General features: G+C 38.9%; 7 protein-coding genes across 22 annotated transcripts; 4 read left to right on the top strand and 3 right to left on the bottom strand.

Moving 5' to 3' along the window:
* The first annotated feature begins 46,407 nt into the window (after positions 1-46,407).
* On the top strand, positions 46,408-66,151 carry LOC130930935 (F-box only protein 33). 2 transcript variants are annotated; one of them, XM_057859280.1, is made up of 6 exons: positions 46,408-48,103; positions 54,805-54,915; positions 55,147-55,319; positions 55,492-55,700; positions 55,811-56,108; positions 57,044-66,151. In XM_057859280.1, the coding sequence occupies exons 1-6, from the start codon at positions 47,673-47,675 to the stop codon at positions 57,307-57,309; spliced, it is 1,488 nt and encodes a 495-aa protein (XP_057715263.1). In that variant the 5' UTR covers positions 46,408-47,672; the 3' UTR covers positions 57,310-66,151. The 2 variants fall into 2 exon arrangements, with proteins under 2 accessions (XP_057715263.1, XP_057715264.1); XM_057859281.1 differs by having other exon boundaries at positions 46,416-48,103; positions 55,147-55,307; positions 57,044-66,148.
* Positions 66,152-66,653: 502 nt separating this feature from the next.
* On the top strand, positions 66,654-80,341 carry pnn (pinin, desmosome associated protein). 2 transcript variants are annotated; one of them, XM_057859279.1, is made up of 9 exons: positions 66,654-66,919; positions 69,889-69,984; positions 74,419-74,490; positions 74,594-74,669; positions 74,788-74,882; positions 74,986-75,061; positions 75,380-75,535; positions 78,194-78,332; positions 78,430-80,341. In XM_057859279.1, the coding sequence occupies exons 2-9, from the start codon at positions 69,920-69,922 to the stop codon at positions 79,650-79,652; spliced, it is 1,902 nt and encodes a 633-aa protein (XP_057715262.1). In that variant the 5' UTR covers positions 66,654-66,919; positions 69,889-69,919; the 3' UTR covers positions 79,653-80,341. The 2 variants fall into 2 exon arrangements, with proteins under 2 accessions (XP_057715262.1, XP_057715261.1); XM_057859278.1 differs by lacking the exon at positions 66,654-66,919 and adding an exon at positions 68,648-68,816 and having other exon boundaries at positions 78,430-80,340.
* A 1,545-nt stretch (positions 80,342-81,886) lies between these two features.
* Positions 81,887-89,968, bottom strand: gemin2 (gem (nuclear organelle) associated protein 2). The gene is made up of 10 exons (XM_057860351.1): positions 89,600-89,968; positions 89,152-89,236; positions 87,752-87,841; positions 87,601-87,660; positions 87,404-87,514; positions 84,626-84,670; positions 84,472-84,540; positions 84,247-84,357; positions 84,086-84,144; positions 81,887-82,247 (listed from the first exon to the last, which is right to left on the bottom strand). Exons 1-10 carry the CDS (start codon positions 89,719-89,721, stop codon positions 82,208-82,210), a joined length of 792 nt encoding a protein of 263 aa, XP_057716334.1. The 5' UTR covers positions 89,722-89,968; the 3' UTR covers positions 81,887-82,207.
* Positions 89,969-90,100: 132 nt separating this feature from the next.
* Positions 90,101-120,379, top strand: mia2 (MIA SH3 domain ER export factor 2). 4 transcript variants are annotated; one of them, XM_057860343.1, is made up of 30 exons: positions 90,101-90,546; positions 92,049-92,182; positions 92,768-92,854; positions 92,956-96,970; positions 97,106-97,255; positions 99,471-99,565; positions 101,458-101,589; positions 101,770-101,791; positions 101,976-102,064; positions 102,167-102,238; positions 103,034-103,144; positions 103,254-103,325; positions 104,094-104,198; positions 104,360-104,482; positions 104,557-104,724; positions 106,024-106,114; positions 106,416-106,483; positions 106,561-106,631; positions 108,001-108,102; positions 108,188-108,284; positions 108,483-108,550; positions 109,004-109,089; positions 109,745-109,858; positions 111,757-111,795; positions 112,475-112,618; positions 112,811-112,969; positions 113,059-113,108; positions 113,886-114,057; positions 114,144-114,353; positions 119,411-120,379. In XM_057860343.1, the coding sequence occupies exons 1-29, from the start codon at positions 90,426-90,428 to the stop codon at positions 114,350-114,352; spliced, it is 6,966 nt and encodes a 2,321-aa protein (XP_057716326.1). In that variant the 5' UTR covers positions 90,101-90,425; the 3' UTR covers position 114,353; positions 119,411-120,379. The 4 variants fall into 4 exon arrangements, with proteins under 4 accessions (XP_057716326.1, XP_057716325.1, XP_057716327.1 ...); XM_057860342.1 differs by lacking the exon at positions 119,411-120,379 and having other exon boundaries at positions 114,144-116,036; XM_057860345.1 differs by lacking the exon at positions 119,411-120,379 and having other exon boundaries at positions 90,138-90,546; positions 92,956-93,208; positions 114,144-116,034.
* brms1la (BRMS1 like transcriptional repressor a) lies at positions 114,836-120,801 on the bottom strand. Of its 4 annotated transcripts, none has more exons than XM_057860348.1 (9): positions 120,745-120,784; positions 120,020-120,174; positions 119,725-119,815; positions 119,515-119,642; positions 119,358-119,437; positions 119,171-119,267; positions 118,206-118,295; positions 118,027-118,103; positions 114,836-117,958 (listed from the first exon to the last, which is right to left on the bottom strand). In XM_057860348.1, exons 2-9 carry the CDS (start codon positions 120,156-120,158, stop codon positions 117,860-117,862), a joined length of 801 nt encoding a protein of 266 aa, XP_057716331.1. In that variant the 5' UTR covers positions 120,159-120,174; positions 120,745-120,784; the 3' UTR covers positions 114,836-117,859. The 4 variants fall into 4 exon arrangements, with proteins under 4 accessions (XP_057716331.1, XP_057716330.1, XP_057716329.1 ...); XM_057860347.1 differs by having other exon boundaries at positions 114,837-117,958; positions 120,020-120,171; positions 120,745-120,801; XM_057860346.1 differs by having other exon boundaries at positions 114,839-117,958; positions 120,020-120,171; positions 120,665-120,786.
* ralgapa1 (Ral GTPase activating protein catalytic subunit alpha 1) lies at positions 120,529-268,709 on the top strand. 8 transcript variants are annotated; one of them, XM_057860334.1, is made up of 48 exons: positions 120,529-121,286; positions 121,375-121,534; positions 134,415-134,525; positions 134,613-134,662; positions 135,296-135,353; positions 135,461-135,504; positions 135,604-135,781; positions 136,116-136,231; positions 137,918-138,056; positions 138,127-138,335; positions 140,966-141,289; positions 141,412-141,582; positions 144,282-144,353; positions 144,461-144,609; positions 144,840-144,963; positions 145,353-145,499; positions 146,671-146,761; positions 149,100-149,264; positions 150,392-150,538; positions 155,195-157,009; positions 160,395-160,519; positions 160,665-160,899; positions 163,999-164,166; positions 164,571-164,741; positions 164,819-165,012; positions 165,089-165,187; positions 167,254-167,409; positions 167,519-167,647; positions 169,318-169,443; positions 169,869-169,927; positions 170,158-170,266; positions 171,925-172,035; positions 172,131-172,199; positions 172,271-172,408; positions 172,473-172,656; positions 176,884-177,002; positions 177,352-177,471; positions 179,311-179,923; positions 180,048-180,163; positions 180,517-180,641; positions 185,990-186,061; positions 186,152-186,275; positions 193,202-193,357; positions 201,120-201,278; positions 204,193-204,320; positions 251,288-251,412; positions 255,664-255,772; positions 263,285-268,709. In XM_057860334.1, the coding sequence occupies exons 2-48, from the start codon at positions 121,429-121,431 to the stop codon at positions 263,370-263,372; spliced, it is 8,343 nt and encodes a 2,780-aa protein (XP_057716317.1). In that variant the 5' UTR covers positions 120,529-121,286; positions 121,375-121,428; the 3' UTR covers positions 263,373-268,709. The 8 variants fall into 8 exon arrangements, with proteins under 8 accessions (XP_057716317.1, XP_057716318.1, XP_057716322.1 ...); XM_057860335.1 differs by having other exon boundaries at positions 120,529-121,534; positions 136,116-136,222; XM_057860339.1 differs by having other exon boundaries at positions 120,529-121,534; positions 155,195-155,398; positions 263,285-268,704.
* Positions 268,710-270,748: 2,039 nt separating this feature from the next.
* Positions 270,749-274,428, bottom strand: LOC130931151 (insulinoma-associated protein 2). The gene has a single exon (XM_057859698.1). It carries the CDS (start codon positions 274,376-274,378, stop codon positions 272,834-272,836), a length of 1,545 nt encoding a protein of 514 aa, XP_057715681.1. The 5' UTR covers positions 274,379-274,428; the 3' UTR covers positions 270,749-272,833.
* Positions 274,429-288,358: the final 13,930 nt, after the last annotated feature.

The following is a 288,358-nucleotide window of genomic DNA, read 5'->3' as shown; positions in this document are numbered from 1 at the left end:
ATTTCACGAAACAGCGACTGTCACCGGTCATACGCTGGTGTTGTGCAGTAATGAGCAGACGTGACTTTTGCGGCGTATGTTAACTTTTTTAATGCTCCGACAACACACCCGCACTTCGCACGAGATATCATCAAATAGCAACCTACAGTGCCCTCCATAATTATTGGCACCCCTGAAAAAGATGTGTTTTTTAGCTTCTAATATTTTTTTTTTAATTCAAATAATATGGGACCTTAATAGAAAAAAAGAAAAAAATTCAACCTTCAATACAAGTGCATTCATTCAGTGGGGAAAAAATCCCACATAAAGAAAAAAATATTTGACATCAAATAATGTGTGTCACAATTATTAGCACCCCTGGTGTCAATACTTTGTACAACCCCCTTTTGCCAACAAAACAAGGTCTGGGGACTGAGATGGCCATGGGAGGAGCTTGATTTTGTGTCTGGTGTACCATTTCTGTGTAGATTTGGCCATATGTTAAGGGTCATTGTCTTGCTGAAAGACCCAGTGACGACCCATCTTCAGCTTCCGGGCAGAGGGCAACAGATTTTGATTTAAAATGTCCTGGTAATTCAAAGCATTCATGATGCCATGCACCCTAACAAGGTTCCCAGGGCCTTTGGAAGCGAAACAACCCTACAGCATCACTGACCCACCCCCATACTTCACAGTGGGTATGAGGTGCTTTTCAGCATGCGCATCTTTCGTGGCACGCCAGACCCACTTAGAGTGTTTGTTGCCAAAAGCTCAATCATACAGCCGTTGTTGTGGAAGCTGCTGTAGATGTTCTACCAAAGGTGCACGGGGTCAAAGTAGATGAAGATCTGCTTGTTGCCGACGGCAGAGGAGTTGGTGTAGGACCTGGAGTTTCACTGAAAGTTATGCGATTGAAATATTACATAAAACATGTAAAAGCTGATTGTATTTTAATATGGACACAGAAATGTCTAAAATAAAACCTAGAGATACAAAATCCCACATGGCCGCCGCAGCAAAACAATGAGCTTTTTACGTTGAAATTCTTAAGAATAAATGCTTAAATCCCCAAATTCTTTATAGATATGGACATAAAACAGTCTCCATGCAGGTAGCGTTTATTTTACATAAATATTAGGGCTGTCAAAATTATCGCGTTAACGGGCGGTAATTAATTTTCTTAATTAATCACATTAAAATATTTGACGCATTTAACGCACATGCCCCGCTCAAACAGATTAAAATGACAGCACAGTGTAGTGTCATGTCCACTTGTTACTTGTGTTTTTTGGTGTTTTGTCGCCCTCTCCTGGCACTTGGGTGCGACTGATTATATGTGCACCATGAGCACCATGAGCATTGTGTAATTATTGACATCAACAATGGCGAGCTACTAGTTTATTTTTTGATTGAAAATTTTACAAATTTTATTATAACGAAAACATTGAGAGGGGTTTTAATATAAAATTTCTATAACTTGTACTAACATTTATCTTTTAAGAACTACAAGTCTTTCTATCCATGGATTGCTTTAACAGAATGTTAATAATGTTAATGCCATCTTGATTTATTGTTATAATAAACAAATACTATCCGTCTTGTGTCTTATCTTTCCATTCCAACAATAATTTACAGAAAAATATGGAATATTTTATAGATGGTTTGAATTGCGATTAATTACGATTAATTGATTTTGAAGCTGTGATTAACTCGAATAAAAATTTTAATCGTTTGACAGCCCAAGTAAATATTGCTAGTGTGCGGCTGGTCTATGAGTTCACTATGGCGCCACCTTACTACAGGTCCACAACAAAGAGCTTTTTAGGTTGAAATTCTTGTGAATAAATGCTTAAATCCCTGAATTATTTATAGATATGGATGTAAAACAGTCTCAATTCTTGGTTAAAAGCAAAAGAAACCGTGATGGTAGCCTTTATTTTACGTAAATACGTCGAATGTGCGGCTTGTCTTTAAGTTCACTGTGGCGCCGCCTTACCATAAGTCCAAAACAAAGGGCTTTTTACATTGAAATTCTTGTGAATAAATGCTTAAATCCCTGAATTCTTTATAGATATGGACGTAAAACACTCTCGATTCTCGGTTAAAAGCAAAAAAAATTAGCAGTTTGAATTTACGTAAATATGTCAAAGAATAATACTAGTTTGTTAGCTCTTTGTTATGATAAGGGGGCTGCCACAATGGCTTTTTCCGTTGATATTGCGAGGTATAGAGCGGCTAATTTCTCCAATTGATTTTTTTCACAATGTTTCAAAATGCATATAGGGTACGAAAAATATAATAATTACCTTGAATCATCGAACACTCCTGAGACAATCCTTCTTGTTAGTATGCGGTCCAGATTTCGTACTTTTTGAATGTAAATTCGGCATTGTGCTCAAAAGCATGTGTGAGCATTTTACTCCCACCAATATCGAATAAATGAAGCTGAGTCACACAGCCCCCTACGGGCAGGCGGGGCGCAGAGAATGACGAAGCTTACATTTAAAATATCTTGATGTCTATGGTATCATATATGCATCACATATTTGTTTCACACAAAACGCATTTGAAAACATTTTGAATATTTTTATACACAGAAATTTGGGGGGCAAACAAGTATTTAGTCAACCACTAATTGTGCAAGTTCTCCCACTTGAAAATATTAGAGAGGCCTGTAATTGTCAACATGGGTAAACCTCAACCATGAGAGACAGAATGTGGAAAAAAAAAAAGAGAAAATCATATTGTTTGATTTTTAAAGAATTTATTTCCAAATTACAGTGGAAAATAAGTATTTGGTCAATACCAAAAGTTCATCTCAATACTTTGTTATGGACCCTTTGTGGACAATGACTGAGGCCAAACGTTGTCTGTAACTCTTCACAAGCTTTTCACACACTGTTGCTGGTATTTTGGCCCATTCCTCCATGCAGATACCCTCTAGAGCAGTGATGTTTTGGGGCTGTCGTTGGGCAACATGGACTTTCAACTCCCTCCACAGTTTTTCTCTGGGGTTGAGATCTGGAGACTGGCTAGGCCACTCCAGGACCTTGAAATGCTTCTTACGAAGCCACTCCTTTGTTGTGTTTGAAATCATTGTGATGCTGAAAGACCCAGCCACATCTCATCATCAATGCCCTTGCTGATGGAAGGAGATTTTCACTCAAAATCTCTCGATACATGGCCCCATTCATTCTTTCCTTTACACAGATCAGTCGTCCTGGTCCCTTTGCAAAAAAACAGCCCCAAAGCATGATATTTCCACCCCCATGCTTCACAGTGGGTATGGTGTTCATCGGATGCAATTCAGAATTCTTTCTCCTCCAAACACGAGAACCTGTGTTTCTACCAAAAAGTTCTATTTTGGTTTCATCTGACCATAACACATTCTCCCAGTCCTCTTCTAGATCTTCCAAATGCTCTCTAGCGAACCGCAGACGGGCCTGGATGTGTACTTTCTTCAGCAGTGGGATGCATCTGGCAGTGCAGGATTTGAGTCCCTGGCGGTGCATTATGTTACTGATCGTAGCCTTTGTCACTGTGGTCTCAGCTCTCTGTAGGTCATTCACTAGGTCCTTCGTGTGGTTCTGGGATTTTTGCTCACCGTCCATGTTATCATTTTGACACCAAGGGGTGAGATCTTGCGTGGAGTCCCAGATCAAGGGAGATTATGAGTGGTCTTGTATGTCTTCCATTTTCTAATAATTGCTCCCACAGTTGATTTCTTTATACCAAGCGTTTAACCTATTGCAGATTCAGTCTTCCCAGCCTGGTGCAGGTCTACAAGTTTGTCTCTGGTGTCCTTCGACAGCTCTTTGGTCTTGGCCATAGTGGAGTTTGGAGTGTGACTGACTGATTGTGGACAGGTGTCTTTTATACGGATAATGAGTTAAAACAGGTGCCATTAAAACAATAACGAGTGGAGCCTCGTTAGACCTCGTTAAACCTCTTTAGAAACAGTTAGACCTCTGTGACAGCCAGAAATCTTGCTTGTTTGTAGGTGAACAAATACTCATTTTCCTCTCTAATTTAGAAATAAATTCTTTAAAAATCAAGCAATGTTATTTTGGTTTTTTTTCTCACATTCTGTCTGTCATGGTTGAGGTTTACCCATGTTGACAATTACAGGCCTCTCGAATCCTTTCAAGTAGGAGAACTTATGCAATTGCAACCAGGGGTGAAAGTGGGCCAGAACGGTCAGAAACGCAGTTCCGGTATAAGATTCAGGGCTAGAACGCAGTTCCGGTACAAGATTGAGGGCCGGAATGCTGTTCCGGTGTAAGATTCAGGGCTGGAATGCTGTTCCAGTACACGGTGCTTTGATTCCGAAAATATGACGGCAACTGTCAAAACGCGATGTAAAAAAAAAAATAATAATAATGCTAAGGTGCCACACATGCATTTAATCTCCAAGAAGAAAACAATCTACCAACATCAGATTTACATACACAAGTGTTAACAACAAGCATAATGAAGTGCTTGTGTAGCGTAATCCGTTTCCACCAATATTTATTATTTATTTTATTCCACGGACGGCATGGAGGTTTCCGCATCTGCTGCAGTTATCAGAGTCTGAGGATGATGAGTCACATCAATATGCAAATGCACGCAGCAAAGCAAAATGCCTGGATTCATTTATCTGTTCAATTGGGTGGCATACTGACATGTGACATATTTAATTTTATTTGCTCTGATGGGGAGGTTCAGAACATCTTAGCTGTCAATGTGTACTTTGAACTTATATTTGTTCATTTATGTTAGGCTACTTTTTCATTTCCTTATGATTTAAAAAAAGTCATTGTTTGCGCCATCTTCAAAATATATTCCATTTCACTCTGCATAATATAAGTCATTTGTACTTATTTTTCTGAATGTATGTTACTTATACCTTTATTATTTAAAAAAGTAAATGTTTACATTAACTTCAATTTTAATATACAACCTATCATCTTAAGTAGTTAAAAGTGAGATTTGGCATTTAATATGTGAGGAAATGAGGGAAAATAAAAATTAGAAGATGGAGGTTGGGGATATTGCTGTTTTTGTTAACTTTTATTTTGCAAATCATTGAAAAAATACAATTTTGAACGAAAAATAAATATATAAAATTTCTGGCTCAGTGGCGACCTTCACATCGGGGAGTTCCGGCAAGAAATTCTAGCCACTTTCACCCCTGATTGCAACCTATTGATGGTTGACTAAATACTTATTTGCCCCACTGTATTTTGGTTTGGATGTTGAAATTAGTCAAAATTCTACAGGAAAAATGTGCTTTTTTTACTTTTCGGGTGTACATCAATTTAACATTATGAATTCCTGTAAGATTAAAGAATATTTCTTGGCGCAAATTCAATAGGCTATCAAAAAAACAGTAACAAAGAATTCATTATGCATGCAGCAAACAACCCATAATTACTTAAAAGCTTACAATATTAAATGCCAGACGAGTAAACGACTGAACATAATGTATCAAGCACATTTTTACTTTGCCGCTGCAGCATTCAAGCTGATATTGTGTGTTGAAATAGACATGGACATTTTTAAAGGGAGTTCATGCTGAGCAGTTGGGGTTTTTTCTGTCAACAAGCTGAATGGGGCTACAAAACTGTTGTTGGTGTTTTTAATGTTCCCATTTTTGCAAAACTGCATTCCACAGCTTTTTATACTAGTTGCATTAAGGGGAATAAGTGCAAAACTTTCCTTGTGATCCTTATCTTTGTGGACCTCAGGGACAAACATGAAGTCAAATACACTCCAGAGAAAAAAACTGATTGTCTTTTTATCTGTGTCGCAGCTGGTTTGACCGTGTCTCATCTGCCCCTTACAATTTCTGCTTCAGCACATCACTGCTTGCTTTCCTTTTGTCTTCCTTGGAATTATGTGTGGGTTTTAATTGTACAGTGTTGTCGCTTCAGTCCCAAATATTGTCCTTAAATCACATCATGATTTTTGACGGCTTCTACTGATCATCCTTTTGCTGTGAATTGAAATGAGTTTGTTACCAGAAAGCGTTGACTCAATTCGAAGTAGAAGGTTGCCAGCGAATGAACGTTTGTCCATTCTCTGCAGGCCTTCTACTTCACATGGATTGAACATCAAGTGCCGTTAATGGCAGCCAAAGTGGTAACAAATATACATAAAGTATTGGACAAACACATAAAAAATAGTAGTGATTAAAAACAATGCTGAATTGTAGACAATTAATTACAAAATCTTAGACCAAAAAAAAAAATCAATTTATTTAAAAAGTAGAGAGAAAGAAAGAAAAGTAAATATGGGAAAGCAATTTAAATTAAAATGTTTTTGATTAAAGAAAATGTTTGAACAAGAGGGCATTTTTAAAAACAATTTTTTTTTAAACAGCAAAACCCTAACTGGAGGCGAGAGCAAGCGAGAGCAGAATTAAAGAGATATTATCGCGTACTTACCTTGTTTCGACCCAAAAACTCCATGTAGCATGTATCACTGAGTGTCAAGACACAGCTGTGAATGGCCACAGCTGGATTTTTGGGGGGATTTTATGGGTGAAACATGGTAATATAACAAGGGTCGCGATGCAGAAATCGCAGACAACAAGGAGTGGTTGAGATTTGCTTTTTTATATAGTTATCCTTTTAAATGTTATTTTTCAATTTTTCTTTGTTTGGATCGATTATTTATCATCCAACATATTAAGGAAAATGCGACAGTGACAAAAAAATAATAATAATTAAGCGATAGCTATGAGGTAGATACAGTGCCTTGCAAAAGTATTCGGCCCCCTTGAACCTTGCAACCTTTCGCCACATTTCAGGCTTCAAACATAAAGATATAAAATTTTAATTTTTTGTCAAGAATCAACAACAAGTGGGACACAATCGTGAAGTGGAACAAAATTTATTTGATAATTTAAACTTTTTTAACAAATAAAAAATTGAAAAGTGGGGCGTGCAATATTATTCGGCCCCCTTGCATTAATACTTTGTAGCGCCACCTTTTGCTCCAATTACAGCTGCAAGTCGCTTGGGGTATGTTTCTATCAGTTTTGCACATCGAGAGACTGACATTCTTGCCCATTCTTCATTGCAAAACAGTTCGAGCTCAGTGAGGTTGGATGGAGAGTGTTTGTGAACAGCAGTCTTCAGCTCTTTCCACAGATTCTCGATTGGATTCAGGTCTGGACTTTGACTTGGCCATTCTAACACCTGGATACGTTTATTTTTGAACCATTCCATTGTAGATTTGGCTTTATGTTTTGGATCATTGTCCTGTTGGAAGATAAATCTCCGTCCCAGTCTCAGGTCTTGTGCAGATACCAACAGGTTTTCTTCCAGAATGTTCCTGTATTTGGCTGCATCCATCTTCCCGTCAATTTTAACCATCTTCCCTGTCCCTGCTGAAGAAAAGCAGGCCCAAACCATGATGCTGCCACCACCATGTTTGATAGTGGGGATGGTGTGTCCAGGGTGATGAGCTGTGTTGCTTTTACGCCAAACATATCGTTTTGCACTGTGGCCAAAAAGTTCAATTTTGGTTTCATCTGACCAGAGCACCTTCTTCCACATGTTTGGTGTGTCTCCCAGGTGGCTTGTGGCAAACTTTAAACGAGACTTTTTATGGATATCTTTGAGGAATGGCTTTCTTCTTGCCACTCTTCCATAAAGGCCAGATTTGTGCAGTATATGACTGATTGTTGTCCTATGGACAGACTCTCCCACCTCAGCTGTAGATCTCTGCAGTTCATCCAGAGTGATAATGGGCCTCTTGGCTGCATCTCTGATCAGTTTTCTCCTTGTTTGAGAAGAAAGTTTGGAAGGACGGCCGGGTCTTGGTAGATTTGCAGTGGTCTGATGCTCCTTCCATTTCAATATGATGGCTTGCACAGTGCTCCTTGAGACGTTTAAAACTTGGGAAATCTTTTTGTATCCAAATCCGGCTTTAAACTTCTCCACAACAGTATCTGGGACCTGCCTGGTGTGTTCCTTGGTTTTCATAATGCTCTCTGCACTTTAAACAGAACCCTGAGACTATCACAGAGCAGGTGCATTTATACGGAGACTTGATTACACACAGGTGGATTCTATTTATCATCATCGGTCATTTAGGACAACATTGGATCATTCAGAGATCCTCCCTCACTGAACTTCTGGAGTGAGTTTGCTGCACTGAAAGTAAAGGGGCCGAATAATATTGCACGCCCCACTTTTCAGTTTTTTATTTGTTAAAAAAGTTTAAATTATCCAATAAATGTTGTTCCACTTCACGATTGTGTCCCACTTGTTGTTGATTCTTGACAAAAAAATTAAATTTCATATCTTTATGTTTGAAGCCTGAAACGTGGCGAAAGGTTGCAAGATTCAAGGGGGCTGAATACTTTTGCAAGGCACTGTATCCGTGACTTTTTTTACAGATGCCAAATTTTTCATTGTGATGTAATTTGTTTAAAAGTTTTAAATATGCTGGTGAATATTTTTTTATTAAATAATAAAAAGTCAGTTTTTTTTCCAAACTGAATATTAGACACCAATTAATGATTCTAAGCTAAAAATACCAGACATCTTTAATAATAAATATAATTACTTAGCTTTTTTTATGGCTAGGTTGAAACAAAAGCGGTTGCGCGATGTCTGTAAACGGGTTTTCAGATTAAAACGGACAGATTCAAAATACTTCAGAGGCTTAGTGCGCCATGAATCTGCTATGGCAGCATATAGACGTATTGTTCTATCAAACACAACAGTTCTTTTGGCTTAAAATAGAGCAGTTTCTTTTAAGGGCGAGCGCAAGAGCAAAAACTGCTTTTTCAGTCTTGTCTGTGTTGTCCGCCATATATATTTTTCCTTTTTAAATCATGATTATTTTCGTGCACTTATCTATTCCCCTTCTGCGTTTTGATGTAGATATATTAAATGTAAATTCAGGCATCAAGGTTTTAATAACCATCCGTTGACTGTATTGTACTTATTCATAGGAAAACATTTCTGTTTAGTTTTATCCAATCATTGTGATGTGCTTATGTGTGCTCTCATAAAAGAAAAAGTAAAAACGATGTAGATTTAATGAAGGCTGCCAGCTGCGATTCTCCACTGGGGGTTGGCAGCTGTTGGACAACTAACTTTCATCATTTATTGTGGAGTATCTGTGATGGACAGCTGAGTGGGGTGACAAAAAGGAGAATGTGCAATATTGCACTTGAAAAGTGTGGATTAAATTAATTGTCTTTGGAAAAATCTACTCAGATAACAGCCTGAAAAATGACAGAAATCCACATATCCAGAGAGATATTCTGACTATTGAAGAGTTATTGCCTTTTGAGAAGTTGAAATTTCAGACAAAAACTGAGGAGGCTGCTAAATGCAGACAAGCTGTTTTAACATCTTTTACTTTAGGTAATCATAAATCCTTGGACCGTGAGATAGAGGAAAGAAAGTGGGACAACATTTAACCTCCTGGCTGCTGCATAAGCAGTAATGATTGTTTGAGGCTACCTGCAGTAACTATGTCCCTGCAGCTCCTGAGTGAGCAATGTCAAATTCTCTATTCCCAGTTCAATGAGTCCATGTGTCAGTGCTCCCCTCTGGGGTAGAGTTTTACATTTAAAACTAATTAAACTACACCTATTGGAGGTGGGGAAAAAAGTTGTCAGCGCCTAGAATTGCCACAATACATCCATCCATTTTTTACGACTTTAAGTCACGGGTGATTGGAACCCATTCCAGTTGATTGTGTACCACACAGTAATTGTCTTTGTCTACTCCCTAACCAATCACAGGGCACATTGTTGTATATACAAACAAGCATTTACATTTACACCGTTGGGCAACTTAAAGGGTCTTCATTACACTTAACGCGTATCATTGTGGAGTGTGGGAATTGTACCTAGCAAAAACACGCTCACTTGCAAGAACAGTAGCTGCCTTTACTTGCAGCCAATAACCTTTTCACAAGTGAGAATTTGGCAGTAACACAGTTCTGCAAGAACATGTAACTATCATGGTCTTGGTCTCCTAAACCACTTGATTTTGCACATCTAAGCTGCGTTCCAATCCACAGTATATTCCTAAGCCCCTTTCACACACGCTGAAACGCCAGGAAAATCACGGAATTTAAACGTGCAGCCCTTGTATGTGAACACAATTTCCCGGGTCGACTGACACGGATATTACGCGGACATTTCACGGGTCGCGTCTTAGTATAATGTCCAGGATTTTCCCGGTAAATGGTGTTCGTGAAAGGAGCCATTAAATTCCTGGGTCACAGCACGATGGCTGATGACGTAAATATCATGGCGGGTGTGAAAGAATATATTTTATTCATGCTTATAAAACGCATTACTGGCGTGATACTATATTCATTTGTTAGGCTATTCATCCAGGTTCATGTGTTCTATGTTTTTTAACATAATACAAAGAGGTTCCGTTGACTGTGTTATCAAGTTTTCCCTCCCTTTTGGTGCCAGCCACTGCCGTGTACTCGAGGTCATAAACTGTGGAAAAATACCAGAGACGATACTTCAGTTTTATTCTCGTTTTCATAGGTATCGTTAACAGTAAGCATCCAGTTTTGAGAAACAACACCAAATAAGGCACTTCCTAAACTGTTGCTATTCTGAAATAACCAATTACCGCACGCCATGTACTCGCTTTCTGCATATTCATGTGTTACCATGTATTATCATGTGACTTTGGGCAATAAAAGGGGTGCACGATGAAAAAAAGAGTTGGAGATCGCCCCGTGCACGTAAAACTGAAACTCGAATGTTTCCTGATTTGAATGCGAGCTTTCCCTTTTCCTTGCGACTGTCCTTAGAATAGAATACTGGTTGTGTTTTATTTCCTGACAGCGGGCCGATTGTCACTTCCTCTTTCTTCGCAGTAAACATCGCAATTATCAACATAGCAAGCTGGAAATAGCTCAATTAAACTGAAAACATAACCAAATTAAATGGCTACGGGATCGTACACCCAAGGAAGAGAGTCCATCGTCCATCTTTGGAAATGTGTGGTTTATTTTGTTGCCGATGTTAGGGTCCGCTACTGCAGAAACATGGTTGTACTTCAAAGCAGAAAACAACGGAGGGAAGCGATCAAGGGTTTCTTAAATAAAAACAAAAATACACGCGATCGCAGAAATAGGGGAATAACACAATGGGTCCGTGACAGTAGAGCCGAGATAGAGAGTCCATCGTCCATCTTTGGAAATGTGTGGTTTATTTTGTTCCCGATGTTAGGGTCCGCTACTGCAGAAACACGGTTGTACTTCAAAGTAGAAAACAACGGCAGGACGTGTTCAAGGGTTTATTTAATACAAACAGAAATACACATGATCACGGAAATGGGGGAATAGTGATAGTAGGTCGACAGGGATCAATAAAACTAAACTAAGCGGTAGGCAGAGAGCAGATATAAAATACCAGCACAATGTAGAGGACTTCAAAACAAGAACAGCAGAGGTGTCGAATTGCGCCCAGCAAGTTAATATCTCGACACCCTTCTCTTGGATTGCCCGTGCTTAAATACAGTCTTGATTAGTTCTGAGTTAGCATCTTTCCTTTTTAAAAACCTTCACTTCCTTAAAAACCATTCTTCACTGTCACCGTTATAGTCTCGCTAGCTAGCTGCTACCGCTAGCCCAATGCCACTCATACCTCTTACACATCACTAAACAAAGTAATTAGCTACCTATGACACCTCCTGATTTATGTATTGCATGATTACCAACCATTGGACAGCACAGACAATAGATTTAGCTTGTTTGCAAGGTCATAAACAGATATCAGCTGCCTAGTAAAATTCCAAATTGTGATCCACGTAATGGGTGAACATGGGGGCCTCCCTTTTCTCATTGGAAAAAACCAAAAGTGTATGTATTGAGAATTCGGGACTGATCTTCTCGAGGGCACCTGCGTGGAGCGCTCGGGGACGTTTGTCCTGGCCGGCCAGCTTTTAATTATTCATTCCTAATATTATACTATTAGAATATTATTGCTTTCTTTTTGTTCCTGAATTCTGCAGTATATTGTTTTCAGGTCAAGATTGATCCGTTTTTCATTTTGGGTACGTCAAAAGTACCAGTGATTTTTGCATTACAAAAACTTGAAAATGGGTCAATTCTGACCCCAATACAATACTAGGGATAAACACTTGCCAATGACATACTCACTAGTACAACACCAAATCTGAGCAAAGAGTTTAGCTTTAAATACTGTATTCAAATTTGATCCTGTCAGACATATACAGTGGGGCAAATAAGTATTTAGTCAACCACCAATTGTGCAAGTTCTCCTACTTGAAAAGATTAGAGAGGCCTGTAATTGTCAACATGGGTAAACCTCAACCATGAAAGACAGAAAGTGGGGGGAAAAAAAGAAAATCACATTGTTTGATTTTTAAAGAATTTATTTCCAAATTAGAGTGGAAAATAAGTATTTGGTCACCTACAAACAAGCAAGATTTCTGGCTGTCAAAGAGGTCTAACTTCTTCTAACGAGGCTCCACTCGTTACCTGTATTAATGGCACCTGTTTTAACTCATTTTCGGTATAAAAGACACCTGTCCACAACCTCAGTCATTCACACTCCAAACTCCACTATGGCCAAGGCCAAAGAGCTGTCGAAGGACACCAGAGACAAAATTGTAGACCTGCACCAGGCTGGGAAGACTGAATCTGCAGTAGGTAAAACGCTTGGTGTAAAGAAATCAATTGTGGGAGCAATTATTAGAAAATGGAAGACATACAAGACCACTCATAATCTCCCTCAATCTGGGGCTCCATGCAAGATCTCACCCTGTGACGTCAAAATGATAACAAGAAAGGTGAGCAAAAATCCCTGAACCACACGGGGTGACCTAGTGAATGACCTACAGAGAGCTGGGAACACAGTAACAAAGGCTACTATCAGTAAAACAATGCGCCGCCAGGGACTCAAATCCTGCAAAGCCAGATGCATCCCACTGCTGAAGAAAGTACACATCCAGGCCCGTCTGCGGTTTGCTAGAGAGCATTTGGAAGATCTAGAAGAGGACTGGGAGAATGTGTTATGGTCAGATGAAACCAAAATACAACTTTTTGGTAGAAACACAGGTTCTCGTGTTTGGAGGAGAAAGAATACTGAATTGCATCCGAAGAACACCATACCCACTGTGAGGCATGGGGGTGGAAACATCATGCTTTGGGGCTGTTTTTTGCAAAGGGACCAGGACGACTGATCTGTGTAAAGGAAAGAATGAATGGGGCCATGTATCGAGAGATTTTGATTGCAAATCTCCTTCCATCAGCAATGGCATTGAAGATGAGACGTGGCTGGGTCTTTCAGCATGACAATGATCCCAAACACAGAGCCAGAGCAACAAAGGAGTGGCTTCGTAAGAAGTATTTCAAGGTCCCGGAGTGGCCTAGCCAGTCTCCAGATCTAAACCCCATAGAAAATCTGTGCAGGGAGTTGAAAGTCCGTGTTGCCCAACGACAGCCCCAAAACATCACTGCTCTAGAGGAGATCTGCATGGAGAAATGGGCCAAAATACCAGCAACAGTGTGTGAAAAGCTTGTGAAGAGTTACAGAAAACATTTGGCTTCCGTTATTGCCAACAAAGGGTACATAACAAAGTATTGAGATGAACTTTTGGTATTGACCAAATACTTATTTTCCACCAAGATTTGCAAATAAATTCTTTAAAAATCAAACTGTGATTTTCTGGGTTTTTTCCCACATTCTGTCTCTCATGGTTGAGGTTTACCCATGTTGACAATTACAGGCCTCTCTAATATTTTCAAGTGGGAGAACTTGCACAATTAGTGGTTGACTAAATACTTATTTGCCCTACTGTACTAAGTCAATATTATAATAATATATCAATAATATAATATAAAGACGCAGGCAAAAATGACCAAGATAACCGATTCCTGCTTTTGAAGAATCCCCCAAACAGATTCTTTCTACCTCAATTGAATTCATCATGTGGCTGGATTTTCTGTCCCAGTTCCATTTCCTTTTCGTGCCCTTGTTCTCTTCAGCACAAGATGTAGGTGACCTGAAGATCACATTTTTGTCCATGTCAAACTAAGGACTTTGCCCTCTGCTGAAATTCTCTCTCTAACACAATCTAAAATGAATGACAGAAATAAATTGTATGAAAGGAACTTGATAGATTGGATTCTTGCGTTGAACCCAAGATCAGATGCGCACCTGTGATGACACCATTATTTGACATAAAAAAGACCAACTCAACTGGAAAAAATAACTTTTTTTCCTTGGGAGTGGTTTTGTTCCTTGTCTGACAGTTTTGTTAGAGCAGAGATATTTTGCGAACCACCTGGTAGATAAATCTCATGAGCACAGCAATGTTGTAATTCTCAACCTTGAAGTGCCAATTCAGTCTCTTATCTTCTGGCCACAAAGCCTTTTGAGTGTAGTTTTAGATGGACACTCATGTTGCTTGTTGAATTTGGCATCTGACTTAAAAACTCTAGATTATGGAAGATCACAACATATATATCCTATCTTACTTATGCATATGGCACACTACACTACATTTCAGTGTCCCCCACATAATTGAAGTCCCTTATTCTCATTGAGCAGGTAAATGCATGGATGTGTCTGAATGTTCTCCAGTTAAATGCAAGAAAGACAAAGGCGATCTTTTTTGGGCAAAAAAAGGAAAGTTCAAAGATCAAAATTCACATTTGCTCAGTGTAATTGACAGCTACAAATCGAGGTGTGATTATTGACTTGAACCATAAAGCGGAGTTTGACTGACACCCGAAACGCAGTGTCAACAATAAAATTCACTTACAAGAATATTTATAATAATAAGTTGAAAATGAGCGTTTTTTTTGTTTGTTTGTTTGTGTCCCATCATCCTTGAGGGGAACTCTGAAACCAGGCTGCTTAGGACAGTTATACTTTTCGCCAATATCACCATCCATTGAATATGGTACGCCCGCCGGTGCCGTGCCAATGTTACACCTGTCAAAAACTGTATTATCCACTGCACTGCACTGATTTGCTTGATTTCCGTGTTTTGGTGATGGAGTTATCTACGAGATTTTAAAACATGGCTCATCCTTCAAAAAAAAAAACTTTTTTTTTGTCATATAACGTAACATACGTACTGAACATAAAAAAAGGCAATGTTTTACAGTTTTACTCGTAGGATGACCAATAACTGTTATTATTGTAATTCAAGTCCTGTATGGCGTTTCTCCAGTTTAATAAATGCCGATGTCCAAAATATATAACTGTGGTTCTTTCCTGGCTTTAATTAATTGTTTAAGTAGACATAACTCATAGCTAATGTGTGTGTGAGCGTGTGCTCCCGCGGCCAGGGGATACAATTTTTGATGGGGGTAACCACATTGGCAAGACACCGGTGGTTGCTCTGTTGTACAATTATCGCATTAGTGGGGCAAATTAAAACTCTGCCCACCATTTTGACGGTGGGCTCTGCTGTTTCGTGGTCCACATTTTCAATCCTTGATTCCTGCTCAGTAGTTGTTGTCGCTTTTGAAAGCTTAGGTTTGAAAAGATTACGTATATCCATCTTGCCTATTCAGTCCACAGGTGGTTTTGGCTAAGCAAAGCAAATGAACGTCCGAGGTGCTAGTCACATAATCTGTTCAAAAAATAATTTTGACCCATCATAAAAATATATTTTTTGTTCATTTCATTCATTTTTGTTGTTTGTTTTATTGCATATATATAATATATAATAGTCTAACTAAAAACTCTTAATTTTAAAATCATATATAGACCCCACTCACCAACGTCACACAATGACGTGTCGTTGTATCCGGCCACCATATTGTCCGTCATTTTTTATCCGTATTCTCAATGGTTTCAATTTGTCGTGCAATTTATAGTGCAATTCATGGAAGCCCCGGTGCTTTCAGACGCTGTAAACTCATTGGATGCGTTGCATAAAAGGCGTTATGTGGAAAAGCTTCAGTCTATCCATTCGCCAGATCCATATTTGATGCCTAAACCGATATTTTTCGACACGCTGTCTTCGCCGTCTCTGCCTGACATCTGCTACCCTGATATCTACAACTATCTTGTCCACAGAAACTCAGCCTATTCTCACAAAACTTTGAAAAACTTTCAGAGCAGCACTCTAAGCAACATTACCCCGTGTGACCCTTTACTTTCAATTTTCTAAAATGGCGACAATCAATTAAAAAAAAAGTTGACTGCGATGGCCGACGCATCAAGGATAGGTGGTTATTGGACTATTTCTTCAATACAATGCGCAACAACTGTGTCTGCCTCATTTGCAAAGAGACAGTCGCTTTTTTTTAAAGAGTTCGATGTGACGCTATATTACCAAACAAGACACGCTGACATGTACGACAACATTACAAGGAAGATACGCAGCGAGAAATTATAGCAACTTGAAGCTAGTTTAATTTCACAGCAGCAGTATTTCGCAAGAGCCCAAGTGTCGAAAGAGAACGCCACAAAGGCGAGATTGTTGAAATTATGAATTAAAAATAAATAAATAAATAAAGCAAATGTGACACACAGAAGGGCTTGCTAAAAATTGTTTAAATATATTGTTCTACGTAAATCAGCCAAGGTAGCCCCCCACATTTTTCCACACCAAATCTGGCCCCCTTTGCAAAAAGTTTGGACACCCCTGTTTAACTGATGATCCGTAGATGAGGCCAGCTTCCTTCACTTGGTACCAGCTAAATATTATTCCAAAAATAATGATGGCGGAAGAAATAAACATCTTGAATTTGAAACTGTATGTTGTCGGCGATTAGCCTCGCAATGATCTTAATTGTGGCTGTCAGCCCAAAACCCTCTAAATATATATTAAATGTGTCTTACCAGGTATAAAATGAGTACTACATAGTCTGTGGTGATCGTTTGATGCCCAGTTTTCTCGTCGAATTGCAGCAGTCCATCTCGCTCTCCTCTCCGGGTCTCTCGGAATACGGTCGAACTTCAAGTCTCTCTGTCTATCTTCTCTGTTACTGCAACCAACCGCCACACACACACCTTCACCATTTTGATTATTAATGTTAACGAGCAGAAAAACACGCCATAGCGTAGCGGTAATGTGTAAACACGGCGAGCTTACGGACAATACGGCGCGGAGGCGTGGTTGTGACGTCATGTGAGTGGGGTCTATTGGAAAGTCAATGACATGCAATGACACTTTCCAGCCACCAGGGGGGCCTGTCCCCCCCCCCCCTTAAACTATGCTTAAACCTGAACGTTAACAGCCGTTTAAAATTTACCACTAAATCTGCCATTTACAACCTAAAAAAACACTGCCCAAATTAAAGGGGCTTCTGTCTAACAACATTTTTTTTTTTGTCAGATTGAGTTACTGCAATGGCATATTTGCAAGTCTTTACAAAAAAAAAAAAATCAATCAGGATGTTGTAGCTAATCCAAAATTCTACTGCGAAAGTCTTTACAAATACAAGGAAAGTTGACTATATTACATGGTCATGAAATCACTGTACTGGCTTCTTGTTTGTCAAAGGATAGATTATAAAGTCTTGACTTGCCTTAAACTTGAGTTATGCTTCTGCATTGCGGTGATGGCGTAGCGACGATGTAGACCCTAGGATGTCAACGAGCATTCGATAGTTCTGCGGCAAGGGAAAGCGTTGCTCTGTAATTCACCGCCAAGCCACTAGAGGGGTGTTCCGTTGTGTTTGTACGGTTTTGGGGGAGTCTTGTCGACTTCCTCTCGTTTTCTTCCGGTTAGACAAAAATGGCAACGGAGATGGTACGCTTGAATGTGTGGATCTTCAGCTCATCTACATTGAACAACAAATGTTGATGATACAAATGTTGAGGCGCAAGCGATGCAGAAGACAGTTGCTGAGGTGGCCTGTCCGACTGTTGATGCTGCTCAGAGACTGGCAGTCACATTACAAATTGTAGCATCGGATGGAAGCCAGCAAGCTGTGTTGTCCATGTTTTGTCCGATTTTTTGCCGTGTCCTATAACCAGCCAGTGGAAAGCCATAGCAGATTTCTGGCGGCTATGGAACTTCCCAAACTGCATTGAAAGCCTTGATGATATCATAAAAGCACCGAGGCACTCTCAATCAGTGATGATGTATCAAGTGTGTAAATAGTCTGTTGTTGAAAATAAACATCAAAACAACTCTTTTGACACCAAACTTCATATACTTCAAGTGTAAAATGTAAATAAGTCACAGACTCAAAGCAAACATACTGTATGTACAAAATAAATGATAAAGTGCACCAACCAAAAATATGACATAAAGCGATTAATAAAAAAAAAACTGGCAGTTTCTGGCCATCTGGGTCACCACATCGTGTGGCAATTTAGTTCTGAACACACACATACTTGTCTCCGAGGTTCTTCCATTTTTTATGCTATCGTTGACCTCCGACCCCGTATTTTCAGCAATTTCTTTTCACGAATTGCTTTCCATTTGGCAATCTTTATAATGCCTTGACGAAACATTGTACAGATAGTCATACTTGCGGACCTCTTCGATCCTCTCATTGGCTTAGTCCATTTTTGAGTGTCGCGAAAAATGTTTGTAAATGGCGGCGATTTACGCTGAACCGGAAACAACAGTCTGAGCGGACCAATCACAGTCCATTTGCGTCACGTCACCACATGTTGACATGACACCCAATCAAGATTCTGTGGAGGTGCACGTCAGGATACAGCAGAGGGTCGTAAATCGGGTCTGCCTTATTATTTTTTTTTTTTTTAATTAAACCTGTCCTGTTCAGCTGTTTGACATGGAGAATGGAAGTCTAAGTGCCCGGATAGTCTGAACAGTTTTAATGTTTCACATTGAGAGTCTGACATACTCCCATTGTGATCACTCAACATACCTCGTTTATTATAACAAAGCAGTGAACAGGAAGGGGTTATGGGGGAACAGAAGAAAAGACACACAAGAGAAGAAAGAAAAACACAAACTACAACAAAAAATACATTGAACATCAAGACCAATTACTAATATGTTGGTGCGATCGTCAGCTAGATGTATTTCCGGTTGACACCATGTGGGGGGCCTGTTGACCAGGGAAAAAGGGGGACGGGGGTGGGAGAGTCTATAAGCTAAATGATTGAAAGGGGTAGAGTGTACACAAATCAGCTCTGTGAACTAGAACCCAGTAATCGTGTGAATCCCTTGTGAGTGTAAGCCCGTTGGCGACCAACCCTACGCCACCCCATCGCCAATCACGGCACCGGGACCCCCCACCTGAGCGTGCCCTATCACATCCAGCCGCACGCGAGCCCCACCAGCCCAAGGCCACGGCCCCCACCCAGCCAGCCCGGGGAGGGAGGGAGGGAGGGTGGGCGGGGGCCGGGGTTGAAGTGCAGCCCATCCCTCCTCCCGCAGCCCAGCAAAGGAGCCATCACCCCCCCCCCCCTTCCCCCGGGATCCAGGGTGGTCCCCCAGGCCACCCAGGCCACCCGCGCACCCATCAACTGGCCTTCAGGGATGGCAAGAGGGGACGAACCACCAAACCCCACGCCTACCCCCACCCCCGCCCGCCCACCTGGTCCACGAGCCACAGCCGCAGCCCCCCAACCGGCACGGGACCCCCAGCGGCCCACCAAGCCCAGGGCAGGGAAGGGTCTCCCGCCGGTGCAGACAACACCCAGCCGATACACCGGCGCCCAGCCAGCAACCCGCGACGGAGCACAGAGCACATATCCAATCAGAGAAGAAAGGGGAAGGCGGAGGCTGGGTAACGCCGAGGAGCTGCCACGGGGCGTCGAAAGATCGGAGCCGCAACCACCCCTCCCCCCAACTCCCAAGGCCGGTAGCCCAGGCAGAAGGGAGGCCACGCTCCAGGAGCCATGCCATAGGGAAAAAAGTGTGGGACCCACCTACCACCCTATTACTGTGGCTTCGGGTCTGCCACAGTAATAGCCTTGACGGCATAGGTCTGCCGCAGAAGCATAACTCAGCGTGCTGTCCTTGTTACAAAATAAGCGGATGAAATAATGCGATTGCATATGGAGGGGATGAGCATTCAATCACATTTCCAACATCACTTAATGGTAAATGAACCACCACTCCCTGTGCAGAAATCAGGTAAATTACCACTCTACCATCAGAGACTACAGATTTGACCGAATTTATTTACTATTGAGCAAATTATTTTGAAGCTCAAGGTTGAAGGAGCTAGGGCCAGATTTTGTTCATCCTCAAGGGTTCCTAAGGAGGTGCTCAACTCAAGCCACTATCCAAACTTTCTGCCAAGTTTCCCAAGTACACTCTTGAACTCGTAACTGGGGATATGAAAATGATTATCAGAGTGTAATAAAAAGCAATGTCACAGCATAGGTGAATGTAGTGGAGTAAGTAATCTAACTGACAGGATTAGAGAGAAGCAGACAGATGAATAAGTGCCAATAAAGCGGCAAACATCATGAAGGTTTTTTCAAGTGAGATTAAATGTACTAAATCAAAAGCTATGAGTATTATTTTAAATATTGTACTTATACATATCATAAATACCTGTTTGTAATGCTGCATTAGCCTAGCGTGATCAAATGCAACCTTGACCTTGCTTATCACGTACGTTTCAATAATTACAAAATCGGAGTAGGCAAGAGATTGTGTTTGTGTGGACATCATCGGATTGTGACATTCATATTTCATGTGATTCAATAATTGATATCAGTACCTCATCACAATGGAAATGCTCTTCCTGGTTCTGTGTACCAGTGTGTGTCTGTGACTGGCAACTTACCGAATTTGTTCCTGAAATAATTGGTAGATTTTACATTTAACTAAATGATGCACGTTAGTTGAGAAAAAAAACTTCCAGTCGAAGAGTTATTATCTCCTTATAGTGGAAAATGTTTTCCATATTTTACTTGTCTCTTCTTCACAACAGTCTTCGCTAATGCATTAGCGGAAATAATGCTTTCTCAGAAAGACCAAAAAGACAGAAAGGAGAAAATATTTTGCCACTCTGTTTCTTCATTATATAGCAATGCAGGTTTAAGTGGGAGTGTTGACATTTTGATTGAATGACACGGTCACAAAATTACTTCTACTTTCAGAATGAACACGCTTAACCTTCTGGTTTCGTTTGTTCTGATTGGTTGGGGCAGAACAGAGTTATGTGTTCACATTCTTTTTGTTATGCACATTAGTCCCATGAAGTTTCTTAACATTTTTCATTTGTGAGGTTAAGCAATACAGGCACTGAATGTATGAATTTGGAATACTGCCTTTATGGTTGTCTATATTGGGTTGTGGGTTTTTTTGTTTGTTTTTTTGTTTTGTTTTTAAATACAGCTGAACAGAAAATATTTTAAGAGGGCAGGCAGTAGTGAACATTAAGATAAGAAATACCAAAATGTTATGATTATTTGATTATGATTATTTTTATTTTACAGCAGTTACAAAAGAACAATAAAAGAAAAACAAAAAGATTAATAATAATGATAATAATAACAAAAATACCTGTATGAAATATGAATATATATACATACTAAGAGCAGAGGTTGCGCTAGACTTTTTCGCTGTCTGTCATTTTGACTGACAGTGTCATAAAAATCCGGTCATAATCTATTTTTACCAGTCAGTTACATTTTTAAAATGATAATAATGACATATTCTATAGTATTTAGTTTTCATTCATTTTTAATTAATATTCTGTCCGAATAAGCTTAATGTAGTGGAGAAAACTGGATTCTCGCTGATTAAGGTTGATTTTAGCTGTGTTCACGTCAGTGTGTTGGCCAAACACCACTTAAGGCCCACTCAAAGTAGAGGCAATCACGGCACTTAGACAGGTGGCTGGATTTCTCCTTTTTCTTTAATGCAAATCCTCTTAAATCAACTTTATACAGTCCATTCATCCCAACTGTCCATGTAGATGTGGAAATGGTTATATTCTTGAGTAGGTGTTTGTGGGTATATATGTGTGTATCTGTGTGTGTGGTTTATCTGTACAAAAGACATGAAAAGAAACAATAAATAAATATACATTGCTTAAATTCAATTTAATTACATTTAAACATGTAGATGGAATATTCGAAGTTAAGCTTGAACTATTTTCTACGCTCCAGCTAAGCACTTCCGGTTTCGGGCACTTATTGTGAAGGCGGATTCACTCTACTTCCGGTGCGCTATGCCGCAACTTGTCGCTATTTCAGAATCGCAGCATAGCAACACGCTAACGGACTACCACGCAAAACAATCGGACGAACTATCATAACAACAGCAAAAGGTAATCATAACAAATTGTCTACGTAAATATGAATGCTGCTTGTGATACTCACTTTGCCTTTACGCACAGCAATGAACAAACACACAATTAGACGCACGCTCATGTCGTGCATCCACCCGTGACTTTCTTACTATTGACATCCGCATTCTGGTACGGTGCATGCGCAATCCAACTTTTCACCTATTTACGTCAGCCAAATGTGGGAATCAAATGATGCTGAAGGCATTGAACGAGCAACTGTGAACATCTTAAGCAAACAATCACATAACTTTGTAGCGTTTTCTACACTTAACAAGAGGCAAACAGACAGCGGAGTTCACCAATCAGCGACGGGCAGACGTGCCGCTAGCAAAGCGACAAGGGCAGGACGAGGGACTTGCGCGCGGAAGTAAACATACGAGGAGAACGGAGTTTATTCAACATGGCTAGCGAGAGACAGACTTGTCAACGACTCGTTGTGTTTTAGCTTATTTAAAACTGAATTTACCGCGGATTGGAACATATTCTCGGCCCTCCCATTCGCCATCCGTGTTGTTCTAGAGACGACTTTCGGCGCGCAAGAGTGACGTTGCTCGTGAAGAACACGTCACGCAAATAAACAAATCTGATTTGTCGATTGATTTTGTACCTTCTCGAGAGGCTGTGTCCCAGACTTTTCTCTCAGTGTTTGAAAAATACAGGGACAACAGTCTGGCCGTGCAAGGCAAACACTCAGTTGCCTTAACATTTTTCCGAGTAAGGCCAACGACGTCATGCATCAAGAGAGACAATAGCTAATTAATATGCTCACTTGCCACCCTGTGGGTGTGAATTGCAACCTGTCAAAATGACGGATGGACTTCAGTTTTTTCCGTCACCGTTTTAAAAAACCGGTCAACGACGGAAAATATTCGGTTAACGCGACCCCTGACTAAGAGTGTAACGGTATTTGTATTTGTTGCGTATTGTCACCGTACGTATATGCATATGCTTGAGTTATGACCCAAAAAAATCCAAGTCGGAGTTAGTCCTCCTTTACACCAGGTGGCGGTAGAGGTAATGCGCCTAAACCAACAACCGATATTACGGGAAAATGAAGACAAATCAAAATTGACAAAGAAGTTGTCACCGATCACCACTAGGAAAGTCATGCAAATGTAAAGAGTGAAAACTATCAAATGCAGTATTACTAACACTAATAGAAGTCTATTTATTTTTATATTTTCAAATCAGGATATGTTTATTTTTCCTTTAGCTCAAGGTTGGAGTAATTCAAACACTGAGTGAGTATTTATTTTTGCATTCATTCAAGAGGTTTTTTTTTCCAGTTTTGAAACTATTTACTTTTTTATTTTATTTACTTTTTATTTTATTTTAGCCATTATAGAAATATATCTTAAGTGGGAGTGTATATTAACTGGTCAAGGTTTTACAGTTAACGGTGTGTTAAATATTGAAAATGGTAGTACCGTATTAGCCCGAATATAAGATGGTGTTTTTTGCATTGAAATAAGACTGAAGAAGTGGGTGTCGTCTTATATTCGCGGTCTAGACCCATTCACGACGCTAGATGGCGCCAGATATCATTGAAGCGATGTTCTGTCGTGACAGATCTCAGCTACTCTCAAGTTTAACCAGTTTGCATTATTTTATTACAATGTTTTTCCTTATTCAGATTTGTTTCAAGACTACAGTTACAGTTAGACTTCACTTTCATGGTTAATGCAGTTATTGCAATTTTGTTGTTTTATCACAATAGATTGGTTTTAGGGATGTCCCGATCCAGGTTTTTTCACTTCCGATCCAATACCGATACTGGCCGATACCGATACCGGCCTATCTGAGCATGTATTAAAGTTTATAGTTCTTTAGTCTCCTTACTTAGTTGTCAGACTCATGTTGAAAAGGGTTTTAGTACTCTTGATAACAACTAGCCAGCTGAATTAGGTGAGTTTGAATAACACACAATGGTTGGTAACAAGAAACTGACCTGTTTATTCAGTGACAAACACAAAACATTATAAATAACAAACAGAAATGGCATAGTCAGTCAGTAAAACGTGCAAATAATATTGTAAACTGTCAGTGGAAAATCCCACGAATCCCCCAAGCTATTAGATGTTTTTAATGTTTCGTGCATTAGTTACAAAAATTGTATTAAAAGCCTCTCAGGTTTAAATAAACGACTATTTCAGTTTCAAGTTAACATTTTAAAACAGTAAATAAAATACTCAAGTCCCCATTCTGTATCAGCAGTTTTAAACTACATTCAATTAATTAAATTTTGCGAATCAAATGTTAAAGTTGTTAAAATTGCTCCCGTTATTCCATAATTTCCCTTCTGTCTACTTTTGACATTTTAAAACTGTTTTGAAGATAGATTCAAGTCAAGATTTTGCCGATTTAGGAGTATTTAAGATAAAAAGTTAATTAGGTTCGCTTGGAAGGTTCACTACAACAGCTACAAGGGAAGTCTCCTGCTTTAAGATGGCGGCTGTTTACTACTGCACCTAGTTTTCAATGCATGTGTTGCTAACGCTGTCGAGTCTGTCATTGTGCATCTAGTTCTACATACATATGATATCTATTAGACAAGCATGATGTTTACTCTCGGGACGCAATGCGGTCCGTTTGTCATTGCATCCCGAAGACCCGCTTTGAATTAGTTCCGCTTTACTTGACATATTTCAATAATCGGAATTTGAATGCTGCGTTCCAGAAAAGTGGGATGTCGGACTTTACCGACCTCCGACTAGGAAAATATCATTGAAACACCACTCGAACTGGGAGGTCTAAGTCGCGAAGTCGGAGAAAAAAATAACTACCCCGACTTCCAAGTTGTTTCAATCTGACGTCACTGGACAAAATGGCGCTCAAGAAAACGAATGATAACACAATAATGAAGTAAATGAAGTTTATTTGAGACGCCATGTATTTTTTTCCTCATACAGTGAATTATCTTTGTTGTGCTATGTTTTTATATTGACGATCAGCAAAGGATGTAACTTAAAAAAGGCAGTTTACAGTGTGGGCTATAACGCAGCCGTCGTTTTTCCTCTACTATTTGATCGCTTATAGGAAGGCAGGTTCGCTGGAGGTCAAAATGTCTTTGGATGGCCAAAATAAAAAACACCTCGTCGCGATCAGCCATCTTTGTTGTTTACATTTTCTTGGAACGCTTTGAGGTCGGAACTGGCACCATCCGAGTGGGATAAATCCGACTTCCCACTTCTCTGGAATGCAGCATAAGTGTTGGATGGTGTGTCTTTACTCTTGAGAGATAATGGCTCGTCATCCAGAATTCTTCGGCAATGACTCTTGTTATTCCCTGGGCTTTGGGACTGTCGAGTGCCAGTTTGTCATGCATAGCAAAAGTTTCTGTCAGTGTTAGTTGCGTAGGACCTTTCTTTTTGTCTTCGGTTTTCTTAACATACTCCTTATATTGTTTGTGGTGGTATGTCGCTAAATGCTTGATTAGGTTGGTTGTATTAAAACTTCTTACAGCTTTACCACCACGCTTGACTTTGTGGCATATGTTGCACTCTGCCTCTTCGTCTTTGTCGTCCTTTAAGGTGAAATGATCCCACACAGCTGACATTTTTACCGATAAAGTATCTCGGTAAATTGGGAGACGGTAATGTAGTGTGTTGAAGGTGTGCCGTAAAATGCGGACCGGATTTTAGGGAAACCGAAGCAAAAACTGGAATTGATTATGTATATCGGTGCGCTGGAAAACCCGGACCGGATTTTCAAAAAAAACTGGATCGGAAGTCTGGATCGGAATTTTTCCGTGTCGGCCGATCCGATACCGATGCGCATTTTTTTGCCCATATCGGCGTCCGATCCGATCCAAATATCGGATTGGGACATCTCTAATTGGTTTATTTACATTTCAAAAACCAGAAGCCATTCATTTATGAATGTGATTGCACTTTAGTTTACATATTTAAAATGTTCAGATATTAAGATTTGAATGAGGCAAAATAACATGCTTTTTCTCTCAAATATGTTGTTGTAATCATTTGTTTCAGATGTACTGTAATTATTTTCTGTATAAAAATTCATTTGGTGTTCAAAAAGTCTTTTTTCAAACTTGAGTCTTGAAAAAGAGGGGGTCGTCTTATAATCAGGGCCGTCTTATATTTGGGCCAATACAGTATATTATTTTAATTAAAAAGTTACGAAGGTTGCCAGATCCCCATAGGCAAGTGCTACCTGACTTTAATTGTCAGCTCAGTCAAACCCAACAAAAAAGGTGTATATTTTTGCACATACACTGTGAATTAAAGACTGTTTAGAACTATTTAAAAAAACAAAATCACAAGTTTGATGTTTTCTTCTATTTATTTTGCACCTTAATAAACTGTTTTTGTTTTGTTTTAGCTAATGGGACAAACCTTAACTTTCAAATGCTGTGATTAAAAGAAAAAAAAAATATTTTTTTTTTGTTTTTTCCTGTTGTGCAGAACCGTGAGCCCCGTGCTGAGGTACGTACCGAACTGTGACTTGTGTGTACTATTCCACCCCTATTATAAATGTATCCCCTTTCATTTTAATTATCACCATGAGGACCAACATCCTGATCTTACTCAACGGTTTATGTTTATAACTATAAAGTCTGGACTCAAATGTATTCAAATATTGGTGACAACACTATTCAAATAATGGTGACAAGATGGTTGAATAAATATGCTACCTGACTATATGTAGCATCACAGCTTCTTCTGCCGAGGGGATATTCTGTTAGGAGAGGATACATTAGCTAACCACCAGAATTGAGGGTTTGGCGTAATGAAATAGTCTTGGTAGAGTACATTTTTTCAAAAGGTGATTTTTGAACACTTTGTGATGTTTATTTCATAATAATGGAAATTTGAATCAATCGGAGAAGTGTTAGTAGAATTTTTTATTTTAATGTTTGTCTTCATTTTACTTTTTGGCATATTTCTAGAAATTGCTGCATGCCACTTAGGATTCATTTTTCTATGCCAAGTCACATTTACTGTGTCATTGTTAGTCCCGCGACAAATAGCTACTGTGTAACGTGTGATTGACTGGCGATCAGGCTTTCACCTAGTGTGAACTCAAATTGGCTCAGGCACCCCATGAGCATTTTAAACAACATACAAAAAAATGATGTGTGGAAATAATCCCTTCAGTCACCAAAAAAATCCTTTCTTACGTTTTTCCTAAACGCTTATAAGGATTCTGGTCCTTTGTTTTTTCCAAGCAAGTCGGTATGACACAGTTGCATATGAATAATAGACAAAAATGTAAGAAAATCTTAAAGAAAAACGGATAAAAATTGTGAGGGATGATGAGGCATATGCTGCTGTCTTCTATAACACCATGGCAACTTGTGGCGAAATTGTACTTGTTGTCCCAGAGGACAAATTAATCAGATCAAATTCTAACTGCACAAACTCAATGCAGTTCAATTTCAGAAATTCCACCATTACCTTCAACTTAACTTTACAAGACATTTGAGGGTAGAACTTTCACTGGTTGGTCTCAAATGAATTGGCAGAGATGTCAAACTCATTATTGGGTGAGGGTACACAACGCATAACACATTGTAGTTCTGTTTTCCCTCTGAGGGTCATTATGCCTAAAACCATATAAATGTACAATATATCGCCTCAGATGGGCCCTAGGATTTTGGTGGCCCTAAACGAGATTTTATATATGGCCTCATAACACAAACAGCAAAGCCTGCAAAACCCTTTACTGCTCAAAAATCACACACCTGAAGTCAGCCACAATCAAATACCTCCAGAGAGTAAGGCAAGTCCTGAAGAGTCAGCTGAATGGTAACAACATGATCCAAGCTATCAACATGTATGCACTACCTGTTATCAAACTCTTATCATAAGTTTGCCAAAGGAGGAGATAGAAGCCACGGATATCAAGACTAGAAAGCTCTTCACCATCCATGGGTTTCATTCTAAGTCCATCAACCTGAGACAATACACAAAGCGGAAAGAGGGAGGCCGAAGACTAGTCCGAGATGAAAACATCGAAAACCCTAGAATAAATCAAGAAATGGCTCCCAAAAATAAACTGCTAAGTGAATGTCTCAGGCAGCAGAGACCTCATGAGAGCACAGAGAGGAGGAGCAAACAGCCTGGAGGGACAATCATAGAAAAAAAAAGTTTTTGGATATGAAAAAATATTTGAAAGTCAAAAATTTGCATTTGAACACTTAATTTTTCATTTAAAAAAAGTTTTCTTTGATTTTAGCAATCCTTTTTGTGTTCGGACCATATTATGGGAAGAACATTTTTGTCTAAATCATTCAATCCCCCAAAAAGTTGCTTGAATTAAAAAAATACATATATTTTCAATCAAGGAAAAAAAATCATTTGAAAAATAAAATTGCCCTCCCCTATTTTTTTTTTCTTGAAAATAATATGCAAAGCAAATGACCGTCTAAGGTGCTAGTCACAAGACCTGTTCGAAAAATAATTTTGACCCACTATAAAAATATATATTTTTTGTTTATTTCATTCATTTTTGTTGTTTTCTTGCTTTACAACTTTTATATACAGTATACTGTATAGCAGGGGTCACCAACCTTTTTTGCACCACGGACCGGTGTGATCTGGGTCTGTTTTGACAAATTTTGCAACCCATCAAAAACTGCAACTATGCCGTTCTGCGCATGCGTGTAACATTATAGCAGAAATGTGAAATAATTTCATAACATGCCAAATAGGGTCATGATTAAAGCAATTAAACATTGTCCAACAAATAAACCATGAAAAAATAATTTATATGTTGTATATTTGACAAAATAATCGCGTTTCTGAAGTTCGAGCCTGAAAGGGGACGAACCCGGAAGTGATACGTCACACCGGGAACAGCTATGGCAGCTCCATACATACGGCCACCATACAAAGCCCTTCAAACAATGATTCATACAGCGATATAAGCGATCGATCGTGCGCAAGGGAGGAGATCCAAGTTTTTGAAGAGTTGGAGGAAGAGGAGGAGCTTGGAATTTTATGTTGGACCTAACATATATTAGCCAGATGCTAATCAGGATGCAAACAATGTGCCTAGACTACCTGACATGGAATGGATTCAAGACCCATCGAGGTTACAAGATTGGTAAGATATAGGCTGTTATTATTTTCATGATTTGAAGATGCACATAATTTTATGTTTTTGTCTATCTGATGACATTGTTAAAAAAAATAATAATCAGAATTCAAGTTCATTATGGCAGATCCGGCAGCTCTCGTGCATATAAAATAATAATATAAAAACGTTGGGGGGAAAGAAGGAGATGAGTCCTTGATGGCTTTCTCCACTTTATTGTGGCAACAATAAGAAAACAAAATAATAGCGGACTGCCGCCACATTCGACCGCAAAGTTTTGCTTCTCACTGATCTCCTCCTCGCCTGCTACTACACCAGCGTCTCTTAAACGGATCGTGCATAGTGTCTAGTTATGAGCTTTTTGTTTACAAATGTATCGAACACACGACGTGCTACCAACTTTTTTCTTTATTAACACATGGAGCTAACAGTACGAACACAGCTCGGGGCTCTCGGCCGGAAGTCGCGTCTAATGGCGTGAGGAAATATAGTTTTTTCACACAAGCGAACAGATTACAAAGCACCACTACAGTGTTGTCCCGAGACTACATTTCCCATGATTCACTATGTGAAATGCGCGCTCGCTGATTCGCTGCCAGACATTAAACCAACACGCTTGTTGTTGTCACCTGCCCGCCGTTCTCGTACATAAAACACAAACTAGAAGGCTATCAAGCGATCACCGTGAAAGAAACGCTGAACCGTACAAATGCAATGCAATGCTTGAAGCATGAAGGTGGAAATACATAAGCAGACCGGTTAAGGAAGCAGGCATCTTTCGAAGTGTTTGCAGCAGAGGACACTACTCGATGATGGCATGAAATTCATTAGCTTCGTGCGAACGAAAGATGTCCATTTACGTGCCCTGCTATCCTTTGGCCACTCATGCAACTTTTCGTTTGAGTGAGAACAAAACATCGCCACACACCGCCGTGGCATCTTACCGAGAAGCAATGCAACAAAAAATACTGTTCTATGGCGGACTTCCCTCGCACTTCCCGGTGAGACGTAATTTCCGAAGATTGCCGAAGAAAAGCATTGTCGTTGTCAAGGGCGTTGCTATGGGTTTAACAAATAATCTGGAAGGGTTGCGTAAAAAAAAAATTATGAAAATATGCTTATAATTGTTCAGCCATTTATATTATTCAAAAACATGGTTGGCCAACCTTACTTCACATTTCCGCTTTATAAATGGCCGCGAATGCAGCGATTCCAAAGTAAACACTACAAACTCTCTTAAGGAAAGGAATATTAACTTACGTTTGATCGTGGATGGACAAAAGTTCTCCTCAGACCTATCCTGCCATGTTAGCTGCACACCGCTCTCTCACCGTTAATGCCTTCGCCGTGTCGTTAAGCATTAATTAAGAAGCCCGCTTCACAAAGATGCGATGTTGGAAATTGTAGCAAGGTTTTCAGTGTTCTCGTAGCGCTGTCAGGATATTCCGGAATGACTTTAATTGTCTCAAATGTACGTTTAAGGTCGCCGTCATTTGCGATCTCTACAAGCTGATCCTCCTGTTGCACAGACATGTTCGAATCACTCAGTTTATTCACAAACGGGTCACGAATCCACTCCTTCGCAGTTCGTGGGTCTTCGAGGTTGTAAGCTCATCTTCTGGCTCGTCAGGTGCCCTTTATCGCCGTAAAAAAATCTCTCCAAAGACGTCTGTTTTCCAGTCATTTTCGCTAGTGTGGGGGAACATATGTGCTGCGCCCGGGGCCTAGTCATACGTTATTATGGAGGACAAGCGCACATAGATATATTATATATACAAAACAAGGTGTACTGCTTGCAGTCCAATCAATGGATTTCTATGACGACATTCTAATCTATACTGTAGTATTATATCTAGAGTCGACAGGGATATTGATGTGTTAAGCAGGGGCACAGGCCAAAGTTAATTTGGCCAGAATTCGGTCGTTAATAAAATATTATTTCTGTGCGGCCCGGTAGCAAATGTGCACCGGTACCGGTCCGCGGTCCGGCGGATGGGGACCCCTGCTTTAAGTAAATTACATGCAATGACGCTTTTCAGCCACCAAGGGGAGTCTACCCCCCCCTTAAACTCTGCTAATGGGCGTAGAGGCCAAGATCTACAAGAGCAGATCAGACAGTCCAGCACATCCTAGCATGGTATGAGATGCTAGCTGGGTCAGCATATATGGAGAAGCACAACTAATTGGCTGGGACAGTACAAAGAAACATCTCTAACCAGTATGGAATAGAATTGCCCGGATCCCAATGAGCCATGCCACAGAGGGTGGCTGAAAACAATAAGACCACTTTTCTGTGGGACTTCAGCATCCAGACTGACAAACAATTCCAGGCAAACCAACGGGAGATCGTGGTGGTAGACAAAGAGCAGAAAAGTGTGACGGTGATAGATGTGGCAATACCAGCTGACACCAACATAAGGAAGAAGACACACGAGAAGGTGGAGAAGTATCAGGGGCTGAAAGGTTAGCATGGTTCCCGTGGTTGTGGGAGCACTCGGGGAAGTAAGCCCCAAAATCTTCAGCAGATCCCAAGAAGCCTCAGTACAGAAGAGTGCAGTCCTAGAAACAGCTAAGATACTGTGCAGAACCTTCAAACTCCCAGGCCTCTGGTAGAGAAGGTAAGCTTGAGGATGACAGATATGTAAATAGGACAACCGTGTGATTTATAGTCTCTGACTGATGCCTGACAGATAGACAGGTAAATAAAAGGACATAAAAATGTAGAAAAAAAATTATCAAGAGACTCAAAAAGAGGATTTGGATTTTGAGGTCAACAATGACTAAACAGTTTATTGACTATCAAAATAGATGAGGATTCATTTGCTAATCGATGAGGCAGTTAATCATGGCAGCCCTTCCTTGGCTCCCATTTACGTCGTGAGATGTCAAATCCATTTGGAGTGGACGTCTCGCGGGATCAGTGGCAGCCAAATGAGTTAGTAAATATTTAGTATATGGGCTGGCCAACACAATGGCCCTCTGAAGTGAAACCATAACTACAGGCACAATGTGGCCCGTGACAAAAATGAGTTTGACACCTCTTGTCCTAAGTGATTCTGTGCTGCCTCTCTGCCTCTCCACCACTATCCTCCATCCATTAGTTCATCCAGCAGCAGACTAACTGAGGTGCAAGGTAAGCAGTCTGTTCTCGAGCGGGGCCATCCTCCTGTTTACAGCCCTCATGGCCTCCATTTGGCACACCCTGACATCCTTCAAGGTCTTCCCGTCCCCCCCTCCTAAACTGCGGCTTCTCAATTTTATGTCAATTCTGACGACCTTGCCATTTAGAGTTAATTTCACTGGTTTGCAACACTTGATTTAACATTCTAAATGTTTTGTATCCGTTAGCCCCAAGTCACTATCAAAGACACCCTCCCACTTTTTTATACTCTGTGTAATATTAATTATTCAGCATGGGATAGATGAGGAAATTGGATTTGAAGTGTTTTTTACAATATTATTGAATTTTAAGATGGTATCGCGTTTCAAACTATTAGTCACATCCGGTTATATGTCATCATCATTAAAAAGATTTTTTTTTGCTCTCTCTCTTTATACACACATTAAGGCATTCTTATATTCGGTAGAGTTTTATCTAACATTAAATTGAATCCAATTATGTTGATCAAATTTACGCCATGAGAAATTATAAAAATGCAATGCTTTAATTCCTGTTTCTCCACTGACCAATCACTCGCCTCCTTTCTAGAATGTATTGTAGGTGCAAGTAAATCATCAATAATAGGGTTTGTGAAGTTGTTGGCGTTGGTGCTAGTCCAGATTAGTTTTTTTTTCCTCATCCATTTTACAGTGATTGTATTGGATTTAATGAATGAATTTCCAACCCATCCAGCATCACTGGTACCCAGTAGTATCTAACTAACGGAGCTCCAGCGCCACCTCTGGGTTCTACTTTAGAGTTGCATCTGAATCTCAGGCTGCAGTGTCGGTATCCAGATATTCTGATATCGTTAATTCCTCATTTAGAGGCCACTTAACTTCCCACCAGAGATAAATCTGTAAATCATTAAGGTATCAACATGAGAGTTGATGCGGCTGGATGTGAAAACTGAGGATTTTACAATAGGGTTGATGAGATTCACAGTGTGGGCACGTCTCTACTGCAGATTGGTATTCAGCAATGACAGCCAGCCTTTATTTGATGTCATGTACTTTCAATTCCAGGGTAAAGTGCAGATTCCGACAGTGGAATTAAGATTACAGATTAAGGCAAAGACTATACAATGAGAGAGACAATTCCATTTGATGAAGACCTGATCTTACTCTCTGTATGTAGCTAGATTGTTATTACAGTCTTTGCATTTAGGACAAAAACACAATAACAGTAAATTAAAGGCAAGGCACAGCATATTTATTTGTTTAGCACAATTCAATACAAGGTCATTCAACTTGCTTGACATCACTTTAAAACCAGCAAGAAACAATTATGACAAAAAAACAGCAATTAAAACAAATAAAAGAACATATGAAAGTCACGTTCAGCAAGGCGCAGTTAAAAACAAAACAATTGAAGTAAGGAACAGTTTAAGATTATGGGCAGTCTGAAGATGGATGTGCTCAGGGGGCAACTCACTTTGAGAGGTCAAAGCCGTTCAACAGTGAAATGCTTGAAGAGGTTGAGCGGGACAATTTTTCTTTAGAGTTTGAAGAAGCAATAAAACAAGCTAAAAAAAAATATTAAATTTTCAATCAAAATTGTGAATGAGAAGGCGTATGGCGAAAGCGTGAAGTGAGGGCTTTACTATACTGTGCATCAGCACACTCATTTTCAATTTACAGTCCACAAGCTGGGTCGACGAATTTATTTTCTATTCTTTCTCTGCTTGCATTTCACAACTTGACAGGGTATGTAGTATGGATGGGTAAAATAATTGGTAGTCAGTAAGCAAGCGTTCCACAACAGTAGAGGCATTATTCAAACTTTTTCTCCAATCATAACTTTTTAGTGACTTTTTAATGATTATTTAAAAATAAAAAATACAATACATGAACTGTGGAGAGTTGAACTCCATTTACTGTCATCATTGGAAAACTAGCATGTTTTTAAAGTAACAAAAAAAAAAAAATATATATATATATATATATATATATATATACACATATATAATGTATATGGCGGACAACACTCAGATGTCTTGAAGTTCTGCTCTGAGACCCCCAATTTGGCCAAATTTCAAAATTGTCCGATATGCATGTTTGATATATCATTGGAAAGCTTAAAATCTCTACTTTCTGGGGAAAGAAAAATTTTGGACAGGAGGGCTTTTTTTAAAAATGTTTTTTAAACAGCAAAACCCTATCTGGAGGCGAGAGCACGCGAGAGCAGAATTATAGACGCCATGATTTTAACGAGATATTTTCGCGTACTGACCTTGTTTCGATCCAAAAACTCTATGTCGCATGTATCACTGAGTGTCAAGACACAGCTGTGAATGGCCACAACTGGATTTTTTGGGGATTTCATGGTTGAAACATGGTAATATAACGAGGGTCGCGATGCAGAAATCGCAGACGTCAAGGAGTGGTCGAAATTTTCTTTTTCATATACTTACCCTTTTAAACGTTTTTTTTTTTCAAATTTTTTTTTCTCAATTTTTCTTTGTTTGGATTGATTATTTATCATCTAACATATCGGGAAAAGTGTGACAGCAACAAAAAAATACAATTTTGCGATAGTTATGAGGTAGATATCCGTGACTTTTTTACAGACGCCATTTTATTCATTGTGAAGTAATTTGTTTAAAAGTTTAAAATATGTGAGTAAATAATCTTTTAAAGTCGTTTTTTTTTTTTTTGTAAACAAACTTTTAGACATTAATTGATTAATTGATTCTACGCTAAAAATGACAGACATTTTGAACGATAAATATAATTACCTTGTTTTCAAGGCTGGGTTAAAACAAAAACGGTTGCGGGACGTCTGTAAACGGGGGTCTTCAGGGTAAAATGGACAAATTAAAAATAGTTCGGGGGCTTAATGCGCCATGCCAAAGAACTGTTGTGTTTGATAGAGCAATATGTCTATATGCTGCCGTAGCAGTTTCATGGCGCATTAAGCCCCGAACTATTTTTTAATTTGTCCATTTTACCCTGGAGACCCCCGTTTACAGACACCGCGCAACCGCTTTAGTTTCAAATTGTATTCATTATTTGACATGTCTAACATTTTTAGCTTAGAATCATTAACGTATGTCTAATATTTTTTTTTTTTTTTAAACGACTTTATAAAATTATTCGCTCGCATATTTTAGTTTTTAAGAAAATATGTCACAATGAAAAAAATATTGTCTGCAAATAGGTCACGGATATCTACCTCATAACTATTGCTTAATTATTTTTGTTTTGTTTTGTTTTTTTGTTACTGTCCCATTTCCCCCGATATTTTAGATGATAAATAATAGATCCAAACAAAGAAAAATTGAAAAGTTTTTGGATCGAAACAAGGTAAGTATGCGATAATATCTCGTTAAAATCATGGTGTCTTTAATTATGCTCTGTCATGCTCTCATCTCGAGTTAGCGCATGATGGTTTAATTTTTTTTTTTTGTTAAATGCCCTCCTGTTCAAAATGTTTCTTTACCCAGAAAATTGAGATTTTAAGCTTTCCAATGATGCATTACACAGGCATTTTGAAATTTGGCCAAATTGGGGGTTTTAGAGCGGAACTTCAAGTCACCCGAGTGTTTTCCTCGCTATACCACAGGTGTCAAACCGATTCCAGAAAGGGCCAAGTGGGTGCTGGATTTTGTTCCAACCGATACCGTGCAAAATTGGTGAAAAGGTGTCCTCTTCATTGGTTGGAAAGCAAACCTGCACCCACTTGGCCCTTTCTGGAATCGATTTGACACCTCTGCGCTATACTGTATATACTGTATGTCTAGAAATGTTGCAATCAGATTAATACATTAACAATAAATGCTGTTATCCTGTTTTGGTAATCTGTTCACAAGAAATGTTTAAACATTCATTCATTTATTCATTTTCCATATCACTTACATATACTCTCGAGGATCACGGGAGCCAATCCCAGCTAGCTATTCACAAGCGTGGGGGTACAACATGAATTTGTTGCCATTCAATCACAGCGCACATTAGACAACCTTTCACACTCACAATCACAGCTACTGTATGGAGAATTTGGAGCAAGCATGTTTTTCAGATGTGGGAGAAACTAGAGAAAACTCATGCAGGCATGGTAAGAACGTGCAAACTCCACACAGGAAGGCCAGATCCCAATACTGAACTCTTGGACTCAGAACACTGAGGCAGACATGTTAACCATTCATCCACCGCTGCCCATGTTTACATATATTCGAGGGGCTGGGGGGTAACTTATGAGATTTATGACATTTGAACATTAGCTACCATTAACAGTGATAGACGATGAATCCATTTCATTCATCGATTCATCCAATCCATCACTTCAAATGAACTGGACATTTACTAATGATAAGCTCATTTAAATTCACATCACATATTTTCTCAACCTACAGTTTGTAACTTTATGTAAAGAGTTATTACTCTTATGGACTCACCCTTGTCCAATGCAGATTCTTGGGTCTTGACACCTTGTCCAATGCAGATTCTTGACTCTTGTCAAGGTGATGATGCTGGAACTTTGGTTTGGTGCTGTTCCAGTGAGATTTACAAAGATAACTGCCTGAAGAAAACATCAAAATCCCCTCAGTCCTTGATGATATGGGGCAAAGGCATTGGGGAGATGGCTGTGGTTAAATCTCCAATAAATGCAGAAGTTTACATTGACATTTTAGACAGCTTTCTTATCCCTTCAATTGGATATACTGTATGCTTGTCATTTTCCAAGATGACAATGCATCATGCCACAGAGCTAAAACTGTTAAAGTATTCCTTGGAGAAAGACTAATCCAGTCAATGTCATGGCCTGCAAATAGTCCAGATCTCAACCCTTTTGAAAACCTGTGGTTGAATTGGGGAAAAAATGGTCCACAGCAAGGCTCCGACCTGCAAGGATGATCTGGCTACTGCAATCAAAGACAGTTGGCACCAAATTGATGAAGAATACTCATCAAGCCTCAGAGACTGCAAGCTGTCATAAAAGCCAGAGGTGGTGCTACTAAATACTAAGTTGTGCTTTGTTATTTCTTTGTTTGTTTCTCATAATTCCATATTTTTTCCTCAGAATGGAGTGATTCCATATATATATTTCCCTGCACTTGCTCTATAAAAGTAACATTTACTGACCACCACAATGTTTTTTATCCATTTCTTTTAGTGTTTCTGAATGCTAAAGAGTTGCACTTTTGAAATAATTCATTATTTTTTTCAAGCTTTTTATCCGAGTTTGTTCTACATGATAAAATGTCTGAGTGAGTGCTTGTCCGAGACTGGTGATTCCATACTTTTTGCTTGGGGTTTTCTAAAATAACTGCCATAAAGTGGCCTCAGCAAAAGATAAGTTTATCCCCCCCAAAAAACTGCATTTGTGTTAAGTCTTCCAGTCAGAAGAACCAGGAAAGGGGAACCAATACATAATCGCTGTCTGCTGTACCATCCAGCAAAGAGGCAATCTTTGTTAATGCAAAGAACATCACAAAACATCAGAGTCACACCTGTGCTGTATAGAAACATACTGGCTGAGGGACAGCACTGATACTTCATGTAACTGCTGTTCGCTACGGTCAGGGAATTTACTTTTGAATGTTAATATACGGCCTAAATTGCGATCTGTGAATCAGTCTTTCATATAGTCTCTGTTTGCAGTAATTATTGAACACCCTGGTAAGTTTAAGAAAAATAATATGAGCTTCCTGAGCCTCGTGTGGAAACCTGAGAAAGCGCTATTGATCCTAGGTCCTAATAACTCGCAAAATGTCTCTGCATTCATCTTTCCAGCCTTTTGGAGGCCTTTTGTTTAGTTTTGTCTTTCTTGTTGTTTTTTTTTTACCTCTTAACAACTATTCTGATCTCCTCTTCTGACATTTCCCTCTCTCATCCATCCCATTTTTACATTCCCCTTCTCATCCTGCTTGTCAGTTCCCTATGCCCCAGCTCCAGATGCGCACAGTGTGTGGCCAACTGATGCTCTGACCTCAGTAGATGCGCATCTGCCTTCTAAGATCGTTGACCCCTGATTGCAGTCAATGACTTCTTATGACTTTAGTGTGGCCCTGTCTGGGAGACCAGGTGTCCTGGAAAGATCATTGGGAAAACTGGACAGGAGGTTGCAGAGTGGCAAAGACTGGATTTAGTCAAATGTAACTTATGTGTTACAAAGTTTTTCTATGATGACTGCACAGACAACTGTTAGTGAGTACCGAGCATCCATACTAGTTTTACTGTATTGAGTGGCGGACTTGGCAATTTTGGGGCCTAAGGCGAACATATCCAGGGGCCCTCTTCATGGGTCAGGGGTTAAAAAGGTGAGAAGGGTGTGGAGGAAATATGTTAAGGTACACTAGGGCTGTCCTAAACGACATATTTTCTCCTGATTAGTCAGCCGACTAATTTTACGTTAAGTCGACTAATCTAATCATTTTCTTTTTTTTTTTTTACTAATTTAGCAATGAAATTTTTGTTGACACGCATTAATTCACAAAACCCTTTTGGAACACTTAAATTCTTTATTAAAGTACAAATCATCATGTAAATAACAATAATTCATCACAAATAAACAATGAGGTTAAATGCTGATAGCATTTACTAGTGCAAAAGAATGGAAAGTAAACAGATTCAGAACTCTGACTTTGCCTTTCCAACATTATTCAAAACAATTCTTTAAAAAAAATTCTAGCATTATTATTATAGTATACTACTATATATAATAGTAGTATAATAATTATAATAATTATTCATTGCCAATCTTATTTGTCATAAAGAGTGTCATTTGAAAGCTATTCTTAGAGTAGAATCTGTATTCTGTAGTATTTACTCTACATATTATAATGTTAATTCTGAGGTATGTGGGATTAACTCCAGAAATCGTTATTTATATGACGAACATGACGTGCTTTAATTTTGAAATGTTCACCGGAGGTACGTTCGCTAAACCGCTAACCGAAAGCTTTACACTTCGTAAAAAAAACATTCTTCGTCATTGCTTGTGGTGTCACTAATAGATTTTTTAAAAAATTCGTTAGCAAATGCTGTTAACCAGCTGTTGAGTGTTATTGCATGACTGAATGGAACTGTACTGCATTGTTTCGCCACAGGGTGTACTGTTGTGTATTTTATGTTCGGTGTGAAGAAGAAGAAAGTTAAAAGAGGCATTAGCGACCTGTTCTCAACTTCTCCCGCACTGCACTTTGACTCTCATGGAGAGCACGTTCGCTCATGTGTTCCAAATAAACGATAGCCGACGTGCAAAGTAGCAAGTGAGCTGTAAAAATAGCGAGCTTAGTGGTGTGAAAAACGCGGGAGAGCTAAGTGAAGCTAACGAACAGCTAAGCGGAGCTAAGCGATGCTAAGCGGAGCTAAGCGAAACTAAACGGCGCTAAATGAAGCTAAGCGACTGATGCTCAGTCCATCGTCGTGGAACAGTCCATTGTAGTGCGTGTGTGTGGGGGAGAGATAATATAAATGCAGCATTCAAATGGCTTTCTTTTTTGTTTTGTTATTCGTTTGTTTGGTATGCTGACATAATTATACATGACGAATAGCTGGGGGTGCTGCTGGCTCCGATGGCCCAAGCCCTTGCTCGTTGGGGCAAGGGCAGCTGGTTGGGGCCCTAAGGCAATTGCCTACTTCGCCTGAATAGTAGATCCGCCTATGACTGTATTGTTTCTAATATGTATCCATGATGTCATTAATTACACAAAACTTGAAGTCTTGCTTTCAGTATAGCAGAGGTATTTTCATAATTGTTATTAAGTTGTAGGCTGGCAGCTCAGTGACAGCACCACGCTCATTTAATTGTCGTGATATGTATTGCGAATTAAATAATTGGTTGCTGCTGCAGCATGCAGCTGCTACCGCTGCTGCTGCCACCATGGTTGTGGTGAATTTGTGTGTGGGAGCGTGGAGGATGAGTGTGTTGAGAGGGCGTGTGTGTGTTTGTGAGCAATTAGTTTTTATGCTCAAGGTCAAGGTGGAGGAGAACTTTATTACCCCTGACGGGCAATTTGTTTTCCAGCCAGTCGTGCCATACAGCCATTAAACAAAGTAAAACAACAATAAATGAAACAGAAATCAAAACACAATAAAGCGTCTCCTAGAAGCAATAAATAGTGGTTATACGGTGTACAACAGTGACTGGGCATTGTTTAGAAAAGCAGCGATAAAGGAACCCATTTAATCCTTATCTATTACTTCATGGTATGCTTGGCCAGAAAACGGCATTCGAACATCTTGAAATGTCATTATTTACAGATATGGTGTAAGCAAATTACGCTGAACACACAACAATACAGTACTATTAAGTGAAGAATGCCAGATTAAACAAAGCAGACATGTGCATGATGCTTTGTTTTCCATACAATCTATTTTTTCACTACATCAATGCTGGAACACAACTCAGAATTATGCAGGTTTGTGCTTCCGAAGTTCCCGTAATGAAAAAAAAAAAAGTTTCTAAAGAATGAGGCTTATTCACATATGTTAATTAAAAATGAGTTATCTAAGTTTTTTTCCATGAGCTCAGTCTCAGCCTTGAAGACGTGACTCCCACCTTCCTTATAGCAGCTGTCGTATTTTCTTACAGTTGGTATCAGCGATAAGGAATTTGGAAGTTAGCAAAACACACTCACAGGATTAACTTTCAAACAAAACGAGGAGTAATATAGCATTATATAAAATATAACAATATAGTTAGACAATTAATAAGTTAACATGTTTGTAAAATTATTCCAATGATTCTTCAGCATCACAGAGAGCCAACAAAGTCCAGCAAATGAACATGAAGAATTACAAAAAAAAAAAAAAATGAAGCACCAAAAAATAAAAGAAACCACCTTCAAATTAAATTAGTGCCACAGAACGCTACTTCGTATTTTTTTTAGATCCTTTTTAACTGTTTCAACCAATGAAAGCACAGTAGGTTACTAGCGGAGGTGGGTAGAGTAGCCGAAAACTTTACTCAAGTAAGAGTAGCATTAATTCAATATATTGCTCAAGTAAAAGTAGTCATCCAAAAGTACAAGTAAAAAAGTATCCAGCGAAAAGAATACTCAAGCAATGAGTAACATTGTGAGTAATTGCTTATTTTTGTTTGATTTATGGGGGGGTATTTTTTTTTTCTCTCAGCACAGACGTATCCATATGAACTGTTGTTATAATGATACTTTACAGTAACCCACTACATAACCACTTTAAGCCAAAGAAATACAACAACAACAAAAAATCATTCAATTAAAATCATTGCATTCCCACGAGAGAAAAGAAAACACAGAAATAAAGCATTATTCATCCAAAGAGCATGAGTGCCCTGCCCTCTAGTGGAGAAAATAGTTCCTAGTGTGACTAGTGAATACTGTAGTTCCTTCTTACTATTATGAAATTAAATGGATCATCTTTCCGGTTTTCCGAGGTCAAATAAAAACTGGGTGAGGTTTAAATCCGCACTTTTGAGTCATGTTAAGGGCAGCGCTCTATGTCAAATACTTCATTTTTTATGGTGCTTTAAAGACGCCACGTGATTGAACAGGCTGGTGTGATCATAGAACGGCAAGCTTGCGTCTGATTGGTGTAATGGGAGTCAGGTGATTATTGTTGCGATGTCTCATTGGTGAAATTAGTAGTGCTACTCTTGCCAATTGCATCGCTGGCAAAAAAAAAACAACAACAAAAAACATCTAATACGTATGTGGAATAAAGAGGACAAATGTAACGACTTTTGTGTAGCCCAAAGTAGCCGAGTAGGAGTAGTGTTTTTTCTTCCCAAATCTACTCAAGTAAAATTAAAAAGTATGGCTTTATAAAACTACTCTTAGAAGTACGTTTTTCTGAAAATGTTCCTCACGTAAATGTAACTGAGCACATGTAATGCATTACTACGCACCTCTGGTTACTAACCTAAATCAGTAGCTATAAGCTGTGAAGATTTGTGAAACTAGCACAGCGCCCCACATATTCAAGTATGAATACAGTTTGAATATGACGTACTATCTGCCTAATCACCACTATTTGAAGGGCGTACAAAGGGGCGTGTGCTCTTCAAACTCATCCACGGGGCTCTTTATGACCATTTTCTTCACTCTCTTTTTCTACGAACAACAAGTTCAACTCCAAGAAAATTTTAATTGGCTTTTTCTTTCTCTCGCAAAACAGTCGATTCACACAGGTTTTTATGCCGGATGCCAATCCAGACAGAACCCACAAGTGGGAATCAAGCCCAGGTCTCCATAGTGCTAGCGGGGCGTTCAGACCACTAATCAGTTAAAACGCAGCTATTTAGACAACATTGCTATTCGACAACAACGGTAGTAGGAGTCAAGAAAATAAATGGCCAGGACTTACTTTTAAAACCCTCAGGGCCACTAGAATTCTCCCACCACAGGCCGGGTCGGGCCAGTAAAACTAATGGGTCGATTAACAAAAAAAATCTTACTTCACATTGATTCCCAGTAGTTCCATGTTTTGATGATGTTACGCTATCCCGATCAAAGACCATTTTTACAGTCTTTGCACCAACCGTTGCTCTCTGTGGGGCGTCAACGCATCTCGTTCGCTCGCTTGCCTCTACGTGAACGCGCACAACCTGGTTACTGATGCTGATTGATTGTCGGTATTTCAGTACCCACTTAAAGTTATACTACAAGACGACATGTTTCTGAAACCCCCAGCAACTGGTCAAGCACCAGGGAAAAAAGACTAGTCATGAAAGTCAAGAGAGGAGTTAAGGGAAAGTGAAATCCAATCGGGAAAAAAAAGGGAGAGAAAGTTTCAAGCCCAGTGGCGAGACCGCAAGAATTAGCTCAGCTGCGATGAGACATACCATAAACTAGGTTTACTGTGAGGTGTGGGACAAGTAAGTTCATGAAAAGTTTACAAATATGAAACTTTGGTATGAAAATAATGTGATAATTCATCCATGTGACTACGGAGAAAATAATATCGTCATTATGACGGTTTAGCTTGAAAACCTTGCCTTTGTCATCTCTTTTAAATTGTTGCCATGACAACCGATCCGGGGGAGACTTCCAGAGGGCGGTAAGGGGAAGATACAAAAGCTTCACACAGGCACGGGGCTCTCCCGGGGGCCCGTCATCTCCTGGAGCTCGCATGAAAAAAAGTTTTTTTTGGTGTGTGTTTGTTTCCCGAAAACACTAAAATGTGTGTAAGCGGTCAGTGTAGGCCCTAATTTCCCTTATTGTCTACCCCTGGGTAGGTGTAAACAGTGAAGAAATAAATTAATAAATTATATACTATCTTATCTGTATAGTTTTTATCAGTATAAAAAGTGCAGTAAGAAAAAATAAAAGACACAAATAACATCTATCATATAAATAATTACCCATCCTATCTATGGGCACTGGGTTGTTTTTTTTTTTTTTAATGTAATTATAGACGCTTGGAGTAATCTTGCACCCACAGCGTTTGTCATTTCCTGGGGTATTTCTGTGAATCAGCACAAAAACTTCTGTTCTGAAGCTCTATAATCAGTGGTTCGTTTATTTTGGCAGTGTCCGATTATTCAGACTTTTTGGTTTAACTTTTGTACATTTGTGACAAGTCGCATAGATAACTTTTTGAGAAAATATTCTGTTTTGTCTTGTGAAAAATGTACAAAAATCAAAGCTATACAGTGATCCTCGCAATTGTGCGGCTGAACTGTCGCACCCTCAGTGCATCGCAGATTTTTTAGTCTTGTTAAAAGAATAAAAGAGTTCTAAAAACATATTCACGTACACTTAATTTAGAACTACGTATATATGAACACTTAAACACAAAAACACACCAATTATATGAGTGAGACAATGAATGTACAGCGCGTTATTTATATTATTAATGTATTGTTTTATGTGTTATTCCTATTATTAATATTTTATTTACATGCTTCAAATTATTCTTTAATGTTCTAATGATAACATATGCATTTATAGGGTTTTGTATACATTTCCTGATATTATACTGTATATACACCAAAAAAAGTAAAAAATGGGGAGGAGACACTACTACACGTTTTTTCACGTTACGCAGTCGGTTTTGGTCTCCAAAAACAGCGATAAGTGAGGGATCACTGTACATCTATTTAATGCTATGATAATTGTGGCTAAATTTCACATTCATATACCAATTTAAAGGAAGTAAGTAGTGTTTTTTGCATTCTCCAACAAATTCAAGTATATACTGTATATTGACGATCAAACATTTGTTAAAGGAAAAGGCAATCAGAACTGTCACTGCGTTAGTAAATGTTGTGTGTTTATCAAGGGCATAGGTTTGCACAGTGACAGTAGGGACATAACACTAGCAACTTTTCAGGATGCTGAAATTGTCCCCACAAACTTTTAAGCAACCTTATTTGTTTTACATAGTGAGTTCCGTTATATAGGTAATTTATATTGCCTTCCCGTATGTTGTAAGGACAGAATTGACCCTACCATTATTAGGTGAATTACTTTCAAGTTATTGTATGTTCAGAGTTACATTTACCCCTTTTCACTTGCTGAATGTGCCAGTCCATTTTCCCCCCACAAACAGACGTTTGATTGACTGATCCCCACATTCACACAATCCCAACAGAAATACATGTCAACATGCTGCCTCCTCGGCCCTCTTTGAACAGGAGGGATAATAGAAGGGGTTTTTTTCCCTGCCAACAGCAGCAGACAATGTAAATAATGTAAAATGACATCAATGTTATGGAGGTGGGGAACACGCCACTAATTTTGCTACTGAAAGGCCGAGCTGCATCAGAGTTGGCATAACATTAAACTGTGTGAACTTGCCAACCTGTAAAACTCGAGTAGAAAGCTGCTTAGAGAGGTGTCTTCCTGTATGTTTTCTCCTGTTAACGTTAATTCAACTGTGCCTTTGGTGCATTTTACTCATTAATTAAAATGTATTTTCTACATCATTTAACTATTTTTACCCCCCGCCTACCCCCCCCCCCCAAAAAAAATAAAAAACACACAAAAAGACAACCACTGTAAATTTCCTTTATATGAAGCGAGCATTTTGAAAAATGACTTCCCCCCATGATTTTTTTTTTCTTTAACTTTTTTCATTTTTCCATAGCAACCAGCTATTTTTGAGAAATGTGCCTAATATGTTTGATCTTATTAATGTCCCGTCCCAAGCAAATAGTGTACATGCAGGTTATGCTGTTATTGCGTCTCTACCAATGTTGAGACTAAAACCTGCACCCATGGTGTTATAGTGAGATGACATGACACTAAAAGGCTTTACATATATACATAATTTACTGTATATTTCTGTCTATCTTTATTCATTCTCTCCAATACCCTAGAGTTATGGTATGGTCTTCTTTGTATACTGGACTGTCTCAGAAAATTAGAATACACAATATTCTAATTTTTTGAGACAGTCCTGTGTATATATACAGGACTGTCTCAGGAAATTAGAATATTGTGTATTCTAATTTCCTGAGACAGTCAGGAAATTAGAATATTGTGTATTCTAATTTCCTGAGACAGTCCTGTATATATACACAGGACTGTCTCAAAAAATTAGAATATTGTGTATTCTAATTTTCTGAGACAGTCCAGTACATACAAATACAATACAGTCAGGGGTGAAAGTGGCTAGAATTTCTTGCAGGAACTCCCTGACATGAAGGTCACAACGGAGCCCAAAATTGTGTTTATTTATTTATTTATTTTTAAACTAAAACTAACTACTAAAACTAAAAACTAAAACTACTGAAATGCAAAGAAAACTTTTGGCACAGTTATTTCGATAACACACACAAGAACTGATTTTCATTCAAAATTGTACTTTTTCAATGATTTGCAAAATAAAAGTTAACAAAAACAGCGATGACCCCAACCTCCATCTCCTAAATTTTATTTTCCCTCATTTCCTCACATACTAAATTCCAAATCTCAATTTTAACTACTTAAGAACATATGATGTGTATTAAAATTGAAGTTAATGTAAACATTTACTTTTGCTATCTTTTTTTTTTTTTTTAATAATAAAGATATTTACCAAGTAATATTATGCAGAGTGAAATGGAATATATTTTGAAGATCACGCAAACATTGACTTTTTTAAATCATAAGGAAATGAATAAGTAGCCTAACATAAATTAACAAATATAAGTCCAAAGTGCACATTGACAGCTAAGATGTTCTGAACCTCCTTATCAGAGCAAATAAAACTAAATATGATAAATAAGCCTCCTCAACTCTTTCCTTGCTCTTAAAGATTTAATCCATTTTCTGTTGCATTGCCCTTTTTTTGTCGCATCAATTCAACAAGCTTTTATTTATTCATTTATTTTTTGCTGTTCCAGAAAACATGCACATTTGAACCAATCAGAGCTAACTATCTCTGCTGATCACGTGTCAGTATGTCAGCCAATTGAATGGATAAATGAGTCCAGGCATTTTGCTTTGCTGCGTTTATTCGCACATTGACGTGACTCATCATCGTCAGACTCAGATAACTGCAACAGCTAGGGAAACTTCCATGCCATCCGTGGAATAAAGAAATAATAAATATCAGTGGAAACGGATTACGCTACACAAGCACTTTATTATGCTTGTTGTTAACACTTGTGTATGTAAATCTGATGTTGGTAGATTGTTTTCTTCTTGGAGATGAAATGCATGAATTGCAGCTTAGCATATTTTTTTCTTTTAACATAACGTTTTGACAGTTACCATCATATTTTTGGAATCAAAGCACCGTGTACCGGAACTGCGTTCTTGCCCAGAATCTTATACTGGAACTGCGTTCCTGACCGTTCTGGCCCACTTTCACCCCTGAATACAATACAATACAATACAATACAATACAATAATGTGTGTATATTCACTGTTCTGTATTGTTTAAGTGTTAAATATTGTTTGGGGGGCGGGGAGGCGGTTCCAAAATAAAGATCACATGGTCATTGATTTCAAGAACGAAACACTGCCCTCTCGCGCTGTCAGTGGGTATGGCAAAAATAAGAGCATATCGGGCGAAACCAATCACCCTGTGCGATGCAGACATCCTCTCACCGACCTCCAACCAACAAAGCGGTGAAAATGTACTAGTATAGAACACCTCAGTATGCTTGGGAAAATGGCAGTCTCGGTGTCAACGTGTCAGTGATATAGGCTGCAGTATATGTCGTTACCATTTACTTCCCCGGTAGCTAAAGAAAGTGGTGCAGTCCAATACTATAGAAGGCAAAACTGGGAAGGGGTTTGTTTTCAGCTAGAAACCAACGCGGGCAAAATTATCGACTGCGGCACCGAATTTTAACGAGGCCGTGGCTCTTAAATATCCGATTGCTTTTCTGTTGAGCAGTGTCTTTGCTCGCCATGGCTCTGTGCGCTGGTGTCGGAGCCATGGCTCTACCGAGCGAGCTAATCGTCCACATCTTCTCCTTTCTATCCGACCGAGACAAGCTCCGGGCCTCGGCCGTATGCTCGCGATGGAGGGAGTGTCTGTTCTATCCCGCCCTGTGGACCGAACTCAAACTACGGATAGGTGGCGGCAGCTCGAGCTCCGAGGAGACTTCGAGGTTGGAGTTCCTCATGAGGAAGTTTGGTGCTTCCGTGCGAGAACTGCAGCTGGAACTCACTCCCCCAGAAGTGATGGTCAGCTCCCGGAACAACGAGCCGTCCTGCACCAGAGTGGACTTACCTCCAGGTTCTGTCAACAACCCGCAACCGTCCAAGCGATGGAGGGACGCGATGGCTACTTACTTGGACCACGCGTTGTGTGTCTTCACCAACCTTCGCAACAACAGGTGACTTGCACACTTTGTTTTCTATTAACTCATTGACTGCCATAGACTGGAATAGACGTCCAATCCATTTGAAGTTGTGGGGTGGGGGGCGGCGAATGAACATTCAAATGATTTGGACGTCTATTGGTGATGAACTCGTTTCAATTAACAACAATTCACAGCAGAATGATAAAAAGAGCCTCGTGATTTGACGTCAATCATCCTTAATAGCAGGCAAGGAATTACATTGGTGAATGCTTTCAGTGGTATACACCCAAAAATACGTTTACCTTTTGACGCGAGGTTTTTAGCTAAAAGCAGCTGCGCCTTTAGCATGTTTACGTTAGCCTCGGAGTTATGTAATACAGTACTAGCAAACGGCCAACCTCGTCACATTTGTACTACGTGTATGATGAAAGTGCGATTCAGTAGCTTACTTGCTTTCCCGCAGCACTGCTTAAATTATTGTGAGGCCTTAACATGTTACATATGTGTTCTACAACCTGGCTGAATACTGCTGTTTAGAAGAGTGAACGGTATGACTTGTAATATCAGCAATGACGCACATGCAAAACATTCCATTTAGACAAGTTTCCTGAGAGAAACATGGGCGGCGCCATCTTTGACATTTTCTGCTACGGACTTCCGGTTTTGACAGAACAACATTAAGTGCGGTGGTGTTGACAAAGTTAAAACTGCAAAATCAAACCAGGGGAACCCAGGGAATCTCCAAAACTGGATTCAGCACGATGTAGATGGAGCTCCGGGACTTTATGTGTTGTGTGTTTGTTCTTATCACTTCGTTGATCGTTCATGGACAAAATGCTAACATTCTGTGCATCCTGTGAAGTGAAGATTGATACGCCGGACACTTGAGTGACCAAAATGAGGCTAAATTACAAAAAATATTACAGTTGCCAAATGCAGAAGGGCTGACACAGATTTTGTTGTTACAGGGAAATACTACAAGGTACCCAGATAGCAGGCAGACGTTGAAATGACGTTGAATCAACATTCCGCTATCAATCTTATACCATTGCATCAACACTGACACCTGATTTTTGCACCCTCGATTAATGATGTTCCAATGCTGAAATCCTTACAAAACCAAAATGTCATTTCAATTATTAATAATTAGAGGTGTGCGAAATTTCTGATTCTTAGATTATTCGCGATTCGGCCCTGAAAGATTCGAGAACGATTCACAAACATCCAAATTCCGATTATTGAAATATGTCAAGTAAAGCGGAAGTAAAACACACTCCGCGTGCCGCGCGGTCTTCGGGACGCAATGAGGAACGGAGCGAGAGTAGCTAAACATCATGCTTGTCATTACCCGGCCCCTCGGGTAATGCCAATGAATCAACTCACGGCTCTAGCTCAACTCATGCCGCAAGATAAAAAAAACAACAACATACCTGACTGCTGCCGACAGCTGCTACAAAGTACGTCCACATAATGGTACGGTAGCTATCATATTTATATAGGACTAGATGCATTATAGACTCGGTGGCGTTAGCAGCACATGTACAAAAAGCTAGATGAGAGTGTTAGTAACCGGCCGCCATCTTAAAACAGTAGACTTCCCTGCAAGGCTGTTGTAGCGAACCTTCCAAGCGAACTTAATTAACTTTTTATCTAAAATACTCCTAAATCGGTAAAATATTGACTTGAATATATCTTTAAAATAGTTTTAAAACTTTCACATGTGGAAAATAGACAAAAGGGAAATTATGGAATAACTGGAGCAATTTTAACAACTTTAACGGTTGATTCACAACATTAAATTAATTGAATGCAGTTTAAAGCTGCTGATACAGAATGGGGATTTGAGTATATTATTTGTTTTTAACTGTTAACTTGATACTGAAATAGTCGTTTATTTAAGCCTGCGAGGCTTTTTTTTTTATAACAGTTTTTGTAATTAATGTACAAAACATTAAAAGCAGCTAATAGCGGTCATCAATAATCGATTTGTAATCGAATCGTAGCCTCTGAATCGTAATCGAATCGTTAGGTGCCCAAAGATTCCCACCTCCATTAATAATATTGCAACAACGCTGAATCAGTAGCCACGTTTACGTGCTGACTTTTATTCATACCGATTCAAATCATTCCGAATGGAAATTTCACGTCAGCTGTTTACAGTTTACATGTCACTTCATCTATTCCGATCCAGCGTTTACATGTGTCTGCCTTTATTCCGAAAGGACGTTTGACAACTGCCGTCTGACATGCGCAGATTAATCAAAACAAAGCGTCACGTTGCAAAACATGGAGATCGATCGTCAGATCAGCTGCTGTTTTAACTTTTCGAGTGGAAACAAAACTTCAGAATGACACGCCGTTCATTTGAAAAGTTGTGTGGGTGCGCTGTGCTTGGAAGCCATGTTGCAAGTGACGTTACTTACGTCACCAAGTGACGTCATCACGTCAGTACGGAGCATGTGCAGAAAGAACGCAACCAGACACCATTCCGCTTCCCTGTTTACATGATATTATTTTACTTCTAATCGGTTTGGGAAAAGGAATATTCCACCCCTGTGAATCGGAATGAAATTCCATTCGGTTTGGGCCTGTTCATTCCGAATGAGGTGTTTATATGGAACACATTTATTCGGTTTGAACAAATATTCCGATTGTAATTGGAATATTTGGCTCCATGTAAACGTGGCAAATGTTATGTTTTCCTTCATTTTCAACAATGAAGCGATTAATTCTTCATTCATATCAAGGAATTCAAGCAGGTATCATGGGTTGGTTTAAAAACTTCAGTATTTTGTGTTGAAGCAAGTTCCTTAACCAATCTCAAACCAAATTAGGGCTACTTATGCATTGGAAAATAGCTTAGTTTGAGTAGTTTTCCAATTCCTGATGAAAAAAACGGAGAAACTGAGCTTTTTGTGAAAGCATACATTTCAAACATGACTTTGACTTATACACAGCTATTTTTTGCTTTAGTTACATCCCAAACATCTAAATAGTGTTTTCCATTTACAAAAAAGGATAACAAGACAAATATAGCTTTTGATAGCAAAGTAACAATTTATTTACACATAACTGAAAGATGACACTGTTCTGGCCGTGACAGCCGGATAAACTTTTCCCTCATCGCAGTCTCTCTCATAAAAATGAATTTTTTTGGAGTCTCTGCGGGCTCTGCTCGCGAGCAGCACGGACTCAAAGGCATCGTCCGCTGTACTATTGTTCCCGGTCGTTCTGCTCTGTTGTCCAGCGCCTGGCATCCCGGGCGTCCTACCGGTTGTTCTGCTCGGTCATCCGCCGCCTGGCATCCTTTCGGTTGTCCTCCGCCGGCGCCCGGCCGTGCGACTTGGCCTTTCGTTGCCGTTGAATCGGGTTGCGGGTCTTAACAAATGCGCTACTGCCCTCCAGTGGCCAGTTTTATTGCTTTAGAATGGATTTTCAGCTTTGTGCTTTGGAGCTAAATTTAATCACGACCCAGAGATGACTTCTTTGAAGGGGGAAAAAAAAACATAAAAGACTTATAAATACATCTTTGGGACACTGAAACAATTAAAAATAGAACGTATTTATACGTTTTTGGTAGCAAATGATTTAAGTATGGCTATCCTTAAATGAGGCGTTTCCAGTGGAGTTCGTTTCAACGTCACAGTCGGGTGTCATCGGTATTTGCAATGTTGATTCAATATCGTTTATTGTCTAAAATTTCAATGTCAACCATACTGATGATTTTGATGGAAAATCAACGTTTGTTCAGTGTCTGCTATCTGGGTATTGTTCATCTGGTTAGATTATAGTTATGGTTAGAGGTTAGATTTTGTGCCCGAACCCGAACCCGACCCGACCCGACATTCGGGCCCACAATTTAAGCATTCACGTTCGGGTCAGGTCGGGTCGGGCCGCCATGCCGGACTAATAAATTATTTTTTAAAAAATAAAAAAATTTAAAAATGGAGCGCAAGCACTCTGTATTGCGCTTTTGCTTGTGCGTGTGCACGAACGCCGTGGCGCCGGCCGCTTATCCTTCTTGTCCTCCCTCTCTACCGTTTGCGCACGGCCGAGGCGCCCCCCTCTCCTGTTCCCTCTCCTTGCCAGAGAAGCGCGTCCATGTGAGAACAATATCCCACACACTCAGAAATATGTTTAACAAACTTTCCCAGCGTTATTTCGTTGTGTGAATGCTTTGATAATTCTCAAAAAAATATGTAGATTATTTAAACATTAAGAAAACTTGCGTTTTTTTCTGCCAACTCGAAGAAATGAAAATAAATTGCTGCTGCTGCGTTTTTTCCGCGTCACTCAAAAAAAAAAAAAAAAAAAAAAAAAAAAAATGGAGAGCAGTCTCTCTGTATTGCGCTTTTGCTTGTGCGTGTGCACGAACGCCGTGGCGCCGGCCGCTTTTCCTTCTTGTCCTCCCCCTCTACCGTTTGCGCACGGCCGAGGCGCCCCCCTCTCCTGTTCCCTCTCCTTGTCAGAGAGGCGCGTCCATGTGAGAACAATATCCCACACACTCAGAAATATGTTTAACAAACTTTCCCAGCGTTATTTCGTTGTGTGAATGCTTTGATAATTCTAAAAAAAAATATGTAGATTATTTAAACATTAAGAAAATTTGCGTTTTTTTTCTGCCAACTCGAAGAAATGAAAATAAATTGCTGCTGCTGCGTTTTTTCCGCGTCACTCAAAAAAAAAAAAAAAAAAAAATCGGGTTTTTCGGGCTCGGGCCTGCAAATCTAGTTAAGTGATCGAGCTCGGGCCAGGTCGGGCCTCAATACCAGCGGGCCGTGTCGGGTCGGGCTGGATTTTTTAGGCCCGAACTAGGCTCTAGTTATGGTATTGTGAGCTAATCACACATTTACATATAAACTAGGGCTGTCAAACGATTAAAATTTTTAATCGAGTTAATTACAATTTAAAAATTAATTAATCGCAATTAATCGCAATTCAAAACATCTATAAAATATGCCATATTTTTCTGTAAATTATTGTTGGAATGGAAAGATAAGACACAAGATGGATATATACATTCAACATACGGTACATAAGGTACTATTTGTTTATTATAACAATAAATCAACAAGATGGCATTAACATTATTAACATTCTATTAAAGCGATCCATGGATAGAAAGACTTGTAGTTCTTAATAGAAAAATGTTGTACAAGTTAAAGAAATTTTATATTAAAACCAGTTAATTCTATCAGCATTTGAACTCATTGTTTATTTGTCATTTATTATTGTTATTTACGTGTTTATTTGTACTTTAATATATAATTTAAGTGTTCCAATATGTTTTTTTGTGAATTGATAAGCGTCATCAAAAATTTCATTGCTAAATTAGTAAACAAAAACCACAAAAAAAATTTTTTTTTTAATTATTAGATTAGTCGACTAATCGTAAAAATAGTCGGCTGACTAATCGGGAGAAAATTAGTCGTTTGGGACAGCCCTAATCGGAATAAAACTTGGACAACATGATTTTATTTAATTTAAAATGATTGGTGCATGTGCAAAACAGGTCAATAAATCACAAAATATTAACGAAGATGGAGCATAATTCGAGCCTTCCCTCATCAAAGTAGAATGCACGTAGTCTCGATATATGTCCAACATACAGTAAGTGTTGTTGTGAGGCACATCAAGTTGTCTTCCCTTGCCTACCAGTGTTTTCCACCTGTAAACAAACGAACAAAAACTGAAGACTCAAACAGAAATGCGTAAGTACCTCGGAAACTTGTCTATGCATTGTGAGCATGAGTAACCTACTTTCATCAATACCAGGTGGTGTCAAACTGGTCGTCCATTTAACAGATCCGGCCCACCACATCATTTTGTGTGGCCCACAAATCTAACTCACGTGAATCGACTAAAGTTTTTTTTTTTTTTTTTTTTTTTTTTTTTTTTTTTTTTGGTGCTAAAATAAACGAATTTTAAAGTGTTTTTGAAACGGAATTTTTACCACTTGTATTTCCTCATTTTTGTTCAATAAACTTTTAAATTAATAAAAGAAAAATGAAAAATATACATTTTTTTTTATAAAGGTAAAATTTGAAAATAGATTTAAATATAGTTTATATTTCCTGTTTCTCACTTTTTTTCTTAGGGAAATAAAAGTTGCTGGGGCTTGTTATTTTGGAGCTTAAAAAAGGGATTTGGAAAATCAAGTTTGAGTAGGAATGTCTCGTGATTTGGATGATGTGAAAGGATTGCATTTTCTTTAAGCATATCATACATACGGCACAGTGATTCTCATGTATGAAGTGTTATTGCTGGGCCCCTGCCAGTTCTTTCTGCCCGAGCACAAAAATGTCAAGGGCTTGAACCAGCAATGCAACAAATAGCAGCCACACAATGCCGTGTGTGGTTGAAAACCAATCAGCAATTTTCAAGGTAAAGGTTTGTGTAGGTAGCACAAAGATGGTCATCTGTAGTATGTTTACCATTCCCTCTATTCTGAATTTTAGATTACAATAAAAGTAGGCAAAATTATTGACACAGTAGGGCTGCAACTGTTTTTATCAATTTCAAGTTAAAAATGTCTTGTAATTATGACTCGATAATAAAAATCGTTGATTAATTCGAGAATCTTTTATTTTGTTTTTCACCACCAAAAAGTACAGCAATTTCATATACTCATTCCTGCTCTTTTATCTTAGTTTTAGGAGTTGTATAGGATTACTTTTCTGTACTGATGGGTTTCAGTTACTCAGCTTTTCCTTTTCTCTTTTCCAACATCTCAGGAACCTGCGAAAATTGCGTCTATATGGCGACACATGTGCTCTCCAACAGGAGGGGCTCTTAGACAACTCCAACCTACTCCAGATTCATGAGGGCCACAAGAAAATAAATGAGTAAGACCTTTGTCTTTCAGACCAAAGTATTTAAAGATATTGTAAGACTTTTTTTCTTCTTCTAAATACCAGCCCATTAATTTATTTTTTTTTTAAAGAATGTGCTAAAAATGTGCAAGGACAGAGTAGAATTTAGTGCTGAACTTTGAGTTACAAACCCACCTGTTATGTTTGTTATTTATTTCTGAGAATTTTATTCACCTTTCTGCCTGTTGTTTCTTTCCACTGCAGGATCCAACGGTTGTTCAGAGAGTTGTTGTCTCACAGCAGGCAGCTCCGATGGTTGTCCTGTAGCTTTATGCTTGGTCTGGTGACACCCTCCTCCTTAGCATGCCTATCGAATCCTTCCTCTGAGACCTTGCAGCATCTCAGCTTGCTGGATCACCAGCTTGGTACGTATGAAGGTGATTTTGAATTTTGTTTGTACACATGAAACAAATTTATAGTGCCGTTGAAATGTATCTTCTCCCTTGTCAAATTCTAATTTTTACCCTTATTATTTTGTAATAGTTCCTGAACTCTGGAAAAAATTAATCTCATTAGGAACGGTTACTGCAAAATTTTCCTCCCCTACAGGTCCATTCATCTCACCATCTGAGTTGGACCGTCTTTCTTCTCTTCACTCTCTGGCTCTTGATTACTCCGATCTGACATCTGAGCTCTGTGGCCTGTTGGCATCGCCCCACCGAACGCCACTGCATCGTCTTTCTCTGCTGCTAAATGGCACCACCCTGGAGGTCAAGTCATTAGAAGGGACAGCCACAGAAGATGATTGGAAGGCGCTGGTAAAGGAACAATCAAGTCCAACCCCGATGATTAGCGATGTATTTTGTAAGAAATGCTGGTTTATGGCATCAGATAATAGCATTACTCAAAGTTGCCTGTGCTTCACCAGGTACGTGTTAGTGCCAACCTGCGAGTGTACATCATGGTTGTGGAGGTCAGCAGCTCCGAGCTCCTTAGAGTGCTGAAGCCGAGCCTTCCACTGGAGCGCATCCACCTGGACAGTTACAACACACTTGTGACCGACGCAGCCCTGGAGCTTATTGCTCAGCAATACAACAAAACACTGACACACTTCATTTTACTGAGGGATGACCCAGAGTTCCCAGACCTCAATGTCAATCGCAATGAAGATCCATTGGTCCTCTTGGCTTGGAGATGTACTCAGTTGGCCGTTCTTGTAATTCACGGTACGTTCATGATTATCCGCTTCTTGAAGCAATATGCTTTGGAAAACACTTAACGAGTAACTCATTAAGTCATTTTTAGAGTATTGAGTGTAGGGATGTCCCAATCGCATATTTTTGCACCCGAGTCAGACACCTGATTTGAAATTCTGCCGATAAGAAGTCCCGATCCGACACGGAAAAAAGTTTTGTTTTTTTTTTTTACAAAAAAAAAGTTCCAAACATGCTACTGTCCCACCGTGCCATCTTCATAGTGTGAATTATTTTTTAACAAGAATAACATAGGAAAATGTTGGTCTTTATTAAATGCTTCATTGAGTGAGCCTACTCAAATCCACTCGCGCTTTGATGCTCACGCTGCTGAGAACAGCCTCTCACTTACACGATGAGTTGCCACAGCGCACTTATGCAAGTTTAGCTATGATTGACACATGTGTACCTTTGTTCGTAGCACTTCCAAGCCTGTCTGGCAAGATCAAAGCTACAAATGTGTCGATCATCGTTAACTTTAAGTACCAAAGAAGCTGGCCAGTTTGGCTGCACTGCATAGCAGAAGGGAGGGTGAGAGGCAGTGGCACTGTACGAGCATGAAGCAGGAAAACATGTTTTTTAAATTAAAAACCCGACCCTTTTTGCCCGATTCTGATCCTCTGAAAAATAGCGTGATCAGCCCAATTCCCAAACACGTGATCGGATCGGGAAATCTCTAATTGAGTGTTTTTTTTTTTTTTTTTTTTTTTGGTTGGTTCTTGGATCTTGGTTCTGCAAAATTGTTATTCTGGACACACTAACTGTTTTGGCAGTTTTTTTTTTTTTTTTGCAAATGAAAATGATGAGTTGCAGACAATACTAGTTTCTGTTAGTTTATTTGTTTAGTTTATGTATTTTATGTACATATTTGTTCTTTATCCAACATGTCTGCCCATGTCACATTGCAGGCTACACTGTGTGGTCTCACAACTTGGTAGCAATCTCTCGGCTGCGCGGAGCCAGTCTTCGTGTCCTGACTGTGTCTGATGAGAGCATCGAATTCCACCCGGACGAGCCACTGTATCTGCATGGTGATCCACTTCATAACCTGGTCAAAGAGGTCTCATTGGGCCTTGGTCGAGTGTGGCACCCATGTTTGGATTACAGTCTTGTTTTGATTGAGCACACCCACCACTTCCATCAAGAGCTGCATGCCTTCAGCCTGGGCATGTAGACAGGGATGTCCTGTCCTATAGACCAGAGCCTGAGCTGTGCCAAGACCAGGCCAGACCAATCAAGTACACATCATCTGACACCACACTCCACCATCTAAACTCAATCTTAACAAAGACAAATCATATACAATGTTTTTAGGAGTACTACAGATTCTATAAAAGAAGGCAGATAATTTTCGCAAGGCTTTTTTTGTTTTCTTTTGACTCCAGGCTACGCATTGAAACTGAAATTTAGAAATTCCAAACTAATTGGGAATAGCCTTCTGCATTTACAGTTATGCAGTAAGGTAAATACAAGATGTAAGTGTAATAACAAGTCATTACTAAATTGTCCTTTTAGGCACCACTTTGGCCTGATCTTGCCCACTGACTTAGACATATTCCTATAACTGGCTAATGTAATAAACTGCTGAGCCATTGGATAATGTTACTTTTATAAATTTCTTCATGTCCTGCTCAGGGGTAGAACAGCGCAGGACTGGCAGGATGTGTAATTAATGGATCTTAACAATTAGGTTTGCAAAATGCTTTGTGTGTAAATGTGTTCAGACACAAGCTATTAGCTTTAGTTTTCAAATTGTTATTTTATTTTACTTTTTCTTTTTTAACCTTTTTGTTTTGTCCATCTTACCTGCTCTTGCAGTTGTTAATGTACCGATCACTTCCTTATAAACACAATCTTTTATTAGTTTTGAAAAAAAAAATAACTTGGGCAACAAGAAAAAAAAAACCTTCACTCGTTGAATAGTTGATTTCTATGGCCAAATTTGTTGATAAGGAAATTGATGGACTTTAAAAGTACATGCAGCACACTTTCCACTCTATTTAGCAATGTTATTTTCCCAAATCCTCACTATTCATCACTGTAGGGAGCCTTGGCTTCCAGTGGGTGCTCATGGGAAAACCTTGTTTAACAAGTGAAGAGGGAGCCTCCCCACTTTTATACGCCATTGGTTATCACCTAACAGTTAATATTCACATTGAAATAATTTTCTTGGCTGTATCTCCTAGAGATCAAGACCTTCACGCTAAATAGTTCTATTAATGAATAGCAAAATTCAAAAGGTTACATAAGAACAAATTGCTTTGTGCTGTATGATTCCTTCTCCACATCAGTAAATGAGAAGTCTGGTTTAATCTGACATGATTATTGTAGAGTGAAAGTTTTTTCATGGCAGGGAAATGTTATTCCAACTTTGGAAAATTGGCAGTCTTCTGACATTTTGGAAAGCTAATTTTGTTCTGAATGGGACTTTGCCGTCCATTGGACAATCGGACAATTGTTTTGTGTGGTGAGGTTCAGGAAATGTTCCACTATAGCTTATTTTGTGATGGAACTCTGAGAAAATGAATGAAAACAACATTTGAGCGTAATAGGATTAACTCTTGTCTGAGGAGCGGAAAAAGGCACCTATAGCACCGCATAGTTTTGAGTGCTGTCATGGTGACAATTTTTCTGTTAGTCTCAGGTTAAGGTTTACAATTCCTTTGACTGGGAAAGTGGTGGAGATTGTTGAGTTGAAATTAGTGATTGTTTCCAATACCCTTTTCTTGGAGATGCTCTTTTTTCTTTGAAGTTCCTCTTGAGTCACAGTTGCCTTGGAGACTATCCCCTTTTGCTGGAAACGGTTATTTATTCTGCTGGTTATTTGGACATATAATAAAAACTCCACTTTGTTAGATATGTTAGTGAACCTAATCATACATTTGTTTTCAAAGAATTAGGTGAATAAATGTGGATGGAAGGCACATTTTTCTGACATCAGCAGTTGTGGAGTGTTGGTGAATCCATACCATGGGTGGACTACTTACTGGGTCACTTAATGTCTGAACTGAATGTAGTCCATTTTCAGGGCAATGAGGATCTAATGTGTGGTCCTTCCTCAGCCATGAAAGCATGGCAGTACTAATTAGTTGATACTTGTGCAATTGTATCAAGCCTGGCGTTGTACACGGAATTTACATATAAATATTTTGTACCCAAGCAACCCAAGAAAGACATTTTACTAGCAGGGATTTGCAGGCACAGTACGGTTTAATTGTGTTGGTCGGGTCAGTTACACTGCCCAGGTGTTTACATGAAGGCTTTTCCGGCATTTGGCCAGTTGGATGAAGGTCCATATCAAGGTGTGTTATGTTTACGTGGTGAATGAATGAAGCGCTCTTTTGGGGGGGTCATGACTAAAGTTTGCGAGACCTTGACTGTCAATAATTTGCTGGATGGTAATGGGACCATGATGGGTTAGCCATAATAATCTCTTGTTCTTGGTGTATATCTCAGGATTGTTGCACTTTGGGTAGCAGAATTTTTTTAAGGCTTTCTATGGCTTCTACATACAGTATGTACTCACAGCTTGCATGTACGGAAGTGAGCCCTAGCACAAGCAGCATAATGCATGCATACCAAAATATGTATTTTTGATTAGATCTCTACCCTCATCTTTTTTGTAACTTTTTGGCAGTTGTACTGCAATAAAGGATGAAATATGAAAGCTGTTCATACGTAAATAACTTAAAATTTTGAAGGTGGCTTAATTTCAAGAAATAATTTTATGGATTGAATTTGCACTTTGACCTGCCCCGGTATACAAGAAATTGATGTTACTGCTTTACTTGCAGTGTCATTACCAACAAAAGAGATACCCCAAACTTCTGTAATCATTGCAGTAGCGTGTTTGATTGGAGGAGCTTACTTATTATCTTCATTCTGTACCGCTTATTCTCACAAGGGTCGTGGGATTAATTGCGAAATTGATTCAATTGTATATGATTGCCGAGAACACCTGCAACACAACATATTTCTGCCACTGGCTAAATATTAAAATGAGTTGTCTCCATCTCAATTTCAACTTGCAACTCTCCTTTTCAAACATAATTTTGCCTAGTAGAAATTGATTGCGCGTATGTGACCAATCAAGTATGCTTAGCGTTTGTGTGCACGTAATATAGCGAGCTTACGCATGATTAGTCAACTTCGTATGCAGCAGGATGCGGGAAAAGAAGTCTGTGGTTCTCAGGGTATCATTTTGGTAGAGGACGAGAGATAAAAACAGTAGCTCAGGTCTCTAGTTTGCGCCTGAGACTAGCAGAGTAGTCCCAACTGTGAGTTCATTGCTGCCAAAGACCACAATGGAGAAAAAGTATGTAAATGCCATCTACATTCTATTTGAAGTGCCCGTATTGTCACGAACACTGGCAGCAGGCTGGTCCAGTAGTTTTGCTTTTATTGTTAACATTCTGCTCTTTTTCCATTCTGCCTTGTCTTTGTTGTGTTTCCTGATCACAAGCTTCTCCCTGTGGGACATCCTTTCTAATTTACTGGTTTTAACTTGTGAACTAGTCTGCAACATTTCAGCAGCTTTTAACTCATTGGCTGCCATTAAGAGCGATTACCATCAAATCCATTTGAGGTGGGAGGCTTTGCAGCGAAGTGCGAACGAAACAATGTTTCCATTTCAAATGGATGTTGACGTCTTCTAGTGATAAACTCATTTCAAGTCACAGCAGAGGAATGAAAAGAGCGCAAAGATTGGACGTTTATCATTGTCAGTGGCAATGAAAGCGTTGATAATAGAGGGGTAACAGGATTCCTGCCTTAGTTGTGTTGTTTTTCTACTGTTTCTATTTATTTTAATATGACGGAATCCAGTGGGGCTTTCTTAAGTATGGAGTGTTTTATGTTGTCTAATGTAATCCAGCACGATACTTCCTTCGTAGTGCTTATTATAGCATCTTTGTTCAGCTTGGGCAGATTTCTTCAGAGTTTTTTTCCTCGACTCTGTGACTGCAAAAAGTCAATGAATGTAAAAGTTGGAGAATAACGATTAAACCCTTTGTCCAGGCACGTGGTGAAGCTGGCCAGTATGAGATTAAATGGAGTTATTCTAAACATACCATTGATGTTCCTTAGCCAGGTTGGAACTGGAGGTTTTCCAGCCTCAAGGCCAGTGTGCCTGATCTGAAGCGTAGTTGATCAAGCCTATGACTTTGTCAAGTTTGTCGTAATCTGAGCTGAGAAGCTATTTGCTGCTAGAAATGTTAAAAATGTACCATTCCACATCTGGCGACTCTCAGGTCATCTGACTGACAAACAGGTAACCACAAGGTTTAGACTTTAGAGCCTGCATGGAAATTAAATACGATAGAGACATATTTAAACTATATAGATAAATATATTTTTACATATGTACACATGAACTGTTGTTTTGGAGGATGCATCTTATTCTGACTCGTCACACCAGAGAACCAGCTGGACTGAGCAGAGTGAAAGTGTGACAACATTTAGAGAGTTTCTTTATAATCTTAACACACATTGAAACTGTGTGTTTATGCAAGACTTGCCAGCTATATAAGGATATTTTGTGTCCGGAACACAAACCCTCATGTTTGGAAAGCAAAACAGACTAAGACTGCTGAAAGTGCCCATCTAAGTTTATGTCCACCCGACTTTAGGGAGCCTGTATTCATATTTATTCCAACTGTTGTTTTAGAGTTAGCATGCATCAATCAGGGTGATCTAGATTGTTCATTGGGGAGGGTGGGTTATGGTTTGGTTCTCCCCGTGCTTTATATTAAAGAAGCATTGCAGGGCAGGTTGGTCTGATGGGTAATTAAGCCACAGTCTGCTGCTAATTCTATCTCAAACACCTCAACAGCTCAATAAAGCCTACTGTGAGTACTGTAGCAAAATTACCATCTGGGCTTGTCTTAACCAGACCCCCGCGTACCGAGAGTTTGATTTAAGTGTCTCTTTTAACATATACTGGCGAAACGAGATGTCATGCCAGGGCTGTGGTGTTTGTGTGTGTGTGTGTGTGGGGGGGGGGGGGGTGTTAATTGTAGTACCAAAGCAACAGACAGCATCAGCCCAGCAACAGAGAGCGCAAACAACCAAACCACCCAGTTTACTTCCACTTAATTCATTGCGCCAATGTAATGCCAGTTCGTAGTGTTACCTCTCAGGATGTTTGCGATGTTTTGAAAACTGGGCTTGCTAAAGTTCCTCATTCTTCTAGATGGTTTTCTAATAGGCAGTGTTTGCATATCACAAGAGGAGCCTTGAAATACTTCGGGGGGGATTCTCCAACTGTGTAGACTGCTATAAGTACACGTAAAACCTGACTGGATTCTCATGAATACACTGTTTTTGTCATACACTGGATTTTCATTGCACTGGTTATGTTCAGTCTAGATATAGTCGCATCCACATTAAGAGCCTTAGAAGACATCACGGGTTCTCCTGTTTGACATAGCCATGTTTAACGGTCCAACAAGTTTCCCATTCTGTTTTTTTATGCCTTGTTTTATGCGTCTGCAGTGATGCACTTTCCATGCCGCCGGGGATACGAAGTGGTGCACTGGTTGTCGAATGCAAAACCGTCTAAGCTAGTGTTCACCAACAAAATGATTAGTGTAGTTCTTGAGTCCACCATGAGATGGTCCGCGGTCCGTGTCGAAAACTGTCTTGAATGCAATCTGTTACTGTGGCTCAGATGTTTCTGGGTTTCTTGTCAAGTCTGAAGAGCCAAAGCTTTATTTCAACAGGCAGGCGTGCAAGCCTCACAACTATGCAAGAGGAATGCATCTAATCCACACTCCTTGTTTTTTTTTTTTGTTGTTGTTGTTTCTTTTCCCCCCTCAATTCGGTCGTGCTGGAAAAACAAGGTCAGAATACGATAAGAACTTGCAATGTCGCTTGGCCTTATGATGAGTTGTGAAATCGTATCCTTTCCTGTATGACATTTTAAGATTCTGGTCAGCCAGCCCATCGGAAGGAGCGGTGACGGCAGGCTCACTCTTGGTCTCTGTGAGACTGGCTAGATGGCCCTAGTTTTATCGTGGTACGAATGTTGTGCATTTGTTTAAAATCAGGACAGTTTGCAATAACAGCAGTCTTACTAGTAGTGCTGACAGCGCCTGGCTGCGTCTCTAGAAAAACCACAAAGGAAGAGATATAAACTATATAAATAAATATATATCTATCAGCGTTCACAGTGCATATTTGTAGAGGTCTCAATAATTCTTTACTGTGGTATACTGTTGCATAAATAAATATCCGGGTGAATTTATGAGGTATGGTATGAAATCACCCAGACCTATAACATCAAGCATTGTGTTTTTCAAATATGGTTTCACATTTAATGTTGAATATTTTCACAGTTCCTGTGTGATTGTTTTTTTGTAAATGTGCACCATGACCGTGGCTTTTACATTTTATGTTTGCATGGAATATGTTGGTTCAAAAAACAGCGGGACCAGATTCCAATGTGTTAAATTTCTTTGCAATTATTTCCTATGTTAAATCCACCAATATGTTTTTGAGTTTTAAGCAGAGTATAAGATGGTTCAAGCTGCTAAAAAACAGGTTTTAAAAAGCTGAATCAAGGACTCGCCTGAAAAAAATTAAGCAGGTTTTGGGGAAAAAACATAACAGCTTTACAGATGAAGACTTTTCCTTAATATGTATCATTAAAATTGTTGTTTGCTTGATCGTAAAATCAATTTAAAAGTTTTGATTAGAATCTGTATTGGCTCAGTCTTCCTAATGTGGCATGTCCATGGTTCAGCTACACAACTGTCAGGTCTCATTTGCACAATGAGAACAGTATTGGTGGTACCCCAGTGACAATGGAGCGTTCATGCTAGTCCCCCGCACCCCACATACCTCCACAGAAAACATCTCAAAAATCAGTAAGCATTAGGGTAAAACCGGTTGAATGTTTTGAATCTTGTGTTGAATGAATGCTTCTTCTTTTAGTCGGTGAATAAAAGCATCAAAAATGTACTTTGCTTCCAATGCCTATTTATTTTTCTGACTGTTCTCTAAAGGGGTCTTTTATAGCACATGTAATCGCAAACTTGGTGAAGGGCTGCAGCTATTGATTATTCTAGTAGTCGATTAATCTATCAACTAGTTTGTCCAAATAATTGAGTAAGTGGATTAGGATCATTTAATTCTTATGCAGAATTTTAGGAGATGTAAAACAAATGCATGCTAAATTTGCACTTTCAAAACTGCATTAAATGCGAACACAAAATTCACGAGTGTTTCTTCAAACTATGCAGGATTGCACTTTCATTAAAAAATATACAGAACTAACCACAGATCTTCTGTGGATGTAGGCTTCCTCAAATCCTTCTGTCTCTTCATGAAATCCCAGACAGACTCGATGATGTTGAGATCAGGGCTCTGTGGGGGCCATACCATCACTTCCAGGACTTCTTGTTCTTCTTTACGCTGAAGATAGTTCTTAATGACATTGGCTGTATATTTGGGGTCGTTGTCATGCTGCAGAATAAATTTGGGGCCAATCATACGCCTTCCTGATGGTATTGCATGATGGATAAGTATCTGCCTGTATTTCTCAGCATTGAGGACACTATTAATCCTGACCAAATCTCCAACTCCGTTTGCAGAAATGCAGCCCCAAACTTGCAAGGAACCTCCACCATGCTTCACTGTTGCCTGCAGACACTCATTATTGTACCGCTCTCCAGCCCTTCGGCGAACAAACTGCCTTCTGCTTCAGCCAAATATTTCAAATTTTGACTCATCAGTCCAGAGCACCTGCTGCCATTTTTCTACACTCCAGTTCCTATGTTTTCGTGCATAGTCGAGTCGCTTGGCCTTGTTTCCATGTCGGAGGTATGGCTTTTTGGCTGCAACTCTTCCATGAAGACCACTTCTGGCCAGACTTCTCCGGACAGTAGATGGGTGTACCTGGGTCCCACTGGTTTCTGCCAGTTCTGAGCTGATGGCACTGCTGGTCATCTTCCGATTTCGAAGGGAAATAAGCTTGAGGTGTTTTTCATCTGCTGCACTAAGTTTCCTTGGACGACCACTGCGTCTACGATCCTCAACGTTGCCCGTTTCTTTGTGCTTCTTCAAAAGAGCTTGAACAGCACATCTTGAAATCCCAGTCTGCTTTGAAATCTTTGTCTGGGAGAGACCTTGCTGATGCAGTATAACTACCTTGTCTTGTTGCTGTGCTAAGTCTTGCCATGGTGTACGAACTGTGACATGACACTGTCTTCCACAACCTCACCTTGGTAGCAGAGTTTGGCTGTTCCTCACCCAGTTTTAAGCCTCCTACACAGCTGTTTCTGTTTCAGTTAATGACTGTGTTTCAACCTACATGTGACCAGTGTTGTTAATAACGGCGTTACAATATAACGGCGTTACTAACGGCGTTATTTTTTTCAGTAGTGGGTAATCTAATTAATTACTTTTCTCATCTTGGCAACGCCGTTACCGTTACTGAGGACGGAAAGGCATGCGTTACTATGCGTTACTATATTGGTCGAAAAGTCTGAGGGAGACGGACTCACCGAGACGACAGAGCAGATCAGGAGCGGGGAGGAGGCAAGAAAGTTATGACACCAAGCAAACGCGATGCTAGGTAGCTCCAATAATACATGTTGTAGCCGATAGCCGACAAACTACGCCCGCTTGTTATGGTAGATATGGTAGACATGGTAGATATCACATGTACTGTATATAGATATAACTAGATGCAAAATGACGGACATGGCTCTAAATGCGTTAGTAGACAGCCGCCATCTTAAAGCAGTGGGCTTTTTAGGACGGCTCTGTTGTAGAGAACCTTCCTAGCGAACCTAAGTAACTTTTTATCTAAAATACTTCTAAATCGGCAAAATCTTGACTTGAATCTATCTTTAAATGATTCAACAGTTTTCAAAACTTTCATATGTTGAAAGTAGAGAGAAGGGAACTAATGCAATAATGGGAGCAATTTTAACAACTTTTATCAGGTGATTCAGGGTAAAGGGTAAATTAGGGTAAAGAATTGGGCTCGGGCCAATTGTACCAAAAACCTCCACAAAAAACTTCACATAGTGTGGCCAATGTTTTTTTTTTTTTTTAAGGGGAAAAAAAAAAAAAGTAATTATCACCAATTACTTTGCCAAGTAACTAATTACTCTTACATTCAGGTAATTGAGTTACTAACGCAATTACTTTTTGGGAGAAGTAATTTGTAACTATAATTAATTACTTTTTTTCAGTAAGATTAACAACACTGCATGTGACACTTGCCACGTTAACATGGAGCCAAATATTCCAATTACAATCGGTTTAGATGTTCAAACCGAATAAATGTGTTCCATATAAACACCTCATTCGGAATGAACAGGCCCAAACCGAATGGAATTTCATTCCGATTCACAGGGGTGGAATATTCCTTTACCCAAACCGATTAGAAGTAAAATTATATCATGTAAACAGGGAAGCGGAATGGTGTCTGGTTGCGTTCTATCTGCGCATGCTTCGTACTGACATGGTGACGTCACTTGGTGACGTAAGTAACGTCACTTGCAACATGGCTTCCAAGCATAGCGCACCTAATTGGAGTCCGGCGGAAAGATTGTATTTAATTCAAACTTTAAAAGAATTGAATATAATTGCTCGCTTAGACGGGCGTAAAACGAGGAACAGTGAACTATTTAAAAAAGTTCACGAGAGGTTACACGAAGCCGGAATAGACCGGAGCGTTGACCAGATTAGAAACCGGTGGAAAACGCTGACAATCGGCTACTACAAGGCAAAAGAGCAAAACAGCAGAAGCGGATACGACCCCACAAACACAACAAGTGGGTTAAAGTTAAAACAGCAGCACTCTGACGATCGATCTCCATGTTTTGCAACATGACGCTTTGCTTTGATTAATCTGCGCATGTCAGACGGCAGTTGTCAAACGTCCTTTCAGAATAAAGGCAGACACATGTAAACGCTTGATCGGAATAGATGAAGTAACATGTAAACAGCTGATCTGAAATTTCCATTCGGAATGATTTGAATCGGTATGAATAAAAGTCAGCATGTAAACGTGGCTACTGATGATCATTAGCACCTGTTTGGTATAATTGGTTGATCATACACCTGACTATAATCCTACAAAATCCCTGACTCTGTGCAGGTGTACCTATAAGAATTGATGCTGGTTTGAAGGCAAAGGGTAGTAACTCCAAATATTGATTTGATTTAGATTTTTCTTTTGTTCACTCACTTTGTTTATTTTTATCAATTTACAAAATGCAATCATTGTTTATGTTTTTGAAAGCATTCTTAGTTTACATCATTTTTTCACACCTGCCTAAAACTTTTGCACAGTACTGTATATATACCTGATCTTCGTGTTATTAAAAATATATATAAAATGAGGTTTTAATTACAACAAAAGAACAAATGGCTAACTTGCAGAGAAAATGTCCGCAAGCTTAAATGCTATAAATGAAATACGTTTTTTTGTTTTGTTTTGGGGTTTTTTAATAACGATACTCATAACAAATAATTCAAACACATGTTCCCACAAAAAAACTGCTAAATATACCTATAACCTAAATTATAAATGCATACGAAAACATATTGGCTTCTGTTGGTCTGAACAGGGAGCAGCTGAATTCAGCCATGTCAAATGAGTTATGTCATATTCTATGTTGCCACTAGAGGTCAGTTTATCCAAAACAATGCAAACACTTTCAAAACAAACCATTATGACCCAATTCCAATTAAACAAATATTCAAAGCGGCAAAATTTGATTCAAAGCTTTTTTCCTACTCGAATTACTCGAGTTAATCGTTCCAGCTCTAGAAAGGTAGGAAGTCTCACTGTAAATTAAAATTGTTGCATTTGAACGCTTGCTTAAAAAGAGCTATACAACAAAATATTGAGTTTAGGGTACCGCCACTCTCGTTGAGGGCTTTTTCATTAGTTTGTCTTTTAAAATAATTCTACCTAACGTAAATTCAAAGGCTTTTTCTAATTTTTCACTGGTTCATTTCTGTTGCATTTTGTAGTTATTTCTGTTAACACTGGAGATTTTAGTAACATCTGGTACTATTTTTTGAGGGAAACACAAAAAAAAAAAAAAGCGAGGAGGACACGAACGTGAAAAATAGAGCCTACATTATTAACCAGTATTTTTGTGAACCTTTTTCGCGTCATGATAACTGGAGTAATTCTATTGTACAGCAAGTGGCGACACTTCGCCAGCAGAGACTAAGTGAGAAGCATAAATACTTATAACACATAGGCTAGATATCCAAAGCCCGAGTCGGCGGCGTAAGTTACCAGCGGCCATCTTGGATCAGACTACAGTACTTGTACTAATGGTTTTTTTTTTTTCATAATGTGGCCATGATTTAGCCTAGATGTTGAATTTAAAAACTTTTATTTTAAGTATATTTCACATTTACTGAATCTGATGTTTATGACAAATCAAGCTGTTCGAGCCGATAAACAAGTGACAACGCTCGTCGCCGTTTGCCCTCGGCGCTCATTAGAGATCTAGCCTTATTTGTATTATATCTGAGAAGATAAGCGAAAAGTAGTAGAAGAAGAAGAACATGTGATTGGCGCTTTACTGAGCGCAAGATGGCGGTGGCCGTGCGGAGCTTACAAGACCAGATCGAAAAAGCCAAAGAAAGCTTGAAAAATGTCGACGATAATATTCGTAAATTAACTGGGCGTGATCCCAATGAATCCAGGTAAAACCTCACCATTGTAACATCGCCATTTGTGTCATTTTCGTAGTTGGTTTAACGGGGAAATCGAACGTTGCAGCCGACCGAGAGTGGGAGTGTGCTAGCATGGTTGCGTTAGCTTGAAAGCAAACGCACACCCTGACCAGCTCTGATTTTGTGCTCTAAATAGATTTTTTTTTAAAAATCATTTATGATATTGTCATAGATTATATACTACAAAGATGGTAAAACGACTGTAAGTGTACGTGTTCATTGAACGAGTCTGGAAGTCGATGTACCTCCTGGGTGGAGGCCCAATAGTCATTGTTTGGTTATTCCATATGTGTGGAATATTTTAAAAATTCTTAATTTTCACAAGTCCGTCGTTATTAGACAAAAAAATCATTTGTTGCCAGTGACGAGAATATATGATCGCTGAAACACTGTCATGCATTAAACTTTTAGCGCCGTCAATGGCAGTGAATAAGTTAACTCATTGACCACAAAACACGTCTAATTCATCTAAACTAGGAGGCCCTGCTCCTCTTGTAGTTCCACTGACATCACTAGACGTCCAGTCCATTTCGACTCGGAGGGCTATTGGCAAATGAGTTATGACAGTCATAACTATTATGTTACTAAAACTTATTAAGATTGCTATTCGTGTTTAAAAGTCGCCTAAATACAATACTTTGTGGCCCAATGTCTTGATCAAGGATGCTCAGAATAACATTAGAAAACGCCAATCCAGTTATCATTAACTTGATGGAACGAGATGGAAAATATGTCCTTTAAGTATCGTAGATAATTTTTAAAACGATGTTCTTCAAATATTTCGACGCGTTTACTTGCTGTTTTTGAAAAATGTTAACATTTGTCATCAGTCGTGGTGTCTGTATTTAGTGATTAGCGAGCGCACAATGAAAAATGCGCAAGTGGTTCGCTGAGTGAACTCGTCTGTCAACGGTGGTTACAAAGATATGTATTTTAATTCTAATATTCAGATATGAATTCAGAGGCATGACATTGACTCATATTAAAGTTTAGAGCAATGCAAGAACAATGCAAATTGTTGATTTTGCTTCTTGTGTTTTAGACCGGGCCAGCTGCGCCGGTTCAGTGGTCCCATGGCAGGCCTCCAAGTTGCCGCATTGGGAGGAGGAGGTAGAGGAAGAGGATTTAACCTGCTCAGGTATCAGTCATGAGCCAAACAAGAGCCCACTTAAATAGGAATAGAGTGACCATACAGGTAGTCCCCGTGTTACGAATGACGCGACTTATGCAATTTCGACTTTACAACGCATGAGTCTCGTCGTCTTTTTTTTTTTAATGTTGTTTATGGTGCATGTACACACGCATACACAGAGCAGCCAAGTGACAGAGGTGACAGACTGCGTGCACATTTGTTGCTTGTGAAGCATCTATAGGGTATATAACCCCTTTTGTACTGTTGTGCGTTATCAATTGTGGTCTGATACCTGGGTCAAGTTTGATATTTTTTTTTTTTTTTTTTTGCAGACGCTAACTGATATATGCTAACCGTTTGTATCAGCTGCTACTTGTAAACGCAAATTTGAATCGCTGTTATTGAAGATGATACTGGTTAAATTTCATTTTATTTTAGTGTTGATGTCATGAGCAGCTGAATAAAGTCAGCAAACCACACGGACGTCTGACATCGTCATTTCGGAGCTTACCGAACTGTCTAGCTAGGACTTGGCTCCAACGTCTTGGCGAGGACAGTACAATGACGTATAATACATGTTTTTGGATTGTGCTTTTTTTAATTATTTCGAAGATGTTTTGAAGTATTTAAAGGATTGATTCCGACTTACATGGAAACCCGGGTTACATCGTCAGCCCAGGTACGGAACTAGTTCATAAACCATGGACTTCCTGTATGCAAAGATAAACCGGGTTTGTGACATACTTGATGTCAATATGCATAGTGTTACATATGACTTTATGATTTTTGCTGAAATATCAGCAAATATTTGAATCTGAAAAGATTTCAAATACAGGCATAAAAATCTCCCTCCTTTTGGCAAAATGCGCCGTTTTGAAGTCAAAAAGGGTGACCTATGTGAATTGTGTAGATCCGAGGATAAATTTTTAAGGGGGAGCAGGGTCGGGAGATTTTTTATAATATCAGACGCTTGGTATGTAAGTGCGGAAAGCGGCGCAAAGCACACCAGAATGGCTAAAACATTCTTATTTCAACGAAACAGAGGGTTCACTGTTGTGTCCTGTCTCTTCGATGCCAAGCTTGGCTGCACGTCGGCCACGAATTAACTAGGGCTGTCCCAAACGACTAATTTTCTCCCGATTAGTCAGCCGACTATTTTTACGATTAGTCGACTAATCTAATAAAAAAATTTTTTTTTTTTTAACTAATTTAGCAATGAAATTTTTGTTGACGCTTATCAATTAAAAAAAAACATTGGAACACTCAAATCATTTATTAAAGTACAAATAAACACGTAAATAACAATAATAAATCACAAATAAACAATGAGTTCAAATGCTGATAGAATTAACTAGTGTAGCATCCCGATTGAAAAGATGGTCTCTTAAACTGATGGTTTACAACTTTTATTCCATCCTTGATGTAAACACACCGTAAGAGGTACGGTGCACACAAATAAAGCAACACAATTAGAAATTAACAAAAAAATTTCACCTTTTTCCTTTTGAACCTTATTTATATATCAATGAATTGCCTATATGAATTGCCTTTACCTTATTACCTTATCATTGACAATCTCTCCCTTGAGTGCAATCACTGTATATACTGTATATATTTATGACCTTTTAACCTTATATAATTTTCTATACCATAAAATAAACCATAACATGAAATAAACCTTTCAATTAGCATTGAGAACAATACTAATAGCACTTATAGGCCCATTGTCAATGAAACATTATTATTTAGTAAGGCGACAGCACCCTCTGGTGTACAAAAATTGAAAAAAAAAAAAAAAACCTTACAAACTGCGTGAAGACGCTTGAGGTGTTTATTCACGGCCGACGTGCAGCCAAGCTTGGCACTGAAGAGACAGGACAGAAGAGTGTACTCTCCTTTGTTTCTTTGAAATAAGTCAATGTTTTGCACACTCTGGTGCGCTTTTTTTGGCTTTGTGCCGCTTTCCCCGCTTGCAAACAGAGCATCCGACATTCTAACTTTCCACGCAAATATTTTTTTAACCCTTCATTAACCGTCGACGGCATGTTGTGCTCGTCGACGGATTTACGTCATCGATGACGTCGACTACGTCGACTAGTCGGGACAGCTCTAGAATTAACACTTAAAACGCTGTCGCCCATTTGTAATTTTGAAAGACAACAGGCGACAATTACAAGCTGACAGATTGTAAGTCCATCTAACTAATTAACCACATGTTTTATTGGAGTTGCTAAGCCTGTTGCGATATGCAATGAGTCAATTTATCGCATGGTTAATAAAAATGAGGGCGGTAATTTTCACGGCTGCGTTTTATCGCCGCGCGTGCGTGCATACATTTGTGCGTGCGTGCTGAGGGCACATGAGGCTCAAGTTCCTTTAACAGATGTTTATTGGTCATCAACACGCCGTAGAATCGAAGTTCAGACAGTTGTGACAGATAATGGTATGAAATCTTGAAAGGTAATTTAAAATAAAAATACAATAGAGAACAACATACTGAAAAAATGTGCAGTATGATAATGTTACATGATGCATGAACAACGAAATGCGAACATGGCTGGTATGTTGATGTAACATAGCTATTAAGTTATTCAGATAACTATAGCATAAAGAACATGCTAACAAGTTTACCAAACCATCAGCGTCACTTCAAAACACCAAAATAACATGTGAAGTTATATAATAATGTGTTAATAAGTCCACACACAAATTGCTCTAGAGTATGTCGCACCCCCAGCCAAACTGGGGGTTGGGGGGACTGCGATGTATTCATTCATTCATTCATTTTCCATGCCACTTTTTCCTCACGAGGGTCGCAGAGGTGCTGGAGCCTATCCCAGCTAACTACGGGGAGGAGGCAGGGGACACCCTAAACTGGTTGCCAGCCAATCACAGGGCACAAGGAGACGTACAACCATTCACGCACACACTCCTACGGACAATTTAGAGCAGCGGTCTCAAACCGACTCCACAAAGGGCCGCAGTGGGTCCTGGTTTTTGTTCCAACAGATCCAGCACAAACAGTTCAACCAATGAGGTTTCTACTAACATAAGCTGCACCTGATTGCAATCAACTGATTACACTTGTAAGAAACCAGATTGGTGAAAAGGTATTTGTCTCGTTTGGTTGGAATGAAATCCAGTACCCCCTGCGGCCCTTTGAGGACCGGTTTGAGACCACTGATTTAGAGTGTTCAATCAGCCTACCATGCATGTTTTTGGGATGTGGGAGGAAACCGGAGTTCCCGGAGGAAACCCACGCAGGCACGGGGAGAACATGCAAACTCCACACAGGAAGGCCGAAGCCCGGGATTGAACCCTTGATCTCAGAACTGTGAGGCAGACGTGCTAACCACTCAGCCACCGGGCCACCGGGGGAGGACTGCGATTTATTCACACTGTAAATGTTAGCATTGCTACATTGAGGCTAATTGGGCAAAAAGACAACCTACTTTCACCTGCTATAAAACATTGGCAGTCTTTTCCAAAACGCAAACTTGCGGTTAAAAAGTGACACTTTAAATATGAAAAATCGCTGGTTAACAGCATTTGCAATCGAAAAAAATGAAAACTGACACCTCATGCAATGACAATAAGAGCTTTTTTGCGGAGTGTAAAGCTTACGGTTAGCGGTTTAGCGAACGTACTTCCGGTGAACATTTCAAAATAAAAGCATGTCATGTTCGTCATATACATAACGCGTTTTGGAGTTAATCTCACATACTTCAGAATTCAAATTCTACACTTAGAATAGATTTAAAATGACACCCTTTATCAAAAATCTGATTGGCAATGAATGATTATTATACGACTATTATATAGTAGTATACTATGTATCAATGCTAGATATTTTTTTAAGAATTGTTTTAAATCACGGAAAGGCGAAGTCAGTGTTCTGAATCTGTTTACATTCCAATCTTTTGCACTAATTAATGCTATCAGCATTTGACCTCGTTTGTGATTTATTGTTGTTATTTACGTGTTTATTTGTACTTTAATAAAGAATTTAAGTGTTCCAAAACGTTTTTGTGAATTAATAAGCGTCACCAAAAATTTCATTGCTGAATTAGTAAAAAAAAAAAAGGGGGGGGGGGGTTATTAGATTAGTCGACTAATCGTAAAAATAGTCGGCTGACTAATTGGGAGGTCGGATTTGTCGTTTGGGACAGCCCTAGTTGTACAGTGTACGGGAACATTTTTCCTCCACATCCTTCTCACTTTTTTAACCCCTGACCCATTTTCATGCCTAGAATGATTTGGACTACTGTCCGGGCTAAACTTAACTTTGCATGCTAGCAACTACAAAAGCTTATTTTTCCCTACTATCTTCATTCAGTATAATGTAATTGGAGTCTTTTGTCTCTAATTGGAAAAACTGAATTTCATTGCAAAATCTATGGGGGAATGTTAGATTGGATAATGTGATCTGTCCTTGCTCAGGCGCAGTCTCTCTGACATTGGAGGCGGTGGCCCTCCTGCTAAGCAGAGGGACATCAACGGAGCTCTGTTAAGGTGGCGTTTTGTTCCTTTGTGTTCTCGTTGGTTAAACAATATCCAAATTATATTTTCCAATCATCCATGATTTAATCCGTCTCTTATCCATTTTGTCCCTCAGGCTGGCAGGCGACCAGAGGGCCAAGAGAGACGCGCGTCACGACAGCGACGCCGAGGATGACGACGATGTCAAAAAGGTCAAGCCAGTTCAAATGAGGACGATACCAGATGACTGCTTCAAAATAAGAGAGGCTGAAATATCTGCGTCCGACGAAAGACTTTAAATTGTTGGTCTGCTCTTGTTTCCTTGATCAGCCGGCGTTGCAGTCGTCTGTTGTAGCTACCTCCAAGGAGAGAACACGCCGGGACCTCATTCAAGATCAGACCATGGATGAGAAGGGAAAACAGAGGTGGGGGGCACGCACCAATGAGTTACCCTGGTTAAGTCTGAGTCCTTTTAAGTAACTGTTGGAGTTGAACGCTTTATTTTTTTTTTTTATTATTGATGATCAGAAATCGGCGCATGTTCGGCCTGCTCATGGGGACCTTGCAAAAATTCAAACAGGAGTCTAATGTTTGTACAGAGAAGGTGAGAATCTTAGTTTTACTGTGTTTTTAAGTGCATTCCTAGAATGTTAATGAACTGCTTGGTACATTTATCTAGCCTGGCACGCCAGCCTGATAATACAGCATGTACTCTTAGCTTTTTCAAAACTTCAAAAACGGCAGTTATTGCTTAAGGTCCGGCCAATATATTGACTTTTTTCAAGATCTGTCAATATCAACCGATTCAGAGATGATATAATAGAAAAACTGTAATGTTCCCTGTTTGGTTGATGAATGATCTTTGTAAGTACACGGTCTTTGAAATCGTTGAGACTCAGCTATTTTTTTCTCACCATCTCAGCAAAAGCGGCGCTCCGAGATCGAGCAAAAGCTCGAAGTTCAGGCTGAAGTCGAGAAGAAGAAATTGGAAAGTGAGAAAAGAGAGTTGTTTGAAGAGAGGAGAGCCAAACAGACTGAGCTTAGACTACTCGAACAGAAAGTCGAATTGGCTCAGTTGGTAAGGTCAATTCTCATATCATAAATGTTGTATTCGATTACTTGTTGGTGAGATGTATCTTGAATGAGCTAAATAGTCAATCAATTCAGACTAATACTTGAATTAGTAATTCCATGTAATATATGTAATTAGGTACAAAGAGTAAGACTTAAAATATAATTAACTGCCCCCAAGTCCATAATACTTTTGTCGTACTTTTAATACATTTAATGTATGAATATAAATTGTATTCTATAAAGTTGGTAATCATACAGTAGAAATACTCTGAAGATGGGATGCCCCGATCCTATCGTGTGACAGGAAATTGGGCCGGGTGGAATTGGGGGGGGTCGGATTTTGATTTAAAAAAAAAAAATTCTAGTTCATTCTTGTACAGCGCCACACTCTCCCTCCTGCTAAGCAGTGCGGACAAACTGTCTAGTGCAGCTTGCGTTTGGTACTTAAAGTTAACAATGATTGACAGGTTTGTAGCTTTGATTTTGCCGGAGAAGCTTGGTAGCGCTACGATCAAAGGCACAAATGTGTCAAACATCGTTAAACTTGCAGCTCAGTCATAAGTGTCGTGATTACTCATTGTGTAAGTGAGAGGCTGTTATCAACAGCGTGGGTGCATTTGAGTGGACTCGGGGGCCGTTTACATGAAGACTCTCCGAGAATACGAAAATTTGCATTTACAGTTGGGCAAATAAGTATTTAGTCAACCACTAGTTTTGCAAGTTCTCCCACTTGAAAATATTAGAGAGGCCTGTAATTGTCAACATGGGTAAACCTCAACCCTGAGAGACAGAATGTGGGGGAGACAGAAAATCACATTGTTTGATTTTTTTAAAAAATTATTTGCAAATCATGGTGGAAAATAAGTAATTGGTCAATACCAAAAGTTAATCTCAATACTTTGTTATGTACCCTTTGTTGGCAATAACGGAGGCCAAACGATTTCTGTAACTATTCACAAGCTTTTCACACACCATTGCTGGTATTTTGGCCCATTCCTCCATGCAGATTTCCGCTAGAGCAGTGATGTTTTGGGGCTGTCGCTGGGCAACATGGACTTTCAACTCCCTCCGCAGATTCTCTATGGGGTTTAGATCTGGAGACTGGCTAGGCCACTCCAGGACCTTGAAATGCTTCTTACGAAGCCACACATTTGTTGCCCTGGCTGTGTGTTTGGGATCATTGTCATGCTGAAAGACCCAGCCACGTCTCATCTTCAACGCCCTTGCCGATGGAAGGAGATTTTCACTCAAAATCTCTCGATACATGGCACCATTCATTCTTTCCTTTACACGGATCAGTCGTCCTGGTCCCTTTGCAGAAAAACAGCCCCAAAGCATGATGTTTCCACCCCCATGCTTCACAGTGGGTATGGTGTTCTTCGGATGCAATTCAATATTCTTTGTCCTCCAAACACGAGAACTTGTGTTTCTACCAAAAAGGTCTATTTTGGTTTCATCTGACCGTAACACATTCTCCCAGTCCTCTTCTGGAACATCCAAATGCTCTCTAGCGAACCGCAGACGGGCCTGGACGTGTACTGGCTTCAGCAGGGGGACACGTGTGGCAGTGCAGGATTTGAGCCCCTGGCGGTGCATTGTGTTACTGATAGTAGCCTTTGTTACTGGGGTCCCAGCTCTCTGTAGGTCATTCACTACGTCCCCCCGTGTGGTTCTGGGATTTCTGCTCACCGTTCTTGTTATCATTTTGACGCCACGGGGTGAGATCTTGCATGGAGCCTCAGATCGAGGGAGATTATCAGTGTTCTTGTATGTCTTGCATTTTCAAATAATCTTTCAAAATCAAACAATCTGATTTTTTTTTTCCACATTCTGTCTCTCATGGTTGAGGTTTACCCATGTTGACAATTACAGGCCTCTCTAATCTTTTCAAGTAGGAAAACTGGCCCAATTGGTGGTTGACTAAATACTTATTTGCCTTACTGTATACGGTTCGGACTCCATTCGAACAATGTCACAATTCCGCATGAAAATGATGTACTATTCATGCCAGGCCAAGGCCACAGCGAATGATGCACTTTGACCCCACCAAGCTCCTCAACCTGGAAAAAACATGCCCGCCCACTCCAAGCAATGGCATTTTCCTTTTGCTCAAAAAATGGAAACAGTCAACATATTTAAATTTAAAATATTATTATACAGTAAATTAAAGCCGACGTTCCGCCATTTGCCGTTTTTAATGTTTAATAGCACCGCTGCGCACGCCCATGTGATGTGTGCTAGTGCTTACGTCATCGAAGCGAAGCGATGTTTGCAACTTTTGTTCAAATTTGAAAATAAAAAGATATTTGGTATCGAATCGGGATTCCGTATTAGCAGATTCTCAAAATCAGGTGACTCTGACTCAGATGCAAAAATATGCGATTGGGACATCCCTACACTGAAGTCAATTTTTATTTATTTATTTTTTTAATTTATTGTATTTAATTCAATGACAATGATAGACATACAACTAATTTGCACTGGAAGCCCTAACAGAGGATTCTCATGTTTTACTGCCATTAACAGCACTAGTCGTTCAATCAATTTTGACTGGGAGAGGTTGGAAAGAATGATCGCTAAATGAGTGTCTGATAAAGGGTCACTAAACTGAAGGTTTACACAGGGAAGATTTACATCGTGTGTCTTTTTTCCCTTCTTGCAGCAAGAGGAGTGGACCGGCCACAATAACCACCTGGTGAAATTCATTCGCACCAAGGCCAGGCCACACATCTTCTACCTCCCTGGGAAGATGTGCTCTGCCACCCAGAAACTCCTCGATGACTCCACCAAGAAACTAAATGGTCAGATGGATTTTTTTTCTTTCTTTCTGAAGTCCTCATCCTTGTCTGGTGTAGAATTTTGATCGCTGAAAACGGATGTTCTCCTGTACATGATCAGCTGTGTTTGAAGAACGGCGTGAAGCATTCACAGAACACATCAACAAGATGGAGTCCCGACCGCGGCGACAGCCGAATCGTGACCAGGACGGCAGCTCTGCGGCGACAGGGAAGGACCACTCGGCGGAGGGTAAGCCAGCAGGTCAGGTAGACAAGGTGACAGGTAACAAGAGGGCTGCCAGGATTGAGGAGAACGAGGATGAGGAGGATGAGGATCAGGAAGAGGAGGAAAAAGAGAAAGAGGGAGATGGAGAACAGGGGGAGGCTGCAAAGGTCACAGAGAAGGTAGAGCTAGAGGAAGGGGAGAGTAGGGAAGGGTTAAATGAGGATGAGGCAATGGAGTTTGAGGAAGTGGGGAATGGGGAAAAGGATGGGGAGGAGAAGGAGAAAGAGGTGTGTGAGGAAAAAGAGGAGGAGGCAGCTCCAGGATCAGAGAAGATGGAGGTGGAAGGAGGGAAAGAGCAGGGTGACACCAATAAAATGGAGCAGGACGAAGACAGTAAAGAGGGTCCCTCTGACCTTGAAACGGAAAAGACTGAGATCACCTCTCCGTCGGAACCGGTCGTGAGCCAACAAGAGGCGTCTAACAGTGCTCAGCTTAGCCCGACCACCCCCAACCCGGAGGCCCCGTTGTCTGAGCCCCAGGAAGCGTCTCCGGCCTCAACGTCCAACACGCCAGGGCAGGAGCCAGCCGTCCCATCCTCTGTGGTCCAGGATTCCGGCGACCACAACGAAGCCGAGCAGAGGCAATCCGAGGATGAATCGGCCGCGAAGCCTCAGCTCGATTCACAGGACGCGGCCGGTGATCCGGCGGAACTTTTGAAGGGAGAGGAAGATCCCGCCAGGGGGAGGAAGAAGGCGAAAGAGTCGAAAAAAGGCCGCACCAATAGTCGCAGCTCCTCTTCTTCCTCCTCTGGCTCATCGTCCAGCGGAAGCTCTTCATCATCTTCCGGTTCGAGCCGCTCGTCATCCTCGTCGTCATCCTCGTCGTCCTCGTCCAGCAGCCGAAGTCGCAGCCGGGACAACGGCAAGCGCAGCAGGAGGCCGTCGGGCAGAGAGAAGAAGAAGGAAGAGCGGAGTCAACGCAAAAAGGGAGGGAGTAGTGGAGGAGGAAGCAGGGATGCCAAGGAAGGGAAGAAGAGAAGGAGCGATGAAGGCAAGAGCAGGTCATCTCGGAGTGATAGAGAACATAAAGATAGAGAGAGGAAGGACAAAAGACGCTAAACTACATCACGTTTTGTTCCGTCCCCCAAAGCGGGCATCTATAACGTTCAAACTAATCACATTTCAAATTTTACACATCTATTTTTAAAGCAACCAATACAGCACCGTTCAGTTAAAGTTTAGGCATAATGTTCCAGATTTGGCCACGGTAAAATAAAACATTTTAGGAAAATGGAACAGTGTCTTACTGTTGTCTTTAATTAGACCATTTCAATGTGGTTTTGAGGAAAGACGGATTAAGATTTTTAAAGAATGTTGTGCAAAAGCATATGTGATATTTTGGTAGTCTCATGAAAAGGGTATTTTTTCCATCCTGCTGTCCTTCATGATGATACCATGCTAGTGACACGTCTCTAGTTGTGACTCCTGTGTCACTTGATCCATGTCATAGTTGTCTTATGTGATTTATTGGTTTTTGGGAATGTTTTTCATTGTTTTGTATCAACCAACCTGCTTCAAATTAAAGGTGAGAAATGAAACTGCTTGTATCTTTGTATGTCCACATTAGTTTAAGTACTGTATAAATGTAAGCGCCTTAAAAGATAAATGTTCACAGGAAATTAACTTAAAATACTTTTTCATGTGAGGCCCAGGCAGATTTAACCCTTTCAGGGACAGTGGTCACTACAGTGAACAGCTATTTAAAAGTTGGCACCTAGAATTTTCATTTAGAGCGCTAGTGACTATTTACGGTGCCCCAAAAAAATCCACGTCTTTAGGACGATTTGTGGTACTACTATGCCATTATCATTAATTTTCCATGGAATGCCAAATGCAGAAAGTCAGCGCAAATTGGGCGCCATTTGCTGTCTAAAATGTACATTGCAGGAAATGACGAACATGTAAAATGTCTAACGTCACATGCTTGTCCTTGAAAAATTAGCATATTGTGATAAAGTTCATTATTTTCCATAATGTAATGATAAAAATTACACTTTGATATGTTTTAGCGTAATTACAACTGAAGTAAAGCATTTTGTTTTAATATTGATGACTTTGGCAAAAAAAAAAAAAAAAAATCCCCATGAAAAATTAGCATATTTCATCCAACAACAAAAATTAAATACAATAAAAGTCAACCTTCAAATAATTATGTTCCGTTGTGCACTCAATACTTAGTCGTGAATACTTTGTAAGACATGACATCAGCCTGTGGCACTGCTGAGGTGTTTTGAAAGCCCAGGATGCTTCGAGAGCGGCCTTACTGTAGGTTGTTCCCAGAGTGCTGTATCAAGGAAGGAAAAAGTGGCAGAAAACTCTTCCCCAAGAGGTGACCGGACGGACCCTGAGGAAAATTCCATACCTTGGGGGACCTGCAGAAGCAGTGGACTAAGTCTGGAAAAGAAACATCCAGGGCCACCATGCACAGGTGTGTGCAGGAAATGGGCGAAACGCCTGACTTGGGCTACAGAGAAAGTCCAAAGTACTTTTTTCGGATGAAAGCGGAGTTAGAATGTCATTTGGAAATCAAGGTGTCAGAGTTTGGAGTAAGACTGCGGAGAAGGAAATGTCAAAATACCTCAAGTCCAGTGTCAAGTGCCCGCAGTCAGTGATGGCCTAGGGGGCCATGTCAGCTGCTAGTGTTGCGCCACTGCGTTTTGTCAAGGGCAGGGTCAATGTAGCTAGCTATCAGAAGATTTTTGAACACTTTGTGCTTCCATCTGCTAAAAAGCTTTATGGAGATGTTTTCAGCATGACCTGTTCAGTGCCAAAACCACTGGTAAATTGTTTACTGGCCATGCTGTTAATGTGCTCAGTTGGTCTGCCAACTCTGCTGACCTGAACCCCATAGAGAATCTGTGGGATAAGGTGGTTGAGAAACACCAGATCCAACACTGGATGAGCTTAAGGCTGCTATTGAAGCATCCTTGGTCTCCATCACACCTCAGCCGTACCACAGGTTGATTGCCTCCATGCCACACCGAATTGGAGCAGTCATTTCTGCCAAAGGATTCCCAAGCAATTACTGAACCAAGCAAGTATTGAGTGCACAACTGAATATAATTATTTCAAGGTTGACTTTTTTTGTCTTGGAAACACTTTTTTTAATTGGCTAGATAAAAAATGCTAATTTTGGGGGATTTTTGTATTATTTTTTGCCAAACTCATCAATATCAGAATAAAAGGCTTGAACTACTTCAATTGTAATGAAGCTAAAATATATGAAACTTTCATTTTAATCATTACATTATGGGGAAAAAATGAACATCACAATGTTATTTTTTTAGAAGGACAACATCATATTGTACAGCACTAATTATGGGTCATTAACCACATTGTGAAGGTGCTTGTTGAACTATAGCAATGATTATGTTGCAAATCTTTAATAGATGTGTTTTCCTTTTCAAGTACAGTACAAACGCATTACAAATCCAAAGTCTGCTGTTCATTTAAAAATAACCAAGAGGCCTAATGCTGGGCTGGAAATTGTACAACTTCAACAGCAGAGTACATGTGGTCCATTTGTCTGCATGGAACATTGTTACTTGATTGGAGCCTCATGGTACTTGAGGGAGCCATTATTTTTCTCCCCAACATCCCCTTCCACAAAATAGTCACTCTGGACGGTCTGCCAGGTCATTCTGCTCAAAGTATCTGCATTAAAAGAAGCAGACATTATACAGGGTGATTCAAAAAGTATATGCCAAAATCATTACGCATTTATTCATATTAAAATCATTGAAATAGACTTAATTATTTAGTTTTCTTATTAAATTATTTTAAGTATTTTTAACAAGTAAGTAATTTTAACAAAATGTCGGCTTGATGTCCATGCCACTGGTGGTGGACACACTGAGCACTTGTAAAGCATGAAATAAAAACGGAGTAATATAAAATACTTGTATCTAGCTAGTTTGTTTTTTTGTTTGTTTTTTCTTTAAATATACCACAATGGTTTTGGCACATTCTGTTGAATCACCCTGTATTATGATTATCAAACAATAGCCAACAATTCCACCAATCAAAAACAGATTAGGATTTGAAGGTCTCAGGAAAATTTGACTAACCTATTAATAAAAATAATAAAATAATTAATTTTAAAAATTGGTAAATAAAAATAAAAGGATTTTTTCGATTTGTTAATTTAGGATATTCCAAATTTTTGTTGTATTTGTCAATTATATTTTATATATATATATATATATACTACTTACTTACTATACTATATATATACTACTATATAATACTTGTTCTCCCCACTGTATATATGTATATATATTTTTTTTTGTATGCTATCAAATTTCATGGGCGGTAATTACTTTTTTTTATGAATCACGTTTAAATATTTGATTCATTTAACGCGTGCGCGGAATGACCCGCTCATGCATTGCCTCAAACAGATTACAATGACGTCGTTTTTTTGCACATTGAGAGCTAAGAGGCAGAGAAAGGCGAGTGGACACAGGCGTTCATTGGACCGCGCCGTTTAGTGGCATAAGCTTCGGCAACTCCTTCACAACAAACATAAATATCATTTAGTGAAAGCACAACAAAAATAATATTCCTCTCCTATCCCTCAAAAAAAATGTTCATTCCCAATCAAAATAGCTATGCAAAATACACATGAAACTTAGTCATAGTCAGACTTTGGTCAAACTATTCAAACATTTCGTTTAGCTCAACAAATACAATGGATGGCAATATTTACAATATACAAACTATCAGAAGTCTCATACGTTGTGAAGCCAGCACTCAAATGACCGTGTACAATGTATGGACCAGTAAACAGGGAACTGCGGCGTCAGTCGAGGGACAAAACACACCCATTGGCTTGATTTCTAAGTAATTTAAAACTCGCCATTGACACCTTGTGGTGTATTTCAATCACTACCTTACGTAGTTAAAGACACTGTGGAAGAACGGCAGGGAGCCTGTGTGATGTCACCGCTCGGCGACGTCAACAATGGCGAGCTACTAGATTATTTTTTGATTGAAAATTTGACAAATTTTATTAAAACAAAAACATTAAGAGGGTTTTACTACAAAATTACTATAACTTGTACTAACATTTATCTTTTAAGAACTAAAAGTCTTTCTATCCGTGGATCCCATTAACAGAAAGAATGTTAATAAATGCTTAATAAATCTTATGGATTTATTGTTATAATAAACAAATACAGTACTTATGTACAGTATGTTGAATGTATATATCCGTCTTGTCTTATCTTTCCATTCCAACAATAATTTACAGAAAAATACAGCATATTTTAGAGATGGTTTGAATTGCAATTAATTACGATCATTAATTTTTAAGCTGTGATTAACTTGATTAAAATTTTTAATCGTTTGACAACCCTAATTTTTTTTTTTTTTAATTGCTATTTTCATGTATTTTTAATGTAAATTCAGGCACTGAGGCATTTAAAGCTGTACCGGTACCATGCAACCAAATGTAAATTCAGGCATCGAGGCGTTAAAAGCTGTATCGGTACCTTGCAACCAAACAGATGAGAAGATTGAGAGCTGGCAAGTTGTCATCATCTTGACTCACCTACAAAAAGCAATTCACAACAAGGGCGTCATTTTGACAGGAATCCAAACATGCACCAATTAACAATAGTTTATTCAGTTAAATGTTCTTTGGACATCATACCAGGTTGCTACGTAGTTGAGCACATCTCCTGGCTAATTGTCTTATTGAAGAATGGGCTTCGGGCAGCAATGGCTTCTCTAAACAGGCCAACAGTGCATACAACCAGCGGCCCTGTGACCCCAACCCCCGAAAAACAAATAAAATGGCTTTAACATAACAAATTTAAAATACCACATTCAACACGTAAAGTCTAAGAAATTCAAGAGAAGCATGACGGCAACTCACCAGTTGGGGGATAAAACCGACCTCTTCAAACCAACTGATAAGAATGTCCAACACTGTCAACACAGTGGACTGCAACAAAGCAAATATGTTTGTATGTAAAATGTTTATATCGAACTCAAACACCGTAGATCTGAGTGCACTGGAATAAATTTACCTGACTGAGCCGACTGACGATAGTTAGGAGAGGCGGGAAGCCGACCTGAACAATTGGACATATAAATAGATTGCAATCAGTTGATGAATGATACAGTATGTATAAGACTCCTAATCTGGTATACACTGCAAAAACACAGCTCCTTAAAAGTAGTTAAATTCCCTTGTTTTCAGTGTAAATCTATTAGTCTAGAAGCAAGTGAAATTATCTGTTATCAAGTAAATTTTACTCAGATTTCTGAATTAAGGAAAATAGCTAGCTAAAAATAATCTTAACATACTTATTTTAAGCAATAAATTAATATATTTAATCTTTCAAAAGCTTGTTTGTCAGAAATGTTCTTCATTGAAGAATAGATATTGTTTAAAACATTATTCGAAAGCATTTTTTTCTTTATTTAGGTGAAAAATTACAAACTTTTAGATACAGTGAGAAGAAGTATTTGCACCCCTTTCGATTTTGCAAGTTCAGCCACTTAGAAAATAGGTAGAGATCTGAAATTTCAATCACTGATGCATTTCCACTCATAGAGGCATAATCTAAATGAAAATCCAAAAATCACGTTGTATGATTTCTTCAAGTCATTTATTTGTAATTTACTGGGGTTCATAAGTATTTGTACCCCTGACTCTCAGCAATAATTATGACACTCAAAAATTGTCAGTCTACTTTAAAAAGTCCCACCTTTACCCCATGAGTAACTACCCACTCACCACCCGTTTGAGCTCATTATTGTCACCCATGCACCCTACACTTAGTCATAATCCAACTGCTACCATGGGTAAGACCAGAGAACTTTCAAAAGACACCAGAGAAAAAAATGGTTGCACTTCACAAAGCTAAAATAGGCTATGGGACAATTGGAAAGCAGCGTGGTGAGAATAGATAAACAGTTGCAGCAATTGTTAGAAAATGGAAAAGACTAAACTTGAGAATCTACCTCGGGCTGGAGCTCTAAATAAACTCTCTCCTCGTGGGGCATCACTCATGATGAGAAAAGTGAGGGCTCAGCCTAGAACTACACGGTAGGAGCTGGTCAATGACCTGAAGAGAGCTGGATGCACAGTTTCAGCGGCCACTGATAGTAGAACACGATGGTGCAATTTGGGGGACAGGTATCGATAAGCATTTGCTTTATTCCCATCTTCCTTTGTCTGTCATCGTCTTTTTCGGGCAAATTATTCCATAGTCTGTGTCAATGTTTCTCCTTTCTGGCCAAACTATCCCACACTCTGTAACTGTCAATGATTCTGATGATGATGACAATGACAATAAATTCATTCATTCATTCAATGGTTTAAAATCTTGCATTGTTCAGAAGGTTCCCCTTTTGAAGCCAGTACACGTAAATGCCCATCTGAAGTTTGCCAGGGACCATCTGAATGATGCAGAGGGGTCATGGGAGGAGGTCATGTGGTCAGATGAGACCAAGTTTTTCATGCAAAACTTTTACTCATCGTGTGTGGAGGAAAAAGAAGGATGAGTACAATCCCAAGAACACCATCCCCACTGTGAAGTATGGGGGTGGAAACCTCATGCTTTGGGGCTGCGCTTCGGCAAAGGGGACAGGACGACTGGACTGTATAAAGCAGAGGATGAATGGTGATGTATCGTCAGATTTTGAGCCACAAACTCCTTCCCTAAATCAGAGATTAAAGATGAGCTGTGGCTGGATCTTCCAACATGACAATGATCCGAAGCACACAGCCAAGCTGACCAAGGAGTGACTGAGTAAAAAGCATATCAAAGTTCTGGAGTGGCCCAGCCAGTCTCCGGACCTCAATACAATAGAAAATTTTTGGATGGAGCTGAAACTTTGTGTTCCTCAACGACAGCCCCGCAACCTGACAGAACTAAAGATTTCTGTGGAGAAATGGGCCAAAATCCCTGTTTCCATGGGCCAAAATCCCTGTTTCCATATGTGAAAAACCTGGTAAAGAACTACAGACACGTCTGCCCTCTGTAATTGCAAACAGTGCCTTCTGCACAAAATATTAGCACTGATTTTCTTAGGGGTACACATAGTTATGAACCCCAGTAAATTACAAATAAATTATTATACAATGTGAGTTCCGGATTTTTTTTAGATTATGTCTATAGAAGTGGAAATGCATCTCTGATTGAAATTTCAGACCTCTACCTATTTTATAAGTGGGTGAACATTCAAAATCACAAGGGTGCAAATACTTCTCCTCCTCACTGTATCTGGCCTTATTAAGAACAAATAGTGGTATTTACTTAAAGTACGGTAAACGGAATAATCTGATGCATTAATCTGTCCAAACAAAATGTGGAAAATTATTAGACTAGATTCAAGAAAAATAATCTGATCAAGACATTATACATTTGCAGTGTACACTGCAAAAACACACCCCCTTAAAACTAGTTAAACTCCCTTTTTTCAGTGTAAATCTACTAGAAATAAGTGAAATTATCTGCCACTGCTCCAAGTAAATTTTACTCAGATTTCTTGAAATAAGAAAAATAGCTATCTGAAAATAATCCTAACCGATTTATTTTAAGCAATTATATTTAATCTTTTAAAAAAGCTTGTTTGTCATTGTTCAAAACATTATTTGAAAGCAATTTTTTTCCTGATTTAGGAGAAAAATACCAACTTTTAGATATATGGGCTTAATAATTGTAGCATTTACTTAAAGTAAGTGGAATCTGACACATTAATCTGTTAACTAGTCTTGAACACTAAAAAAAAGAACGAAAATTTGACTTGATATTAGGAAAATCTCATTAAGATGTTATAAATATGCAGTGTACAACCTTGCTATAGTCCAACCCTGCCTCCGCAACAGTGTGACAGGACGATAAACCTTGAAAGGCCTGCTCTCCTAAACAGAATCTCTTCCAGCCTTCCTCATCTGCTTGCGTCGGCTGCACATTAGCAGACATATATATGACATTCATTTTGAGTCACGTGAAACAAAACCTTAAATAATTTTCGTCGTTACTTTGCTCACCATTAGGACGTTGTCATCAAGAGAGTGGCAGCTCCAGTGTTGTCTGTTCTTTGTGATACTCTGCAAACAAAACGCACTAAACTGATTGAACTGTTTCACAACAGGGATCCATATTTAATTATGGATACCATAGGTTGTTTTTTTTCATCACCTGTCTGACATCAGAAAAATTGCTGACTTGCCTCTGTTGCCAGTGCAAGCTGGGAGAGAACCCAGCTGGAGCGGCATGGCACTCTGCCACCTGAAACACATACCCTTCAGTGCTCAGGTGATTTAAACAAATTGAGCAACAGTATTAATGGAACGAGATGATGTGGGGTTTTTTTACAACTGTCATGCACCACAGTTGTATGCATTTATGTACAGAGTAGTGTCAATATTATTGAAGTAGCAATAGATTCGATACTTAAATTTTCATTGCAAAACTATCGATACTCGGTTATTTTTTTGGTTTTGCATGACCACCGGTCACCAGAAATTTGTTGTCATAGGGTACATTTTATTTTGCACTACTCTTGACAGTAACTGAGAATATACTTGCATGTTCCTTGTTCCCACATTGACTGCGCTAGACATCCAATCCATTCTCTACCGGTGATAAACTCATTTCTAGAAATTTAATATATTTTTTGAGAGCCACATGATTGGTCTGACATCGTCGTTGGCACAGAAAGAGTTCATTAAAATATAACTTTTTTTTTTTATTTAGTACAAAAAATAGGGATGGGAATCTCTTGGTACCTCACAATACGATACAGTTTGCGATACAAAGCTCACGATAACGATCTCACGATATGGCGATACAACAATTATCGATACATTGGTCAGGAAATCATTCTAGGATATTCTACAAAACAACTGATAAACCAAAAAGCTTCATTCTTCTGCTCTAAGTTTGTCACCAGTAAACGTCCAATCCATTTGAACTGGGAGGGTGGCAGCGAATGAACCACTCCCTCTTCAAACGGGCCCCTCCCACTTCTATGGCTGTCAGTGGCAGCCAAAGCCAGGCAATGAGGTAATTTTGGGGCATTTCAGGGTCACTTCCTGTTGATTTTGGGGCATTTTATGGGTCACTTTCTGTTGATTTTGGGTTACAGAACAGGTAGAGACCCAGGTATGAATAGGCAGTGACCGGTAAATGCCTTAAAATGAACAGAAAGTTACCTGTAAATGCCCCGAAAATCAGAAAGAGTGACTGTGAATGCTCTGGTTTCGAGAACGAACGTTCATTCGTCCAGCCCAGTCTTAATCGATTGGACTATTATGGTGGAAGATTTAGGTAGCAACTTGTTGGCTTTTATTTTATTTTATTTTTATTATTTTTTTAAATTGGCTCATTTTTAAAATGATATCTCAATTCTTGGCATGAGCGTATCGATAACCTTTCGGGATGCAAAGTATCACGATACATCCCCATTTCGATATTTTGTCACACCCCTAATCAAAAATGGTGTCTAGCAGTATTTTTAATAACATGACTGGAGTAGCTACCTGCAACTTACAAATGTCTGGAAATTTCAAGTAGAAATAAAATCACGTCCGACTCACAGATATGTTGACAGTTTGTTGCTTCTTTAACTTCTTGGGGTCAATCTGAGCAACGACCACTTCTGGACATAACGCTGCCTCTAACCTGATAGGGAAAAGTCAGCAGTGTTATTGTACTAGTACAACTACTGTTTATTACAACTAGTAGTAATGCTTTTACTCATTTCTACTTACACTTCTGTGTGACATTACGACAAATGACAAGTGCTCCATTTGCTGTGCTTAACGCAGTGTGCAAAACCGGGATTTAAGAAAAAAAATGTAAATATGCCTGCTTAAAAACTAGATTGAATAAACAAACACGTGTTGCTTGTTAAGCCCCCGCCGACTTTCTAAATGAAATACTGTGTTGCTGAGGAATGTGGGGGGTTTTTTTTGTGTGTGCGTGTGTTTTGTTAACTTTAATTCAACAGTGGGGGGAAAAAACAGTAGTTTCACGCGTACATACTGGACTTGTCGAAGGTACTCTTGGGGGTTTCTTGGTGGACCATCCAGGTTGAGAGGCGCTAAGGTGTCTGCACAATCAATGGGCAGCAACCGCGGCATTAGATCCTCGACGTCAGATTTCATGTTAAGTGACTATTAGATTGATACGTATATTAAATCGTGAAATGTGTATCTTGCCTCTACGCGCGATTTGATGACGCCATATTACCGCGCAGTGTTGTGGTCATAGATATCACATTCTTCAGGCTGTAACTACGAGGTTGGGGGTACAGCTTGGTTTGTCATAGACGTCAAAGATGTAGTAACTTTACTGCACGCTTTTAAATAAATGTGATTTTTTTAAATTGTAATTTCAACATACATTATGAACCAAACCGTTTGTAAATCTGTCTCAGTGAGTTTTTTAGTAAGACGTCAAGCTTAAGACATCTAGCCTTATATATGTGATATCTACGGTTGTGATATACGTCACGCGTCCGTCATCGTCCGAAAAAAGGGCGAAGTAAAATGTTTTTACGTCATAAATTAATATTATTGTACTTTAAATGTGATCTGGTGTACTACTGAGTTGTCACTCCACATTACCTTTTACTTGAATAGAAACCATGAAAATGAAACAAACACAACTGGAACGTAATTTTAATTTGGTTGCAAAGTTAATGATTATCCTGTGTGGGATTTCTATCTTATCGCGGGTCCAATTGCCCATTGAGTGTTTAACTGAGAGTCAGTTTAAAGGCAAATGTCCACATGCCAGCTCAACTTGTTGAGATCATTTCTCAGCACCATCTATTTTCTCTTGGCGTTTTCTCGTGGAAACATCAAGAATGATTCTTTCACGAATTTATGCTACGTTATGGAAAACAAGCATGTTTTTGGTGATATTGCCACAACTGAGCCGTGGATTACTGTCTGAATTCAAGATCTGTGGAGATTCAGAGTGTGAAAGTAAGTTGGACATCAGTAATAGCCTACTCTTAAGTTTAACAATAGTGACAAGTAAAGTAAAAAGACATCAAAAATAATCATACAGTATTTTAAAGGCTCCTCGTGTCTCACTGTGTTATGGTATATTGTTTTTCTGTCAGTGTTTACAATAGTGCTGTGCGATATGGAAAAAAATCTATCATGATATAGGCCATTTTTCAACACAATATCAATATGCCACAATATATTGAATTTTTAATTATTTGATGCAAAACCATTATACAACATTTATGACAGCTTTTCCCCCCACTCTTTTTTTTCAATGTATTTTAGAATTGGCATTAAACTGACCTGCCGTTAATGTTAAATGTATCAACATATAATTCTCTACTAATACTTGTGACGAGTAGTTTTGACTTTTAAGACCGCTGTTTATTATGTTAGCATAATATCGTTATTTATTTACCTGTCCTGTTCAGTTGCTTGGACACAGAGAATGGGAATCTGAGTATCTTTATAGACTGAATAGTTTTAATATGAAATATGGCAGTTTGATATACTCCCATTGTGGTTGTTCATTTTGTTTTATTGATTACGAGAAAGCAGTGGAGAGGAAGGGAGGAAGGGGGGGAGGGATGACAGAAGAAGAAAAGAACAAATAACAACAACAAAAAAATACATCATTAAATACCAATGCTACCTAAGAACATATTGGTGCTATCGTAGTATAATTACTGTATATTTACAGTACCTGTGTACACCATGTGAGTATGTCTGTAGAGGGTAGCCGAGGGAAAAGAGACGGGAAGGCAAGTTGAAAAGAAATGTGATTAGGCAGGGAGTGGTGTACACAATTCCAGCAATTTAAGGTGAAGAACCCAGTACTGTGAAAATCACTTGTAAGCATTGATAGGTTGACATCCTACTACGCTACCTAATCGCTAATCTTTGTACTGACAATCTCATTTACATAAAAGTCCCTCAGACATCCGTGCCCCCATCAACCAGCCATCAGGGAAAGGACGAAGAGATGCTATTCTTAATCAATTTAAATGTATTTAGAATTGTATCCAGTAACTATTATCGAACGTTATTGAAATGTTGTCTTTTTTCTTTTTTTTTTTTTTTTTTTTTTTTTTGAGGGAGGATATTTACTATTTTGTTTAAAAGGTTCCAAGGTACACACCAGTGTTGGGAAGGTGTTGCTATTTTTTGTTGTCTTGCATGTTTTACTTACGTACATTTGTCTTTGTGCTGCCAATTGGCTAAAAGGGAAACCTTGAGGCTTATTGGTGGTACTACTATGGCATATGGAATTCCATCAATGTGACATATTAGTGCAAATTAGGTGCTATGTGTTGGCCAAAATGTGTGACGCTGGACCAAGTCTATTTATGGCGATAATGACGATACACATGTAAAATGTCAATAGAAAGTTTTACCGTTGTATCGTTTTGGCTATATATATATATAGTTATATCGTGCAGCACTAGTTTACAGCTGTTTGAACTTGACCTGTTTAGGCCTAATGAGCAGAGTGCAAGCAGTCAGGGATCACCGTGGAAGGGATTGTCGCTTCTTGAGTTTCCAACAAGGAGAGACCATCTTTGTATACCACAAACTGACTGGAAAGAGGAGCAATCTTTGGGCTGGCAGTGTACGTATGATTACTTCCAATATAAAAACAAAAAGGTATATTAAATGCATGTCTCGTGGATTTAATGGTACACTGACATTGACTTGGGTAAATAGAAACAATATTGATATTAGATGTATGTTCTAGGTTACAACAGAATAGTGGACTGTTTGTCATGTGTTTTGCTTTATCACTGGGATATTTCCAATCCCATTTTGAACTGGGGGTGTGGCAGCGAATGATTGTTAGTTCGCTGACAGCCCTTCAACTTCAAATGGTTTGGACTTCTGTCGATGTCAATGGCAGTCAATGGGTTCATATATCGTAAATGGTTTGGACGTCAATCGCTGTCAATGGCAGTCAATGAGTTCATATATCATAGGTGTGCAATTTCAAAATATAAACGTTTTCGACATCTTGGCCTTCCCTTTAAATCTTTGCATTTTACGCAAATGTTAAGTTTTTCGCAAACCATTTTAATCTTCTCATTGACTGCCGTTAACGGTGTTTGACATCCAATTCACTTTAACGGGAAAACATGAGCATTCAAAGCCAGTCCTCCCAATTTAAACTAAATGGAATAATTGAACTTTATTTTGATTGCAGATTAACAAAAAGTTTGGCTATTTTCCAAAAGAAGCTGTAAAAGAGGAGCAGAAATTTGCGAGGAAGGAGATAGTTGTTCCAACACAGGTACATCATTGTCTGTTGCAATAATACATTGTGTACATTAGAAGTGTAAACTAGCAAAAGTGTTGTTTTTAGTCTAAATCGAATTTCCTCTTTTCATGAAGGAATCAGATTTTCTTTGTGTGGATGACTTTGGCTATCCCATTGACTCCAGTCACTTGGAAACTGATGATGATGTTAATGGTGATGATTCTGATCTAAGCCAACTTGAGGATATTGAAATGAGTCAAAGAAGCAATTACACCAATGAAGAAAATGCTGAAACGTCTTCAAAATCTAAAGATACCACCACAGAATCTGATACATCAGAAGAAGAGCTAGAAAATCCTGAAACTGCTGTGGATGTGCAGGAAAAAGGTGGGTCTCCCCCTTCTTCCTGGCTCAGTTCTCCGGTGACAGGATGGTTAGGTCTAGGACAACAGGAGGAACCTGACAATTCAGCTGAAAGTAAGAAGAAACATTTAATGCGGGAAGAAGAGTCGCTCACATCTTCAGTGCCTGGGTGGCTGGGGTTAAGAAGTGAAGGAAAATCAGACAATGCAAATCATGGACAACAGGATAGAGAGACTATTAAGTCTTTGCCTTCAACCATGACTGGATGGCTTGGCTTTGGTGGTGAAGAAAAAGCAGAATTTTCTGCAGAAAAAGTGCATGATGGTGCAAGAGAAATTGACATTGAAACAGCACCCGAAGATAACTTCAGGAGCAGGAAGATGTATCTAGAAACACAAAAGGTGACGAGTTGGCTCGGTAATGGTCTTTCAAAAACGCTGGGGTTCGATCTGAGTGAACAGGACAATGGAGAAACTATACAAGTTAGTAGGGAAGAAGGAGAGAAGGACGAGAAAGAGACAGCATTCCGTTCTTGGTTTGATTTGGGAATCAGGAACATTTTAGCATTCAAAAAAGACAACAGTGAAACTGGCGGGATTGCCTCAGACACAGAGCCTGAGGACGTTGTGCGAGGGCATGTTAATTCTGATGATAATAATATAGAAGATTCAACCACCAATACTAAGGATAGTGAGTTAGATAGCACATCTCAGCATGATCAAGACGTCAACCCTCTTGAAAACCAAAAGGTGGTCATTGACTTGGTTCAAGATGCTAAGGACGGAGAAAATAAGTTTGACCACTTAGGAAGTAAGAATGATGTCACCCCACTGACAGTGTTCACCGACATGAAATCTAGGTCAATGCAGCAGTCAATGAGTAAGATTGAAGATTCCCAAAAAGATCAGCTAGACATCCGTGATGAGGCAGAGTTTACAAATCAGGTACAAAACACGGACAACTCCAACATATCATTTGTTTATGGTGCTAGTGATGAGAAACACAAAGTTCTGAGGAGAGATGAGGAAATCCTTAAGTTGGAAGCGTCTGTAGATCAGAGTAAAGTGCAAGAAAGTGGGTCTGCAAATGAGAAACAGGAGGAAGTAAATGACAAAGAGCAAAATAAAGATATAGATGAACAAAAATATCTGGATGATAATCAAAAGAATATAGAAGAGATTTTACCGAATCGACTACATGAGACGATTCAAGATGAGTTTAACGAAAGTGCAACGCATGAGAACTGGAAGGTTTCAGACGCGAACAAAGATGAAGAAAACAACCATCTGGAATTGAATGTAGACTACTTAATAATGAGAGATAAGGAATTTACAGATGAAAACCTTTCAGGAAAGGATACAGAAAAACATTCCTCTCATTGGAGTACACCAACTGAAAATGGCAAAGAAATGGAGACCCAAGACCTCCAAGGGACTGAAGTTAGTTTTGTGTCTTCTCTTGCCCCTAAAGCTGATGAGAAAGAATCTATAGATGAGAAACGTGATGTATTGAGCGAGGAAGAAAAACAGAAAGAGATGAAGCTGACAGAAGAGCAAGAATTTTCTCAATTGTTAGTTGAAAAGCAAAAGGAAACGGTTGAGAGAAAGGAAGACATGCAGAAGGATTTTACACCTAGCGAAAAGGAGGAGCCATTAGAAGAATTGCAAGTAAAACCACTAGAAGATTTAACAGACATGGAGCAGTTACATTTTAAGAAGAATGGGGAGCTTCTGGAGGAAGGCAAGCAGGGGAATGTGGCAGCGTTAAAAGAAGTGAGGAGAAGCGTTAACATGAAGAAACATGCAGTGGAGGATGAGTTGATCAAAGAGATTGAAGAGAAGAAACAGGAAATGCTGATTACTAGTATAGAGGAGATTGAAGAGAAGAATCATGTTAAACTTGGGAGCTTTATAGAGAAAGGCAATGTAGAGGACTTTGAAGATGAGAAGGAGGAAAGCATTGAAAGTGGAGAAGGAAAGAAACATGAGGTGGTGGAACCCTTGATAGAGACGAAGCAAGAAGTAGTGGAGCAGAACATAGCAGAGTTTATATACAGGCAGGTAGGAAAGTTAGATGACAAAAACTATGAATTGAATGGTGAGTTAGTAAAAGAGTTGGGCGACAGACAAGAAGAGAGTAGGGAAAGGTTTGAAAAAAAGGATGAACTAGATGGTGAGTCAGAAGAAGAGTTAGAAAATAAGTGGCAAGAAGAATTCAAAGATAGGGAGCGGGACAATGTGGAAAATCTAGAGAAGTACGATGCCAATGGTGAGTTGGCTGACAAGTTAGAAGAGAAGTATGAAGTGTTTGGTGAGTCAATAGAAACATTTGAAAAAAAGAGGCAAGGTGCATTAAAAGATGAGGAGCAGGATAGGTTGGTAAAGTTAGAGAAGTATGAAGTACAGGGTGAGTCTGTGGAAAAGTTAGAAAATGAGGAGTATGTAGAGCTAAAGGTGAAGAAGCAGGAAGACGAAGGAAAGTTAGAGGAGAAAGGGTATATGCTGAGTTGTGAGCTTCAAGAGAAGAGGCAAGAAGAGTTAGAAGACAGGGGGCAGAAGGTGGAGGAAAAGAAACATACACTGGATTGTGAGATGGAAGACAAGATACAAGAAGATTTGGAGCAAACGTTAGAAGACAAGTATGAGGTAGATAGGGAGTCAGTAGCAAAATTTGAAAATAAAAAGCAAGAACAGTTTAAAGAAAATGAACGGGAAGACGTGCAAACATTAGAAAAGTATGAAGCAGATGATGAGCCAGTAGAAAAAATAGAAAAGAAGGAGACTTTAGAGGAGACAAAAGTGAAGCTACAGGAAGAAATGAAACTGTTGGATGAGACATATGAGGTGATTGGTCAGTCCGTAGGAATGTTTGAAGACAAAAGTAAAGAAGATCCAGAACACAAAGAGCACGAGAAATCAAATGAGTTTGAACTTGACAAATATGAAGATTTAAACAAAATAGTTTTGCAGGAAGAAGTTGACGAGAATAGAAACGGAGGGGCAAGAAATTGGAAACATGTATTGGAGTTAGAAGAAGATGGAACATGGGATGGGTTTGTGCAGGCCAATGAAGAGGTAAAACAAGAGTTTAATAGGGATGTTAAGGTAAGTGTAGACACGCAGAAGATTGGTGACCCTTCAGCTAGGTGGAATGTCAAGGAGAAAATGAAGAGTTTTGAATGTATGGATGACCTTTGTGCGCGGATGGATCAAAATCAAATCCTAAGAGAAAGAGAAGTAAACAATTTTATATCTGATAATTTAGCACAACCAGATATTTTATTAGCAGATGGACCACTAGAGAACCCCAAGATTTTCTCAGACGACATTGATCAGACAGGTAAAACTGAGTTCACCGAAAATGTGCTACATTTAAATGAGAAAGATGACGGGGTCCCTCAGAAGAGTTCATTTGAGACTCCCAAAATACCAGTTAGTTCTAATGGCATTAATACAGGATCTGAAAGTGAATTCAAAAACGATGTACAAATTGGTGAGAACAGTGAAATTACAGCAGAAAGTGGAGGAGTATTTGGACTTTTTAAAGAAGTCATGAATTCATTTTACCAAAGCCCAATCATGGGAAAAAAAGAGCTGACAGAATCTCCCTCAGAGTTTGATGAAAATTTAAACGAGATTTTAAAGCCTCAACCCGTTCACACTACTGAAAAACAGGTGGACTACACAGCAAACAATAAAGAGTTCCAAACAAACTTGCAACCACCAACGACGCAGAATTCCCAAGACCACATGGGCAAAGAAGAGACAACTATTTTGGAGGCGCTAGGTATTGTATACAGTAATTAAATATATTGCCTGAGATCATCACTGCCATTAGAAATACGACTTTCATCATATTCTGTTCCTTTATTTCCGTATGCTATTAACTGCATTCATGTAACCTGTGTGTTCCCTTAAACAGCTCAGCCAAACGCATATCTACAAGATCAAGCGACAACCTTGATGACACCAAGGGTGATGGTGGAAAAACAGAAAGAAGGACGTAGTGAAGAAATGTCCCTGCTAGAGAAAGTGTCTCACAGCCAGACAGTACCATCACAGTTACTTGAAGGTATGGCTGGAAAACATCTCTTGTGGCATTCAATTTACAGCAAAGGCGTACAGTATCAAGACCAGGTCTTAAGTCAACTTAACTGAGGTCTGCTGGAGATAGAGTATGTTTGTGTCTAGGCTTCATCGCGTATTCCACAAAAAGGTTTGAAGTACTCACAAAATGTACAACTCATCATCAGTGCTATCAGTAATCTGTTGTATCCCTGCCACACAGGATGTTTCATGTGACTTGTAGTCTTGTAGCATATATCATATTTTCCACACTGGAAGGCACATCAGAGTATAAGGCGCACCTTCAATGAATGGCCTATCTTTATACTGTTTTCATAAATATGGCGCACCGCGATAAAAGGTGCAGTAGTAGTAGTAGTGGTAGTGGTTGGGGTTGTGTTATGCATCCGCTAGATAGTTTTGCTAAAAGGAATATCATGCCATGATTAAACAATAGTGATCCATAAATAAGGCGCATTGGATTATAAGGCACCCATGTCATCTTTTGAGAAAATTTAAGGCTTTAGGTGCGCCTTATATTGCAGAAAATATGATTCTGTATACAGTGATCCCTAGTTTTTCGCGGTTAATGGGGACCAGAACCCTCTGCGATAAGTGAAAAACTGTGAAATAGTGCCCTCCCTCAAAAAAATATCTATTTCAGAAAAAAAAAACATATATTGTGTATGTGTTGTATTTAATTTAGCATTGGAAAGAGACACATGTAAGACATGTTTTTTTTTCTTCACTTTTTTTAATATTTAAAAAATTAATTAACTTTATTTATGATAAGTTTTAAACATGTTACTTTCCCACCAAATTATTTTCAAACAAGAATAAAGTGGAAAATTGCTTGTCTTTGTTAAATGCTTCATCGAGTGAGTCCACTCAAATCCGCTCAAGCTGCTCACTTATACATAATGAGTTGCCAGAGCAACTGTTTAACAAGTTAAACGATGATTGATGTATGCGTCTTTTTGAAGTTTTGACTTCCAAGCGTCTCTGGCAAGATCAAACCTTAACGTCTGTCAATCATCATTATCTTTAATAAGCACCTCCAGTGCACTGCCTGACCAAGAAAAGCAGCAGGAGGGAGAGTGAGACTACCAGTGTTGTTAATTTTACTCTAAAAAAGTAATTAATTACAGTTATAAATCACTTCTCCCAAAAAGTAACTGCGTTAGTAATTCAGTTACCTGAATGTAAGAGTAATTAGTTACTTGGCAAAGTAACTAGTGATAATTATCTTTTTTTTTTTTCCCTCCAAAAAAAAAAAAAAAAAACAGGTCACACAATGTGAAGTTTAAAGGGTTTTTGGGACAATTGGCTGTAGCCCAGTTCTTTACCCTCCACTTAACTAGACACAAGGGTATTGCGATAACTTGATAGTACCTTTGCTATGTGTGGAAGTCATTTAAAGTTGTGAATCAACCGTTAAACTTGTTAAAATTGCTCCCGTCATTGCATTAGTTCCCTTCTACTTTCAACGTGTGTAAGTTTTAAAACTGTTTCATCATTTAAAGATAGATTGAAGTCAAGATTTTGCCGATTTAGGAGCATTTAGATAAAAAGTTACTTAGGTTCGCTAGGAAGGAGCTCTACAACAGAGCCTTCCTGAGAGGTCTACTGCTTTAAGATGGCGGCTGTTTACTAATGCATGTAGTCCTTAAAACATGTTGCCAATGCAGCCGTGTCTGTCATTTGCATCTAGTTTTATGATATGTGATATCCACCGTATCATGTGGGCGTAGTTTGTAGGCTATCGGCTACAGTCAGGTATTATTGGAGCCACCGAGCATCGCGTTTGCAACGGCGTCTTCCCCACTCCTGCTCTGCTCTCTCGTCTCCGTGAGTCCGTCTCTCTCAGACTTTTTTTATTCAACCAACTTAGTAACGCATGGTAACGCACGCCGTCTCAGTACCGGTAACGGCGTTGCCAAGATGAGAAAAGTAATTAATTAGATTACTCACTATTGAAAAAAATAAGGCCGTTAGTAACGCCGTTATATTCTAACACCGTTATTAACAACACTGGAGACTACGTGATCGGATCGGGACAACTCATGTGTATTTATTTATTTATTTATTTATTTGTTTATTTATTTGAGAGAGAAAAAATCCGCCATAGACTGAGGGTGCGAAGTTTGAAGCGCAAAGTCGCGAGGGATCACTGTATACAATTATGTTTGATTTGATGATTTCTGTGATCTTTTTTCCTCCAGGGACAATGGTGCAGATTCAGCATCTTATTAATGGAATTAAGGAACACTCATCCTTTCATACAGAAAAGGACTTTCCAAAATGGTTTAAAATGCAGGTATCTGTTCACAATAGATTCAGCCAGATTAAACCTAAATTTTAAAATCATTTGCTGCCAATGACCAATCATTTTAAATAGGGAAATTGCCACAACCTCCCTGTTAAAACGGATTGGACGTCACTCACCATCAAGAGCAGCGAATGAGTAAATTCTCCTGTATTCTTGTCTCGATCCTTACTGTGGCTTGTATTTCTTTAAGATACTGAGCCCACAATTCATAACTCCCTCCCATTTTCATGAAGTTGAGTTCCGTTTGTCTTCTGTCAACATTCGCCTGCTGAAATTCCGTACTTGAATGCATGCATGGCACATTACTGTTAACACTACATTTCTAAATGTAAAGAGGGTGTATTTTCAAATGGACGACATTAAAACAGATTCGGTGAGTTATTTTAACTCCAGCAATTTTCAAATAATTGAACGGCAAGCTTGTTTGTGGCCTAATATCCCGAGAAACTTCAAGTGTTGTGACTTGTTGCTCTCATAGTTATATCGGCTCAACCAATCGTTAAGAATAGATCACTTCTTTAATGTATGGCTTTTTTGGAGGTGACACCTGTTTATTTTGCTGTCATTTGGAAACTCTCCGACCTGCCAGTGTGGCATTTTACTATTGGTGACGTTTGAGTGCACCATTTGTAATTGTAGGGTGCGCTAACATTTTTAAATTCCCTTAAAGGTTAGCGAATCGTAGCTGTTATGTGTTAATATTTTTACTGCAGTTTAATTAAAATTAAATTTTGATGTTTGAGTAATATTAGGGCAAAACAGTTTCAATTGGAATTATGGCAACACGTTTCGATATCCCTCTTCCCCTTTTAAAAGACAAAGATTGGTTTAGTCCGCAGTGCAGCGCTGTGAATACGATGTTGGCTCGCTCTACTTCTAATGACAGTTTTAGTGGTTAATATTTTCAAAATATTTACCAAATGAGCGAAACCAGGAATGGCGGAAGACCCGGCAAGTGACAGTTTGGGCAGCGGAGAGATGGAGTATCAGTCGACAGTTGAGACTTACTATGGTATCGCCGTGGAGAAAGTCAAGGATGTAGGTTATGTGGCAGGGTCCTTTAGCATTTACTGCTAGCATCACTGCTGTCTTGTGACTCTCTTATTATTTTCCTAATTTGCACATTTAAGCATTGACATTGATTGTCTGTCCTATCAGCACTGCTGTCAGTACCTGTGCCTTATGAAATGTGTATTTAATTTTGAAAGAGGTGGCTGCTAATAGTTAGCCTCCTGAATTGTGACAGCAATCGATATGAAGACATTTCTAAACAATGAATCTAAGTATATTGAGAGCTTTCTTTAGGTAATGAAGTCATTTTGTTATTTTATATTCGATTTTATCACTAGTACTCATAGAGATAATTGTTTTTGGTCGAAATATTTGGATGAACCTACAATGCTAAATGAACTTTACAGTTGATCTCTAAACTCATGAATACAATGTCCAATTGTGAAATGTTTGCTCACTTTTGGCAAAATATGATCCAACAGCGAGCATCTCTGACCATATGATGTAAACGGCATGATAAGTGACCAGTTTGAATACCAATTGCAATTCCTGGAACAGACAGCTGGTGTTTATTTAGTTGTTTGGATCCTTGTTTGAGAACAGCTAAGTTTTCAAACAGTTCCTAAGCATCTAAGTTCGTCATATGTTTTAACTTTTTGTAAGTAGCGTGCATCTTCTAAATGTTAGGTTTAGATATTGAGCAAGTTCACAAAAGAAGCTTTGTGCAGTTTAAAAAGATAGCTGGACCTCAAAATACCTTGGCTCTATGGGGTTCTCATTTGGTTGTATTAGGAGTTTTCCTAATGCTATGGACACACACTTTGCTAAATTACACTGACAGTTGAAATTGTTTTTACCGTGAATTCCAGGTTGTTTCGTCATTGCCTGATGACATGAGGCCTGGGCCTGATCTCTATGGAATTCCATGGGAACCAATTGTCATCTCAAGTTTAGTGGGGCTCGTGACAGTGTTCTTGTTCAGTTGCCGATTTTACCGCTCTGTGAGTATATGGACATAAAAATAAAAATGACTTGTTAATAGATTGTTGTGTTGTAGCAGTTTTTATTATTAATAAGATGCACTTTTGAAGTGCAAGTTTGACCGGCTGTTTTTTAATTCATCAGATAAAACATGTAATGTCTAATACTGCCCTGTAATCATGTTTCCCTACTTTACACAGGTCAAAAGCAGAATGTATCAACGTAAGTTTCCATTATGTTAAAGTTGTATTATTTTATCTATTATACAAATGTTTGTGTATTGCAAATCTGTTCTGTCATTGCCAGTATACCATGCCACATACTATGTAGGTACATACTTAGAAATATAATTAATCTTACTGCTTACAAATTCTAATGAAATAATACCTTAATTTCTCTTTTCCAGGAAAAGAATGGTGGATGGCTGAGAAAGTTGCACAATTGCTTGAAGAGAAATGTGAAGTCCTGGAAACACTTGGTAAATGTCAACAAGAGGTTGGTACTGTGCTGCGGTTTAATATATAATTTATTGAATTTTGTGTTAATCATAACCACCCTTAAAAACAGCTCTTGAGTTTCTTTTAATTTTGTTTTCAGTATGACGAATTGGAGAACTCGCTGAAAGATGGCGGTGTCTTAGCTCAAACCCATAAGACAAGAGATTTGGAGGTAAGGCAGACTAGGATGTGTAAAAGAACACAATAGAAAAGGTTTCTTGGAGCAGGCTAGTATTCAAAAGTCATAAGGAACAAACAACACCCTTGTCAGCCTGAGCAATTTTAAGATCAAAATTGTTCATTGAAAAAAATTCGAGGACTGTTTGATGGGATCCATTGTGACATATTTAATCTCTCAAACGTGGTGGAAATGCAGCCTTACTAGTTTGGTGAATGGTCTTTCTAAAAGTGCCCAATGTTGACCGTTTTCAAACTGTTTATTACACTTAAGTTGAGGTGAACTATAAAACATGTTTAACAAAGAAAATTACATGTACTGTGAATTAAAATATAAAGTACATTTTGCAATCCTGTTCCCGATAACCTGTTAGTTTAGGAAGATGCAATTGGCATGCTACTGAAAATTAGCATCACCTCGGGAACATTCCTAGACATAAAATATCAACACTAACAGGCATATGCTCGTTACGCTACAAAAAAGAAGTTATGCAACAAACCGAATTTCTTCCTCTACTACTATTCTGTAACTGTCATTGCTTCTCTGCGAAGTGCCATACTGCTTCCTTTTTTTTTTTTCATTTGCTCTTCTGACCAAAACTTATCAACCATTTATATACATTTATACATTTTTTGGTTTGATTTAATCACAACTTTGAAATACTGGCCTAATTAGGGTTGAAGTCTTTCTCACATGTTAAATTACTGAACAAATACTCCTATTGACCTGTTAATCTTCTCAATGCAGTATGTACAGTATTTCATCTCTTTTTTTTCCTGACTCATTCAGGTCAGAGCCCAACAGTTAGATATTGATAAAACTCAACTGGAAAAAACTCTACTTGAATTGAAGGATCAGTTGGATCAGCAGAAAGCACATCGAATAGAACAAGAACAGAAGGTAAGATAGTAGAGAGCGCATTTTCTACTGGTTAAAAATAGCTGATCAAGAAGGAGGGTGAAGGATATATGTTTTATCTGTGACTATCATGCATTTTAATTCCTTTAAGATTACACTCCTTGAGCAGAGCATGGAAAAAACAGAGGAAGAAACCAAAGAGCTCCAATCACAAGAAGAACAGGTGACATACTTTCTAAAACTCTCATAAAAAAAATCTTCTCAGCAGCTGGTGTAATTGTTTTCTGTGGAGGTCAAACTTTTCATATGTTGTCACTTGTCATCAGGTGAAATAGTTGACATTTCTCTTAATATTATTTAGTTCAACTTCTGATATTTGTAATTATTCAAGATTAATTCCAATTTGGAATTGTTTGGTTACATACATTTCATAACTTGAATAAATATTGATGTTCTACAAAGAATATTGTTGTATTATCTATATATATATATTTTTTTTTTAAACGAAAATATTAAATTTTGAATATACTTTAAAAGTTGTGTTTAAAAGTCAAATTATTCAATCTTACAAATTTGAGCAATATCTACATCAATTCTGAAATTCCTTAGTAGTAAACACCCACTCTAATGTCAATCATAGTTGCCAAGTTTCTTCATAAAAATAAAATAACTTTACAGAACAATTTCAGCAGAGAAATACTGAATGAGTGTACAAATTTATATACGCTACAATAAATTATTGTAGCGTATATAAAGGTGTTGATATTTGATGATATTATTATTATATCATGACTTATGAGTTCCCGGACTACCAAGACTCGCAATTTGTTGTTGTTTTTTTTTTGTGTGTGTTGCGAGCCAAATACGAATAACAGTTCAGGCTAGTTCCAGATTTGGCCCCACTCAAGTAAAATTAAAATCAAAATGTGTGCCATGTATGGCTTTCTGAAAGAGTTTGGCATAATTTTTCTGCCCTTACGTTGTTTCCTAGGCCCAAACAACCATTAAAGTGTACAATATGAACTGTGAGAGACTACAGAAGAATCTGGAAACATCTTCTGAAGAAAACACTCTGCTCAAAGAAAGCAACACACAGGTAAGACAATACCCAAACTGTCCATTAAACTCTGCATTCTATGCTAAAAAAAGACAAGGCAATTTTGAGATTTTTCCAGGTATCAAATTACTATCATTTTAATGTTGTTTTCTTTTCCCGTCTCTGTGTTCTTTTCTTTCAATCTCCAATTTTTCATGCAGTTAAGGCAACAGGTGGAGGGATGGGCAGAGCGAGTCAGTGAGCTGGAGGAGGAGATAAGGCGGTATGAATTGGCCCACAACGGAATGATGCAGGATGTGGCCAACAAGGATGAACGTATTATGGTATGATTGCTTGTATATTTTTAAGGCTTTAAACAACAACTGATCAAAATTTCTAAAAACACATTTGCTTTCAGTCACTCACTGATCGGCTGCTGGGGATGAAAGCTTGGGATGCTGATCTGGAAGGTGATAGAAGCGTCACATCCAAGGGGACTACAGGAAAAGAAAGAAACGGAAAAGTAGATGCAACCAAGTCAGAAGTTCATCTCCAGAAAGTCCAAAAACTTATTTATGCTGCTAAGGTAAACAACCACACTGTAGCACACACTCTGTCACCATTTTTGGTGCTATATTTAAGTCATTGGCTGCCATTTTCTCAATTATCTGTTTTTGAATAAATATTCATGCAGTCTTTATATGAGCAAGTGCATGTCTCTCTGTCTGTGATTTATTGACGATCATTTATTTATGACAACTACCTCAAGCCCGTTTACTTAAAATACTTAAAAAGCCTTATTCATTATATAAAGCAACACTTGGTAGCTTTTCAGTTTTGGTGGATTTTAGTCGATTTGGTCAATTTATTTTACAAAAGCGGTAGTGTTTTGCCTTAAGGAAGACTACGTTTCCCATGAGGACCAGCGCACACCCGTACAGTGTCGTAAAATCATCAATCAATCAAAAATCAATCTCTCTGTCGCCTGTAGATGGATTAAACTACATTTCTGTTTCTGACGAGTTCGTTTGGGGGGGTCACACCAGCGAGTGAAAGCCAGGCCAATGTTTATTCTGTATATCCTCGTATATCTCTTTTGTTGCTTTGCCATCTTTGTAGAATTCGCTCGAAAGGGTTCGCATAGACTTCAGTCTTTATAATGAATGGGGAAAGGGGAAAGTGATGTATGCCGTAAAGCAGTGGTCTTCAACCCGGTCCTCAAAGGCCCGCTGTGGGTCGTGGGTTTTGTTCCTGTCGATCCAGCACAGATAGTTGAACCAATGCTAAAACAAGCAGCACCTGACTGCAATCAACTGATTGCATTTGTAAAACACCAGATTGATGAAAAACTGTAGTCATTTTGTTAGGTTGGAATTAAATCCTGCACCCACAGCGGGCCTTTGAGGACTGGGTTGGACACCACTGCCGCAAAGCAGTCAGCACATTTGTAGTTTTTTTTGTTTGTTTGTTTGTTTGTTTGTGTGGCAAGGTTCCTGCCACCCTCCTCAAAATTAATTAGTCTCGGTGAAAGCGATACAGACCCTCTCAAGACATAAAAGAGGTGTCATTACACTAGTTGTTAGTTGACATATTATCACAAATGTTATGAACATATTTTATAAAGGTTAAAAGGTTACCTAGTGTTGCTTTTAACAAATGTTTTCAATCTTACACTGTATTACTGAAAATTCCACACGTTTTTTTTTCTTTTTCTTTTTTTTCCCAAATGAGCTTCTACAAGGGAAATTTCCGTGAAGATATTTCTACGCTTACTCTAGTCTATGCTCCAGTATTGTTTAACTGCAGAGAATGATAATTCGGAAAATTGATCTAACCAAGTGTAAAACTAATAAGACGTAATGTGTCATTATTTGTGTGTGTGTAGTTAAATGCAGATCTCAAATCCGTGGATGAAGACAAGGACAGAGTGTTTGCCAAACTTAATGATGAAGTAAAAGCTAAAGAGGACTTAGAAGGTAAGTCCTCAGTTCCAGAGCTCATTGATTCAGTTTTTATTGATTGTTTTTTGCAGTGTTATGCATTTTCAATTTCTCGCATGTGTTCAGTTTCCAGTTGTTGTTATAAAATATGAACACATTTCCCAATCGTCGCTACATATGACTGGAAGATCATAGTTTCTATACATGTTATTGTTATGTATTGTATGTTGACGTCACTGCAGAAGAGCGATGTCTGATAAACAATCTCAACAGACAATAACGATGCCACTTTAATTAAATAGTCTGTATTTGCCACTGTGTGTGTATTTTCATGTAGTGAGCATTAAGGAGTTGGAGAATGAGCAATCATCTATGCAAGCGGAGACTGAGCACTACTCTGAACAGGTAGCTCAACTTAACCTGCATATTTATGGCGGTGTAATATTCGATATATATGTTTACCTTACCTTAATACTTCTCAGGTCCAGCGACTGCAACAGAAACTCCAAATTATGACTGAAATGTACCAAGAGAATGAGCTCAAACTACACAGGTATTGATGATTTTTGTTTAGTTTTTTTAAATTACTACTACTATTGGATCTCAGCGCCACATTCGACACTGTTGATCACAACATACTCCTCAGCAGATTGGAACAGTGGGTAGGGCTTACTGACACTGTTCTTCAGTGGTTCACATCCTATTTACATTGTTGTGGTTCACATCTTATTTACAATTGACCCTTTGAGTCCTTCAAGGGTCAGTTCTTGGACCACTCTTATTTAATATCTATATGCTTCCCCTAGCTCAGATTATGGAACAGTATGACATCTCCTAACACACCTACGCAGATGACACACAACTCTACATTTCTGTGTCCCCACATGATTATAGTCCCTTAGTCTCCCTGAGTAATGCATTCATCAAATCAATGAATGGATGTGCCAGAATTCTCCAGTTAAATGGGGAAAAGACAGAAGTGATCATTTTTGGGCCAAAAAGGAAAGGTCAAAGATAAGCAGGCACCTTAGCACAATGTCACTTACAGCTACAAATCAAGTCAGAAACCTTTGCGTAATTTTTCACTCCTACCTAAAATTTGGTAGCCATCTAAAGTGCGTCACTAAATCTGCTTACTACCACCTAAAAATATAGCCAGAATTTAGGGGCTTCTGACTCAACAAGACATGGAAAAACTTATGCATGCTTTCATTTTCAGCAGATTGGACTATTGCAACGGTATATTTACAGGTCTTGATAAAAAATCAGTCAGAAAGCTGCAGCTAGTACAGAATGCTGCAGACAGAGTTCTCACAAATACAGGGAAACTAGACCACATTACACCGGTTTTGAAATCGTTACACTGGCTTCCAGTGAGTCAAAGGATAGACTATAAAATACTACTGATTGTCTACAAAACATTTAATGGCGTCGGACCAAATTACGTGCTTGGTTTGTTAGATTCCTATGAAATATCTAGACCCCTAAGGTCCTCTGGAACCGGTCTCCTGTATGTTCCAAGAACCAAGCAGGGTGAGGTAGCAATTAGCTATTATGCTCCTCACCTCTGGAACAAGTTACCTAAAGGTCTGAAGTATGCTCACACTGTTAGCTCCTTTAAATCAGGGCTAAAAACGCTTTTGTTTAACACTGCATATTCATAACTGTCTATATATTTCAATCTATTTGCTGTCTATTCCTCTTGTGCTTATCTGATTAAATGAGATTTTTATGTATAATTTTTAAAATATTTTGATTATCTTTGTTTTTACGTTCTATTGATTTTAATGTGATTTTTATGATCTTCATGTGATGTAAAGCACTTTGAATTGCCTTGTGTTGAATTGTGCTATATAAATACATTTGCCTTGCCTTGCCTAAAATTATGCAAGAATTTTTGCTTTACTCTTTTGTGTGTGCAGGTTGCTGACAGTGGAAGAAAAGGAGCGTCTGCAGAAAGAAGACAAATTGAATAAAGCAGACAAAAACATTGCTTTGGCAATGGAGGAACTCAACAACTACAAGTACTATAGATAGTCCCGTAAAGTACAGTATATTAAAACGGTAAAATATGTGGGCTTAGCTTTCAACAGGATTGTGTCTCCTAAGGCTTCGTGCCGGTGAGATGGAGGAGGAACTGGAAAAAACCAAGCAGTCGTATCAGACCCAAATATCTGCCCATGAAAAGAAGGCTCACAATAATTGGGTTTGTATTCCAGAATCTACACGAAAACAATGATGTACTTGTCGTTTTTTTGAGGGAAGTTGTGATATTTTACCTCAGATGTAGGTCAAATACTGTATATGCACGTACGCAACTCATGATAAACTCTCTTGTGGTCCAAAATATAGTCTGTTTATAAGACCCGAATTTTCCTAATTTACCTCTTTTTTTTTTTTGCAGCTTGCAGCCAGGGCAGCTGACCGAGAGCTGTCAGACATTAAAAGAGAGAACAGCCTCCTCAGGCAGAAGTATGTATCGCCAGAACACCATCACCTACTTCTTCACACTCCCCTACCCCCTTTCTAAATTTTGGATTTCTAGCAACACTCTGATATTTTAATCACATTAAAATTAAATATATTTTGTAATGGTATATAGCTCTGCATCACGTAGATTCCTTGTGAACTCGATTTGTGTGTGGAAGCGGCATGACTCAGTGGTAGAGTAGTCTTCGCTCAAACCAAAGGTCATAGATTCGATCCCCCTGCCCTAGTGACAATGCCAATGTATCCTGGAACAAAATACTGAACACAACATTGTTCCAGATGCTGCACCATCACTAGGTCAATGAGTGACAGTGTTAAAGCGCTTTAAGTGTCCTGAAGGTAGAAAAGCCCTATAGAAGTGAAAGCCCATTTCTAATGTACAGGATGCATTGCATAGGATCTCTGTCCTTGTTATCTCGAATTGTGTGTTTACAGGATTACAGACACACAGTTTAAGTTGGATGCCCTTGACAAAGATCCGTTTGCCTTGGACAGCCTGGCTAGGCCTTTACCTTTCCGAGGTCAGTGTAAACATACTCACCAATACAAAACAGTAAGTTGTCATTTAAGGACGCACGACACCAACATTGAAAATGACAGCAATGTTGTTAAAAATCCATGAATAATTAATTAGAACCCCATAAAACCATATAATGGCATGTTTTATACAGTAATATTGTCACATATCGTACTGTGTAAGGTTACTTTTCCACATAGTTTTTAATGTGCCTTATGAATGCTTCGATATTCTTAAATTTGGCACACTAATGAAGGAATATATTATTTTAATTGAGTGTTTTAAAACTATTGGTGTTAGTTTTCAAGCTATTGACACCTGGATCCTGATTGGACATATTTGAGTTGCATCTACTTACCAAATATGAACAAAAAGTACCATAGTTCACAACAGGTGTTTGGTGGTAATCAATCACTTTTATGTATGTGGTATTCATGATACCCACACACAATCTAATACATAACAATTCTATTGTAGTACGTCTAGCAACATGCCCATATACAAAGTTTATTGGATTTTGATTAAATGTTCATGAAAAATGCTATGTATTCATGTTCAATGTTTTTGGTGTTGCACCCCCATAATCCTGGCTGATAATAAAGGCCAAGATATCATGGATATTTAACTCTTAAATTAACCAAACCACTCTACTCCTCTAGCTGAAAGATTGCCATATGGTCCTTCTCCTTTGGGTCGGCCTGCATCTGAGAACAGAGCTTTACTCTCGCCTCCTACACTTGTTGAAGGGGCTTTAAACAGACTGTCACCTAGAGGTATGTGTCCCCAAATAAACCAACCAGTCACAAATATCAGAACATATACAGTGTGACAAGAGCAGTGCCAATTATTCAGATTTTTCCACGGCCGGGCAGTGCTTCATGCGGCGGCCGACGGTGGATGCATTCAGTCGAGTACAATACAGTGATCCCTCGCTACTTCACAATTCAAACATTGCGCCTTCAGTCAGATTTTTTTTTCCATTAAAAAAATAAATAAATAAATGCAGGATTTTATAGAGATGTCCCATCTGATTACATACAGCCTCTCACTCTCCCTCCTTAAGCTTTTGTTTCTCATCAGGCAGCTGCTGCTTGTTAAAGTTAACGATGAGTGACAAGGGAGCTGCTTTGAACTTGCCAGAGAAACTTGAGGTCTTGTCTGCACGTAGCAGTGTATTTGGCAAAAAGAAATTTTTCTACGGTTTGGCCTATCATCCACATGCACATTTAAACGAGGGTTCTTAAAAACGCCGTCCAAAAAGAAGATGTGCGAATTCTGCGTTTGTGGCGCCATCATGTGGACACTGATAACCGAATATTTAACTATGGAAACGTCACTGACTGCGACAGGCATTGTCCCTCCGTCACACATCAGACCAATGATTACATTTGGAGTAAATTAGACTGCTGCTTTTTTTGCTTCAATTTATTTACAAGCTCTTGCAGTGTTTCATATTTGAAAAACACATGCAAAGGAGGGAGTATTAAGGACAATAATTTTTCACGCATTGTTATGAATGTACGTAAATATGAATGAATGCGTTTTTTTTTTGGGGGGGGGGGGGGGGGGTTCTACAAACGTGCTGATGTGGATGTATTGGGACAGGATTGTCGGTTTAAAAAAAAACAAAAAAAAAAACTGCTAGGTGTAGACATGGCCTGGGAGTACTACCTATCAAAGGTGCCGATTTGTTAAACACTAGTTGTAGTGTGCTATGGCAACTTGTTGTGTTGTGTGCTGTTCTAAGCAGCATGAGTTGATTTGACAGGACTCACTCAATGAAGCATTTAATAAAGACTTACACTTTGGGGGGCAAAAAAGGGGAAAAAAAACATGTCTTATATGTATCTCTTTCCAATGCTAAAGCTGAATAATTACATTGAACATACCCAAAATTTTTTTAAAAAATAAATATATATATATTCATTCATTCATTTTCCATGCCGCTTTTCCTCACGAGGGTCGCGGAGGTGCTGGAGCCTATCCCAGCTAACTACGGGCAGACGGCAGGGTACACCCGGAACTGGTTGCCAGCCAGTCGCATGGCACAATGAGACAAAAACCATTCACGCACACACTCATACCTACGGACAATTTAGAGGGTTCAATCAGCCTACCATGCAGGTTTTTGGGATGTGGGAGGAAACCGAAGTTCCCGGAGGAAACCCACGCAGGCATGGGGAGAACATGCAAACCCTTGTTTTTTAAATACACCTCTACGCGGATTTTGATTATCGCTGGTCCCCATTAACAGCGAAAAACTAGGGATCACTGTACTGCAAAGGCTCGCTGAATTTCAATCGAGTAGTAGAGATCTCTATGCATCTACTGTCAAATAAAAATGAAACACTCATTGACCATACAAGACTTTGACTTCTGAAAACTATAATGGTACATCCACAAAAATCGATTTCCTTCAAAAAGTCCAAGATCCATTCATTTATAATAGTACAGTACTGAAATATCCTGCAATGGGTTCTTTGTGCATAGTGCCACCCCCCTCTCCTCATTGTATAATATTTAGCTGGTGCAACATATACTGTAGTCCGAAAAATACGGTCTCTGGCCAATCCAGTGCATGAAAACTTTGAAATTAAAATGGGAAATAGACGTAGAAAAATATCGCAGAAATCTGGGAATTAAATATTAACTCTACATTTGGATTCCAAAGATTCGCCTGACCTGATGACAACATTTGATTCTTTTCAAGGTAAGATGGGGAGAAAGCTAACCATGTTTACACTTTAATGGTTTCACGCTCCTACTTGGAAGCCCTATTGCTTCCCTGTATGTCCTATCTGTGTCTCTTAATTGAACACTATTAATGCAAAACATAGATTGTAAAGCCCTTAAATATACCTACTAATACATTACCAAATTATTTGATCACTAACCAGGATTGTTCATTATCATATTGATAACGTATATATAACCGAACTACAAATTTGGGCATGCTATTGACTTATTATACCTTAAAATCAGTCGATGTAAGAAGGAGCACATTCTCTAATTCACCAAGCCGTTTTTAAGAAACATGGGATTAAGAGACCTTTGGATGTAGTCACATGTACACTGTTCGTTTATAAAAAAAAAATCTACAATTGGTATGATTTGTCTATATATTTTTGCAGTGACATCAGTAAAATATCATTTGTCGTTAAATACTCAGAGAAATTTTAACAAATTCCTTATTTGCAAAAATTACTGGCATGCTTTATGCATGATCAACTGCTGAAGCTGTTTGCACTCAATATTTGCAAGGATTTTTGTTGGATTGGATTGTTTCGGCTCATCCCAACTGCTTCTTCCTCCTTCTTCCTTCCACTCATCAACATGTAATTCTCTTCTCATTCCTCAGTGTCTCTCTGTCATGTATTCTGCTTCTCCAGTAACTCGTGGACCAGACACTGGTGTCCAAGGGGAAATGGAGCGGTTTGGAGGTCCACACTCGGACAGCGGCTCCATCTCTCCTTCGTGGGAAAAAGATCGCAGGGGCCCACCACCAGGACCCCCTGGACCATTCCCCCCTCCAGGTGAAATAAATGTTTGAAATGGTTATAAAAGTGGGTGTGGCGGAAGGAAAATATTTAGGAAGGAAGGGGGCATGTCCCGCCTACCCCTGACGATCAACATTCATATACTGTATATACAGTATGGTCTCCCCAGACGATGCCAACAATTTTTACCAATTTTTTTTTTTGTTTCTTATGATTGCTCTCCCTCAGGCTATGTGTTTCCTGAACCGGGAGGTCCAATCTACAGGAGACCTGGTCCTCCACCAGGAGTAATGGGTCCTCTGCCACCTCCAGGTCCTCCTTTTCCACATCCAAGGAGTCTCCCAATTTTGGGGCCCTCAGGACCCGTCTACCCCGCAGACACATCAGGTAGACATTCCTTGTTTCATTTTACTGTGAGAGGGTGTCTCCCCCAGTGCATTAAAGTTATGTGCTTGTGTGTATCTTTGTTGTTCCAGATGGCATAAGCAGAGAAAACAGCCTAGGACCTGAGCACAATCACAGAGAGGTTTGTGTATTTATGCAACTTAGGACAATACAATGCTGCGTGATGTTGAAAGAAAATCAATCATGATATGGGCCATTCTATGTCACAATGTCAATATATGCCACAATTTAATACTTTTTAATTATTTGGTGAACGATAATGATTTCGACAGCTTTCCCCACTCTTTTATTTCTAAATTGGCATTAAACTGGCTTGTCACAAATGTTAAACGTATCAAGTAGTACTGCAAGCTAAAACTATCCAGTGTAAACAAAATTGGCACAGGCGCTTACATATTTTTGCGCAAATGTAAAGATATCTAATTCTCTAACAATACAGTACATGCGGCTAATGCTTTTCACTTTTAAGAACGCTCGATATTAGCATAATATTGTGATTAATAATTGATATTAGAACGAATTGTGTCATCTGAGTGGATTACACATGGTCTTATTTACAATTGTCTTACATGCATTACTCAAATACAATTGGAAGCGGGGAGCCAATTAGCTAACTACTGAGTGGGGACATAAAGACATGACATACTGGGGCTGATTGGTAATAACTACTGAGGCATGTGGAATCCCATCAATGCAAGTGAGCACAAATTCGGCGCCATCTGCTGGCCAAAATATGCAATGCCGAAACATGTCTATCGCTATAATGATAGGCAAATAAATTGTGGATAGAAAGTTTGATATTGTCTTGGTGATGTACATGGTCCTGTCGCGAGGACTAGGACAATGCATGAAATGTTTGGAACTAGGCGAGCATTGTGACATTTTATTTTTGCATTAGCCTGGTCCCGGTGATCGAAGAACTCCCCCCGAATCCGTTCTGAGAATGGGGGTAGCACCACCTCTCGGTCCATCGATGGGCCCTTTAGATGGCCCATTTCCTCGAAGAGCACCCTTTGAACCTCCTGATTTTTTCCCTCCCAGAGGTCCTGGTGGACCTCCCATGATGCCCAGTGAGCAGAATTACTCGGTTTTACAATCGTAATGTCAAGCATTACCTATATGTGAAGCTGACTCTCCGCCCGTTTGCCTTTTTTAGTGTGGGCTCCTCGGCCAGGGATGATGTTCCCTCCTCGGTACCCTCATGGCGGACCGCTACAACCTCACCCGCTTGCTTATGGTCCACCAATGCGCCCTCCTCCAACCGATGGCCTTCCACCTCTTTCCACGGTTCCTCCCATTTCCCAGCAGAACCTCTCGTCTGTGCCACACAGCCAATCACTAGATGATCAAACATCTCCTCCTTAAGGTGCCATGTCAATCTGATCAGGTTTCCATTTTTTTTGTGTTCATACAGCCACTATTGATGAGTAACCATGCTCATCTTCAAGTGCCATTGACTGTGTTAGACGTCCATTCCATTTGGATTGGGAAGGACGAATGAACATTCGTTCATTCGCCCCTTTCTAGCGCTGTTAATGGCAGCCAATTAGTTGATATTATTTGAGTGGTCAAGTCACACTTTCCCGATTTTGAGACATTGCCTCGACCCGAGTGATTAGCAGCGGTATAAAAAAATGGATGGATTTCAGATTTGGAACATGACTCATTGATATCTAAAGCAGGATACTCAACAGTAGCTGATCTGTGAGGCTTGTTGCTCATACTTGAGCAATTCTGCACTTTATCTATTAAAGAGGAAAGCCGATTTTCTCTTTTCACAGGTTATTTTATTCTCTTAATGAAAAGGAGATGACGACACACAATTCAAGAACAAAAAGAAAGCAATAATCACCTATGATAAACAAATTAGTTAAGGAAAGTAAAAGCTGGCCGGCCAGAAGAAATGTCCCTGAGAGACCCACGCAGGTTCTCCCAAGACGATCTGTCTCGAACCCTCAAGATCATACAGTTTATATTTGTCGTTATAGCAGGTGACAGACTAGTGCCCACCTCTTCATAAAAACGCATTAGGCAGCTGTCTTATCGGTTCGTGATCTTGCTTCAGAGAAGATGCTGAGAGCTGTAAATCTTATCTGGTACAAAATTATATTTAAATGAATGTACCAAATACAATGAACAAACATATGGAAACGAGTATCTCTACAACAGTGGTGTCCTAACTATTCCACATAGGGCCGCAGTGGGTGCTGGATTTCATTCCTACAAAACAAGATGACATCTTTTCACCAATCTGGTGTCTCACAAGTTTAATCAGTTGATTGCAGTCAGGTGCTGCTTGTTTTAGCACAAAATTCATTGGTTAAACTGCCTGTGCTCGATTGGTAGGAACAAAAACACAGGACCCACAGCGGCCCTTCCGGACAGGTTTGGACACCCATGCTCTACAATGTCCATCCATTTTATACCATTCATCCTGTTCAGAGTTATGGGCAAGCTCCCAACTGTCCCAGCTGAGTTTTGACAAGAAGCAGGGTTCACCGTTAGCTGGGCCAATTCACAAGGCACATTTGACCTAAGTTATCAAAATAAATCTTAAAGTTACAGGAATTGAATGTGATAACCACATAGTTCAGTTTGCTGCTCTCTTTCACAATTATTTACTGAAAATAAGCCACCCTGTGTGGGTGTTTTATTTGGGGAAAAAAATGCTAAATGTCCCAAATGAATTTGTCTCATTTATTTGAATGTCGGTCAAAACCTATTAAATTATTTTTTGGGGCCCACATAGAATCAGTTACTACACTTATATTCTGTTGTTGTCATTGATTTTATTCCCACTCTGTTTCTTGGTAATGTTATGTCAGACTTTCTTGAGTCTATTGACTTCAAAATGCATGTTCCTGAGTTCAAATTTGAGCAACACCATCTTACTTTACACAGTATCTCAATGATGGCTTCTTTTGTGAATATTTCTTAGATCTAACTTCATCAGCAGCTGGCCTAAAAAAAAGAGGTCACCGGTTTGTTGTGAATTTTGTAACATAAACATGAAAAAATAAACATGAATACTGTAAATGTTTTGGCCATGGTATGTTTTACAACCTTGGAATCCTTGTTCACCAGAATAGCTAGCTGCTTTTTTAGCATATTTTAATTTTAGTATATTTAACTGCTATTCTATGAATCTGGATACTAGGGGTGCACGATATCCATTTTTTGAAACCAAACCGATATCGAGAACTTCCTGCTCTTCAAGGCCGATACCGATACGATATCCGATAATATATATAATTTTTCAATGTATATTCACCTGAGTTTTTGAACACCTGTAGGTAAAAAATACTAGTGGTTGATTCAGCATAGATTTGCCTTTGACCGAACCAGAATTTTCATGATGACATGAACATTATTATGATGAACAAAACAAAGACAGTAACAAAGCTTTGCATACTGGAAAAACAGGAGTGGAAACAAACGCACACATCCCAATCCGACACCATGCCAAAAATATTATTAATAGGGCCGATAATATGTTATCAGATTTATTGAGATGATTCCTATTTCCTATTCCTAATTCCTATTATCGGACCGATAATTATCGTGCACCTCTACTGGATACCCCTATAATTCTGAAGCACATTACTTCAATTGTTGTATTTCGGATTTACAGTATATTGGTTTTCTTTCCCATACCACATTTGTAAATCCACAGTTTAAGACCCCCACCTGCAAGTGTACAAGCTTACCCAGTCATTTATTCATAAGCAGACACCAAGTAAAATTATTTTTTTAAAAAAACAAACATTTTATTAAGAAAACATTCTATCTTTAGCAGTATTTTCTTTTCACAGAAATTTAATGTATAAAAAACCTCTAGGCCACCAACATCAATACAATTAAATGGCAGTTTGTTCATCTTGCATTACAAATTAATCTGTTATATCCCCACCTATTGTTATTCCTACTGAAGGGTGTAAACAAGTTCATAAGTATCCTGAAATATTTGTGGTTACTATCTTAAAGCTAAAAACAAAGAAGTGCCATTCAATACAACTTAAGCAAAAATCACACGACGATGCAAAAATCATGAAGAAAAATGACACTTCATAAGAACTTTAAAAACTTGACATTGTAAAACAGGCAGTATTTGCAAATTGCAATGATCTCCAAGCTGTACAAAAGAATAAAAATATATCTTAAGTCCAATTAAATTAATAATACCAATATGAAATAAAAACATTGGTATGGCAAAATAGAACAGCCTCACATAAAAACACTACTTTCCCTGCATAATATCATAAGCCCTATGATAAAACAAATTCACAAAGTGGCTGTTTCAGACAAAATCATAACATTCAATTTCATAAAATGTCTGTGTGTAATAGTGTGTGATCAACAGGCTGACAAAAAAAGTAATCACATCACTTGAGTTCCGGTCCGCTAAAAATGAGTCACATGAGCATACTGTTAACATATGTGGCCTTTTTGCATCCTTACTAAAACACTGAATGACTGCCTTTTAAAGGATGTGGAAACTGAAAATCTGTTTAAGTAAACATAATTGATGCCAATTGAGTGACATTCCTGTACAACAATGCCATCAAAACTGTCTGAGCAACAATTTAAATATATCAAAATATGACAAGATCCATGTCCTTTAAGACATTAATCAGTGTAAGCCTCTAAAAATTTGTTCTGTTCAATCATTGGCTAAAAAAATACAATCTCAAATTTCATCGTAACCAGTACTCATGTCAGAATGGTATTGATATTAATCTTTGTGTTTTAAAGCGTGTATTGAGTGTTTCCCATAGCTGTGAGAGGACTCTTTACAGCTGGCATTCTGTCAAATGTTGACCAGGTTGCTTTCCTATTATGATTTGTTTCTATGTACACGTATGTTGCCAAGTCTCAGCAATTGAGAAATGGTCGGCTTCTGTCTGGCCTGAACGGGAAAGCGGAGCTGTCGGCTTCCACTTTGCCTCTGTGGGGACCAAGGGTGGCAACAGCCTGGATGACAACACACACGTGAATAAAATCTAGCTTGAAATAACACTTTATATCAGAAATTTACTTACATTTCTGCCTACCTTTCTGATAGCTGTCCAGTCCTCCAGGATGTCCAAGTCAGGAAGCATGTAGACAATATAGGGGCGTATAAAGGGTTAAGGAATCATACAAAGAGGTCAATAAGCAATTTCAATCTTTTCTAAAAGCAGAAGATATGGAACAAGATGCATAAACACCCGAAGGATATCAGACACTACTGAAGGTCGTCTCCTCTTCTTATCCGGACTTAAAGCATCTCTTCTCTTTTTCCTTCCCGATAGCTCGTCATTCCACAGCTCTGAAAAATACAGAAAATGTATGATGTTGCTCTGTAGTACAGATCATTATTTGTTTCATATCTGAATTTAGAATAGTTATTATCCCCCCACAGAACTTATTTTCAAATAAGGCATTTCAGAATGATACTGGCATCAGGCAGAATAATTGATTTTCCCAAAATTCATTTTAAAAAAGTGCCCTGAACCCGCTGATCTGTAAAATAAATAAATATACCATAGCCCAAAATTTGAGACAATATGATGAGTCATTAACTTTTTTTCATGGGACTCTCGCATTGCCACTAGATTTGTTCCCGTAACCCAAATTTGCAAGTCTTGGTCAATAAATTATGCTTATGATTTAAGACATTATTTTCACTGTGGCGACCCCTGATTGTTATAGGGATGCTGATTTTTTTTAATTTTATTTTTTACTTCTGGTCCGATCCAATTTTTTACAAGATATTTTATGCCAATTTAGATCCAATGCCAACCCAATACCTATAGTTTTAGAACAGTGAAAATAATGCAAAAAAAAAAGTAACCAGAAAATGACAAAACAAATTTTTTGTATTAAAGTGGACCGCGCTGGTACCTCCTCAGGAATGGTCTGTTTACAAATATTACACGATGCTGTTAGTATCATTAGTTTCTAAAGAGCAATAGTCTCACTCAGCGGACATATTTCCCTTGTGATTTAATTTACATCAGCTGAAAAGCACAATGGTTCTGAAAAAACGCAACTAATGGATAAGAGCCGATCTTGTGAGTCGTGACCAAATCTGATAATGTCCGATACCCAGTATCAGATCGGGACATCACTAGTTTATTGTGCGCCGTTTGCGACCAGAAAACGTGACGTTCTCCTGGTATTCTTTTAACATTCGCATATTACCTGATGTTATATCAATGCTGTGTCTGTCTTCCTCCAATCTCCTTATTTTCTCCTCCAATTCACTTTGAACTGTGTCAAACAGCAGAAGCTTTTCGCTCTGTGCACACATCAGCATACACACTGAATCAGAGGAATGAATAAACTGGAAATCTGTCCATTCATGATGACAAAAATATATTTTTTGAACCTCCCAGTGCTGGCAGGCTGCCTGCATCTCACACTTGTACTTATTCTTCACAGACTCCAGGCACAATTCCTTGTAGATGCCTGACATAAACGGAAAGATTTGGAACATGAATACAGATGCCGGTGCATAATGGGACTTAGTGATATCCTGGGATTACCTGCCACCTTGGTGCGGACCTGCATGTTCTCCAGTAGCACAGCCAGGGGATCCAGATATTCTGCCGCACGACCAGCTTCCACCTCTGCTAACTTGCTGTTGACCTGAGTCAATCGTTCCCGATACAGCCTACGCACACAAAACATTTATTTTCACACTGTATTTAGAGAACAAAATATATATTGTTACTCTTGAAAAACAAGTTTCTTACTGGTCTTTGAGATCTGTGAATTGTTTCTCTAGATTTGACATTTCGTCTAAACACTCCGTTCTTCTTCGCTCGCAATCCTCCTCGTCCATTTCTAAGACATCCCAAAGTGACAAAAAAATGCACATATTTATATTTGTTGTGCCACATTAATTCATTGGCTGCCATTGACGCCACCAGTTTGACTCAAGAATTGAAATGGATTTCATATCTGTCAATGGCAGTGAATGAGTTTTTAAAAAAATCTGGGTCATGTATTGTGTAACTATCAATGTACAACTGTTGTTGAAATTCTCACCAGAGCTGTCTCCATCTTCAGAAACGGAGGAAGTTTCAGAATCCTCTTCCTCTGAACTCGATCCATCTTGCTCCTGATCCTCTACCTCCATCTCCTCTGCAGTGCTCTCCTTTTTCTCCCGGTCACGATGGATCAGCATGGCGGCAAATTCACTGCTTGACAGAAAGAAAGAAAAATCGTTTTCATTAGAAAAGTACTGACTGTCTTACGGCTGAATCTCACTTAAGTACATTTTAATAAGACTATTTTCGTTGTTCTTACAACTTCATTTGATTTAAAGAAACACTAATGTTTGTTTTGTTACGTATTAATAATTAATAAATATCGGCACATGATTACGTATTTTAGAGGGTGGCGTTACTGGATTGTTTTATATATGTATATATATATTTATATACATTTTTTTTTTTTTTTTTTTTTTTTTTTACAAAAATCTCTGCAAATACTACAAATATTGTTGAAAGTCAATTCCAAATAACTATACGCACGTATTGCTTCTCGCAAAATGTTACAGCCCAAAAAAACAACAACTCGACAACAGATTGCGCTCTTAGCCCTTTAGCAACAAAGTACAAAATCAACAAAAATTTGAGATTTTAGCCAAAGTACGCCTGTCTTATGTTTCATAAATAAATTGGAACTCACAAACGTATACACCACTGTAGGTTTGTATCAGCACTACTAATTTTCTAGGAAATAATAAGTCCAAACGTATTTCTTCTAACCTTTAGCGATGCCACAGTACGACAGACATGCTAAAAACAAATCTCTTTGGGGTGAAGTTGGGGGTGTTGGGAACTGTAGTTTTCTCCATAAATTGACGCCGCATACAGCATACAAACGGGCATCGTCTTCACTACGTTACCCAGAAATCAACAGTGACACTAGGTGGTCGATAGATGTTGAGCGCCTTTGAAAAGGATAATTTTTTTTGTGTGACATAAAAGCAAAATGAACCGGATTTCCATGTAATACACAAACTCTTCCATAATAAAAAAAAAAATAGTTTTCATTGAGTTTATTTGTGATGAATTTATCTGGAATCCATTATTGTGGTTCCCCTCCCTTCTCCGCCATGTTTCCTGTGAGTGAAGCTGGGAGCTAGCTAGCTTAACTCAGTAGCTAGCTGAGCCTTGAGGCTGCAGACTGTTGTGGGAAGGAGATGCGATGGATGGTCCAACGACAATGAGGCGTAGTGTAAATAAACCGTGTCCACTTGGACACATTTTGCTAATATTCCGTACCAGTGCACAAATCGGAGCGCAGTGTGAGTGATTGAGTTTGGCAGGAGGAGACATTTTGTTATTATTTGAAGATTAACGCTAGTTGAAGCTGTCTAAATTGCTACCTTTTAGAGCTAGCACTTCCTCGCTGTCTATAATTGACTTCTGGAGTCTCTAGCCTCAGGAATGTTTTCCAAAAAGCCTCATGGGGACGTGAGAAAATCAACACAGAAAGTGTTGGATCCAAAGAAGGACGTCTTAACGAGGCTCAAACATCTCAGAATAGTCATAGGTAAGTCAAATATCCTTGTTGAGCTGCTAACGTTTATTATTACAGTACGTGACAGTTTTGGAATGTCACAAGAAACTTAGAATAAAAAAATAAGAAAATAACCCACCCAAAAATATAATTGAATAATACTTAAGTTAATGGCGATCAAATGATTTTTAATAAACTTTTGGCAAGATCCATTTCAACCAGTGGTAGTGTTGAAATGATTAAAACATGGTATAATATTGTCACCTCTGCTTATTATGTGTAAACATTTATTTGACTATTTTTTGACATGTATTTTATGAATATTTCAGGGTGAATCTCTTTCAATACATTTGGATTTAAAATGAAATATACATTTATTAACCCCAATGCAGTAGTCATGTTCAACTTAAATTGACTGTCATTGAAATGCAGTAATCATCTTCAACTTAAATTGGCTGTCATTGAAGGCGATAGACATCCAATCCATTTTAACTGGGGAGGTTGGCAGCGAACCTTCTCAGTTCAACTCGATTGGATGTCTACTATTAGTGACAAACTAATTTAAATAAACAGCAGATGGATCAAAAGAGCCACAGGACTTGATGTTTGACAGCTCTGAAAAAGTTTAAACAATTTAGAAGCTTCTGCACAGAAGTAAATACAAATTTGCAAAGAAAATGAAAATCTTTAATGGTCCTGATGGCATGAAATGGCAAATTTAAGTGTTTTTTTTTGGGGGGGGGGGGGGGGGGGGGGGTCGTACTGTCTGTTGTTTTTTGGCTGTAACATATTTGGATTGTGATAACACTTGAATACTGTATCATGTTTCAAAGTGTCAGTAGACTGAAGCTATCCACAAATAGTTAAAAGCATCTATGATATCCTGGCAAGCGTCCCAGTCTTTCCCCACAAATATACAGTGCACACCCTCAACATGCAATCAGACTGGCGTGGAAAACAACTTCTAGTATTTCCTTTTTAAATTTCCTGTACAGTAGCTTAATTTCCTGTATCCATTGTTAAGCCTCTCTCTCTCTGGGCAAAGGGGTGTGTCTCCCCTTACTGTTTAGGGAATCGAGGACCACTTAACAACCAAAAGCACACTCTTGTACTGTCGGTACTTCAGAATGTACCACAAACAGCTCAACAACAGTCAAACAGTTATGGGCCACGTCATGTGTGGAATAAAATTCATCTTGGCATAGTAAGGTGTGGTACTTTCTAACATCAGGCAGGTAGTAATGCATTACATTTACTCCGTTACATTTACTTGAGTAACTTTTTGAGAAAAATGTACCATATTGGCCCGAATATAAGACGGTGTTTTTTGCATTGAAATAAGAATGAAAAAGAGGGGTTCGTCTTATATTCGCGGCCTCGACATTATACCCATTCACGATGCTAGATGGCGCCAGATATCATTGAAGCGATGTTCTGTCATGACCAGTGTTGGGAATAACGCCAACCACGTTACATAAGGGCATTATTTTTTGAGTAACGTGGACATCTAACTAATTATTTTTTCCGTCGTTACAACGCCGTTACCGTTACTGACGGTCAAAAGCGATGCGTTACTTACTTTGAATAAATTGAAGAAACTACCAGCCGTAGCGAGCCTACTCTGCCCTGTTTATTTGTCATCCAAGACTTTGTGTGTGTTCAGGTTCATGGCAATGAAAATAGTAAACACACATAGCCTACCTTTGCAAGAACGATGGAGTTGCCGTTTGATACGGTCATAATGTGCAGGTCCTGCACCCATCCGCAGCAAAACTGTTCGTAGCTTTGTAGCGATTGTAATTTCGGAATCGCTGATGAGTTTAGTAACATACAACAAACAATAAACACAGCAGAATGTCAATTTCACGTAATTGTGGAAGCACGTCGACATCTTTACTCCATTTGTCTTCGGCTTCCTAGTAAGGTTCAACATTGTTCACATCCTTAAGTTTGATCACATATCTGTTCTTCGCCTTAGTAACGAGTTTGTCTCTTTATCGAACTGGCAAGTTAACGTTTAATGCCCCGCGAGCCAGACCTGCTTCCAATATGGCTGTGTTGTTGTCAAATCTCACGTAATCCCCCATTCTGTGACGTAAACGCTTGAGCCTAATACAGTGATCACTCGTTTTTCGCGGTTAATGAGGACCAGAACCAACCGCGATAAGTGAAAAACCGCGAAGTAGCGACCCCCCCCACCACAATTTATTTTTTTATTTTTTTAAACCTGTCCTGTTCAGCTGCTTGGATACAGGAGAATTGTATATTACATTCTTTATATATTTTTTGTGTATACAGTACACTAGTTTGAAAAGTAAATCCAATATTAATATACAATAACATGCATAGGATGAATAAAATGTATTCACCACACTGCTGATCTTGATAAATGAAGAAAACACTCCAGAACAACGGATATGAAGATAAAGATGATTTATTGAGAAGAGTAGACAGGCAGCAAGGATTTGTTTTTGTTCTTCAAAGCGTGAGGTTTCTGGGTCTTGTAAATTAAGGAGGGGTTGAGCATGAATCTCGCAGCATTCCCACACATGATGAGAGTCAGGCGATCTTTGTGGACCTTAAAGACTATACGACATGAGAAAAAAAGTCTTAAATAGCATTATTAGAATCATATTTTGAGACGATTCGACTATATACAACAATTTAGCAAAGCGCAGATGACGAGAAATTAGTCTTTTAATCTGCCACGCCTACCATTATAGAGCTCTAGCGTCCCCAACAGGTGGATGATGTCAGCGGGAGACTGGGCTCATCGGTTTTACTATTCAGCCCATTGAGCGGGAATTATTCAGAGCGAGGAAAACGCGACGAAGAGAGCCGCAAAATGTCATTGTTTCAGTCTCTCTACTCCAATATTTTTACAGGATATTCTCTGTATCCAAGTATTTTTCCCCAATAGCTAAATAAATGGCTTGAGAAGGACCAGTCAGCCCGTCGAGGGGGAACTATTCACAACAACGAGGAAAACACGACGAAGAGAGCTGCAAAATGTCATTGTTTCTGTCTCTTTACTTCAATATTTTTACAGGATATTCTTTTTATCCAAGTATTTTCCCCAACTGCTAAATAAATGGCATGGTCATGACAAATAACAGTCTTGTGCTAAATGGAATATGAAATAATAAAAATGCACTTATTCAGGACGACATGGCAAAATTACTCCATAATGGTCAAAACTGTCGACTTCGCCTTTACTGTCGCACCTCCCGAACGATATTTTATGACACCTAAATCAGACATATGTCATTTCCCTTCCCCGGCTTCGGAGAATGTAAACAAACCAAGAGGCGTGACAGCTAGCCGACATGCTAACCCAAACTGAGTGATGTTTCAAAGTCTTCGAAGTGGAAAATCACACATAACTAGCCCGGATTATTTGACATGACGACTGGGTTGTCAATTGACTTTGTGGATCGGCAAACCGCCCGGTGGAGAGCAATTTACAGTTCGTTCCCGTTGGAGGAGGGCGGCTGCAGTTGTTGTGCAGCTAACGTGCAGCTAATGTGTATGAGGAGAGCTTTTTATATGCCTATCAATGATCAAGCGTAACTAGTCCTTTATTTAAAGAAAGTTTGTATTGTTTACTTTGTAATCGCTGTATTCGTATTTGACATAATACAAAACAATATGTTTACTCACTTCCTCGTAAGTCCAATGGTCCAATATCCACGGTGAATGGGAACCGTTTGAAACTCCAAAAAGGCGCACACGCCTCTCCCTCATAAAGCAAGATTTTTCTGCAGCCGTTTGGCTGGCGTGATGCGAAAAATAAACGTTATTAATCCGCAAAATCAGCTGAATCCTTAGTCCTCATACACAACAGTACGGCTGTTTAGTGAAGAGGACGCCTTCACCCGTACACGTCACAGCGCCCTCCTCCTCAATGCAAGACCGAAGCCGGAAGTCACTCATTTTCATGGCGCGGGATTAAAAAAACTACATAAATATAGTGATCGCTTCCACACACATCCAAGTGGTCCATATCATTCAGGAGCATAAAATACCGCGTGTATTATGAAATAAACATGCTTTTTCGTGTCACATGCACTTTAAAGCCTCGCCTCTTCACTTCTTCCTTAAAAAGGAACGTCCTGGATGGCATCCTCTTCCAAAAAAGGCCAGTCTCGTCCATGTTAAACACCTGCTCCGGGAGATAGCCACCCTCTTCAATTAATTTGGGAAATTAGTCCTCAACGTAACGAACAGCTGCGTCATCGTCCGCCGAGGAGGCCTCCCATGCAACGTAACGCTGCGAAGTCCAAACCTCTTTTGAATTTTTCGAACCAGCCCTTGCTGGCAACAAAACCACAATTTTCTTCACTTGAAGCACCGGTACTAGGCTGTGGTTCATCTTTGTCATAGTCGGCATCACCGCCACCTTCATTCAACTCTCCTTCAGGAATGAGGCTATCATACAGCGCTTTGGCTTTTGCCCGAATCATGTTTGTATCGAAACTCACCTTCTTTTCCCGACAGTCCGATATCCACACTGTTAGTGCATTTTCCATTTTTACAATCGTCTTGTTGCGAGGAGTCACGACTTGCTTAGTGCCCCTGGAAAATGACATTGAGGCGGTCTTTTGGATTTTCGCCTCGTCTTTTTTTATGTAACGAACGGTTGATTCGTTTAGTGCGTAATGGCGTGCAACAGACACGTAGCTGTGGCCAACTTTAAGCATGTCCAGTAATTGAACTTCCTCGTGCACCGTCATCATTTTTCTTTTCTTCTTGAATCGCTAGAGGATTGAACAGGCGGAGGACGCTTTGGAGCCATTTTCCTTCGATAGCAGCAAGGTTAAACATCTCGGCCAATCAGCTTGCGATATTCCCGAGTGATGCTGGCCACCGAATCAGAGCGGTGGAATATGAGTTGGGTGGGCTCTCCTTGCCTTCTGTGAGGGAAGGGGCCGATTTTACACATATTTTCTCCATTATTTTACATTTTTATGCATGAATATACTTTTTTTTTGACTGAAAAAAAAAAACCGCGATAGACTGAAACTGAAATTCGAAGCGCGAAGTAGCGAGGGATCACTGTAGCGCACGTACTCCAGAGCCGGTGTTTTCACACACAAACCGGAACAGCGCGTGCGGTAAACACACACACGCAAAACAGATGCAGAGGGATATGATGGCAGAGCATTCAGAGGAAAATTTGTCCTTTACGAGGTGGAGATATAAACACTATTTCAAGTTGGTCGAAATTAAAGGAAAGAACGTGCATGTAAAGTCTCATTTATGTCCCGGGGCAAAGCTTTTGTCGACATCTGTGGTAAGCAATTCAAATCTGTTTATTTTTGTTGCACTTCAAATGTAGGATAAATCTGTTGCTGGAGAGGTGCAATAAATATTACAAGGTTCAATAACACAACTACTTGTCTGTTCTTCTCTATTCAACTGACTCGAATACTGCTCAGAAAATTTCAAATTCTTTGACATACAACAACTTCTTTTTAAAGTAACGGAAATAGTTATTTTCCTTGGTAACTTTTACTTTAGAGTAATTCAGTTACTAACGCAGTTACTTTTTGGAAGAAGTAGTGAGTAACTATAGCTAATTACTTTTTTTAAAGTAATGTGCCCAACACTGGTCATCGCCAGATATCATTGAAGCGATGTTCTGTCATGACAGATCTCAGCTGCTATCAAGTTTAACCAGTTTGCATTACTTTATTGCAATGTTTTTCCTTATTCAGATTTGTTTCAAGACTACAGTTACAGTTAGACTTTACTTTGATGGTTAATGCAGTTATTGCAATTTTGTTTTATTAGTTTTGTTTTTAGATTGGTTTATTTACATTTCAAAAACCAGAAGCCATTCATTTACGAATGTGATTGCATTTTAGTTTACATATTTAAATGTTCAGATATTAAGATTTGAATGAGGCAAAATTACATGTTTTTTCTCTCAAATATATTGTTATAATCATTTGTTTCGGATGTACTGTAATTATTTTCTGTATAAAAATTAATTTGGTGTTCAAAAAGCCTTTTTTCAAACTTGAGTCTTGAAAAAGAGGGGGTCATCTTATGATCAGTGCCGTCTTATATTCTAGCCAATACGGTTCTTTTAAGAGTAGTTTTACTAAGCCATACTTTTTACTTGAGTAGATTTGTGAAGAAGAAACACTGCTCTTACGCCGCTATTTTGGGCTACACTAGTCGTTACATTTTTCCTCTTTATTCTACATATTAGATTTTAGTTTTTTTTTTGCCAGAGATGCCAACAATGGCTCTACCAGTTTCACCAACAGGACGTCACAACAATAATCACATGAGTCCATTACACCAATCAGACTCGAGTTTGCCTTTCTAGAGTTCAATTATGTGGCGTCTTTAAAGCACCGTAAAAAATTAAGTATTTTGACTTAGAGCGCTGCCTTCAATGTGACCTGAAAGTGGATTTATTTGGCACAGATTGACCACGGAAAACCGGAGATATGATCCTTTCAAGTTCATAATAGCAAATATGTTTTCTCCACTAGAGGGCACTCATGCTCTTTGGAGGAATGATGCTTTAGTTCTCTGGTTTTATTTCTCTCGTCGGAATTCAATTATTTTTTTGGTTTGTTTCTTTGGCTTAATGTGGTTATGTAATAGGTTGTAGCGTAGTATAATAGCAGTTCATATAGATAAATTTGTGCTGAGAAAACCCCCCACCATTGTTTAAACAAACATTGTAAGCAGTCACTCACATTGTTACTCAATACTGGAGTATTCTTTCCACCAAATACTTTTTTACTTGTACTTGCGTGCATTTTTCGGATGACTACTTTTACTTTAGTAATATTATTTTAAAGTAAGGCTACTCTTACTTGACTAAAGGTTTTGACTACTCTACTCACCGCTGGGTATCGCCCATCATATCCTAAAAGAATTCTTTCTGCATGTTAATATTGGCACACTTCTCACAAGGAAACCTTTTTATTTACCACATAATACTTAGAAAAAAAATCAGTGCCACTCTGCTTACCTTTTGCCCTTGATGAAGTATTTTCTGGAGCTGTTGATTTAAAGAGGCTGAATCTTGGGCCAGTGTAGATTTCAAGTCATAGTTGGAGAAAGCTGGTCCTTGGGGATCCTATTGTATAAGGTATGCAATTTTAAGAAATTCAGAATGTTTGATTCTTTTTTGTGCATTCTGGTTGTTGAGTAAACTAATGGCAATATTTGGCATCACTAAATACGCATTTGGTATAGTGGGTCGTACAGTAACTAAAGGGTCAGCTATTTAATAATCTGCTGTCTGTTGGGCAAGACACTGAACTCTAAATTGCTCCAACTGGGCCTGGAAGCATTATGAATGACAACAGCACTGCACACTGGTGCATGAATTTGTACGGAATGAACTGTACTGTAGCCTCTGTAAGAAGCGTTTGATTAATATATAAGCTACACTGTAAAATATTAAAAGTTGACTTTACTAAAAAAATATATGCAAACTTGCTGCCTTAAAAAAATTAATTTATGTTGACTTAGATGAATTAGATTTGATTAACTTAATTATTGTGAGTTGGCAGTACTCAAATTAACTTAAAAAATTTGGATTATAGTCACTTGTTTTTATTGAGTTGGCAGTACTCAAACTAACTAAAATAACTGGATTACAGTAACTTGTTTATTTTGAGTGTACAGTACTCCCATCATATTCAGGTCAACTTAATTTTCTTGACCTAAAAGAATTCCACAATAGAAATTACATCTGCACATACTAATTTCATTAAAAACACATTATCTAACAGTAATGACCCCCAAAACACAATAAATGGAGAACACTCATTGGATTAATTCAATGGAATTAAAATTTACTTTAAAATGCTCAAAAGTGCATTTAATGAGAGACACTGGCTCCTGGCAGGCTGAACGGTGTTTGGTTAATGCTCAGTATCAATGAACAATCAGTGGATTAATTATAAACCTACTTTTGCAAACATTTTGCACCTCATACAAAGTATAAGTACCTAAAATAACCTTTTGCTACAGAAATTACTGAATAATACCTGAACTGCATCAATGTCCACTCCTATCCTGTAATTTCCAAAGACTAACAGGCGAGATCCTATTATCATAATTTCAGGACATTAACTCAGCATTGAAGACATGGCGTCAAACTAGTTTCCCATTACAACATGAGCTTGAGCTCTGGTAAAGCTAACAGTTCTGATTTGTCCAACAATATTAGTGATCAAAACTGGAACTACAATCAACATTGTGCCATGGTTTAAACTGTGCAGCAGTGATAAAATAAACATAAAAATACAGAACTCCTTTTAAAACACACAACTCAGTTCAAATTCAAATTTCACTTTAACACCTGATACAGTAAACAAGATACTTTGTTTTTTTCACATCACTAAAAGAGTAAATGCAAAACGTGTACTGGAGTTATACACCTGAGAAACCTAAAATCTTACCAAGAATATGTGTCATATTTTTATTCAAATTCTAATTTCATATTAAGCTTTTTCCTCAAAAAAAAAAAAAAAAAAAAAAAAAAGTAATTTCTATTCAAAAATATTTCATTAGTATATATATATATTTTTTTTCAATCAAAGAAAAAGTCATGTCAATCAAAAAAATTTGTTTGAATGCAAAAATAAATTTGTAAGTCAAAAAATATGTTTGAAAACTATTTTTGATTGAAATTTTTTTTTTAAAATTTAATTCTTTTTTTTTTTATTGAAACAACTTTTTTGATTGATGTAATTCTGCGTTTGGACCACATTTTGGCTAGGACATTTGTGTCTTTATTATTCAATCCAAAAATAAGTTGCTTCAAACAAAAAATGTATATTTTCAAAATAAAATCACTTCAATTAAAAAAAAAAAAAAAAAAAAACAATTGTAGAAAAAAAGGTTTGAATGTGAAAAAATATTTGAGACAAATGGGTAAAGAAGTCTGCTTCTGAGCAGGGCTCCACAAAGTTGCACAACTGACGGTCAAATGCAGTTTCTCCACTTTTGCCTGCATCTTTTTGAGAGTGCCATGTCGATAGGTGTACTTTGAGTGCATTAAAAGATTTAAATGTGCAGAGGCAGTCCTTATGAAGACATGGGAGTTGGGATGTCCGAGTGTGGTATCCATGTTTTAAGCGGTAATGCTTAAGCAAGTACGCTCTTTTCAGCAGAAAATGTGCAGTACTTGCAAAGTCCACTGCATTAGAGAATACTGCTTTGGTTGACCTGAAAAGACATGATAATTTCAGCATTGAGAACTTGTTAGAAAAAAAAGTTAAATTTTTTCTTAACAGTCACAAATTAAAATGTCCAATTATTTATAACCACAAATTAAAATCTGCAATAAATTATTTTAATATTCACAAACTAAAATGTTTAACAATGAGTTTTTTTTAAATTAATGTAATTGATTATTTTTGAACATTCAAATTGAGATGTACAATTAATTTCTTAATCCATCTGTAAAAACATTAATGCATGTTTGTTATCCCAACCCATGAAACAAATACAAATATTAAATGATTCATTGATCAGTGTATGAAACATACCTGTAATTGCTGAGACTGAGGTATGTGTGGACTTTTGACCATTTGCTTCAGCCTGATTGGGGGATGGTGAAAAAGAACACAAAATTAAGGCAACAATTTCAAAATATAGGCACATAAATGACCAACCTTAAACACACCAGGTTGTTATGGCGTCGAGTGTGATCTCTGCACTCTTTCTATCTGTATTCCTATATTAGGTTAGACCAAAGTTAAAGTGGTGAAATAACAGGGGGAAATGTGATCTAGTCCTCTGATTTTTGCGATTAATGCATTTTAAAACAATTTCAAATTATCAGTGCAGTTTGATCAAACATGGAGGGGGAGCACTGCACATGAAGAAAAGCAAATGGAAGGGCAGATGACAAACACTCTAAAGCAGGGGTCCCCAAACCTTTTACTGTGAAGGCCACATGACTTTTCCCTTCTCTGATGAGGGGCCTGGTCAGTTTGTAACAGAAAAAGTGTGACGATTGCAGCAGTGCCTAAATGTAAAAAAATTATTGTTTTTCAGAAAGCCATAATTAAATAACCCTTTCTGAATTCTTCTTGGAACAAAATAAAATAAAAATAATTATAACATAATATAATATCATATAATAATGAATAATAATAACACAATTAATTAAATAGATAATAACCAAATAACCCTGTCTGGGTTCTTCACAGAAAAAAGCCAGGAAATAATAACACTATTGGGGGGGGGGGGGGGGGTTCAGGGGGCCGGACCAATTGTGGAGGCGGGCCGTATCCGGCCGGCCCGCGGGCCGTAGTTTGGGGACCCCTGCTCCAACGCAAGAACCGATTACGTTGGCGCACATAAGGTCTGACTGTGCATTTAGCTCTTACCTGAGCCGAAATAGACAGGCTGAAGCTGACTTAATTCTAGCACTAACACTGTAAATAAATCACTTTATCGACATTTCTAACATTTTTACGCGAGAAAGTAGCCGTTTAGATCCACAACGTGCAAATTCGGCGCTACTCAAGCTAGCCGTAGTGATTAAGGCACTTCCTGTTAGTTTCACAAAATAAAACACCCGCTAACGATAGAATTAGTGTTTTTATTTTTAAAACAGGAAGCGAACCTCCCCTCGGTCTAGCCAACTTAAAACCGCTCGGTAACTGTTTTAAATCGGTTTTAAAAACCTCTCCCATCGCCTAAAAACGTTACGAGCCCCGTCTGTCAAGAATTCAAAACGCCGGCCGGCATAAAATGGGAGTCTACCATAAACTGTAGTCTACATTTGTTTCTGAAAATGATGAGGTTACTGTCACGGTCATATAGCATGCTTGCTAGCGGTGATATTTGATGTAATTGACACTTCTCCTCCCTGGCAGCACACAGGCTACTACACTACAACAAGACAAATCGACGGTTTACAAAAGAGTAAAATATGTACTTACCAAATCAGTGTGCTGAGGACAAGTAAACCCACAATGGCGAAAATAACTGAGAAAGGTGTTGGAAAGAGCGCGAAAGTGGGCAGGGCAGATCTGCGCATGTCTGATAGAACGCCCAAAGGACACTGGGTACAAGAAATTATTTTTTCTAATTTGACTTAACTGGGATATATCAAGTTAAGCAAGTTCTCCAACCCCAAATTACTACTTACTTATTTAAAAGTAGTGTTCACAACAGGTTGATGAAAATTGAGTTTAGTTCACTTATCACATTTAATTAATTTGAATGTTAGCATTTACAGTGTAGTTTAAGTGCTACATAATGTAAGTGCACTATGTTTATAGTAAACAAGGACAACACTTAAGGGTGATATGCTGTACATTAAGGGTGTAACGGTACATGTATTTGCATTGAACCGTTTCGGTACGGGGTGCTCGGTTCGGAACGGAGACGTACCGAACGAGTTTCTGACGTAATGTAACCCTTACTTTTCGAGGCTGTGAGTCGATCGGGTTACATTTTCTTTGTGTAGATTATATTTACTCAGTCTTCTCTACTATAATGAGGACCAAAACGTTAGGACAGTATATAACCCAAAAACGTCAACGGCGTGACAACGTGGCTGCCGCGAGAACGCAGTGAAACGCGGGCGTTAAAGTCAGTCAGCCAATGCACACCAGTCGCAGTGCGGCCGCGTGTTAGACGCGTCCCAGAAGCGGCTCAACACGACGCACGCGAAAAGAACGGCAGAGTTTATTATTTGACGCAAGACGTGGCCCTCCTGCGTCAATACTACTAGCTAGGATCGGGCAGACCGGAAGTCACTTGTGTAAAAATACGGTGGATCCGGTCGATTTTCAAACTAATATGCAATCGTAACCCACTTTTTGAGTCCATCAGATCTCTTGAGTGGTAGATCGGGGCACAGTTGACTTGTCTTTGTTCATTTACTGCTGTCTTCTCTGCTATAATAATAACCAACACGGCCACGTGTTCATACAAAACCCTCCTACCGCAACAAAATAAGTAGGGACTAATATTCACATAGGAAGTAAAGTTATACAACATAAAATATACAATATAAATGATTACTACATCACATTTGTAAAATATAAACTCATAATAAAATAAATAATAGCCCATTTAAATAAAATAAATTGAAATGAGCTAAAACACCTGCAATTAAATAAGAATAATACACAGATCCTGGTTACACAATTAAATGTATTAATTTCTGTGTGGCGCTTTAACTTGAGAAAATCCACCAATAAAGCTTTTGAAAACCGTTCATAAGAAGAAAAAAATGATTCATTGAGGCATTTCATTTGTAAAATACATGTTAGAATCTTTGTCATTGGGATTGCTTTTCTCTTTAGCACAGGACTTCTTTTTTCTTCTTTCTTTCAGAAAGAAAGCAAACCAATACGTGGGGACTGAAAGGCAAATTGTTGTTGTATTATTATCATTGAATGCCCGCTACTTTTTGAGAATTCGAGCTTTGTATAGGGTAATGTTCCTATTGTTGAAAGCACAAAAGTGTGTAATAAACAACTAGCACATTTATATTTTGCATTTTGTTTTCTTACTGTACCGAAAATGAACCGAACCGCGACCTCAAAACCGAGGTATGTACCGAACCGAGATTTATGTGTACCGTTACACCACTACTGTACGTACAATATGTGAGGCTGAATAGTTTTGTTTTATATGTTTAAAAAAAAAAAAAAAAAAAGCTTGCAAATTGTAACACACACAAATTGACCAAGCAATGGCTCGTGACTTGAAGAACGCCTAAATTAAGACACTTGATATTGATTGATGATGTAAATGATACACTATTGTCAGTATATAGTATGTCTATTTATGATGGATGGATAAATGGTTTTCAATTTTAAGTGATTTTGTATGTTTCTGTGAAAATGGAATATCACCCTCAATAATCTATTTTTTTTTTTTCTTTTAATGTTTTTCATTTATTTTCCAGAAAATGCAGAGCCACAGGAGCTGAAGCAGTTCTTTGACCACAATTACTCCCATATATACTATGTTTTCTTTGAGAACTTTGTCACCATTGAGCTTAGCCTCAAGCAAAAGGGTGGGTTCGAATGCATTATTATTAATTAGTATGATCATGATCATAAAATAAGAAGATTAATAAAATATTTTTCCTTTCATATTTTAGGTCATAAGTCTCAGAGAGAGGAACTGGACTCAATCCTCTTCATTTTCGAGGTACAGCACGTATACAGTATATTGTTTTATAAAGTAGCTTGCATGCATTAACCATGATTGGCCAAAGTGGTGAGTTTTCAAAACAATTGAGAATGTATTTACCGTAATTTTCGCACCTGACTATAAGCTTCATGTGTCCCTGTTTTATTGTAGGATATTTACATAGAGATGTAACACAGAAAAGATTAATCGAACATATATGCATTATTTAAATTAGCATCAACACGCTGAGTGCTTCCTCCGTGTGCAGTGACCTGTAGAAGGAGCGACACACCACAAGTCCCATTTGTGTTCTCGGAGGTAGTCTGAAACCACAAAACACTTAAATCTAAATTAAATAAAGCGTTTTTTTTTTATTTTTAGTGAGAAAACGTACCGCTCATTAGTCCCCCCAGAAAAACATAAATAAGTCACTTTGTTATAAAAGCCTCAGGTTGGTAATGGAGAGAAATAAGTGTAAGTAGGGTAAAAATGTCACGGCTGTTCACTGACACAGACCTCAAATCTCGATTATGTAATTTATTAAAGAATATCTAATTAAATCTCACAGTATTATCAGTACAAATATTATGTCAGGAGTTGATCTTACTCATAATAATATACATATTTTTCTTTTTTCTGCTTTTGTTTCAGAAAATTCTCCAGCTCCTCCCAGAGAGGATTCAGGGTCGATGGCAGTTTCACAGCATCGGTAACAGACTCGTCTGTTGAACTCTGTACAAAATGCGTTGAAGCGTTTCCTGTATCTAAACGCTGAACTTCGCAGCATAGTTTATTGGTTACATCTTTCTCTTTCAGGACTGATCCTGAAGAAGTTGTTGCACATCGGTAACTCTTTAAAGGTGCTTTATTTCTTTATGGCTCCAAATCAAGATTGAGTTACTTAATGTCCTTTTTTTAGTAAATTACACTCATAAAACACTGGCTTCTGTGCACTGCAGATCCGCCGGGAAGGTTTGCGCTTGTTCCTGCTGTGGATGCAGGCATTACAGAATAATGCTCAACGTGAGCAACTCTGTATGTTTGCCTGTTTAATTCCTGGCTTCCCGGCTCCACTCTGCCATGGGACTCCACGCACTTTGGACACGCTAATTAACCCACCACTGAGTTTAACTGAGAGTAAGTAAAAGGGAATTGGCATAACAATTAGTCAGATGGTGATGTACCATTTGATCTGTAAAAATGTGGTCCGAACCCTATTCCATATTAAAAGTTAACTGTGTTTGCCTTGGTGGTACATACAGTGGGGAGAACAAGTATTTGATACACTGCCAATGGGTTTTCCCATTGGCAGTGTATCAAATACTTGTTCTCCCCACTGTATATACAAAAAAAATATTATTATTTTATGGAAATGTGTAACTGAATTCCCAGATTTTTACAATCTGCTTTCCTTTTTTTAATGTTTCTGTTTTACCTTTACATGAGATGCTTTCTCAATTCCATCTTTTAGCTCAAGTAACCCCAGAAGAGATCACCCCACTGGTACATCCCCAGTCAGGTGACAAGAACCAGGAGGACCTTACTGCTTACTTCTTGGAAGCGCTATTGAAATACATGGTAAACCAGGTATTATCATTATTTCTAACTAACACAACTAACAACATTATCAAATCGTATAGCATTTCTTTATTTACTAAATTATGTTTAGAGCAAGAATAGGTAACTTTTCAGAATTTATAAAATATTCATAAGATTTGTGATAATATGTCTACTGAAAACTAGTTGGATGACACCTTTTTTATATCTTGAGGGGGTCTGCATCGCTTTCACTGACACTAACTTTGAGGAGGTTGGTAGGAACAAAAAAAACTACAAATGTCTTGACTACTTTACGGCATACGTCACTTCACCCTTTTCCCATTCATTATAAAGACAGAAGTCGATGCGAACGCTTTCGCGCAAATTCTGTTAAGATGGCAGAGCAACAAAAGAGACAAAAAGTTTTGTCTGAGGAGGAAATAAAAGGAAGGCTACCAGGATATACAGAATAAACATTGGCCCGGCTTTCACTCCCTCTCCTCAACCGTACTCATTAGCGCTGACGAGTTCGAGTAGGGTGGGGGGGTGGTGGTGGGGGTTAGCCACATTAAGCCACATGGTTGCTAACCGTCATATGCTATTGTTTAGCCACAACTGGATTCATTACCTTTTTACTTTTCATCATTCACATAGAAACAGAAATGTTATATAATCCATCTGCAGGCGACTGGGAGATTGATTTTTGATTGATTGATTGATGATTCTAGGACGCGCGGGTGTCAAACGCAGTGCTGGTCCTCATGGGAAACGCAGTCTTCCTTAAGGCAAAACAGTATAGCTTTTGTCCGCCTGCATCGCTACAATCAACCAGAACTGAAAAACTACCAAGTGTTTCTTTAATGAATGCCCAATGTCTTGATTTAGTACCAATTACACCAGATTTCCACTGCCTGCAGAATGTCTGGGTTCTAGCTTCGGCACAGAAGACACATGCATAAAGATCACAAGCATATTTCTGATATTTTTGGCATGACATAAAAAATTACAGGACTTCCATTGTTTAATCTCGATGAAACATACCTACAGAATACTGCAATCACACAGTTTAGTTTGTTTTAAGGGCAGGTATAATTGGAAATCATCAATATAACAAAGCTAATGTGTTATTTGCGAATAATACTTAGTGAATCATACCAAGTGGGTGTTGGCTGCGACCCACGCAGGCCCACCTTCAGGTAGACTGTCTACCGATTTCGTCACTTTCCTCAACTCCGTTATCTCTTAATGGCGGACATCCATCTTAAAAGACATTACAATATTGTCTACAGTTTATGAATACTGTCAAGCCGCAGCACTTTTAGGCTCATTTAATTAATTAACAATTTAATTCATCAGCTTACCATCCATTCCCAGTGCTTGAGCAGCTGTGGCCCACGCGATGTCTTCATTGTGTTATCCTGCTAACGCATTGACGGCAATACAGTTGACTGTTCAACTGTTTGTTCATTTGCTGCCTTCCCTCCCTCTTCAAATGGATTAGACGTGTTCTAATGATAGACTACTGCATTTCATCTGGTTACGTTCCACAGCCGTTCTGCATCCGTTAGAATTTCACCTTTACTGTTGTCATCTGCAATGGACTCTTTGCATTTCCTATCTACGTATCTTGATCTCATTCTGACTCAAGCGTCACTGTGAACAAAGGAGCTCTTCTCCAATTTACCGTATTTTTGTATGTGTACTAAACAATCTTGATTTGTGTTTTCCAACCAGGCCAAGTCTCTTGAGTGGCGTAATAAAGAAAATCATGAACGTGGGTTCAGCTTCCTTTTTGGTCACTTTAGGAAGTTTTACCTTCACCACATCTTTCCCAATTTTGCTTTGGAAACTAGCCTCTACAACCCCATATTAGGTTGGTAAATTTAACACTTTTAATAGGAGTCTGATATGCATAACACATAAGTCCATCCTTTTGTTCTCAGAGGTTCCTCCAATGCGTCCCAAGCCCTATTACAGTGTGGTGCGCAGAGAGCAGGATGGTGGGGAAATTATCTATTGTACCAAGGAAAGTTTCCTTCAGGCCCGGGTCATCTTCATCCGCTGGCTGGTTTCCTTTTGGCTGGAGCCACGACCCAACACACACACGCAGATTCCAGGGACAGAAGGCGAAAACATCCCTAAGAACATACAGGTGATAAACGTATTGAAAGTTAAAATGGACTCAGAACTTTTTGGGGGGTTTGACATCAAAGAATGAATAGGAAGGAAAAACATTACATATGGCGGAAAACACTCAGGTGACTTGAAGTTCCGCTCTGAGACCCCCAATTTTGCCGAATTTCAAAATTGTCCTATATGCTTGTGTGATAGATCATTGTAAAGCTTAAAATCTCAATTTTCTGGGGCAACAAAAATTTTGAACAGGAGGGCATTTTTTTGGGGGGGGGGGGGGGGGGGGGGGAATATTTAAACAGCAAAACCCTAATTGGAGGCGAGAGCAAACCATAGCAGAATTAAAGATGCCACGATTTTAACGACACATTATCGCGTGCTCACCTTGTTTCGATCCAAAAACTTCATGAAGCATGTATCACTGAGTGTCAAGACACAGCTGTGAATGGCCACAGCCGGATTTTTTAAAAAAAAATTTATGGAGGAAACATGGTTACTGTATATAACAAGGGTCGCGATGCAGAAATCGCAGCCAACACTTGCCTTGCCTTGCCTTTTCATGTAGTTACCCTTTTAAACGTTATTTTTCAATTTTTTTTGTTTGGATTGACTATCATCTACCATATCGGGGAAAATGCGACAGTATAAAAAAAAAAAAAAACAATTAAGCGATAGTTAAGATATACCGATACTAGTATCGGCAGGGGGCGCCGATCCGGCCCAAAATGGTGGTATCGGTATCGGCGAGTACCAACAAAGACTGCGCCGATACCATTTACCGGTCCATTATTATAACATTTGACCCCAGCCTTTTTTTTCTCTCCTGGCGCTCACAACACTTTGTCTCTGTGTTGTGTGATGACACGTGAACACCAAGCAGCTATCGCTATTGGCCTACTCCTGACCAATGACAAGGCCGCTTGGCGGCGCCGACATGGCGGCGGTCGGAAATTTTTCAAAATAGAAATCCCGTCAATTAAAATCAATGGCTGCATTCAAGATTTGCGGCCTGAAAGTTTCGAGATGTGGAGTTAAATCGGCCAGTTTCAATACCTCGAACCTTATAAAACATTTGAAGACGAAACGTGAATGAACACGACGAGTTTGAGCCTGCAAGAGCAGGACTGCTCTCCTGAGGAAGGGCGCAGGACTGGAGCAACAATCTCTGGTCAGTTTACTACGTCTACTTTACTTTTATTGTCTTTTACTGAAAGAAATGCCGCAGTAATTTGGGACCTGTTTCCAAAGTAGGGTTGCCACCTTTTAGAAATAGAAATAAGGGCCTCCCCCTCCCCCCTCCCGAAAAAAGGAGGCTAATAGAGAGACGGGATGCTTTGGTCAATTATTATTACTTATAATTGTTAGCGTCCGCAAATGCGGAAACAAGGTTGGACCTCGACGCGGACAACAAGCGGGGGATACGTACAAGGGTTTAATTGCAAACAAAAAATTACACGCGATCGCGGGATAGTAGAAATAACAAAATGAGTCCGTGACTGCAGGTCGACGGAGCTCAATACTACAAATTCGACGATAGGCAGCGAGCCAAAAAGCCAAAATAAAAACACTCAAATACCTGCACAGGGTAGAGGTTACAAACGAGTGCAGCACACTAACAGAAAAAAACCCCAATGCAGGGGCGTAACAAGCAAATGTAGCGAGACTATAGTGCGAGATGTCAAATGGCGATCAGCAAAGCAAATATCTCGGCAGCCTTCTCTGAGCTCACCCGTGCTTAAATGCTGCGTTGATGAGCCCGCATTGGATTCAGGTGCGACGTCCAGCAGCAGAATGTGACAATAATTTCATGAAAGTTGCACTGTTTGGCCTTTGAGAGGTTTAAAAAAAGTTTACTCAGTTCATTCAGAGTTTATTATTATGAACTTATTTTTACTTTCTTACTGTTGGGCTAGTATTATACTTTGTACTCGTCTTTTTCCTATTTTGCAAAGGTAAGCAACAGCCTGACAAAGACTTGATAGCAATGATTTCACATCCAATTATGTAGCTCTTTGGGGGGGGGGATTATATATATATAAACGGGGTGGTATCGGTATGATATCGGTATCGGCCGATACTGCACAGCCAGGTATCGGTATCGGGGCCAAAAAATGGTATCGGTGCAACACTAGTTATGAGGTAGATACCCGTGAGTTTTTTACAGCCACCAAATTTTTCATTGTGATGTAATTCGTTTAAAAGTTTAAACTATGCGAGTGAATAATTTTTTAGTCTTTTTTTTTGTTTGTAACCAAATATTAGACATCAATTAATGATTCTAAGCTAAAAATGACATTTTGAATAATAAATATAATTACTTACCTTCTTTTTATGGCTTGGTTGAAACAAAAGCGGTTGCGCAACGTCTGTGAACGGGGGTTTTCAGGGTAAAACGGGCAAATTAAAAATAGTTCGGAGGCTTAGTGCACCATGAATCTGCTATGGCAGCATATAGACATATTGTTCCATCAAACACAACAGTTCTTTTGGCTTCAAATACAGCAGCGTATTTTAAAGAGGGGTGCAAGACCAGAAACTGCTTTTTTAGTCTTGTCTGTGTTTTCCGCCATTTACAAGGTTTCAATAAGGCAATGAAGTGTTTTTTTAATTCATTTTGTTATTACAAATTGCCAATTGTTTCATCTCCAGCGAGCAGCTGCTGGGCTTGCTGCTCGATCTGCTGGCAGTTCAGATGAAGGCAGCGTCACTGGTTTGCGGTCTGACAACCACCTTGAAGGCAGCGGGAATTTCTCTGGGCCAGGGGGAGGAACCGTTGGTTTAGTTGGGGGTACCGGCCCCATGGGGGAATCGGAGCAATGCCACTCCAACACATCTACGTTAACAGAGCGGGAACCCAGCTCTTCCTCACTGTGCTCTATGGATGAAGAACAGCTGACAGACATGGAGGTGGTGAGAAGAGTCCTGACCAGCTCGAGAACCAGCATCAACTTCATCACTGAGATCTTCAGACAGGTGAAGGAGCAATTTTATCACCATTTGAGAATGTTTGATAATACCACTGAGCTCAACCTTTGTTAAAGAGAACATGCATTAGTAAATATGAATTGTTGGAAAATCTCTATCTACCACTCTAGGCATTTCTCCTTCCAATGTGTGAAGCTGCAGCAATGCGGAAAGTGGTCCGTGTGTACCAGGAGTGGATCTCCATGGAGGACAAGCCAGTATTCATGAAGGAGCCCGAGGAAGGCCTCTATCCAATAGCAACAGCAACTAGTATGGATACTGGCTCAGATAAGGATGATGAGGTGACGGCTCACACAAAATAATTTATGTATTAATTAGGAGTGTAAATCACCAATTTCATGACAATACAATTCTTTGGACAATATGATTTTTATGAATTCCTGATCTTTGGGGACTGTTTAGTTGGTGACGCTCCAAGTATACGACAAATTTCGTGTTTGCATTTACATGGTTCCATCTTGGTTCCGTCTCCATTCGAACAATGTCGCAAAACTGCTTGAAAGCGATGTAGTATTCATGCCAGACCCTAAGGGGCACTGCAGTTTTACAAGGCAAGAGCCAATGATGCACTTCCTTGTCAATAACCTCCTCAACCCGGAAGACAACATACCCCCCCCCCCCCCACTTGAAGCAATTGCGTCCATACGTTTTTTTTTGCTTTTGCTTCAAAAGGCACAAAAATGCAAACATAAGATATATTTAAAGTAAAAATATTATAAAAAATTTTAAATTAAAGCCGACATTCCACCATGTTTTCTGTTTTGAATATTTACTAGCAGGGACTGCACATGCCCTAAGTGACGTGTGCGTGTGCTAATGTCATTGGAGTGAGAGCGTTCCATTCATATGATTGCGGAGCAATCCCCGCAATCGAATAGTTCCGCTTTTGGAGGCGGGAATCAAAAGTTTGCGTCTTCATGTTCCGTTTTTGCCGTCACCATGTAAAGCAGTGCTTCTCAATTATTTTCTGTTACGCCCCCCCCAAGGAAGACCTAAATGTTTCGTGCCCCCCCAAACTCTACCGCCACTGTAAATAGTATCATCATAAGTACGCCTCTGCCTCACATTGTCATTTGTTTCTATTACAGAAAATAACAGCGATCAACTTATAAAGTATAACTTTATCAACATTGTTTGTGTTTGTAACAGAAAAGACTTAACGCACATCAATTTGCCTGAATTTAAAAAAAAAAAAAAAGTCACATCCAAACTATAAAAATACTCAAGGTACATTTTTAACATTTGATACTGAAAAATAAAATAAGTAAATAATAACAAATTCAAATTGATTAGAAACATTAACTTATGAGGACAATATGCCAAAAAATTTGACCGAAAAAACAAAACCGAATAGAAGGGAAAAAGAGTGTCTTTGGACAAAAAGACAGTTTTTATTTTCGCAGCTCGCCGCTCACAGTATCACCTCCAGTTTGCAATAGCGTGGGGTTATTTTCCACTGAGCATGCTAACAGTGCTCACTGGTTTACTTATATAGCACAGACAAAGCAGGACGATTATTGGCAATATTCGGCACGTTTTCGCTGAAAAACAACCAAGTGGCTTATCAATGAGATTGGGGTCTAATGTCTTTAAGTGGCGTCTTAATTGATTTGGCTTCCGGTTGTCCGCTACAATCATTTTCAGACACAGTAAACAGTGGTCTTTCCTCACCTACCACTGTATTAAATGTCAAAGCCAAAAGGCAAACGGCCCGAAAAAAAGCGCATTCTCGGCGGCCGAGGGAGAACCGTGGGTGACGGCGGTCGTCGTGACGATCCCAAGCCGAAAATGGCACGTCTTGGGCGGACACGTGAGAACCGGTCGCTGCGTGAGTCCGGCCGGAAAACAGCTTTCGAAAACGGCGCAAAGCTCTTCATATCTCTCGTCTGTGTGCTCTTGCTTACTTCAAAAATACTGCGCGCACTTTAAAAATGAGCGCGCCACTGCCACCCACTGAGTGGATGCGCAAGTACACTTCATTCCAGTATGGCAAAAAAAGAAGAAAAAAAAAAAGCATGTTCCCCGAGGTCAGATGCGCCACCCCTGGCATCGCTCTGCGCCCCCCAGGGGGGCGCGCCCCACTATTTGAGAAGTACTGATGTAAAGGCGAGGCCATTCCGCAACACAGTCGTTGCGTCTTCGTGTCACAGTGTCACCATGTAAAAGGCCCATTGAATTGAAGTTTTGCACTGAAGATCATATTTTAAAATTTACAAACAAATTGCCCCAAAAGAAGTTATCCTCAAAAAACTTGTAATTCATGTACAATGTAGGGCTGCAGCTATCGAATATTTTAGTAGTCGATTAATCGATGGAGTAGTTAGTTCGAATAATCGAGTAATCGGATAAGGAACATGAAAAATTAAAATACCTGAGCTGAGCCTCAAACGGTATAAGTTTATTTTAAAAAATGAGGATCTATATAAAACAAAAGAACAATTGTCTAACTCACATAGAAAAAGTCCGCTAGCTTAAATGCTACAAAATGCTAAAGTATTTTTTAACAATGCTCTAAACAAATGGTTTAGACACATATCCCCACAAAAAACGGCTAAATATACCTATAAATTAAATTACGAATGCATTAAAAAACATTAGCTCAAACAAAAACTTAACTTACGTTTGCCTTAACAGGGAGCAGTTGGATTCAGCCATGTGAAAAGAGGCAGACCCGAGGGCAGTGTATCCACCCTAATCAAAAAAACTAAATGCAATCACTTTCGAAATAAACCATTCAAACGCCACTTTAATTAAGCGAATACTCGAGGCAACAAAATTTAATTCAAATATTTTTTTCTAATCGAATACTCGAGTTAATCGATTAATCGTTGCAGCACTAGTACAATGTAATGCTTACATACATTGAGGAAACGCATAGTTGACAAACAAAAAAACACATTTTTGATCTGTTCTTTCTTCAATTTATACAGTAACATTGGTAATGTATTTTAACCAGACTCCATATATTTTCTCTCTTAAGGGAATAAATAAAATGATTGATAGTGAATTGTTGGAGTATAGCGTTCATGCAGGAGTTCAGACTACGCTACAGGTATGGATTTTATACAAATTACACATACTAATCAAATTTTCTACTCTTACCTTGTCTAAGTAAGCTTGATGGACCCACTTAATGTGACATTTGTGTCATCTTTCTAGGTATTTATTACCCATTCCTCCAATGTTTTTTTAATGGAGCCAGCCAACGATATCAAGTTCCTTTTAGAGGAGCATGTTGACATGTGCAAGCGAGTATTAAACATCTACCGCAGCCTTGTCATGCATGAAACCATGGACCAGAAAACATGGTAATGATGCAAGATGGACACACTATGTCTTCACTCGTTAAGGGAAAATAAGTAAATTAAATGCTATAAATAGAAATCAGAGCTACATACAAACACAATCATTTAATACACATTTAACAATCATTCATTGTGTGTAAACATACTTGCTGGAGAATGTGCGCATCCATCACATCTACTTGCTTCCCTGTTTAAAAATATATGTATACATACGTACTATTTCCCCTTTGTAGGGAGCAGATTTTACTTGTTTTATTGAGAGTGACAGAGTCAGTAATGAAGAGACCTCCATCCATCATGCCTCAAGGAAAAAAGAGCAACACATTGTCGGGAAGGCTGGCTGGTCCCATCTTTCAGGTAATGATTCAACACAAGCTGGAGACAAGAGGGAGGGCCCACAGCCTGCATATATTAGAGTTGTCAAAGTATATTTTTGATGTTTTTCTTATTTGTTTTTGCCTGACTGTAGGTCACCAGAAATTTGTTGCCATGGGTAACATCGATTTTGCACTACTCTTGATAGTAAAGGAGGATATTTTAATTATTTTAGCATTTTCCTTGTTAACTCATTTATTGCCACTGACGGCGCTAGAAGTCCAATCCAATTTAAGCTGTTCAAATGGATTGGACGTCTACTAGTGATGACCTCATTTAAAGAGTTTTACTTTGGTTTTTAAGAGCCTCATGATGAACATTCCTCCTTTCAAAGATGATCTTGATAACAGTTCATCACTATCTATCTGCAGACATTGATTGTAGCCTGGATTAAGGGAAATTTAAACGTCTACATAAGCAGAGAACTATGGGATGACCTCCTCTCAGTTCTCTCTTCTCTTACCTGCTGGGAGGAACTGGTGACTGAATGGTCTCTCACGATGGAGACTCTCACTAAGGTAAAAGAATAATTTAATGTCCTTTGTATTAATCATTCAACACAGGCTGCTATGTTGAATCCAAGGGTGTAGGTTTGGTCTCAATATTGGTAGGGACGATATAACAGCATAACCTGCCAGGTTTTTGTAGTGCATATGTATTTTTTCAGGTGATACACTCACTGTTCGATTCAAAGCTTTGTTTTCAAAAACTACTAAAGAAACATTTTGAAAACTTTCATTTTATTAGCAAATTTAAATTGCAATATTTGAACACAAATTATATTAACATACACAAGAAATACAAACTTGTTAACCATCTCTTAACTGTCCAGGAATGCAAAAAAATAAACATCTGTCTTACTACCAATCACTCCTCGCAATAAATTAAATATCACAAAAAACGTCTTAGTCAGGGAATAACAAAAATGAATAAAATTAAGCCTTGCTTCAGGTAAAACACTACTGCTTTTGTCCACAAGCACAGCCAAACTCAACAAAAAATGAAAGCTCCTTTGGGCTGCTTTAAGACCACATAAATAAAATAAAAATGACAACTGGGGAGAAGGGGGGAAACCTTAGTTCCCACTACATTTCTTACAGTTTAATAAATTTCAAAAAATTCCCACAGATTAATGTTATGCTAACGCTGACGCAGGGTGGACTTGCAGTTACAAAATTAGTGGTGTGTTTCCAACCTCCACAACATTGACGTCTTTTTACACTACCTAAAGTGGCTGTTGTTGCTACTTCTAATATCCCTCGTCTTCGAAGCAGGCGGAGGAGGAGGCATGTTGTATTTCTGTCGGAGCTGTGAATGCGTGTGTGTGTTTGGGGTGTCAAGTCATCAGCAAATCAAATGTGCGTTTGAGGGAAAACATGGACAGCCTTATTCAGCAAGTGAAAAGGGGTCAATGTAAATCTGAGCATAATGGAAGTACTGTAATTCACTTAATGAGGGTATGGTCAGTTCTATCCTTACAACATATGGGAAGACAATCTAAATTACCGATATAACTCAAGTCATTATTTAACGCAAAGAAGGTTGGTTAAAAGTTGGTGGGGACAATTTGAGCATTCTGAAAACTTGGTATTGTTATGTCCCTACAGTCCCTGTGCATACCTACGCCCTTGGATGTATCATAATTCTCACACTGGTGCTACACTTCAAGTTTGTGGTATTGTGGTTTAGGTGTTGGCCAGGAACCTGTACACTGTTGACTTGAATGAACTACCCCTTGACAAACTCAGTGAGCAAAAACAGAAGAAACACAAAGGAAAAGGTTAGTCTTACTGGGACAACAAATAACCAAAAATATCCCTGTAGACGCACACCCAAAAAGGTTTATATTTGCTAATAGATTCCACAAGATGTCACTCAAGCACTGCTTTTATATTCGCCAGAGCGTTAGCTTGTCAAACAGAAGCTGTACCTTTCACGACAATGTAGTTTCTTGGTGCCAAGATGCAACAAGACGGCGCCAAACAATTTTTTTATATACTAGTCATTCGGAAAAAAATAGCATATTGTGATAAAGTTCATTATTTTCTGTAATGTACTGATAACATTAGACTTTCATATATTTTAGATTAATTCCACACAACTGAAGTAGTTCAAGCCTTTTATTGTTTTGATGATTTTGGCAAAAAAGTCAAGAAAAACCAAAAATCCCTATCCCAAAAAATTAGCATATTTTATCCGACCAATACAAGAAAGTGTTTTTTAATACAAAAAAAGTCAACCTTCAATTGATTATATCAGCTATTGACTCAATACTTGGTCGGGAATCCTTTTGCAGAAATGACTGCTTCAATGCATGGAGGCAAACAGCCTGTTGCACTGCTGAGGTTTTACGGAGGCCCAGGATGCTTCGATAGCAGCCTTAAGCTCATCCACAGTGTTGGGTCTGGTGTATCTAAACTTCCTCTTCATAATATCCCACAGATTCTCTGTCGGGTTCAGGTCAGGAATGTTGGCAGGCCAATTGAGCACAGTAATGCCATGGTCATTAAACCATTTACCAGTGGTTTTGGCACTGTGAGCAGGTGCGAGGTCGTGCTGAAAAATGAAATCTTAAACTCCATAAAGCTTTTCAGAAAATGGAAGCTAGAAGTGCTCCAAAATCTCCTGATAGCTAGCTGCATTGACACTGCCCTTGATAAAACACAGTAGACCAACACCAGCAGCTGACATGGCACGGCACCCCAGACCATCACTGACTGTGGGTACTTGACCTTGGACTTCAGGCATTTTGGAATTTCTTTTTTCCCCAATCTTCCTCAAAACTCTGGCACCTTGATCTCCAAATGACATGCAAAATTTGCTTTCATCTGAAAAAAAGTACTTTGGACCACTGAGCAACAGTCCAGTGCTGCTTCTCTGTAGCCCAGGTTAGGCGCTTCTGCCGCTGTTTCAGGTTCAAAAGTGGCTTGACCTGGGGAATGCGGCACTTGTAGCCCGTTTCCAGCACACGCCTGTGCACGGTGGCTCTGGATGTTTCTACCCCAGATTCAGTCCACTGTTTCTGCAGGTCCCCCAAGGTCTGGAATCGGCCCTTCTCCACAATCTTTCTCAGGGTGCGGTCATCTTTTCTGGTTGTGCAGCGTTTCCTGCCACACTTTTTCCTTACCACAGACTTCCCACTGAGGTGCCTTCATACAGCACTCTGGGAACAGCCTATTCGCTCAGAAATTTCTTTCTGTGTCTTAGCCTCTTGCTTGAGGGTGTCAATGATGGCCTTCTGGACAGCAGTCAGGTCAGTAGTTTTGCCCACGATTGCGGTTTTGAGTAATGAACCACGCTGGGAGTTTTAAAAAGCCTCAGGAATCTTTCGCAGGGGTTTTGAGTTAATTCGTTGATTCAGATGATTAGGTTAGTAGCTTCTTTAGAGTACCTTTTCATGATATGCAAATTTTTCGAGATAGGGATTTGTGGTTTTCTTGACTTTTTTGCCAAAATCATTATCAAAACAATAAAAGGCTTGAACTACTTCAGTTATGTGCAATGAATCTAAAATATATGAAAGTGTAATGTTTATTAGTACATTACAGAAAATAATTAACTTTATCACAATATGCTAATTATTTTTTAGAAGGACCAGTATTAGAAAGGGCTTTTGTGCCATTTTAGGACATTTTAGAAAGAGACAAAATCCAAAAATAGTTTAATTTGCAGTGTATCTCACTCATTAGATTTATAGTGAGACGGTAACTTTATCACAGAGGTCAAGTTGTGTGCAAACATCAGTTTTATTTGTATAGCCTTAATACTGTGTTTGTTTTGTCAACGTATACACATTCTTCCAATTTGATATGGGTAGAGGCAATGTTATTGTAAGGTGACATTTATATGACTTTATTCTTGAAAAACTGAATTTATTTTTCATTTAAAATGTAAGTATTACTTGAAGAACTTTTATTGAATTTATTTTTCATATAAAATTTAAGTATTACATCTTAATCTATGTTGTGCAATTATTTTATAAAAACCTTATCTCATTTCTCTTCGCAGCACATTTATTTCTTTTGCTGTATTGTTACTAGGTACCGTTCACCGCATTCTCCTGGCCTTGTGTTAAACATGTACTATTATGTACTGACAATACTCTCACAATACTTTAGGTATAGGTTCAGAAGGCCAACGGCAGATAGTGGATCGTTCCTTCTCTAAAGGTTGGAGTAGAGACCAACCAGGTCAGGCAGCTGCCATGAGACAACGCAGTGCCACTACGGCTGGTTCACCAGGTATCGAAAAGGCCAGAAGCATTGTCCGCCAAAAAACTGTAGGTGAGTATCTTGCCTGATGGTTCATGGTCGTCGTTGTTTTGAACTTTGACAGTGTTTGGAATAATTGCAGATATTTCCAGACCTCTGTTGATTTGCAAAAATACAGATGGCTCCTTTGTTCTCATTCAAATGTTGATTCTCGTGTAGTAAAATGACAAAGCGGCTGTAGTAATAATTACTCAATAGTCATATACATGAAACGGTCTCAAATGTTCCATTCATAAAACTCCAAAGATTAAATTTCATTTTATAGAACTGTTGTCATCAGAAGGAATAGAAGTGACATCGCATCATCACCTTATAACGCAAATATCTGTCCACATCGTTCTTGCCACACGTCCTCTCAATTCATCAGCTCCGAGGCTATGTCTAGATGGATAATATGATAACGTATTTCACATCTAACAATACACACAGGCGTTGAAGCAGCGCGTTTTCATCTTCCGCCTGTAAAATTTGGATTCAGGGCAAAAATATAGTGTAACCCTGTAGTCAAACTAATGCTAATCAAAGCTTCTTGTGCTTGCAAATTTTTAATTTGTTTTTGGGAGTTCAGAAAGGGTGAGTACAATGGTGCAGATGAGTGCACTGGACCTGCATTGTAGATCTCCTGAGCGCTTTCTGGTGGTCCCCATTTGTGCCTAGCAGCTGAGTCGAGTGGGCACCAAAGCTGGGGAAATCTGGCAGAATCAATCCCAGCAGTATTTTTTGGGACCAGACTCACTTACCTGTGGGCTGCCAGCAGTTCTTGGCAGATTTTGTTGAGATTTACTATGATGGAGCCATACTAACTTTCTTGCAGGGTTCAGTGACGCTATTTTTACGTGATGTGACTGCATGTTCAAAGTATAATGGGCTGTTTTGAGGATAACTTTGTACTAAGCTTTTCAGAGGAGATACCAGCTACCACGTACCTCTCACTTTTTTTGCTCCAACGTGAACCCGAGCTCACTTCTCCCTCACCTTCCCTATCTTTTCATCTCACTTTCCACCCACCCATTTCTCTCTTCCATTTATTTCCGTTATCTTACCTCATCCCTTCGACACTTCCGCTTCCCTAATCACTTTTTCTACTTTCCTCACCGGTTTCGTTTGTATTTCTTCTACCATTCGTCCTTCCTCTTCAGCCCTGCGTAGCTGTTCTACAGGGGACTCTCTGCTATCCTCAGCCTTTATCCGCAGTGCCAAGAGTGCTCCTGCTCTGGCTCCGCCTCTTCCTGTCCTCCTTCACCACCACCACCCTTTACTACCCCCCCTTGCCGACCAACTGGCAGGTACACTCTCTTTGCACTTCCTGTCTGCCTGCCTTATGCCTGCAGTGTGCCAGAGGTCTTCACACATATCTCCGACAAACATTTGCTTGTATAGATTATTTTCTCGTTTTTACATTCCTTAAACAACAGAGTGACTCATCCCAGTCTGTTGAGAATGATGGAACATTCTTCATCCTTTTCACCTGTTTGGTCACTTCATTGAGAGGATTTTTCTCAATAAGTGTTTAAATCATGTACCTGCCTGCACATGGTGCATGTTCTCATATTCATTTTATGTTTACGCACTTTGTATTTATTGAATGTTTTTGATTGATTTCTACAAGGGACTTACAGCGCCTTTCAAAAGTATTCACCCCCACGCCCCCCCCCCCCCCCCTTAGAAATTATTCATGTTTTAATACCTCACAACCTCAAATTAAAATGTATTGTTTCAGCATTTGCATCATGCCAACAACTTTAAAGATGTGAAATATTTTTTATTGTGAAGCAAACAACAAAAAAGTCAAAAACCTCAGTTCGCATAATTATTCACTGCCTCAAAAAACCATTTTGCCACATTTTGCAGCTATTACACCTGTAAGATTCTTTTGATGAGTCAATGACCTTGGCTCACCCTGCAACTGTGATTTTTGCCCATTCCTCATGGCAAAACATCTCCAACTCCTCCTAGTTGGATGGATTTCGCTTGTGAATGGCAGTGTAAGTCATTCTAACACATTTAACTTCTTCTCCTTAAACCACTCAAGTCTAGCTTTATCAGTAGGCTTGGGGTTACTGTCCGTCTTGAAGGTAAACTTTTGTCCATAGTTTTCACTATCAGTTGACGGGAAACTGGGCGCGGGGCCGCTCTGTAGGGGGCTTTTTTAAAATTAATTGATTTATTTATTTAATTCATATATTTTCAAAACTAAACCGCTAGCGACCTAAAACCAAAACAGGCACCTCACTTTGGCATATATGAGTCTCCATTTGCAGCGACATAAAACAAACCAGTCGTTCCCTATTAAAATCCAGATTTTTAATTTTTTTAAATATATATTTATAGTAAAACAAAACTAAAATGACTACAAAATTCTCAGATTTTACGCTAGATGTACAAAACCTCCAAATGCAGAGATAATCACTTATATTTTCAGGATCACTAGCATTATTTAACATATCATTAACATTTTTGACCAAAATAGCGGCTTAATTTTTTTTTATTTAGTTGAATTTTGACATGTTTTCAACGGCTAATAAATCATTCAATTTCCACATCAGAAACTTAATACTTGAGGAAAGCATGCAGAATCGTCTTAATTTTACTCAACAAAAGCAAATTTAACATTTTTCTATATACAATCACAATTTTAGATTGAATTGTGATGTCACTATTGCTTCAGCAATTTTTGTCAGCTAACTGGCCCTCGTCGTTTTAGATTGAAATGTTACATAAAATATAACGCGTAAAAGCCAATTTTTTCTTTGTATGGACGCAGAAATGTCTGAATTACTAGTTTTTTGCCCAAAAAAACGGGCAGTTGGCTGAAAATGACCTGATTATTTGAATGTAGTTACGCTATTGTGTACTGATACAAAATCCTACATGGCGGCCATCACAAAACAAAGAGCTTTTTAAATTGAAAATTCTCGTAAATAAATGCGTAAATCCCCATATTTTTATAGATATGTACGTAAACCAGTATAGATTCTTCGGCCAATGTAAAAATCAGGGCAGTTATCATTTCTTTTACTTATGCATATGTTTTTCCATTTCATTTTTTTCACGTTTCAAAGTGCATTATCTTGAATAATCAACCAAATCACTCTTGAGAAACTCCTGCCTGCTTACAGTATATGCACTAAAACTTTCATCCTGTTTCCACCTAAATACGGCGTTCGAACGCAGCGTGTTTGAGTCATTGCAGTGAAAGCTGCCACGATGCTCTGCATGGCCCGGCCCCCTACGGTAAGCCATGGCGCAATGTCTGTAGGAGCTGTCTCGTCAACTGATAGTGAACTCTATGCTTTGAACCATTCGCAAATCATAGTCAGACTGACACAAGTTTTGCTCCAGAACGTTAGCACCATCCATCTTTCTCTCTGTGCGGACCATTTTCCCAGTCCCTGCTGTTGCAAAACATCCCCAAAGCATGATGCTGACAACATCATGTTTCACTTTGGGGGCAGAGTTCTTGGGGTTATGGGATGTGTTGGATTTCTGCCAGTAATAGCATTTTCCTGTTGCCAGAAATTCAGTTTTAGTCTTATTTGACCACATGGCATTCCATTGTACATTTAGGGGTCATCCATATGCTTTTTGGCAAACACAAAACGTGCCGTTTTTTACACCAAGGAAAGACTTTTTTTCCTTGGCACTTTTCCATAAAGCCCAGTTCTAGGGAGTGTCCGCCTTATTTTGGTTCTTTGGACAGACACATCTGTGTTTACTGTAGGACTCCACAGTTCCTTTAGGGTTGCCTTTGGTCTCTCTGTTGCTTGTCTGGACAATTCCCTTCTTTGCCCGGTCTGTGAATTTAGGTGGTCAGCCATGACTTGGCAGGTTTGTTGTGTTCCTGTATTGTTTACATTTGATGATTATGGCTTTGATGTTGCTCAAGGGATCATCAAAGATGTGGATATTTTTCTTATAACCCAGTCCTGACTTGTATTTCGTTCTAACATTGTCCCTGGCAGTGTTTTGATAACAGTTTTATCGCCCTTGCTCACTTCCCCTAGGCACTTGCCCTTGTGGGAATCCCGGCCGCCATCTTAAGGGCTGTTCCTTTTCTCTAAACAGCTGAAGTGAACTTGGTGAGATCGACCCTTTGAGGGCTTAGTGATCGGATCAACAACGATGGTCACTTCTGAGATCCCTATATCCCACAATGCATTGCAGATGTGCACGGAAAATATGTCCCTGCTGTCGTGGAAGCTCTAACGTAGTTGGCTGCTGTCCATTTACCACCAAAGAAGAAGAAAATGAATTAAGGAGCCAACACGGGGTTGGTCAAATTGTTAAAGTCACCATTGTTGTGAAAAAAAAAAAATAGACTGTCCGTGGCAATTATGGCAGAACACATGGAATCACAGGAGTGCCAAAGTAAAAAAGACATGAATAAATGTAAAATGTAAAAGTATATTTCGTTATTGACGTTCACTTTTGTCATTAGAAATCACAAAAGGAAAAAACAATGACAATTTGTGTTCATTGACTTTTCTATTTCACGTGCCTTTTCTATTTTGCTTTTAATGAAGGGAATGGTCTGTCAGTAAAAAATGTGTTGGGAGGGACTGAAACTAATGTCATCTAAACTTAAAGTTGGTTAAATGTATTCAATATGTCTACAAATCATAGACAAATAACATTAACAACATTAAAGACCAATAAATAAATAATGAATTGCCCAAATAAAATTTGATACAAAATGAATAATGCTGATAATTCCCAGGTACCGACGTATTGCCATCAAGCGCGAATATGTCTGTCTTATTGACATGAGTGTACATATAGTTTGTGTGATTTGCAGTAGACAGTACAGCGCTACCTTAACAACATATGGTTGATCCATGATTGTCTGGCCTGTGGGGAAATGAGGGCAAATTTGTTCCATTTAAGTCTTTCACCCCCCGTCCGCCCATTTTGCCCTCCACCCTCCAAGTGGCACCCGTGTGACGTCATAGCAAGTGCTTAGGGCAAGTGAGCGAGGGCAACTCAAACTGTTATTGAAACGCAGCCCCGACTTGTTTGGAGAGCTCCTTGATCTTTATGATGTGATGCTTATTGCTAAGTGATGTTGCGGCCCAATGAGGCCTCTCAGAAGGGGTGTGTTTATGCTGACACATCAAAGGACACCTAGTTTAAATTGAACACTGGTCCACTTCATTTAACTAGATATGTTACTTTTGAGGGTAACATATTGCACCAGCACATTTTAAGGGGCTTCATAGCAAAGGGGGTGAATAGATATGCGCAACCCAATTTTCTACCTTTCAATCATTCATCTCCTGAGCCACTTATCCTCACGAGAGTCGTGGGGGTGCTGGAGCCAATTCTAGCTAACAACTGGCAGGAGGCTGCGTACACCCTGAACTGGTTATTTTAAAATTTTATTACTTTAAAATATCCTTTTAGATATTTTTTTCTCATTTCACTTCACCAACTTAGATTACTTTGTGCACATCCATCACATGAAATGTTCAGATGAAAAATACTTAATATAGTTTGAAATCTAACAAAATCGATAAAAGGCAAAGAGGGATGAATACTTTTGCAAGGTGCTGTAGGTGATACTGCTTTTAAGATAATATGAAATTGTTTTTTAGAGTAATTTCACCCTCGACTCATTCACTGTAATTGACAGTAATAGACGTTCAATTAATTTGACCTGGGATGGTTGGCAGTGATCATTTACTGAAAGAATTCAGATTTAAGAATTACTAACTCAATAACTGCAATTGGCAGCAATAGATGTCCAAGCCATTTGAACTTATGGGTGGGTTGGCAGCAAATGAACAAACATTTAAATGGTTTGGAAGTCTACTAGTGATAAACATTTAAATTCAGAAACCAAATCTTCAGTGTCAAAGCCATTGTGTCAATCTACTAGTAAGTGTGCTTTGCTTCTTTTTATGTTTTTAGCACTAATCACACTAATCTATCTACCCATTTCGCAGACCTCGAGGACCCGCCAATCACGCTGACTTCTCGCTCATCTCGGATGCGCCACTCCTCCCAGAGCGAGGAGGCCCCTCCAACCTCTTGTTCGGAGGTATTCCAGGGTGGAGCTTGTGAACCAGATAACTCGGCCCCTTCATCGCTCGCAAGGAGCAGCAGTGCCTCTGACATCATGGAGCCCTTTATCGCCGAGCGGGTCAAAGGTGAAGACCCACAGGGGGATCCTAGTACAATTGTAAAACCCTGTCACCCCACTGCTACTACCTTACTTGCAACCAATAGCCATGCAGCTCAGCAACTCCCATGTCCTTTCCACTCCTCCTCTCCTACCCCTCTTTCACTCCGCAATGGTGTTATTTCATCAACTTCCGGGGGACTAGAGGATGTGAGTGAGTATGACGGCATTGGCTGTCAAAGCCGAGATTCAAGTTCTGATTGGGTAAGCGGTTGGGATTCTGCCTTTACTTTTTCTGCTGATAAGGAGATTGATGTAGCGGAGAATGAAGTAGGCTCTGTAACAAATGAGGATGATTTATTTACCTCAATTAGGGACTATCTCACCCACAAAGCAGCAGAGAGAAATGAGGCAGCAAGTTTAGCAACAGGTCTTCCTTTAGAAAATGACATTCGAGCTTCTGTACCATTGAAAACTGATACGACTACTGGGGAAACGGAATTCATACGAGAGGCACAAAAGGTGGTTGACAGACAGATATCTAAGGAAGATAGACAGGTAAGTATTTCAGTTAGACACGGTAGTGATGAGTCAACAGAGGAGATTGAGGCAGAACAGCGCAGTATCTACGAGTGTCTTGAAATGCAGTGTCAGTGGCCCTCGTTTGGTGCGAAAGGGAACTTTGAAGGACGCAATGACGAGGTGGAAAAAGGGGAAGCAGTTGAAGGAAATGCCACAGAAGGAGCAAATTGGGATGGAAAATATGATTATTGGAGGGAAAAGGGAGGAGATAAAAAGGATGATAAAGACATTGCCACGAACAAAAAGCCCTGTTTAAATAAACAAGACCCAAACACAGTAGAGCCTACCAGTGAAGCAATTCGTACTCCCCAACATTCAGATTCAACCAAACCCAAGATGACCCGTAACCTCAAAAAGCATCACTCCGGGAGCGTCCACGTTAGCTTCAGACCTTCCACTGAATCAGTTCAGTTCCACAACCCCCTTGAGAATAAAGAAGCCCACTGGAAAGCTAGACTGCGTCGGCTCAGTCACTTTCACACACACAGCCACTCTGCTGGTGATAGGCCCGGAGCAGGGACAGGAACAGGGGGGAAGCAGGGAACAGGAAATGCAGGTAAGTTTGCCTCTGTGGCTACTATTGGTCACAAAGTAGGTGGCCATGAGAGACTGGCAGTGGATGTCACTGTAGCTCAGGGTACTGGCCTTGATAAAAGGATTGGCACTGGAGCAGGGGACAAGGACAAACAGTATCCTGGACCGTATGTTGGATCCAATTCGGTGCATGAGACACATTTTGAGGTCATACCAAGCACTTCCGCTGTCTCATCGGGTGTGCGAGGCCGACTGGGACGGTCTGCCTTGCGTTCTCGGGCTTCCCGGTCTCGCTCCCAGGAGCCCGGCAGCTCCGTCTCCCGACACCACCAAGGGGCGCTTCTCGGTGGGGTGTATAAGACTGTGGTTCACGCATTGTCCTCCAAGCCCCGTCCCCGCGGTCAGGGGTCATCCCAAGGTTCGTCGCCACAGCGGCAAGGGCGGGCTGCAATGGGCGATGCTTCATTAAGAGACCTCTACTCCCATGTCCTCGGCTACTTTGGACGAAAGTCTACCACGGCAGGTGAGGATCGCAGTGGACAAATTGCTCACAATGAGCACAGCAACAGTCCAACGACACCAGTGGAAAAGACAAATACTCATAAAACACAGACACCAACAAGCATTTTTTCCTTTGTGGCTGTTTATAACCGGTTTGTTATGATGGAATGACATTTTCTTTTGGGCTGAAACTCATCATCTTGCTGCTGGACTGAAAGTGTTTCCTCTTGAACGTGAACCCCTCCTCCAGCCTGCCACCTATTGAAGACCCCTCCCATAACCTGTTCCCCTATCTCAGAGGCCTCCTCCTCTTGCTGTCTTCTTTCTAAGGGTTCTGGGATTTTGATGTCCTCCTTTCTACCCCGTCCTCCTCCCCCACTCGCCATAAAATTGCATGCTACCTTCTTGTGCCTCCTTCACCTCCCTCGGGGATTGCCTCAGCTCCACAGAAGGAAACAACAGTCCACCTTTTTTTCTTTCTTTTTTTTTTTTTTTTTTAATTAATTTTCAAAAAAGCATACAACTCCATATTAAGTCTTCCAACCTTTTGCATTGTTTACTTTTTACAATATATTTTGAGGCCAAAATTACATATTTAATGATAAATGGAGGATTATATCTGATTTCTTAATAGCTGTCACAAATTGTATTTGTAGTTTCCGCTAAACCACTTGGTGATTGCGAACATCCTCATAATGTGGCAAACAGGAAAGAAAAGCTGTTCAACTATAGCTGCACATTTTTATTATTCTTGTAAGGGTAACTGCTAAATAACAGTTTTTAAATGTATTTTTTAATGAGTAGATGGTGTATATTTGTGTGCAGTGGCTCATGTAACGCACCTTAAAGTATAAATTTAATTTATATCATATTACTTTGCTAATTTGTGTCAATCATTATTTCCAGGCATTTATTTATCCACATTTTTTTTTTCATGTGCATGATGCCAAATTGAATTCCTTTTTTAATTTATAGCAATAGTTCACTATTTTGTCAATGCCTTTTTGCTATGGTTGTTTGTATGGCTGTTTGTTTGGCCCTTGACTTTGTTATATTCTGTGGCTTCTGACGAGTCTGAGTTCTAAAATCATCTCTTCTAACTGCAAGCATAATTGCACTAAACATTTGCATGACTCTATATTTTAATATTTAACTTAGTTGGCTACTATTATGTCCATCAAGATGTTAGGATTTTTTGTGTTTGTGAAATATAAAATAGCTCAACCTATCAGTTAGATCAACTACAACATCGATAACCTGTGACCTCACGATGAGCCTTGATTAATAGCTTAAAAAACTTTTATTTCCAAAAGAGGAAATAAACCAGCTACATTATAGCCTAACTGTATATTCTCAGTTTCTGTAAGAATATCAACAATTCTGTCCGTATAGTGTACTGCAGGACTGGAAAGTCATTGAAAGAAGTCTGTCGTAAATGTATCCTTTAGCAAAAGACTATAATCCCTATTCCTGATGCTTGGGCTTTGTGTTTATTAGAAGTCCTTACGGAGCTATAGATTGCATACTTAACTAGCAATATTAATAGTAAATTATCTGATGCATCTTAAATTAATCAGCTAAAACTACCATTAGTTACCAGCTAATTTCGCTACTTTGTCATATAAAGTTATGACTTTTGTACAGGTTCTCAGTTATAGGGCATAGTACATGCCTGGCCGGTGTAACATGTCGTGTGCCTATTCATGGTTCATATGAGTGCCTGGTGCAAGGTTTCTTAACTATTGATTAAAATTTCATTGGTTGAGCATTTTTCAGGGCTTCATATGTTAAAAGGGCTTTTGCCACTGCTGTAAATGGCAATAAAAGGATCACAGTAACTCCCAGGTTGCACATCAATATTGCTTTAAAAAGCATTTTAATCCACCGTTCTGTATGTCTGTTTAGATGAACACAACATACAGATTTAAAAAAGGGGGGGGACTGTATTACTTTTTGCCGAAATACCTTGTTACAGGTGATATCTTACCATCACCATGAAGACAGTTTGATTTAAAAAGAAAGAAAGAAACAACTAAATCATAAAGGAGTAAAGTTTCCATTTACATATTTGCTGGCTAATGTAATTTCCCCTAATTTACAGGGATTTTATTTTATGCCGCGACGTGATCAGCTGCATGTGTCGGGAAGCTATGGCCCACCCTCTTTTTTAAGTCAGCCCACAAAACATTTTGAATATTTGTTGCATTGTTCCAGCTATTTTTATCCCCAAAGTTCATTAATCATATTTTTTTCTTTAATTTTATATCAATTCATCTCATTTTTCTGGGGGGATGCCAAAAATTTAATCATAATACGGTAGTACCATTATTTTATGTTTATTTTATGTTACCTTGTCTGTGAAGAATATGGCCCACCTGTTCATTAAAAAGAAAAAGTTGGCCCCTAACATATTCACTGCCATTGACAGTCATAAACATGAAATCCATTTCGACTGGGATGGCTTGCTTTGAGTGATCATGTTTCACTTCCATTGACAGCAAAAGGCATCCAATCCAGCGATCGGACGTCTATTGCCGTCAAAGGTAGCCAATATGTTAAAGGTCCTGTAAAATGGAGGTCAATATCAATTTATTTCTGAAGTGCAAACTGTCATTACACTACCTCTGCTTGTTAAAACGTGGGAAATGGATGCTCCATAGCCAATTTGAATGAGGATGTTGCCTTTGCGCCAAGTTGCCACTGACAGCGCTTTATTGTTTATTGTGGAGGAGCAGACCAGAAATAACTTTTTACAGATGTTTGTAGATACCCTATCTTGGCCGACGCAAAAAAATCCTCCCGTCTGTAACTTGTTCTCAGTCTTTGCAGTTTGGTTGCCCTTTAAACATATTTCAGTCATTTAGAAAGCATGGAAATGATTTTGCAGGATCTTTAACAACAATAGTTAGTGCACCTATGTTAGTCTCCCAGTACCTTAATCCATTTATGAATAAAAATATTGGATTCTTCAACTCAAAACTGGTCATGCCTGCGCTGGCTATGCTATCATAAGCAATGTACTCATAATTGCACTTAAACTTCTACAGGCAACTGATTTGATGCTGATTTTTAATGTAATCTTGCTCTTTGTGCATGGTGTTGTGTAATAACTTAATTGCATTGCTTCTCTGGTGGGTTTGCCTGCTGTGTTGTGGCTTTTTTTTTTAACAATTGGTCATTCACTTACTCGAGGGATTCCCTTACATGTACATTAGGGTTGCTCATACGCTACATATTTTCACATTTTAACTGAAGTATGTTAGAGTAACAATAGTGTAATTCTCCACAACATGCCAGATATGTTTACCATGTTTCATGACTGTGATAGTGTTAGTGAATTTATCTTATTAATGGTTTACACTGTTCATCCCTGCTTATGTTCAATTTCTGTCTCTCTTTGGGTATAGCCAACAAAGAGGAGGTGCTACAGAAGGCACGCCCAGTTTCAACTGATATTGGAAACAGCAATCCTAATTTCTCTGATCTCATGGATGAGTTCATCCAGGAAAGACTAAGAGCTAAAGGAACAGTGGTCAGTACCCAAATATGTACATTTGAGTATCACTTTTTTTTTTTTTTCAAGGTTTACTGACTTAGCTAAATAACATCTTTGTTATACCCCATGAGTTTTTGTTTGTTGATGTCGCTTAAGTTGTCATAATTCTTTCTATCTATAGGAGCGCCGTGGCAGCAGTCCAGGTAGTCTAGAAGTTCCTCAGGACCTGCCTGAGCTATTAGAAGCTGGCCAGAGTCCTGGATCTCGACCGCCTGATGACCTCAGACCAATTGATGATCCAGGGGTTCCATCAGAGTGGACATCTCCTGCCAGTGCTAGTGGCTCAGATGTTGTCAGTTCTGACAGCCAATCTGACTCATTTAATGCATTTCAATACCCCACATGCAAGTTTGATAGTGAGTATTTGATATTTAATCAGGGGTGAAAGTGGTTAGAATTTCTTGCCGGAACTCCCCGACGCGAAGGTCACCACAAAGCCAGAATTTTTATTTATTTTGGGGGGTGGGGGGTGTCAAAACTGCTGAAATGCAAAGAAAACTCTTTTTGGTCAGTTATTTCTATAACACATACAAAAACTAATTTTCATTCAAAATTGTATTTTTTCTATGCTTTGCAAAATAAAAGTTAACAAAAACAGCTCTAACCCCAACCTCCATCTCCAAATTTTTATTTTCCCTCATTTCCCCACATACTAAATGCCAAATCTCAATTTTAACTACTTAAGAACATAGGATGTATATTAAAATTGAAGATAATGTAAACATCTACTTTTTGTTGTGTTTTTTAATGATAAAGATATAAGTAACATACATTCAGTAAAATAAGTACAAATGACCTATATTATGCAGAGTGAAATGGAATATATTTTGAAGTGCGCGTAAACCTTGACTTTTTTAAATTAAAAGGAAATGATGGAGTAGCCTAACATAAATGAACAAATATAAGTCCAAAGCTCGCCATCAGAGCAAATAAAACTAAATATGATAAATAAGCCACTTAACTCTTTCCTTGCTCTTAAAGATTTGATCCATTTTCTGTTGCACATCCCCTTTTTTTTTTTTTTTTTTTTTTTTTGCCGGTTTCAGAAAACGTACATTTGAACCAATCAGAGCTAACTATCTCTGGTGACCCCATGTCAGTATGTCAGCCAATTGAACGGATAAATGAGTCCAGGCGTTTCGCTTTGCTGCGTGCATTCGCACATTAACTTGACTCGTCATCGTCAAACTCCGATAACTGCAGCAGCTGGGGAAACCTCCATGCCGTCCGTGGAAAATTTTTTTTGTTTGTTTGTTTTTTTTGGGGGGGGCGGTTTCAGAAAACATGTACATTTGAACCAATCAGAGCTAACTATCTCTGGTGACCCCATGTCAGTATGTCAGCCAATTGAACGGATAAATGAGTCCAGGCGTTTCGCTTTGCTGCGTGCATTCGCACATTAACGTGACTCGTCATCGTCAAACTCCGATAACTGCAGCAGCTGGGGAAACCTCCATGCCGTCCGTGGAATAAAATAAATAATAAATATCGGTGGAAACGGATTACGCTATAGAAGCAATTTCTTATGCTTGTTGTTAACACTTGTGTATGTAAATCTGATTGTTGTAGATTGTTTTCTTCTTGGAGATGAAATGCATTTGTAGCAGCTTTGTATTTTTTATTTATTTAATTTTTCATAGCGTTTTGACAGTTGCCGTCATATTTTTGGAATCAATGCCCCATATACCGGAACAACGTTCCGGCCCTGAATCTGCGTTCTGGCCCTGATTCTTATACCGGAACTGCGTTTCAGCCCCGAATCTTATACCGGAACTGCGTTCCTGGCTGTTTCCGCCCACTTTCACCCCTGTATTTAATTTATTAGCTATTATAAAGCAGCCTAATGTTACCTTAAAATTCCAGCTTAAAAATTTCTCTTCTTGCTTGGTAATAACGAATGATGTCATGTTATATTTCCATCCTAACTTAACTCATTGGCTGCCAGTGTCAGGGGCAGATATCCTGTTCATTCATAAAGAGTAGGATTTACAGTCAGTACGCCGAAGTTTAAATCAGTTGGATGTCTGTTGTTGTTGGCATTAAATTATGTAAACAGTACACAAAAAAAAAAAAAAACGGCAGCCTTCATTTTCTGTGATCTTCAAGGAGGCTCACATTCAGAGTGAGAGTGTTAAATATTCAAATCTGACAGGTCCAGCTCATGTTTGTTAAATGGTAAATGGTGTTATACTTATATAGCGCTTTTCCACCTTTCAAGGCGCTCATAAATAACCTGCTAAAAATCAATGCAAAATAGTATGTCAGTTTAGGAGGTCATGTCTCTGCAATATTGAGTATTTTGTCAGAGTTCCAGTATCACTGTTATGTTTTTTTCCTTGTCCTATTTTGTACTGTGTTTGTCTCAACATACTTTTGTTATTTTTATATATGGCGGAAAACACAGACAAGATTGAAAAAGCAGTTTCTGCTCTTGCACTCCTCTTTAAAAGAAACTGCAGTATTTTAAGCCAAAACAACTGTTGTGTTTGATAGAACAATGTGTCTATATGCTGCCATAGCAGATTCATAACGCATTAAGCCCCCAAACTATTTTTAATTTGTCCGTTTTACCCTGGAAACCCCCGTTTACAGACGTGGCGCAACCGCTTTTGTTTCAGCCCAGCCATAAAACGAAGGTAGGTAATTATATTTATTATTCAAAATGTCATTTTTAGTTTAGAATCATTAATTGATGTCTAATATTTCATTTTAAAAAAAAGAAACGACTTTTAAAAATTATTCACTCGCATATTTTAAACTTTTATAATTGTATTTTTGTTGTTGTTGTTACTATCGCATTTTCTCCGATATTTTAGATGATAAACAATTGTTCCAAATAAAGAAAAACTGAAAAACAACGTTTTAAAGGGTAAATATATGAAAGACAAAATCTCGACCACTCCTCAATGTCTGCAATTTCTGCATCACGACCCTTGTTATATTACAGTGTTTCACCCTTAAAATCCCAAAAGCATCCAGCTGTGGCCATTCACAGCTGTGTCCTGACACTCAGTGATACATGCTACATGGAGTTTTTGAATCGCAACAAGGTAAATACGCCATAATATCTCGTTAAAGTCATGGCATCTGTAATTCTGCTCTCGCGTGCTCTCACTTCCAGATCGGGTTTTGCTGTTTAAAAAAAATTTTTTTTTTTAAATTTCTTCCCCCAGAAAATAGAGATTTTAAGCTTTCCAATGATGTATGGCATATCGGACAATTTTGAAATGTGGCCAAATTGGGGGTCTCAGAGCAGAACTTCAAGTCACCTGAATGTTTTCCGCCATATGTATTGTAAACAATAGCCCACCCTATTTTGGCATGTACATAACGTTAACAGTACAATTCGTTGCCCTCCGTGCTCCTGACTTTCTTTCTCAGCATTACACAACTTTTATAATTCTTAAGTTTAAAAATGAGAATGCTTACATATATTCCACTTTCCTTTTGTATAGATTTTGCATTTAATTCGGAAATCTGTGGCGGTGAAGATCGAGGAAGCTCGTTGGACCAGGACAGTCTGGGAGGGGGTGTTGCTTGTGATGAACATGAAGTAGCAAGTTTGACGACGCTTCATATTGACTCTGAGACCAGTAGCCTTAGCCACACAGTCACTGTCACTGGTTTGTATATTGAACTATGTTGATCTATTTGAAATATACTGTAAATGTGAAAAGGGCCATTTATTTTTTTAATCTGTAAATTCTTGTAGCCTGTTTTATATTGTATTAAGGCAGGGGTGGCCATGTCCGGTCCCCGAGAGCTTCAATCCAGCCTGTTTTCTATGTCTCTGTCCTCTAACACACCTTAATCTAATAATCAGGATCATTTTCAGACTTCTACAGAGGTTTGTGATGAGCTGATCATTTGATTCAGGTGTGTTACAGGAGTGAGAACTGGAAAACAGACCTGGATTGAGGCTCTCGAGGACCAGACCTTGCCACCTCTGCATTAGGGGAAATGTTTATTCTTTGAAACCCACCTTTGGCTCACAGGTTGTAAGATAATTTGTGCTTTTTATGTCAAGGTTCAGAGAGTGCGTCTCCCATGCATTCTCTCGGGGGCTCTCGTTCCCAGACACCTTCCCCGGCTACATTAACAGCAGACCATATCACGCGTGCACACTGTCACTCACACACACACTTGCAGCTAGATGAAAAACTTCACAACTCTGTGCTGCAGACTCCTGATGATCTAGGTGATGATTTTTGTGTGTGTTAGTTTTGTCCAGCAGAAGTGAAGTTTACGATTGACTGGCATTTTAATCAATTTTAGAAACCACTGAATTTCCCGGGGAGGATTGTAGCGTCATGGCAGGTGGTTCCCTCACTGGATGGCATGCAGATGTTGCTACAGTCATGTGGCGGAGAATGCTGGGTATATTAGGGGATGTGAATTGCATTAAAGACCCAGAGATCCATGCTCAGGTGTTTGACTACCTGTGTGAGCTTTGGCAAAACCTTGCAAAGGTGTGTAAAGAGACACTAATGTCGCAAGCCATTCTGAAATAGCTGTACTCCTAATTCAGTTCTTAATTATCTACAGATCAGAGATAATTTGGGTATTTCTCATGACAACCAGTCATCACCACCACCACCTGTTCTGATCCCACCTCTTAGAATCCTTACTCCCTGGCTCTTTAAGGTAAGTAGGAGTGAGAAGTGTTAGAATTATCTTAAAAACAACTTAATAGGTTCAACACAAAGAACAGACTTTTTCTTTGTCTGCTGGGCTCAGGAGACCAAAACGAAAGGTAGAGGCAGCTATCCCTGAGAGCTTCAAATTAACTCTGTGTTCTCTCCTGCGAGGAATATTATTTATAACAGACAGGATACCATTTAAAGATTTTTTTTTCCGGTTACACTGTAATTTAGTGCATGCAGGTTTCCATTAATTTTACATTGATAATGATGGATAGCAAAGTGAAGATTTGAAAAAGTGTTTTTATAATTGCATACATACCTACAGTGGTATGAAAAAGTATCTGAACCTTTTGGAATTTCTCACATTTCTGCTTAAAATCACCATCAAATGTGATCTGATCTTAGTCAAAATCACACAAATGAAAATACAGTGTCTGCTTTATCTAAAACCACCCAAACATTTATAAGTTTTCATATTTTAATGAGTATAGTATGCAAACAATAACAGAAGGGAGAAAACAACTAAGTTAACCCTCTACCTAAGGAGATTTGAAGAGCAATTCTAACCAATTTTTACCAAACATTTTAAGTCTGGTGTGTGCCCAATCACTGATGAGTGGTTTAAAGCTGCCGTGCCCTATAAAAAACACATGGTAATAAATGTCCTGATAAGAAGCATTGTTTGATGTGCATCATGGCTCGGTCAAAAGAGCTGTCTGAAGACCTGCGATCAAGGATCGTTGATTTCTCTAAAGCTGGGAATGGATACAAGCCCATTTCTAAAAGTCTGGATGTTCATCAATCGACAGTCAGAGAAGTTGTCTACAAATGAAGAGAGTTTGTCACTTTTGCTTCTCTCCCAAGGAGTGGCCGTCCACCAAAGATGATGCCAAGAGTTCAGCGCGGAATACTCAGAGAGGTAAAAAAAGAACCCTAGAGTGGCTGCTGAAGACTTCCAGAAATCACTGGCACAGTCCAATATCTCTGTACACACATAAACTATATGTAAAACAATGGCCAAGAATGGTGTTCATGGTAGGACTCCACGGAGAAAGCCACTGCTGTCGCAACAAGGCACTTGGACACTCCACAGAAGTTTTGACAAAATATTTTGTGGACTGATGAAACCAAAGTTGAATTTTTGGGGAGTAACACACAACATCATGTGTGGAGGAAAAATGGAACAGCTCACCAACATCAACACGTCATCCCCACCGTGAAGCATGGTGGAGGGAGCCTCATGATTTGTGGCCGTTTTGCTACCTCAGGGCCTGAACAACTTGCAATCATTAATGGAAGAATGAATTAAAAACATTATCACAATGTTTTGCAGGAAAACCTTAGGCTGTCTGTCAGACAGTTGAAGCTAAAAAGAGGATGGATGCTGCAACAAGGCAATGATCCAAAACACAGAAGTAAATCAACTTCAGAATGGTTTCAGAAGAACAAAATACACGTTCTGGAGTGGCTAAGTCAAAGTCCAGACTTGAACCCCATTGAGATGCTGTTGCATGACCTAAAGACAGCGATTCATGCAACACATCCCATGAATCTGACTGAACTACAGCAGTTTTGTAGAGAGAGAGAGAGAGAGAGAGAGAGAGAGAGAGAAGAATGGACCAGGATTAGTCCTGATCGATGTGCCAGACTGATCTGCAGCTGCAGGAAGTGTCTGGTTGAAGTTATTGTTACCAAAGAGGAGGCCACAAAATATTAAATGTGATGGTTCACTTACTTATTCTTCCCCCTTTCTGTCATTGTTTGAATACTATCCTCATTAAAATATGAAAACGTATTAATGTTTGTGTGGTTTTAGTTCAAGCAGTTTTTTCATCTTTGTGATTTTTACAAAGATCAGATCACATTTGAGGATTTTATGCAGAAATATGATATATTCCAAACGGTTCAGATACTTTTTCATTCCACTGTATATGCTGTATATATAATACGATTGTTCCATCAGAAGTCACCATAGCTAATATTCTCTTCAATAATCAGTTTCGTTTCTGTCACATTTATAGTTGACTCAATTTAGTAATGGAAAAAAATATGTGCTTTCTCAACCAGGCCACCATGTTGACTGAACGTTACAAACAGGGAAAGCTTCATGCCTATAAGTTGATCTGCAGGATAATGAAGAGACGACAAGATGTGTCGCCAAACACAGACTTTCTTACTCACTTTTACAACATTATGCATCAAGGATTGCTGCACCAAGACCAGGTACAGCAAACATTTCACTTGGCCCCTAATTTAAAGTAGCGTTTAAAATGAAAGACCTGCAAATATGATGTGACTGCAGCTCTGTTTGTGATTTGTTTTTCTCAATTAGGACATTGTGAATACAATTATCAAGCACTGCAGTCCCAGGTTCTTCAGTATTGGTCTACCTGGAGCCACCATGTTGATACTCGACTTTATCATCGCAGCTTCTCGAGTCACCTCTTGCTCATCATTAAATGTAATAAGACTGAAAGTCATTTACACACAATACAGTTTACTCACTGGCTGTCACTGACGGCGTTAGCTGTCCGATCCAAAATTTGATTGGACGTCTATCGCTGCCAATAGCTGTGAAACATGGTCACTCACTGCAAGCAATCCCAATTCAAATGGATTTAATGTCGATCACGGTGAATGGCAATGAATGTGTTAAGAAGCTACTGCTGTATTAGTTGAATTTTTCTTTTATGCCAGACAATTGTTTTAGGTCGTTTTAATTACCTGACATGTTTCGGCAAACACTTCCGCCTTCATCAGAGAGTCACTGGTGTTGGTGTGATGCACCTTTATCAGCTGATGGATGATGATGGTGTGACTCACCTGTCAGCTACTGACTGACTGGCTACAGCAGTAGTCTGCAGATTTTGCTGTACATATTTTCTTTACAATTACAACACGCATGCCAAAATAGAAAATATCAATACAACATAGCTTTTCTCGTCTACAGGATATTCCAAAACGCACTTGCTTTTCTATTTTTACATTTCATTATAAAATACAGTGTATTCTTGCTAGAGAGGGTGATATCTTGACATCTCCAAAATCAGAATTATGTTTTGGTTTGAGCCACTCTATTATCACAACAAACAAGCTACTATAGCAAACAATTTAGCAGTATAATACACATACCAATAGTGCAAATGTACGGCACAGTAACAACTGAGCAAGTGATATTGAGAGTTAGGGGTGTGACAACATATTGAAATGGTGATATATCGTGATACTTTGCATCCCAAAAGGTTATGAATACGGCCATGCCAAAAATTGGGATATGGTTTTAAGGCCTGTTTGTTGAACTGTTAATATTGCGTTGTCAAAAAGTGTAAGCCATTATTACCGTATTGGCCCGGATATAAGACAGCCCTGATTATGACGACCCCCTCTTTTTCAAGACTCAAGTTTGAAAAAAAGACTTTTTGAACACCAAATTAATGTTCATACAGAAAATAATTACAGTACATCCGAAACAAATGATTATAACAATATATTTAAGAGAAAAAGCATGTTATTTTGCCTCATTCAAATGTTAATATCTGAACATTTAAATATGTAAACTAAAGTGCAATCACATTTGTAAACGAATGGCCTCTGGTTTTTGAAATGTAGATAAATTTTTGATATTGTGAAAAAACAACAAAATTGCAATAACTGCATGAACCATCAAAGTGAAGTCAACTGTAAACTGTGGTCTTGAAACAAATCTGAATAAGGAAAAACATTGCAATAAAATTATGCAAATTGGTTAAATTTGAGAGTAGCTGAGATCTGTCATGACAGAACATCACTTAAATGATATCTGGCGCCATCTAGCGTCGTGAATGGGGAGAGTAGCTGAGATCTGTCATGACAGAACATCGCTTCAGTGGTATCTGGCGCCATCTAGCGTCGTGAATGGGTATAATGTCTAGACCGCGAATATAAGGCTTTTTCAGTCTTATTTCAATGCAAAAAACACCGTCTTATATTCGGGCCAATACTGTAATACCTCACGTTGGTCAGTTATCTGTAAAATAAGACACAAGAAAAGACAAAAAGCTCTGTGAAGAAAAAAAAATCTGACTGGACATGGAAGATTTCTGTCTGACAGTCATGCTATAATAGATGCATTATTTTCTTAATTCTTTTTAGGCTCCAAGAGTCGAAGCCCAGATCCTTCTTGGATCTCTTGTCTGTTTTCCAAATTTCTTTGGGGAGCTTCCTGCCCTTTGCCCCACCACAGCTGATGTTGCACTTACAAAGTTCCCTGACGTCAAGGTAAATAGACGGTCATCAACAGTGATGTTTTCATTGGTGGTAAACAATGTAGATGTAATCAAAACATTTAAGCTAAAACTAAGCAAAAAAAAAACATTGAACCCACTTTAGGTCAAACCCACTGTAAAGCATGTCCTCTCTCCACTGGTATCACACTTAACAGATTCATGTCTCATCATTCATTGTTGTAAAAGTCAAAACGGTCAAAGGCAGTAATTTTGTTGTTGCTTTGTAAACCGTTAATGTCATGCATGGTAGCATCTCAGGCTTGCACGATGTTTCTGTACTAGGCAGAAACGTTTTGAATCGCTAAGCAGTCATTACCTCCAAGGGACAGGAAGTGTTTGTGTATGTAATATTTCACGAAGTTGTTAAGTACACATCAACCGATCTTGAGACCAATTACATGTTTCTTTCTTTTTTAGGAGCACATTATCAAAACTATACTTACCTCTGCCAGGGATGAACCCTCTGCTCCTGCCAGGTAGACACGTATGCCTTTTCTTAGGCTAATTAAGTGTTTGAAAGAACAGAACAACACTTCTACAATAAAGTGACACGTGATGTTTTGAAAACATATCAGAGATTGGTTTATTTTTAAGCTTTCAGATAAGAAAATTCTCAACTTATATTTTGTCACTTCACTTATTTGTAACTGCAGCACAAGTGAGAAACTGTTGATCATTCTGTTTCGTTTTTGTTTTAATCTGTCAGGTGTGTAGCTTTGTGCAGTCTGGGCATCTGGCTGTCTGAGGAGCTGGCTCATGGGACTCAACATCCACAAATTAACGACGCTCTTAATGTCATCTGTGTTACTCTAAAGGTCAGTCATCATTTGCTTTTTTCTTTACCACTAGCTACAAATTTGCTCAATAATATTCAAGCCATCTTGTAGAATTATATAATATAAGGTCAACTTTGGCACTCTTAAAATTCAGACAGACCACAGGGCTCGAAGTTAATTGCTCCCTGACTGCCCTGGGCAACAACAACAGCTGTCGCTGGCAAGGTGATAAGACATGCAACATTCCCATTTCGGCAAACATATGAAACTTGATGACGTCTTGGCTGATGATGTCCAATAATGTGGTTCTGTTCATTCTTCTGCTGTGAATTTAAATGAGTTTATCACTAGTAGACGTCCAGACCTTTTAAAATGGGTGGGTGGAAACTAATGATCATTTGTGTAAGTCCTGGGTCTGACATCTAGTGCTTTGAATGGCAACCAGTGAGTTAATGATTATATTCTAGTTGCATTCAGCATCTTGTTTTAATTTTGACTGTGATTAATTAGCTTGAGGATTCGAAACCACAAAGTGTGATTAAATATGGAGAAAACATCAGAACTCATGGTCTCGTCGGTCTTGAATAGAAAAAAATAAAGCTAAATTTTCTACAATGTAATTTTTATATGCTCACAATATGAAACTGATTTGCCCCGGAACTATGAACTCATCAAATTATTTCCAAAGCTAGCTGAGGGTGGTGGTTGTTTTAATATTTGGTTACAGTCACGGGTAATTGGATTTAAAGTCTGCAAATGGGCTGCATATTGTAATGTATGAATGTATGAAAATCAAAGTGAAGGTCATTGAATTGCACCAAAGCTCTGGCTGCAAAATTAACAGCTGCGTTGTCTGTGGATTTAACATTGTAGGCTGCATGGAGCCAAGGTATGATGGAAAATGTTTCTGGAAAAGATGTTGGTGTTGGTTGGTGAACCTGCCTCAGACCATCTGAGACTGGTGTGTTTCAGGCCACCAGACTGGGAGGCCTGTGCATCAGAGAGATGCTGTCCAAATTGTATTGTGTTATCCATAGCCAAGTGGACTCAAGCACACATAGATGCACACGCATACCTTTTCCACCTTGGAATCCCTAGCTTGTGTATCGGCAGCCAATAGTCTAATCGAGCCAGTGGTGCTGAACACACTTGCATTCACGGACTCCTGGGAGCAAACCCTGGACTGTCAATATGTTTGGTCTTCTTTCTGATAGGAGGTCCATCCAGGGGGGATGCTGCAAGCTCTGTTACAAACACACTTATCCTATCGCATGCACACATCTTGTCTACTTTTGCCTTCGTACCATCAGCCAGTCAAACCAGCCATGGGCTCTGTGACATGCCCACATTATCACACACAATCACACACACAAAATGCTTGAGGGATTGTCATTTTTCCATACAGTGCCATTTGCTTTATTTCTCATCTGAGTACATCCTTTGATCTGGAAGGATTTTTCCTTTGTAAATCATAATCCCATTTAGAGTCTCTGTAAATTATCTTCGCCGTCTTTAATAGATGTTTTCGATGCATTATTTGGACTTCAGGCCCATTAAAGTGAATACTATTGTTCCTGAATTGAACCTTTGTCTCACTGTTTTAATAAATTATTTAATCATTAACTGATTGTTTTCACGTCCTAGTGTTCCTGTAGTAAGATTATTAAGCTTACAAGAAACTATGTGTTCTCCCCCAGTACACCAATAAGAATGTGGCACTGGTGGCATCAGACATCCTTCACCTTTTGATCAGTTACGTGGATCATCTTCAAAAATTTCCGATTGACACTCCAAAAAAGATAGTTGAGGTGGGACAAATTGATTTGTTACCATATTATAAATTCCTTAAATTCTACATAAAGTATTCGTATGTCCAAATTGCTGTGTTGTTGTTCCTTCCCAGATTTTGATCGCCACCATTACACACTTGCTACCTACTACTGAGTCCTCTCCTCATGAGCTGGATAAGAGGGTACATATACACAATCATTTGCTCTTTGTTTCTTTAACATTGCGAGTAACCTTTCACACACTTGGGTGCAGCTGGTCGTGTCCCTTCTGTTGTGTCTGTTGGACTGGGTGATGGCTCTCCCTCCAAAGACTCTACTTGAACCTGTTCGAACGCGAAGCCCCCCAGATAAGGACCAGCCTCTGAAGACCCTGCTCAGCTGCATTTATAAGGTCTGCTTTTGACAAAAATATCTTTACCAAAATTAAAAGTTATTTTTCATCTTGCTTCTTTCAGGTTTTGCATGGCTGTGTGTATGGAGCCCAGTCTTTCAGCAGCCCAAAGTATTACCCACTGCAGCTCTCAGATTTGTCAAGCTCAGACTATGATCCGTTTTTGCCATTGGAAAGCCTTAGGGAGCCTGAACCGCTGCATAGTCCGGAATCTGAACGCTCCAGCAAACTGCAACCTGTCACTGAAGGTATTTTATTAATTTTCAAATGCGTATTTTTTTAAATTGTTTTGGTCAAATTCACTATGGCGGAACGTGGCAGGTATAAAAAAATTGTTCAGATTGTGTGTGTGTGTGTGTTTTGATGTTGATATACTGTAAGATCTGTAAACATGAAACTGCTTTTGGGGCTACTACTATATGTGATCATGTTCCATCATTATTAGTGTTGCACCGATACAATTTTTTGGCCCCTGATTCTGACACGTGGCTTTGTGTTATTGGCCGATGCTGATACTTTATACTTTTTTTTCTTTTTAATACTAAATTACTGATTGTAATTGGTATGATGGCATGGTCCGACACTGCTTAACACATTGTCTGCTATTGACGGTGATAGATGTCCAATTAATTTGAAATGGGAGGGCTATCCTCCCACTTCAAATGGATTGTACGTCTACTAGTGATAAACTCATTGAAATTGACAGCAGAAGGATTGGATGTATGGACACCACATGATTGGACATCTATCATCATCTTGGGAAGGGCGAGAAGTGCTCCTTTTATAAGGCGGTGTGTGTAGCTGGCGGCCATTTTAGGTAGGGCGACCAACGTTTAGAAATAATCTCGAAAAGTACCTTAATTTTCGGACTGTAAGCGACTATCTTTTTCCCTCATTTTGAATCTTGCGGCTTATAGCCCAGTGTGACTTATTTGTTGATATATTTGGGTTAAAAGGTAACACTTCATTTGACAGTGGCGTCACAAGACTGTCATAAGACCGTCATAATTATGATATGACACATGACAGATGTCATTAAGTGCCATTCAGCTAATTTTGTCACTTACTCCATTCAATCCAGATCGGATGTTTTACAATCCAATCAAAAGTTAGATGATTTGCCAGATGACACAAAATGACATCTGTCATAAGTATTCATTAATGCACATGACAGTGTCCTGTCATAATTATGACAGTCTTAAGACGCCGCTGTCAAAGAAAGAGTTACCGTTTAATATCTTTTGGTGTAAACATCCCATAATACCAGTGGTGGAATACAACAAAATAAAGTAGTTTGTTACTGTGTTTAAGTTCATTTTTGTGTATCTCTTTTTTACTTAAGTACAAATATGAAGTGGTACTTTTACTTCACTACAGTTTATGGCAGGTATCTGTACTTTTTACTCCACTAGTCTACTTTTTAAATTGTCGCCTGCGTTACGCGTTACTTTTGATTGTTTATTTGTTTTTTTATCGTGAATTGTTCAGTTTTCATGCTTCGATGCAGTCGATAAACCCCGTGCAACTATACCGTAATTGAGCACTAGAGGCAGCAACACAAGTACACGAAAGATTAGGCAGGTGAACAAGATATTGACCAATAAAAAACACCACACTCATGTACAGTTGGTGATGGTATGCACCTGATAGTTGCTTGCTTGTCTGTCATTAAACTTAAAACATTAAAGTTTTGGAGTTTTTGAGCTTGTTAAGCTTCTGTTTAGAGTGTAGTCAATTTTATTGCTTGTTTTTCAATTCTGCAGTTTTAACTAAAACTGAGCAGTCCATGAATTTCTGGATATTTCATTGAATATTGACTCAGATGTCTATGTGTGTGTGTGTATATATATATATATGTATACCGCGACCCTCGTGAGGAAAAGCGGCATGGAAAATGAATGAATATATATGTATATTACATTTTTCATCGGGGGAAAATACTTCGACTTTTTAGTTGTACAGTAAATTTTAAAGCAAGTACTTTTGTACTTTTACTTGAGTATTTTTTTTTCTTCGATACTTATAATTTTACTTAAGAAATGTTTTGCACCTGTATCTGAACTTTTACTAAAGTAAAAAAAAAAGGGAGTACTTCATCCACCACTGCATAATACAGTGAGGACAGCTGCGGCTTGTAGTCCGGTGCGGCTTATCTATGAACAAATGCTGCGTTTGTGTCAAATTTGGTGGGTGGCGGCTTATAGTCAAGTGCGCCTTAAAATTATGGTACATATTTTACAGCATCGTCACGAGATTTCATAGTTCTTCCCGATGTTGATAACGCCATTTTGGTGCTTTATCGGTCCCAATACTAGCACTGGTGTCGATAAAACATGATTATTTGATTTGTTTTAATCTGTACCCCCAAATGTGTGTTTCTGGCTGATTGCTGAATTATTCCAAATACTTTATCTTAATAATCAAATGACACAAACTTCCACAGTAGTCTCAGAAACATGAGTTAGATTTTGTCTAAATGTTAAAGTCGCTTACTGACTCATACAGCTTTGACAATTTGACCCACTGTCACCATGGCAGTGCCAATTATAAAGGAGTGAAGGGGTGCATGCGCATGAATGGACACTTTTGTGTGTCCAAGTGTAAGTGTGGTCGGTCCCCTGCTGTGGTCCACCAGGACAAAGCAATGAGTCTTATAACTGCAGCACCCTGTGAGCTACTGTTTTTTGTCTTCAGTGCTAATATTTTGTTTTCTTGTCCTCCTTCTTTTCCCACCTGTGCGTGTGCATGCATTTATAATTATCTTAATCTGGTAAGATCCTCTGGCAGCACAGTGCGTGATGGCATTGGCTTCTTGCCAGCACGGGGTACGCTATGTATTGATTAACTGTGTCTGCACCTCTTACTTGCTGTTGCATTCATTCCTAAAGTTTTACTAGTCAATGTACACGAAACAATGTTTATTGTATCATATTACGTGTCGTAAATTTCTGTTTAAAGCACAGCATTCTTTTAGAGAACATTGGGAAAAAAAATTTTTTAGATAACTTGTCTGAGTATCAGCCCCCCCCACACACACGTACCTGTCAACCCGAGGCTGTTGGCAATCTTACAAATAGTGACGTATGCCCTTACAAATTGGTGACTAATCTTACAACGTTTTATATAGCGTGCAATATGAAACAAAAATAAAATTCAATTTTTAAAATTGAATAAATTTATTGGTAATATTGTCACTTATAACCTGGTGCAATCAAAGAACAATCAATATCTTCAGCTACATCATGATTTCTAAAATTTAACTGCCTTTTTTTTTTTTAAATAATTGTATGCAACACTTTTGGCAATTTCTGTCATGCCTTTTGATGGCTGCACTTCATGGCACTTCAGCTCGCAATTCAGTTTGACTTGAAGGTAGTTTGTTAGTGTGTCCAATTATAAATTAAAAAGGTCAATTGATGAAATTAACATATTGATGCAATCTTTGAGTCAGGGAACATTTCTTTTGCTAATTCTGAGGAGTGATCAGCAATAGTTGCAGGCAAATTGTGTTCGGCAACAAATTGGCAGAATAAAATCTCCGCTTTCGTCACTTTTCATTCTGCAGACTTCATCTTTATGTCCAGTGTTGTTAATCTTACTTTAAAAAAATAATTAATTATAGTTATAAATTATTTCTCCCAAAAAGTAATTGAGTTAGTAACACTTACCTGAATGTAAGAGTAATTAGTTACTTGGCAAAGTAACTGGTGTTACCTTTCATGTTTATTTTCCTTTTTTCACTTTAAAAAAAAACAAAAAACATAGTAACCTTTGCTATGTTTGGAAGTCATTTAATGTGAATCAAGTGTTAAAGTTGTTGAAATTGCTGCTGTTTTTGCATTAGTTCCCTTCTGTCTACTTTCGACATGTGAAAGTTTTAAAACTGTTTCTTCATTTAAAGATAGATTCAAGTCTAGATTTTGCCGATTTAGGAGTATTTTAGATAAAAAGTTACTTAGGTTCGACAGGAAGGTTCACTACAACAGAGCCTTTCTGAGAAGTCTACTGCTTTAAAATGGCAGCTATTTACTAATGCCGTCGAGTCTGTCATTTCGCATGTAGTTCTATATGCATGTGATATCTAGTGTAGCATCAAGTGGGTGTAGATTGTAGGTTGTCGGCTACAGTCAGGAAATATTGGAGCCGCCTAGCATCGCGTTTGCAACAGCGTCACCACACTCTTCTCTCCTTCCCACTCCCGCTCTTCTCTCTCGGTGTCTCTCACTTTTCTCGCGTCATTCAACCAATGTAGTAACGCACATTGTCTCGTTGCCGAAACGGTGACAAAATCCGAACAGAGAAAAAAAACGTAATGCACGAAAAACATAATTTTGAACGTACGCCGTACACATTTAAAAATCACTTGTACAAATTACGCCAAAACCGTACAATTGACAGGTATGCATACACATACACACGTAATCTTTAAGGTGTGATCCTTACTCTTCTTCCTTCTTGTTGTCCTCTTTCTGTAGTCCGTAGTCGTATCCAACAGGGTCTGGTTTCCATTGCAGCCAGGACTGTTATCACCCACCTTGTCAACCATCTAGGGCATTACCCAATGTCTGGGGGGCCTGCTACACTCTCCAGCCAGGTACTTTTAATGACATTGTTTGTAACACTGCACACATTTATAATTTGACATCAATTGCATTTGCAAATTTTAAAAGCAGGAGAACTTAAAACAATTAGACTGGAAAGGTTGCAATTAATAAACAAAATTCTGTTTCATATTACAAAAATATCCTGCAAGTTTGATAATAATCCCTTAGTTGGTTTTTGAGTTATCTTGAACATAAACATTAAAACAAACAGACAGACTGAACCAATTACATAACCTTTGCCTTCCTTAGGATTCATGTACCAGCAGAGGTAATTAGTTTTTGTTTTTTTTTGCGTTCTGTGACATACTGTTCTTTATTTTTTTATTTATGTATTTCTAGGTGTGTGAAAACCAGGACAACCCTTACTGTGAAAGTGCAGATCTTGGCCCTGAGCTCTTCCACTCACCAAATCTACAGTTCCTGTCATTGAATGGCTCTACGCTGCTTTCAGTGCTTCAGGTAACTTATTTTTGCTCATTTTAAGGCATCATCAGTGTCCATTATGTTAATCTGCTTTCACGGTGCTCTCAGAAATGTTTTACAGTGCTGGCCAAAAGTATTGGCACCCTTGCAATTCTGTCAGATAATGCTCCATTTCTCCCAGAAAATAATTGGAATTACAAATGCTTTGGTAGTAATGTCTTCATTTATATTGCTTGCAATGAAAAAACACAATGGAGAATGAAAAAAAATTAAATCATTATCATTTTACACAAAACTCCAAAAATGGGCCGGACAAAAGTATTGGCACCCTCAGCCTAATACTTGGTAGCACAACCCTTAGACAAAATAACTGCGAACAACCGGTATCCATCAATGAGTTTTTTTTTACAATGTACTGCTGGAAATTTAGACCATTCTTCTTTGGCCAACTGCTCCAGGTCTCTGGGATTTGAAGGGTGCCTTCTGCAAACTGCCATTTTCAGATCTCTCCACAGGTGTTCTATGGGATTCAGGTCTGGACTCATTGCTGGCCACTTCGGAAGTCTCCAGTGCTTTCTCTCAAACCATTTTCTAGTGTGTTTTGGTCATTGTCTTGCTGGAAGACCCATGACCTCTGAGGGAGACCCAACTTTCTCACACTGGGCCCTACATTGTGCTGCAAAATTTGTTGGTAGTCTTCAGACTTTATCATCCCATGCACACGGTCAAGCAGTCCAGTGCCAGAGGCAGAAAAGCAACCCCAAAACATCAGGGAACCAGAAAAGCAACCCCAAAACATCAGGGAACCTCCGCTGTGTTTGACTGTGGGGACAGTGTTCTTTTCTTTGAAGGCCTCGTTTTTTTTCCTGTAAACTCTATGATGATGCCTTTTCCCAAAAAGCTCTACTTTTGTCTCATCTGACCAGAGAACATTCTTCCAAACGTTTTTGGTTTTGTCAACCTGTTTTGACAAATTCCAGCCTGGATTTTTTATGTCTTTGGGTCAGAAGTGGGGTCTTCCTGGGTATCCTACCATAGAGTCCCTTTTCATTCAAATGCCGAAGGATAGTACGGGTTGACACTGTTGTAGCCTCGGACTGCAGGACAGCTTGAACATTTTTGGATGTTAGTCGAGGTTCTTTATCCACCATCTGCACAATCTTTGGCAGCACTCTCTTGTTAATTTTTCATTTCCGTCCACATCTAGGGAGGTTAGCCACAGTGCCATGGGCTTTACACTTATTGATGACACTGCGCACGGTAGACACAGGAACATTCAGGACTTTGGAGATGGACTTGCAGCCTTGAGATTGCCCATGCTTCCTCACATTTTTTCTTCTCAAGTTCTCAGACAGGTCTTTGGTTTTGTTTCTTTTCTCCATGCTCAATGTGGTGCACACAAGGACTCAGGACAAAGGTTGAGTCAACTTTAATCCATTTTGACTGGCTGCACATTTGATTTAGTTATTGCCACCACCTGTTATGTGCCACAGGTAAGTAACAGGTGCTGTTCACAACATAAATTAGAGAAGCATCACATGATTTTTCAAAGGGTGCCAATACTTTTGTACGACCAGTTTTTGTAGTTTTGTGTAAAATGATAAGGATTTACTTTGTTTTTCCATTCTCGTTTTTGTTTTTTCATTCTAAGCAAACTCAATGTAGGTATTACGACCAAATCATTTGTAATTGCAATCATTTTCTGGGAGAAATTGAGCATTATCTGACAGAATTGCAGGGGTGCCAATACTTTTGGCCAGCACTGTATAATTCAATGTAAGTGCAATAGAGAATGATAAGGAAAATAGTATAATGTCCCTCAATCATTTTTTGCATTTTGTTGGTACTATTTAATCTTACCTCTGTAATTTCCAGATTCGGTCAGAGTCTGGTGTACCGGGAGGTGGAATGACAGCTGGTCTGTCCTCTGCTCCTGCTTGTGTTCGTGTTATTATTCGGGATGTAGCCGGAAAACACTCCTGGGACTCTGCTGTACTCTACGGGCCTCCACCATGCTCCCCAAGCAGCCCAGCGCACACAAAATTGACACACAACCAATCCCCTCATGGTGTGAATCTCATTCTTCACACCCCAACCCAAAAGATCAAAGAGGAGCGGAGAGAAGGCAGTCAGGAAGACCGGCTTAAAGAGTCAGAGAATGGAGGAAGTGCGATAGACGCACTAAGTCCTGAGCTGGAGGGAGATATGGATGAGGACAACGAAGGGAGTAATGTTGCAGATAAAGAAACTGTGCGACTGCAAGGAGGTCAGGGGGAAGGGGAGGAAAAGAAACAGGTGGAGGGGAGCAAGGAACAAACTGTGAACATGGTCGAGGCTGGCTTTGAGCAACTTCTAGCACCACCATTGGCAAAACGGGTATGTCGGGAAGTGGTTCCGTCATGGAATACTCTGACGGATGGAGATGATGCTCTGGATGAAATGCTGCAGTACCTCGGATACTCAAGCCCTGAGTGTCTACAGAGAGCGGGTACAAAAAAAAACAACAACCGGGATTGTGTCACTTATTTAAAACTAGAAAATAGCCCACTTAGGATAACACATACAAAAACAAGTTCAAATGCGCAGCTTGACTTTACTACTTTTCTTCACAGGATTGCCACTAAATATCCCGGTTCCGCCTCCAGCTTGTGTTTCAGAGAAGCAGGAGAATGATGTCATCAATGCTATCTTGAAGCAAAGTGCAGCGGAGCGAGAGTTTGTCCTTCATGTGCGTTATTGTCACACAAATCATGAAAAGATCATTATCTGGGAGTTGGCTGATTAGTTTTTAACAATTGGATTTAAGTTGACATAACATTTCGTAGGGAAACAATATTCTGTTGCTGTCAGATGTGCGTTTTAACATTTAAACTTCTTGTTTATGTTAAAGGAAAACCCCACACTCAAAACTTTTTTAATCTAGTAGATTTAGCCATGTTGTTTTAAAAAACAAATAAAAAATTGGGACTTCGCTTTGTAGTCACCTCACACATTTGCATAGCCTCTTACTTCTATTACACAGCTTCTATCACTGTGATTTTAATGTTTCTCCTTAACTGTCTGGAATTATCTCTGTTTCAGAGAGGTGAGGAGTTGAATATGAGAGCAGTGGAACAGAGCGAGCCAGATACTCAAACACCTCAGTCAGCTTTTTACTACTGCAGGTTACTAATCAACATCCTGGGACTGAACTCATGGGAAAAGAGGTGAGGTTCCTGGATGACTTTGAAGACGTGACCTTCAGCTTGCTGCAATTAGAGGGAAAGACAACACCTAGGATAAATGGCCGTAAAGACGATTTTTCCATGTTTTTAAGTATGCAATAGAGAATTTATTGCCAAATACTTTTATTTACTTTGTTCTCTACAATTACAAATCAGTAAAATGTAATTATGTGTTAATGCCATGGGTGACTTGACCCAGTCAAAGTAGGCTGGGTCAAGTTGACCCACAGCCATTCTATTGTTAACACTAAACAAAGGTATGCACTTGACAAAGGTCTTGCCTTTGTCTTTAAACAATTGAGAATATGTATCAAAAGAAAATTATTGAGTGTTCTTCTTTCAGATGACCGCTGAACTAGGGCTAGGTACATACCGCAGGTGTTTTTCGGGTTTTTCCGACTCGAGTAAAGCATTAACTTGACGGTCTGACCGGGACAGATCGCATAAAAGTGGACCATTTCAAATCCGATCTAGGTCACTTTCATATGTGGTTAACATCCGATCTGGGCCACATTCCAGAATGTGGCTGCAGTCTGAACTGTCATGTCTCCCAAATCAGAATTCATGCAGCAATTACGTGAGCAAAGAGCGAGAGAGACAGGGTGCTATGGTAGCGATGGAGCTGTGCATTAGTGCCTTGCTCGAACTCGGCTTTTAAGGAAGAGGCGGGCTTGACAACAGTCATAAAATAAAATGGGAGGTGGGGGATAAGCCTGAGAATGCTCGGTTTTCTTTCTGTGCTCCAAAGGAGCAATATTTCAAGATTGCTTACTAGGGGTGTGCCATCCAGGCAACCCACGATTCGATTCGATTACGATTCAGGGTTCTACGATTTGATAATTGAACAATAATCACGGTATTGAGTATGATCACGATTATCGATGCATCATACATTATTGTTTGTTGTATGTTTTTTTTTTGAAAGTGCAAAAACAAATTAACCATTTCAAAGGCGGGACTAATTTCTCAACATACAACAAAAATTTCCCCTCAAACTGCTTTTTTTTTTTTTTTTTTTTTTTTTTCAAGAAAGTGCAGAAACATTAACCATTTTTAAGGCAGTAATTATTTCTCAACCTGCCTGTACAACACAAAGCTGATCTTAAGCTGCTCTTTTTCACAAGAAGGTGCAAAAACATTAGCTGTTTCAAAAGCAGTACTTATTTCTCTCAACAATACAATAAAATTTACACTGGTAGAATGAATTCCACATTTTCTCAAAACAAACAAAGTGCCTTTTGAAATAAGACTTCTTTTAACCAATTATACTTTGTTTTCACAGATTTCTGGGTTAGGGTTTTTGCTAAACAGTACAAGAGGATTCGTGTACTCACCTCTTATAGACTCACACGGGACTTAGCAACACACAGGGACATTTTCCAATCAACATGACTTGAACCTACTGCTGGAGCAATGAACGCTCTCTCTTCCCCTCTCGCTCTAAAAAACAACTTGCGCACAGAAGAGGACCCAAAGCGCGACCAGCTTGTCTGTCTCATACACAAATCTTATTTTCGAGTCTTTTGAACAGGAGTAAATCTCTTGCTAAGTAACTTCCGCTGCAGCCATCCTAACCTTTTGCATCCCTTAAGGCAGGGGTCCCCAAACTACGGCCCGCGGCGCCTCCACGTTTGGTCCGGCCCCCTGAACAAAAAAAAATTGGGGGGGAATGTTTTTTTTCAATAGTGTTATTTATTTCCTGGCTTTTTTCTGTGAAGAACCCAGAGAGGGTTATTTGGTTATTATCTATTTGATTAATAGTGTTATTATTGTTTATTATTATATTATATTATTATTTTATTTACTATTGTTCCGTGAAGAATCCAGCAAGGATTATTTGATTGTGGCTTTCTGAAAACCAATAAATCTTTACATTTAGGCACTCCTGCAATCGTCACACCTTTTCTGTTACAAACTGACCCCGGCCCCTCATCAGAGAAGGGAAAAGTTATGTGGCCCTCACAGGAAAAAGTTTGGGGACCCCTGCCTTAAGGTGTTCTAGCGGTAGACGTGTCTTGAATTTCGTTCCGCTAGCAGCGGCTGTCAGTAAGTTATTAGGGAAAATCATCTTTTTTTGAACATTTATGAATCGCAATCGAATCGCCATACGTCGAATCTCGATGAATCTAATAATCGATTTGTTGGCACACCGTTATTGCTTACATGGCCGAGAATCGGGGTAAACTGCCCGAATGTGTGTGCGTCATGCATGCACAGTGCGTGCATGCATTCTATCAATTCATATAAACTTAGAAAATATATCTCTAAACGGGGATCATTTATGTCTGTTATTTTTGTCCTCTTTTTGAAAATCAAAATATGATCATCCTAGAATGACGTAGAGCCAGCATGTGTGGTTATTTGTTTTGATGCTTCTACGCGTGCGGGTCCGTTTGCTTAGCGTGTGTCGGACTGCGAGTTAGTGAGCATGCGTACTACATTTACGGGCTCAATGGAAAAAGGCAGTCTAAACAGGCACGCCAAAAAAAAACAAAAAAAAAACAGATATGATGAAAAATCGTATTTGTGCATTAAGACCTGCGGTATGAACTTAGCATAAGTTGCAGTGACTCAAGTGACTTCACCCATGAGAGAGCTATGTCTTTTCAAATTTTTGTGCGGGAAACAAAAAGCCATACACAAAACAATGCGCAGCCAAAAATAATCTTTTATGCTCATTAAACTGAGCTATCGTGTGTTGCACTGAGGTATCCTAGTCTATTGCAACAATAGTTGAAACTGGTTCGTTCAATTTCAGAATCATGTTCTTCCCAAAAATGTTGGTAAGACTAAGAATTGTACCTGTACTGGACTGTATGTATGTGGGTTAAAACTGTATTTTTGGTAGCCATTAGTTTTTGCATTGTGACAACTCTCCCATTCACTACCTTTCAACAGTACTGGAAGTATTATTGTGAGAGATAGAGAAGGCTTGTTTTTGTGTCTCTATATTCATCCTTGCTAAAGTTACATTCGGCAAAAACTTTTTCTTTTAAATTCAAAATGATCCCCTGCGCTAATTAAGGTCCATGTCTTTTATTTTTTATTCAAGTGGCACCTTAGTTTTTCTTCTCAATGACTCCTGGCTTAACTACACAATGTTAAAGTATCGGTATAAATTTGTCTAGCTCGCTAATGGATGCTCATTGCTCTTTATCCAGAGAATTACATCGTCTGCATTCAGCCAGCACAATACACTTCTTAACGCATATGTGTGCGCCTGTGAGTGTATGGGGGGTTGAGTGTCATAATGAGCCTAGCAGGCCATTGATCAAAATCAACCCATCTGGAGCTCGAATAAAAGGTGGTGCTTGAAGATGAGAATGGCGAGGGTGAAAAACAAAACTAAAAGCAGGATACCAAAAAAAAATAAATACATGGAAATGCAACAAAGAAGTTGAGCCAAAATATCTGAGGCGCTTTAAAAGCTGTATGTACAGTAGATTGGAAAAACTAATGATATAAAAAATGAGAATATCTGACATTGTTTCCTCATCATCTATTTTCCATGTTCCATGTTTTCATATATTACTGGCTGACAGCGAGATACTGACATTCTTCTTTCTCTGTTCCGAGCTGTTTCTTTTTGTGCTTTTTTTTTCTTTTCAATAATCCAAAGTGTAAATGGAGTCTTTGAGAGCAGTGAATGAGGCCATTACCACATATCAGTTTAATAAAGAGCAAATTGCTGGCTCTTTGCTTTCACTCTTTCTCTCGCTTTTCCTTTTTTCTCACTTTCTCTATAAGAGAAATGAATGATGTGTCATTATGAGTCCATTTCAAGCGTCATCTGCTTCAGTCAGGGTTTGAGATCAGTGCCGCTGAAAATGGCTGGTCCTCACAGGACATTTTAAACGATCCATGGATCAGCATGGATAAAAAGGCTTTTGTCTTGAATAAAAGTAGATTGTTTGTCTTTTTACATTTCAATCCTTAAAGAGATAACACTGCTTGGGTAAGAACTTTTACTGCTACGAGGTGTTAATGCTATTGATTGAAAAATGTGCAGCTTGCTGAATAGGTTTTTCAACCCAATAGATGATTGTTCAGTTCCAATTATACTATACTGCACACTCCTTGCAAGTAACAGTTAAAGATTCAACAATTTCAACATGTTCCAGGGTTGTCAAAAATATTGATGCGTATCGAAATATTATTGAAATGATGTATTTGGGTACGATATTTGATTGCAAAACTAATAATACCAGGTTATTTTTATTTTTTTATTTTTTATTTTTTGCACTAGCACAGACCACCAAAAATGTGTTGTTATTAGGGAAATATGATTTTACACTACTCTTGATATTAATGAAGGATATTTTTGAATTTTCCTTGTTAACTCAATGGCGGCGCGAGACATCCAATTAATTTTGACTTGGAAGGGTGAATTCTGTCATTCATTGAATTTGCCCGTCCAAGTTTAAATGAATTGGATGTCTATTGTTGTCAGTGGCAGGCGATAAGCTAATTTGGGGTCACTTACTTGACTTTAGGGCATCTATGGGGCACTTACTATTCATTGGTCACTTCCTGTTGGTTTGGGGCATTCCTGGGTCTCTGTCTGTTGGTTTTGCGGCATTTATGAGTCACTTTCTACTGATTTTGGATGACTTTCTCATGATTTTAGGGCAGGGGTGCTCATTACATCGATTGCAATCTACCAGTCGATCACAACGATATTGTGGGTAGATCGTGACATCATTAATGTACATGGAGTTTATTATGTTGTGTGATCAAGATATTAGGTTATGCACCTCCCCTCTGTGAGCAAAAAAACAATGAGCACCCCTGTTTTAGGGTATTCCAGGTAATTTCCTGTAAATTCTGGGTCACTTCCTGGGGGACAATTAGACCCCCCCCCCCACCCGGAAAAATTATTATTGACCTCCAATGGAGAGACACTGAAAGAGTTAATAATATTTAAGGATATTTGATTTAGAGTATATTTTATATTATATACTTATGTAGTATCGGGGGAAAATCATGCAGTATAACTTTAAAGGGGAACTAAATCCAAGATATGTCAAAACTTTAATAGATTGCTTAAATTTACAAAACATTTATTCTTAAAACAATAAGTCTAAATATTTCCTTTCATCCTTTATTTACTAAGAGAAGCAGACATCGTAATACTATATTATTACAAGCACTATATTGTTGTTGTTGGGCAGAAATCTTTTCAAAATCTGGACTTCAAAATTTTAAAATATCAGGATCTTACTCAGGTTACACTTCTGGTTTTTCACTGGTTTGTAGACATTTTTTCTTTTCTTTTTTTTTTTTATCACCAAGGTTAATTATTTGCAACTTGATACACTTTTTCTCCCCAGGAGTAACTTTCATTTATTGAGGAAGAACGAGAAACTTTTGAGAGAGCTGAAAAACCTCGACTCACGGCAGTGGTGAGATACTAATGGCCTCTTGTTTTCTGTAACTTTTGTCTTATAAGTGTTCTGCTATTTTAATGTTTTTTCCCCTTTGCTGTGCTGTAGTCGGGAGACACATAAAATAGCAGTTTTTTATGTAGCTGAAGGACAAGAGGACAAACACTCTATACTCACCAACACCACAGGAAGCCAGGCATATGAAGATTTTGTTTCTGGATTGGGTTGGGAGGTATGAAAAATTGCTGCTTCTCTATGACTATTTAACTATAAGCAACTGATATTAACTGCATCAACACTTCAGATCAAAGCACTATTCTTTCCCTGCCATTGGCATTGATTGACGTCTAATCATGTGGCTCTTTTCATCCTTCTGCTGTAAATTTGATTTAGTTTATCACTAGTAGACGTCCATCCATTTGAAGTGGGTGGGTGACCGCAAACCAAACTCCCCACACTTCAAATTGATTGAACGTCTATCGCTGTCAATGGCAGCCAAAGAGTTACCGTAATTTCCCGAATATAACGCGCACTTTTTTCCCCCCAAATCAACTTGTAAACTCATGGTGCGCATTATAAACGGGTACATGGATGGAGACAGAAATATATATGTATTACATATATATATAAACCGATTTTTTTTCATTGACACGGCCACGTTGTGTTGAAGAAACGTATGCGGCGACCCGGTAATACTTCACTCTAATCGGCCGAATGATTTCGTCTGTGTTAAATTCTGCTTTTTTCACTCTTCATAAAGCACAGAATTTAGTTTCTTGAACTCATTTGAGTCGATGTTTATTGCAGCTCCGCAATTCGGACCATAACAAATGTAAGGACACACACTTCCTGTGTCCGTCAACTATATCGATCCCTCGGGAAACTCAAACCCAAATAACAATAGTTCCTTTTGTTACTGTCGTGTTGACAGCGATGAGCTCTCACGGATTTCCGACTTACGTTCTCACTTTCATTTTACCGTATCAATCCATGGAAGAAACATTTATTCATCATGAGGAAACGAGCAAGTTATACAGCAGCCTCTAAAAGAAAAGTCACATCTGTTTTGTTTTCTCCTAGATTCTGGTAAGTTGGAGAAGTTGTCAAATCATATTATTACCGTAAATATTGTCAGTTTACGGTAATGTTTTGAACTACCAATGTGCTATGCTTGTGCTGTGTTTCACCAGTCAGTAAAATGACATCTCTGTATCTGTACACGAGCTCAGTTTTCTTGTATTGTTCTATTTACTGGTGCTAAAATTAGGGTGCGCGTTATAAACGGGTACAATAATTTTCCCTAGATTTTACAAGTAAATTTGGGGTGCGCATTATACACGGGTGCGCCTTATATTCGGGAAATTACGGTAAATCACAAGATGAATAAAAATTCCAAAACAATACAATCAAATATAGGGATGTCCCCGATCCAATCATGTAATCGGAAATCAGGCCGTTCGGGCTATTTTTCAGAGTATCTGAATCAGGTGAAAAGGATCGGTTTATTAATTTAAAAAAAAAAAAAAAAAAAAAAAAAAACATTGCGCTCGAGAGAGTCGCCAGTTGCCATTTTACAGTATGCTACTGCCACTTGTCATAATAATTAATTGCATCCATCGTGTGACGCAGTTTGTAACACAGGTTCATTCATTTGTAAAGTATACAGTAAGCCTGAACGATATATCGTTTAAACATCGCCATCGCGATGTGCACATGCGCGATAGTCCCATCGCAAGCACGTGCGATAGTTTTTTTGTTTGTTTGTTTTTTTTATCCATATACGCCTTGCTTTCTACTCTGAGCACAGGCTCACACCCTCCCTCTCCCAGCCCTTTGTTCCTCTCAGTCACTGCGGCACTTGCTTATTAAAGTTAATGATGGCTTTGATCTGGCCAAAGAAGCAGACGTCACACGGACATCTATCAATCATCGTTTAACTTGTTAAACGGTTTCTGCAAGGAAGCCGCGCTGGAATGAATGTGTATGTGTGTGGAGACGTTGGAGACATATAAATGCCAGAAGTGATCATGTCATGTCATGTCACTCCAACTGTTACAGCTAATGTAGATAAACAGAAGCATTTAATAAAGCCAAGCATTTATCTACTATAGTACTTTATTCTTGTTCAAAAATGAATTAGTTGGACAGTTATGTTTAAAACTGTTCATAATTTTGACATATGAAGTGCTTAAAAACCATTTTATATACATTTTTTAAATCACTTTGGGGGAAAAGTGAGAAAAAACATGTCTTATATGTATCTCTTTCCAATGCTAAATCTGAAGAAATACATTGAGCACAAAAAACACACACACAAAAAAAAAATAATAATTGGGGGGGGGTGCACTACTTTGCGGTTTTTCATTTATTGCGGCGGGTTCTGGTCCCCATTAACCGCGAAAAACGACGGATCACTGTACACTGTGGTGATGGTGAGTCATCCAAAGTCTTTCCAAACAGCTATTCAAGTCATCAAGTGAAAATTTCTTTTTAAAAAAAAAAAATTTTTTTTTTTTTAATATCGCAATATAATATCGCAATATATTGCAAACCCCAAAAAAATCACAACAATAGTTTTTTCCAATATCGTTCAGGCCTAGTATACAGCCTGTCGGTTGCATTGACGTTGTTGAGTGCTTTCTGTTACATTTCTGCCTTGGAAACTATGTAAGTATTTCACATCTATTCCAACCTGTCAATAAGCAGTATATGTTAGGGGTGTGCCATCTTTGGCACCCAACGATTCGATTCGAATATTAAACGATGATCACGGTATTGGCGATGATCACGGTTATCACGATTATCGCGGTTATCGATGCATCGTCCATTACTAATTAATAAAGGAGCCAAAAAATTTTATGTCCATTATTTATTTAAAATATCCTAATGATTCAACAGGAACGATGGAAACATGCCCATACAACAAAAATTTCCCCTCGAACTGCTTTTTTTTTTTTTTTTTACAAGAAAGTGCAAAAACATTAACCATTTTTAAGGCAGTAATTATTTCTCAACCTGCCCATACAACACACAGCTGACCTTGAGATACTCTTTTTCACAAGAAGGTCCAAAAACATTAGCTGTTTCAAAAGCAGTACTTATTTCTCTCAACAATACAATAACATTTACACTGGTAAAATTTACACTGGTGGAATGAATTCCACATTTTCTGTAAACAAACAAAGTGTCTTTCGAAATAAGAGTTCTTTTAACCAATATACTTTTTTTCCCTCTGTATTATTTAGCATGTTTGTAGTGTTACCGCTGTACTTAATCCTGGTTTTACACATTCTGAATCTAGAGTAACTTTTGTACACCACCAAACAACGCACAAATGGACATGGAAACACATTAGCGAATTCGCTAATTAGCATAGCGCTTGGCGCTAACTAGTAACATCTCAAGAGTACAAGAGGGTTCGTGTACTCACCTCTGATGGACTGAGACGGAACTTAGCAAAACACTAGGGACTTTTTCCAATTAACACGACTTGAACAACAACAATACAACAACACACACAACACAACAACGAACTATCTCTCTTCACCTCTCGCTCTAAAAAATAACTTGCGCACAGAAGCGCGACCGCCGGGTCCCTGCCTGTCTCATACACAAATTTATTTTCCAGTCTTTTAAAAAGGGATAAGTAACCGGCAGCAGCCATCATAACGTTGTGCGTGCGTGCGTCTGTTAAAGGTCTCCAGGCGGCAGACGTGTCTTAAATTTCGTTCCTTTACGAGTGGCTGTCATAAAGTTATGAGAAAATCATCGTTTTTGAACATTTATGAATCGTAATCGAATCATCACGTGTCGAATCGCGATGCATCTAATAATCGATTTTTTGGCACTCCCTCAGTCTGTTTATGGGGAAAAGCCATATGAATGAAATTTGTTCATAAGTCCTGCTCTATGGAAGCTAACCTATACTTATTAGCTTGTAGCTCAAGTGAAGTGTGGTGTCTACATAGTGTTTGTATACCGGCGTGTATTGTGCAGTTGTGTTACTGTTGACTGCATCCATTTTTCTTTGTTACAGTTTCACAAACGTAACTCATTAGTTCATATAAAAACAAGAAAAGGCAAACCATGTGTTTTAATGGAGGACATTCAATGTTAGCTGTAGGGGTATGACAAAATATCAAAATAGTGATATATCGTGATACTCTGTATCCCATTAGGTTATCAATATGCTCATGCCAAGAATCGAGATATCATTTTAGAATTGTGTCAATGTTTGTAAATACAAAAAGGAACCAACAAGTTGCAACCAAAATCTTCCACCATAATAGTGTCTCATTTAACTCTATGGCTGCCATTGACCGCACTCAGTGCCCAATCCATTAAGACCGGGCAGACGTTTGTTCGAAACCGGATCATTCACAGTCACTCTTTCCGATCTACGGGGCATTTACAGGTCATTTCCTGTTCTGGAACCCCAAATCAAGAGGAAGTGAACCTGAAATGCCGCAAAATCAACAGGAAGTGACTGTAAAATCAACAGTTAATGACGTGAAATGGCCCAAAATGACTTCGTTGCTTGGCATTGGCTGCTGCTGACGGCCATAGAAGTGGGGGGGGCCGGTTTGAACTGGGAGGGCTGGCATCGAATTAACCCCTCCCAGTTCAAATGGATTGGGCGTCTACTAGTGATAAACTTACAGCAGAAGGATGAAAATAGCTTGTTTTTCTGTTCATTGGTTTTTTTGTAAAATGATTTCCTGACCAATGTATATATAATCGTTGTTTCGCCATATCGTGAGATCATCATTATCGTGAGCTTTGTATCGGAAATCGTATCGTATTGCGGTTCCCACTCCTAGTTAGCTGGCTGTCGGGCAGCTGGCAGTGCACAAGGAAACACACTGTTTTGGGCAGTACACTTACATATTTTTTTATTTGTTAAAGGCTAAAATGTAACAAAATAATCCAGAAATACGTTTTTTTTTTCGGTGTCAGATCGGGACTCTGTATCTGCAGATTCTCAAAATCAGGCGACTTGGACTCTGGTGCAAAAATATTAGATCGGGACATTACAAATGAAGTATGTAAATACTCTCGTATCGTCTCATTTTTCTTTATTTCGAACCAGTCATCTAGTGTCATATGTCCTACAGTGGAGCAAATAAGTATTTAGTTAACCAGTTAAGTTGTGCAAGTTCTCCTACTTGAAAAGATTAGAGAGGCCTGTAATTGTCAACATGGGTACACCTCAACCATGAGTGACATAATGTGAAGAAAGAAAAAAAACCTGAAAATCACATTGTTTGATCTTTAAAGAATTTATTTCCAAATTAGAGTGGAAAATAAGTATTTGGTCACCTACAAACAAGCAAGATGTCTGGCTGTCAAAGAGGTCTAACTTCTTCTAACGAGGCTCCACTCATTACCTGTATTAATGGCACCTGTTTTAACTCATTATTGGTATAAAAGACACCTCTCTTCAACCTCAGTCAGTCACACTCCAAACTCTGGCCAAGACCAAACAGCTGCCGAAGGACACCAGAGACAAAATTGTAGACCTGCACCAGGCTGGGAAGACTGAATCTGCAATAGGTAAATCAACTGTGGGAGCAATTATTAGAAAATGGAAGACATACAAGACCACTAATAATCTCCCTCGATCTGGGGCTCCATGCAAGATCTCACCCGTGGCGTCAAAATGATACCAAGAACGGTGAGCAAAAATCCCAGAACCACACGGGGGGACCTAGTGAATGATCTACAGAGAGCTGGGACCACAGTAACAAAGGCTACTATCAGTAACACAATGCGCCACCAGGGACTCAAGTCCTGCACTGCCAGACGTGTCCCCCTGCTGAAGCCAGTACACATCCAAGCCCGTCTGCTGTTAGCTAGAGACCATTTGGATGATCCAGAAGAGGACTGGGAGAATGTGTTATGGTCAGATGAAACTAATATAGAACTTTTTGGTAGAAACACAGGTTCTCGTGTTTGGAGGAGAAAGAATACTGAATTGCATCCAAAGAACACCATACCCACTGTGAAGCATGGGGGTGGAAACATCATGCTTTGGGCAAGGGCATTGAAGATGAGACGTGGCTGGGTCTTTCAGCATGACAATGGTCCCAAACACACAGCCAGGGCAACAAAGGAGTGGCTTCGTAAGAAGCATTTCAAGGTCCTGCAGTGGCCTAGCCAGTGGCCTAGCCAGTCTCCAGATCTCAACCCCATAGAAAATCTGTGGAGGGAGTTGAAAATCCGTGTTGCCCAACGACAGCCCCAAAACATCACTGCTTTAGAGGAGATCTGCATGGAGGAATGGGCCAAAATACCAGCAACAGTGTGTGAAAAGCTTGTAAAAAGTTACAGAAAACATTTGGCCTCCGTTATTGCCAACAAAGAGTACATAAGAAAGTATTGAGATGAACTTTTGGTATTGACCAAATACTTATTTTCCACCATGATTTGCAAATAAATTCTTTAAAAATCAAACAATGTCATTTTCTGGGTTTTTTTCCCCACATTCTGTCTCTCATGGTTGAGGTTTACCCATGTTGACAATTACTAATATTTTCAGGTGGGAGAACTTGGACAATTAGTGGTTGACTAAATACTTATTTGACCCACTTTAGATTGAGCTCTTGCTTTGTAATGGCCTATTTACAGATCGCCAGCATGATCCTTGTGTCAAATAGCCCAAAAAGTACCAGTTATGTATTTTTGTAAACATTACATTGTAGCCCAAAATCATCACAATAATATTGCAGGCATTTATTCTTTTTTTTTTTTTTTTTAATAGCAAATGTGCAATGATATCTTTGCGCAAGAGGTTCAGTAAATATCAACAGAAACTTGAGGTCTATAACTAATCTTCCATCCTTCCCTGAGGCCTGAGTAAAAAAAAATATTTAATTTTGTGGGTTTTTTTTTTTCTTTATGATGCTTATGATTGGCAGTTTGTATCTGACGTTCAAGGTGCATTTCCAACACCTTGCCGTGTTGGAGTGTCAGAGAAATACAGTAGACCAAATTACAGACATTGGCTGTCACGTGCAAATGAGCTGAAATATCTGTGACATCTTCCGTAACTATTATAAATCGCCAGATGTCCCGGGTTAATACTACTCCTATGCAAATAGGGCTTCATTTTTTGTCTTTTACAGAATATCAACTTTGTTTAATTTTTTTCTTTTATAGGTGGATCTCACCACCCATTGTGGTTTTATGGGAGGACTTCAGAAGAACAGGAGTACAGGCCAGACCACACCTTATTATGCCACATCAACGACAGAGGTCATCTTCCATGTCTCGACCCGAATGCCACACGACCAGGACCACAATCTCACTAAAAAGGTAACCAACAATAAATTCTTATCATTCAATCAGGACGTGTGTAGCAGAATTAAAGTGATGATGTTAAGTAATCCTAATGGAATGATTAGCTTTTTGTCTCTGTTGAGAAGTTTAAATTACTTTTATGGCGCGCAAGATAATGAAGATTAATGTGACAAAGAAACTAAGCTAATGAATGCATGTGCCAGATACTGACAAAGGAAAACGTCATTCAAGATGCTAAAAATATAAAGAAACAAAACATTAATAAAACGGCAAAGTTTGGAAAATCACTGCAAAATATAAACACTACTACAAAAGACCAAACTTTGGTGCTAACATAACATGTTTTCAATGTAGTCCCTCATTACTATACAACAAGTATTAGACCAACTGTCATCATGACAATGACAACGTTACGTATTAAAGCCAAACAACATTCCTGTTAGTTGTATTCTAAATGAGAGTTGGTCACACACATACATGCACATAGTGATTTTTTTTCTCTCTCAAGCGGTCCAATTTTGGAACAATAATTGCATCTATATTTGTGCATGGTGTTGAATTAGCGTCACGGCAGGCAGGTTTAGTGTGTTTGAAATGGTGTATGTGTTTGTGTGCACACCTGTCAACCCCCAGGCCGTGGGCACTCTGGCCGTAATGTCCCTTTAATCAGATCAAACTTCCTGCTTGTCGGCCTATCATGTCGCTGCAGGCTTCTGATTGGATTATTGCTGCCTGGTGCAGCACCATTCATTTCTCTGATCAGCTGATGGCTCCATCAAACACACATAGTCATAGACATGCACTTAAGCACACACACATGCAATCAGGTTTGATATGCTGAACTGTGGTCCTAATGAGGAAAAAGTGCCACAAGAAAATGGGTGAATAAAGCTCAGCATATCCCTGAACACTAAAGGTTTAACAATACATTGACCTGAATCAATATAAAGTATCGATTAGTTAAGCAACATTCCAATCAAATCAGTCGAAACACTGATCTACGTCTTCATCTTTTTGATGTGCCGTTTTATTAGAAAGAGTGGTTTTTATTTAAATGTCTGAAATGTTTCTGGAACAAAATGGTCAAAAGATTGCTCTGTATTTATATTTGCTTTAGGTAAAATGTAACTTATTATGTTGTGTAAATAATATTGCATTTAATCGATCGAAAGCCCTTAAATCGAATCGTAGCAGGCATTTGAATACTTGCTAATATCATATTGTTGTCCATAAAATTGACATATTATTCGATCGTCATGAAATCGGTGATTTACGGCAGCAAGGTTCAAGTCTGTCAATTAAAGTTTTTTAGTTTTTGTTGACCCATTATTGACAACTACATACTTCTGGTGCTCGCAGACAAAGTAATTGATTTGAAAAAGATGGTGATAGGTACTCTTGTGTCCATACATAAATGCCTTTTATATAGAATGTACAGTGCACTGAAAAATTTACAATTCGTACTTTTTTTTATTTTTCATTTTCCCTACTTTAATGTTTAACCCCTTGACACTTAGATTTAAACAAAATTCAGGTTTAAGAATTTTTAATTATTATAGTGTTCAAAATAAAAGTAGTCCAAAGTGACTAACCTTAATCCAGTCGAGAACTTGAAATGCGGTTTCTGAAGCAAAACCAAGACATGATATAAATGAGTTTTCAAATGGCATTAGGGAATCTTGATGTGGATAACAGCTGAAAGGTGCTCTGAGTTGGTTGACTACATGCCACAGATGTGAAGAAGTTATTTAAAAAAAAAAGGAGAAAAAAAAAAAAAAACTGGTCATACAACTAAATATTAGTTTAGCAGTTCAAATGTTTGCTAAATCCTAGAAACAAAAAAGTTTGTACAAAATAGTTTTGATTTTGTAAAGTCAATGGCAGACATTTATTTTTTGAACACACCCCTTTCAACTATGGAATTGCCCAATTGCACAGCTTCAAGATTGTGTATATCATGAATGCTGGGTCTTGTTGGTTTTCTGAGAATATATTGCACCGAATGGTAACTTGTTTGCCATGTTGCAATAATAAGTACAGTGGTACCTCGACATAAGATCGCTTCGACACAAGATCTTTCGACATCGAAAATTTGACTCGCCATTTGTTTCTACATCCGACGGCATGCTCAAAATACGACGATTTATGACAGCAGCACAGTTTCTGTTTTGCTCATGTATGCTCAAACTGTTAGCTCCTTTAAATCAGGGCTAAACATGCTTTTGTGTAGCACTGCATATCCATAACTGTCTATATACATATCCATAACTGTCTATATATTTCAATCTATTTGCTTTCTATTTCTCTTGTGCTTATCTCCATTGTTGATATCAATAATTATAATTATTATTCGTAGCATTTGTTTTATTTTTATTTGTTTATTTTTATTCTATTTGTGATTAAATGTGATTTTTAGAGGTGGGAATCTTTGCGCACCTAACAATTCGATTACGATTCAGAGGCTCCGATTCGATTATAAATCGATTACTGATGCTTCATAACCCCCCCACCCCCGCTTTTAATTTTTTGTACACTAGTTCCAAAATTGTTCAAAAATCCTTTCAGGCTAAACAAACTACTATTTCAGAATCAAGTTAACTGTTAAAAACAGTAAATAAAATATTCAAGTCCCCATTCTGTATCAGCAGCTTTAAACTACATTCAATTAATTTAATGTTGGGAATCAACCGTTAAAGTTGTTAAAATTGCTCCCGTTATTCCATAATTTCCCTTCTGTCTACTTTCGACGTGAAAGTTTTAAAACTGTTTCATCATTTAAAGATTCAAGTCAACTTTTTAGATAAAAAGTAATTAGGTTCGCTACAAGTTACAACAGAGCCTTCTAAAGAAGTCTACTGCTTTAAGATGGCGCCTGTTTACTAACGCGGGAAAGTTTGTCATTTCGCATCTAGTTCTTAGTATGTGATCTAACACGGCCGTCGTCTGTCATTTCACATCTAGTCCTAGATATATGTGATATCTACCATAGCCTTATGTTGCCATATGTCTGTAGCAACTAGCAACTGGGCGCTGTTTGTAGCGGCTGACGGCCGCAGTCAGGTATTATTGTTTTTTTTTTTGTCTAGTGGCATGAGTTGAACATCATATTTACTCTCGGTCCGTTCCTCATTGCATCCTGAAAACCGCGCTGACTGTGTTTTATTACGCTTTACCTGGTATAATTCAATAATCGGAATTTGGATGTTTGTGAATCGTTCTCGAATCTTCCACGGCCGAATCGCGAATAATCGAAGAATCGGAAATTTCGCACACCTCTAGCGATTTGATAATTTTATTTCCTATTTCGATTGTCTTTGTTTTTACGTTCTATTGATTTAAATGTGATTTTTATGATCATCATGTGACGTGAAGCACTTTGAATTGCCTTGTGTTAAATTGTGCTATATAAATAAATTTGCCTTGCCTTGCCTTTCCCGCAAGACGGGCGCACGGCGGATTTTTTTGAGAAATCAACATGGGTTCCAAGAATGTTAGTGCGGGTGGTGAAAAAGGAAAAAGGTGAGACTTACCATTGAAATGAAGAAGTAAATGATAGAAAAATATGAGCGTGGTGTGCACGTCCGTGAACGGGCTCGACAATACGGCCGTAGAATGTCTACAATCTCGACGGTCCTCCTCCGACCTCCGTTCGCCCGTCTTTATAAGTTAAGGTGACAATTATTATTGTGGTAACATCGCCAAAAAATCGCCATCGTCATCAGGTTTTTAATCGTTTATTTCAAAACTTTTCCAACACAACATGCCCACTGTCCTCCGCAGCTGAACAAAGTGAAAGTAAAAAGTCCTCCCTCACTCTGTCAAGTCAGCGGTATGTTCATGTACACCACGCAAAACATCGCCACATTAGAACCCGATTTGTTACATTATGACAGGTATTATTACTATTATTATATTATTATTCCGATTTTTAATCATAATTTATTTGTTGTGCTCTGTTTAATTGCTATTGTTAATAGTACCAGCAGCATTTATTCAATTTATTCACACACATTCATATTTACAAATTGTACATCATATCATAGTGCTGAACCAAGATTATGTGTGAGTCAGGTCTCCTTAAGAAGCTACTAAAAGCTTATAGTCAGGAGCCTGCGTACATTAAGGCAATCAAGAAAAAAATGATCAGATGAGCAGAAGGGTGAGTTGTCGTATTTTACAGTGTTTCCATTCACCCACACACATACAGAAAAAAAATAAAAATAAAAATAAATAAAAATAATAATAAATGAAAAGAAATACTTCCCTAGAAAAGAATTTATAACCTACGTATGTTGGAGTTGTTGTATTTACTGATCAGAATGCTTTTTAGCATCATTTTAAAGGTGGAGATGGATTTCAACACTTTAAGATTTTTGTCAAGCTCATTCCAAATCTGAGGACCTCTAGTTGCAATGCTAAAGCTAGTGCTAACAAGTCTTCTCTTTTTTCCACTGATGAGGTCTTTATTTCTGGTGTTATGAGTATGGAGAGGAGTCCAGACTGGAATGAGTTCAGAGAGCTTGCTATTCATATTATTTACAATTTGGAACATTATACCTGCGTTATGAGATGTGTTCAACTCAGTGAGTCGAAGAAGGCGTAAACTATAAAACAAGGAGTTGGTGGGGGCATTAAAACCGTACTAAAACCGTACCATCTTCTTTTGCAGAGTTTCCAATTTCTTTAGGTGGCTGGGGAACGTGTTGCACCATATGATGTTACAGTAGTTGATATGGGGCTCAAATAAGGTTTTGTACAAAGTGTGAAGTGTGGTTAAAGGGAGATGGTGTCTTATTTTGAAGAATAGACCAACATATTTGGATAGTGTTGATATAAGATGTTCTATATGGCATTTGAAATTGAGAGACTTATCAATGAAGACCCCCAGGAACTTTGTGGAATCGACTTGTGATAAATTGTCGTTGTTTACTTTCAGACAAATCCTGTTTGTGTCAATTGCTTTCTTATTTGATCTAAATACTATGTAATTGGTTTTGTTGATGTTGAGGGATAGTTTGTTGCATCTGAGCCAGCTATCTATTTTAATTAACTCTGCGTTTAAAATGTGCTGTAGGTCTAATGGGTTTTTATGTGAAACAAACAAATTGGTGTCATCAGCAAACAAAATCATGTGTAGTATGTCAGAAGAATTAACAAGGTCATTAATCTAGATAAGAAAAAGCAGTGGGCCCAAAATTGAACCCTCGGGACTCCATATTTTATTTCCTTTTTTTGTGACACATGATTTTTAATACCAACATATTGTTGTCGCCTGAATAAATAACTTCTGAACCAGTTGTATGCTATTCCTCTAATACCATAGTGATGCATTTTCTCCAGTAAAAAGTATGGTCAATGGTGTCAAAAGCCTTAGATAAGTCCAAAAAAATGCCCACTCCGCACTTGCCCTGCTCAAAGGCATCATTAATTTTTTCAACAAGATCTAGAATGGCCATGCATGTTGAATTCTTCTTCCTGAAACCATATTGTGAACTGGTTATGATATGAAACTTGTCGAGGTATTCGCTTAGTCTATTGTGCACAACTCTTTCTAGTACTTTAGAAAGCGTTGGTAGAACGGCAATTGGGCGATAATTATTCATGTTATTTTTATCTCCGGATTTGTAGACTGGAGTGATTTTGGCAATTTTGGTCTGTTTTGGCACTACGCCATGAAGTAGGGATAAATTAATGCAGTGTGCAATTGGTTTTGCAATTATATGGGCAATAGAAATGAGAATCCTACTGCTTATTTCATCTGCTGCTGCTGAATGGGAACTTCACAGGTTTTTGATAATTGTACAGACTTCAGTAACGTCTGTAGGTCTAAGGAAAAATGAGTTTAAATAATTGCCTGAAAGATGGTGTTTGTAAAATGAACCTATAGGGGCTCTGATTTTATTTGCAAGTTCCTCACCTATGGAAATGAAGTGGTCATTTAAGTTGTTTGCCAGTAAGGAAATGTTGCCATCCAAAGAATCCGGTAGCACTGGTGACTTCTGGCCTCTGTTTATGACTTTATTTAAAACTGCCCAAGTTTTTTTAGAGTCACCTTGGGTTGCACTAATATGTTCTGTATAGTAGCTACGTTTGCTTTTTCTTAAAATATGCGTGAGTTTATTTCTGTATCTATGATATTTATTTCTGTTATCGTCAGTAGGATTTTTCAAATAGGACTTATAAAGTTTATTTTTATGTTTTATGGAGTTTAGTATCCCTTTGGTAAGCCAAGGGTTACAATTATTATTACTATATGTGACTGTCTTCTCAGGAATGGAGTTGTGAATGGAATCAGTTAATTCATGGATCAAGTAGTCATACGCAGTGTTGGGATCACACGCATTGTAAACAACTGCCCGTGATTTAGCCTCCAAACTTTCACAGAGTTGCTGCAAAGTTTTCGCATTCAAAACTTTCATTTTTGTCTTGGAGCGGACGGGTGCAGGTTTACATGCAAGGTTTGAAAACAAAACAATAGGAAAGTGGTCAGATATGTCGGTAAGAACTGTTCCAGACTGTAACTTTAAGTTCCGAATATTAGTGATAATATTATCAATAGTAGACTTGGATGAATAAGATACTCTAGTGAATGTATTTATGGTCAGGAAGAATGAGGAAGAATATACAGTATTAATAAATTCTTTTTTGATAGCATCATCCTTGGAGATATCTATATTGAAATCCCCAAGGAGGATGCATTTTGTGTTTTTCTTGTTTAGTGTGTAAAGAGTTTCCTCTAGTTTGGTATTAAAAATGGTGGGGTTCAAATCAGGTGGTCTATAAATCACTCCAACAATAAGATTACAATTTTTACCAGTATTTATACTAACAAAAAGTGAGTCAGATTGATCATCTTCTAAAACCAAATATTCGCACACATTGGCATGGAGTCTGGAGTTTACATATAGACTCACACCTCCACCTCTTCTACCAAGTCTGTTCTTGAAATATAATTTATAGCCCTGCAGGTGAAGACTGTCAATGTATGACCTATCACCTAGCCAGGTTTCACTGCAAGCAATCAAATCAAAGCGATTATTAATGATTTAATGTAAGTTTTCAGGCTGTGGAACGAATTAATGGAATTATAATGTATTCTTATAAGAAAATCCTGCTCTACATACTACCATTTCGACTTACAAACAAGGTCCTGGAACGATTACTTCGTATGTAGAGGTACCACTGTATACTGAAAACCTGGATTAATCTAGTTACTCACATTGGACTGCAATTATTTTGAACACTACTGTATTTGCTAATCAAGTTGAAAAAGTTAATCAAAATGCAAAAAAAAAAGAATAATAAAAATGCTTTAAAAAAAATCCTACTAAATACCGAAATTAGCAACAGGCATTTGTGGTTAGAAAAATAGCATTAACATTGCTTTGATCTGGTATGTGCCTAATTTGCTACAATAGGCATCATAGGGTTTTAAAATTGCACACACTATGTCCTATCGGTGTTCTTTTCTGTACTCCATCATCCAAAGTTTCGTTCCATCATCTTGTCTACTCTCCATCTTCAAACATTCATTCAATCACCCTCAGGGCCAAACATCGCACACACCGAGTTGTATTCACAAAGAATCTTAAACCTTGGATATATGATGGATACATTCAATCTAGCTCACTGAACCACTTTTATTCAGTATGTTTGGCATTGAAGGGTTTATAATAGTATTGGTAGATGTTGTGTTTTGTTCAAGTGTACATCAGTATCAATCTTTTTAATTAATCTTCCTGTTTTGACATGTCTTTTCTTCCTTTTCTCATCCCAGCTGAGACACCTGGGTAATGATGAGGTCCATATTGTTTGGTCAGAACATTCCAGAGACTATCGGCGAGGAATCATCCCTACGGAGTTTGGTGACGTGCTCATTGTCATCTACCCAATGAAAAACCACATGTACTCGGTCCATATCCTCAAAAAGCCAGAGGTATTGTAGGTTTTGTAATTAATTAGTCTTGATTAATTGCATTTTAATCGAGTAGCTAAACAGATAACGTAACAGAAAAAAATAGTGCTTCAATAATTAACTTAATGCCGGATTAACACCTGTGCATGAGTACTGAATTGCTTTTCTGTAAGTGTTCCTATAACATTTGTTTGAATAGCCATTGCTTTGAGAGATAAAAATACCGATTGCTCAATGCTGTTTTTATTTATTTATTCATCTTGAAAGTATATGATGTTTTCTATTATGTATTAGCATTCATCACAACTAGGCATGTGCCGGTATGAGATTTTCACGGTACGATAACCGTGAGCAAAAATACCGCGGTTTCACGGTATTGCACTTATAGCTCCAAAATTTTGAGATGTATGGGTTTTAAAAAAAAAAAAAAATTCCATTGAACAGGATTTCTTTTCAAAACATATTTGCAAATAGGAACATGAATATAATGTGAAAATAAATAAACAAAAAATAACATATTTTATATAAAATTAAAATAAATAGAACCTAGACTATACCCACAGCCACAGCTCAAGTTGCTCAATATTAGAGTAAGAACTAAATAATTGCTATAAAGAGTAAAAAGACTTCTAAATAAAATTAAAAATATATACTGTAAGATTTTTTTTAAGGGGGAAGCTCAAGTGAAGTTTCGCCATTTTCAGCCACTGTGTCAACTCTAGTCTACATGATGCCATGCCTTTGTGTTAAAAAGAACAAAGAATTCATAAGTTAATAAGTTAGTTGAAAATGTATAAGTTAATTTTATAAATTAGTTAAAATGTAAATATTGTTGAGGAAAGGTTTCATCTAAAAAAAATAGTGAGGAGTGAGACCTCCTTTTCTCAATTAGCGATCTTTGACGCGATTCTTTTTCTTTCCCCCCCTTCATTCAAGCTTGTCTCTCACTCAGCGGCTGTGAGACATAAAACCACAACGAAGCTGCTCTCCCAGCTTAGCCTAGGCTAACATTCGTCTTTGTAAGTTTTAGTTAGTTTGTATATTGAATTTGAAAGGAAAATGTGCGTTTTGTTTTTGGCGAACTTTTTAATGGTGCTAATGCTATCCTGTTGAACCTAATCACACGTGGAAAAATACAATTGTACAACGTTTTAAATGTATTCATTTGTATATTTCACCACGATTTGAGAGCTCAATAAATTGAAGAAAAGTACGCCTTGTGTTTGGAGGATTTGTTTGTGGGTTTGCTGGCTGTTTAGCAGAATAGCATCACTAGCCACGTTTACATGCTGACTTTTATTCATACCGATTCAAATCATTCCGAATGGAAATTTCACATCAGCTGTTTACATGTCACTTCATCTATTCCGATCCAGCGTTTACATGTGACTGCCTTTATTCCGAAAGGACGTTTGACAACTGCTGTCTGACATGCGCAGATTAATCAAAACAAAGCGTCACGTTGCAAAACATGGGGATCGATCGTCAGATCAGCTGCTGTTTTAACTTTTCGAGTGGAAACAAAACTTCAGAATGATACGCCGTTCATTTAAAAAGTTGTATGGGTGCGCTGTGCGTGTGCTTGGAAGCCATGTTGCAAGTGACGTTACTTACGTGACCAAGTGACGTCACCACGTCAGTACGGAGCATGCGCAGAAAGTACGCAACCAGACACCATTCCGCTTCCCTGTTTACATGATATAATTTTACTTCTAATCGGTTTGGGAAAAGGAATATTCCACCCCTGTGAATCGGAATGAAATTCCATTCGGTTTGGGCCTGTTCATTCTGAATGAGGTGTTTATATGGAACACATTTATTCGGTTTGAACAAATATTCCGATTGTAATTGGAATATTTGGCTCCATATAAACGTGGCAACTGACACTCAAGGCAACAAATGGGAAGGGGTGAGCGCTGCCGCACCAAGCCACTTCGGCTGCATTTTGGCACATGAAAAATAGCGAATACCGTACTAAGGTATGACGGAAAATTTTAGTGGTTTTGAAACCGCGACGTTTTCACACCACGGTAAACCGTGAAACCGGTAACCGGCACATGTCTAATCACAACTACCATTTAAAACATAAATAGTTGCAGAACTATGCAATTCTTGCATGTCACTGTGTGTGGGAGTAGCAAACATCTTTTTATGGTCATATAGTGCATTCAGTACAATTTTATGATGATGATATGTATTGTAAAACTATTTGGTACATTTGCTCAAATATGGACTTATGTTGAGACAATTTAGTTGTTGTTTTTTTCTACTGCAAACTGTATTTCTCTAAAAGTGCATGATCATATCAGACAACAAAGATATGCATCCAGATTGTCTGACATTGTTTGCGATTTTGTTCTGTTTTATGTTTAAGGCTAAAGCACTGACATTAATACCAGAGCACTGCTAGCATAACTCTATTTGAAACAGGATTTAACACAATAAAAGTTGGGGGTTTTCTGTATGACATAGATACCACAGCAATAATAACATAACCATCTACTGTTTCATTCATCCTTCAAGCAAAATATTGAATTATCATGAATCTGAAAGCTAGTTAGATAATATATTTTCTGTGTTGTTGTCCTGAAAGCATGGTGTTCAGTCATTGAGCATACAGGCTGGAGACATGGCCTTGAAATTGATTCAATAAAAAACCTATTCTCTCGGGTGGATTCCTTAAGCACAATGTCAAATTGAATCTGAAAAGAAGCATAGCCTCGATCCAATAGTATATCATGAAAGCAACTTCCTCGACACTTTAACATCATTACTTTTTCAGGACTAACGGAGAGGATTCTTTCATTTATGAACATTAAATAACTGCTTATTGACTAAAATTGAATTATTGAAAATTTCAAACTAAAATGATTTATGGTGTGACGTACAATCCTTCACTATATTTCCTCTTCTTCAACATGTTTTGTTACTTTAGGTACCCTTTTTTGGTCCACTGTTTGACGGCGCCATTGTGGACATGAAGATTTTGCCAACAGTGGTCAGAGCCACAGCTGTGAATGCCAGCCGAGCGCTGAAGTCACTCATTCCTCTCTACCAGAATTTGTATCCTTTTAAAAGCCGACTCAGAATACGCAGAATTGACTTCAAATGTAAGTCACTAAAAATATTATTTCCCAACTTTTCATGTCATACATTTTCATGCTCATGGGGAAAGGGAAGGAAGGAATTAAGTAGTGATGCACGATAATACATTTTTCAACCCATACCGATAATTTCCTCCTTCCAGCCGATAACCGATAATGTCAAGCCGATAATTCTATTTAAAGATATATGTAAAATTTTAAAGTACACACAAGAGCAAATATTACTATGCAAAAATAGAATTTATTGCTACTTTTTCCACATCAAATGAACAAATAGTAAATTCCAACATCTAAACAACGACAGATTCTCTGACAATGTGTAATGGTAAGCTTTTGGCCACAATTACTTACAGAGTAAATACCTAAGTTTAACAAAAATGCCTTTGAAAGTAAGCCATTCCTAAGATATTTAATATTACTACGCTGCAAAAACACAATTCCTTAAAACTAGTTACACTGCTGGCCAAAAGTATTGGCACCCATGCGATTCTGTCAGATGATGCTCAATTTCTCCCAGAAAATGAATGCAATTCCAAATGCTTTGGTAGTAATATCCTCATTTATTTTGCTTGCAATTAAAAAACACAAAAGAGAATTGGAAAAAAATTATATCATTATCATTTTACACAAAACTCCAAAAATGGGCCGGACAAAAGTATTGGCGCCCTTTGAAAATTCATGTGATGCCTCTCTAATTTGTATAATTAACAGCACCTGTTACTTACCTGTGGCACATAACAGGTGGTGGCAATAACTTAATCACACTTACAGCCAGTTAAAATGGATTAAAGTTCACTCAACCTCTGTCCTGTGCCCTTGTGTGTACCACATTGAGCATGGAGAAAAGAAAGAAGACCAAAGAACTGTCTGAGGACTTGAGAAGCAAAATTGTGAGGAAGCATGGGCGATCTCAAGGCTAAAAGTCCATCTCCAAAGGCCTAAAAGTTGCTGTGTCTGCCGCGTGCAGTGTCATCAATAAGCGTAAAGCCCATGGCACTGTGGCTAACCTCCCTAGATGTGGACGGAAAAGAAAAATTGATGCGAGATTTCAACAAAAGATTGTGCGGATGGTGGATAAAGAACCTCAGCTAACATCCAAACAATTTTAAGCTGTCCTGCAGTCTGAGGGTACAACAGTGTCCACCCGTACTATCAGTCGGCGTCTGAATGAAAAGGGACTCTATGGTAGGATACCCAGGAAGACCCCGCTTCTAACCCAGAGACATAAAAAAGCCAGGCTGGAGTTTGCCAAAACTTATCTGAAAAAGCTAAAAATGTTTTGGAAGAATGTTCTCTGGTCAGGTGAGACAAAAGTAGAGCTTTTTGGGAAAAGGCATCAACATTGAATTTACAGGGGAAAATAACGAGGTCCTCAAAGAAAAGAACACGGTCCCCACAGTCACACATGGCGGAGGTTCCCTGATGTTTCGGGGTTGCTTTGCTGCCTCTGGCACTGGACTGCTTGACCGTGTGCATGGCATTATGAAGTCTGAAGACTACCAACAAATTTTGCAGCATAATGTAGGGCCCAGTGTGAGAAAGCTGGGTCTCCCTCAGAGGTCATGGGTCTTCCAGCAGGACAATGACCCAAAACACACTACAAAATGGTTTGAGAGAAAGCACTGGAGACTTCTAAAGTGGCCAGCAATGAGTCCAGACCTGAATCCCATTGAACACCTGTGGAGAAATCTGAAAATGGCTATTTGGAGAAGGCACCCTTCAAATCTCAGAGACTTGGAGCAGTTGGCCAAAGACGAATGGTCTAAAAATCCAGCAGAGCATTGTAAGAAACTCATTGATGGATACCGGAAGCGGATGTTCGCAGTTATTTTGTCTAAAGGTTGTGCTACCAAGTATTAGGCTGAGGGTGCAAATACTTTTGTCCGGCCCATTTTTGGAGTTTTGAGTAAAATGATAAAGATTTTTTAAAAAATTTCATTCACTTTTGTGTTTTTTCATTGGAAGCAAAATAAATGAAGATATTACTACCAAAGCATTTGTAATTGTAATCATTTTCTGGAAGAAATTGAGCATTAGCTGACAGAATTGCAGGTGTGCCAATACTTCTAACCAGAAATATAGATTCCCTTCTTTTCAATGAAAAACTATTGGAAATGAGTGAAATTATCTGCCAGTGCCTCAAGTAAATTTCACTCAGATTTCTTGAAATAAGATAATAAGATGGTTGAAAATAAGCTTCACAGCCTTATTTTAAGCAATAAATTATTGTATTTCATCTTTAAAAAAGCTTGTGTCAGAAATGTTCTTTATTCAATTGATATGGCTCAAAACATTATTTGAAAGCATTTTTTTTCTTAGGTGAAAAGTGACCAATTTTTAAATGTATGGGCTTTATAAGAACAAATAGTAATATTTACTTCAAGTAAGTGGAGTAATCTGACTCATTCATCTGTTAACTGGTCTTTAACACTCAAAATAAGAAGGAGAAAATTATTTGATTATATTTCAGAAAAATAATCTCATTAGGAGGTTATACATTTGCAGTGTACTGAATGCATTACTTACATGTGCTATGTGTGACCCAAGCAGTTCTTGTGAGTGGAGTGTGATTTGGTGCATGTTGACATTATCATCTAACCGCTGTGCCGTCATGCCAAGCATGCTTACTTGACTGACATCACTTGTCCAAATGTCACCTAAAATGGTGGGTAAATTTTGGGGGTTGAATAGAGGCACTAGGGAAAGTTCGGAAAAATCAATTTTGCTTCGTGACCAACTCGTGGGAGATAGTCAAGAGATTGTGAAACTCAGGAGCATAAGTGTAACATGTTTGTGTAAGGCCTATGTGCACATCCATACGATATGTGCAAGTGTGAGTGATGTCACATGTTACAGTCTAGTTTAGACATGTTTGTGTGTCTGCTGGTGTCCTGGTGAGTATTGATTGGTGGCAACAGCAGGTCGATGTCTCTGACAGCCTGAATTACAGTAATCAGTCATTATTGACTCTCAGTCGGTCTACTTCACACATGTCTTTCTTCCTTAGTGTCTCCACATTTGTTACATCTTCCTTGCCTTCTCTCACTCTGGCTTCACACTTCTGCATGTGTCGTCCATATTTTTTTTGGACACTTCAACATTTTGTCACCTTTGTCATCGTTTCTCGTCACGAGGTGATAAATGTCCACCTCTCTGGGCTTGACGTGATCTTCGAGGAAGTGGGCACTAAAGTACGCCAAGACATCAAGATGAGCTTATGTGGTCAAACCCATTTTTGACTTAGATATGGGAATCCTTAAATCAATTAGGATGAAATTTGTTTTCCAAAATGTTTCAGATAAAGTGACATCATTTTCGTCATGATTGGCATGTGGTAACAATTGACAGTTAAATTGATCCCTGCATTTTGTCTTCCCTGCTTTTCTTTTGCCTGTTCTGTTTCATTTTTATAGGTCGCATTATCTGGCTTTTGTGTAATCGAATCTACGTATTTCCATTGTCTTATTCAATAGTTTGTTCTGTTTCCATTGATATCCACTGACTGAAAGTGACAGGCTTTGATGACTTGATGTTTTTACAACTTATTGAATAGATGAAAGAAAATTAGTACTTGAATGAGTCGGGCATGACAGATATTCAAAATATATAGGGCGGAAAACACTTAGGTGACTTGAAGTTCCGCTCTGAGACCCTCAATTTGGCCAACTTTCAAAATTATCCGATATGCATGTGTGATACATCATTGGAAAGCTTAAAATCTCATTTTTCTGAGGGAGGAAAAATTTTGAATAGGTGGGCATTCTTTTTTTTTTTTAAATAGTTTTTCAAACAGCAAAACCCTAATTGGAGGCGAGAGCACGCGAGAGCAGAATTAAAGACGCCACGATTTTAACGAGCTATTATGGTGTACTTACCTTGTTTTGATCCAAAAACTCCATGTAGCATGTATCACCGAGTGTCAAAACACAGCTGTGAATGGCCACAGCCGGATTTTTTTTTTAATTTTACGGGTGAAACATGGTGATATAACAAGGGTCGCGATGCAGAAATCGCAGACAACAAGGAGTGGTTGAAATTTTCTTTTTCATATAGTTACCTTTTAAACGTTATTTTTCCATTTTTTTTGTTTGGATCGATTATTTATCATCTAACATATTGGGGAAAATGCGACAGTAACAAAAAAAATTACAATTAAGCGATAGTTATGAGGTAGATATCCGTGACTTTTTTACAGAATTTTTCGTTGTGACGTAATTCGTTTAAAAGTTAAAAATATGCGAGTAAATAATTTTTTAAGTTGTTTTTTTTTTTTTTTTAACTAAAATTTAGACATCATTTAATGATTCTAAGCTAAAAATTACAGACGTTTTGAATAATTAATATAATTACTTACTTTCTTTTTATGGCTAGGTTGAAACAAAAGTGGTTGCGCGACGTCTGTAAACGGGGGTCTTCAGGGTAAAACGGATGGATTAAAAATAGTTCGGAGGCTTAGTGCGCCATGAATCTGCTATGGCAGCATATAGACATATTGTTCTATCAAACACATCAGTTCTTTTGTCTTAAAATACAGCTGTTTATTCTAAAGAGGGGTGCAAGAGCAGAAACTGCTTTTTCAGACTTGTCTGTGTTTTCCGCCATTGACAAGTTTCTTGAGCGAAACATGGGCATCCTTGACATTTTCTACTACGGACTTCCGGTTCAGATAGAACAACATGAAGTGGGGTTGAAGTAAGCAGTGTGTAGACAAAGTTAAAACTGCAAAATTAACCGGAGGAACCCATGAAATCTCCAAAAATGGATTCAGCGTGACATAGATGAAGCTCCGACTTTGTGTGTTGTGCGTTTGTTATCACTTCGTTGATCGTTCATGGACAAAATTCTAACAATCTGTGCAGCCTGTGTTGTAGATTGATACGCCGAACACTTGAGTGACCAAAATGAAGCAAAATTACAAATAGTATTACAATTGCCACATGCAGAAGGCTGACAGAGATTTTGTTGTTAAAAGGAAATACTATAAGGTTTCATTCATCTGGTTAAAGTATAGGTATGGTATTATGAGCTCATCACACGTGTACATATGAAACACAAATAGTATGTCATTCTGTTTTTTTCCAGATATTGACCGCAATAAAACTTTTGGACAGCATGATTCCATTTCATTTATTTAAAACGATTGGTGCATGTGCAAAACAGGTCAATAAATCACCATTTATAAAATTATTAGAAAAATATTAACAAAGGTGGAGAAAGATGTCGAGCCTTCCATCATCAAAGTAGAATGCACGTAGTCTCGATATATGTCTGTCAACGTACAGTTCCCTTCCCTTGCCTAACAGCGTTTTCCACCTGTAAACAAACAATTTAAAACTTGTAACACTTGCATTTAGGGTAAAACGCCCATATATGACTTGTAGAAGTAGCTGAGTGTTTTCCATTTCTTTATCGTTTTATAACTAGATTTAGAAAAGCTAATGATGTCTCAGCTGTGACGCAAAAAAGAATTGTAGACAAATTGAACATAATTGTGCCTTCCTACACGTACTGATTAGCAACAGGTTAGCAGCAGATAGCATGTGTTGCAGCCACAGCAGCGGAGTAGTTGTAGTAAATAATACTAAACATCATAATTACAATCATCATCTTAACAACAATATCAAAGACAACACGTTGTTTCATGTGCAGGATTTTAGCTTTATTATTTTTGGAGCACTGGACACATGAAAATGCAGGGATAAGAACATACTTTCCATAACACAACGGCAACATGGCTACATAAACACCTGTTCTTTGTGGTGGCACAGGCTTGGTTCCATATCTGCCTTCATGAACATGTTGTCCTCCCATGTCTTTATGATGGCAGATGGATGCGGTATTTCCAAATTGCTTTTTTTGAGGTATTTTGATCAGTGATGCCACTGCAGCTTCACCGTTGTTTTGGTTAGAGAAAGTGTAAAACGGAAGTCGCGAGCAGAAATGCGGAAGTACTTGTACGTGCTTGTGTATAGAAAAGGTGCAGTATACATTGTTCCTTAAATTAAATAACCTTGAGGTGATAGCCCCACAGTATAGAAAACACCAATGTTTCAGGGGCACAAACCTCCGCGTTAGTGCCTAAAAGATATTGGAGGCAGATTTTTTTGCGGTGAAAGTTGAAATGAAGGCCACATTTATTGGGAACCTTTGCATCGATGCTACATTAACACAGTCCTCAGTGTTAGTCATCTCTACAGTATGCTCTTCTAAGTTTCTGATTCATTGCCGCATTGTGTGATGAGGTATGATCATCAAGAGGTGGACAAGACATACAAGAAAATACCACACCAAAATGAAAAGAAAATTAGAATCAGTGATTTACTGGACCCTCTTTTATGTTTTTTTTTCTATGTCTCGCATTGTGTCTCTTGGCCCTCAGGGCAGTCCATCTGCCTTCCAACTCCCTCTGATCGTTCATTCACCATGAACACAGCCATCCAGCGGGCGCACACACTCACGTATAGTGCCAAGTTGCTGTGGCAGCTGTGCATAAGTACAAATGTGTATACAAATATATATATTGTATATAATATAAATATATCAGCTTGTTGGCAAAATCCAAGGCTCCTCAGCATCCTTATGCATTCTTGTGATGAAACGATCAAATCCTTTCATATTTGTCATCACCAAAATTAAAAATCCATTTTTTGCCACTTTTTACTACTGTGCACAAGTCCTTGGAGTTGATGATTTTGATTTTATTCAAATTAATTCTATTTCCATTCATTTTAAAAGGAAAAGCAGTGTCAACTCATGAAAAGTCGTGGGGGTTATTGACTGAAGTTTCACTTAACAAAAAAAAAAAAAAAAAAGGATAGTAATGACCCTAAGTCTGATCAGAAAAGCGTGGTGAAAATCAAGTCAAGTACCGTACATGTCATTGTCATGTTTATTTCATTGCACAATATTCAAAATGTAATACAATGATCCCTTGCTACTTCGCGCTTCAAACTTCGCGCCCTCAGTCCATCTTTTTTTCCCCAATTAACCAATACAGTATTTTATAGAGCTGTGGCAATCCGATCACATACTCTCTCACTCTCGCTCCTCTCTCACTCTCGCTCCTGCTTAAGTTAATGATGATTGACAGACAGTTAAGGTTTAGTCTTGCCAAAGATGCTTGTAAGCCGAAACTTCAATGCACCGCATGCGTCAACATCGATTTAATTTGTTAAAGAGTTGCTGTGGCAACTCATTGTAAGTGAACAGCTTGAGTGGATTTGAGTGGACTCACTCAATGAAGCATTTAATAAAGACAAGCATTTTTCTACTTTTTTAAAAGGGATTGGGCGTCTACTTTTTTTTTCTTGTTCAAAAATATTTTGTAGGGACAATAACATGTTTAAAACTTATCATAATTATTACATTTGAAGTTATTAAAAAACATTAATATATATTAGGGCTGTCAAAATTATCGTGTTAACAGGCGGTAATTAATTTTTTAAATTAATCACGATAAAATATTTGACGCAATTAACGCACAAGCCCCGCTCAACCAGATTAAAATGACAGTACAGTGTAATGCCCGCTTGTTCCTTGTTTTTTGGTGTTTGGCACCCTCCGCTGGCGCTTGGGTCCAACTGATTTCATTGGTTAGGACCATGAGTGAGCATGGTGTAATTATTGACATCAACAATGCCGAGCTACTAGTTTATTTTTTGATTGAAAATTTTACAAATTTTAATAAAACGAAAACATTAAAAAGGGGTTTTAAAATAAAATTTCTATAACTTGTACTAACATTTATCTTTTAAGAACTACAAGTCTTTCTATCCATGGATCACTTTCAGAGTATGTTAATAATGTTAATGCCATCTTGTTGATTTATTGTTATAATCAACAAATACAGTACTTATGTACCGTATGTTGAATGTATATATCAGTCTTGTGTCTTATCTTTCCATTCCAACAATAATTTACAGAAAAATATGGCATATTTTATAGATGGTATGAATTGCGATTAATTACGATTAATTAATTTTTAAGCTGTAATTAACTTGATTAAAAATTTTAATCAGGCAGGGAAGACTGAATCTGTATAGGTAAAACGCTTGGTGTAAAGAAAACAACGGTGGAAGCAATTATTAGAAAATGGAAGACGTACAAGACCACTGATAATCTCCTTCGATCTGGGGCTCCATGCAAAATCTCAACCCGTGGCGTCAAAATGATAACAAGAACAGTGAGCAAAATCCCAGAACCACACGGCTACTATCAGTAACACAATGCGCCGCCAGGGACTCAAATCTTGCACTGCCAGACTTGTCCCCCTGCTGAAGCCAGTACACGTCCAGGCCCGTCTACGGTTCGCTAGAGAGCATTTGGATGATCCAGAAGAGGACAGGGAGAATGTGTTATGGTCAGACGAAACCAAAATAGAATTTTTTGGGTAGAAACACAGGTTCTAGTGTTTGGAGGAGAAAGAAAACTGAATTACATCCGAAGAACACAATACCCACTGTGAAGCATGGGGGTGGAAACATCATGCTTTGGGGCTGTTTTTCTGCAAAGGAACCAGGACGACTGATCTGTGTAAAGGAAAGAATGAATGGGGCCATGTATCGAGAGATTTTGAGTGAAAATCTCCTTCCATCAGCAAGGGCATTGAAGATGAGACGTGGCTGTGTCTTTCAGCATGACATTGATCCCAAACACACAGCCAGGGCAACAAAGGAGTGGCTTCGTAAGAAGCATTTCAAGGTCCTGGAGTGGCCTAGCCAGTCTCCAGATCTCAACCCCATAGAAAATCTGTGGAGGGAGTCTGTGTTGCCCAACGACAGCCCCAAAACATCACTGCTCTAGAGGAGATCTGCATGGAGGAATGGGCCAAAATACCAGCAACAGTGTGTGAAAAGCTTGTGAAGAGTTATTGCCAACAAAGGGTACATAACAAAGTATTGAGATGAAATTTTAGTTGGTATTGACCAAATACTTATTTTCCACCATGATTTGCAAATAAATTCTTTAAAAATCAAACATTGTGATTTTCTGTTTTTTTTTTTTCCACATTCTGTCTCTCATGGTTGAGGTTTACCCATGTTGGCAATTACAGGCCTCTCTAATATTTTCAAGTGGGAGAACTTGCACAATTAGTGGTTGACTAAATACTTATTTGCCCCACTGTATGTACCGTAATTTCTGGACTAGGCGCACCTGACTATAAGCTGCCACCCACCAAATTTGACACGAAAACAGTTCACTGTTCATAGATAAGCCTCACTGGACAATAAGCAGCAGCTGTCCTCACTGTATTATGGGATATTTACACCAAAATACATTAACTGGTAACACTTTATTTGACAGCGGCATCATGAAACTGTCCTAAGACCAAATGAGCCACCATAAAGCTTTGAACCAATTGGCTGCAAAGCTTCATTGCTTCAAGAAGCTTCATTTGGCCATCACTGCTCCCTTGGGAGAATCAGTCAACCTCTGCTGCCACCTTCTGTCAACACTGTTGTCGTCCAACATGCCTCCTAGCATGCATTGTAGCGCTACAAATATTAAATAATAATCAAAATTCATGTTCTGTGCTAATTATTTCTTCAGTTACTATTACAGTTGTTTTATAAATTGTTAGCTCTGGTATTTGGTAAAACTTTGTTTGACAGTGGCACCATAAAACTGTCATAAGACCATCATAATTATGACATTAATGACATCATGACAGATGTCGTTTTGTGTCATCCGGCAAATTATCTCACTTTTGAATAGATGCAAAAGATCTGAGCTGGACATATATGGAGTGTTGGTGACATAATTTGCCAGATGATACTTAATGAGATCTGTCGTAAGCATTCATTAACGGTCATGATAGTGTCATACCTATTAACGCAAACAAATCAACAAATAAGCCGCACTGGACTGTAAGCCGCAGGATTCAAAATGAGGGGAAAAAAGTAGCGTCTTATAGTCCGAAAATTACGGTACATAAGTTTTTTGGTTTTTTTTTTTATTATACTTCGGTGAAAAAAAATCTCTTTCCAGTGTCTTTCCAATGGTTTTTCACTTATCGCGGCGGGTTCTCGTCCCTATTAACCAACCGCGAAAAACGAGGGATCACTGTACAACAAAAGTCCAACAAACAGCACAGAATAGATGTAGAGCTTCTCAAAAATATTATCTAGTAGGATGTCATAGTGATTGTCCTGAGTTGTTTACTTCTATATGTAGGAAAAATTGGAATACAGTACAGTTGTAATAAGGCACATCCAGAATTACTTTCCATCTCAAATCAGACAGACTTGTAACGGGATGAAAATGAGAAAAATGAGAGGAAGTAGAATTTTTTTTAAAGGATGGAAGGAGGAAGGGAGTGGACTTGGTCATTATTTCTACTCTTTAAGTGTAACCCTACAATGTTACAAAGCACACAGTCGTATGTCACCGAAAAGCTAGCAGTGGCACCACAATCTCATACTGTGTATGGCAGAGAGAAAATGTTTGCATGTGATAGGTGTTGGATTGTGGGTTAAAGAGCAAGCTGTGGCCGGTCTCCATCTGGGCTGAGATGATTGTGCTTCTGGGAGAACAATGCTGGAGGGACGCTAAGCTGCTACACACAAATACACAATAACACATGAATCCAGTTTCGGCAAGAGTATGTTTGTATGCCTAAATAGTTGAATGTATGTCATCTATGATTTATGTTGTATTTCAAGGTGTTAATATGACATGGTTATGTGTGGCTCATTTGCGCTTTCAGGATTAGTTCTATTGTGTGAGTGAATGCGTGTGTGCATGTAGTTGTTGATTGGCAGGGATAGCTGTAATGTGGCTGGGGTCAGCATATGGCTCGGTGTGATAGCACCGTTGTTTGTGTGTGTTGTCTGTGCATGTTGTGTCACCGCCGTTCCCTCTCTGTCACACTGTGTTCCCAGTGAAATGATGGCAGCTTTGGGCATGTAGCGCTATTATCCTCCCATATCCCCACACATACAAAGACACACACTAAGAGCAGCCAAACGCTAGCGGACTGCCTGGCTTCTCTTTGCCAGCTCCCTCAATTGAGCCCATTGTCCCTGTAAGACTACAATCTGCAGCATTTGACAAGAAGAGTATGTCCCTTACAATAGTAGAAAGGTGAGGGCACAACCCCACAAATTGAAGACACTTTGTTATTGCTCCTGCTGGATTCGGGTCATTCCATCCTTAACCTCGCTAAGGTCCCAAACACGCACCATATTTAATATGTTAAGAATACAGGGTGACCCAAAAAAAAAGTTTACACTCAGTTGACTGCTTGTTTAAAAGCCATTGAAACATATCCAAATAGGTTGTCATGCTTAAGTGATTCATTTAGGTCACTCAATGCAAGCTGGTAATCTCTCGTCTCTACAATTCCTGTACTTCTGTTGAAAATGAAGAAAACTTTAGCTGTACCTGAATTGCTGCGTGCCGGTCTGACACCTACTGAGATTGCAGCAAATCTGAGAATATCCAGATGTGCAGTCTACAAAGTTAAGAAGAAGCTGAAAGATACTGGAACAGCCTCACGAAAACCTGGGTCTGGAAGTGCCGATCTGTGCGGACCAAAAAGTTGATTGACAAGGTGATATGTGGCCACCCCAGAGTCCAGATCTCAATCCCCTGGATTATAGCATATGGGCAACTGTGGAGGACAGTGCCTGTAAGAAGCCACAAACTTCTGTGGCAGCCTTGGAGAGGTCCATTGTTAGATCTTGGGAAAAGATGACAGCATCCTACATAAAGAAGACCTGTCAAGCGTTCCGCAGGCGCCTGGAGGCTGTTGTGACACTTAAAAGTGCCTGTGACACGAAAAAGCATGTTTATTTCATAATACACGCTGTATTTTATGCTCCTGAATGATATGGACCGCTTGGATGTGTGTGGAAGCGATCGCTATATTTATTTAGTTTTTTTAATCCCGCGCCAGGAAAATGAGTGACTTCCGGCTTCGGTCTTGCATTAAGGAGGAGGGCGCTGTGACGTGTACGGTAGAAGACGTCCTCTTCACGCTACAGTGTACTGTTGTGTATGAGGACGAAGGATTCAGCTGATTTTGCGGATTAATACGTTTATTTTTCGCATCACGCCAGCCAAACGGCTGCGGAAAAATCATTCTGTATGAGGGAGAGGCGTATGCGCCTTTTTGGAGTTTCAAAAGGTTCCCATTCACCGTGGATATTTACTGTGGAACCATTGGATTTACGATGAAGTGAGTAAACATCTTGTTTTGTATTATGTCAAATACGAATACAGCGATTACAAAGTAAACACTACAAACTTCCTTTAAATGAAGGACTACTTACGTTTGATCATTGATAGGCATGTAAAAAGCTCTCCTAATGCATTAGCAGCAGCACGTTAGCTGCGTTAGCTCCAGCCACCCTCCTCCGGGGAACGAACTGTAAATTGCTCTCCGCCGGGCGGTTTGCCGATCCGCTAAGACATTCGACAACCAGGTCGTCATGTCAAATAATCCAGGATAGCTATGTGTGATTTTCCGCTTTGAAGACTTTGAAACGTCACTCGGTTCGGGTTAGCATGTCGGCTAGCTGTCACGCCTTCTGGTTTGTTTACATTCTCCGAAGCCGGGGAAGGGAAATGACATATGTCCGATTTAGGTGTCATAAAATATCGTTCGGGAGGTGCGACAGTAAAGGTGAAGTCGACAGTTTTGACCATTATGGAATAATTTTGCCATGTCGTCCTGAATAAATGCATTTTTATTATTTCATATTCCATTCAGCACAAGACTGTTATTTGTCATGACCATGCCATTTATTTAGCAATTGGGGAAAATACTTGGATAAAAAGAGTATCCTGTAAAAATATTGAAGTAAAGAGACAGAAACAATGACATTTTGCCGCTCTCTCCGTCGCGTTTTCCTCGTTGTGAATAGTTCCCCCTCAACGGGCTGACTGGTCCTTCTCAAGCCATTTATATAGCTATTGGGGAAAAATACTTGGGTAAAAAGAATATCCTGTAAAAATATTGGAGTAGAGAGACTGAAACAATGACATTTTGCGGCTTTCTTCGTCGCGTTTTCCTCGTTCTGAATAATTTCCCCTCAATGGGCTGAATAGTAAAATCGATGAGCCAAGTCTACCGCTGATGTCATCCACCTGTTGGGGACGCTAAAGCCCTATAATGGTAGGCGTGGCTAACCGGCAGATTAAAAGACTAATTTCTCGTCATCTGTGCTTTGCTAAATTGTTGTATATAGTCGAATCGTCTCAAAATATGATTCTAATTCACATAATAATGACATTTTAGACTTTTTTTCTCGTGTCATATGCTCTTTAAGGGAGGACACATTGAAAAATAGTGTACTGTACATGTTCTTTACAATAATGTATAATTTGTGATTAAATTCTAATTCTAAGCTGAATAAACATGGCATTTAAGTTGTATTATGGCAGTGTAAACTTTTTTTTGGGTCACCCTGTGTATGGCGGAAAACACAGACAAGACTGAAAAAGCAATTTCTGCTCTTGCACTCCTCTTTAAAAGAAACTGCTGTATTTTAAGACAAAACAACTTTTGTGTTTGATAGAACGATATGCCTATATGCTGCCATAGCAGATTCATGGCGCATGAAGCCCCCGAACTATTTTTAATTTGTCCGTTTTACCCTGGAAACCCCCGTTTACAGACGTCGCATAACGACTTTTGTTCCAAACCAGCCATAACACGAAGGTAATTAGTTATATTTATTATTCAAAATGTCTTTCATTTTTAGCTCAGAATCATTAATTGATGTCCAATATTTCGTTTAAAAAAAAAAAAAAAAAAAAAAACGACTTTAAAAAATTATTAACTCGCATATTTTAAACTTTTAAACAAATGACATCACAATGAAAAAAAATGGTGTCGGTAAAAAAGTCTCAGATATCTACCTCATAACCATCGCTTAATTGTGTTTTTTTTTTTGTTACTCTCGCATTTTCTCCGATATTTTAGATGATAAATAATCGATCGAAATAAAGAAAAATTGGGAAAAAAAAAACATTTAAAAGGGTAAATATATGAAAAAGAACATCTCGACCACTCCTTGATGTCTGCGATTTCTGCATCGCGGCCCTTGTTATATTACAATGTTTCACCCATAAAATTCCAAAAAAATCCAGCTGTGGCCATTCGCAGCTGTGTCTTGACACTCAGTGATACATGCTACATGGAGTTTTTGGAACAAAACAAGTCCACGATAATATCTCGTTAAAGTGATGGCGTCTGTAATTCTGCTCTCGCGTGCTCTCACCTCCAGATAGGGTTTCGCTGTTTAAAAAAATGTTGTTGTTTTTAAATGCCCTCCTCTTTAAAATTCCCCCCCCCCCCCCCCCCCCCCCCCCCAGAAAATTGACATTTTAAGCTTTCCAATGATGTATCACACATGCATATAGGACAATTTTGAAATTTGGCCAAAATGAGGGTCTCAGAGTGGAAATTCAAGTCACCTGAGCGTTTTCCACCATATATATATATTCTCACATTTCTGCTTAAAATCACCATCAAATGTGATCTGATCTTTGTCAAATTCCCACAGATGAAAATACAATGTCTGCTTTAACTAAAACCACTGAAACATTTATAGGTTTTCGTATTATAATGAGGATAGCATGCGAACTGACAGAAAAGGGAAAAATAAGTCAGTGAACCCTCTGCCTAAGGAGACTTAACGAGCAATTGAAACCAATTTTTACCAAACATTTTAAGTTACGTCTGTGCCCAATCACTGATGAGTGGTTTAATGCTGCCCTGCCCACTATAAAACACACACCTGGTAAGAGATGTCTTGATGAGAAGCATTGTCTGATTTGCATCATGGCTCGGTCAAAAGAGCCGTCTGAAGACCTGCGATCAAGGATTGTTGATTTGTATAAAGCTGGGAAAGTATATAAAACCATCTTTATAAGTCTGGATGTTTATCAATTGACAGTCAGAGAATTTGTTTACTAATGGAGAGAGTTTGGCACTGTTGCTTCTCTCCCAAGGAGTGGCCGTCCACCAAAGATGACGCCAAAAGTTCAGCGCAAAATACTCAGAGAGATAAAAAGGAACCCTAGAGTGTCTGCTAAAGAGTTACAGAAATCACTGGCACTGTCCAATATTTTTAAGCAGACAGTTTTTTCATCTGTGTGATTTTGACAAAGATCAGATCACATTTGATGGTGATTTTTGCAGAAATGTGAGAAATTCCAAAAGGTTCAGATACTTTTTCATACCACTGTATTTTGTGGGTTCGTGCAATTTTGCAGCAAAAAGTTATGGTAGGATATTCGTTTATTTCACCGATTTTTAAATCCACTATTAACTCTTTCGCTTCCATTGACAGTGTTAATCCATTTGAACTGGAGGGTGGCAGCGATTGAGCGTTCATTCACCCTCCCAGTTCAAATGGATTGGACGTCTGCGAGTGATAAACTCATTTAAATTCACGGCAATAGGATGAAAAGAGCCACATGACTGGACGTCTAGCAACGTCAATGGCACTGAAAAACTTAACAGCAGGTGGTGTGGTAACCTTAGCCCATCATATGAGGATTGCACTTTTGGACACATTTGTATGTTGTCTACGTGATTAAAAAGTCGAAATGAGGTTCATGTCTTTAGAAATAACTCATGTTCAATTATTTTAGGTCTAATTCACACAATATCTGATTCCTGTGATGACTGTGCCCGTGCACATCTTGTACCACTGCACTGTGAGTGCAGATCCATGCGTTCAAGCCATCAGCAGCTTGATCAAGCCTTTGCAAAAGCAGACCCCCTTCTGAGCGATAAACAGGCTGATCTGCCCTGTGTTTAGATGAGCGGCATTGTGAAAAACAGAGGATATAAGTTGTTTATGCACGGGTTTTGGGATGCAGCGAGGCTCAGAGAACATGAATTCTAAGAGGTGATGTATTGTGACTCATCAACACCAACCCAGATTTTGTAATAGTGAGTCCAGTGTTGTTAATCTTACTTTAAAAAAGTAATTAATTACAGTTACAAATTACTTCTCCCAAAAAGTAATTGCGTTAGTAACTCCGTTACCTGAACGTAAGAATAATTAGTTACTTGGCAAAGTAACTGGTAAAAATTTTCTTGTTTTTTTTTTTTCCTCCCAAAAAAATAAAAAATAAACACGTCACACAATGCGAAGTTTAAAGGGTTTTTTGGGACAATTGGCCCTAGCCCAATTCTTTACCCTAAACTTAACTAGACACGGGTATTGCGGATATTGCGATAACTAGATAGTAATCTTTGCTATGTGTGGAAGTCATTTAATGTTGTGAATCAACCGTTAAAGTTGTTAAAATTGCTCTCGTTATTGCATTAGTTCCCTTCTGTCTACTTTTGACATGTGTAAGTTTTAAAACTATTTCATCATTTAAAGATGGATTTAAGTCAAGATTTTGCCGAGATAGGAGCATTTTAGATAAAAAGTTACTTAAGTTCGCTAGGAAAGTTCTCTACAACAGAGCCTTCCTGAGGAGTCTACTGCTTTAAGATGGCGGCTGTTTACTAACGCATCTAGTTCTTGTGTCGTGCCGTGTCTGTCATTTGCATCTAGTTCTCTTCATATTTGATATCTACCAAAGCATCATGGGGCGTAGTTTGTAGGCTATCGGCTACAGTCAGGTATTATTGGAGCCACCTAGCATAGAAGCATCGCGTTTGCAACGGCGTCACCCTACCTTGCCTCCTCCCAACTCCTGCTCTGCTCTCTCGTCTCGTCTCTGCGAGTCAGTCTTCCTCAGACTTTTCTCGTGTCAGTCAACCAACATAGTAACGCACGCCTTTCCCGTCTCAGTAACGGTCACGGCGTTTCCAAGATGAGAAAAGTAATTAATTAGATTACTTACTACTGAAGAAAAAAAACGCAGTTAGTAACGCCGTTATATTCTAACGTCGTGATTAGTGACTATAATAAAGTCATGAAGATTAAAAAGGCAGTGTTTTAACTGGCTTCCGTGTCAAAAATATGAACTACCTGAACTGATAATGCACACAGTAAACTTGGAGTTGTAGTGCTTTATTCTGTGTACAGTAACTCACTGTACCTTCCGGTTTAGTTGTCAACAGAAATGAATACACCACAACAAATTTAATAGAAAATAATGACAGTCCTTTCAGTATATTGATGCCATACTGTACTACTGGTAAATATTTTCAACATTTTGTGAGCATTTTTACACTGATGAAAGTCTAACCAAACAACATTTTAGTTTAAAACATTCAAATTTAGAATAATTCAACGGATCATCAGTTGAATCTTCATTAAAATGCTTTCTCATATTCACTGGGGGGCACCCATACTTGACATTGGCTTAATCACACCATCATAAAGACTTGTTTGAGACTTGCAGAAAGCCAAAGATAACAAATGAGCAAGCTCGAGAGTTCATTTTGTGGCTTGAAGTCTAATTCCTAATTTCTTGGGCTTTCTGTAAATAGAGTGCAGTTCATCAGACTAAACATCAAACTTGTTGATGTGCTCGTGGATGGCAAATATTGTCTGAACTATAAGAGCCTGCAGATAAGAAAAATCTGAGAATTATTGCCTTGGGCTGCATGACATGCTTTAAAACGTTTGTGTGTGATATGGGTGCTTTTCCATGAAATACTGTAACTGTTCTCTGGTGAAGATGAGGATATGAAATGTGTGTCAAAGTGTAATGAATGTATCAATTACTTTTTTCTTCATGGCCTCTGCTTCTGCATTGAGTAAAAAAAACAGCATAATTGGGATGAATATGGTATTGAATGTGTTTATGTGTGAGTGTGTGTGTGCCCATGTGAGTGGTGCATTAGGCCAACCCATCTCCGTCCCCATCTTTGTCGTACGTGGACACACGCGCACGCAGTCTCATAATGAAATCACAAAGCCCGCCATATCATTGCTATCACAGAAAGATATAAACCCATTAGCTTGTTCCTTTGGGCATGGACACACACGCATGTACACATAGGTTTATCATTACACGCTGTAAAGCTTTTCCAATTGTATTATCCCTCTGATGTGCTTCTCTCTGTTGCCTGTTCCAATGCCTCGGGTGGAGAGGACCGATATGATGGTGCTGTGTGAGATGCTGAATGAGATACAGGCGTTTATTTCAGAGGAGCAGTTTAACCCTCTGTGGGAGGGGGCAAAGGTTAGGTTGTTGCTAACTTTGAGCACTTTTTACCTTCTTCACAAGACTTATCAGTGTTGTTCATAACTGCGTTAGAGTATAAAGGCGTTGTTTGTTTCAGTAGTGGGTAATCTAATTAATTACCTTTGCCATCTTTGCAACGCCGTTACAGTTACTGAGGATGTGAAGGGGCGCGTTACTACAATTTGGTTGAATTAAATGCGAGTTGTCAGATTTTGTCACACATCCGCCTACCTGCCTGCTCTGGAGAGAGCAGAGCGGGAGGGGCGAGGAGGGAAGGGGCTGGTGTCGCCGTTGCAAACGCGATTGTTTGACTTGGTGCCTCGAAGCGTTAGCATAGCGTTCTCGTTAGCATTAGCATTTAGCGTTTAAACTCCCGACTTTTTTTTTTTTTAAATACAGTTCGTGGTGTCCAAGCGGGTAAAATTAATTGAAAATAATGTACTGTTTTCCTGCTGAGTGTGTATTTTCATCACCAAGTTGGCGTTGTCCTTGTACAGTGGGGCAAATAAGTATTTAGTCAACCACTAATTGTGCAAGTTCTCCCACTTGAAAATATTAGAGAGGCCTGTAATTGTCAACATTGGTTTAAACTTCAACCACGAGAGACAGAATGTGGAAAAAAAAAACAGAAAATCACATTGTTTGGTTTTTCAAGAATGTATTTGCAAATCGTGGTGGAAAATAAATATTTGGTCAAGACCAAAAGTTCATCTCAATACTTTGTTATGTACCCTTTGTTGGCAATAACGGAGGCCAAACGTTTTCTGTAACTCTTCACAAGCTTTTCACACACTGTTGCTGGTATTTTGGCCCATTCCTCCATGCAGATATTCTCTAGAGCAATGATGTTTTGGGGCTGTCGTTGGGCAACACGGACTTTCAACTCTCTCCACAGATTTTCTATGGGGTTGAGATCTGGACACTGGCCAGGCCACTCCAGGACCTTGAAATGCTTCTTACGAAGCCACTCCTTTGTAGCCCTGGCTGTGTGTTTGGGATCATTGTCATGCTGAAAGACCCAGCCACGTCTCATCTTCAACGCCCTTGCAGATAGAAGGAGATTTTCACTGAAAATCTCTCGATACATGGCCCCATTCATTCTTTCCTTTACACAGATCAGTCATCCTGGTCCCTTTGCAGAAAAACAACCCCAAAGCATGATCTTTCCACCCCCATGCTTCACAGTGGGTATGGTGTTCTTCGGATGCAATTCAGTATTCTTTCCCCTCCAAACACGAAAACCTGTGTTTCTACCAAAAATTTCTATTTTGGTTTCATCTGACCATAACACATTCTCCCAGTCCTCTTCTGGATCATCCAAATGCTCTCTAGCAAACCGCAGACGGGCCTGGATGTGTACTGGCTTCAGCAGGGGGACACATCTGGCAGTGCAGGATTTGAGTCCCTGGTGGCGCATTGTGTTACTGATAGTAGCCTTTGTTACTGTGGTTCCAGCTCTCTGTAGGTCATTCACTCGGTCCCCCCGTGTGGTTCTGGGATTTTTGCTCACTGTTCTTGTTATCATTTTGATGCCACAGGGTGAGATCTTGCATGGAGCCGCAGATTGAGGGAGATTATCAGTGGTCTTGTATGTCTTCCATTTTCTAATAATTGCTCCCACAGTTGATTTCTTTACATCAAGCGTTTTACCTATTGCAGATTCAGTCTTCCCAGCCTGGTGCAGGTCTACAATTTTGTCTCTGGTGTCCTTCGACAGCTCTTTGGTCTTGGCCATAGTGGAGTTTGGAGTGTAACTGACTGAGGTAGTGGACAGGTGTCTTTTATACCGATAATGAGTTAAAACAGGTGTCATTAATACAGGTAATGAGTGGAGCCTCGTTAGACCTCGTTAGAAGAAGTTAGACCTCTGACAGCCAGAAATCTTGCTTGTTTGTAGGTGACCAAATACTTTTTTTCCACTCTAATTTGGAAATTCTTTAAATATCAAACAGTGTGATTTTCATTTTCTTTTTTTTTTTTTTTTGCACATTCTCATGGTTGAAGTTTACCCATGTTGACAATTACAGGCCTCTCTAATCTTTTCAAGTAGGAGAACTTGCACAATTGGTGGTTGACTAAATACTTATTTGCCCCACTGTAGATGCTACAATATATATATATATTTTTTCTTACCAAAAATAGTCACTTGCCCTAAACTTTTCTTGAAGTTTAAACATCTTTGGTGTGTAAAATGGAATGTAGAACGTAATAACATGTAGAACATGAAAATTAACGTCAGTTACTTTGCTGAGTAACTAATTACTCTTACAATGATGTAACTTAGTTACTAACTCAATTACATTTTTTGTGTGAAGTAATTTGAAACTCTAACTAATTACTTTTAAAAAGTAAGATTAACAACACTGAAGATAGTTGACCTCAGTGATGCAGGCTCTGCCAATTGAATTGCTATGTCATTTGGGTTTTTGATCGAAGGAAATGATTCTAGGAAAAAAAAACTTATACGTGATTTTTTTTTTCCCCACGTTGTAAAAGGCTGCTTTTAGAAAGTGGTACCCAGTCTAAAGTTAGAATAATAAACACAAAAAATTACTAGTTTAATCCAAAATTTGAGGGCGTTTTACGTCCCACCCTTTAAAGTTTAAATAATACAATACAAAATAGTCAAACATGCAGTTTCTGAGTAAATTGTCCTTAGAGAAATCTGGAAAAAAACTCAGAGAAAAGAATGACTGAAAATATATTTTTTAAAACATAAGTCTGTAGTACCTCCTAAAATGCTATTTTCTCTTGTCCGACCTACCCAATGATGACCAAATTGAATCTCAAATGAAACAATTTCACAGATTTGTATCTTTTTTAGATTGAACTGTAAGCTCAACCAATCAAGCCTTTGTGGAAAACCTATGCAGAAAATGCTTGTTTTACAAGAATTTTGAAGTCTAAATGTCCTCCCGCAGTAGCAATCAGGGTTTTTTATTTTTTTTCCTCAGGATGGGCAACATAGCAATTCATGTGGCAAGTAATTTCAAACATTATTTGCAGTGGTACGGTTGAGTAGTCATGAGGAGTCAAAGTCAGAGCCTATTGATCGGTTCTAAGCAGACTCGTAGCTGCTGTCAATAGACCAGTTTGTCGGCCGTCCATACATGTCAGAGATAGTCATGTGCTTTTACTTTATATACTGTCATTCCATTCAAACTTAGACTGACTGATCATTTGATTAGGCAAACTGGTGAACTTAATTTGACCCCTAAGATTTTGAATGCCTATATCTAACTCTAATCTGTCAATAATTTAAAGCAACACTAGGTAACTTTTCAACCTTTATAAAATAGTTTCATAACATTTGTGATAATATGTTGGGTCTGTATCGCTTTCACCAGCACTAATTAACTTTGAGGAGGGTGACAGGAACCCTGCCACACACAAAAAAATACAAATGTGGTGACTGCTTTACGGCATACAGTGGTATGAAAACGTATCTGAACCTTTTGGAATTTTTCACATTTCTGCATAAAATCACCATCAAATCTGCTCTTGGTCAAAATCACACAGAAAAAAAACAGTGTCTGCATGAACTAAAACCACCCAAAAATGTATAGGTATATATTATAGATAGGAATCTTTGGGCACCTAAGGATTCGATTACGATTGCGATTCAGTGGCTACGATTCGATTCGAAATAGATTATTGATGCCCCCCCGCCCAGCTATTAGCTGCTTTTAATGTTTCGTACATTAGTTCCAAAATTGTTCAAAAATCCTCTCAGGCTAAACCAAACTACTATTTCAGTATCAAGTTAACAGTTCAAAACAGTAAATAAAATACTCAAGTCCCCATTCTGTATAAGCAGCTTTAAACTACATTCAATTAATTTGGTGTTGTGAATCAACCCTTAAAGTTGTTAAAATTGCTCTCGTGATTCCATAATTTCCCTTCTGTCTACTTTCGACATTTGAAAGTTTTTAAAACCATTTCATCATTTTAAGATAGATTCAAGTCAAAATTTTGCCGATAAAAAGTTAATTAGGTTCACTCGGTTTGCTACAACAGCCTTCCAGAGAAGTCTACTGCTTTAAGATGGCGGCTTTTTACTAACGCCGGCGAGTCATTTCGCATCTAGTTTTCTATACATGTGCTGCTAACGCCGCCGAGTCTGTCATTTCTCATCTAGTTCTTTATACATGTGATATCTAACGTAGCATTATGTGGGGGTAGTTTGTATTGGCTGTCGGCAGCAGTCATGTATTATTGTTTTTTTTTAATCTAGCGGCATGAGTTGAGCCAGAGCCGTGAATTGAGCATTGTCATTACCCTGGTAATAACAAGCATGATCTTTACTCTGGGTCTGTTCCTCATTGTGTCCCGAAGACCGCGCTGACTGTGTTTTTGTTCCACATTAGTTGGCATATTTCAATAGTCGGAATCTGGATGCTTGTGAATAATTCCCGAATCTTCCACTGCTGAATCGCGAATATTCTAACAATTGGAAATTTCGCACACCTCTAATAAAAACGCTAATAGTAAGCACTCGCTGCTTTTAACCGATGTGCGCATGTGTTGGACGTCTCACCGTGTAGAAGGAAGTGCAGTAACGCAGTAGTATTCGTCGAGTGACGGTGACAATCTACGTCAGGGATGTCAAACCAATTTTTCAAAACCAAGATTTTGCCAATTTAGGAGTATTTCAGATAAAAAGTTAATTGGGTTCGTTTGGAAGGTTCGCTACAAAAGCCCTCCAGGGAAGTCTACTGCTTAAGGATGCCGGCTGTTTACTAACGCCGGCAAGTCTGTCATTTCACATCTAGTTCTCTATACATGTTCTAATGCCGCCGTCATCCGTCATTTCACATCTAGTTCTACAAAAATGTGATATCTATCGCATCATCATTGTGGCCGTATGTTTGTAGCAACTAGGCGTTGTTTGTAGCAGCTGTCGGCCGCAGTAAGGTATTATTGTTTTTTTTATCTAGCAGCATGAGTTGAACATGATATTTACTCTCGGTCCGTTCCTCATTGCGTCCCGAAGACCGCGCTGTGACTGTGTTTTAATTCTGCTTTACCTGGTATAAATCAATAATCGGAAGTTGGATGTTTGTGAATCGTTCTCGAATCTTCCACGGCCGAATCGTGAGTAATCTAAGAATCAGAAATTTCTAACGCCACTTGTATATATTGTATTTTATCATATCATATTATCCTTTTTCATACCACTGTACATTACTTCCCCCTTTCCCCATTCACTATAAAGACTGAAGTCGATGCGAACACTATCGCGCCAATTCTGCAAAGATGGCAGAGCAACAAGAGAGACAAAAAGTTTTATCTGAGGAGGAAAAATGTGAGGCAACCAGGATATACAGAATAAAAATTTCACTCGCTGGCGTGACGCCCCCCGACACCCCCTCAACCGAACTCATTCTGGTGGGGTGGGTTAGCCAGAAATGTTGTTTAATCTATCTGCAGGCGACCGATATATTGATTTTTGATTGACTGATGATTTTACGACACTGGGCGGGTGTGCGCTGGTCCTCATTGGAAACGCAGTCGTCCTATAGGCAAAACACTACCGCGTTTGTCCACCGGCATCGCCAAAATCAACCAATTGAAATTGAAATTGAAAAGCTACCAAGTGTTGCTTAAAAAATAAAAGAAAAAGAAATCCCAACATATTTTTAATCTGATTGGAAAAAACAAAAAGGGGGGGGGGGGGCATTTTTAATTTCCATTTATTTATTTTTGCCTTTTCGGTCTTCGATCTTTAGTTTCTCAGTAATTCATTATATCGGAACTGTATTGGTCCAATCAGGTATCAAACATCTGTGTTATATTGAGAATCTTGTCATTCAACTCCCGGTGAGAGGAGTGAATAGGTGGACATGCTTTGAAAAGTTTATTATTATCAAACTTGCAGGAAGTGTTCGTAATATAAAACGAAAGATGTGATTAAAGTTCTCTCTCTCACAGAGGACAACTATATTGATTCAATTATTTTCGGTGACAAAATTTTTTCCCCATTTTACCTCAACTCTGACCTGGACATTTAAACTTCACATTGTCAAACAAATGCAGGGAAAATCAGATTTAAATCTCAGTAAATTGCCATCAAAACTCATCACATTGGTTTAATGATTAAGCAAGATATTACGACCAGTAACTATTGACACAGCACAATGCATGTGTGACCACACTCCTACTCCGACATACACATCACACACACACCTAAGCACGCACACTTGCACCCTGCAGTGGTGGGCCAGCTCCTAATGTGCTAACAAGCCCTCTCTTTGGCCTGCTCGCCTCCACTCTCACTCTGTCGCAAGTGATCACAGGACTCCAACACTACCACAATGAGCTTCACCACAGGAGAGAGAGGGAAAGAAAAGGGGTAAAATGGATAGACACGGAATTGTCACTCTTTGCGCTCATGGAAACCTCGCCGAAGAAAATGAGTTTCTGACAACACAAAAGCAGCATTTTACCCTCCGCACTCTCTTCTATCCTTTCAGGTTTCTTTGCTCAACTTTTTCTCTCTCCCATCATCGTCCCTCCTTCCTGTCTTCTCCTGTGGAAACGAGATGTTTTTCGACTAATGCCTTAAAAGGGACTTCTTAAATTCAATTATGCTCTATTTTATAGTTATGACTGTTATTTGGGCAGAATAAGTGTGGCTTGGTTGCTAAGAGATGTTTTAAAGTGATCATATCCTGGCCTATTCTTTTTTTTTTAATGGATTTATAATCTTATGATGGGCAGTATAACTTTTTTTTAATTGTTAGTATGCGAAGGGAATTGTTTTTATGAATGTTTTATTTAGGGTTAGCTTCAACAAAAGTAAAGTGTTTGTAATATGCCTCTATACACAATATTTGAAATTGAAATGATGATCATGAGATTTTTATCTTGAACATTTAAAAAAAAATGCATTCACAAAGTATTAGTTAGCAATGATTTTGTGTGGACAAAGTAAAATAATTAAATATGAATGGATATTTTTTGCACTTGACTACAAGTCAATTGATCTTTTGGAGTAGCGGGACCTCAGCAATGTATTAAGGGGGAAAAAAGGACATTATAATGTATGATTTTACATACTGTACAGTAGACTCTTGCATACTACTGTCTTACCGTTAAGATACTCGTGGCAGGTACTAAACTTTCTCCCACCCACCGGAAGTGCTTCTGCTGTTTGTTGAAAAAAATTAAAGTATGTACATTTTTGAAACCCAATCTTTTTCACCCCATTCCGATCCTCTTAAAATGACACGATTGGGCTTGATTTCCGATCACAGGATCGGATCTGTCACCAATTTATAATATGCATTTTACACCTTGCATGTGATATATATTTAAAAACAACACTCTTAACACTCACTCTCTGACATGGAATTTTGTTTTGAGTTACTTGGGATTCCCCAAATTTGTGATTTTTATTTCTCTAGTATTTCTACAACAATATTGAGTACTTTTTCATGTGAGACCGTAAGAAAGAATGCCTCTTAATAAACTTTATATGAATTCCTGTTTCAACTGAAGCCATATTTATTACAGTGCTGGCCAAAAGTATTGGCACCCCTGCAATTCTTTCAGATATTGCTCAATTTCTCCCAGAAAAATGATTGCAATTAGAAATGCTTTGGTAGTAATATCTTCATTTATTTTGCTTGCAATGAAAAAACACAAAAGAGAATTTTTTAAAAAATTAAATCATTATCATTTTACACAAAACTCCAAAAATGAACTGGACAAAAGTATGTGGCACCCTCAGCCTAATACTTGGTAGCACAACCTTTAGACAAAATAACCGTTAACAACCGCTTCAGATATCCATCAGTGAGTTTCTAACAATGCTCTGCTGAAATTTTAGACCATTCTACTTTGGCCAACTGCTCAGGTCTCTAAGATTTAAGGGTGCCTTCTCCAAACTGCCATTTTCAGATCTTTTCACAGGTGTTCTATGGGATTAAGGTCTGGACTCATTGCTGGCCACTTTAGAGGTCTCCAGTGCTTTCTCTCAAACCATTTTCTAGTGCTTTTTGAAGTGTGTTTTGGGTAATTGTCCTGCTGGAAGACCCGTTACTTCTGAGGGGGACCCAGCTTTCTCACACTGGGCCCTACATTATGCTGCAAAATTTGTTGGTAGTCTTCAGACTTCATAATGCCATACACACAGTCAAGCAGTCCTGTGCCAGTGGCAGCAAAGCCACCCCAAAACATCAGGGAACTTACACCGTGTTTGACTGTGGGGACCGTGTTCTTTTCTTTGAAGGCCTACTTTTTTTTTTCCTGTAAACTGTTATGTTGATGCCTTTTCCCAAAAAGCTCTACTTTTGACTCATCTGACCAAAGAACATTCTCCAAAACGTTTTTTGGCTTTCTTAGGTAAGTTTTGTCAAACTCCAGCCTGGCTTTTTTATGTCTCTGGGTCAGAAGTGGGGTCTTTCTGGGTATCCTACTATATAGTCCCTTTAGATTCAGACGCCGACGGATAGTACGGGTTGACACTGTTGTAACCTTGGACTGCAAGGCAGCTTGAACTTGTTTGGATGTTATTGGAGGTTCTTTATCCACCATCCGCACAATCTTTCGTTGAAATCTCTCATCAGTTTTTTTTTTCTGTCCACATTTAGGGAGGTTAGCCACAGTGCCATGGGCTTTACACTTATTGAAGACATTGCGCACTGTAGACACAGGAAGATTCAGGTCTTTGGAGATGGACTTGTAGCCTTGAGATTCCCCATGCTTCCTCACAATTTTGCTTCTCAAGTCCTCAGACAGTTCTTTGGTCTTTTTTCTTTTCTTCATGCTCAATTTGGTAGACACAAGGACACAGGGCAGAGGTTGAGTCAACTTTAGTCCATTTTAACTGGCTTTAAGTGTGATTTAGTTTTTGCCACCAGCTGTTATGTGCCACAGGTAAGTAACAGGTGCTGTTAAGGAGGTTAGCCAGAGTGCCATGGGCTTTACACTGATTGATGACACTGCGCACGGTAGACAAAGGAAGATTCAGGTCTTTGGAGATGGACTTGTAGCCTTGAGATTCCCCATGCTTCCTCACAATTTTGCTTCTCAAGTCCTCAGACAGTTCTTTGGTCTTCTTTCTTTTCTCCATGCTCAATTTGGTAGACACAAGGACACAGGACAGAGGTTGAGTCAACTTTAGTTTATTTTAACTGGCTGGAAGTGTAATTTAGTTTTTGCCACCAGCTGTTATGTGCCACAGGTAAGTAACAGGTGCTGTTAATTACACAAATTAGCGAAGCATCCCATGATTTTTTCAAAGGGTGCCAATACTTTTGTCCGGCCTATTTTTGTAGTTTTGCGTAAAACGACCATGATTTATTATTTTTTTTCCATTTTCTTTTGTGTTTTTTCATTATAATTTTTTTTTTTTTCAAATAAATGAAGAAATTACTATTAAAGCATTTGTAATTGCAATCATTTTCTGGGTGAAATTGAGCATTATCTGACAGAATTGCAGGGGTGCCGTTTCTTTTGGCCAGCACTGTAAGTAAAGGTTTGATTAAATAAATAGGAGGCAGATTTGACAAGTTTGGTAGCAATTTAATGTACCTAACTGTGGTACTGTTTGTACAGTATTTGTTTCTTTGCGTTTACACATCTCACCCTTGTGTACACACGTGTGATGCGGGAAGTGGGAAAAGGCAGGTGGTAAAATCACATACCACAGTGTGACTGCTGCTCTCCTCAGTCATATACACTCACACGGCATTCAAGCGCAGAATTCACACGGTTATATCACTCGTGTTGTTTCACCGCCGGTCCGCCGCCCTTCGATCTCTCCTCTTTGCCTATGGATTTTCACTTCTCTTGTCTTCATCCTTTCTGCGCACCAAATGAGCACAGCTATTCCCAGCTCATCATCTCACTATCTTGCACTTCTTACCTCCCAGGAATAACTTTGTTGTGGAGAGTCACAGCAGAAATGCTTCGTTATTATATAAGGTGCCATTTGCACAACTCTAGTCACAAGGCAAAACTTCAATAATAGACGATGATGGGCATCCAATCATGTGAGTTTATCACTAGTAGACATCCAATCCATTTGAAGTGGGAGGGATGGCAGCGAATGAACGAACGTTCATTCGCTGCCATCCCTCCCTCTTCAAATAGATTGGACGTCTAGTGCCGTCAATGGCAGCCAATGAGTTAACAAGAAAAATGCAAAAATATCCTGAATTACCATCAAAGTCGTGCAGAAATGGCATTGCAAAACTGACCATATATATGTGTTAACGTGTTACTTTTTTCCTTCACTTTGAATACTGCGGCTTATTTGTTGATTTATTTGGGTTAATAGGTAACACTTTATTTGACAGCGACATCATAAGACCTTCATTATTGTGACATGACACTATCATAGGCATTACTGAATGCTTATGACAGATGTCATTAGGTGTCATCCGACAAATTATGTCACTAACTCCGTTGATGTCCAGCTCGGATGTTTTACATCCATTCAAAAAGTGAGCTAATTTGCCGGATAACACTAAATGACATCTGTTATAAGCATTCATTAACTCATTGACTCCCAGCCATTTTCACCAGAGCAATGCCCTTCGCTCCCGGCCGTTTTACTGGATTATGACTGATTTTGCAAGGCCCACAGAAAATTCTGTTCTATTGCTATATAAACATTGAACCAACCAAAAGAAAGGTTAGACTCTCTTCTTTCAGCAGAAAAAAGTAAGTTAATATCTTTTTCCATTCTTTAGAAATCAGCATTAGAAAATAGCTTAGTTTGAGCAACTTTCCAATTACTGATGAAAAAACGGAGAAATTGAGCTTTTTGTGAAAGCATACATTTCAAACATAACTTTGACTTTAACACAGCTATTTTTTGCTTTAGTTACATCCCAAACATTTGAATAATGTTTTCCTTTTATTAAATAACAGAAACAACAACACAAATAGAGATTTTGATAGCAAAGTAACAGTTTATTTACACATAACTAACTGAAAGATGACGCTATTGTGGCCGCGACAGCCGGTTAAACTTTTGCCTCATCGTTGCCTGTCTCAAAAAGATGAATTTTTTTTTTAGTCTCTGCGGGTTCCTCTCGCAAGCAGCACGGACTCAACAGCATCTAGTGGTCCCGGTCGTTCTGCTCGGTCTTCCAGCGCCTGGCATCCGGGGTGTCCTACCGGTTGTTCTGTGCGGTCGTCCGTCGCCTGGCATCTATTCAGTTGTCTTCCGCCGGCGCCCCGGTTTTGTGGCTTGGCCTTTCGTTGCCGTTCATTAGGTTTGCGGGTCTTACCAAATGCGCTACTGCCCTCCAGTGGCCAGTTTTATTGCTTTAAAATGGATTTTCAGCTTTGTGCTTTGGAGCTAAATTGAATCACAACCAAGAGATGTCTCTTTTGGGAAAAAAAAAATGTAAATGACGTATGTATACGTCTTTGGGACACTGAAACAATTAAAAATAGATTGTATTTATACGTTTTTGGGAGCAAATGAGTTCATGCTCATGACAGTGTCATATTATAATTACAATTGTCTGGACTCCAATGACAGTCTTATGGTGCCACGGTCAAATGAAGTGGTACCAAATACCATAACTAGTAATCAATGAAATAACTGGAACAGTAACTGAAGAAATATTTAGCACAGAACATGAATTTTGATTGTTATTTATATCTGTAGCGCTGCAATGCATGCTAGGAGGCATGTTGGACAACATCAGTGTTGACAGCAGGTGGCAGCAGAGGTTGACTGTCACCCCCAAGGGAGCAATGATGACCAAATGAAGCTTTTTGAAGCAATGAAGCTTTGCAGCCAATTGGTTCAAAGCTTCATGGTGGTTCATATGTCCTTATGACAGTTTTATGATGCCGCTGTCAAATAAAGTGTTACCGGTTAATATCTTGTGGTGTAAATATCCCATCATACTGTAAGGACAGCTGCAGCTGATAGTCCAGTGCGGCTTTTCTATGAACAAATAGCGTTTTCGTGTCAAATTTGGTGGGTAGCGGCTTATAGTCAGCCTTATAGTGGAAAATTATGGTATCCATTTTGTGAAAAAGTTTGTCACCTGACTGGAAGTCAAAACCCAAAGTAATAAACTTCCATTTTGACTTTCTCATGTAAATCACAATATAATCTATGCTACTGCCTACTGCTAGTTTCTCTTTTAATGCTTTTCTATTCACCCCCCAATTCTTTTTGTTTACTCCTTTCCCCCAGCTCTCTACTTTGAAGGAGCCATGTTATTGTTATGATCATTGTCTCTAACTGGATCAGTTACCATTAGACCTGAATCCCTCTCCTTTTGAGGGCCTTAGACTGTCTCTCTAACCCAATAGAAAACCCATGGGCGCTATTGTAAATGGCTCACTGGCCATTCACTATCTCACACTGAAGTACAGACGCAGATTTCATTCTAAAGATTCATTGGCCTGCCCCCTTCTACATTCAAATTGGGACACATGCACTTACATAGCCACATTTTCCTGATCACAATGGATCTCATCATGTTTAGCAGTGCGCGCGCACACACACACACTTGCTCTCACTGAAAATCATTTGTTATTGGAGCCGGGAAAGTAAATGGTAATACTATAGGCAGATGTGAGTGTGTGTTGACGCGACGCTTGCGCCTGGATGTCATTATTGTTGGATGTATGACTCGGACTGAGGACAAGAGCGTAAATGTCATTCTATCAATGAGGTTATCTCTAATAGATGGACAGTTGAAGTCCCGGGTTCCATTTACTCTGCTGTCTGCCGAGTCCCTGCGCTGCCTTTTCAGTCCATGGCTGACGGCTATAATTCAGGTGATAAATTGTTTGTAGAATGGTTTGCCTTTCTGTATGGCTGCGAATACGCATTCTCCCCCCCCTTTTTTTTTTTTTTTTTTTTGGAAAGGATTCATACGGGAAACCCATTTACTGTACATGGACGACTGATGACAAGGACTATTTAGGGCCCGAGCACTAGGCGTGCGAAGGCCCTATTGTAATGCAAAGGATTATTAGGGCCCGAGCACTAGGCGTGCGAAGGCCCTATTGTAATGCAAAGGATTATTATTAGGGCCCGAGCACTAGGCGTGCGAAGGCCCTATTGTAATGCAAAGGATTATTATTATTATTATTATTATTATTATTATTATTATTATTCTTCTTTCTTCATGGCAAATGAAAATGGCCAATTTGGAGGCCTGAACATGCACGAAAAGTCACCAAAATTTGCACATACGTGCAGATTCGCGTAAAATTTGATAATCTAGCGTCGTTTTGAAAAAATTTCAAAAAATGGCTCAGTGGCGCCCCCTTGACCCTTAAAATTTTCAAAAAGGCCTTTCCTCTCAGGTTTTCAACGTAGAGCGATGAAATTTGGGGAGTAGATACCTTATGCCTAACTGTTCAAAAAAGCCTCTTGCACCCATATTCCAAATCTGACAGGAAATCGGATATTTTGGATCAAATGTGAAATTTTTTCGGTTCACAGTTGGAGTTTACGTTTGGAGGCCTGAACATGCACGAAAACTCACCAAAATTTGCACATACATGCAACTTTGCGTAAATTTTGATAATCTACAAAAAAATTTAACAAAATCGCTCAGTGGCGCCCCCTTGAAATTTTCAAAAAGGCCTGTCCTATTAGGTTTTTTCAACGTAGAATGATGAAATTTGGTGAGTCGATACATTGTGTAAAACTGCTCCAAAAAGTCTCTTGCACCAATATTCCAAACCCAACAGGAAGCCGGAAATTTTGGATCAAATGTGAAATTTTATCGATTTACATTTGAGACCTTGTCGCTGAAGAAAATAGTTGGATCGTCTTCAAAATTGGTCAGACTATTCAGGAGACATATGAGATCTTAAGTTTTCAAAATGGTGAGTTTTAACTCAAGGGTCTGACCTGGGCGTGGTCCCAAAGTCGGCCATTTTTGGGCAAAATACCAAATTCAGAATATGATTAAAAACTCGGTGATACAACGTTCAATCTTTTTCATTTCTAGCATGTATATGAGATATCCCAGCCTGAACACGACTGCATTGAAATATTACCCATTAGGCCTGGCGCCCCCTAGTGGAAACAGGAAATGGCCTTCTTTACGAGACAGGCTCCTCCTCCAAGGGAAAAAAATCTATTGACCTCAAACCTGTTTCAGGGGAGCCTCAAGACATGTGTTCAGGTCCCTGATGAAAAATATTGAGGTTTCGTTGAAGCGGAGAGGTCCAAACTGGAAGTGAAAATGACCGTCAACAATTTGTCTCGCCAAAAACTTTGAACAGTCATAACTCGGCAGATATGCAACATATCTGCGCCAAACTTTCCGTGTTTGTTGAGAGTCATACCCTGAAGGTTCTTGTAGGGGTCATTTGCATCAACTCTACAGTGCCAACTAGTGGCGACAGAAAGAAGTTTTAAAAAAGGCCTTTCCTATTGGGTTTTTTCAACATAGAGCAAGGAAATTTGGGGAGTAGATACCTTATGCAAAACTGCTCCAAAAAGTCTCTTGCACCCATATTCCAAATCCAACAGGAAATCGGGTATTTTGGATCGAATGTGAAATTTTCATGGGTTCACAGTAAGAGTTTACATTTGGAGGCTTGAATATGCATAAAAACTCACCAAAATTTGCACATACATGCGGCTTTGGATAACGTTCGATAATCTTGCAATGTTACAAAAAAATGTAACAAAATGGCTCACTGGCGCCCCCTTGAAATTTTCAAAAAGGCCTCTCCATTTAGGTTTTTTCAACGTAGAGGGATGAAATTCGGAGAGTCAATACCTTGTACAAAACTGCTCCAAAAAGTCTCTTGCATGCTTATTCCAAACCCAACAGGAAATCGGGTATTTTTGATTGAATGTGAAATTTTTATCGATTTACAGTGTGCACATTTTACACCTTGGCACCTAGGGAATTAGTTTGATCATTCTCAAAATTGGCGAGCCTGTTCATGAGGCATATGAAATCTTAATTTATCAAAATGGTGTGTTTTCATTCACGGGCCTGACCTGGGCGGGGTGCCAAAGTCGGCCATTTTTTCGCCAAAACACCGAATTCGGAAAATGACTGATAACTCCCTCATACAACGTTCAATCTATTTTAAATCTGGCATGTGTGTGAGGTATACTAGCCTGAGCAGGACTGGATTGAAAATTTACCATTTGTGCCTGGCGCCTCCTAGTGGGAACAGGAAATGCCCTTTTTTACGGGACACACTCCTCCTCTAAAGGGAAAAAAATCAATCTACCTCAAACCTGCAAAAGGGAAGCCTTAAGACCTGTCTTCAGGTGCCTGATGAAAAATATTGAAGTTTCGTTGAAGCGGAGGGGTCCAAACAGGAAAGTGAAAATGACTGTCAACAATTTTTCTCTCCAAAAACTTTGAACAGTCATAACTCGGCAGATATACAACATATCTGCGCCAAACTTCCCGTGCTTGTTGAGAGTCATACCCTGAAGGGCCTTGTAGGGGTCATTTGCATCAACCCTACAGCGCCAACTAGTGGCAATAGAAAGTCACTCGTTTTTCCAATACATGTCCAGTTCTTTTCAGGTTGGTCATTGTAGTTTCAAGACCTATTAAAATACTTTTTTACGGCCCATGTCCACGTGTCTCTGTCTGTTGCCGTGACGACCCTTTGTTCGCCATTTAAAGGAAATATTTTTTTTCAGAGACTCAGGCAGCTTATAGAGCCACAATAGTTGGCACACTTGGTCGAATTGGCCCAGTTAGAAGATTAATTTTAGTTTTGAATAAGGGCTTGGCTGCACAGCTCAGTAGTGGCTCCTTTTTTGTAGTACTCTCTCCAATAGGGGTTTTTATCTCTTGGGTGTGGGAATGTAAATAGGCGACTTTCGAGCATGTTAGGTTCTAATGAGCTGATTAGAGAGGAGGATCTGCCACCGCCCTGACCTGCACACAGTCCGAGTTGCGTGACGTCCGAGTTGCGCTAGTTATTATTATTATTATTATTCTTTTTTCAGGGCAAATGAAAATGGCCAATTTGGAGGCCTGAACATGCACGAAAAGTCACCAAAATTTGCACATACGTGCGGCTTTGCGTAAAATTCGATAATCTTGTGTCGTTTTGAAAAAATGTCAAAAAATGGCTCAGTGGCGCCCCCTTGACCCTTAAAATTTTCAAAAAGGCCTCTCCTCTCAGGTTTTCAACGTAGAGCAATGAAATTTGGGGAGTAGATACCTTATGCCTAACTGTTCAAAAAAGCCTCTTGCACCCATATTCCAAATCCAACAGGAAATCGGATATTTTGGATCAAATGTGAAATTTTTATCGGTTCACAGTTGGAGTTTACATTTGGAGGCCTGAACATGCACGAAAACTCACCAAAATTTGCACATACATGCAACTTTGCGTAAATTTTGATAATCTACAAAAAAAATTAACAAAATGGCTCAGTGGCGCCCCCTTGAAATTTTCAAAAAGGCCTTTCCTATTAGGTTTTTTCAACGTAGAACAATGAAATTTGGTGAGTCGATACATTGTGCAAAGCTGCTCCAAAAAGTCTCTTGCACCCATATTCCAAACCCAACAGGAAGCCGGAAATTTTGGATCAAATGTGAAATTTTATCGATTTACATTTGAGACCTTGTCGCTGAAGAAAGTAGTTGGATCGTCTTCAAAATTGGTCAGACTATTCAGGAGACATATGAGATCTTAAGTTTTCAAAATGGTGAGTTTTTATCCAAGGGTCTGACCTGGGCGTGGTCCCAAAGTCGGCCATTTTTGGGCAAAACACCAAATTCAGAAAATGATTAAAAAATCCGTGATACAACGTTCAATCTTTTTCATTTCTAGCAAGTATATGAGATATCCCAGCCTGAACACGACTGCATTGAAATATTACCCATTAGGCTTGGCGCCCCCTAGTGGGAACAGGAAATGGCCTTCTTTACGAGACAGGCTCCTCCTCCAAGGGAAAAAAATCTATTGACCTCAAACCTGTTTCAGGGGAGCCTCAAGACATGTGTTCAGGTCCCTGATGAAAAATATTGAGGTTTCGTTGAAGCGGAGAGGTCCAAACTGGAAGTGAAAATGACCGTCAACAATTTGTCTCGCCAAAAATTTTGAACAGTCATAACTCGGCAGATATGCAACATATGTGCGCCAAACTTTCCGTGTTTGTTGAGAGTCATACCCTGAAGGTTCTTGTAGGGGTCATTTGCATCAACTCTACAGTGCCAACTAGTGGCGACAGAAAGAAGTTTTAAAAAAGGCCTTTCCTATTGGGTTTTTTCAACATAGAGCAAGGAAATTTGGGGAGTAGATACCTTATGCAAAACTGCTCCAAAAAGTCTCTTGCACCCATATTCCAAATCCAACAGGAAATCGGGTATTTTGGATCGAATGTGAAATTTTCATGGGTTCACAGTAAGAGTTTACATTTGGAGGCTTGAATATGCATAAAAACTCACCAAAATTTGCACATACATGCGGCTTTGGATAACGTTCGATAATCTTGCAACGTTACGAAACAATTTAACAAAATGGCTCAGTGGCGCCCCCTTGAAATTTTCAAAAAGGCCTCTCCATTTAGGTTTTTCTAACATTGAGTGATGAAATTTGGAGAGTCAAAACTTTGTGCAAAACTGCTCCAAAAAGTCTCTTGCACACACATTCCAAATCCTACAGGAAATCAGGTATTTTGGATTGAATGTGAACTTTTTATCGATTTACAGTGTGCACATTTTACAGCTTGGCACCTAGGGAATTAGTTTGATCATTCTCAAAATTGGTGAGACTGTTCATGAGGCATATGAAATCTTAAGTTATAAAAATGGTGTGTTTTCATTCACGGGCCTGACCTGGGCGGGGCGCCAAATTCTTCCATTTTTTCGCCAAAACACCGAATTCGGAAAATGACTGATAACTCCCTCATACAACGTTCAATCTATTTTAAATCTGGCATGTGTGTGAGGTATACCAGCCTGAGCAGGACTGGATTGAAAATTTACCATTTGTGCCTGGCGCCTCCTAGTGGGAACAGGAAATGCCCTTTTTTACGGGACACACTCCTCCTCTAAAGGGAAAAAATCAATCTACCTCAAACCTGTATAAGGGAAACCTTAAGACCTGTCTTCAGGTGCCTGATGAAAAATATTGAAGTTTCGTTGAAGCGGAGGGGTCCAAACAGGAAAGTGAAAATGACTGTCAACAATTTTTCTCTCCAAAAACTTTGAACAGTCATAACTCGGCAGATATACAAGATATCTGCGCCAAACTTCCCGTGCTTGTTGAGAGTCATACCCTGAAGGGCCTTGTAGGGGTCATTTGCATCAACCCTACAGCGCCAACTAGTGGCGATAGAAAGTCACTCGTTTTTCCAAAACATGTCCAGTTCTTTTCATGTTGGTCATTGTAGTTTCAAGACCTATTAAAATACTTTTTTACGGCCCATGTCCACGTGTCTCTGTCTGTTGCCGTGACGACCCTTTGTTCGCCATTTAAAGGAAATATTTTTTTTCAGAGACTCAGGGAGCTTATAGAGCCACAATAGTTGGCACACTTGGTCGAATTGGCCCAGTTAGAAGATTAATTTTGGTTTTGAATAAGGGCTTGGCTGCACAGCTCAGTAGTGGCTCCTTTTTTGTAGTACTCTCTCCAATAGGGGTTTTTATCTCTTGGGTGTGGGAATGTAAATAGGCGACTTTCGAGCATGTTAGGTTCTAATGAGATGATTAGAGAGGAGGATCTGCCACCACCCTGACCTGCACACAGTCCGAGTTGCGTGACGTCCGAGTTGCGCTAGATTGCGAGGGCCCGTTCAGTCCTGCTTGCAGGCCTAGTTATTATTATTATTATTATTCTTCTTTCTTCATGGCAAATGAAAATGGCCAATTTGGAGGCCTGAACATGCACGAAAAGTCACCAAAATTTGCACATACGTGCAGATTCGCGTAAAATTTGATAATCTAGCGTCGTTTTGAAAAAATTTCAAAAAATGGCTCAGTGGCGCCCCCTTGACCCTTAAAATTTTCAAAAAGGCCTTTCCTCTCAGGTTTTCAATGTAGAGCGATGAAATTTGGGGAGTAGATACCTTATGCCTAACTGTTCAAAAAAGCCTCTTGCACCCATATTCCAAATCTGACAGGAAATCGGATATTTTGGATCAAATGTGAAATTTTTTCGGTTCACAGTTGGAGTTTACGTTTGGAGGCCTGAACATGCACGAAAACTCACCAAAATTTGCACATACATGCAACTTTGCGTAAATTTTGATAATCTACAAAAAAATTTAACAAAATCGCTCAGTGGCGCCCCCTTGAAATTTTCAAAAAGGCCTGTCCTATTAGGTTTTTTCAACGTAGAATGATGAAATTTGGTGAGTCGATACATTGTGTAAAACTGCTCCAAAAAGTCTCTTGCACCAATATTCCAAACCCAACAGGAAGCCGGAAATTTTGGATCAAATGTGAAATTTTATCGATTTACATTTGAGACCTTGTCGCTGAAGAAAATAGTTGGATCGTCTTCAAAATTGGTCAGACTATTCAGGAGACATATGAGATCTTAAGTTTTCAAAATGGTGAGTTTTCACTCAAGGGTCTGACCTGGGCGTGGTCCCAAAGTCGGCCATTTTTGGGCAAAATACCAAATTCAGAAAATGATTAAAAACTCCGTGATACAACGTTCAATCTTTTTCATTTCTAGCATGTATATGAGATATCCCAGCCTGAACACGACTGCATTGAAATATTACCCATTAGGCCTGGCGCCCCCTAGTGGAAACAGGAAATGGCCTTCTTTACGAGACAGGCTCCTCCTCCAAGGGAAAAAAATCTATTGACCTCAAACCTGTTTCAGGGGAGCCTCAAGACATGTGTTCAGGTCCCTGATGAAAAATATTGAGGTTTCGTTGAAGCGGAGAGGTCCAAACCGGAAGTGAAAATGACCGTCAACAATTTGTCTCGCCAAAAACTTTGAACAGTCATAACTCGGCAGATATGCAACATATCTGCGCCAAACTTTCCGTGTTTGTTGAGAGTCATACCCTGAAGGTTCTTGTAGGGGTCATTTGCATCAACTCTACAGTGCCAACTAGTGGCGACAGAAAGAAGTTTTAAAAAAGGCCTTTCCTATTGGGTTTTTTCAACATAGAGCAAGGAAATTTGGGGAGTAGATACCTTATGCAAAACTGCTCCAAAAAGTCTCTTGCACCCATATTCCAAATCCAACAGGAAATCGGGTATTTTGGATCGAATGTGAAATTTTCATGGGTTCACAGTAAGAGTTTACATTTGGAGGCTTGAATATGCATAAAAACTCACCAAAATTTGCACATACATGCGGCTTTGGATAACGTTCGATAATCTTGCAATGTTACAAAAAAATGTAACAAAATGGCTCACTGGCGCCCCCTTGAAATTTTCAAAAAGGCCTCTCCATTTAGGTTTTTTCAACGTAGAGGGATGAAATTCGGAGAGTCAATACCTTGTACAAAACTGCTCCAAAAAGTCTCTTGCATGCATATTCCAAACCCAACAGGAAATCGGGTATTTTTGATTGAATGTGAAATTTTTATCGATTTACAGTGTGCACATTTTACACCTTGGCACCTAGGGAATTAGTTTGATCATTCTCAAAATTGGCGAGCCTGTTCATGAGGCATATGAAATCTTAATTTATCAAAATGGTGTGTTTTCATTCACGGGCCTGACCTGGGCGGGGTGCCAAAGTCGGCCATTTTTTCGCCAAAACACCGAATTCGGAAAATGACTGATAACTCCCTCATACAACGTTCAATCTATTTTAAATCTGGCATGTGTGTGAGGTATACTAGCCTGAGCAGGACTGGATTGAAAATTTACCATTTGTGCCTGGCGCCTCCTAGTGGGAACAGGAAATGCCCTTTTTTACGGGACACACTCCTCCTCTAAAGGGAAAAAATCAATCTACCTCAAACCTGCAAAAGGGAAGCCTTAAGACCTGTCTTCAGGTGCCTGATGAAAAATATTGAAGTTTCGTTGAAGCGGAGGGATCCAAACAGGAAAGTGAAAATGACTGTCAACAATTTTTCTCTCCAAAAACTTTGAACAGTCATAACTCGGCAGATATACAACATATCTGCGCCAAACTTCCCGTGCTTGTTGAGAGTCATACCCTGAAGGGCGTTGTAGGGGTCATTTGCATCAACCCTACAGCGCCAACTAGTGGCAATAGAAAGTCACTCGTTTTTCCAATACATGTCCAGTTCTTTTCAGGTTGGTCATTGTAGTTTCAAGACCTATTAAAATACTTATTTACGGCCCATGTCCACGTGTCTCTGTCTGTTGCCGTGACGACCCTTTGTTCGCCATTTAAAGGAAATATTTTTTTTCAGAGACTCAGGCAGCTTATAGAGCCACACTATTTGGCACACTTGGTCGAATAGGCCCAGTTAGAAGATTAATTTGGTTTTGAATAAGGGCTTGGCTGCACAGCTCAGTAGTTGCTCCTTTTTTGTAGTACTCTCTCCAATAGGGTTTTTTATCTCTTGGGTGTGGTAATGTAAATAGGCGACTTTCGTGCATGTTAGGTTCTAATGAGATGATTACAGAGGAGGATCTGCCACCACCCTGACCTGCACACAGTCCGAGTTGCGTGACGTCCGAGTTGCGCTAGATTGCGAGGGCCCGTTCAGTCCTGCTTGCAGGCCTAGTTATTATTATTCTTCTTTTTTCATGGCAAATGAAAATGGCCAATTTGGAGGCCTGAACATGCACGAAAAGTCACCAAAATTTGCACATACGTGCAGATTCGCGTAAATTTCGATAATCTTGCGTCGTTTTGAAAAAATGTCAAAAAATGGCTCAGTGGCGCCCCCTTGACCCTTAAAATTTTCAAAAAGGCCTCTCCTCTCAGGTTTTCAACGTAGAGCAATGAAATTTGGGGAGTAGATACCTTATGCCTAACTGCTCAAAAAAGCCTCTTGCACCCATATTCCAAATCCAACAGGAAATCGGTTATTTTGGATCGAATCTGAAATTTTTTCGGCTCACAGTTTGAGTTCACATTTGGAGGCTTGAACATAAACGAAAACTCACCAAAACGTGCACATATGTTCAACTTTGCGTAAATTTGGATAATCTTTGAAAAAAATTAACAAAAAGGCTCAGTGGCGCCCCCTTGAAATTTTCAAAAAGGCCTGTCCTATTAGGTTTTTTCAACGTAGAATGATGAAATTTGGTGAGTCGATACATTGTGTAAAACTGCTCCAAAAAGTCTCTTGCACCTACATTCCAAATCCAACAGGAAGTCGGAAATTTTGGATCAAATGCGAAATTTTATCGATTTACATTTGAGACCTTGTCGCTGAAGAAAATAGTTGGATCGTCTTCAAAATTGGTCAGACTATTCAGGAGACATATGAGATCTTAAGTTTTCAAAATGGTGAGTTTTCATCCAAGGGTCTGGCCTGGGCGTAGTCCCAAAGTCGGCCATTTTTAGGCAAAATACCAAATTCAGAAAATGATTAAAAACTCCGTGATACAACGTTCAATCTTTTTCATTTCTAGCATGTATATGAGATATCCCAGCCTGAACACGACTGCATTGAAATATTACTCATTAGGCCTGGCGCCCCCTAGTGGGAACAGGAAATGGCATTCTTTACGAGAGAGGATCCTCCTCCAAGGGAAAAAAATCTATTGACCTCAAACCTGTTTCAGGGGAGCCTCAAGACATGTGTTCAGGTCCCTGATGAAAAATATTGAGGTTTCGTTGAAGCGGAGAGGTCCAAACTGGAAGTGAAAATGACCGTCAACAATTTGTCTCGCCAAAAATTTTGAACAGTCATAACTCGGCAGATATGCAACATATCTGCGCCAAACTTTCCGTGTTTGTTGAGAGTCATACCCTGAAGGTTCTTGTAGGGGTCATTTGCATCAACTCTACAGTGCCAACTAGTGGCGACAGAAAGAAGTTTTAAAAAAGGCCTTTCCTATTGGGTTTTTTCAACATAGAGCAAGGAAATTTGGGGAGTAGATACCTTATGCAAAACTGCTCCAAAAAGTCTCTTGCACCCATATTCCAAATCCAACAGGAAATCGGGTATTTTGGATCGAATGTGAAATTTTCATGGGTTCACAGTAAGAGTTTACATTTGGAGGCTTGAATATGCATAAAAACTCACCAAAATTTGCACATACATGCGGCTTTGGATAACGTTCGATAATCTTGCAACGTTACGAAACAATTTAACAAAATGGCTCAGTGGCGCCCCCTTGAAATTTTCAAAAAGGCCTCTCCATTTAGGTTTTTCTAACATAGAGTGATGAAATTTGGAGAGTCAAAACTTTGTGCAAAACTGCTCCAAAAAGTCTCTTGCACACACATTCCAAATCCTACAGGAAATCGGGTATTTTGGATTGAATGTGAACTTTTTATCGATTTACAGTGTGCACATTTTACACCTTGGCACCTAGGGAATTAGTTTGATCATTCTCAAAATTGGTGAGACTGTTCATGAGGCATATGAAATCTTAAGTTATAAAAATGGTGTGTTTTCATTCACGGGCCTGACCTGGGCGGGGCGCCAAATTCTTCCATTTTTTCGCCAAAACACCGAATTCGGAAAATGACTGATAACTCCCTCATACAACGTTCAATCTATTTTAAATCTGGCATGTGTGTGAGGTATACCAGCCTGAGCAGGACTGGATTGAAAATTTACCATTTGTGCCTGGCGCCTCCTAGTGGGAACAGGAAATGCCCTTTTTTACGGGACACACTCCTCCTCTAAAGGGAAAAAAATCAATCTACCTCAAACCTGCATAAGGGAAACCTTAAGACCTGTCTTCAGGTGCCTGATGAAAAATATTGAAGTTTCGTTGAAGCGGAGGGGTCCAAACAGGAAAGTGAAAATGACTGTCAACAATTTTTCTCTCCAAAAACTTTGAACAGTCATAACGCGGCAGATATACAAGATATCTGCGCCAAACTTCCCGTGCTTGTTGAGAGTCATACCCTGAAGGGCCTTGTAGGGGTCATTTGCATCAACCCTACAGTGCCAACTAGTGGCGACAGAAAGAAGTTTTAAAAAAGGCCTTTCCTTATGGGTTTTTTCAACGTAGAGCAATGAAATTTGGGGAGTAGATACCTTATGCCTCACTGTTCAAAAAAGCCTCTTGCACCCATATTCCAAATCCAACAGGAAATCGGATATTTTGGATCAAATGTGAAATTTTTATCGGTTCACAGTTGGGGTTTACATTTGGAGGCCTGAACATGCACGAAAACTCACCAAAATTTGCACATACATGCAACTTTGCGTAAATTTTGATAATCTACAAAAAAATTTTACAAAATGGCTCAGTGGCGCCCCCTTGAAATTTTCAAAAAGGCCTCTCCAATTAAGTTTTTTCAACGTAGAACGATGAAATTTGGCGAGTCGATACATTGTGCAAAACTGCTCCAAAAAGTCTCTTGCACCCATATTCCAAACCCAACAGGAAGCCGGAAATTTTGGATCAAATGTGAAATTTTATCGATTTACATTTGAGACCTTGTCGCTGAAGAAAATAGTTGGATCGTCTTCAAAATTGGTCAGACTATTCAGGAGACATATGAGATCTTAAGTTTTCAAAATGGTGAGTTTTCACTCAAGGGTCTGACCTGGGCGTGGTCCAAAAGTCGGCCATTTTTGGGCAAAATACCAAATTCAGAAAATGATTAAAAACTCCGTGATACAACGTTCAATCTTTTTCATTTCTAGCATGTATATGAGATATCCCAGCCTGAACACGACTGCATTGAAATATTACCCATTAGGCCTGGCGCCCCCTAGTGGGAACAGGAAATGTCCTTCTTTACGAGACAGGCTCCTCCTCCAAGGGAAAAAAATCTATTGACCTCAAACCTGTTTCAGGGGAGCCTCAAGACATGTGTTCAGGTGCCTGATGAAAAATATTGAGGTTTCGTTGAAGCGGAGAGGTCCAAACTGGAAGTGAAAATGACCGTCAACAATTTGTCTCGCCAAAAACTTTGAACAGTCATAACTCGGCAGATATGCAACATATCTGCGCCAAAATTTCCGTGTTTGTTGAGAGTCATACCCTGAAGGTTCTTGTAGGGGTCATTTGCATCAACTCTACAGTGCCAACTAGTGGCGACAGAAAGAAGTTTTAAAAAAGGCCTTTCCTATTGGGTTTTTTCAACATAGAGCAAGGAAATTTGGGGAGTACATACCTTATGCAAAACTGCTCCAAAAAGTCTCTTGCACCCATATTCCAAATCCAACAGGAAATCGGGTATTTTGGGTCGAATGTGAAATTTTCATGGCTTCACAGTAAGAGTTTACATTTGGAGGCTTGAATATGCATAAAAACTCACCAAAATTTGCACATACATGCGGCTTTGGATAACGTTCGATAATCTTGCAACGTTACGAAAAATTTTAACAAAATGGCTCAGTGGCGCCCCCTTGAAATTTTCAAAAAGAGAGGAGGATCTGCCACCACCCTGACCTGCACACAGTCCGAGTTGCGTGACGTCCGAGTTGCGCTAGATTGCGAGGGCCCGTTCAGTCCTGCTTGCAGGCCTAGTTTTATTTGTGTTTGCACTTAAACTCAAAAGTTTTGTTACGCAAGTGTTTTTGATTCTCTTGTGTAGGTTTTTGATGCAGCTAAATGCTGCCTCACCCTGCTTGGTTCTTGTTCTTGGAACATAGAGGAGACCGGTTACAGATGAGGGGTCTAGATTTTTCATAGTGATCCACAAATCAAGCATGTATTTTGGTCCAAGGCCATTAAGTGTTTTGTAGACGAGCAGTAGTATTTTATAGTCTGTCCTTTGACTCAGTGGAAGCCAGTGTAACAATTTCAAAACCAGTGTAATGTGGGGTCCAATTTCCTTGTGTTTGTAAGGACTCTGGCAGCACATTCTGTACTAGCTGCAGTTTTCTGACTGATTTTCTTTTTCATCAGGTCCAGCATGTTTAGTGTGCCTAGCGGTGGTAAAACATGTTTTTATCTCTCTGGCAACTGTCTGTGTAGAGAAAGAGATTGTGTGTATAATGTAAACATGATACGAGTCATACACACGGCCTTTTAATGGAAAATAATTCAATTATTTTTGTTCTGATGGTAATAATGTTGAGCTTTGGCTGTGGGTTTAGGCTCCCCTGAAGGACTGCATTTATTTGAATTTTATTTAGAATATTTTGTGATTTAAAAAAAATTAAAAAACATAGTTATGGTCCAATTCGCTAATATGTTTTGAAAATAAAAATCTTGTTCAATGGAAAGTTTTTTTTTTTTTTTTTTTTTTTTAATTTTTTAAAGGGATCCTCTGTTTTTAAGACAAGTAATTCTTAAAAGATACATGTTAGTATGAGTTATAATAATTTGATATTAAAACCCCTCTTAATGTTTTTGTTTTAATAAAGTTTGTAAAATTATTTTAAGTGACAGGTCGCCATTCTTGTTACGTCGCAGTGCGTGACGTCACTGGTCCCGTTGCGGAAATCCCAGCGTGTCACTCGTTAGCTTTCCCAACATATCGTTAGTTCTACCCTTCCTATTTGAACCACATCTGAAAAGTGAAGAGCAGGACAGCACTGTCGGTCGTTCACAAGACGAACTTCAGGGAAAAATGCGTGCAGCAAATACCTGATAAGCCAAAAGCTGGGCAAAACTGGTGATGCGAGAGAGTCCTGTTGGGAAGTCCGGTTGGGAGCGAGAGTGTATGCTGTCCGGTTTTATTAGCAGATATTCAAGGTAAGCATATTGCGTTTTCAAACTTATCCCAATATAATTATGTAGAATGTTAGCATCCAGAGCTGTCGTGTGCTTACAGTACAGGCCAAAGAGCACACTTTGTGTAATCCATGTCTTGTACATTGTAACAGGTGATAGCTAGGATACGTGTATAAAAGTACCAAAAAGGGGAAAATATTTCCACCTTGACCACTTTTCACTCGGGAGCTCTGCAGTACGCAAACACGTGTTCCCTGACAAACTCCCAACGTTGTTGTAAGGTCCACGTCAGAGTCACTGTAGCGTGCCATAGTGCTTTAATTATTTAGTATGATTTGGGGAAAACTCCCACGAAGAATAGTCAACAAAAAAAGATAGCAATAGTAATCCAAATCTGCGTTTTTTACTCACTCGAAGATCCAGGAATTAGACCGATACCATTGTAATGTCGCAGCCGCGATTAGGCCGTCGATTCCACAAAATAGACTGAACTGAAAAGCCGCTGTGGGACTGACGAATCAAAAAAAATGGACAGATCCGAAACCAATATTGCAGACGCGGTGGGACCGTCTGATCCAGAAAATAGACAGATCCCTTACTTGACTGAGGATCCAGGAAAAATGTTCGGGCGCTAGTTGTAACACGTGGTGGGTAGGATGCATGCATACAGGGACCAAAAAGGGGGAGACGCTTCCACTAAACCACACTTATTCAGTAAAAATAATAATTCCACCTTGACCACTCACTTCACTCCCCTTGTTTCCATTTGACTGGAAATTGCATCCAAAAGCAGCACATCGTGGCATTTTACTTCGCGAGTTTAGGCAGCAATAAGCAATTGTTGAACACGAAAGATACCAATGACGTCATCACTGTGAGCCCACAAACCATGGCGCCAACTAACGGTCAAAATATGGACTAAATATTATAAAATATTGCCATTGATTTAACATTTTATGTGTTTCTAACAACATATTTTAGTACAAGAGAACAATTTAGGTTTATTAGAGCCTATATGTATTTAAGTTAGAGGATCACTTTAAACCCAGATATCTCAAACTAACACATTTTAGAGCTGTAATTGCAATACTGTGAAACCATGAGATTTTGGCTTAAGGTTATCATACTGTCAGAATATCATACCGGCACATGACCAGTTTAATGTAATTTTACATTTTACAAATTTCACACTCCTATCTGAATGTCTTTTCACATTTAATAGCTATTCCAAGACAATGCATCAAAACCAACTTTTTTTCCAGAAAGCACACGGTCCCAGTTGAAGCCTGGGACCATGTGCTTTGGTCAGATGAGACCAAGATTGAGCTTTTTGGCAACAAACACTCTAAGTGGGTCTGGCGTGCCACAAAAGATGTGCATGCTGAAAAGCACCTCATACCCACTGTGAAGTATGGGGGTGGGTCAGTGATGCTGTGGGGCTGTTTCGCTTCCAAAGGCCCTGGGACCCTTGTTAGGGTGCATGGCATCATGAATGCTTTGAAATACCAGGACATTTTAAATAAAATCTGTCGCCCTCTGCCCGAAAGCTGAAGATGGGTTGTCACTGGGTCTTTCAGCAAGACAATGAACCTAAACATATGGCCAAATAAATCTACACAGAAATGGTTCACCAGGCACAAAATCAAGCTTGTGAAACATTATAGGAGAAGATTAGGTGCTGTTTTGTTGGCAAGTTTTACAAAGTATTAACACCAGGGGTGCTAATAATTGTGACACACATTATTTGATGTCAAATAATTATTTCTTTATGTGGGATTTTTTTCCCCACTGAATAAATGCACTTGTATTGAAGGTTGGATTTTTCTTTTTTTCCATTAAGGTCCCATATTATTTGAATAAAAAAATAATTATTAGAAGCTAAAAAACACATCTTAACCATGGATGCCAATAATTATGGAGGGCACGGTATCAGTTCTATGTGTTGGATTTTATCTAGTAAATTTCTCCCCAAAATGCAACTTGTACTCCGGTGCGACTTATATGTTTTTTTCCTCATAGTTGGGCATTTTATGGCTGGTGCGACTTATAGACCGAAAAATACGGTAGTCGGTACGGTAGGTTTTTTGAATTATTATTTTTAATTATTATTACTATTTTTGAGTGTTTTGCTTTTTCATTACATACTTCTGTGTTTTCATTTTACCTTGACATTTAAAATCAGCTATGAGGAGCGTGCACGATACTTGGAAACTATTGTGCAGCACCATCAGGAACCAACCACCTTTGAGGATTATGCTGCCCGCGTCTACAGTCCAGCTCCCTGCACTCATCTGCCGACTGACACAGGTACTGCAGTTCTAATGACACTCTCTTCGGTTCTAACCACAACTTTCATATTAAGGAATGAGGGAGTGATTCATTCCTCTGTTATGACCTCAGTCAGCCATTTAAAATGTGCTGTTGGTTACCCATAAATAATGTAATTATGTGAATGTGTATTTATTTACAATTGCGTTTCACTTTAAAGCTACACATGTTTTAATAACAATGTTATATTACAAAGAAATGTAATGTCTGATATGATCACTAATGGCATACTGTGCATCTGGAAAGAAATTGTTGCGCAAAAGCTGTGAATACCTATGGACATTTGATGTTCTATACATTTTTAAGTCTTTGGCTGCCACTGACAGAGAAAGATGTCCAATCCATTAGTGATTCATTAGTGATCATTTAAATTCACAGTAGAAAGATGAAAAGAGACACATGATTGGACGTCTGTCATCGTCAGTGCCAGTAGAAGAGTTAATACACTTGCACACCAAAAACACTACGTAGAATTTTGAGGGAAAATATAAGTTATTTTTTCTGTGATGAAGCTTTATCACAACAAAATGTGAACATAATGAACCACTGATTACGGTACTTTCCAGATGTACTATATATTTTGGCATATTGGAATTTTGTTTCTGTTGTGTTATTCACAAGTGTGTGTAATTTTGTTGGTGCTGTCATACTTGCTCATCTCACCAGCTGTTGTCTTATGATAATAATAATATTAACTTTGAGGCTGAACGACAAGCAGGCTAATTGGTATAAGCCACGCATTGGGGTGGGATGTACTCTCATTAGACAAATTGTGATACCGCACAGACTCCTAACTATAATTCCATAATTAAGCCTTAATTTAAAAAAAAAAAAAAGGGCTCTCAGGATCAATACTTATACATCCCGAGAATATACATACAGGTAGTCCATCTGTTACGACGTACTCGACTTAAGCAACTTTGACTTTACGACGCCGGAGTCGGTGTTCAAACGTCTGTTCAAAACGACACGCGTTTTAACTTTAATTTCCTGAGACAGTCAGGAAATTAGAATATTGTGTATTCTAATTTCCTGAGACAGTCCTGTATATATACACAGGACTGTCTCAAAAAATTAGAATATTGTGTATTCTAATTTCCTGAGACAGTCCAGTATATTGAAATTCTTCCGTTTCTCTGCTCCAGAAGGATAAATTCTCGAGATATTCGTGCATCTTCCTAGCAAGTTTGAGCACCAATCATCGCAAAGCAGGTTCAACATCACTCCCCAGGTTGCCAGATTGTAATGACAAGAAAATGGATATTTGCATAGGTAAACAGCAATGCGTGCCACATTATTCACGATGCTCTATTAACAACGTATAAAATGAGGTTGCCAGATTGGGGCCCCCCTAGTGGTGGCCATAAGCAGCTGCATTGTATGCGTATAGGCTGGGCCGGCCTTGAATCTGAGGAGGAGTGTCGAACCAGGGAGCCAAGCCACGTTGTTTTTTTGACATTGAAACTTACAAAGTAACAACGTACACCTTGCATGCTGCGGTTCCCCCCGGGAACTACATAACTTGCCAACATTAGTTCCGCAGCTGAATTATGTTAAAACTTGCTACAACCCCTTACTTTATAAAAGTTTGAGACATGAGACTACAAGAGTACAAGAATTTTCCCTAGATTTTACAGGTAAATTTCAGGTACGGTATATTTGGGTAACTACGGTTGTTAACACAGTACGATTTGCCGAGCGTGCGTACACCCTGAAGAGAAATCATACTCTGCTTGTTGTTCAGCCCCGAACACTTAATGCTTCAGAACACAGGCTGACATTTTTGATTACGCGAATCATTATTTCTGGACAGATTAATTTTTTTTTTATTTTTTTTTCCCTTCCAATTTGATAGCCATCCTGTGCTCTGAAATAAGTCTACCTCTTTAACGCACCTTTTATAACAACGCAGTGATCAAACGTGCTTCTCGTTCTTTTTGTTTTCTTCTCCTTTGATTTCTCTTTATTCTCATCTGCCTTTGTTATCCCTTTTTGTTTGGTTCTTTTTCTTTGTTGTCTTTTTCTCCCCCCTCCTTTGTTCTTTAGATCGTATTGTGTCACTTGCCTATAGCTAAAAGGTAAGATCAGTAAGATGAACAAGTCTGCTTGGCTCTTTTTTTTTTCCACAGTCAAGCCTCAATTGTGCTTTTTTTCCCCCCCGTACCTTCACTAAGCCTTTTTCTGTCTTTCCTACCCTTGCAGGTCTGCATGTGTTTCTGGGATTCTGTGATGTTTTTCCCAGAAGGAAATGTCATTTTCAAAAGTTTCAGCAGTTTGGTACAAAGTAGTTTACCATGATTAAAAATCTTACTACTTCATTCTTTCTGAGCCTTGTTCAGAATGGTCAATTTATCTGACATTTTCACACTCACTGATTTAAAAAAAAAAATCTGAAAATTTTGATTCATTATGGTTAGTTTTAATGACTGTTTTTTACATTATCAAACTACATTACAAATGAATGTGGCATATCCTTCACTTTAAACGTGAGCGATGAGAAATTTTTATCCTTCAAGCTGACCACTAACACTTGAAATTCCTTTTTGTTCCTTTGACATGTGATCTGACTGATTTTTTGGTACTCTGACTCTAACCTCATGTCTGTGCCTTTCCTTCTGGTTTGGATGTGTTGCCACACACACATACAGTAAAACATGTTTATGGTTCTTAAGAGCCACAACATAAGTACATATAGGGAGACTAGACGAATCCTGTCAACAATTTGCCTTCCCGGAGATAATCCAAAGATATTAGAAAGCTTTATGTTTGGAGGGAGACGGACATGTTGACTTTACAGTGTGTTTAATTTCTATAATCGTCATCTAATGAAGCTAAATTACATTTAAATACAGCAGATGATTAGCAGGTCACATGTTCAAATCTAAATGAAGTTCGATATTATGTATGCCGGAAAACACTCAGGTGACTTAATGTTCCGCTTTGAGACCCCCAATTTGGCCATGCATATGTCATACATCATTGGAAAGCTTAAAATCTCAATTTTCTGGGGGAAGAAAATTTTTGAAAAGGAGGGCATTTAAAAAAATTTTTAGACAGCAAAACTATCTGGAGGTGAGAGCATGGGAGAGCAGAATTACAGACGGCATGACTTTAACGAAATATTATCGAGTACTTGTTTCGATCCAAAAACTCCATGTAGCATGTATCACCGATTGTCAAGACACAGCTGTGAATGGCCACAGCTGGATTTTTTGGGGATTTTATGGGTGAAACATGGTAATATTAAGAGGGTCGCGATACAGAACTCACAGACATCGAGGAGTGGTCGAGATTTTCTTTTTCATATATTTACCCTTTTAAACGTTTTTTTTTCCCCCAATTTTTCTTTGTTTGGATCGATTATCGTCTAACATATCGGAGAAAATGTGACAGTAACAAAACAAAAAAAAAATACAATTAAGCAATAGTTATGAGGTAGATATCCGTTACTTTTTTACAGACACCATTTTTTACTTTGTGACGTCATTTGTGTAAAAGTTCAAAATATGCGAGTGAAATATTAGACATCAATTAATGATTCTAAGCTAAAAATGACAGACATTTTGAATGATAAATATAATTAATTACCTTCATTTTATGGCTGGGTTGAAACAAAAGCGGTTGCGTGACGTCTGTAAACGGGTAAAACCGACAAATTAAAAATAGTTTGGGGTCTTAATGCGGCTTGAATCTGCTATGGCAGCATATAGACATATTTCTCTATCAAACACAACAGTTCTTTTGGCTTAAAATATAGCGGTTTCTTCGAAAGAGGAGTGCAAGAGCAGAAACTGCTTTTTCAGCCTCGTCTGTGTTTTCCGCCATGTACATGCAATTTCAGAATAGTAAGGTCCCAGATATTTTTTTCATGTCCTGTCCTAATCATTTGTTATACATAACATTTCAGCGTCCTTCCATTTTCTGTCCATTTCTCTTTTATTCTTGTCCTGATTATTTCTTGTTTTAATTTGTTCTTTCATCTCACACTTTCCCCCTTCACCTTTTTCACTTTCCATTCATTCATATCCTTCCCTTCCTCGCTTGCTGTTCACTGTCTTACTTTTTCCCTTTGTCCTCTTCTTTCTCGGTTCCTCTCAAAATTTCAAAATAATCTTTACACTTTTTGTTTTCCTTTAATTTTTTTCCCTTCTGTTTGCCCACCGTTGTTTTACCTTTCTCCAACCTTCTGATGTTCTTCCTCTCCCTGCATGACTCCATCCTCCTCCTAAGATGAGCACAGTGTTATGTGTCTATTGGTGCCTAAACCGCTGGATAGTTTTAGACTCAGGGTGAAAGGCAAAGGTTTGAAGCAGAAAGTCCTTCATGCCAGCTGTGAATGGTATTACAGAAATACAGATATGTTGTTAAAAGTAGAAATGCTGTATGGCAAAACCACTAGTGAGTATCCCTATTATGAAGTGTGGTATTCCATGTTTAAACCCTTGATGTCTGTGTTTACATTTAACAAATATACATAAAAAATGCATAGTAATACATTAAATAATAATACAATACTAAAAATTTAATGTAAATACAACAACAACAAAATGGAAAAAACTAATTCATTATTTTTTTAAGATAATAAAAATAAATAGAAAATGTAAAAAAATCAAATATATATTTAATAAAAAAATAAAGAATATTTTGAGGGGAAAACATGAAAATCAAATAAGGAGGAATGTTAATAGGTTTCTTTTACATTTTTTAAACGTTTTCTTTATATATTTTCTTTTTCTGTATTTTAATTGCTTGATTATTTTGGGGATTTTTTTTTTTTTTTTTTTTTTTTTTTTTTTTTTTTTCCTTTAGGATTTTCCCCATTTTTAGCTGTATTTTCCATTTGATTTTACTGTATATATACAGTGCCTTGCAAAAGTATTCGGCCCCCTTGAACCTTGCAACCTTTCGCCACATTTCAGGCTTCAAACATAAAGATATAAAATTTTAATTTTTTGTCAAGAATCAACAACAAGTGGGACACAATCGTGAAGTGGAACAACATTTATTGGATAATTTAAACTTTTTTAACAAATAAAAAACTGAAAAGTGGGGCGTGCAATATTATTCGGCCCCCTTGCGTTAATACTTTGTAGCGCCACCTTTTGCTCCAATTACAGCTGCAAGTCGCTTGGGGTATGTTTCTATCAGTTTTGCACATCGAGAGACTGACATTCTTGCCCATTCTTCCTTGCAAAACAGCTCGAGCTCAGTGAGGTTGGATGGAGAGTGTTTGTGAACAGCAGTCTTCAGCTCTTTCCACAGATTCTCGATTGGATTCAGGTCTGGACTTTGACTTGGCCATTCTAACACCTGGATACGTTTATTTTTGAACCATTCCATTGTTGATTTGGCTTTGTTTTGGATCATTGTCCTGTTGGAAGATAAATCTCCGTCCCAGTCTCAGGTCTTGTGCAGATACCAACAGGTTTTCTTCCAGAATGTTCCTGTATTTGGCTGCATCCATCTTCCCGTCAATTTTAACCATCTTCCCTGTCCCTGCTGAAGAAAAGCAGGCCCAAACCATGATGCTGCCACCACCACGTTTGACAGTGGGGATGGTGTGTTCAGGGTGATGAGCTGTGTTGCTTTTACGCCAAACATATCGTTTTGCATTGTGGCCAAAAAGTTCAATTTTGGTTTCATCTGACCAGAGCACCTTCTTCCACATGTTTGGTGTGTCTCCCAGGTGGCTTGTGGCAAACTTTAAACGAGACTTTTTATGGATATCTTTGAGAAATGGCTTTCTTCTTGCCACTCTTCCATAAAGGCCAGATTTGTGCAGTGTACGACTGATTGTTGTCCTATGGACAGACTCTCCCACCTCAGCTGTAGATCTCTGCAGTTCATCCAGAGTGATCATGGGCCTCTTGGCTGCATCTCTGATCAGTTTTCTCCTTGTTTGAGAAGAAAGTTTGGAAGGACGGCCGGGTCTTGGTAGATTTGCAGTGGTCTGATGCTCCTTCCATTTCAATATGATGGCTTGCACAGTGCTCCTTGAGATGTTTAAAGCTTGGGAAATCTTTTTGTATCCAAATCCGGCTTTAAACTTCTCCACAACAGTATCTCAGACCTGCCTGGTGTATTCCTTGGTTTTCATAATGCTTTCTGCACTTTAAACAGAACCCTGAGACTATCACAGAGCAGTTGCATTTATACGGAGACTTGATTACACACAGGTGGATTCTATTTATCATCATCGGTCATTTAGGACAACATTGGATCATTCAGAGATCCTCACTGAACTTCTGGAGTGAGTTTGCTGCACTGAAAGTAAAGGGGCCGAATAATATTGCATGCCCCACTTTTCAGTTTTTTATTTGTTAAAAAAGTTTAAATTATCCAATAAATGTTGTTCCACTTCACGATTGTGTCCCACTTGTTGTTGATTCTTGACAAAAAAATTAAATTTCATATCTTTATGTCTGAAGCCTGAAATGTGGCGAAAGGTTGCAAGATTCAAGGGGGCCGAATACTTTTGCAAGGCACTGTAGTTTTAAAAAATAAAAAATAGAATTTGAAAATCAACCATTTTAAAAATCAAAGGAGAAAAAAAAATCTGGGAGGGGGTGACGGCATGTGGTGGGCTTTCATAACTATTTTATTCATGACTATTATGACTTAGCTTTCTCAAAATCCCCACTTTTGAATTTCACGAATCGAAGTCCATGGACAATAACACAGCAGCTCCATAAAACACAAAGTCACTCAGGATGCTGTTCTGTTCCTGTTCGCTTGCAGATTATGACCAAAATCATATAGCAACAGGCAGACTCTCAGCATTACACCCACACACACACACACACACACACACACACACACACAAGTGTGATTTAACCTTTTCACTGTTTTATGTCCAGTGTCTTGCTCTTCACCAGTAGTGTTTCCTTGTGTGTCTGTCACTTTAAGTAAAACCCCAAATCAGTGTTGCACTGATGCCAGTAATGATACGGCACTAAAATTGATGTCATTGATATCAGGGAGTATTAAAATATTGTGTGCCCATACTGCGCAATATGTCCTTTTCAAGATGTAGTTCATAATCGCAAGTCGCCCTGCACTAATCACCCTTTCCAAGACAATGATAGACGTCCAATCGTGTGGCGTCCAATCATCCTTCAGCTGTGAATTTAAATTTTATCACTAGTAGAGGTCCAATCCATTTGAAGTGGGAGGATGGCAGCGAATAAACGTTCATCTAGCACTGTCAATGGCAGCCACTGAGTCAATAGCAGATACTTTAACACTGATAAAATAATTAGCTTGTTATGATTTAATGTCACACTGCCTTTACTTTGACGGGAACGTCTTGGTAGGGGCTTTTCATGCTTCAGTTGAAATGAGTTTATCACTAGTAGACATTCGCTGACACCCTCCCACTTCAAATGGATTGGTTATCTAGCGCCGTCAATGGCAGACAACGAGTTTCGCTGTCTGTGACCAAGACATGATAGCTATAACTTTACATTCAAGTGAATATGCTGTAAATTTGTATTAAAGGGATCCACTGACAGAAAGACTCGCAGATCTTAAAAGATAAACGATACTATGAGTTAAATTAATTTAAAATTGAAACCCCTCTTGATGTTTTCGTTTCTATCCAATTTGTAAAATGAGTTTAACTAGTAGGTCGCCATTGTTGTTGACGTCGTTGAGCGGTGATGTCACATGGTTACGCTTCCGGGCTTCCGGAGTATGACTCTAGCAACATAAACATGTCATCTGTTCAACCCTTTTGTTTTGAACCCGAGAGGAACATTATTGAGCATAACAGCACTATCAATATTTCACAAAACGAGCAGCAAACGCAAAATGGACAGGAAAGACGGGATGAGACGAGAGTAGGGAAAAAAACGTTCTGCCAAAATGTGCTACGCCGGTGAAATGTCCAACAAGAGGCGAATTTGACACCCAAAATACTACCGTGCGCTTCCATGAGATTTTGTTTAGATGCATACAGACAGAACATACCAATGATGCCTTAGGAAAATACCTAAACTATAAACTTCACTATCAGTTGACGGGACACAGGGCTTGGAGCCGAGCTGTAGGGTGCCTATTTTCAAAAACTTAAAATTCAAATATTTTCCAAACCAAAGCTGCTAGCGACCTAAAACCAAAGCAGACACCTCCCTTAGGCATATATGAGTCTCCATTGGCAGCCACATAAAAAAATTCAACGTCCTATTTTTTATACAAGTATAACAAAACTTAAAATTGCTTTAAAATTTTCAAAATTTACGCTGCACAAAAATAACCAAATGCAGAGTTAATCACCTGTATTTTCAGGATCTATAGCAATATTTTACATGATATAAAATTTTTTGCCCAAAAGAGCAATTCATTTTTTTTTTTATTTAGTGCAAGTTTTCAACAGCGAATAAATCACTCAATTTTCACATCAAAAACTTGATACTTGAGGAAAGCATGCAGAATCATCTTAATTTTACTCAGCAAAAGCAAAATTTGCATTTTTCTTGATACAATCACAACTTATTTAGGTTGAATTCCGCTATTGTGTAGCGATACAAAATCCAACATGGCGGCCCTCACGAACGACCTTTTTAAGTTGAAAATTCTTGCAAATAAATGCTTAAATCACAGAATTTCTCTAGATATGATCGTAAAACAGTCTAGATTCTTGGTTAAAACCAAAAAACGGGTTTACGTAAATATTTCAAGCCAAAATTACGGTATTGTTCAAGCCAACATGACTTCTGTCACGAAACAAAGAGCTTTTTTAAGTTGAAATTTCTTGCAAACAAACGCACGTAAAACAGTCTAGATTCTTGGTTAAAAGCAAAATACGGGCAGTTATCATTCATTTTACGTAAATATTGCAAGCTAAAGTGAGGCTAATTTTTTCCATTCATTTCATTGTATTCACAACGTTTTCAAGTGCACGCATGGCCCGAAATATATTCTAACAATCGGAAATTTCGCACACCTCTAATAAAAACCAAATAGTAAGTACTCGCCGCTTTTAACCGATAAGCACATGTGTTGGACGTCTCGCCGTATTCAAGGCATTGCAGTAACCCAGTAGTATTCGTCGAGTGACAGTGAAAATCTACGTCAGGGGTGTCAAAACAATTCCACATAGGGCCAAGAGGGGTCCTGGATTTCATCCACCAAGACTGCGCAAACAGATTAACCAATGATTTTTCTGCTGAAACAAGCAGCACCTGAGTGCAATCAACTGATTACACTTATAGGAGATTGGTGAAAAAATGTCCTCTTCATTGGTTGGAACAAAATCTGGGACCATCTTAGCTAGTGCTTTAACGATTAATCAATTAACTCAAGTATTCGATTAGAAAAAAGGCTTCGGATTAAATTTTGCTGCCTCGAGTATTCGTTTCATTAAAGTGGCGATGTAATGGTTTGTTTTGAAAGTGTTTGCATTTAGTTTAATTGAATTGGGTGGATACACTGCCCTCTAAGCTGCCAAATTTCGCATGGCTGAATCTAGCTCCTCCCTGTTAAGACCAACATAAGCTAAGTTTTTGTTTGGGCTAATGTTTTTTTAATGCATTCGTGAAGTAGGTCCTTGGTATATTTAGCTGTTTTTTGTGGAAATATGTGTCTAAACCATTTGTTCAGAGCATTTTTTTATTTTTTTTTAAATGTTAGCGTTATATTTAAGCTTTAGGACTTTTATTTAAGCTAGAGGACTTTTGCTATGTAAGTTAGCCAATTGTTTTGTTGTACATACATCCTAGTTTTTTAATTTTTTTGTACCGTTTGAGGCTCAGCTCAGGTATTTTGATTTTTTATGTACCTTACCCGATTACTCGATTATTTGAACTACCGTATTTTTCGGACTCGAAGTCAGTTTTTTTTCATAGTTTGGCTGGAGGTGCGACTTAAACTCTGGAGCGACTTAAATGTGAAATTATTAACACATTATTATATCATTTCACATGTTAGTATGGTGTTTTGGAGTGACACTGATGGTTTGGTAAACTTGTTAGCATGTTCTTTATGCTATAGTTATCTGAATAACTCTTAATAGCTATGCTACGTTAACATACTGGCCACGTTCGCGTTTCGTTGTTCATACATCATATAACATTTTCATACTGTACACTTATTCAGCATGTTGCTCTCTATTGTATTTTTATTTTAAATTGCCTTTCAAGATGACATATCTGTTCTATGTGTTGGATTTTATCAAGTAAATTTCCCCCAAAAATGCCACTTATACTCCGATGCGACTTATACATGTTTTTTTCCTCTTCATTGGGCATTTTATGGCTGGTGCGACTTATACTCCGGTGAGACTTATAGTCCGAAAAATACGGCAACTAGTTCATCGATTAATCGACTACTAAAATAATTGATAGCTGTAGCCCTGATCTTGGCCCTTTATGGAATTAGTTTGACACCAGTGACCTATGTCATCACCCCAAGCGTCCATTGCAAGTATTAAAAACATGGCGCCCTCCCTAGGTCAAAGCATATACTAAATATTATGGATTTGAGAATCAATGGTAATATTTTATGTGTTTCTAATAACATTTTAGTAAAAGAGAACAATTGTGGCTTATTAGTCCGAGGTTCCCTTTAAAAGAACAAATATTTCTTCAAAACATAAAAACTAAAGATGTCCCGACAATCGATCGGGTCCGATCACGTCATTTTCAAAGTATCTGATTCGGCAAAAAAATATCGGACATGCCTTTTTTAAATTTTTTTTTCTTTTTTTATTGAATCGTTTTCTAATTGTATTTAACATTACAGACAAAATGTCTAACAATCATCCAGAGTCTTTAGTTTTGGCTTAAAGTAGGGCTATCAAATTTATCGCGTTAACGGTAGTAATTCATTTTTTTTAAATTAATCACGTTAGAATATTTAACGCAATTAACGCATGCGCTGCACGACCCACTCACTCAATGACGCGTTCAATCTATAATGGCGCCTATTTACCTATATAGAGAGCTAAAAGGCAGCGTAAAATGAGTAGAGTGAATTTTGGCAGTCTTTGTAGCCTTTTTTAATTGGCTTAAGCCTTAAAATCTCTCTCAACATTTAGAAATATCGCAGGAAAGCAATGTGGGGAAGAAAGGTAGTAGTTGATCTTTTTCTTAACACCCTATGTTATTTCCCAACACAGAGAAGATATATCAATTGGTGCCAATACGCACAGTCATGGTTGCACTTCCCATCAGACATTTGGGCATGGCTACAGTATCATTTACTGAAAGCTCAACAAATACACTAGATGGCAATATTTAGTCACAATATACAAGGTCACATTAATCCTTTAAGAATGATAAGTCTTTCTATCCGTGGATCCCTCTCACAGAATGTTAATAATGTAAATGCCATCTTGAGGATTTATTGTCATAATAAACAAATACAGTACTTATGTAGTGTATGTTGAATGTATATATTCGTCCGAGTTTTATCCTTTTTTTTCTTAATGCATTGCCAAAATGTATATGATCGGGAAAAATTATCGGGAATGATTGGAATTGAATCGGGAGCAAAAAAAAAAGCAATTGAATCGGGAAATATCGGGATCGGCAGATACTCAAACTAAAACGATCGGGATCGGATCGGGAGCAAAAAAACATGATCGGAACAACCCCAATAAAAACGTATCAGTACGGTACCAACATCGGCTGATACCACACAACCCGGTGTTGGAATCCGTATCGGGAGTCAAAAAATGGTATCGGTGCAACACTATCCAGATTAATTAGTGTTAGCTGTTTTACGGCATTTGTGTGCGTGCGTGAATGCGATCTAAATTTTGCAATCCTTCATTCCTTTCACCCTCACCTTTTCATCCATCTTCATCCCTCCCTCCTTCCCTCCCCCGCACCATATTCCTCATCCTCCACAGGCTCCTGCCTCGAGATTCTTCGGTCAGAAAGTCCGGCACTTGGGGAGGCCGGGAGCGACTCGGCCTCCCCCATGTCTCCTCGAACTAGCAAGACGCGCATGTCCATGAAGCTTCGGCGTTCCTCCGGATCGGCCAACAAGACTTGACGCGGCACGTGCATATCACATTCTATTTTCTCTGGATCTGGACAAGATTCATCCTGGACTTAAAAATAATTCAGAAAAGACATTGGGTAGTCTTGACACAATTTGGATGTCAAACTCGTATGCTTTTAATTATTCTAGGCTGCCTGTGCTACTGTATTTTGTGGAATATACTACTTTGAACCCTAACTTTATTTTAGAACTGCACTCAGCCACCTGCTTTTGTATTCAGCCATGATGGACTTTCAACCAGCTGTTAGGAGTAGTATTGCACCGATACTCGTATCGGTACCGATATGCCATTTGTCACGCTTTCCAAGATGATAGACGTTCAATCGTGTGGTGTCCAATGAGCTAATGAACAATTCTGCTCATTCGTTGTCATCCCTCTCACTTGAAATGGATTGGACATCTAGAACCGTCAATGGCAGAAAAGGAGTTAAGCAGTGTCCGACCATGCCATGATAAAAATTACTTGAGTGTTAAGAGTAATTTAGTATTGAAAGAAAGACATTATTTTTTCCCAAAACTGTGTCGGTACACTATAGTCATTGGCTGATACCACACAGCCGAGTGTTGGAATCGGTTTCGGGAGCCAAAAAATGGTATCGGTGCAACACGGGTTTGGAGAATCGTCGCTCTTGAAAAGAGATACTGTATAGTTGTATTATTTCAGTGGAAAGTTGCATGAAGCTATAAGTATTTCTGTTCTCAGTGCAGTGTTGCGTCTATGAAGTTAAAGGTTTCTTAAGTTAGTAGTCATGGATGAAATTACTGGCACCCCTGGAATTTTTCCAGAAAATATCACATTTCTCACAGAAATTAATACAGTTACAGATGTTTTCAGTATGAATGTGTTTATTCCTTGGATGTGCGTTGGAAAAACACAAAACAGCTGAGAAAAAAAGTCAAAGTTGACACAAAATTTTAGACAAAACTCAAAAAATAGGCTGGACAAAACTGTTGGCACCCTCACCTCAATATTTGGTTGCACATCGTTTGGAAGAAATAACCGAAAGCAATCGTTTCCCATAACCATCAATAGAGCTGGGAATCTTTGGGCACCTAACGATTCGATTATGATTACGATTCAGAGGCTCTGATTCGATTATAAAATGATTATTGATGCACCCCCCTCCTTTTTTTTAAATTTTTTTAAAATGTTTTGTACATTAGTTCCAAAATTGTTCAAAAATCCTCTCAGGCTAAACCAAACTACTATTTCAGTATCAAGTTAACATATAGCAGTAAACAAATATACAAAAATAACAGTAAATAAAAAACTCCAGTCCCCATTCTGTATCAGCAGTTTTAAACTACATTCAATTAATATAATGTTGTGAATCAACCGTTAAAGTTGTTAAAATTGCTCCCGTTATTCCATAAGTTCCCTTTTGTCTACTTTCGACATGTGAAAGTTTTAAAACTATTTTAAAGATAGATTCAAGTCAATGTTTTACCGATTTAGGAGTATTTTAGATAAAAAGTTAACTAGGTTCGCTTGGAAGGTTCGCTACAACAGCCTTGCAGGGAAGTGTATTGCTTTAAGATGGCAGCCGTTTACTAACGCCCACATCTAGCTTTTTGTAGATGTGCTGCTAACGCTACCGAATCTAAATTGCATCTAGTCCTATATAAATGATATCTACCGTAACATTATGTGGATGTACTTTGTAGCAGCTGTCGGCAGCAGTCAGGTATGTTGTTGTTTTTTTTTCATCTCGCAGCATGAGTTGAGCTAGAGCCATGAGTTGAGCATTGGCATTACCCGAGGGGCCGGGTAATAACAAGCATGATGTTTAGCTACTCTTGCTTCGTTCCTCATTGCGTCCCGAAGATCGCGCGGCGCGCTGAGTGTGTTTTACTTCCGCTTTACTTGGCATATTTCAATAATCGGAATTTGGATGTTTGTGAATCGTTCTCGAATCTTCCACGGCCGAATCACGAATAATCTAAGAATCGGAAATTTCGCACACCTCTAATAGGCACTGTGTTCTTTTCTTCGTAGGCCTCATTCATTTTTCTGGCACTGGGTGCTGGTCTCCAACCATTTCTTGGTGCTATTTGAGGTCTTGACCTCAAATTTTGGTTTATTGGTCTATTTGACCTCTGACGCAGACCTGGTTTTCTGACGTTACACCCTATAATCCGGCCCAAAACATTGTAATAGTCTGCATATTTCATGACTCCTTGCACACTGTCAAGGCACCCAGTGCCAGAAAAAAGAATGAGGCCGACAAAGAAAAGAACACAGGGCCTAAAGTCAAAACATGGTGGATGTCCAATGATGTTTTGGGGTAGTTTTGCTGCCTCTGGCACTGGGTGCCTTGACAGTGTGCAAGGAGTCATGAAACCTGGAGACTAAATGTTTTGGGCCGCAATGTAAGATGTAGTGTCAGAAAATTGAGTCTGCGTGAGAGGTCATGGGTGATTCAACAGGACAATGACCCTAAACATACCTCAAATAGCACCAAGAAATCGTTGGAGACAAAGCACTAGAGAATTCTGAGGTGGCCATCAATGTGTCCGTACTCCGTATCTAAATCCATGTGAACCCCTATGGAGAGATCTAAAAATTGCTGTTGTAAGAAGGAACCCTTTAAATCTGAGAGACCTGGAACAGTTCGTAAAAAAAGAGTAGTCCAAAATTCCATGTGCATGGAACTTGTTGATGGTTATAGGGAGCGACTGCTTTCTGTTATTTCTTCTAAAGCAGGGGTGTCCAAACTTTTTGCAAAGGGGGCCAGATTTGGCGTGTTAAAAATGTGGGGGGCCAACCTTGGCTGACGTCCTTTACATAGAACAATATATTTAAGCAAAATTTAACAAGCCATTCAGTGCTTCAGTATTTGCTTCATTACTTTTTTAATGAATAATTTCAACAATCTCGCAACTAGCCTTTGTGGCATTCTCTTTCGACTCTCGGGCTCTTGCAAAATACTACTGCTGTGAAATTAAACTAGCTTCAAGTTGCTTCAATTTGTCGCTGCGTATCTACCCTGTAATCTTGTCGTACATGTCGGCGTGTCTTGTTTGGTAATATCGCCTCACATTGAAATCTTTAAAAACAGCGACTGTCCCTTTACAAATGAGGCAAGAAACAGTTATTGCATATTTTAGTGAAGAAATAGTTCAATTTCCACCTATCCTTGAAGCGTCGGCCGTCACAGTCAACTTTTTTTTGTTGATTGTCGCCATTTTAGAAAATGGAAGTAATGGGTCACATGGAGTAATGTTGCTTAGCCCTTAAATACCTGCAATATGAAGCAATTATCAGAGAATCCCAAAAATGTAAAAATAAGGTCCTAATGAAACGTGTTTTTTAAATTTGTAAAAAGAAAAGTAAAATGAATATGTGTAATAAGTGCTCTAATATCTATAACCCATGCTAAGTCATGTTTTTTTCTCATGGAACCTGCAGATGCATGTGTTGACTTACATCCATCATTTTTTTTCTTCAAAAAGAAATGTCAAAATTCTAAATTAGTCTCAAAATCATGAAATTTTAGGTGTATCAAATGTGATACATTTGGCAATAAAGGGTTAAAGTGCTGCTGCCTTTTAGTGGGTAAATGAGGAGCAGCATTTCGTGTGTAAGCTACTTCATATGCTGGTTGCAGTACTGCTAACCAATTTATTAAGTCTGTGTGCGGGCCAGACGTTATTGATTTTATGACAGAGGCCAGGGGCCGGATGAAATTTGACTACGGGCCACATTTGGCCCCCGGGCCGGACTTTGGACATGTCTGTTCTAAAGGATGCGCAACCAAATATTTAGTTGAAGGGTGCCAAGAATTTGGTCCAGCCCATTTTTTTGCATTCTGTGTAAAATTGTGTACATTTTGGCTTTTCTCTTCAGCTCTTTTGTTTTTCCAATGCAAATCCAAAAAAATAAACACATTCATACTGAAACCATTTGTAATTGCGTCAAGGTCTGGGAGAAACTGTATTTTCTGCATAAATTCCGGGTGCCAATAATTTTGTCCATGACTGTAAAATGGTCAAATGTATAAAGAAACTGAAAAAATGATTTGCCAACAATAGAAAACTCGAGCCAAAAACACACATTTTGTATATTTAAAGGTCAAATAGAACAAATGAGCTGTAGTCATTTTTGCTGCAAAGCACTGATGTTTATTTCATTTTTTTTCTCCAGTTACTTAAGTTGCTGGTTATTTTCTGCTCCTTTCAAGGCTTTTGTTACCCTTGTCATTCAGCGCAACGGAACACTTCATCTTCCTTTGCGTCATGAGTATAAATGTATATATTAGATATATTATCTGTTATGTGAAAATAGTCGCTGCAAAAACCAAATGTGGATTCATATTGCAACATTCAATGCTTTTATAACAACACTTCAGTTGAATGCAGATCCAGAAATCAAAATACTCCACTATTATGACACGGTCATTGAATAAAGAGCTTGTGGATCACTTGCTAATGTTGCTAAACACAAAGTAGAAGTGCCTTAAATTGAAAATATATGAGGCGTCAAAGCACTTACACCGCCTCGAAAAGTTATTCCCTTTCTGTATATTTTATGAAAATCTTTTTCGTGCTTTTTCGGACCTTTGTTTCACTGTTTTGGCTTCTCCTGCTGTTAATTTTCTGTTGTTTTCAGATCAAAAAAAATGTGCGACTTGTTAGATTCAGAAATATGCAATGTTGTTGGAGCTTCCTTTTTTGATGAACTTCACTGTGTGTTACCATTGTGAGTACTGTGACACATGAGTCAATCATTAGTTAAACATGAGTAGACGTCCCATCCACGTCAAGCTCCGCCGATGGCAGCCGATGAGTTAAAGATCTGTGTTGTGGATCTTGACTTGAGGTGGTCTGTTCTTTTAACAAAACAAACATGTACAAAGGTTAACCCATTAGAGCACATTTTGGGTTATTCAAAACGTTTTGACGTAAAATTATATGGACAACTTACCCTGTCAGATCTACATGCAGCATTGTACTCACACTTTGCATAAATCCGTTAAAATGTTCAACTTTGTGTACAGTCTCCTCTCTTGCAACAGGAGGTCCAATTTAATGCAAAATGACTGCCCGTGTACTGTATGTAACAGACATTATACATAGGCTACTGCATGACGCCAGTCCAGTACTATAAATGCATGTACTGACCATGTAACCGGGTCTTCACAAACGTCAATGTGTAAGCTTGCGTAACATAAATGCGCCCGGAAAAAAGCATGGGTGTGTATTGACAATAAACTGTTCATATTGCTCACTGTTGTGTTTAAAATTCCTTAAAAAAAATTCCTGTCGCTGCAAGCCGGGGACCTGGTAGTGGCCCTGGGTGGCGCCCGCGCTCTGTCTCCGCTCGTCTGCGTGGCTCTTGCGCGTTTGGTGGAGCAGGTGTGCAGCTGGATGTGATTGGGTGGGGGGCCCTGGTGCCGGGATTGGCGATGGGGCAGCGTAAGGTTGGTTGCCAACAGGCTTACACTCACAAGGGATTCACACGATTACTGGTTTCTAGATCACAGAGCTGATTTGTGTACACTCCACCCCTCCCAATCACTTAGCTTATAGACTCCCCCACCCCCCTCCACTTCTTTCCCAGGTCAACAGCCCCCCTACATGGTGTCAACCGGAAATACTTCTAGCTGACGATAGCACCAACATATTCATAGTTGGTGTAGGCGTTCAATGTATTTCTTGTTGTTGTTTGTGTTTGTTTTCTTGTTTTTTTTTTCCTTCTGTTCCATCATAACCCCTTCCTGGTCGCTGCTTTGTCATAATAAACGAGGTACACTGGGGTAAATAAATATTTAGTCAACCACCAATTGTGCAAGTTCTCCTACTTGAAAAGATTAGAGAGGCCTGTAACTGTCACCATGGGGAAACCTCAACCATGAGAGACAGAATGTGTGTGTGTGTGTGTGTGGGGGGGGTAATCACATTGTTTGATTTTTAAAGAATTTATTTCCAAATTAGATTGGAAAATAAGTATTTGGTCACCAACAAACAAGCAAGATTTCTGGCTGTCAAACAGGTCTAACTTCCAACGAGGTCTGACGAGGCTTCACTCGTTACCTGTATTAATGGCCCCTGTTTTAACTCATTATCGGTATAAAAGACCCCTGTCCACAATCTCAGTCAGTCACACTCCAAACTCCACTATGGCCAAGACCAAAGAGCTGTCGTAGGACACCAGAGACAAAATTGTAGACCTGCACCAGGCTGGGAAGACTGAATCTGCAATAGGTAAAACGCTTGGTGTAAAGAAATCAACTGTGGGAGCAATTATTAGAAAATGGAAGACGTACAAGACCACTGATAATCTCGCTCGATCTGGGGCTCCATGCAAGATCTCACCCCGTGGCGTCAAAATGATAACAAGAAAGGGGAGCAAAAATCCCAGAACCACATGGGGGGACCTAGTGAAAGACCTACTGAGAGCTGGGACCACAGTAACAAAGGTTACTATCAGTAACACAATGCGCCGCCAGGGACTCAGATCCTGCGCTGCCAGACGTGTCCCCCTGCTAAAGAAAGTACACTTCCAGGCCCGTCTGCGGTTCGCTAGAGAGCATTTGGATGATCAAGAAGAGGACTGGGAGAATGTGTTATGGTCAGATGAAACCAAAATAGAACTTTTTGGTAGAAACACAGGTTCTCGTGTCTGAAGGAGAAAAAATACTGAATTGCATCCGAAGAACACCATACCTACTGTGAAGCATAGGGTTGGAAACATCATGCTTTGGGGCTGTTTTTCTGCAAAGGGACCAGGACGACTGATCTGTGTAAAGGAAAGACTGAATGGGGCCATGTATCGAGAGATTTTGAGTGAAAATATCATTCCATCAGCAAGGGCATTGAAGATCAGACGTGGCTAGGTCTTTCAGCATGACAATGATAACAAACACACAGCCAGGGCAACAAAGGAGTGGCTTCGTAAGAAGCATTTCAAGGTCCTGGAGTGGCCTAGCCAGTCTCCAGATCTCAACCCCATAGAAAATCTGTTGTGGAAGTGGCAGTTTTTTTTGTTTTTTTTTTTCCCCAAATTCTGTCTCTCATGGTTTGACAATTACAGGCCTTTCTAATATTTTCAAGTGGGAGAACTTGCACAATTAGTGGTTGACTAAATACTTATTTGCCCCAATGTATGTTGAATGATCACAATGGGAGTATGTCCTACTCTCAATGGGAAACACTTAAACTGTTCAGACCAACCGGACACTTAGACTTCCATTTTCAGTGTCAAACAGGAGAACATGACAGGTTTAAAAAAATAAATAAAATAAAATAACTTAAAAACAACACAGGTTCTTGATTCAGCATTAATATTTATTGAGTTTTATGCCACAATAAACATATCAAAATACAGTATACAAACTGCATTAAATTACTCAAATATTGGGCGCCAAAAATGATTTTATTAGGTGTTTAAACAGTAGTTTATACTCATTAGACATAATACTATAGGAATGAATGTAAAATTCCATTTCTGTACGAAAATATTTGATGCCCATGTCAATTGCCATGTGTAATATAAAAGGTATTTTACAGTATTACATTTCCATCCTAGGTACTGAAAAAATCTTAACATCTTGGATGGTCAATTGTTCAAGTCGCATGACATAAAGTATAATCTGTGTACTTCACAGCATTTGTTGTGTAATCATGTGTTCTGTTAATATACAATGGGTGAGATAGATATGACAATAAAGATGGTATCTAGTATTTGATATCAAACTTGTGAAGGAACCTATATAAAGCAGTCATGTGTCAGGCAAAATGATCTGACACATTTGTAGGTTTAATAAAAACCAACTAAAGTAAAAAAAAATAATAATAGTTTTATTTTTTAAAAGTACATATAATCCCGTTTTGTTTCATTAGGTTTTTAAAATTAAATTATTCATACGGGATCAGTTATTATCATGTTATTACTAATTAATTACTATTAATGTTATTACCACTACCACATTACCTTGAGTTTTGGCCGTGCAAAGCCGGCCGGTTGATTTTCATTTCAATGCAGATCCTGTAGCTCCGAAGTTGGTAACCCATAACAACATCGTGGTTCGAGCTGATACGGGATCATGTCTACCAAGATTGAAGAGCAAGCAGAGCACTCGTTGTGTTGCGGTTACAGATTTGTTGGTTTTGATAAACGTTTCCACAATGAAAGCGCCATGCTCGCCAGTCCAATTCAAATGAACAAGAAACGAAAAACAATGGCATTATAAAGAAACAAAACAAAATTATATGTATTTATTATATGTATACATTATAAGTACTTTTCAAAAATAAAAACACTTTTTTGTTTCTTGGCTTCTGTTTGGCTTTTATTAAACCTACAAATGTACTTTCAGCACCACGGATAGTTCATCATTCATTTTTCTAATTATAAATAGTGGCAGATTTTTAAAAAAAGAATCTGTCAGGTAATTGTAATTGTGGACAGTTTGATTTATACTGTCAGAGTATTGGTTTGACTTTTATTGTTATAGCGTTGGAGTGCCAATTTTTATTTTTTTTTGTTTTGTTTTTTGGGGGGTGTTTGCCTTATTTAGCTCATTGGCCGCAATTGGCGCAGCTAGATGTCTAATCCATTTTCCTGGGAGGGACGACTGAATGAACCAGTCAAATCGGATTGGACGTCTATCGCCGTCAATGACAGTGAAACATGATCACTCAATGCTATACATCTCATTTGAAATTGAATTATGTTTATAACTGTCAATGGCAGTGGATTTGTTGACAGTGGGTCAGGGAGGAAATAATGCAAACAGTTCCTAATAAAATGTAAATTTGCAGATCCAACACTTGCACTAGATTAGAGACAGGATTTATGAGAATGCCGATCGGATTTGAAAGGTTTTTTTCCCCACCCCTAATTCAACTGCTTTATTTTTATTGTCTGGAAGTGGTTTTCATACCAAAGAAAAAAATCTAGATAGCAGATCGACATTGAATAAAGGTTGATTTTCCATCAAAATGATCAGTATGGTTGACATCGAAATTTTCGACGTCAAGAGACGTCCTATGTCAGGCGATGGTTGGGTTAACATTGTTTTATAGTTGATGAACTAATGTTGACAAATAGTTTATTTATGATTGACCGGGAAATATGATTGAAAAGTCATTGAATTATGGATGAGCGGGTGTTTTGGTCGAAAACATAACACTGATTCAGCGTTTTTCCAATATTACTAATAATCGTTTAGGTTTTGTAAGGATTTCAACGTTGAAACGACATTAATTGAGGGTGCAAAAGTGACGTTGATTCATTCAACGATATAAGATCGACAGCGGAATGTTGATCCAACATCTTTTCAACGTCGTTCTGCTATCTGGGCGACTTACTGCTGCGTTAGATTCCGGATATAGACTAATTCTGGTCACATCTTCCAAAAATACAGTGATCGCAAGTAAAAACGGGGACGTGTCAGTTCGTGACGGCCATGTGCATGATGACGTGCATGTTCTCTCCGGGATGAGACTTATTCATGTGCCTCGCGAGCCCCGGTGAACTGAAGAAGGTAGCGGAACAAAGTTTGCACGTGAAGATTTGCTGCTCGCGCTCCCTATTCATGCCGTATCCCTCCGCCACGAAGCCGTCTCTTCCTAGGAGCTCGTCCCGCATGGCGTGCCACACGCGGTGCTTGTCCCGGACGTCGGCCGACGGGAAGCGAGCGCCGCACAGGTGACACACGAACACGACCTGGCGGCTGGAAGTCGCCATCTCGTGCGCCGCCATGTGCTTCTTCAGGTAAGCTTGCCGACGGAACTTTTTCCCGCAGTAGCGACAATCGTAGAGCTCGGCTTCCTCTTCTTCCTCGTGGCTAAACTCTAGAGGCTCGTACGAGTTGAACACGAACAAACCCGGCGGAGTTGTGTCGTGCGGGTAATGGGGCGAGGAGGAATCTGGGGCCGCGGAGCTGTCCCGCGCCGCTCGGTGCTGATTGACTCCACGCATCGACTCGTTTTCCCTCCCGTCCGCCTCGAGTTTATTCGCCGAGGGAGACTGACTTCCGGTCGGGTCGGTGACAACCGGGCGCGGCTTGTGCCAGCGGCGGTGCGAGGCCAGGTTGGCGGGACAGCTGAACACTTTGTCGCATTCGGGGCAGCGGTACTCCACGCGTACGATACGTGAACACTTGTGCTGAGCGAGGGAGAGAGGGTCGGCGTACTCCTCCTTACAAAGCTGGCAGATGAACTCCCCGAGCGGTTGACTTCCGGACGACTTGTCGCGGTGTTGTCGCCTCGCTGCTTCCGGCCCTTCCTTCTTGATGCGCAGACCTAAAACCGGAGAGGTGGTCACTTCGTCCTCGAAAGTAAGCTTCCTATTCACTTTTCCTTTGACTTTGTTGGGTCTATTCGACTCCGGGAGAGAGCGTTTTCTCACACCTGCGTGGTTAATAAGCGGCGGGAACAAGCGCGCCATGTCGGACTCGTATTTCGGAATTGGACCGTAAGAAGAAAAATGCGTGTTGGGGGTTGTTACTCGCATCGACGTCAGCGTTGAACTCACCAAAAACGGCAAATCTGTCTCCGGAGATGAGGATAAGCACATGTCTGTGAATGTCTGTGTCTTTTCTCCATCGCCGCGCGGCTCCTCGAGTTTGGCGCTAAGGGCTTCTCTTAATGGAGGAGGGAGGAAGCAGGAGAAGTCACCCGCGGGGGTGGCAACGTCCACTTCGGGGTCCGGCAACTGCGCGCGGCGGTCGGCTTCTGCCTCTACTGCCGACTCCACGTGAAGATTCCACACTTCGTTGACACCTGCGGAGTCCTCGCGGGGCGCCGGCGGGGGCGCCACGTCGGGGCTCGGGACGCCCCACACGTGGTTTTTCTTCACCGGCTCAGGTTCACTCACTTCAGCCTCCCGGTGGTGGGTATGGATATCATCAAACTGGGTGAGTTTGTTGCTTTTGCGCGGTCGATACGACGCCGCACCTCGCCGAGTCCTCTTTACCAAGAATCCTCGAGGCATGGTGGTCGTGATGATGATGCTCGTGGCACCACCGGGCGAGAAAGAGCACGGTCTGTTGTCTGAAGACACTTTCAAATAGGGCTTGGATGGGGGGTGATGAGGGGAGGGTGGGAGTGCAGGTGCGTTAGGAGCATCTTTCCAGTTCATGACATACAAAAGCCTATAAGCCCTTGTTTTGGGGATGCCTTACAAAGAAAAGCCCCTCATATATTATAACATTTCTGTTTTTCCCCCCCCCCATCCACTTTGACTGATTCGTTCCAAAATTCAAGCGACGCAATTTTCTTTCGATACCGCGTCCTAACTTTTAAAGTTGCGGCAAAAATGTTTGTTTTTTTATTTTAAACCTCATTCATTTCATTTCCAATGGCAAAACATTTGAAATTATAAATTGTATTTCGTCCTATTTTTTCCAAACCGTGTCACATAATTTACATATGGCAGAAAACAAAGACAAGGCTGAAAAAGCAGTTTCTGCTCATGCACCCCTCTTTAAAATGAACGGTTGTGTTTGATAGAACAATATGCTGCCATAGCAGTTTCATGATGCATTAAGCCCCCGAACTATTTTTAATTTGTCAGTTTTACCCTGGAGACCCCCGTTTACAGACCGCAACCATATTTGTTTCAATCCAGCCATAAAAAGAAGCTAAGTAATTGATGTCTAATATTCAGTTAAAAAAAACGACTTCAAAAAATTATTCACTCGCATATTTTAATCTTTTAAACAAATTATGTCACAATGAAAAAAATAGTGTCTGTAAATAAGTAACGGATATCAACCTCATAACTATCGCTTAATTGTAATCTTTTTTCTTTATTACTGTCACATTTCCCTTATATTTTAGATGATAAATATTCGATCCAAATAAAGAAAATAAATTTTTAAAAAAATTTAAAGGGTAAATATATGCCAAAATCTCGACCACTCCTTGATGTCTGCGATTTCTGCATCGCGACCCTTGTTATATTACCGTGTTTCACGCATAAAATCCCCAAATAATCCGGCTGTGGCCATTCACAGCTGTGTCTTGACACTTGGTGATACATGGTAATTGGATTTTCGGATCAAAACAAGGTAAGTATGTGATAATATCTCGTGAAAATCATGGCTCTCTCATGTTCTTTGTTAGTTAGTTAGTTAGTTAGTTAGTTAGTTAGTTAGCTCTCTTGTTCTTTGTTAGCTCTCATGTTCTTTGTTAGTTAGTTAGTTAGTTAGTTAGTTAGTTAGTTAGTTAGTTAGTTAGTTAGTTAGTTAGTTAGGATTTCACTCTTAAATTTTTTTTTTTTTTTTAAATGCCCTCCTTTTCAAATAAATTCCCCCCCCCAGTAAATTGAGATTTTAAGCTTTCCTATGATGTATGTATGATGCACATGCATATTGGACAATTTTGAAATTTGGTCAAATTGGGGGTCTCAGAGCGGAACTTCAAGTCACCTGAGTGTTTTCCGCCAAATAAAAAAATTCAGGACACTTGTATACAGTTTTTACCACAATCATACGGTTCCACCTAAATTTGACATAAACATCCCCGTTTATTTCCAATAGCTCCATTCATTTCCAATGGGAAAGAAATGACCCGAAAAGCCCCAGAATCCACAGGAAGGCACCAATAAACAGGAAGTGACCCAGAAACACCCCCAAATCAACTGGAAATTTCCTGTAAGTGCCCTAAAATTAACTAGGATGGGACCCAAACTGACTCATTGACCAGCATTGACAACATCCTATAGGAATGCCCCTCCCCCTTCCATTCAAACTGGATTGGACGTCTAGTGCCATCAATCAGGCAGCTAATGAGTTAACAAAGAAATGACCCAAAAAAAATGCCCCAAGATTAATAGGAAGCCCACACAATCTCTCCCAAAATAGCATTTCCTCACGAAATGACTGTTTATAATAATGAATGCTAAAGAGGAAATTGAATTTCTCACTATTTTTTTTTAGCATCGAAAATCTGATATTTTTTTTCCAGCCACAAAAAGTATGGTTATTAAAAATTGTGCATGAAAATGAGTGTGAATTGAGTACATTTTTGTATAGTTTTGAAAATTATGATTGTGAAATTGAAACTCCTTGTGTCATTGAAAAACGATATTGGCCGTTCATCTCAAAATCCATCCATCAATCCATTGCCAACCCCTGCATTCACTTCCCACCGACACACCCACAGAGGCGTCGCGCGCCATTAGGCAAACCAGGCAGATGCCTAGGGCCCCCAGCCAGCAGGGGCCCCCAGAGGGCCAACAGATTTAGCACACGCAGCTTTACTGCACTGTCGCAGCGACAAGTGTAGGGAGTGTTTCAATACCATGGAATCATTTGGCAGATTATCTAAAGATTCTGTTATTAATCCCAATCAGTACTAACCATGTCACGTAGATTAAAAATGTTTAAGAAAGTCCAATCAGCTATTAATACCACATGGTTGCCTAAAGAGTGACTTACCAAGTCACTCTGGAAAGTCCTTGCCGAGTAGGTTTATGTTGATTTTCACAGGCCACCTCATTATTCATATGACTACTTCAACAAATGGTGATTTTTCCCCAAAAAAAGTCTATTAATGGGTCTATCGTATTCCTTGTCGAATACTCTATAGGAAAAATATAACATATATGCATCTAAAATAATCCTAAACAATTTTATTAGCAAATTTAATACTCATTTCGGTCGGTAGTCCACCAATCAGTGGTTTTTACGGAATAATTTGAATTTGGTGGGTCGTAGGCCAATCTGACTACTGATTTCACACAAAGGTATATACCTCCGCATCCGATGGTGATATTTTTGTGTTGCTACTCTTTCTTCTATTGCTCCAAGTCCAACTGTCCCCCTTAATTACACACGCTCGAAGGGCCCCATGTTGCTTGTTGCCTGGGGCCCCCGGGGACCCTCGCTACGCCTCTGCACACCCACTCCACCTTTGGCCAATAAGAGCAAATACTTGAAATTTAAAATTGAATATTGAAATTAGATCCAGTTTACGCATATTAATAAGAATCAGCACATCTGCATAAGAGCCCCAAAAGGACCAACTAAAGAATCTTGGAAAAATGACATTATGGGCACTTTTAATGCAAATTGCTGTTCAAATTTGATAAAATGGCATTCAGATTATATTTTTTTTAAATGGGGGGGGGGGAGACAAACTTTTGTGCCACATTAATTTACTCTACTGTTGACCACTCCCATAAAATGTCAAAATGTAAATGTAATGAACCCACCTCCACATGAAACACTCGCTTATATGGTCTCGAATGTTTTAAATACAATGGTACCTCTACTTAGTAGTAGTTTCTGAACTTGAAAATTCTGTAAGTCGAGACACATTTTCCATGTAAATGCCCTAATCCGTTCCGAGCCCCTCAAAATTCAGACATTAATCTTTTATAATGCATAAAAATGCATTAAAACATGTAACAAATACATGTTAAAATTAGATTATTGCACAATAAGCATAAAATCAGAGTTGTGCATAATGTAAAAAAACAGGAGTAGAGTAAAGAATCAAAGTCAATACACGCAAATGAAGAGGACGCTGGGATTCATACATACACATACAGCAGAGGTCCCTCTTAGCCAATTGGATGCCAGTAATGCTAGGCAATAGCCAATGGCAGAGCAGCTGTAAGTATGTTTCATTCAGTCAACTCTGGGAGTAGCAGCTATATTGTATTTTTGCCTTTCTTCACCTGAAATTTCTTTCTTAACAATAGGCAATATTTTCCCTTTGAGGCATGTCTTAACCTGAAAATTCTGTATGTAGAAACGTTCTTAAGTAGAAGTACCACTGTATATAATATATTTTAAATATAATTATTTCAACCTTTCCTATTGCCTGTGGATCTGCTTAATATCCTTTCAGAGTGCCTTAGTTTGTCTCATTCGGCCTTTTATTTTTTTTTTATCATTTTACTTTACATTACATTATTACTAACAATCTGTCCTCAAAGTATTAATTAATTTATTCATTTATTTATTTATTTTTTGTCCATCGCTCACCTAATTCATTGCAAATCCACTATTCCAATTACAAACTGTCTCTATGGACATTGCTCTTTTTGCTTGTTACTTTGAGCAGAAGTAACAATAGAAACAGCACCCACGGGACTTGCAGATACTGATCTTATCAATGTAAGACTACTAATGAAGGTCTCGGTCCCATTGAAGTGTCTTTATTGGTGGTGGGAATAGCTTGGGAATGAGTTTCCCTCTCTCTGTGTTGAATATGGCCCCTGTGTGGATGCTCATATCTTCCTGTGCGCACACACTTCTGTGTGGGTGTGTGTGTTTGGGCAATTATGACACAGGCCTACACCCCCAACGCCACCCCCACCAGGAGCTGCTGTGGCTGATAAGGGATCGGAAGGACATTCATCCAGCCAGCAAGCAAGCACCCCCAAATCCACACACACACATGCATGCTTCACCTCGGGCGCACTTGTACCCTCTATGCGGGCCATGAACTCCTTATTTTGGTCAATGAGTTGTTGGAGGCAGTGTTCCTCTCCTGGAAATCAATCAAGAGGAGACCAGTGTGAGAACAAGCTGGGTGGGTCGGAGCTGTTGGACTAATGACTAGGGGTGTGACTGCCAAGAATGGATATATCATTTTTAAAATGTGTCACTGTTTAATAAAGGAACCAACTGGTTGCTTCTGAAAATTTCCACTATAAAAATGTCTATGTTAACTCATTGGCTGCCATTGACGGCGCTAGATGTTTAATCCATTTGAACTGACCGCCGTCAATGGATTGGATATCTATCATTGTTAATGGCAGGTAATGAGTTAAAAAAGGCACTCGTTCATTTACAAGAATGAACGAACATTATCATAGTGTCGCTGTATTTATTTACAGGAATGTTGCAGTGAAATCAACGGCGTAGGTTTGGTCTATTGGTAGGGACGAGAAAAAAAAACCAGATATAACCTGAATGTACACTTTTTGCTGAGGACGGGACAAACAGATTGGGTGAATGGGGGTCAGGGCTACATTTCTCACAAATATGAACCTAATTAATTGATAGGCTAAATGATCAATGCAAAATAAATCTGTATTGATTTATACTAACTTTCACACTGCAAAATTATAGCGTCTTAATCTGATCATTTTTCTTAAATCTAGTCGAATAATTTTCTCCCATCTCGTTTTGTGTGTGGAAAGACTAAAAGATTAATACGTCAGATTATTCCATTTAAATTAAGTAAATATTATTATTTGTTCTTAATAAGCCCATACGTTTAAAAGTTGGTCATTTTTCACCTACATCCAGAAAAAACTTGCTTTCAAATAATGTTTTGAACAGTTTATATTCTTGAATTGAGAACATTTCTGACAAACAAGTTTTTTTTAAAGTATAAATGTACTAACTTTTTGCTTAAAATAAGTCTGTTAATCTTATTTTCTGCTAGCTGTTTTTTTTTTAATTTCAAGAAATCTGAGTAAAATTTACTTTAAGCACTGGCAGATCATTTCTCTTATTTCTTGTAGATTTACAATGAAACCAAAGGAATTTAACTAGTTTAAAGGAGGTGTGTTTTGGCAGTACATGTGTGTTGGTTCAGGTGATACACCGTTCGATTCAAACCTTTGTTTTCAATAACTAATAAAGAAACAATATGAAAACCTCCAGAATGTCTGGATTTTATTAGCAAATCTAAATTGCAATATTTGAACATAATTTATATTAACATACACAATAAATACAAACTTGTTGATAATCTGTTAACTATCCAGGAATGCAAAAAATAAAAAATTGTCTTAAGACCACTCAACTGTCTCTGACAAAATAAATAAATACAGTACAACCGGAAAAACTTCTTAGTGTATAACAAAAATAACTAAAAATGGAGCCTTCCTTCAGGTAAAACACTACCGCTTTTGTCCACAAGCACAGCCAAATTTATCCAAAAAAATGAAAGCTTCTTTGGGCTAGTTTAAGACCACATAAATAAAATAAAAAATGAAAATTGGGGAGAAAGTGGTAAAACTTGGTTCATTACATTTCTCAGTTTAATTAATGCTAACAGTAAAAAACACATACAGGAGGATGTTTCTCTCAAAGCAGCTTCCTACTCGAGTTCGGAGAGTTCACACAGATTAACGTTATCCTAACTCTGATGCAGGTTGGACTTTCAGGAGCAAAATTAGTGGTGTGTTCCCCACCTCCACAACATTGACATTACTTACAGTGGCTGCTGCTAGCGAAAAAAAACCTTCTAATATTCCACGTCTTTGAAGGGGACGGAGGAGACGGCATGTTGTATTTGTGTCAGGGCAGTGACAGTGTGTGTATGTGTGTGTGTGGGGGGGTCAAATAAACATTGTTTATATTTCTATTGAGAAACAGTTTTTGTTTTTCTGTTTATTAGAGTTATCATAGAATAAAGACTGATTTCCTGACCTGTGTATCAATAATTTTTGGATCGCCATATCGTTACTGTAAGCCAGGTTTATTTTTTCCCCAGCAAGCCTTGGATCGAAAATCGGATCGTGAGGCGCCAGGGGGTTCGCACCCTTAGTGACAATACTTTTTTCAGGCTCAAGGGTGTTGGAATGTTAGTAATTCAAGAATCGATGGTTTTGGTTGGTTTTCCTTAAAGTTACATAATGACTTACATTAATGAAGATGAAGAACAGCAGACCAGTTTTGATCTTGTCTGATCTTGACAGACAATCTCGAGTCAGCTACGCTGTTCAGTCCAAGACCGAGATAAGAACAAGACTTTTGAAGTAAAAATCGAGGCAGACCAAGACCTTTTAAAATCTTGAGTATCATCCAACGCAGGGCGCCGTTGTGGATCAGCAATAAATAAGTGTTACACTAACGCCATCTACTGGATAGATATATAATTGCAATGCCTGTATACTGGATGAACACTCACACTGAGTTTTCAAAGCTCATGCTGTTCAACGATTTAGTAGAAAGAAAATTCAAATATTTAATATAAGGTTAAATTCGTTTTTAATATCTTTATTTATTGATTCAACTAAGCTCACTACTTAAAAAAAGACTATTTGAAAATGTACATATTTGACAGATTTTGTAAACATCATAATGAACATTATAATTTCAACAATTATTACAATTTACTTTTGATAAACAATACTTCAAGGCAGCACTGTGGTTATCTGGTTTGCATGTCACCTCACAGTTACGACATCAAGGGAGCAATCTGGGGCTCTGACTCTCCTATGTGGAGTTAGCATGTTCTACCAGTGCCTTGAAATACTAATTGTAGCCCTTGTATGTATGCAGTATATCATATAGTGTAATATTGTTAGCTTGTGTTTTAACGTACAGTTGTCCATTGGAAACTTGAACTAAAATACCAACAATAATGTCTTTAAAATCCTCCTAAAACAATGTGAACCTTTTCATAGCGGCTGAGACTGTATTGTAGACAACCAGTATGTAGGAAGTGGGGTGAGAAGAAGCAGTTTTTGACCTGGAGAAGATTCGAATGGTCTGTACAGTCAGTAAAGTCACAACTCACAAGGCGATTCTATGACTCATGATGAACTCTTGACAGTCTGAGCCTCATTCATGATGAGTCAGTCTAATGTTTGTTGTGCATGTCAGGTCATGTCCAGAAGGTCCCGGGATTCCCGTTGAAATATCCAAATATAAAGTGCATCTTCATTGATTTGCTGTAAGGTTATCTCATCAGGATAACAAGCTTTACATCTAAATCCATTTGTTTTAGTTACTCTTTTTTTAGACGAATTTTAAGCTTTTTGTCAAGTCACATTTCCAGAATGAATCGTAATTAATCGCAATTCAAACCATCTCTAAAATATGCCATATTTTTCTGTAAATTATTGTTGGAATGGAAAGATAAGACACAAGACTGACATAAACATTCACCATACTGTACATAAGTACTGTATTTCTTTATTAGAACAATAAATCCACAGGATGGCATTAACATTATAAACATTCTTTCTGTTAAAGAGATCCACTGGTAGAAAGACTTGTAGTTCTTAAAAGATACATCTGAGTACAAGTTATAGTAATTTTATATTAAGAAAAAGAACATCTCCTGCTCTGCCCAAATGCATGATGGGAAATTGGGCAACCATGACTGTCAGTAGTGGCTGCAAATGGTATACAGTATGTTCTGCGTTGTATTCAATTACGCGTGTTAAGAAAAAGATTGTCTCCTGCTCCGACCAAATTCACGATGGGAAGTTGGGCAAGCATGACTGTCAGTAGTGGCTGCAAATGGTATGCAATATATTCTGTGTTGTGTTCAATTAAGCGTGTTAAGAAAAAGATCGTCTCTTGCGCCGCCCAAATGCATGGTGGGAAGTTGGGCAAAGCCAATAAAAGGAGCTGTCCAATGAACGCCTGTGTCCACTCGCATTGCTAAAACGGCGTCATTGTAAACTGTTTGAGGCAACGCATGCACTGGTCAGTCCGCGCATGTGTTAATCCTGTCAAATATTTTAACGTGATTAATTTTTTTTTAAATAATTACCGCCCGTTAACGCGATTAGAATTTTTAATCGAGTTAATCACAGCTTAAAAATTAATTAATCGTAATTAATCACAATTCAAACCATCTCTAAAATATGCCATATTTTTCTGTAAATTATTGTTGGAATGGAAAGATAAGACACAAGACAGATATATACATACAACATACTGTACATAAGTACTGTATTTGTTTATAATAACAATAAATCCACAAATGGCATTATTAACATTCTTTCTGTGAAAGTGATCCACCGAAAAGACAAATGTTACAGTTACAAGGTATAGTAATTTTATATTAAAACCCCTCTTCATGTTTTCGTTTTAATTAAATTTGTAAAATTTTCAATCAAAAGTAGGGTTAATATAATACTAATAAGAATAAAAATAACAATAATAAGAATAGAGTGACCAAAGTCTGAGTAAGTTTTATGTGTATTTTGCATAGCTATTTGGATTGGGAATGCCTGTTTACTTTGCTTTGTTGTTTAACTGTGTGAGGATAGGGCCTCATTACTACAGACTGAAGTGCTTTTCTTTTTGTGAACATTTTTTTTTTTGAGGGATAGGAATATTATTTTTGTTGTGCTTTCACTAAATGATACTTATATTTGTTGTGAAAGAGTTGCCGAAGCTTATGCCAATAAACTGTGCGGTCCAAAGAACGCCTGTGTCCACTTGCCTTTATAACATATATATCTCTGTACATATCTTACCCAAAATACAACAAGAGACACACACATATTGCCACTAAAAGAAAGAAAACTTACAGAAATATGCGTGGAGCACAAATAGCACAATGTAACAGCATAAACGTCTCACAACTACTTATTCTCCCACTAGTAGAAGGAATAACATTAGTATGGAACGGCGCTGCCCCCAAGTGGCCGGTGGCATTCTCTTCACTCTTAATGTCTATAAACAGTGTCATTGTAATCTGTTCAAGGCAATGCGTCATTCAGTGCATGCGTTAATTGCGTCAAATATTTTAACGTGATTAATTTAAAAAATTAATTAACGCCCGTTAACGCGATAATTTTGACAGCCCTTATATAATATATATATATATATATATATATATATATTTTTTTTTTTTTTTTTTTTTTTTTTTTTTACCTGTCCTGTTCAGCTGTTTGACACGGAGAATGGAAGTCTAAGTGCCCGGATAGTCTGAACAGTTTTAATGTTTCACACTGAGAGTCTGACATACTCCCTTTGTGATCATTCAACATACCTCATTTATTATGACAAAACAGCGAACAGGAAAGGGTTATGGGGGAACAAAAGAAAAAAAAAAACAAGATACATATACAGTTGGGAGAACAAGTATTTGATACACTGCCGATTTTGCTGGTTTTCCCACTTGCAAGCCATGTAGAGGTCTGTAATTTGTATCATAAGTTCTCTTCAACTGTGAGGGACGGAATCCAATACAAAAATCCAGAAAATCACATTGTATAATTTTTAAATAATAAATTTGTATTTAACTGCATGAAATAAGTATTTGATACATTACCAACTCGTAAATATTTCGGCTCTTAGTTCTTTTTTAAGAACCCCTCCTGTTCTCCACTCATTACTGGAAGTAACTGCACCTGTTTGAACTTGTTACCTATATAAAAGACACCTGTTCACATGCTCAAACAAACTCAAACCTTTCCACAATGGCCAAGACCAAAGAGCTGTATAAGGACATCAGGGATAAAATAATAGACCTGCACAAGGCTGGGATGGGCTACAGGAAAATAAGCAAGCAGCTTGGTGAGAAGGTAACAACTGTTGAAGCGATTATTAGAAAATGGAAGAAGTTCAAGTTGACCGTCAATTTGCCTCGTTCTGGGGCTCCATGCAAGATCTCACCTCGTGGGGTATCACTGATCATGAGGAAAGTGAGGGATCAGCCCAGAACTACACGGCAGGACCTGCTCACTGACCTGAAGAGAGCTGGAACCACAGTCTCGAAGAAAACCATCGGAAACACATTGCGCCGCCATGGATTGAAATCCTACAACGCACACAAGGTCCCGCTGCTGAAGCCAGTGCATGTCCAGACACGTCTGAAGTTTGCCACTGACCATCTAAAAGATCCAGAGGAGCAATGGGAGAAGGTCATGTGGTTGGATGAGACCAAAATTGAAATGTTTGGTCTAAACTCGGCTCGTCGGAAAAAGAAGGATGAGTACAACCCCAAGAACACCATTCCAACTTTGAAACATGGAGGAGGAAACATCATTTTTTGGGGCTTCTTCTCTGCCAAGGGTACAGGACGACTGCACTGTATTGAGGGGAGGATGGATGGGGCTATGTATCGCCAGATCTTGGCTGACAACCTCCTTCCTTCAGTGAGAGCCCTGAAGATGGGTCGTGGCTGGGTCTTCCAGCATGACAACGACCCAAAGCACACAGCCAAGGCAACTAAAGAGTGGCTCCGTAAGAAGCATCTTAAGGTCCTGGAGTGGCCAAGCCAGTCACCAGATCTGAACCCGATAGAAAATCTATGAAGGGAGCTGAAAGTCCGTGTTGCCCGGCAGCAGCCCCGAAACCTGAAGGCTCTGCATGGAGGAGTGGGCCAAAATCCCTGCTGCAGAGTGTGCAAACCTTGTCAAGGACTACAGGAAACGTTTGGTATCTGTAATAGCAAACAAAGGTTTCTGTACCGAATATTAAGTTCGATTTTTGTGATGTATCAAATACTTATTTCATGCAATTAAATGCAAATTTATTATTTAAAAATCATACACTGTGATTTTCTGTTTTTTTGTATTAGATTCCGTCCCTCACAGTTGAGGAGAACTTATGATACAAATTACAGACCTCTACATGTTTTGCAAGTGGGAAAACCAGAAAAATCGGCAGTGTATCAAATACTTATTCTCCCCACTGTGTATATATATATATATACTGGACTGTCTCAGAAAATTAGAATACAAAATATTCTAATTTTCTGAGACAGTCCTGTACATTAATCCACCATTTAAAGCAGGGGTGTCCAAACTTTTTGCAAAGGGGACCAGATTTGGCGTGGTAAAAATGTGGGGGGCCGACCTTGGCTGACGTCCTTTACATAGAACAATATACAGGACTGTCTCAGAAAATTAGAATATTGTGTATTCTAATTTTCTGAGACAGTCCAGTATATATATATATATATAATTTTAGTATGTAACCAAAGAACAATTCAAATTCTCAGAGGTAACTCAACAGGCTTTATTATTCCTAAAAAAATTATTTAAAAATAATTACGCAAAAAAACAAAACAAAACTGAATTTAATAATGATGAAAAATAATATAATGCAGACCCATGGAAATGTAGTCCAGTCAATAAACACAACACACAGTAGGCTATGTGCCAACTAAATAGCTTTATAAATTTCTATCACGACAGTTGTCGTTGCCAAATTGATATTCCCGCTCAAATGTTATTCTCATTCAAAGTTCTAGATTGCACGCAAACAATAACTGAAATAAACTGACATACTATTCAACCAGCATGTTTCCAAACGCAGCAGTTCAAAACTACATTTCGCAGCTTAGCTCACTGATAGCTACCCTATTAGCGAGCACCGGGACCTTAGGCAAAGTCAAACATTGCTATAAAAGTTTACAATCATTGGCAGCGCAACAATGAGACACCAAACAGGATTTTACAGATCACACCAGTACAAAGCTCCAACAGAAGTCAACAGTTGCCAAAAAGTAAGTTTAGCAAGTGTACCTGTAGCCTGTGAGCTCCTGTCCTAATGAAGTTTTGTTTGTGAATGAGAATTGACAGTTAACGCCACGATAAAGCCAGTCTGTGACTGCGCACGCATGTGGAAATTTGTATCCAAAGTAGAATAAAGGTATTTTGAACTTAATTACTCTTTTTGGGTACATAAGCATTTGATTATATACGTATTGATCGCAAAAAAATCTTAACAACTGGGCTTTCTGGGAACACGTCACAGGCAGCACAGTACCGTATTTATTCTGTGCAAAGTGTCAGTCATTTTCAACACACGGTAATTGGTCCTGTGAAAAACAATGAAAACCGGACCTTTTCATGAATTTATAAACCCGGCCAGACACCACCGACAGGACGTAAAAAGTGGACACGCCCGGGCAAAAGAGGACGTTTTGTCACCCTAGAGTGCCGAGTGAAAACCATTAAAATATTCTGCATTTGAACCACTATTCAATAATGTTCACAAATATGTTTAAAGTGCAGAAATCTATAAAATAAAAAATCAGCTGTGAACAACCTAATATTTATTAGCTATGAGTCAGATTATTTTCTCTTCTACAGAGATTGTAGAGTATCAGTGAGGAGTTGTTTCAATGGCTGCACTTTTTTTCCTTGCAATTCCTCTTAGTAAACACTCAAACTAAAGAAATCCCTTTTTCCATTTCGACCAAAGCACACGATTCTGTTCCCTCAGCATCGTATAGTTAACTCAATGGCAGCCAAATTTGAAGATGTGTTTTTACGACAGGTAAATATATGCTCTGATGCCCCCCCCCCCCCCCCAAAAAAAAAAGTTCTAATTGCATGAATGTGTGTGTGCATTCATGAGTATTCTGCATTTAAAGATAGCGTTCTCATTTGAAATAGCATGACTGGATCAGGCATCTCGTCAAACTGGCCCTACTGATTTAACAACAGGAGGTAAAGTAAGCCCGGGGTTTCCCACTTCCAAAACATTGTGTGCTCGAAGGTTGTAAAGTCACATGAGCCATGTTGACAACCTGTTGAGTCATCTAGAATAAATATTGTACAGTATAATTGTTAGGTCATTCTGAAATGATACAGCACTGTATAATAGCATACGGTAGATTCTAAAACTTTTTAACCAAACTAAAACTGCAAGAATGGGATAGTGTTGATGAAAGGATTTATTTCAGGAAACTACCTTCATTTAACAATTGTATTTTTCTAATCACTCGCCACACATGCATGTCGAGCTTCTCCTAGTTAGGGTCAAGGGTCAGCTAAAGCCTGTCCCAGCGGACTTTGATCGAGAGGTAGGGAACACAGGGCATATAAGGACAACCATTTACACTCACACCAGGTGATTTCAAGTTTTAAATGAACCTAACATGAATCAGGCATGAAAATGGGTCAGGGGTTAAAAAGGTGAGAAGGGTGTAGAGGAAATATATTCCAGTACACTGTATTGTACACCCCAACAAAATATTGAGCTCTGTCGACCCACACTGTGTTTCAGCAGGGCCATGCAGAGACCGGTGGAGGGGTGGGTGCTCGTAGATCAAAAGGGGCACATGAACAAGTATTTAATACACCTTAAAACAACATAACTTCAATTTTAACCAGCTTTAGATAATAATTGGCTGCGACTGTGACATACTTTAATTGGGAGGGGGCAACAGTGAATAGAAATCAAAACTGTCATCAACACTTTCTGGCTGTGACTCAGTCAGTCTGCCTCTTTTCTTCCTTCAACCTCTGCATCAAAACTTCCTTCCTCAACTTGTTCATCTGAGAACAAACCACATCAGATGG

This window comes from Corythoichthys intestinalis, chromosome 15, assembly GCF_030265065.1.
Source record: "Corythoichthys intestinalis isolate RoL2023-P3 chromosome 15, ASM3026506v1, whole genome shotgun sequence".
Taxonomy (NCBI): Eukaryota; Metazoa; Chordata; class Actinopteri; order Syngnathiformes; family Syngnathidae; genus Corythoichthys; species Corythoichthys intestinalis.
The sequence above is the reverse complement of the archived record's forward strand: the minus strand, read 5'-3'. Positions and strand labels throughout refer to the sequence as shown.

What these genes read in the sequence shown, in the direction of transcription:
- gemin2 (XM_057860351.1), bottom strand. Translation starts at nt 89,721, where the DNA reads ATGAAATCTGACGTCGAGGATCTAATGCCGCGGTTGCTGCCCATTGAT. An exon ending in ATTTTTCTGATGTCAGACAG is followed by an intron (nt 87,661 to 87,751) that starts GTGATGAAAAAA and finishes TTTTGTTTGCAG; the next exon opens with AGTATCACAAAGAACAGACA. An exon ending in TCGTCAGTCGGCTCAGTCAG is followed by an intron (nt 84,541 to 84,625) that starts GTAAATTTATTC and finishes GCTTTGTTGCAG; the next exon opens with TCCACTGTGTTGACAGTGTT.
- LOC130930935 (XM_057859280.1), top strand. Translation starts at nt 47,673, where the DNA reads ATGGCTCTGTGCGCTGGTGTCGGAGCCATGGCTCTACCGAGCGAGCTA. An exon ending in CCAGCTTGGTACGTATGAAG is followed by an intron (nt 55,320 to 55,491) that starts GTGATTTTGAAT and finishes CCTCCCCTACAG; the next exon opens with GTCCATTCATCTCACCATCT. An exon ending in GGCCGTTCTTGTAATTCACG is followed by an intron (nt 56,109 to 57,043) that starts GTACGTTCATGA and finishes GTCACATTGCAG; the next exon opens with GCTACACTGTGTGGTCTCAC.
- mia2 (XM_057860343.1), top strand. Translation starts at nt 90,426, where the DNA reads ATGATTCTTTCACGAATTTATGCTACGTTATGGAAAACAAGCATGTTT. An exon ending in AACTTATTTATGCTGCTAAG is followed by an intron (nt 104,725 to 106,023) that starts GTAAACAACCAC and finishes GTGTGTGTGTAG; the next exon opens with TTAAATGCAGATCTCAAATC. An exon ending in AATGAGCTCAAACTACACAG is followed by an intron (nt 106,632 to 108,000) that starts GTATTGATGATT and finishes TTGTGTGTGCAG; the next exon opens with GTTGCTGACAGTGGAAGAAA.
- brms1la (XM_057860347.1), bottom strand. Translation starts at nt 120,158, where the DNA reads ATGCTGATCCATCGTGACCGGGAGAAAAAGGAGAGCACTGCAGAGGAG. An exon ending in TGAAGATGGAGACAGCTCTG is followed by an intron (nt 119,816 to 120,019) that starts GTGAGAATTTCA and finishes GGGATGTCTTAG; the next exon opens with AAATGGACGAGGAGGATTGC. An exon ending in ACGACCTTCAGTAGTGTCTG is followed by an intron (nt 118,104 to 118,205) that starts ATATCCTTCGGG and finishes AACCCTTTATAC; the next exon opens with GCCCCTATATTGTCTACATG.
- ralgapa1 (XM_057860334.1), top strand. Translation starts at nt 121,429, where the DNA reads ATGTTTTCCAAAAAGCCTCATGGGGACGTGAGAAAATCAACACAGAAA. An exon ending in CGATGGAGACTCTCACTAAG is followed by an intron (nt 145,500 to 146,670) that starts GTAAAAGAATAA and finishes ATTGTGGTTTAG; the next exon opens with GTGTTGGCCAGGAACCTGTA. An exon ending in CTCCAAAAAAGATAGTTGAG is followed by an intron (nt 172,036 to 172,130) that starts GTGGGACAAATT and finishes GTTCCTTCCCAG; the next exon opens with ATTTTGATCGCCACCATTAC.
- LOC130931151 (XM_057859698.1), bottom strand. Translation starts at nt 274,378, where the DNA reads ATGCCTCGAGGATTCTTGGTAAAGAGGACTCGGCGAGGTGCGGCGTCG.
- pnn (XM_057859278.1), top strand. Translation starts at nt 68,704, where the DNA reads ATGGCGGTGGCCGTGCGGAGCTTACAAGACCAGATCGAAAAAGCCAAA. An exon ending in ATCAACGGAGCTCTGTTAAG is followed by an intron (nt 74,491 to 74,593) that starts GTGGCGTTTTGT and finishes TTTGTCCCTCAG; the next exon opens with GCTGGCAGGCGACCAGAGGG. An exon ending in GATGAGAAGGGAAAACAGAG is followed by an intron (nt 74,883 to 74,985) that starts GTGGGGGGCACG and finishes ATTGATGATCAG; the next exon opens with AAATCGGCGCATGTTCGGCC.